The sequence below is a fragment of the Callithrix jacchus genome, chromosome 22, assembly GCF_049354715.1.
Source record: "Callithrix jacchus isolate 240 chromosome 22, calJac240_pri, whole genome shotgun sequence".
NCBI classification, from domain to species: Eukaryota; Metazoa; Chordata; class Mammalia; order Primates; family Cebidae; genus Callithrix; species Callithrix jacchus.
In genome coordinates, this window is record NC_133523.1 from 41,455,787 (window position 1) to 41,691,237 (window position 235,451).

At 51.8% G+C, this 235,451-nt stretch overlaps 4 protein-coding genes and 1 non-coding gene across 20 annotated transcripts; 4 read left to right on the plus strand and 1 right to left on the minus strand.

Annotated features, from left to right (window-relative positions):
• Window positions 1-5,623: 5,623 nt before the first annotated feature.
• On the minus strand, window positions 5,624-51,544 carry ZNF541 (zinc finger protein 541). 5 transcript variants are annotated; one of them, XM_078360241.1, is made up of 17 exons: window positions 50,982-51,077; window positions 49,791-49,946; window positions 35,081-35,485; window positions 33,255-33,495; window positions 28,173-30,030; window positions 24,478-24,536; window positions 23,756-23,912; window positions 23,290-23,463; window positions 21,702-22,026; window positions 16,315-16,378; window positions 15,585-15,727; window positions 15,142-15,245; window positions 12,775-12,850; window positions 12,148-12,236; window positions 6,798-6,938; window positions 6,411-6,592; window positions 5,631-6,314 (listed from the first exon to the last, which is right to left on the minus strand). In XM_078360241.1, the coding sequence occupies exons 3-17, from the start codon at window positions 35,385-35,387 to the stop codon at window positions 6,161-6,163; spliced, it is 4,074 nt and encodes a 1,357-aa protein (XP_078216367.1). In that variant the 5' UTR covers window positions 35,388-35,485; window positions 49,791-49,946; window positions 50,982-51,077; the 3' UTR covers window positions 5,631-6,160. The 5 variants fall into 5 exon arrangements, 4 of the variants coding, with proteins under 4 accessions (XP_078216365.1, XP_035141007.2, XP_078216366.1 ...); XR_013531017.1 differs by lacking the exon at window positions 23,290-23,463 and having other exon boundaries at window positions 5,624-6,314; window positions 12,775-12,921; XM_078360239.1 differs by lacking the exons at window positions 23,290-23,463; window positions 50,982-51,077 and adding an exon at window positions 51,396-51,544 and having other exon boundaries at window positions 5,624-6,314.
• Window positions 51,545-82,299: 30,755 nt separating this feature from the next.
• Window positions 82,300-181,319, plus strand: BICRA (BRD4 interacting chromatin remodeling complex associated protein). 12 transcript variants are annotated; one of them, XM_035287419.3, is made up of 15 exons: window positions 82,300-82,408; window positions 148,888-148,989; window positions 152,764-152,809; window positions 152,916-152,958; window positions 155,037-155,102; window positions 158,275-160,230; window positions 160,904-161,080; window positions 172,500-173,111; window positions 173,280-173,460; window positions 173,719-173,828; window positions 174,711-174,850; window positions 176,802-176,950; window positions 177,142-177,236; window positions 177,478-177,580; window positions 179,344-181,319. In XM_035287419.3, exons 3-15 carry the CDS (start codon window positions 152,769-152,771, stop codon window positions 180,432-180,434), a joined length of 4,764 nt encoding a protein of 1,587 aa, XP_035143310.1. In that variant the 5' UTR covers window positions 82,300-82,408; window positions 148,888-148,989; window positions 152,764-152,768; the 3' UTR covers window positions 180,435-181,319. The 12 variants fall into 12 exon arrangements, with proteins under 12 accessions (XP_035143310.1, XP_035143312.1, XP_078216371.1 ...); XM_035287421.3 differs by having other exon boundaries at window positions 174,789-174,850; XM_035287418.3 differs by lacking the exon at window positions 82,300-82,408 and adding an exon at window positions 83,240-83,274.
• Window positions 181,320-183,258: 1,939 nt separating this feature from the next.
• On the plus strand, window positions 183,259-206,769 carry EHD2 (EH domain containing 2). The gene is made up of 6 exons (XM_035284226.3): window positions 183,259-183,381; window positions 186,685-187,142; window positions 188,261-188,358; window positions 193,285-193,697; window positions 201,215-201,379; window positions 204,370-206,769. The coding sequence occupies exons 2-6, from the start codon at window positions 186,739-186,741 to the stop codon at window positions 204,919-204,921; spliced, it is 1,632 nt and encodes a 543-aa protein (XP_035140117.1). The 5' UTR covers window positions 183,259-183,381; window positions 186,685-186,738; the 3' UTR covers window positions 204,922-206,769.
• Window positions 206,770-210,746: 3,977 nt separating this feature from the next.
• On the plus strand, window positions 210,747-222,194 carry NOP53 (NOP53 ribosome biogenesis factor). Its single transcript, XM_035284344.2, has 13 exons — window positions 210,747-210,980; window positions 211,894-211,958; window positions 215,532-215,640; window positions 216,186-216,385; window positions 216,772-216,842; window positions 218,525-218,620; window positions 219,701-219,805; window positions 219,884-220,078; window positions 220,522-220,697; window positions 220,901-220,967; window positions 221,642-221,718; window positions 221,823-221,879; window positions 222,134-222,194. The coding sequence occupies exons 1-13, from the start codon at window positions 210,757-210,759 to the stop codon at window positions 222,138-222,140; spliced, it is 1,449 nt and encodes a 482-aa protein (XP_035140235.2). The 5' UTR covers window positions 210,747-210,756; the 3' UTR covers window positions 222,141-222,194.
• LOC118150377 (small nucleolar RNA SNORD23) lies at window positions 220,998-221,109 on the plus strand. The gene has a single exon (XR_004738484.1). It is a non-coding gene; the product is annotated as a small nucleolar RNA SNORD23 (small nucleolar RNA).
• Window positions 222,195-235,451: the final 13,257 nt, after the last annotated feature.

Genomic DNA, 235,451 nt, shown 5'->3' on the forward strand with positions numbered 1-235,451 from the left:
CTGAATCCTCCTTCACCAATCAGCAGAAGCCCTCGACTCGCGTTGTGCGCCCCCCGCCGCGGAAGTCCGGCGCAGTCAGCTGACCGCGGACACTCACGTGACAGCTCGGGGTCCACGCCCGGATTTGACGGCTCTGCGCAGAGCTTAGTCCCGCCCCCTCGGTTAGTTTCGCGGGTTTCTTCACTGGGAAAGCCGTTTGGAGGAAAAGGAAACAGGACTACTTTTTTTTTTTGCTCCCTCTCCCGGCCAATACTGGAACTGCTTCGGGGAGACCAGTGAAGTAGTTCAGAGACGGGAAACAAAAACTTTAGAGATCCTTTAACTCTCTGGCTTCAGAAAAAGTAGCTGAAGAGGGCCGGGCGCGGTGGGTCACGCCTGTAATCCCAGCACTTTGGGAGGCCGAGGCGGGCGGATCACTTCAGCCAGGCCAACATGTCAAAGCCCTGTCTCTACTAAAATACAAATAGGAGCCCAGCATGGTGGTGCACGCCTGTAATCCTGGCTACTCGGGAGGCTGAGGCAGGAGAATCACTTGAACTGTGGAGGCAGAGGTTGCAGTGAGCCGAGATCGCGCCACTGCGCTCTAACCTGGACGACAGAGTGAGACTTCGTCCCAAAAAATAAATAAATAGGCCAGGCGCGGGGGCTCAGGCCTATAATCCCAGCATTTTGGGAGTCCAAGGTGGGTGGATCACGAGGTTAGGAAATCGAGACTATCCTGGCTAATCACGGTGAAACCCCATCTCTACTAAAAATACAAAAAATTAGCTGGGCGTGGTGCTCAGGAGGCTGACGCAGGAGAGTCGTTTCAACCCGGGAGGCAAACGTTGCAGTGAACCGAGATCGTGCCACTGCACTCCAGCTTGGGAGACAGAGTGAGACTCTGCCTCACAAAACAAAAACAAAGAAGGGTTTTTACTTCCGGGACCTTCCAATCTAAGCATAAAAAAAACACTCTAGACAAATTCCAGTTGAGCCACATCCTCCAAAATATCTGCATAGTACTCCTCCAAACTGTTGGTGGCCGCGTTGTGTCACACCAATAATCCCAGTACTTTGGGAGGCCAAGGCAGGAGGATCACTTGAGGCCGGGAGTTTGAGACCAGCCTGTCCAACATGGGGAAACCCTGTCTCCACTGAAAATACACAAAACTTAGCCGGGCATGGTGGTGTGTGCACGTAATCCCAGCTACTTGGGAGGCTGAGGCAGGAGGATTGTTTGTACCTGGGAGGTGGACGTTGCGGTGAGGTGAGATCACCTCACTACTCTCCAGCCTGGGCAACAAGAATGAGACTCTGTCTAAAACAAGTAAACAAAACTGTCAAGTCATCAAAAGGAAAGTCTGTGAAACCGACACAGCCAAGAAGACGAGACTACTAAGTGTAATGTCTTTGCTTGGGTGAGATCTTGGAACAGAAGGGCATTGGGTTAAAAAGCCAGCCAGGCGTGGTGGCTCACGCCTGTAATCCCAGCAGTTTGGGAGGCTTAGGCGGGTGGATCACCTGAGATCAGCCTGGCCAACATGACGAAACCCTTCACTAAAAATTGCTTGAACCTGGGAGGTGGAGATTGCGGTGAGCTAAGATTTGCACTATAACTTGGGCGACAGTGAGACTCCATCTCGAAAAAAAGACTAAGGAAATTTAAATAAAGCATGGTACTTAGTAATATCGTGCCATATTGGTTCACTAATTGTCATAAATGTACTATTCTAATATAAGATATAATCATAGGGGAAACTGGGGTATATGGGATTTTTTTGCTGTTTTTGTAATTTTTCTACAAATCTAAAACTATTCTAAAAATCTTCTTTAAATAAAACAGGTTCCATGGCTGTACCCACAATGGTTAAAATTCTGAATCTCTGGTGAGCCACAGAAAAAAATTTGTTTTTGAGATGGAGTTTTGCTCTTGTTTCCCAGGCTGGAGTGCAATGGCACGATCTCCACTCATCACAACCTCTACCTCCCAGATTTAAGCAATTCTCCTGCCTCAGCCTCCCAAGTAGCTGGGACTACAGGTGTGTGCCACCACGCCTGGCTAATTTTTGTATTTTTAGTAGAGGCGGGGTTTCACCATGTTGACCAAGATGGTCTTTATCTCTTGACTTAGTGATCCATCCGCCTTGGCCTTTCAAAGTGCTGGGATTACAGGCATGAGCCACCGCGCCCAGCCGTGAAATCTGCATTTTTAAAAAAGAAAACAGAACCCCATATAATTAGGATGCCGTCAGGCCTGGTGGCTCACACCTGTAATCCCAGCACTTTGGGAGACCCAGGCAGGAGGACCGCTTGAGCCTAGGAGTTACGGACCAGCCTGGGCAACAAAGCAAGACCCCATCTCTACAAAATAAAAAAATTGTAAATAAGCTGGGTGTGATGGCATGCACCCAGCTCCTTGGAAGGCTGAGGTGGGAGAGGACTGTTGGACCCCAGGAGTTCGGGGCTGCAGTGAGCTATGATTGTACCACTTCACTCCAACCTGGGCGACAGAGCGAGACCCTGTTTCATCTCAAAAAAAAAAAGGTAAAATTAGGACGCAGATAATCCGGGGACCACAGTTTGAGAAACTGCTATTAGCTAGGGGCTGGCTGAGTGGAGCAAGGCATAGATAGGAAGCCTTCACCCAGCTCCCTTCATACCTGGATGGACTTGCCCAGACCGCCCTCTTGTGGTTCCCATTGTATGCTGACCACAGAGCAGGTGGGGGTGAGCCTGGATGACCACAAGCAGTCTCGGTTCCGTGTCTATCAGAGCAGCACTATGTAAAAGCTTCTGTTTAAGCTGTTCCATTTCAGGGTAATTTGTCATGCTGCAAGAGATAAATATTATACCCCTCAGTCTTTTCAACCAGAAGCTTTCATTCCCAGAGCTCATCGGATTTATTTCGGATGGGATCCAAACAATATTAGCAATCGCGTGAGAGCTTGTTAACTTGTAGCTGTTCAGTTCTTACTGTGCACCCTGCCAAGTACTTAATTTACATTTCATTTGATTTGTTTTTATGTACTTATTTCTTTTGAGATGGAATCTCACTCTGTTGCCCAGACTGGAGTGCAGTGGTGTGATCTCTGCTCACTGCAACCTCCACCTCCAGATTCAAGCAATTCTTGTGCCTCAGCCACCCAACTAGGTGGGATTACAGGGGTGTACAACCACACCTGGCTAATTTTGGTATTTTGTATTTTTAGTACAGATGGGGTTTCACCATGTTGGCCATGCTGGTCTTAAGCTCCTGACCTCAAGTGATCTGCCCACCTCAGCCTTCCAAATTGCTGGGATTACAGGCGTGAGCCACGGCATCCAGCCATAATTTACATTTTATTTAAGTGATAGGAGGCAGGGGTTGAGTGTGGAAAGCAAAAGTTCCTCTTCAAAGTTTCCCTTCTTATTAAAGAATAAATAAATGTTAGAAATAATAGTGTCTTTTTAAAGATTGACTTCCTTCAAAGCCTTCTTGTTTTTTTGTTTGTCTGTTTTTGCTAATAAGTCTTTGTTAAGCCCTATCCTATGTAGCTGTTAGATATAAGGGAATAAGTACATTCTATGTCCTTGTACTTTAACCAGGATATTTGTTCTGGACATGCACAGGCAGGCATGTCCCAGCTCACAGCATATGCCTTTTCCTTATTTGGAAACATCACTTTTCTAAGTCCTTTAGCAAGTAACTTCCTCTTTCCCCTTTGTTCTCTATTGCTTTTATCTATTTAGAAAAGTTTAAGTTGTTAGCCAATCGGGTTTAGCTTAGACTGTGAGGAGATGGGACACAGCAGTAAGGACCCAATGTGTAAGGGATAAATATTCCCGCAGTTCTTTGTGCAGTGTGCTCTCATGACAAGATTGCTGACGGGCAGTACCCTTTCTGCAGAAAGTCAAATTGCCTTGCTGAGAAAACTTTTTGTCTGAATGCTCATTTTTCCTTGCGGCACCAAGGAACAAGCATCTTGTTTCTAACATTGAGGAAGGGCAATTTTCATCCCATTTTACACACTGAGAAAACTGAGGCTCCCACAGGAGAAAGTGATTCACGGTAGGTTACAAGGAGGTAAGAGGAGCCAGGCTGGAATTCAGGTTCATCTTATGCCTGAGCCCTTTCCCTTAACTGCAGTGCTCCAACTGCTGAAAACTCAGTGTCCACCTCTCTCTCCATCCCTCTCAATCTTTAAGCCTTAGCTGATAGGTGGACCCTCTATGAAACCCTCTGACCCTGCCATCTACTTTCTCAGCCCCTCAGAACACAGCACACCCTATCATAGGCATGATCACACCCTGATGCAACCAATCCTCTGCAATCAATTCCCCATCTGAGCTAATGCCATTGACTCAGCTGCTCAGGCTCAAACTCGCCCTGCCAGCCTCCATCTATCCTTTTGTTGACCACCTCCCCATGATGGGTGAGCCATTGATAAGTCTCTGACCCATGCTGGAGTGGGTTCAAGTACTTCTCTTACCTCAGCCTTCCAAGTTGCTGGGATTATAGTCACACACCACCATACCCAGATAATTTTTGTATTTTTAGTGGAGATGGGGTTTCGCCATGTTGGCCGGGTTGGTCTCAAACTCCTGACCTCAGGTGATCCACTCACCTTGGCCTCCCAAAGTGGCGGGATTATAGGCATGAACCACTGCACCCGGCCTACATATATTTTTATTTATTTATTTATTTTTGAGACAGAGGCTCGCTCTGTCACCCAGGCTGGAGTGCAGTGGTGTGATCTTGGCTCACTGCAACCTCTACCTCCTGAGATCAAGGGATTCTCCTGCCTCAGCCTCCTGGGTAGCTGGGAGTACAGGCATTTGCCACCACACCCAGCTAATGTTTATATCATTAGGAGAGGCAAAGCTTCACCATATTGGCCAGGCTGGTCTGGAACTCTGAACCTCAGGTGATCTGTCCAACTCAGCCTCCCAAAGTGCTGGGATTACAGCCTATATATATTTTTAAATAGAGATGGGGTCTCACTATGTTGATAGTCTCAAACTCCTGGGCTCACATGGTCCTTTCTTCTCAGCCTCCCAAAGTGCTGGGACTTTAGGTATGAGCCACCATCCCTGGCCTGTTGTTTATTGGCCTTTTTTTTTTTTTTTTTTTGAGATAGGTTCTTGCTGTGTCATCCAGGCTGGAAATGGAGTGCAATGCCATAATCTCGGTTCACTGCAACCTCCGACTTCCAGATTCAAGCCATTCTTATGCCTCAGCCTCCTGAGTAGCTGGAACTACAGGCGCCCACCACTACACCTGGCTAATTTTTGTATTTTTAGTAGAGATGGGGTTTCACCATGTTGGCCAGGCTAGTTTTGAACTCTTTATCTCAAATTACCTGCCTTCGTTCTCCTCCCAAAGTGCTGGAATACGGGTGTGAGCCACTGTGCCCAGCCACGGAGGTGTGTCTTGAGTGGTCTGGGCTAACTGTAGTCATTTTCCTTCTCACTGCCAGGGATCAGTTTAGAAGCCAACACAGGCTCAGTGAGACATACGGGCATCTGCTGGGAGTGGTTAGTTTTCCTCACTCACTCTTAAAAAGGGAGGCTGGGAGTGAGGCCGCAGGTGACTCACCTCCTGGCCTTAGCACGTGGCGGGGCCCGCTAAGCCTTTATTGGATCAACAGGCAGGGAAGTCAAAGACAGTGGCTCAAGAACTCAATTTAATCAGATTTGCAAGTAGACACATACAAAAAACTCCAAACAATGCACAAGTCACCGCAAGACTAGGGACCGAATCCGGAAGGCAGAGCCCCCGCCCCGGGGAGGGCCCAGCTCGTTGGCGATCTCAAGGTTTTTTCCCACTGATTCTCTACTTCTTGGCCTTATCTAACACACGAAACCAAACCCCACAACTGAGGCTGAGATTTAAGAGCTACCCAGAGCTAACTTTCCCCCCTGCCAAGCCTCCCTGCTCTAGAAGTGCAAGGGAAAGAAGGGGAGAGTGTGAACCTAAGGAGAGTGGAGCCTTGGGCACCACTGGACAGGGGCTGTAGAGCTGTCCAATGACGGGCTCCTCCTGCCTACCTGTGGTCAAATGCCCACCACGTTTGCAGGCAGGTTAGCCAACGGGGGATGGGGAAGGTGGGGGAAGGCAGGGGGACCCCCAAACACTCCGAGAGCCCAAAGGGAGGAGGGGCAGCACCAGAGGTCCCATTTGGACTTGCTCCCACAGGAATCACCACTGCAGGGGCCCGATGTCAGCCCCCAGCTCCTCCTCCTTCAGCTGGAAGGGCTTCACCGGCCACTTCACCCTCACCATGGGCTCCACGTGGTCCTGAAGGCGGTGCCGCTTCATGTGGGCATTTCGACTCTTGATCTTGTCAAACACCCTGAGGAGTCACCAGAGGACTGGGGGTCACCCAGAAGAAGGGATCACAGGGTGAGGCCAGGAGCCCTGGGAGCATCTCCAGGAGAAAGCTGGGTACCTTTCACACTCTCTGCATGGAAAAATGCCCTGGCTCTCCGCGCTTCCCAATGGCTCGGGGGTCCGCTTGGGGCCTGCGTCTGGGCTGCAGCTGAGGATAGACTCCCTCCTGTAACTCTTGGTCTTTATCTTTAACTCAGGAGTTGGATGGTGGCTGGGTCTCTCCCGAGGGCTGCATGGGACCTGCAGAAGAAGCAAGAGTGACATAAGGGTGCTGATCTGTCCTGCTGGAAGGGAGACACAGAGCTGAGGGCACACAGGTCTCCTGCAAGGAAACACTACCGTCAGAAGCACCCCCGCCTTCTGACCCCACCCTCTAACTCAAGGGGCAGCGGGCACAGGCACCAGGAGGACAGACAAGCTCCTGCCCCTGCCCCGGTTACTCTACCTTTTCCTCTGTCCTTTCCACCTCCTCTGGCTCTCTCTTGACCCTCTTTTCTAGCCCTGGGGCTCGGCCACAGTCAAACTTGATCATTTTTTTCCAGATGTAATAATACTCTACACACTGAGCCACCGTCTTTGTCTGGATCTAGTGAAAAACAGAAGCAGGTTGCGGCTGTGCCACGTGGGTCCCGGGAGTGTGGCCCCACCACTGGGCCGGCTGCCTCATTTGGCAAGTGCTTCAGAAGTGCCTCTTCCTTCGGCTTGGCGTCTCCACTCACCACAGAGGCAGAGGACCATAAAGTCCTTCCTGGGGACGAGGGGGTTCAAAAGTGGAGCCACACAGTAGCCACCAGTACCTAAGCCTGCACACTCTGAGCAGCCATTCCTGCGCAGGAATTGTTTTTCTTATTTATTTATTTATTTTTTTGAGACGGAGTCCCGCTCTGTCTCCCAAACTGGAGTGCAGTGGCGCAATCATGGCTCACTGCAACCTCCACCTCTTGGGTTCAAGCGATTCTCCTGCCTCAGCCTCCTGGGCAGCTGGGATTACAGGTGCCCGCCACCATGTTCAGCTAAGTTCTGTATTTTTAGTAGAGACAGGGTTTTGCCATGTTGGTTAGGCTGGTCTCGAACTCCTGACCTGTGATCCACCCACCTCAGCCTCCCAAAGTGCTAGGATTACAGGCGTCAGTCACTGCACCCAGCCCAACCCAGGAATTGTTTCCTACAGGAAGATGTGCACAGATGTCTCTCCAGGGATGCTGACTGCGACATCATGCTAATAAATGGAATGCCCTCTGCAGGCAGAATACCACACAACCATTACAACAGCTAGGCAGAGCCTCTAAAGTCTTGGGAGGAAGTGACCCACTCTGGAAGAAGGGGAGGTTCTGAGTGCACCACGTGAACCTAGGGCATCATTTTCCCTTTCCTCCCCTAAGAAAGGATCCCACTAAAAGGAACTTCCGTAAAAACAAAAGGGAACCTGGGCTTGGTGGCTCATGCCTGTAATCCCAGCACCTTGAGAGGCTGAGGCAGGAGGATCACTTGAGGTCGGGAGTTCAAGATCAGCCTGGACAACATAGCAAGACCCCATCTCTACAAAATTTTTTAAAAATTAGCCAGGCATGGTGGTGCATCCCTGGGATCCCAGCTACTCAAGAGGCTGAGTTAAGAGGATAGTTTGGGCCCAGGACTTCAAGGCTGCAGTGAGCTGTTTTTTTTTTGGAGACAGTCTCGCTCTGTTGCCCAGGCTGGAGTGCAGTGGCGTGATCTTGGCTCACTGCAACTTCCGCTTCCCAGGTTCAAGTGATTTTCCTGCCTCAGACTCCCGAGTAGCTGGGATTACACACACCCACCATCATATCCAGTTAATTTGTGTAATTTTGCAGGGATGGGGTTTCGCCATGTTGGCCAGGCTGGTCTTGAACTCCTGACCTCAGGTGATCTGCCAGCCTTGACCTCCCAAAGCGCTGGGATCACAGGCGTGAGCCACCGTGCCCTGCCGTCAGTGAGTTATGATAGTGTCGCAGCACTCCAGAGCCGGTGTCTCTTAAGGGAAAAAAGGAAAAGTCTAATTGCTCTAGGAAGAAAATTTCTCAGGAAGTTAAACTGGCTACTACGCTGACTCCAGCACACACATTCTCCACCCAAACGCTTTTCAGCTGCTTTGTGGGTGTTCACAAATGAGTCAAAACAGCACAAACTCTACCTAAGAAACATCACTAAGTTCAAAAAAAAAAACTTGGACTTCTGCTTCGGAACAAGATGGAGCAACAGGAACCAGATTCTTGCTCCTGTCAAAACAATGAAAACACAGAGTCAAAATATCAACCATGTTTAGCAAAACACCAGGCGTCATTCAGCAGAGGGCAGCGAGCCCCGACGGGAAGCAAGCTGCCACCTTCCTGGCTTACCAGCTTGCGTTTCCAGGCCACTGACTGGACGGGGGGCAATTTAGGCAGAATCCAGCAGGACTTAGGGAGCTGAGGTGAAGCACAGTGCCCTTGAGAACACAGCGGTAGGACAGAGGATGGGAGAGGAGAGAGCTGCCCATAGAACATTCCAGGGATGGTGAGGGAATTTCCCCCAAGAACTCAGCCAAGAGCTCAGCCAAGCACTGCCCAGCACATGCATGGGAAGAGACCAGCCAAAGCTGGGTAAACAGCCATCCAAAAGGATGAGAGGGACAAGTGCCTGCTGCTCCTCCAGGGCCAGGAATAGTGCCCATTCCCACAGCCAGAGTGGGAAACTTCAGGATTTGGGGGCACTGGGTAGGGCAGAGACACAGCCTTGCCTCAGGAATGAGAAATAATCAGCCTCGGAGAAGAGCTATGCTGGTCCCATCTAAAATATCTAAAAGTGAATCTAAAAGTAACTGTGTCCCAGAACAAAACTCAAGAATATTTATAAGACTGCAAAAATATCCAGCTTCCAACAGCTAAAATTCACAATGCCTGCGATCTGGTGAAAATCACTATGCATGCAAAGAAGCAGGATAATATGGTGCATCAGGGGAGAAACATAAATCATCAAAGTCACCCACCACAGACACGATGTTAGAACGAGCAGGGAAGGACGTGAAAGGTTACCATAACTGTTTAATATATGTTCAGAGAGTTATACCACAGGCCAGGTGTGGTGGCTCACACTTGTAATCCCAGCACTTTGGGAGGCCGAGGTGAGAGGATCACCTGAGGCCAGGAGTTTGGGACCAGCCTGGCCAACATGGTGAAACCCCATCTCTACTAAAATACAAAAAAAATTAGCTGGGTGTGGTGGGTGCCTGGACTCAGGACACTGAAGCAGGAGAATCGCTATTCAGGACGCTGAGGCAGGAGAATCGCTTGAGCCCAGGAGGCGGAGTGGCTGCAGTGAGCCGAGATTGTGCCACTGCACTACAGACTGGGCAACAGAGTGAGACTTCGTATCAAAAAAAAAAAAAAAAAAAGAGTTATACCAGAGTCAGGTGTGATGGTACGCACCTGTAGTCCCACCTACTTGAAGCTGGAGGATCACTTGACCCCAGGAGGTCAAGGGTGCAGTGAACTATGATCATACCCCTGTATTCCAGCTTGGGCAACAGCGATCCTATATCTTAAAAGACATAAGAACAAATAAACAAAACCCAAAACTCTACTAAGAGAAATTAAAGATGACACATAGAGACACAGAGACACAGAGTCTCTGTTCATGGGTCAGAAACTCAGTGTTGTTAAAATGTCAACTCTCCTTGGCTCATGCTTGTAATCCCAGCACTTTGGGAGGCTGAGGAGGGTGGATCACCTGAGGTCAGGAGTTTGAGACCAGCCTGGCCAACATGGTTGAAACCCTCTCTCTCCTAAAAATACAAAAATTAGCTGGGTGTGGTGGCACGCACCTGTAATCCCAGCTACTCAGGAGGCTGAGGCAGGAGAATCATTTGAACCCAGGAGGCAGAGGTTGCAGTAAGCGGTGATCGCACCGCTGCACTCCAGCCTGGGCAACAGAGTGAGAATCCATCTGAAAAAAAAAAAAAAAGAAAAGAAAACAAAACACAGACACCCCAATGAAAACATATGCAAGAGATGTGAACAGACACATCACCAAAGGCGGCACACAGACAGCAAACAGGTCCATGGAAAGAGGCTCAGCATCGTCAGTCATGAAGGAAGCACAATGCAATGCCACCACACTGTCATGAGAATGGCTGGAATTAAAGGACTGGCCCAAAAATAGAAAAATAAAAAATAAAAAGTAAAAGGACTGGGCCGACCCAGGGCTAGCAAGGTTGCGGAGCAACTAAGAGATCTCGTTTCCTGCCGGTGGGTATGTGAAATGCTACAACAACTTTGGAAAATTGCTTGGCAGTTTCTTAAAAAGTTAAACATCCACCCACTAAATCATTCCATCCTAGGTATTGACTCCTCTAGAAAACAAAGTACATGTCCATACCAAGACTTGTACCTGAATGCTTACAATTCACCCAAAACTGGAAACCACTCAAATGTCCACCAACAGGCAAATGATTACATAAACTGTGGTATGTCCATCCAGTGGAATATTATTCGGCAGTGAAAAAGTGAGATCTATCAGTACATGCAACATGGATGACCTCAAAATCATGATGCTGAGTGCAAGAAGCTAGAGCAAGCAGAGTCCATACTGTGTGACTACTCCATGTATAGCAAACTCTAGGAAATGAAATGAATTTACAGTGATGGCAGATCAGTGCTGACTGGGGGTAGGGGAGCGATGAGGAGTGATTACCATGGGGCAGGAGGAGATACAGGGCTGAGGTGCATGCTCGTTGTCTTAACTGTGGTGACAGTTCCAGGTGTATCAATATGTTAAAACTTGGCAACTCTTATACTTCAATTATATGCAATTTTGTGTCTAAGTTATTTTTTTTTAACAGAAAATAAGCAGCAGGACATTACATGCAGTGAGATCTCATCCTTTGTTTTTTTCGGGGAATAGGATCTCATTCTGTCACCCTGGCTGGAGTGCAGTGGTGCAATCTTGGCTCATTGCAGCCTTCACCTCCCAGGCTCAAGCAATCTTCCCACCTTAGCCTCCCGAGTAACTGGGACCATAGGCATGCGTCACCATGCTAGGCTAGTTTTTAATTTTTTTGTAGAGACAAGGTCTCACTATATTGCCCAGGCAGGTCTTGAACTCCTAGGCTCAAGCAATCCTCTCACCTTGGCCTCCCAAAGTGCTAGGATATTAGATGTGAGTCACCGTTCCCGACCTCATCCTTATTTTTGAGACACAGTCTCACTCTGTTTCCCAGGCTGGAGTGCAGTGGTGCAATCCCTACTCACTGCAACCTCCACCTCCCAGGTTCAAATGATTCTCCTACCTCAGCCTCCCAAGTAGCTGGGATTACAGGCACATGTCACCACACCTGGCTTATTTTTTATATTTTTAGTAGAAATGGGGTTTCACCATGTTGGCCAGGCTGGTCTCAAATTCCTGACCTCCTGCCTTGGCCTCCCAAAGTGCTGGGATTACAGGCATAAGCCACCATGGCCAGCTCTTACCTTTTTTAAAGTACATGCATACATATTTATATAAAATTTGCACAGACAGAAATGTCTGTATGTGCTTGGCCAAAAAGGTAATGGAGGCCACCAAGCAGAAGTAAAACCTTGGGGAGGGGCACAGGGGACTCTTCTCTGCAGGTGATGCAGGCGGGAGCCATTTGGAGCTGTTCACAAGGACAGCTTCTGGACATTGTCAACTGTCTACAGCAAGAGCGCTGCCACAGACAGGTAAAGGTGGGGCCCTCGGACCCCCCGACCAGCCCTGCAGCTCTAGCTGGTCTCAGCTCTGTTGGGCCAGGCCCGGGACACCTGCCCACATAACTTTACCGTCTTGTGTATCAAGTAGAAGTCCTTCTTGTGGGCACAGAACGCCTTCTTAAAAAGCCTCTTCTCTATAGGGGTCCAGACGTCTGAACCTATCAAAGAACACAGCCAACAGCGGGGAGGCCATTTGTCCTGGGACCACAGCCATGGCCAAAATGCAGACCACCTTCCCTTTTATACCCACCATTACTGAGCACCAATTATGTGCCAATCGAATAAAAAACTCCAACAGTTTCCAGAAGAGAGGGACCACTACTAGTTCCACTTAACAGATGTGACAACGGAGGCTTCAGTTGCTTGCTAAAGGCAGGTGGGGGCCCCAGGCAGCCTGTGTCCAGGGCTGATGGGTTCACCCACCGAACCTCAGCCCATCTCCCCTCCCGCTGGCCTGGATCATTTCCCTTCTGGCTAGACAGAGTCTGTAAGGCAACCACTGGGACAGGGTGAAGCAGGACCCCATTAGCAGAACGGGGCGCCCACTGAATTATCCTGAATTATTCAGGCCCTCCTGAGAGGCAGGCAGAGGCCTGGAAGAGAACTCCGGGAGGCAGAGGCAGAGCTTATAACAGAGCCGGTGGTTCACAGGGGTCTCAGCTGGGCCGAACCAGCCCGGCAGCCTTTCCCCATCACCTGTGTAGCGATAGTCAGCGAGCAGGTGCGTCCGCGGCTTGTGGGGCCCTCGGAGCAGGAGAGTCTCCAGGGCAACCTGGAACAAGAGGAGCGGCAGGCTGCCCAGGGCCGGCTGGGGACAAGGACCACCGGTGTCCTCCCGTTCATCTGAAAAACACTTGCAGCTGTCCTAAAGTCACTGCCCGTCCCAGGGCTCTTCAAAGTGGCCCTGGACGGGCTGCCAGCCTGTGAACTGTCTGTGGGTGCATCAACTGTCACCAGGCACACCACCGAGTGCCGCTGAGGTTATTTTTGCACAGCAAGCCTATCCTGATGAAGGAGACAGCGTGTGGATTTATTTTGGCACAAGCTCCTTATTCCCTCAGGGACTGGCATTTTGAGGAGCACGACCCTTACCTTGGGCCCCATTTTGTTTTCTTCATAGCACCAGTCATTAGCTAACGATTAAAAACATTATTTTGAAAAATTTTTAAAGATGAGGTCTCACCATGTTGTCCAGGTGAGCTCTAATTCCTGGGCTCCTTCAGCCCCTTCCTCCTGAATAGCCAGGAACACAGGTGGGCACCACTGGACCCAACTAGCTAACAAATTTCTTTTTTTTGAGACAGAGTCTTGCTCTGTCACCCAGGCTGGAGTCCAGTGGCATGATCTTGGCTCACTGCAGCCTCTGCCCCCCAGTTCAAGCCATTCTCTTGCCTCAGCCTCCTGAGTAGCTGGGACTGGGACTACAGGCACCTGCCACCACTCCCTGCTAATTTTTTTTTTTTTTAATTTATAGTAGAAACAGGATTTTACCATGTTGGCCAGCCTGGTCTTACTCACGACCTCAGGTGATCTGCCTTCCTTGGCTTCCCAAAGTGCTGGGATTACAGGTGAGCCATGTGTCCAGCCTAGCTAACAATTTTTAAAACTAGATTTCCTTTTGACTTTCCTAAAATATAAGCCCCACGAGAGCAGGGATTTTATCTTGATCACTAGTGTAAACCATCATTGCAGGGTTTGAATAATTTGTGGGGCCCAGTGCAAAATGAAGATGCAGGCCTCCTTGTTTAAAACCTATTCCTCGCCTGTCACACAACGCACGTTCGTGGGGAACCTGGCACTAAACCATTTGCAGGCAATCTGCTTCTGGGTTGGGGTTTCGTGTGCAACAGAGCAGCTCCCTTGCTGCAATCTATTGAAAGTCAGCCCTCGACACAAGAATTTGTAAAAAAAATAAATAAAAAAATAAAAACTATTAAGATTTTTCACCCATGCTGGAGTGCAATGGCACAATCTTGGCTCACCGCAACTTCCATCTCCCAGGTTCAAGCAATTCTCCTGCCTCAGCCTCCTGAGTAGCTGGGATTACAGGTGCCCACCACTATGCCTGGCTAATTTTTATTTATTTATTTTAGTTATTTATTTTTTTGAGATAAAGTCTTGCTTTTGTCACCCAGGCTGGAGTGCAGTGAGTCAAGATCGTGACGTGATCTTGATTCCACCTCCCAGGTTCAAGTGACTCTCCTGCCTAAACCTCCTGAGTAGCTGGGACTACATGCACACGCCACGACACCCAGCTAATTTTTGTATATTTAGTAAAGACGGGGTTTCACCAAGTTGGCCAGGGTGGTCTTGCACTCCTGGCCTCGTGATCCACCCAGCTTAGCCTCCCAAAGTGCTGGGATTACAGGCATGAGCCATCACACTGGCCAAGAATTTGAAGACAGAGACAACAGAGCATTAAAGCTAGCATGGAGCCCCTCAGCCAGCCCTGGCTCCAGTGCCTACAGTACAGGCACCCAGCAGGTACCCAATAAATATGTATTCCCGCTCTGCTGAGGACCTGCTATATGCCAGATACTACCTCAGCTTGGGGAAATGCAAGACTATGTCATGACTGTTAGCTCTTAGATAACACAGGCTATGTGGCCCTTCCTCTCCCACTCTTCACAGTTAGACTTTTGATTTACTTTTTAACACCCAGAATTGTGAGGAGGGTCTTTGGCGTAGGCAGAGCCATTTATATTGCATCAGAGGTTTGTACATGTGAGTGCTTGATCGAAAGCCAAATCCCAAGGAATGAAGTAGATGAATGCGGGTCCTGAGCTGGCCTCTGGGGCTTCCCTTCTCCAGTGCCCCTGTTATCTCAGAGGAGCCCCTGCAACAGAGCAGCTTGGTTGTTGCCCTGGACAAGTGGCTGTGAATTGGGCCCGTGTCTTAGTATTCCCCTACAGTCAGTGCATAAGGACCACTGCAATCCCAAAGCCACTGGGGAAGAGGATGGGCGGTCTTCTTCCAGCTTCCATCTGCTCTGAACCCCCAAGCAGATGCACCTGGAACCCCGGGCCCCAGGAGAGCAGGGAGGGTCCCCTGGCTGTGCCTCACCTGAACGTCACCCTGGGCCTCGTGCAGGCAGTGCAGAGCGAGCTCCAGGTTGGTGCCCCCTCCTGGCATCACGCTGGAGCACGCCACGTTGCAGAGCTCGGTCACTGTTTCCAAAAAGGGTATGAGGAAGAAGAGGCCCACGGGAGTCAGCAGGTTCCAGGGAGGGCAGGCCGGGGAAAGGGACAGATGAGGAGGAACAGCAGAACCCTGTCCCCGACACCTGCTCTGGATGGCCTGACCAGCTACCATATGACAGAAGAGGTAGGGGAGGGAGAAGGCAGCCTGGAAGAAGCAATGCTGGCCAAGGGCCAGCTCCCTCCCACACCCAGGGGCACTGCTTCTTATACCCAGCAGTCAGGAGTTCCAGACCCAGGAAGAAAAACTCCCTGGAAATGGAGGGGGAAGAAGGGCCCTTAGGAACTTAGCCTCGAAGCCTCAGCCACCTCTATCCTGTGTCTCTGGGTTGGTCATCATATCTCCCCATGGCTTCCAGACCAGAGAAGCTACATGCTCGTCAATTCCAGCCAGGGATCTCTCCTGGAGTTCCGGGATTTCTGCCTGAAACCGGCTTCCTATATTGATGTGTCTGAAATGAGGCCACATGCACAGATATGGGAGACATCCAAATGTGACTGAGGTGGGGAGTGAAATGGAGACGCTCTGTGCGCCCTGCTCTTGGGCCACAGCCTGCTCCGTGGAAGCCCTCTGCTGTCTCTCAGGTGCATCAGGTATGTCCTGCCCCTGACAGATGCACGCAGGCATCTCAGACACTTCTGCAGGGATACTTCCTCCCTTCCTCTGCTTTCCTCACCGCCACGTTTCTCTCTCAGGGTCAAGGCAGGGGAGGTGCAAGCTGACAGCCGGCATGTGTCCATATCCACACCACATCCCCCAGGCACGCTCATGCCTTGCTCTGTGCCATCACCTATTCTATCTGGAACCCCAAGGCCCGGGGCATTCTGTCCCCATGTGCCCAACCATATATGCAGCTGAACTTCTAGGAGGAATATTGGGGATCTTCCTACGGATACTTGGAAAAATCTTCGGCTTCACACCTAGGGAGCCTTTATGGATAAATTTGAAACCCCCATGGGAAGAGGAACCCTTGGGAAAATGAACCCTAGAACTCGAGGTGGGGTAAAAAGCAGCTTCACTGGAAAGGACCCAACTTACGGCTCAATGCTGATCTTGGTGTCATCCTTCACCACACAGATGCCAAAAGACCCATCCACTTGATCTAGAAACACAGAGTAAAAAGGTCAAGAAGACTGACAGCAGGTAACCCACAGGGCCCCCTGCCTGCCTGTTGGATGCAGCTGAGAGCAGGCTCTTTAAGATCCCATGGGAAAGGGTAGCGTTTCTGAAAAGGTAGAGGGAGGAACTCAGCAAACAAATTAACTCATGACGAGTATACGTATATATAAAAACAACATGCTAAAGTCTCTGGAAATTGTCCTAAGGTCATTCAGCACTTGGAGAAATATTCATTTTCAAATACTTAAAAAATATCAACTAGGCCAGGCACAGTGGCTCACGTCTGTAATCCCAGCACTTTGGGATGCTGAGGTGGGCAGATCACTTGAGGTCAGGAGTTCAAGACTAGCCTAGCCAACATGGCAAAATCCCATCTCTACCAAAAATAGAAAAATTGGCCGGGCATGGTGGTGGGTGCCTGTAATCCCAGCTACTTGGGAGGCTGAGGCAGGAGAATCGTTTGAACCCAGGAAGCAGAGGTTGCAGTGAGCTGAGATTGTAGCAGTGCACTCTAGACTGGGCAACACAGTGAGATTCCATCTCAAAAAAATAAAAAATCAACTAAATATTTATAAAACAACAAGAGGCTGCTGCATCTGAGCTGTGACCTGCTCCTTGACCCAGCCAGCTCCCAGCTCTGAGGGTTCTAACCCAGGTAGGTGCAGCCCAGGCTGCCTCTCCCTCAGCTCCCATGCTTAAAGAAGTAAAGAAGGCGGCTGGGCGCGGTGGCTCAGGCCTATAATCCCAGCACTTTGGGAGGCTGAGGTGGGTGGATCACGAGGTCAAGAGATCGAGACCATCCTGGTCAACGAGGTGAAACCCCGTCTCTACTAAAAATACAAAAATTAGCTGGGCATGGTGGTGCGCGCCTGTAATCCCAGCTACTCGGGAGGCTGAGGCAGGAGAATTGCTTGAACCCAGGAGGCGGAGGTTACGGTGAGCCGAGATCGTGCCATTGCACTCCAGTCTGGGTAACAACAGTGAAACTCTGTCTCAAAAAAAAAAGTAAAGGAAGGCATAAGGACAATTTCTCATCACAGACAGAATATCATTAAGAATACAAATTATTAGCCGGGCCCAGTGGCTCACGCCTGTAATCCCAGCACTTTGAGAGGCCGAGGCGGATGGATCACGAGGTTAAGAGATCGAGACCATCCTGTCAACAAACATGGTGAAACCCCGTCTCTACTAAAAATACAAAAAATTATCTGGGCCTGGTGGTGCGTGCCTGTAATCCCAGCTACTCAGGAGGCTGAGGCAGGAGAATTGCCTGAACCCAGGAGGTGGAGGTTGCAGTGAGCTAAGATCGCGCCATTGCACTCCAGCCTGGGTAACAAGAGCGAAACTCGGTCTCAAAAAAAGAGAATAGAAATTATTAAAAAGAGAGAACTAAATGGGAATTCTGGGTTAGAAAGCAAAATACTGGCAAGTGAAGCCATTGAGAAAAAAAAGTAGAATAACCAAAATGGGGCTCCATAGGTTTGAGTTGGCAGGAAGAAAATAGCCAACTTGAAGACAGAGCAGTAGAGACCATGGAATCCGAAGAAGAAAGAAAAGGAATGAAGTGAAATAAAGACAGCCTCAGAGAAATGTGGGATTCATTAAGTACAGCAACTACATGTAACAGGAGTAGCAGATGGAAAGGAGAAAGGCACAGAAAGAAATATCTAAAGAAATAGCCTGGGCACGGCGGCCACACCTGTAATCCCAGCACTTTGAGAGGATAAGGTGGACAGATCACCTGATGTCAGGAGTTTGAGACCAGCCTGGCCAACATAATGAAACCCCGTCTCTATTAAAAATACGAAAATTAGCCTGGCATGGTGGTGCACTCCTGTAATCCCAGTACCTCAGGAGGCTGAGGTGGGAGGACTGCTTGAACTCAGGCATTAGAGGCTGCAGCGAGCCAAGATCATGCCACTGTACTCCAGCCTGGGCAACAGAGCGAGACTCTGTCTCAAAACAAAAACAAAAACAAAAACCCTTCAAAATCACCAAAAAACCCCAGAACTTACAAGCCACTACTGTGATCAAAACAGTGTGATACTGGCATAAGGATAAGCATACAGATCCATGCAATAGAACTGAACACCCAGGGGCGGGCGCAGTGGCTCATGCCTGTAATCCCAGCACTTTGGGAGGCTGAGGCAGGTGGATCACGAGGTCAAGAGATCGAGACCATCCTGGTCAACATGGTGAAACCCCGTCTCTACTAAAAATACAAAAAATAGCCGGGCATGGTGGCACGTGCCTGTGGTCCCAGCTACAAGGCGGAAGAATTGCTTGAACCCAGAAGGCAGAGGTTGCAGTGAGCCGAGATTGCGCCACTGCACTCCAGCCTGGCCACACAGCAATACTCCATCTCAAAAAAAAAAAAAGAGCTGAACACCCAGAAATAAACCCACACGTGTATAGTCAATTGATTTCTAACACTGAATTGTACTGCGTCAATTCAATGGGAAGTCTTCAAAAAATGCTGCTGGAAGAACTGGATATATACATGCAAAAAAATGAATGTGGACCTTTATCTCATGTGAGATACAAACGTTATCTTCAGAATGAATACAGACCTAAGTATAAGAGTCAAAATTGCAAAACTCTTAGAAGGAAACAGGAGTAACTCTTCATGACCTTGGGTCACGCAAATCTTTACACATAATATATAATACCACAAGACTTCGTGGAAATTAAAATTGGACTTCATGGAAATTAAAAATTACACTTCATGGAAATTGAAAAAGTTTGTCCTCCAAATGGACCACTTCACATCTAGTAGGACGGTTATACTAAAAAAGACAGACAATAACAAGTGTTGGTTAAAATGAGGAGAAATTAAGATGCTCATATACTGCTAGTATTTAGAAAACAGGAAATTGAAAGTGGCCCAGCCATTTTGGAAAACAATCTGGCAGTTCATAAACAGTTAAATACGGAGTTACCATACGACCCAGCATTCCATTCCTAGATATCCACTTCCTAGATATCCACCCAAGAGAGCTGAGAACATAAATCCACACAAAAACCTGTACATAAGGCCGGCGGTGGTGGCTCAGGCCTACAATCCCAGCACATTGGAAGGCCAATGCTGGAGGGCTGTTTCACCTCAGTTCATTTTTTTTTTTTTGAGACCGAGTTTCGTTCTTTCACCTAGGCTGAAGTGAAGTGGCACGATCTCAGTTCACTGCAACCTCTGCCCCAAATTCAAGTGATTCTCCTGCCTCAGCCTCTTGAGTAGCTGGGATTATAGGCACCTGCTGCCATGCCTGGCTAATTGTTCTGTTTATAGTAGAGATGGGGTTTTGCCATGTTGGCCAGGCTGGTCTTGAACTCCTGACCTCAGGTAATCCACCTGCCCCAACCTCCCTAAATGCTAGGATTACAGGTATGAGCCACCACATCAGGCCCACCCCAGAGTATGAGACCAGTCTGGGCAACATGGCAAGACCCCTTCTCTATTAAAAAACAACTACAAAAAATTAGCCGGGCTGGGGGCACGTGCCTGTGCGTGTAGGTCCAGCTATTCTGGAGGCTGAAGCAGGAAGGTCAGTTGAGCCCAGGAGGTTGAGGTTGCAGTGAGCTGTGATTGCACCACTGTACTCCAGCCTGGGTGACAGAGTGAGACCCTCTCTCCCAAAAAACCCAAAAAATTTCTACACAAATGTTCATGGCAGCATTATTCATAATAGGCCCAAGTGGAAACAACCCAAATGTCTGTCAACTGATGAATAAAAAAATGTGGCCCATCTGTGCAAAAAAACATGTTCAGCCATACAAAGGAACTGAGCACTAATACACACTACAATATGAAGGAACCCTGAAAACATGATACCAGGTGAAACACACTAGACACAAAAGGCTGCATATTGTACAATTCTGCTTATATGAAATGTCCTGAACAGGCAAATCCAAAGAGAGAAGGCAGACAAGTGGGTGCCCAGACTGGGGAACAAGGGACTGTGGGGATATGGGCAGTCACTGCTAATGAGCTCCGGCTTCTCTGGGGATGCTAAGTGTGCTGAAAATTAGGCTGTGTGGAAGCAAACAGAGCAACAAAAATAAAGAAAAAAATTAAAATTAGACTGTGTGATGGGTGCACGGCCTTGTGAATATCCTAAAAAACACTGCACACGCTAGATGGGTGATTCGCAAGATACGTGAAGTACAGCTCAATAAAGCTGTGAAGAAAATGACACAGGCCAGGCTGGGCGTGGTGCTCACGCCTGTAATACCAGCACTTTGGGAGGCTGGGCACATGGATCACTGAAGGCCAGGAGCTGGAGACCAGCCTGGCCAGCACGGTGAAACCCCATCTCTACTAAAAATATAAAAATTAGTCAGGCGTGGTGATGGACGCCTCTAGTCCCAGCTACTTGGGTGGCTGAAGCAGAAGAATTGCTTGAACCCGGGAGGTGGAGGCTGCAGTGAGCCGAGATCATGCCACTCCACTCCAGCCTGGGTGACAGAGTGAGACTCCATTTAAAAAAAAAAAAATGACACAGGCTGGACACAGTGGCTCACACATTTACTGCCAGTATTTTCGGAGACCAAGGATGCAAAATCGCATGAGTCCAGGAGCTTGAGACCAGCCTAGAGTAATTAGCCAGTTGTGGTGATGCATACCTGTAATCACAGGTACTGGGAGTCTGAGGCTGGAGGATCGCTTGAGATCAGGAGACTGAGGCTGCAGTGAGCTGTGATCGCATCAGTGCACTCCAGCCTGGGTGACAGAGTGAGACCTTGCCTCAAAAAAGAAAAAGAAGGCTGGGTGAGGAGGTTCATGCCTGTAATCCCAGCACTTTGGGAGTCCGAGGCAGGCAGATCCTGAGGTCAAGAGCTCAAGACCATCCTGGCCAACACAGTGAAACCCCATCTCTACTAAAAATATAAAAATTAGCTGGGTGTGTTGGCAGACACCTGTAGTCCCAGCTACTCGGGGGGCTGAGGCAGGAGAATTGCTTGAACCCAGGAGGCAGAGGTTGCAAGTGAGCTGAGATCATGCCACTGCACTCCAGCCTGGTGACAGAGCAAGACTCTGTCTCAAAGAAAAGAAAAGAAAAAGAAAATGACACAGAAGGGCAGGCAGAAGCATGGTCAGGCTAAATGGCCTCTACATTTTTTTCTGGCCATAAAATTCTAAGCACTAGAAGGCACTTAGATCAGTCTGGGGCATGTCTGAATAGCAAAGGGTCCCTCAGACTAGGTACACCCGGGTGGGCGACAATCCCTGAACCACATGCTACAACGGAGAGTGGGCATGGTCCACAGGCAATTCACCCCGGGATCACAGAGTGCCCAGCCTCACTCACCGAGCATGGAGCTGAGAAGCTGGTCAGGGCTGGCCTGAGTGGACGTGGAACAGAGGGTGTTGAAGTATAGCCCAGAGCCCCCCCGGATGGGGCTGAGCATTGGGGGTGGTGTGTAGGGGGAGCACTGAAATAAGCCCTTCAGGAGGTGGTCCACCAGGAACACGGGTGACTGCAGGCGGCTCTGGTGGCATCCTGCAGGGCCGGGTTCCCCAGCCGTGGAGGGCAGAGCAGGGATGAACAGTGACTTGGGTGGGGGCCGCTTTTTCCGCTTCCTCTGCTGGCTGCTCTCCTTGCTGTCTTGCTCCTCCCCGTCTTTCTCTTGTCCCTGAAGAAGAAGGAGAGAGTATAGAACCACAGGTGGCCACCTGAAGCCACCTACTGCACCACTCTATCTCCAGGATGGGATGAAAGTGGGAACAGGAGACTGGCTGGAGAGAGGAAACTAGGACACACGTGCCCGGCGTGGCCACACCCCCACCGAGCCCTCCGCAAAGGAGGCCAGCCACACCTGGGCCAGACCTGAGGCACTGAGTCTGGCCATGATCTGGATGCCCCAGGAGAGCCTCTGACTGTGTGTGAGGACGGCCTCAACCGTTAAGATGACTGGCCCTTAAACAGGGAGATATCCCTAAAGATACAGTGTGATGCTGGCAAGAAAGAAATGCTGCTCCACCCAAATGACAAGCACCCAAATGACCCAGCCACTGACTCAGGGGACCTTCAGGTCCATGGACTCTGTTCCCAAGTTGAGCAGGAGCTTCTCCAGGTGGGGTCCTTCAGTACAGGCTGCAGAGACAAGCCCTTTGAGACCAATCACTTATAACTCACCACGCTTTCTCTCACCTCCACAGAATCCCTCTGCTCTGCCAGCCCTACTCCTCCTCCTCCTTCAGGTCTCAGCTCCCATACTGCCTCCTCCAGGAAGCCCCCCCCTTACCTCCTCAGGCTGGTTCAGGAGCCCCCTGGAACTCTCTGGGCTCCCTCTACTCCCAGCCCTGCCTACTCTGGGTTATCACGGTCTGGGTACAGGCCTGTCTCCTCCACTGGACTGGGAGCCCTGGGAGGCAGGGCCCAGGCTATTGTGGTCACCTCTGTGTCCCCAGTACCACCCAGCACAGGGCCTGGCACAGAGGGGCTCAGTGAATGCTGAATGACTGAATTAACGTGCAAACCAGCTTCTTCTGGATCAAGATTTTCCTCTTTTTTTTGAGACAGAGTCTCACTGTTGCCCAGGCTGCAGTGCAGTGATGCGATCTCGGCTCACTGCAGAGGCTTCTTGGGTTCAAGTGATTCTCGGGCCTCAGCCTCTTGAGTAGCTGAGTTTACAGGTGCCCACCACCACGCCTGGCTAATTTTTTTGTATTTTTAGTAGAGACGGGGTTTCATCATGTTGCCCAGGCTGGTTTTGAACTCCTGAGCTCAGGCGATCTGCCCACCTCAACCTCCCAAAGTGCTGGGATTACAGGTGTGAGCCACCACGCCTGTCTTGGAGTCAAGATTTTCTGTGGTGTCTGGTTTAGGCTTTTCCTACAGCTTCCCCCAGCAGAGGGGGCAGTGGCAGGAAGAAGGCAGACCGACAAGCGCCCACCATGGCCATGCTCCCTATGTGTCGGGTCACTGGAACCTCAGGGACTGATAGGGGGACCACCAAAGGGGCTGCAGCCATGGGGTCCAAGGGCTTCTTGGGTTCTGAGGGACTGTGCCCGTCCCCTTCTGGCCTCAGCACCTGTCTTAGGGGATTGCAAAACTCTGTGCCAAACACCTAAATACAGAGAGAAAAGATGGCTCTTTAAGAGACAGGTAGGTGGGGAAAGGAAGAGCTGCTTCAGAAAAAGCTGCCATAGAAAACAGCAGTGAGTCTGGGGCATGGCCTGAGCTGCAGAGCTGTTGCAGCCCACGGCAATGGCCTGCCCCTGGAGAGCCACACAGCCTGACTCCAGCCCTCCACCCAGCGCGACGGCCCCATCCTGAGATGTGTGACACCAGTCTCGTTGACGCCCCACAGGCCTGCCAGAAACCCAGTAATCACAAAGCCACTGGTCATGCCCCTTCACCTGCGGTTCCTGCTTCCCTCGAGGTGATGGCCACTGGTCGCTGTGGAAACACATGTGGCTGCTCAGCCCTTTCTCCGTATAAAACATCTGGCTGCAGTTCTTGCAGACGTAAGTGCTGCTCGGCTCCGTGCAGTCCATGGGACCACCGTTGTGCTGGCTAATGTGGGCAGACACGGCAGGAGAAAAGAGTGGGAGATTGGGACTCTGCCGTTGATCACTGAGTTTTTGTTTTCTTTCTTTTTTGTCTATAACTCCAATCCACTGACTACTCCTTTTTTTTTTTTTTGGAGAGGTAGTCTTGCTCTATTGCCCAGGCTGGAACGTAGTGGCATGATCTCAGCTCACTGTGACCTCTGCCTCCTGGGTTCAAGTGATTTTCATGCCTCAGCCTCCCAAGTAGCTAAGATTACGGGTTTGTGCCAACACGCCTGGCTAATTTTTGTATTTTTAGTAGAGACAGAGTTTCACCATGTTGGCCATGCTGGTCTTGAACCCCGACCTCAAGTGATCTGCCCGCCTCGGCCTCCCAAAGTGCTGGGATTACAGACATGAGCCATTGCATCCAGCCTGACTACTCTTGAAAAACCCTAAAAAATGGAGGCTGTACCCTAATCCCATTAAGACTGAAAGCATCCTCCCCACTCACTTATCCTGGCCAGCACAGGAAAGCCAGAGGACTCTTGTCAGAGCACATGCAGGAGGTGGGGGGCTTCTTAACTTACCCTCCACCTACCACGTTCTCTTCCTTCACTGGATGGGGAAGCCTGTAGATGTTTCCACCCTGAAGATAAAAATGCATCTGAAGCAACACATCAGAAATGAAGAGGCAAGGAGAGCTCAAATTACAGACTCTTAGAAGAAAACATCGGAGTAAATCTTTAATGACCTTGGAGTAGACAGTGGTTTCTTAGATAAGACATGAAAGCAGAACAGACAAATTCGACTTCATCAGACTTTAACTCTCTTAGCCAGGCATCGTGGCTCATGCCTGTGATTCCAGGACTTTGGGAAGCCGAAGTGGGAGGATCGCTTCAGTCCAGGAGTTTGAGACCATCCTGGGCAATATGGTGAAACCAAACCCCATCTCTACAAAAAATACAAAAATTAGCTGGGCATAGTGGCCTGGGCCTGTGATCCCAGTGACGCAGAAGGCTGAGGTAGGAGAATCACTTGAGCCCAGGAGTTCAAGGTTGCAGTGAGCCATGATCACACAACTTCATTCCAGCCTGAGTGACAGAGTGAGACCCTGTCTCAAAAAAAAAAACAAAACCAAACCACTTTCGTCCTGCAAATGGTACCATAAATAAAATGAAAAGACAGCCCACAAAATGAGAGAATATTTGCAAGTCATGTGTCAGATAAGGGGCTTGTATCCAGAATATACGAACTCAAAAAATAGTAACTTGATTTTAAAAAAATAAGCCAAGGATCTGAAGAGACATTTCTTTTTTTTTTTTGAGATGGAGTTTCGCTTTGTTGCCCAGACTAGAGTGCAATGGCACGATCTCGGCACACTGCAACCTCCGCCTCCTGGGTTCAGGCAATTCTCCCGCCTCAGCCTGCTGAGTAGCTGGGATTACAGGCACGTGCCACCATGCCCAGCTAATTTTTTTTGTATTTTTAGTAGAGACGGGGTTTCACCATGTTGACCAGGATGGTCTCGATCTCTTGACCTCGTGATCCACCCGCCTTGGCCTCCTAAAGTGCTGGGATTACAGGCATGAGCCACCGTGTCTGGCCCATGAAGAGACATTTCTTTTAGGAAGATACACAGATGGCTAATAAGCACCCAGAAAGGTGTTCGACATCATCAGCCTCGGGCAAATACAAACCCAAACCACAACAAGACACCACTTCACACCCATCAGGATAGTTATAATTAAAAAAAAAAACAAAAACAGGAGGCCGAGGCAGGAGAATCGCTTGAACCCGGGAGGCAGAGGTTGCAGTGAGCTGAGATTGCACCGCTGCACTCCAACCTGGTGACAGAGTGAGATTCTGTCTCAGAAAAAAAAAAAAAAAACCACAGACAATAACAAGTGTTGGTGAGGACGTGGAGAATGTGGAGCCCTCACACTCTGGGGGTGGGAAGCTGAAATGGTGCAGCTGCTCAGCAAAACAGCCTAGTGGTTCCTCAGACCTAAGACAGAGCTGCTGTAAGACCTGGCGATTCTACTCCTAGAGCACAAATCCCCACCCAAATGTGTACACGAGTGAACATCACAGCAGCACTATATTCAAAATAGCCAAAAAGTGGAAACAACCCAAACGTCCACCCACTGATGAACAGACAAATCCAATGTGGGCTTATCCATCCAGCAGCATCACTCAGCCATGGAAAGGAACGCAGCTCTGCCGCTTGCCACCCCTCGGATGAGCCTGGAAAATGTCAGACCGAGTGAAGGAAGCCAGACGCAAAAGCCATAGAGTGCATGATTCCACTCACATGCAACATCCAGAACAGTCACACCCACAGACACAGAAAGGGGACTCATGGCTGCCAGGGGCTGGGTGGAGGGTGAGATTATGGGTGACAACTAAGAAATGTGGGGTTCCTGTTGGGGAGATGAAACTGTCCTGGAAAGAGTGGTGAGGGCCGCACAATCTTGTGAATATACTACAAATTACTCAATGCTATGCTTTAAAATGGTGTATTCACGTTGGGTGAGGTGGCTCACGCCTGTAATCCCAGCACTTTGGGAGGCCAAGGCAGGTGGATCACAAGGTCAAGAGTTCAAGACCAGCCTGGCCAAGATGGTGAAACCCCATATCTCTTAAAAATACAAAAATTAGGGCCGGGCGCGGTGGCTCACGCCTATAATCCCAGCACTTTGGGAGGCCGAGGCGGGTGGATCACGAGGTCAAGAGATCGAGACCATCCTGGTCAACATGGTGAAACCCCATCTCTACTAAAAATACAAAAAATTAGCTGGGCATGGTGGTGCGTGCCTGTAGTCCCAGCTACTCAGGAGGCTGAGGCAGGAGAATTGCTTGAACCCAGGAGGTGGAGGTTGCGGTGAGCCGAGATCGCACCACTGCACTCCAGCCTGGGTAACAAGAGCGAAACTCCGACTCAAAAAAAAAAAAAAAAAAAAATTAGCCAGGCTTGGTGGTGGGCACCTGTAATCCCAGCTACTCAGGAGGCTGAGGTGAAGAATCGCTTGAACCCAGGAGGCAGAGGTCGCAGTGAGCTGAGATTGCGCCACTGCACTCCAGCCTGGGTGACAGAGTAAGACTCCATCTCAAATAAATAAATAATTTTAAAAAATACAATAAAATGTTGTATTTGGCCGGGTACGGTGGCTCATGCCTGTAATCCCAACAATTTAGAAGGCCAAGATGAGAGGATTGCTTGAGCCGAAGGGTTCAAGACCAGGCTGGGAAACATAGCGAGACTCCCCATCTCTAAAAAAATTAAATGGTGCATTTTATGGCACCTGAATAATAAAGCTGCTAATAAAAGGAAAATAAGGCAGCTCTGGTGTGATGGGAAGCCACTCAGCCTCCCAAGTACCTGGGGCCACAGGGGAGTGCCACCATGCCCAGCTGATTGTTTAAATTTTTGGTAGAGACGGTGTTTTGCCATGTTGCCCAGGCGAAACCTGGAGTCTGGAGTCCTGACCGAGCTCTTCAGACCAGGCCTTCCAAGCATAGTGTCTGGAGGAAGCTGTGCATGATTATCAATGTGCTGAAGTGCGGGGTATGCAGCAGGCACCCACTTGTGCTCGTGGAAACCATGACACACAATCAGAAAACATATGGCCATTTCAAGCAGGGATATTTAAAGGAAGGAGGGCATCTACCTTCATATCCTCTGAAGTGTCTAAAAAGGCAAATCCAAGGCAAGGGAAACGAGAGAAAAAAAAAAAAACAAGCAAAAAAGGCTTAGCGAGATAGTGTTTCCAACAACTCTGGAATATCCTCATTTATTATTATTATTATTTTTGAGACAGGGTCTCACTCTTTCGCTCAGGCTGGAGTGCACTGGCGAGATCTCAGCTCAGTGAAACCTCCACCTCCCAGGTTCAAGCGATTCTCCCACCTCAGCCTCCCTAGTAGCTGGAACCACAGGTATGCACCACCGCCCAGCTAATTTTTAAAAATTTTGGTAGAGATGGGGTTTTGCCATGTTGCCCAGGCTGGTCTCAAACACCTGAGCTCAAGATGTCTTCCCAGTTGAGCCTCCCAAAGGGCTGGGATTACAGGTGTAAGCCACCTCACCTGGCCTCATTCTGGTCTGTTTTTTTGTTTTTTGGTTTTTTTTTTTAGTGGGGGAAACCACAATTTCTCGAATTTCTTCCTCCATAAAATTGCATCTAGGGATTCACTTCGATGAAATAAAATGCGTGGACAACTAACAAATGCAGAGAAAACTCACACCACTCTGCTTAGGCCACGTGAGAGAGAGAGCGGGTACCTGGATTCTGCTGAATATTGTCAGCTTGGACGTGGAGTCTCGGGAGGCATCTGCCGGAGGCCCGGCCGACGAGAAGGAGGCCATGGCTACCTGGCTCGGAGAAGCCGCAGAGCACATATCCATCTTCACCTTCTCCTTCCGGAACCCGGAGAATCGCTGGGCTCTGGGGTTGCCCAGCAGCCTGTAGCTTCCGCCCCGGGAGCCGGCTGGGCCCTTCTCACCTTTCGTGGTCCCTGACGCTGTGCCATTCTCGGCAGGGGCCTGCTTCCCGTGCATCGGGGCTCCCGGTGGCTCCTCCCCACCTAACTGGGTCTGCCGTTGGCCTGTGGAGGAGAAGATGTCCTCCAGGTCCAAGGTCCTTTTCGAGGATCGCAAGTGCTTGGCCAGAGAAGAGATTTCCGGATTCCTGGAAGGGTCCAGAGACGCCACTGCAAAGGACGTTGGAACCGGGGCCACTTTCAGTCCCCCCTTTGCGTCTCGTCTCGTGCTGCCGGGGGAGGCCTCTCTGGGAACTCCGGGCGTGGTTTTCCTCCTGCGGGCTGGGGAGCCCTCTGCCTCCGGGTTTTCAGGGCCGGTGTGGACAGAGTCCACAGCAGGAGTCAGCGGAGGGGGCTGATGCGGCCATGGCCCCTGCAGCGGCTTCAGAGCGGCCGGCTTGCCCTCGGGCGCGGGGAGCTGGGAGGAGGCTGCTGCCACCTGGGCGTGGGAGAAGATCCGCTGGGACTTGGTAATCATCTGGAACACCTGCATCTGCTCGTGGCTCACCAGAGGCTCCGGCGACTTGAGGAAGAGCTGGCGGAAGAACGGCGTGGCATCCGCGGGGAGCCCCCCTGGCGTCTGGGCCTCCAGGGGACCGGACTCCCCGGGGTTCTGGCACAGGAAGGAGTCGCAGTCGAACTTGCTCTTCTTGGGGGCCCAGGGGTCCTCTTCCCCGCTGGCAGGCCTGGGGTCGCTCGGGGCCTCCCCGGAGGCCTTCAGGATCGCGGGAAGAAAGGGCAGCGCATCCTCCAGGCAGCCACTGGGGCCAGGCGGGGGCTCTTCCGACGGGGCGGCGCTGCTGGGCCCTGGGCCAGACTCGGAGCCTTCCTGTGACAGCATGGCGGGGGGCTTGTGGACAACAAACACATTGTTGCCTTTGCTTTTGGGGCAGCCCGGCAGGTTCCGGAGCCACTGGAAGCCGTGGCTCGACGACTGGGAACTGGCAGGGACCGTCTGGCCTCGGAAGAGAGGCAGGCTGGCAGGCATGGAACCGCCCTCCGGCCAGCCCTCCGCGGAGTACAGGGCCTGGAGCAGCGCGGGATCTGGCTCCGGCGGGTCGGGGGCGCAGTTCTCAGCTGCCCTGGAATTAGGGGCGGTGAACACGTCAGCGGCCGGCTCCTTCTGCGGTAGGCAAGGCTCCTCCGGAAGCTTGGTGTCCAGCTCTGCAGGGGCCTCGGTGGGGTCGGCTGAGGTGCAGGAGGAAGACCCTGATGAGGCGGGGCAGGGACAGGCCGTGTTCTTCCCTTCGCTGTCTGAAGCCCCCGCCGGGGCCGGGCCAGGAGAAGGGGTCTTCTGGTGGACGATGCTGCTCACGATGCGGCGCAGGAGGTCCCGGTGGGGCAGGAGGGAGCCGGGGGACCTGGCCTCCGGGGGCACCACGGACCGCAGACTGCTGGGGGGCGGCTGGACAGCAGACTCGTGGGTGTGGGAGTAGTCCCCGCAGGCCTCCTCCTCCGGGGGGGCTTCCTTCAAGATGCACAGGCCGTGCTGAACCTCGTAGTGCCGGCGCAGAGAGCGGTAGTCGCAGTAGCTCTTGCTGCAGCCCTGCTCGATGCACACGAAGGGCTTCGTCTTCTGGTGGGTGAGCATGTGCCCGGTCCTGGAGCCAGACACAAGTAGGGGCGTCAGCGGGTTGCCTGGGACTGCGCTTTCTCCCGTAGGACCCCGGTGGCCCCGATAGTCTGTGGTGCTTTTGCACCACAATGCAGAAATTGTACTCAGCCCCCAAGAGGAAAGACCACCTGGCAAACCCTGCTTCTGTCAAAGCCACCTGGCAGGAGAGCTCCTCTCCCTCACCTTTAAGCAAAGCCCTTACAGAAAAGTAAAAAAAAAATCCAGCGGGGCTCAGTGGCTCATGCCTGTAACCCCAGCACTTTGGGAGGCTGAGGTGGGTGGATCACCTGAGATCAGGAGTTTGAGACCAGCTTGACCAACATGATAAAACCTGTCCACCAAAAATACAAAAAATTAGCTGGGTGTGGTAGCACATGCCTGTAATCCCAGCTACTGGGGAGGCTGAGGCAGGAGAATCACTTGAACCCAGAAGGTGAAAGTTGCAGTGAGCCAAGATCATGCCACTGCACTCCAGCCTGGGCAACAGAGCAAGACTCTATCTCAATAAAAACAAACAAATAAATAAAAATTTAAAGAATGATTTAAAAATCCACTGAGGCCAGATTAGACTTTGCCAGAGTGGGTTCCCGGAAGACACAAAGCTCCAGAGTTGCTCCTCAGGGCCTCTGGGCACAGCTGAATAATAAGTTTTGAAAAACACCATTCACTGCTTGGAAGTTCACAATGCACAGCAGCAAATTTAATTCATTAATTAGTTAATTTTTTGTTTTTGAGATGGAGGCTTGCTCTGTTGCCCAGGCTGGAGGGCAGTAGCATGATCTTGGCTCACTGCAAGCTCCACCTCCCAGGTTCAAGAGATACTTGTGTCTCAGCCTCTTGAGTAGCTGGGACTACAGGTTCGCACCACCACACCCAGCTAATTTTTGTATTTTTAGTAGAGACAGGGTTTCGCCATGTTGGCCAGGCTGGTCTTGAACTCCTGACCTCAAGTGATCTGCCCACCTCACCCTCCCAAAGTGTTGAGATTACAGGCGTGAGCCACTGCACCCAGCCCACAGTTGCAAATTTAAAAGCCACATAGAGAGAGACCTGTTTAACTTTCAGTGTCTCTCAAACTTATTTGCCCAGAGAACTGTTTTTGGTTTTATTTTCAAAAAGCCCCTAAAAGCATTCCTGAGAACCAGAATTCTGCAGAATAGACTGGAGGAGAAGCTAACTTGAGGGCGATCCTTCCTTTAACTAAGGAGTCTGTGCCTTACTGTAGGAGACCCCTAAGAAGATGCTACCTGGAACCTCCCACAGCAAAGGAGTCAATTTACAGAGGCCCAATCCATTGAAACTTCATAGAGCCAAACAGCCAAATGTGCCTATAGTTTCTGCAAACAGAAATGCATGTAAATATGTCACACCTACCTCTGCGTGAACACATTATAAACATAAGCAGAGGAGTGCCTCACCCTCTGGGCCCCCCACAGCCCTACTCTAGACAGTCCTAGTCAACATGGAGGAAACCATAGAGTCTTTCCCCAAAAGCTCACCCTCGGCCTCTGTCTGAGGGAAGCAACAGAGATAGAATCAGGAGACCTAAGTTCTACCCCAGCTGTTACCAACTTGTGACATGAGCAAATCAGCTCCTTTTCCTGGGGTGAGTGTGGGTGAGAGGGTAAGATAAGATGGATTAGTCAAAGCCCCCTGCGAAAGGGAGGGGCCCAGTAAGAATGCATGGCATTTTCATCTCTCACTTGCAGGTGTCCTGGTTTGAAAAAAGTCTCTTTCCTTCCTCCACAGATTTCCAAGACATGAAGTGGTGGCTTATGCCTGTAATCCCACCACTTTGGGAGGCCGAGTTGGGTGGACCACTTGAGGCCAAGAGTTCTAGACCCCTGGCCAACATGGTGAAACCCCCCAACTCTACTAAAAATACAAAAATTAGCCGGGTGTGGTAGTGCATGCCTGCAGTGCCAGCTACTCAAGAGGCTGAGGCAGGAGAATCGCTTAAACTGGGAAGGCGGAGCTGCAGTCAGCTTCGATCACACCACTGCACTCCAGCCTGGGTGACAAAGTGAGACTGTCTCAAAAAAAAAAAAAGAAAAAAAGGAAATTTTGCTTCTGATACTTTTTAAGTCAAAGTGTAAAAGGAACAGAACGAGTTTTTTTAAAAAAGAAAAAACAAAACAAGGGTTAATGCTCCATTGCCGTATTCTGGAGGCAGGCATCTCATCTTTTATTTATTTTTTTTTTTTGAGACAGAGTTTCGCTCTTGTTACCCAGGCTGGAGTGCAATGGCGCAATCTCGGCTCACCGCAACCTCCGCCCCCTGGGTTCAGGCAATTCTCCTGCCTCAGCCTCCTGAGTAGCTGGGATTACAGGCACGGGCCACCGTGCCCAGCTAATTTTTTGTAATTTTTAGTAGAGACGGGGTTTCACCATGTTGACCAGGATGATCTCAATCTGCCGACCTCGTGATCCACCCGCCTCGGCCTCCCAAAGTGCTGGGATTACAGGCTTGAGCCACCGCGCCCGGCCCGGCATCTCATCTTACGTTTCCCATGCTATCCCACCACATGCGGAATGCAGACCTGTTTTCCTAGTCACCTACCGGAGACTCAGGACATGACTCTATAAAGTTAGCCCAACTCCTCCCAGGACACAATTGCCTCAGGAGACAACCTGTGGGTTAGGCGTTTTTAACCCACAAGGGGCCCTTCTGCAAACAGGAGCAGCGGCTTCCTCACAGGTGTGAATTTAGGGGCTGGGAAGAGTGATCTGCTGGGGCAACTCCCATGTGAGAAGAACGCAGGGGGCTGGGCGAGGTGGCTCATGCCTGTAATCCCAGCACTTTGGGAGGCCGAGGACGGTGGATCACTTGAGGTCAGGAGTTGAAGACCAGCCTGGCCAACATGGTGAAACCCCGTCTCTACTAAAAATAATACAAAAATTACCTGGGCATGGTTGCGGGCACCTGTAATCTCAGCTACTCAGAGGCTGAGGCAGGAGAATTGCTTGAACCCGGGAGGCAGAGGTTGCAGTGAGCAGAGATTGCGCTGCATTTCAGCCTGGGTGACAGAGTGAGACTTCGTCTCAAAAAAAAAAAAAAAAAAGTGGCTGTGGCTGAGCAGAGGTTATACATGTCTGGAAAACCCAACAAAGGACGAGCAGGTTGATCTGGGAGGACAGGAAGAAGACTCAGGAACATGTCCCCACCCCCAGGCCCTGAGCAGGCGTGTTTCTGACCCGACTCCTACGTACAGGTGGTCCTGGCGCTTAAAGGCCTTGCTGCAGATTTTGCAGACGTGCTTCCTCTCCTGACTGTGCGTCAGGTAGTGCTTGCTCAGAGAGCTGGCGCTGCCGAACAGCTTCCCGCACAGGCTGCAGTCCAGGAGCGGGTGTTGAGGGGAACTGTGCTGCCGCTTTCCTTTCCTGGCACTCCCCGAGGTGGCCCTTGCTCTGTCATCAGCCTCTTTAGCCTTCAGCGCGCCCAGGCCCAGGTCTAAACAGAGGGAGGAAGCACAGGTTATACGCAGCCGGGGCAATGAAGCAAAAAGCGGGCCAAGGCACTCCACACCTCTTAGAACCATGGTGGCCTTGTAATGTCTCGCAAGAACCCTTGCTCCGACCTCAGCAGCTTTCCACACAAAGGAAACGAGGGTCAGGAGCGGGCGAGGGGAACAGAAGCCCTGCAGTACGGCACCTGGACTTGGTGCCACTTGTGGAGGGGCAGGCTAAAGCCCTCAGAGCAGCGTGACCACAACGGGCAGGGCTTTATGACCATGCCATCACCGGTTCTCTTGGAAGGACAATCAGAAATATACTCTCCAAATCCTTGGAAAACTGGAAATCCTTTCGCACACCCGGCCAATTCTATTTGTGGGTTTTTCGCATAAGGTAATAAACGTAGCTTTGTACACAGATCTAGCTGCAAGGGAATAAACTGCCATATTGCTTTTCCTGGTGAAACGTTTGAAACAACTTAATATCTGGACCGGGCGCAGTGGCTCACACCTGAAATCCAGCACTTTGGGAGGCCAAGGCAGGTGGATCATTTGAGGTCAGGAGTTCAGGACCAGCCTGGCCAACATGGTGAAACCTTGTCTCTGCCAAAACTACAAAAATTAGCTGGGCATGGTGGTGTGCGCCTGTAATCCCAGCTACTTGAGACGCTGAGGCAGGAAAATCATTTGAGCCTGGGAGGTTGAGGTTGCAGTGAGCCAAGATTGCGCCACTGCGCTCTAGCCTGGGCAACAGAGCGAGACTCCGTTTCCAAAAAAAAAAAAACCCAGAATATCTCTCCAGTGCTTTGGTCTATGAAGTGTTTACAACAGTTTCTTCTTTTGCTTAACTCTAGCGGGAGGCAGAGAGGATATTATTGTCCACCTTCTCTATGGATGAAGACACTGGGTTCTAGGAAGGTCTTGACAACCCAGGAGCAGAAGGGAGAGGACACCAGTTCCCTCTGGAAAAGCGGAATGAGCCTCTAGGATGTGGGAATGGGAAGGAAAGTCGTCAGTAAATGCTACTATCTGCACACACACCACACAAAAGTTAAGGATATCCCCAAATACCTAAGTTTCTGAACATTATTCCCTAGAATGAGGGTTTTGCTTCGTTTACTAAGAATTGGGGGCTGGGTGTGGTGGCTCATGCCTATAATTCCAGCACTCTGGGAGGCCGAGGTGGGAGGATCACTTGAGGTCAGGAGTTTGAGACCAGCCTGGCCAACATGGTGAAACCCTGTCTCTACTAAAAACACAAAAATTAGCCAGGCGTGGTGGCAGGTGCCTGTAATCCCAGCTTCTCAGGAGGCTGAGACTGCAGAATTGCTTGAACCTGGAAGCCAGAAGTTGTAGCGAACTGAGTTCGCACCACTGCCCTCCAGCCTGGGAGAGAGTGAAACTCCACCAGAAAAAAAAAAAGAATTGGAGAATAATTCCCAAGGCGGAAAAAAACGCGACTGTTCCCTAAATCACCTGTAGGAGGGAAAACTTTTGTTAACCAGTCCACGCAGAATCAGTCCCTCCTGACACAGAAACGGCCCAACAGCCTGCAGGGCCCTTCTGCCCAGGTGACAGCCTCACCTTGTAAGGATGCCTGAGACTCCGAGTCTGCATACTCCTCCAGCAGCTTCACAGAATCACTGTCCTTCCCCGAGTACAGGGACACGGTGTCTAAGTTGTCCTCGAGTGCCTCACTGCACTTGTCAGGCGTTGGGAGGCTGGGGTCCGAGTCCAAACCACTCAGGCCAGCGTAGAGCAGGTCTCGAGGATTGGGACCCAGATCCCGGCTGAGGGTGTCGCTGCAGCGGAGCCCTTGGCTCTCGGAAAACGAAGGGAGGTGCCTTTCTGATGGGAGGGTGCCCTCGTCCCCGAGGCTGCACTGGTCCATGGCTCTCCACTGCCAGGTCTTGGCCAAGCGCTACTGTCCAGATAAGCAGAACCGCGTAAGGAGACAGGGAGGAGAGAGCCCTTGATGGCAACTAATTCCTGAAAACGAAGCAGGAAAAATGTAGGTTATGAGGGGGCAAAACAGCACGGTGGGCAGAGCGTGGACTTGCAGTTCAAGCAGACCTGAATGGCTCTGGGTCTCTTCTCTGCCACATGACAGCCATGTGACTTTGGGCAAGTCACTTACGCTCCATGAGCCCCAGGGGCCTCCTCTTTAAATTGGGCCTACAGGCACCTCCTTCTCAAGGTTGGTGTAAGGAATAAATAGAAGTATTTCCAGTGACATGATGGACTGAACTGACCTCTTGCTCCGGCTATAAACATAGACATGTATGGCAAAAGATCATTTTTTAACACATAGCCTAGGTCAAAACCAGGAAAAAAAATCCCAAGTGCCAGCAGCAACAGGACAGCTCATTGCTGAAGGTGTAAGCTCACATAGGCCCCAGGGGAAAATCAGAATCAGATACGGGGCCTAGAGCCATTTGTCCGATACGGTGGCCACTAGTTCCATATGGCTATGAAGTACTTGATAATTCTTTTTTTCTTGTTATTTTTTACAGATATCAAATCAAAAATTGATAATTTTTTTTTTAAGATACAGGGTCTCACTCTGTTGCCCATGCTGGTCTTGAATTCCTGGCCTCAAGCGATCCTCCCACCTTGGCCTCCCAAAGTGCTGGGATCATAGGCATACCCCGATGCACATGGCCCTGTGAAGCTCTTGAAATGTGACTGCCCCAAACTGAGACATGCTGGGAGTGTAAAATACAGCCTGGATTTGGAAGACTCAGTAACAAAAACATGTAAATTTAATAAGTTTCTATACAGATTAAATGTGGAATGATAATATAATTTTCTCTCTTTATTTTTTGAGATGGAGTCTTGCTCTGCTGCCCAGGCTGGAGTGCAGTGGCACAATCTCAGCTCACTGCAACCTCCACCTCCCAGGTTCAAGTGATTCTCCTGCCTCAGCCTCCTGAGTAGCTGGGATTATAGGCACACACCACCACACCCAGCTAATTTTTAAATGTTTAATGGAGATGGGGTTTCACCATGTTGCCCAGGCTGGTCTTAAACTCCTGACCTCAGGTAATCCACCCACCTCAGCCTCCCAAATTGCTGGGATTACAGGCATGAGCCACCGTGCCTGGCCTGGAATGATAATATGTTCGATATAATGGGCTAAATGCAACATGTTATTAAAGTTAATGTCATCTGCTTACCTTTTTAATGTGGCTTCTGGGAAATTTTTAATTCTGTATGGCTCATATTATGTATTATAGAATGCTGCCCTGCAGGCTAGGAGCTGGGATGACAATAGACACATGGGAAACGGAAGCAGGGCCTCCAGTTCCCAGGACATGGAGGCCTGGGGCCCCGGAAGAGCTGAACCATCCACAAGAAAAGTAAATACATGAAAAACTGCATGCAACCCTAGAAAAGCACCCCAAGAACTAGAAAAAGTAAAACAGGACAATGAAAAATGACAAAGCCAAGCACGCTGCAAGTCTATCAAAAGAATGACAGTTAGCCTCATGGCAAACTTCTCCACAGAAACAAGCATAGAACATAACGATATCATCAACTGACTGAGGAAAAGTCAGCCAGCACAGCGCTCAACATGCAAGCATGAGGGAGGGAGGGAGGAGGCTGGGCGCCATGGCTCACACCTATAACTCCAACACTTTGGGAGGCAGAGGAAGGAGGATTGCTTGAGGCCAAGAGTATGAGACCAGCTTGGGCAACACAGCAAGACTGGCTTCTACAAAAAATTAAAATATTTAATTTTTATTAATAAATTAAATACCACCAGGCGTGGTGGCATCTGTCTATAGTTCCAGCTATGCAGAAGGCTGAGGCAGGAGGATCACTTCAGCCTGGGAGCTTATAGACTTTTACCCACAAGGCCTAAGAATCTACCTTATAGACCTTGGTCCAGAAAATTACCAAAAGTTTTGAGTCATTTGGAAAAAAGGAAGAGGTGATGATAACTTCATACTTTTAAGTTTTCACACTAAAAGAATCTAAGTATAACCACCCAGAGAAGAAAAATAAACCACGGAACATCTAAACTAGTAGAATTCATTCCCCCAAAATGGGGTAGGGGAGCAGGGTTTGCTTTAAAATACTGTAAGGAAAAGAGAGAGAGAAAAGACTCATAGGATTGTAATTAGGAATTAAAGGAGACACATCACGAATCACCTTAGACAAAATAAAAAGGGTTATAAAAGAATACTATAAACAACTGTATTCGGATAATTAACATGTTAGAGAACTTCGATACATTAACTTACTTATTTAAATTGGATACAACAAATTACATAACAGATTAAAATGGGAAAATTGATAGAAAGATACAAATTACCAAAACTGACTCAAGAAACAGAATTTCTTTTCTTTTTTGAGACGGAGTTTCGCTCTTGTTACCCAGGCTGGAGTGCAATGGGGCGATCTTGGCTCACCGCAACCTCCACCTCCTGGGTTCAGGCAATTCTCCTGCCTCAGCCTCCCGAGTAGCTGGCATTACAGGCACGCGCCACCGTGCCCAGCTAATTTTTTGTATTTTTAGCAGAGATGGGCTTTCACCATGTTGACCAGGATGGTCTTGATCTCTTGACCTCGTGATCCACCCGCCTTGGCCTCCCAAAGTAAGAAACAGAATTTCTGAATGGACTTGTGAGAAAAAGACCGGGCCAGGCACAGTAGTTCATGCCTGTAATCCCAGCACTTTGGGAGGCCAAGGCAGGTGGATCACTGGAGGTCCAGAGTTTGAGACCAGCCTGGCCAACATAGTAGTTTCATCTCTACTGAAACTACAAAAAATTAGCTGGGTGGGATGGTGGGTGCCTGTAATCTGAGCTACTCAGGAGGCTGAGGCACGAGAAGCACTTGAGCCGGGGAGGCAGAGGTTTCGGTAAGCCGAGATGGTGCCACCACACTCCAGCCTGGGTGACAGAGTGAAAATCAATGTCAAAAAGAAAGAAAAAGACTGAATTAGTAATTTTAAAACTCCCCATACATGTTTCCATAGAAACACCAAAAAAAAAAATCAACTTTATCAAAACTCTGGAAAGCAAAGGTTTATAGCAACCAAGCAAATCCTAAGAAAAAGATGACTGATGTTAAAAAAAAAAAAAGAAAGAAAGAAAGAAAAAAGAAGGCTAGGCCCGGTGGCTCACACCTGTAATCCCAGCAGTTTGGGAGGCCAAGGTCAGGAGATCACCTGAGGCCAGGAGTTTGAGACCAGCCTGGCCAACATGGTGAAACCCCATCTCTACTGAAAATATAAAAATTAGCCGGGCGTGGTAGCTCACGCCTGCAGTCCCAGCTACTTGGGACACTGAGGCAGGAGAATTGCTTAAACCTGGGAGGTGTAGGTTGTAGTGAACCGAGATTGTGCCACTGCACTCCAGCCTGGGCAACAGAGCATGACTCCATCTCAAAAAAAAAAAAAAGGGTGAGTGAAACCTGGTGGGAGAGACCCCTGCCCCACCCCTACTCCCGGGTTCAACAGTGGTCTTGAAGGCAGCAGCCCATGTTTCTGGTGTGGGTTCCTGGTGCTGGAGGGAACAGAGAGGATCTGTTTTCAAAGAACAGTGGTTGTCTGTCTGTCTGACCTGTCGTGGCTCCCTGAAAGCCCAGTGCAAAGGTCTGGCCTTTTTTGTGCCTAACTGGGAGCTCTCTGGGGTGCACAGTGGCTATGGGCAGAGCGTTTGTTGGAACCATTAAAGTCAAATGAACTAGACACTGCAGCCTGGCGCAAAGCATATTGACTGGGGCAAACAACTGACTTGCCAAAAGCCAGGAAGGAAAAGTTGGGAAGTTGCATACTTTGGAGAAATAAAGATTTTGAAAAATGAGCCAGGCATGGTGGCTCATGCCTGTTGTGCCAGCATTTTGGGAGGATGATGCAGGCGGATCACCTGTCATCAGGAGTTCAAGACCAGCCTGGCTAACATGGCGAAACCCTGTCTCTACTAAAAACACAAAAATTAGCTGGGCATGGTGGCAGGTGCCTGTAATCCCAGCTATTCGGGAAGCCGAAGCAGGAGAATCACTTGAATCTGGGAGGCGGTGGTTGCAGTGAGCCGAGATCGTGCCACTGCACTCCAGACTGGGTGACAAGGGCAAAACTCCATCTCAAAAAAAAAAAAAAAGTCCACACTGGCAGCTTCTTACAAATCCAAATATAATATTTTTTCTGCATCTATGTGATGATTTATATTTATATATATAAAATCTTATGTGATCCAGCAACTACATGCCTAGGCATCCACCCAACTGAGCTGAAAACTCTGGTCCACACAAAAGCCTGCAGCACACACATGTTTCTAGCAGCTTTGTTCAGAACTGCCCCAAACTGGAAGCAATCAAGACATCCCTCAACAGGTGAACGGATCAGCAAACTGTGGACCATCCAGACAATGGAATGTTCTTCAGCAATAGAAAGCAATAAGCTATCAAGCCACAAAATGACACAGAGGAAACTTTTTTTTTCTTTTAGACAGAGTCTCGCTCTGTTGCCCAGGCTGGAGTGCAGTGGCACAGGCACAACCTTGGCTCACCACAACCTCCGCCTCTTGGATTCAAGTAATACTCCTGCCTCTGCCTCCTGAGTAGCTGGGATTACAGGCACATGCCACCATGCCCGGCTAATTTTTGTATTTTTTTGTTAGTAGAGACCGGGTTTCACCATGTTGGTCAGGCGGATCCTGACTCTTCACCTCAGGTGATCCAGCCACCTCGGCCTCCCAAAGTGCTGCGATTATAGGCGTGAGCCACTGTGCCTGGCTGTGAGCCACCGTGCCGGCTGCAGGAAGCTTAAATGCATACTGCTAGGTGAAAGAGGCCAGTATGAAAAGACGACATACTAAAAAAAAAAAAAAAAAGAAAAAGAAAAGAAAAGAAAGAAAAAAATTCACATACTGTGAAATTCCAACTACATAACATTCTAGAAAAGGCAAAACTATAGAGACAGTAGAAAGATCAGCAGTTGTGGGCTTAGGGGGTGAGGAGTGAAGCTATTTTGCATGATAATCTAATGGTATATACAAGACATCATGCCATAGTCAAAACCCGCAGAACTACACAACACAGAGAGTGAGCTCTGGCTGGGTGTGGTGGCTCATGCCTGTAATCCCAACACACTTTGGCCTGGGAGTTTGACACCAGCCTGGGTAACAAAGTCAGACCCTGTCTCTACGAAAAAAATTCTTTTTAAAATTAGCCAGGCATGGTGGCATGCGCCTGTGGTTTCAGCTACTTGGGAGGCTGAGGTGGGTAGATCACTTGAGCCCAAGAGGTGGAGGCTGCAGTGAGCTATGATTGCGCCACTGCGCTCCAGCATGGGGAACAGAGTGAGACTCCGTCTCAAAATAATTAATTAATTATTAAAAAACCAGAAAATAAAAAAATAAAAAAGAATAAAACTCAAACAAATATAAAAAAGAGCTTCCACGTATTCCTGGGAATTTAGGCGGCATCTCAGGGTGGGCACAGCTGGGACAGACCGGAGGAGGCTTCCAAGCTCTCACCTCTGGCTGACCTTCGCTCTGAGCAGGCAGACAGTGAGAGCGAAGGTAAAGCTCTTGACCGCTTGCCTGAGTGTGGAAGGAGGGCCCAGCTGCAACCAGTGGGAGTTTTTGTTTTCTGGGTTTTGTTTGTTTGTTTCTTGTTTTTCCTCCAGGAGTTTAAGAAGATTTCTGCTAAGTCACTAGCTGATCACTAAACTAACAGAACAGTCTACTGACCACACCCCACAAAGAACACAGTGTTTACAAAAATAACTTAGAAAAGCCACTAAACAAACAGTTACAACCCACAATCAGCAGCAACAACCAAGCCCGAGGGCAGGGAGGAAGGGAAGAGTCCCATTCCCAGAGTTACCAGACTGTACTATGCAAAATGTCTGGTTTCCAGGATGGCCATGGTGGCTCACGCCTGTATGTCAGCACTTTGGGAGGCCGAGGCAGGAAGATCACCTGAGGTCAGGAGTTCAAGAACAGCCTGGACAACATGGCAAAACCCCATCTCTACTAAAAATACAAAAACTTAGCTGTGGTGGTGGGTGCCTGCAATCCCAGCTACTTGAGAGGCTGAGGCAGGAGAATCACTTGAACCCAAGAGGCGGAGGCTGCAGTGAGCTGAGATTGCGCCACCGCACTCCAGTCTGCGGGACAGACTGAGTCTCCAAAAAAAAACAAAAACAGGCCAGGCGCAGTGGCTCACACCTGTAATCCCTGCATTTTGGGAGGTCCAGGAGGCTGGATCACTTGAGGTCGGGAGTTCACGACCAGCCTGGCCAACACATGGTAAAACCCAGTCTCTACTAAAAATACAAAAATTAGCTGGGTGTGGTGGTATGCACCTGTAATCCCAGCTACTTGGGAGGCTGAGGCAGGAGAATCACTTGAACCCAGGAGGCTAAGGATGCAATGAGTTGAGATTGCGCCACTGCACTCTAGCCTTGGTGGGTGAATCGCTTGAGCCCAAGAGTTGGAGGCTCCTTAGGTCAGGAGTTCAAGACCATCTTGACCAACACAGTGATACCTGGTCTCTACTAAAATACAAAATTAGCTGGGCGTGACGGCAGGCACCTATAATCCCAGCTACTTGGAGGCTGATGCAGGAGAATCGCTTGAACCAGTGGGTGGAGGTTGCAGTGAGCTGAGATCACGCCACTGCACTCCAGCCTGGGCAACAGAGTGAGACTCCTTTAAATAAAAAAAAAGAAAGAAATGCTTCATGACTCACTGATAACAAATCTAGTAGTGCGTATTGGAATAACGGGAGTTTGGGACTAGATTTCTAGGCCACCTTTTTCTGCTTTCTAAGAACTTTTCATGTAGCTACATATGAGAACCGCTGCACCTGCAATGTCTGCATTGCATGTTATGTGTCTACCTGCCTGTCTGCGTGTATGCAGCCTACTGAGGCAGCACAAAGTTACAGTCAGATACAGGTCCGTAAGCCCATATGACAACTCTGGGACCCAACTGAGTTTCGGAATTTGTGGGGGTTTTAGAAGGGTAAATCAATGCATACACCGTATTTCAAGTAACCTCCAGTGGGGTTCGGGGCAGTGCCTGCTAACCAATTCATGATTTCTGCAACATCACCTCTGTCCACTCAGCGCACCTGAAATAAAGGCCGTGAAAAGCAACGTGTAGGGCCAGGTGTGGCCACCAGAGGAGATTTGAGACGCCTCCGGATTCTCAGAGTTTTTGGGGTTTCCAAAAAATCAGAGAGAAGACTGTGGATCTGTAAGCCAGATTCCAATTCCACAGTTTCTGCTACAGTGCTGCTACAAACTGTTTTCAGTACTGCATGGGGGGAAAAACCCATCTCTTCCTGCATCTCCCCATAAGAAAAACAAGTGAATAAAAATCATATATATATAAACTTTTTTTTTGAGACAGTCTCGCCTTGTCCCCCAGGCTGGAGTGCAGTGACATGATCTCGGCTCACTGCAACCTCTGCCTCCGAGGTTCAAGCCATTCTCCTGTCTCAGCCTCCGCCAAGTGGCTGGGATTACAGGCGCCCGCCACCACACCTGGCTAATTTTGTATTTTTAGTAGAGACAGGGGTTCACCATGTCGGTCAGGCTGGTCTCAAATTCCTGACCTCAGGTGACCCACCCACCTCCCAAAGTGCTGGGATTACAGGCGTGAGCCATGGCACCCAGCCTAAAAATCGTATTTATTAAGTACTTTCTCCACATCAGGTATCATACCAAGTGCTTTATATGCATTAACTTATTTCTCACAAAAACCTAGATTCTAGTATTATTCTCTTTTCAGATAAAGAAAGAGACTAATTTGTCCAAAGTCAAAACCTAACAGCCAGATCTTAAAGTCAGATATTGTGACATTAGCACTAATGGCCTTGCCCCCTACAGAGTACTGGTTCCCTGTATACTAAGCTGTATACTGCACTGCTCCAATTAAACTACAAAACACATAAAGTGCTGGGGAGGAGGGAAGAACGTCTCTGGATTCTGCAAGGCCAAATCACTGGGTTTCCAATATACTCCCACAGTCCGGAGAACAACCTGGTCTGGTTACAACCTTAGACAGGCAGGCCGGAAGTCCAAGGCCATGCTTCGATATCGACATCCTTCTCCAGGCAGTAAAGCACAACCCTCTCTGCTGATACTGAACTTGCTCTTGTTCTGTCAACAAATAAATTCCATTCAACAAGAGTTTTAGCACCTCCTAGGTAGAAAACTCCCTGCTGGTCCCCGTGAGGCAGAGTTTATGGTCCCCTGCAACCCGGCAGACATTCCCGAGGATCCAAATACTGTTTCCAAGAATTTTATCATTTTGTATTTTCATTTAAATGGTCAACATCAGGCGGGCGCAGTGGCTCACACCTGTAATCCCAGCAATTTGGGAGGCAGAGGTGGGCGGATCACAAGATCAGGAGATCAAGAACATCCTTGCCAACATGGTGAAACCCCATCTCTACTAAAAATACAAAAACCTTAGCTGGGCATGGCGGCGCGCGCCTGTAATCCCAGCTACTTAGGAGGCTGAGGCAGGAGAACTGCTTGAACCCAGGAGGCAGAGATTGCAGTGAACTGAGATCGCGCCACTGCACTACAGCCTTGGCGACAGTGCAAGACTCCATCTCAAAAAAAAAAAAAAAAAAAAAAAATTCCTCGGGCCGGGCGCGGTGGCTCACGCCTGTAATCCCAGCACTTTGGGTGGCCGAGGCGGGTGGATCACGAGGTCAAGAGAGCGAGACCATCCTGGCCAACATGGTGAAACCCCGTCTCTACTAAAAATACAAAAAATTAGCTGGGCATGGTGGCTCATGCCTGTAATCCCAGCTACTCGGGAGGCTGAGGCAGAAGAATTGCCTGAACCCAGGAGGCGGAAGTCGCGGTGAGCCGAGATCGCGCCATTGCACTCCAGTCTGGGTAACCAGGGTGAAACTCCGTCTCAAAAAAAAAAAAAAAAAAAAAAGACTACAAGTTGGGTTCAGTGTACACTGCTCGGGTGACGGGTGCACCAAAATTTCAAGAATCACCACAAAAGACCTTACTAATGTAACCAAATACCACCTATTCCCCAAAAATCCCTGGAAATAAAAAATTAAGAAAAAGAAAAACGAAGTACATCTGGATCATTAGAGGACTCCCTAGTAACTGAGTACTACCACGTGGTTTCAATGCCTGGGTGTGTTTACAATTGCACTGGTGCCAAAAAGGACTACTTTAATTGCTTCAGGCTAACTAGGAGAGGATGGAGGGGGATTTTGCTTATAATAATGCCTTTGGGCTCTACTAAAGGCCAGCTGGCATCACGGTACAAATGGAGGTTTTGCTGCAGTTCAAAATGAGACAAGGGATGGGAGAATTGAGACCTCACAGGGCGTGCTAAGCCCAAAAGGGCCCAGGGTGGCCCTTGTTGCAGTGAGCAAAGGAATTGTTTCGAGGAGCAGTTAAGTTACGGGAAATAGCATCCTTCTCATTAAATTAATGTTTGCAATTCAAATTATACTGGTTTGGTTGCTTTGTTTGTATTTAATTTGCAAACTGATTTTGGCTTTATAGCTGCACAGGAGCTGTACACTTTAGGAACTTATACCTTGTTCTGTCATCATTGATGCCTTGTTTAATAGTTTTAAAACAGGCCGGGCGCGGTGGCTCTCGTCTGTAATCCTAGCACTTTGGGAGGCTGAGGTGTGTGGATCACCCGAGGTCAGGAGTTCAAGACCAGCCTGGCCATCATGGTGAAACCCCATCTTAAAAAAAAAAAAAAAATAGTTTTAAAACAATTTAAGTCAACATTGGGGATCCAAAATAATTTTAATTTTTTTTCTTTTAAAAAAAGGCCATTAGCCCAGCATGGTGGCTCAAGTCTGTAATCCCAGCACTTTGGCAAGCTAAGGCGGGCATATCACTTGAGGTCAGGAGTTTGAGACCAGACTGGCCAACATAGTGAAACCCCGTCCCTACTAAAAATACAAAAAATTAGCCAGGTGGGATGGGGGGGGTACCTGTAATCCTAGCTACTTGGGAGGCTGAGAATCGCTTGAACCCAGGATGCAGAGGTTGCAGTGAGCCGAGATTGTGCCACTGCACTCCAGCCTGGGCGACAGAGTGAGACTCTATCTGGAAAAAAAAAAAAAGGGCCATCATTCCATGACTGGTGGGGGTCAGGGGAATCAAAGGATTCCCCTATGAAATGCTACGATGCTACAACCTTTTGGGAAAGTAACCTACCAGAAGGTTCTACACTGTAAGAAGTGAGTCCACAATAGCTAAATATTTACTGTGGTGTTGTTTGGAGGGGAGGGAAGAATCTGAATGCCCATCTGGGTTACAAATATATTTTATTTAGTCTGCAAGATATTTAAATATGTTTCAATGAGTTATCCAGTTGAAAAATAGATGGGGCTGGGTGCAGTGGCTCACACCTGTAATCCCACCACTCTGGGAGGCAAAGGTGGTTGGATCACCTGAGGTCAGGAGTTCAAGACCAGCCTAACCAATATAGTGAAACCTCATCTCTACCAAAACTATAAAAATTAGCCAGGTATGGTGGCACATGCCTGTAGTCCCAGCTACTCGGGTGGCTGAGGCGGGAGAATTGCTTGAACCCGGAAGCGGGAGGTTGAAGTGAGCCGAGATCGTGCCACTGTACTCCAGCCTGGGCAAGAGCCAGACTCCATCTCAAAAATGAATAAATAAATTAATAAAATTAAATTAATAGAAAAATAGCTGGATAGAGCAGTAGAGCATCACTATCCAGAAGCACTTCCTGTGCTACTAACCCTGCACTGCCCAATACTTCAGTCTCTAGCCACATACAGCAGCTGAACACAGAAATGCAGCTAACACCCCTGAGGAGCTAAACTCCTTACTTTATTTAAGTTTAGTTAAATTTAAATTTACTTATTTAGGCCGGGCGCGGTGGCTTGCGCCTGTAATCCCAGCACTTTGGGGGGCCGAGGCGGGTGGATCATGAGGTCAAGATATCGAGACCATCCTGGTCAATATAGTGAAACCCGGTCTCTACTAAAAATACAAAAAATTAGCTGGCATGGTGGCGTGTGCCTGTAATCCCAGCCACTCAGGAGGCTGAGGCAGGAGAATTGCCTGAACCCAGGAGGCGGAGGTTTTGGTGAGCCGAGATCGCGCCGTTGCACTCCAGCCTGGGTAACAAGAGCGAAATTCCGTCTCAAATTAAAAAAAAAAAATTATTTATTTATTTACTTTGAGATAGAGTTTCACTCTGTCACCCTTGTTGGAGTGTAGTAGTTCGATCTCAGCTCACTACAACCTCTGCTTCTGGGGCTCAAGTGATTCTCCTGCCTCAGCTTCCTGAGTAGCTGGGATTACAGGTGCCCACCACCACACCCAGCTAATTTTTTTTTTTTTTTGAGACAGAGTTTTGCTCCTGTTACCCAGGCTGGAATGCAATGGCGTGATCTCAGCTCACTGCAACCTCCGCCTTCCAGGTTCAGGCAATTCTCCTGCCTCAGCCTCCTGAGTAGCTGGGATTACAGGCACACGCCACCACGCCCAGCTAATTTTTTGTATTTTTAGTAGAGACGTGCCCACCATGTTGACCAGGATGGTCTCTATCTCTTGACCTCGTGATCCACCCAACTCGGCCTCCCAAAGTGCTGGGATTACAGGCGTGAGCCACTGCGCCCGGCCCTTTTGTATTTTTAATAGAGACAGGGTTTCACCATGTTGGCCAGGCTAGTCTCGAACTTACCTCAGATGATCTGCCCTAACTCCTTACCTCAAATGATTCGACCACTTTGGCTTCCCAAAGTGCTGGGATTACAGGTGTGAGTCACCACGCCTGGCCAGTGAAATTTAAACAGGTACAAGTGACTAACGGCTATCACATCAGACACTGTAAATCTAGAGATAATCAAGTTAGGCTTTCTAACTTCTGTTTAAAAATCTGAAAGAAAAAAATCAGAAGATCTGTCAATGCTGAGTCCACATTCCTGCAAGGCAACAATTGGCTGGAGCTGAGAAGCTGCAGCTTTTAGATAGACAGGGTATGCAACTCTCCAGTTTGCCACAGACCCCACTGCTCCCTATTCTCTCACACTCTCACTGATCTCTATGCCCTGCCAGGCCTCTGGAGGCATCTGAGTGTGTGATGACCCTCCAAACTCAGGCTTAAATGTCACCTCCGCTATAGAGAACACTCCCAACATAACGAAGTCTGCGATGATTTCTCCTTCCTCTGAACCCTGATAAGCACTTGTGTAACAATCCACTTAACATGTATTCTAAATGATCTAGGAAGTTAATTATCTTTAGTTTTCCTACTTCCCCCAGACTCTGAGCTCTGGGATTGCTGGGACTCTTCCTTAGGTGTCTAAACCTCTCACAGTATCTTACCTAGCACAGAACTTTGATCACAGAAGGCTCTCAGAATCCTTTTCATTCATTAGTGACGGAGTTTCATTGTGCCACCTCTTTTCCTCTTTGAAAAGTTCCAACCACTGTTCTGCCACCATTCCCCCCACCTCCCGAGCACCACCTTCTCCCTTCTCTCTCTGTACCCATGTCACCAGGGAGAGGGACATCAAGTCTGAGTAACAGCAGGTGCTTGGGATTCGAGAGGAGAGAATTGCAGCTTTCACCCTAGCTATACAATTTTCTTTATTTTATATTATTTTTTGAGACGGGGTCTCGCTCTGTTGCCCAGGAGTGGAGTGGCATGATCTCGGTTTGCTGAACTTCTGCCTCTCAGGTTCAAGCAATTCTCCCAGCTCAGCCACCTGTGTAGCTGAGCTTACAGGCATGCGCCACCACGCATGGCTAATTTTTTTATTTTCAATAGAGATAGGGATTCGCCATGTTGGCCAGGCTGGCCTCAAACTCCTGCCTTCAAGCAATCCACCGGCCTCAGCTTCCCAAAGTGCTGGTATTACAGGCACAAGCCACTGTGCCTGGCCTACAATTTCCTTAATTTTCCCACTCCAAATATACATGTTAACATATATATATATGTGTGTGTATGTGTGTGTTTATGTGTATGTGTGTATATGTGTGTGCATGTGTATATTGTATGTGTATGTGTGTGTATATATGTGTATGTGTGTGAATGTGTGTGTATGTGTGTGCATGTGTATGTGTATATGTGTGTGTGTGTGTGTATACATATTTTTTTTTATCCCCCGAGTTGGAGTCTCGCTCTGTCACTGAGTGCAATGGTGTGATTGCAATGGTGTGCAATGGTGTGATCATGGCTCACTGCAGCCTCAACCTCTCAACATGAAGCAATCCTTCTGCTTCAGCCTCCTGAGTATCTGGTGTGCACCACCACACCTGGCTGATTTTTTATTTTCTTGCAGAGATGGGGGGGAGGGGTCTCACTCTGCGGCCCAGGCTGTTCTTGAACTCCAGGACTCAAGCAATCTTCCTACCTAGGCCTTGGAAAATGCTGGGATTACAGGCAAGAACCTTCTCCTTTCCTCTCCTCTCCTCTCTCTCCCCTCCCCTCCATTTCCCTCCTCTCTCCTCTCCTTTCTTCTTGATATAGGATCTCACTCTGTCTTAAATTATCAAATGTGTTGCTAGTATTTAAAAATCAGAAGGTTTCACCTATGGATAGTTTTCTGGCCTCTTCTCAAAGGAATTACAAGTTCTGGCAACACTGGCCTGGCATTTCCACTGGCTGGCAACACTTAGATGGGACATACAATCTTTGGTTCACCACAATTCTCACTTCTTCACTTTACTTGTGCCTTACCTGTAAGTATCTGAGTTGCTACCCTGAGCCAGGGAAGGAAGAACCGTTTTTTTGCAATAAACATCAGTAAAGAAACACACATCAAGCCGGTTGTAGTGGCTCATGTCTGTAATCCCAGCACTTTGGGAGGCTGAGGTGGGCCTGAGGTCGGGAGTTTGTGACCAGCCTGACCAACATGGAGAAATCCCATCTCTACTAAAAATACAAAATTAGCCAGGTGTGGTGGCGCATGCCTGTCGTCCCAGCTACTCAGGAGGCTGAAGCAGAAGAACCACTTGAACCCAGGAGGAGGAGGCTGCGGTGAGCCGAGACTGTGCCAAGACTCCAGCCTGGGCAACAAGAGCAAAAACTCCGTCAAAGCAAAAAGAAAGAAGGAAGGAAGGAGAGAAAGAAAGAAACAAAACGCATCAATCTATGTCTTTACTCCTCCTAACAGGTCAACATGCACGATAAATAGCCCCTTTCCCTACCTGACTTCTCCAAAGCAGTAACTTGTATGGTCTCGCCATTAGTACAGACTTTGGGATTGCTTAGAAACCCTCTCGAGAAGGGACGAGATTTATCCAACAGCGCAGTGTGTCTTTGGTTAGGTGCAAAGGAAGGAAACTCACCAGAAGAGCAAGTGAGTGAATCTCCAGGGAACAGGAGGACCCAGTTTAGGCCCCACAGGGAGGGGGTTCAGGTGACAATCAGACCATTGGATATGTCCTCCCGGAACGCTGGGTAGTACATACAGGACCCAATTTCTTTTGCCCTGAAAGCAAGTGCTGGAAAGGAAGAAGGAGTCAGGACTTGGGTCCCAAAAGAAACAAGAACGCAGATGTGAAACTGGGGGAGAGCAACAGTTTTTGGAAGAAGACAGACAGCAATATCAACAGGGGAGAGCTGAGAGGGTAGAAAAGGTGTTTTTGGTAATAGGAAATAATTGTTCCTTCTTTCCTTATTTTTCCCCCTGGGAAGAGACCTAGAGAGTTTTTCTGGGGGAAGCTTAATTAGGGCAGAAATGGTGATAAAAGGGTATTTGCTGGGAAGGTGGGGGAAGGGGAGGAGGACTGGAAAAATAAATATCAGACAAGAGAGAAACTAGAAGGAATTAGTTGGTTTGTTCTAAGTGGAAAGATATTCCAAAAAGGGGGACGCTAGGTGTGAAGGAAAAAAGTTTGCGGGAAAGTGATCCCGAATGGATAAAAAAAAAAAACTGGATTTTTTTTTTTTTACTTTTTTTTTGCGCTAAAAGAAGTTTCTTAAAGGAGGGGGAGGGGCATGTCAAGAAAGAGAGGAGAAATTTGAGTTTTGCTGGAAGATCCTAAAAAAGAGACAAAGCTAGGTGCCCCAAAATGGGACTATGGAGGAGGAAGCGGGATTTTGAGCAGAAGGGGCCTGGAAGGGGCCAGCGAATGCAAGGCCGAGATGCAGAAGGTGCGGAGGTCGGGTAGGGCCCGCGGCGCGAGCTGGGCGGGGCTGCGAGGGGGCAGTTGAGGCCTGGGGGGACGGAGTGAGAAGGAAAAGCGGGTGCAGCGGGCCAGGGGCTTCTAAGGAAGGTCTTCTCCAAGGGGGAAGGGACTGCGGGGTGCAGCGGGGCCCGGAGCTGTTGGGGTGCAGAGTGCGTGCGTGACGCAGGGCGAGGGGCGCCCGCCGCGCCTGTTGCGTCCCTCAAAAGGGAGATGGGGCCCCCCCAAAAAAGAAATCAAGAAAACGAATGAGATTGTAAAAAAAGGGGGAGGGTTTGAAAAAAGGGTAAAGAATGGGAATGGGGGATAGGGAGGAAAGGGAGGGCAGGGGCAGCAGGAACCGGGTTTTACCCGCCCCGGGGGCTCGCGCGCCTCGCCTCGCGCCTTGCGCCTCGTGGGGCTCCCAGCGGCCTCCTGCCTTCCCCTCGCCGCCTGCCCGGCGCGCACGCGCAGCCCGGCCCACCCCCGGAGCTCCTCGCTCACGCGCGGCGCGGGCGCGCGTACGTGACCGCGGGCTGCCCGGCGCCTCCTAGAGCGGACTCGCGCCCGCCGCGCGACGCCCGGGTTCCCGGCGCGTGCCGCCCAGACGCGCGCTCTCGAGGGCTCCTCCGGGGGGCGGGGCCAAGGAGGGGGCGGGGCTTGCCGCGGGAGGGAAAGGAGGCGGTTGGTGGCCATTTTGGGAGGAGGGCGGTTGAGGGCAGAGAGTGGGAAGAGGGAGCAAGGTAGGGGTGGTGGGGGGAGGGGCCGGTCCCCCAGGACCCGCACCCTGAGGTCGAGAGTCCGGCTCCGCTCTGCTCCGGCCATTGTTCCTGGCGGGCGGCGTTAGAACGCGGTGGCGGCCGCGGGGTGGGTGCGTCCATCCCCCGGAGGGCTTCTCTGAGCAGCGTCCTGGTGCTGGGGAGGCCGCACCGTCTGTTTCCGGGAGTCTGTCGCGAGCGCTGGAGGCTCTTGGGGCCTCTTCTGCCCCCGGGTGGGTGGGGGAGATGTGGGGCGAGCTGCTCCTTCCTTTCTTTTTTAAATTTTATTTTCAGAGACAGGGTCTCTCCTTGTCCCCCCGGCTGCGATCACGGCTCGCCGCACCCTCCCCTTCCCGGGGCTCCAGCGATCCTCCTGCCCCTGTCTCCCAAAACCCTGGGATTACAGGTGACAGCCACCGCGTCCGGCCTGTTCCTCCCTTCTTTGGGGAAAGGCTGAGGCGTCGGGCCCCTATGTTTGGAAGGGCGGTGAGCCCCGGTGCTGACTGGCCAACAAGTGTCTTTCTTTTCTTTCTTCCTTTTTTTCTTTTCCTTTGTTTTTAGACAGGGTCTTGTTCTGTCGCCCCCGCTGGAGTGCAATGGCGCGATCTTGGCTCACTGCAACCTCCGCCTCCCAGGTTCAAGCAGTTCTCCTGCCTCAGCCTCCTGAGTAGCTGGGACTACAGGCATGCGTCACCACGCCCGGCTAATTTTCTGTATTTTTAGTAGAGAAGGGGTTTCACCATGTTGACGAGGGTGGTCTTGAATTCCTGACCTCAGATGATCCGCCGGCTTCGGCCTCCCAAAGTGCTGGGATTACAGGCGTGAGCCACCGTGCCAGGCCTGGCCAAGGAGCTTGCACTGTCTTACAATTGAGGCAGAGAATTCATTCCTTAGAAACAGAGCGCTGGCGGGTCGTGGTGGCTCTCGGTGGCCAACCACTGCACTCCGCGACTTCGTCAAAAGAAAAAAAAGAACGGAGTGCCGAAGATCTGTGGAGAATGAGAGCAGATTCGTGGTTGCCTGGGGTGGAAAAGGGGCATGGCAGATCTTATCTGGGTGATGGAAATACTTTAAAACTGGGCTATGGGTCAGGCATGGTGGCTCACACCTGTAATCCCAGCTCTTTGGGAGTCTAAGGTAGGAAGACCCCTTGAGCCCAGGAGTTTGAGACCAACCTGGGAAACGTAGTGAGACCCCCATATAGTAAAAAAAAAAAAAAAAATTAACTGGAGATGGTGGCATGTGCCTGAAGTCCCAGCTGCTTGGGAGGCTGAGGCAGGAGGATCGATTGAGCCCAGGAGTCCGAGGCTGCAGTGAGCTGTATGGTCAGGCCACTGCACCCCAGCCTGGGGGACAGAGCGAGACTCTGGTGGGGGGGGAACAAAGCGTTGTGGTGATGGTTGCACAACTCAATACATTTCTAAAAATCATTAAGTATACACTTGAGTGACTTTTATGTAAATTATACCTCAAAGTTTTAAAAAATTGATTATTAGGGGAGGAAAGAGGAAAGAAGAGGGATTAGCATCTTGCTTTCGGATCCCTTCATTTAGCAAGCTTTTATTGGGTCTCTGTTCTGGGTGCTCAGATTCAGTCAGATGCAGTGTCTGGGTCAAACAGACATCCCTCTCCTCCTGAAGTGTATGTTTTAGAGCAGTGCCGTTCAGTAGAAATAAAATGCAGACTACGAGCACCAGCCACATATGTAATTTTACATTTTCTAGTAGCCATGTTTAAAAAAACAAAATGTAAAGAAAGCAGGTGCGGTGGCTGGCACTTGTAGTCCAGCTACTTGTGAGGCTGAGGTAGGAGGGTCACCTGAACCCAAGAGTTGGAGACTGCAGTGAGCTGTGGCCCAGCCTGGGCAACACAGTAGGACCTACTCTCTTAAAAAAGGTCGGGGTGGTGGGGGTGGTTCACACCTGTAATCTCAACACTTTGAGAGGCTGAGGCAGGAGGATTGCTTGAGTTCAGGAGGTCAAGACCAACCTGGGCAAGACACCCAGACCTAAAAATCAAATAGTAATATCAAATAAAGAAAATTGAATAATAAAATCAAATAAAAGTGAAAGAAACAGGGGAAATTGATTTGGTAATATTTAATCCCAAATATTTCAACAGGTTATCAATATAAACACTTTTTAAAAGATAATAGGTTGGGTGCGGTGGCTCACGCCTGTAATCCCAGCACTTTAGGAGGCCGAGATGGGTGGATCACGAGGCCAGGTGTTCAAGACCAGCCTGACCAACATGCCTAAAATACAAAAATTAGCTGGGCGTGGTGGTGCACACCTGTAAACCCAGCTACTCCGGAGGCTGAGGCAGGAGAATCACTTGAACCTGGGAGGTGGAGGTTGCAGTGAGCCAAGATCGTGCCACTGCACTCCAGTCTGGGTGACAGAGCAAGACTCCATCTGAAAGAAAATAAAAGATAATTTATACTTTTGGGGCGCTCTTTTAAACCCCGTGTATACAGTATTTTACATTCACAGGACATCTCAATTCAGACCAGCCACATTTCCAGGGCTCCGTGGGCACTTGTAGCTAGTGGCTCTGGTCCTATACAGCATACCTCCACAGGGGGACAAGCAAATGCATTTACTTTTGTTGTTGTATTTTTCTGAGACAGAGTCTCGCTCTGTCACCTAGGCTGAAGTGTTGCAGTCATGGTTTGCTGCGGCCTTGACTTCCTGGGCCCAAGCTATTATCCCACCTCAGCCTCCCGAGTAGCTGTGACTACAGGCACGTGCCACCACGCCCGGCTAACTTTTTGTATTTTTAGTAGAGACAGGGTTTCGCCGTGTTGGTCAGGCTGGTGTCAAACTCCTGGGCTCAAGCAGTCTTTCTGCCTTGGCTTCCCAACGTGCTGGGATTACAGGAGTGAGTCACCGTGCCTGGCTGCAAATACATTTATAATGCAGTATGTTGTACCTGAAGAAAAACAAAGGAAAGAAGATAGGGTCAGGGGGTATTGTGTTATATAGATTGGTAAACGCTTCTCTGGTGAGACTGCACTGAGCAGAAATCTGAAGGAAATAATGAAGGGGCCTATGAAACTCTGAAGGAAGAGGAGAGGGAACAGAAAGTGCAAAGGCACTGAGGCAGGAAGATGTGGGACCCTTTTGAAAGGCAGCAGGGAGGCCAGGCATGATGGCTTATGCTTGTGATCCCAACACTTTAGGAGGCCAAGGTGGGTGGATCACTTGAGCCCAGGAGTTCAAGACTAGCCCACCAACATGGTGAAACCCCATCTCTAATAAAAATACAAAAAATTAGCCAGGCATGGTGGTACATGCCTATAGTCCCAGCTACTCGTGAAGCTGAAGTAGGAGAATCACTTGAACTCAGGAGGTAGAGGTTGCAGTGAGCAGAGATGGCGCCATTGCACTTTATCCTTGGTGACAGAGTGAGACTGTCTCAAAAAGAAGAGAGACCAGTGCCGTTAGAATCACGAGAGTAAAGAAACTAGGGGCAGATGGTGTAGAGTCTTCCAAGTCATGCTAAGGCAGGAATTAAACACCTAGAAACAATTTCAGAGGGATTCTTCCTTTATTTAGCACACACCTTTTTTTTTGTTATTGTTGTTTTGTTTTGTTTCTTTTATTTTCTTTCTATTTTTTTGCGATAGAGTCTCACTCTGTTGCTCAGGCTGGAGTGCAGTGGTGAGATCTTGGCTCAATGCAACCTCCGTCTCCTGGGTTCAAGCCATTCTCCTGCCTCAGCCTCCCGAGTAGCTGGGACTACAGGAGCACACCACCACGCCCGGCTAATTTTTTGTATTTTTAGTAGAGATGGGGTTTCACTGTGTTAGGCAGGATGGTCTCGATCACCTGATCTCGTGATCTGCCCGCCTTGGCCTCCCAAAGTACCGGTATTACAGGAGTGAGCCACCGCGCCCAGCCTTCTTTTCTTTTCTTTTTTCATTTATTTAGCACACATTTATAAAAAAATACTTTATTTCAGTCATGTAATTTTTCTTCTTGATGGAGGAAATAAGGACCCTAGCCACTGGACAGATGAGAACTTGGTTTAAAAACAGGATTTAACTCCTGAAATAAAGTAGGATCTCTGTCACTGATAAACATTGAACACTTTAAGGACAAAGAAGATAAATGAACACATAAAGAATTACCATTGGTCGGGTGTGCCTGTAATCCCAGCACTTTGGGAGGCCGAGGCGGGTGGAGCGCTTGAGATCAGGAGTTCAAGACCAGCCTGGCCAACCCGGAGAAACCCCATCTCCACTAAAAATACAAAAAGTAACCAGGTGTGGAGGTGCACGCTTTAATCCCAGCTACGCAGGAAGTTGAGACAGGAGAATTGCTTAAGTCTGGGAGGTCGAGTCTGCGGTAAGTTGAGATTGCACCACTGCACTCCAGCCTAAGCGACAGACTCTATCTCAAAAAAAAAAAAAAAAAAAAAAAAAAAAAAAAAATAGCATTTAGAATTTATTTAAAAGGCCTACAAATGAAGGTGACAACCTAATAATAAAAACAGTATAAGGTTAAATGGGAACTAGCCACAATAACGAGGGAATGCAAATTAACCAAAGACACCATGGCACACCCACCAATCTGGCCAATTTTTAAATTTTTTTTCTGTAGAAAGAGGAACTCATACAGTACTAGTAACGGGAAAAATTGGTACAAATGGCTGGGCGCAGTGGTATGCACCTGTAATCCCAGCAATTTGGGAGGCCAAGGCAAGCAGATCACCTGAGGCCATGAGTTCGAGACCAGCCTGGCAATCATGGAGAAACCCCATCTCTACTAAATTACAAAAAATTAGCTGGGCATGATGGCAGGTGCCTGTAATCCCAGCTACTCAGAAGGTTGAGGCAGGAGAATCGCTTGAACCCGAAGGGTAGAGATTGCGGTGAGCCGACATCGCACCACTACACTCCAGCCTGGGCAACAGAGCGAGACTCGTCTCAAAAAAAAAAAAAAAGGACGTTAGTGAAAAAACTAGTGAAATCTCAACAAAGGCCAGACCAGGCATCTATAATTCCAGAACTTTGGGAAGCCAAGGCAGGGGGATCACTTGAGCTCAGGAGTTCAAGACGAGCCTAGGCAACTTGGTGAGATCCTGTCTCTACAAAAAATTGTTAAAAGTTACCCAAGCATAGTGGCACATGCTTGTGGTCCCAGCTACTCCAGAGGCTGAGGTGGGAGGATTGCTTTAGCTCAGGGCTTTGTGTCTGCCGTGAGCCAAGTTTGTACCACTGCATTCCCATCTGGGCAACAGAGCAAGACTATTACACAAAAAAGAAAAACAGGCTGGGCACGGTGGCTCACACCTTCAATCCCAACACTTCCGGAGCCTGAGGTGGGCGGATCACAAGGTCAGGAGTTCAAGACCAGCTTGGGTAACATGGTGAAACCCCCATCTCTACTAAAATACAAAAGCTAGCTGGGCATGGTGGTGCACGACTGTAATCCCAGCTACTGGGGAAGCTGAGGCAGGAGAATTGCTTGAATCCAGGAGGTGGAGGTTGCCTGGGTGACAGAGTACGACTTTGTCTCAAAAAACAAAAAAACAAAAAAAAGAAAAGGAAAAGAAAAAGAAATTCCAAACAAAGATTGGAATTTAGTTAATAGTAATGTATCCACTTTTTTCGTTTCTTTTTTTTTTCCTTTTTTTTTGTGTGTGTGTTTTTGTTTCCTTTTTTTTGAGACCGAGTCTCGCTCTGTCTCCCAGCCTGGAGTGCAGTGGCATGATCGCAACTCACTGCAACCTCCGCCTCCCAGGTGTGAGCGAGTCTTCTGCCTCAGCCTCCCAAGTAGCTGGAATTACAGGTGCCCGTCACCACAGTTGGCTAATTTTTGTGCTTTTAGTAGAGATGGGGTTTCACCATGTTGACCAGGGTGGTCTAGAACTTGTCCTGACCTCGGGTGATACACCCACCTCAGCCTCCCAAAGTCCTGGATAACAGGCACGAGCCACCGCACTTGGCCTGTTTTTTTGTTTTGTTTTGTTTTGTTTGTTTTGAAACAGGGTCAAATTCTGTGGTCCAGGCTGCAGTGCAGTGGTGCCATCCGGGCTCACTGCAATCTCCGCCTCCCTGGTTCAAGCCATTCTCCTGCCTCAGCCTCCCAAGTAGCTGGGACTACAGATGTGCACCACCACGCCTGGCTTATAAGGTTTGTATTTTATAAGAAACGGGGTTTCACTGTGTTGGACAGGATGGTCTCGAACTCCTGGCCTCAGGTGAGCTGACTGCCCTGGCCTCCCAAAGTGTGGAGATCACAGGCATGAGCCACGGAGCCTGGCCAATGTTTTTGTAGTTTGGACAAATGTATAGCTCTATCATTTAACAACGGAGATCTGTCTGAGAGATGTATCTTCAGGCAATTTTTTCCTTGTGTGAACATCACAAGATCTACAAACCCAGGTGGTGTAGCCTACCACACACCTAGGCTATGTGGTCTAGCCTCTTGTTCCCAGGCTACAAACATGCAGCATGCAACTCTACTCAATACTGCAGGCAACTGAAACACAGTAGTAAGTATTTGTGCATCGAAACACAGAAAGGTACAGTAGCCTGGGCCCGGTGGCTCACGCCTATAATCCCAGCACTTTGGGAGGCCAAGGCAGGCGGCGGATCATGAGGTCAGGAGTTTGAGACCAGCCTGGCCAACATGGTGAAACCCCGTCTCTACTAAAAATACAAAAAAAAAAAAAGTAGCCAGGTGTGTGGTGGCAGGCACCTGTAATCCCAGCTACTTGGGAGGCTGGGGCAGGAGAATCACTTGAACGCGGGAGGCAGAGGTTGCAGTGAGCTGAGACCTTGCCACTGTACACCAGCCTGGGCAACAGAGCAAGACTACATCTCAAAAAAAAAGAAAAGAAAAAAAAGAGGTTCAGTAAAAATACAGTATTATAATCTTACAGGACCACTGTCATATGTGCAATTTTTACTGACCAAAACCTGTTATGTGGCATGTGACTGTACTGTGATAATGTAAGATGGTAACATCAGGGAAAGGGGAGGGAGATGTGGGAACTCTTTATACCATCTTTCCAATATTCCAGTAAATTTAAAATTACTCCAAAATAAAAAGTTTAGGGCAAAAAAAAAAAAAAAGGCAATGAAAATGTCCACCTATGGGAGACTGGATAAATTGTGGTATATTTATTCAATGGAGTATTATACAGCAGTGACAATTAGTCAATTTCCATTATACGCAACACCACAGATGTGCTTCCATTTACATATAAAGTCTCAACAGGCTGTGGCGACTCATGTCTATAATCCCAGCACTTTGGGAGGCCAAGGTGGGGGGATCGCTTGAGGTTAGGAGTTCAAAACCAGCCTGGGCCACATGGCGAGAAAAATTAATAATAAACTGGATGTGGTGCCATGGTCTGCCTGTGGTTCCAGCTTCTCAGGAGGCAGAGGTGGGGGGATTGCCTGAGCCCTAGAGGGGAGGCTGCAGTGAGCTGTAATCCCAACACTGCACTCCAGCCTGGGTGACAGAGTAAGACCCTGTCTCGAAAATAAATATCATTTCAAAACACAGGCAAAGCTAAACAATAAACAGTTTAGGGACACAGGGTTCTTTATTTAAAAGCAAGGGAGCCAGGCATGGTGGCACACACCTGTAGTCCCAGATACTTGGGAGACTGAGGCAGGAGGATCACCTGGGACCAGGAATTCTGGGCTGTAGTATACTATGCCAGTGCAGTGTCCACACTCAATTTGGCATCAGTTTGGTGACCTCCTGAGAGCGGGGGAACTGGCCCACGTTGGAAATGCAGCAGGTCAGAACTCCTGTGTTAATCACTCATGGGACCATGCCTGTGAATCCCCACTGCACTCCATCTGGGCAACACAGCAAGACCCTATCTCTTAGAAAAAATTAGCCAGATATGATGGCATGTGCCCGTAGTTCCAGCTACCCTGGAGGCTGAGGTGGGAGGATTGCATGAGCCCAGGAGGCCGAGGTTGCAGTGAACTATGATTGCACCACTGGACTCCAGCCTGGGCAACAAAATGAGATCTTTTCTCTAATTAACAACAACAACAAAAAACCAAAATAAAATGGAAGCCCCCAAGAAGCTAAGGGAAAAGATGTTCTTCAGGAGAGGGGTCCACTCTGGCCGCAGGTTCCTCTTCTCTGCCACCGTTTCCCGTTGTCTCCAACTGTTCACTTTGTTTAGGGCTGCTTTCTGTGATTCATCTTTTGAGTCACATTCTTCAAGCATTCTCACACTCCTCACTCCTCTCAGCCTCCAAAGGACTTACCTGCCATCCTCTCTTCTGTGCCAGCCGAGCCCACCAGAAGGAAACCACCCAGCCAGCCCAATGGGTTTTACCTGAATCAGAGAAATCAGAGGCCTCAGATGTGTGTCCGGTGTGCTGGCATTTTCCCCCGCCCTCCAGGCCATGACCAGGTCCATACTTCTCCGTGCACATAGAAGCCATCAGAAGAGATCCCCCTTGCCACCTGTTCTTGTGATTCATTCTCTCAAGGACTGGGGTTTCCTTCCTTCCTTCTTCCCTTCCCTTCTATCTCCCTCCCTCTCTCCCTCTGTGCTCTTCCATTGAAGTTTCTCCTTCTCTCCTCCTCCTCCCTTCCTCTTCCTCCTTCTCCTCCTCCTTTACCCCTTCTCTTTCTCCTCCCCTTCTCCTCCTCTTCCTCCACTTGCTCCACCTTTTCTTCCTCCTCTTCCTTCCCCTCTTCCTCCCCCTCCTCCTTTTTCCTCCTCTTCCTCCCCCTCCTCCTTCCCTCTTCCTCCCCCTCCTCCTTCCCTCTTCCTCCCCCTCCTCCTTCCCTCTTCCTCCCCCTCCTCCTTCCCTTTTCTTCCCCCTCCTCCCCCTCTTCGTCCTCTCCTCTTCTTCTTCCTCCCCTCCTCCTCTTTCTCCTCTTCCTCCTCCTCTTCTCCTGCTTCTCTTTCTCCTGTATCACCCATCATCTTTCTCTCCTTCTGCTAAACCCTGCCCATCACTATCCCCAAATGCTACTACCTCTCCCATTCTTTTTTTTTTTTTTTAAGAATCCCTCCCTTAAGGGAGCCAATAGATAAAAGAGTCTGTAGCAACAAATCAATCACATGCAACCCGAGGACTCCATTTGGATGCAGAGTCTAACAAACCAATGTTTTGTTTTGTCTTTTAATTATAAGATAAGTAGAGAAATCTGAACTCTGACTGCATATTCAATGATAGGAAAGAATTATGGTGCATTTTTTAGATGGATCACAGGACTGTGGTTATATTTCTATAAACAAACCTTATCTTCAGAGATATGAAAAGAATCATCTGTGCATGAAATGATGTGATGTCTGCGATGTGTTTTAAAATAATCTAGGGTGGTGAGGGTGGGGACAATGAGAGGGAGTAGCAATGAGACAGCACTGGCCATGACTTGACGGGAAGGCCCAGTGGCGGGTATGTGGGGTTAACCATACTCTTATTTTATTATTTATGTATTATTTATATATATATTTGAAAATGGCCTTATTTAAACCTGTTTTAAAAATCCCTCTCTTTATGGTGGCTGATGCCTGTAATCCCAGCACTTTGGGAGGCCGAGGTGGGCGGATCATGAGGTCAGGAGTTCGAGACCAGCCTGGCCAACATGGTGAAACCCTGTCTCTACTAAAAATACAAAAAAAAAAAAAAAAAAAAAAGTAGCCAGGTGTGATGGCAGGCACCTGTAATCCCAGCTACTTGGGAGGCTGAGACAGGAGAATCGATTGAACACGGGAGGCAGAGGTAGCAGTGAGCCGAGATTTCGCCACTGCACTCCAGCCTGGGCAACAGAGCGAGACTCTGTCTCTAAATAAATAAAATAAAATAAAATCACACAATGAAATCCAACATCCCTTGCCATAGCCCCAGGGTCCTGTAAGTCTGGCCCGTCCACGCTCTGGCCTCATCTCCGCTCTCTGTCCAGGCTTGCTGTCCTCCAAGTGCAACAGCCAGTGAGTTCCCTTTCCAAAATTCACCTGGCTGCTTCCCTCCCTTCCTCTGTCTCTGCTCAATTGTCCCCCGCTGGGGGGTTCCTTCCACTAACTATTCTCTCCAGCTTTATTTTCTTAAGGAACCTCATCTCTACCTAATACCGCGTCACACCTGGTTGGTTGTTGATCGTCAGTCTCTAACAGAACGTAAGCTCCATGTGGGCAGGGGTTTTGTCTGTTTTGTTGCCTAGAATAGTGCCTAGCACACAGTAGATAATTAATTTTTTTTTTGGAGACTGCATCTTAGTCTATTGCCAAGGCTGGTCTGAAACCCTTGAGCTCAAGAGATCCCTGCAAAGTGTGTGAGCTACTGCACCCAGCCAATAATTAATACTTTTTTTTTTGAGACACTGTCTCACTCTGTGGCCCAGGCTGGAGTGTAGTGGCACAGTGAAATCTCACTGCAGCCTCAACGTCCCCAGGTTCAGGTGATTCCCCTAACTCAGCCTCCTGAGTAGCCGGGACTACAGGCATGCGCCACCATCCCCAGCTAATGTTTGTGGTTTGTTTGTTTTTTGTTGTTTCTTTTGAGATAGAGTCTCGCCCTATTGCCAGGCTAGAATACAATGGCACAATCTTGGCTCACTGCAACCTCTGCCTCCCGGGTTCAAGTGATTCTCCTGCCTCAGCCTCCTGAGTAGCTGGGATTACTGGTGCACGCCACCACACTCAGCTAATTCTTTTTTGTATTTTTAGTAGAGACAGGGTTTCACCATGTTGGCCAAGCTGGTCTCAATCTTCTGACCTCGTGATCCACTCGCCTCAGCCTCCCAAAGTACTTGGATTACAGGCGTGAGCCACCTTGACTGGCTGATTAACGTTTGTGTTTTTTGTAGAGACAGGGTTTTACCATGTTGCCCAGGCTAATCTCAAACCCCTGGGCTCAAGCAATCTACCCACCTTGACCTTCCAAATATTACTTTTAAAATAAATGAATTTAAACCTGCCAGTCTCTGCCAAAATCTTACTTGGCCACAGTTGTTTTGGGTGTAAAAACATGCATAAATAAGGCTGAGTGCAGTGGACCTACCTAGACAGAGCATTAAACAATTTTGGAGCTCTGGCCAAAAACAATGGCTCATGCCTGTAATCCCAGCACTTTGGGAAGCTGAGGTGTAAGGATCACCTGAGGTCAAGAGTTTGAGATCAGCCTGGCCAATGTGGTAAAACCGTATCTCTACTAAAAATACACAGATTAGCCAGGTGTAGTTGTGGGTGCCTCTTGTCCCAGCTACTTGGGAGGCTGAGGCGGGAGAATCGCTTGAACCTGGGAGGCAGAGATTGCAGTGAGCTGAGATCGCACCACTACACTCCAGTCTGGGCGACAGAGTGAGACTTCGTCTCAAAAAAAAAAAAAAAAAAGAAAAAGGAAAACGAAAGAAACCCAGCTTCCGCACACTCAGCATTAGTCGTGAGGCCATCTTGCTCTCCGACCTGATTCCCCATAGTTGTTTGGTGCCTATTGTCCTAGAATCATGTAGCCCTTGTTACAAGATTCTACTTCCCCTGAACTGCTCTGTAAATAACAACTTAAACATGATGAAACGTTACGTTTTCTCTTTGAGATATTCCTTCAGGTTCTGCATGCTGATGAAACAACTCTGCCAGCTGATCTGAGAGACCTCATCAGAGGGTGACTCACTAAAGAATGCAATTTCCACGTTTGAGATTATTTCACCTCTTTCCCTGACCAATCAACAATGCCAATTCTTCGTCCTCCATGATCTCAAAAACCCCAGCCCAGAACTCCGCAGGGAGATGGATTGAGGGTCTGCTTCCATCTGCTTCCTCAGTGCTCTGCAATCATTAGACCCTTTCGGCTGGGCGCAGTGGCTCATGCCTGTAATCCCAGTACTTTGGGAGGCCAAGGTGGGCAGATCACCTGAGGTCAGGAGTTCAAGACCAGCCCGACCAACATGGAGAAACCCTGTTTCTACTAAAAATATAAAATTAGCCGGGTGTGGTGGTGCATGCCTGTAATCCCAGCTACTTGGGAGGCGATGGGAGAATCACTTGAATTCGGGAGGCAGAGGTTGTGGTGAGCCAAGATCGTGCCACTGCACTCCAGCCTGGGCAAAAAGAGTAAAACTCTGTCAAAAAAAAAAAAAAAAATCATTAGACCCTTTCTCTGCTGAAAACCCGGCTGTCTCCATGCAATTGGTCTACTGCTGCACAGCGGGCACATGAAGCTATTGTTCCTGTAACACTGAGGGAGGCTATGGAACCCAGGGGTTGGAGGACTGAAAGGATTAGGGGACAGGTTCTTACAGGACCCTTGGTAGCATCGGTCTTCGTTGTCTCTGTCCTTCCTGAAGCAGTCCCCTCTAAGCTGACTTGATACCACACAAGACTGTTCTCCTAGGAAAAAGTCGCTGTTGGCAACATCCCCACCCAGCCCTGTTCTCATATCCCCCAGCTGTGGTGGCTCCCAGCTGTCCCTCCAAGGCAGGTTTCCTTCAGCCAAACTACTTCTCCTGGGAAGCTACACCAGGTAGCCCCCAGCCAGTGGCCTACTGACAAGCCTGGGCAGCATAGCAAGACCTTGTTTCTACTAAAAAAGGTTTTTTTTGAGTCGGAGTTTCACTCCTGTTACCCAGGCTGGAGTGCAATGGCGCAATCTTGGCTCACCGCAACCTCTGCCTCCTGGGTTTAGGCGATTCTCCTGCCTCAGCCTCCTGAGTAGCTGGGATTACAGTCACGTGCCACCATGCCCAGCTAATTTTTTGCATCTTTAGTAGAGACGGGGTTTCACCATGTTGACTAGGATGGTCTCAATCTCTTGACCTTGTGATCCACCCACCTTGGCCTCCCAAGGTGCTGGGATTACAGGCGTGAGCCACCGCGCCCAGCCCCTAAAAATGTTTTTACAGGTTAGTGATATGTGCCTGTAATCCCAACTACTTGGAAGGCTGAGGCAGGAAAATCACTTGAACCCTGGAAGCAGAGCTTGCAGTGAGCTCAGACCAAGCCACTGCTCTCCAGCCTGGGCTACAGAGCGAGACTCCATCTCAACAACAACAAAAAGTTGAATTACACACTTTCAAATGGTGAATTTTGAGCCAGGTACGGTGTTATGTACTTGTAATCCCAGCTACTTTGGAGGCTGAGGCTTGAAGATGGCTGGAGCCCAGGAATTCAAGACCAGTTTGGGAAACATAGCAAGATCCTGTCTCTATTAAAAAAATTAAAAATTAAATAGTGAGTTTTATGTTAGGCAAATTATATCAGAATTTTTTTTTTTTTTTTGAGACAGAGTCTTGCTCTGTCACCCAGGCTGGAGTAGTGGCGTGATCTCAGCCCACTGAAACCTCTGCCTCCTGGGTTCAAGCGATTCTCCTGTCTTAGCCTCCCAAGTAGCTGGAACTACAGGCACCCACTACCATGCCCAGCTAATTTTTGGTCTTTTTATTTTTTTAATTTATTATTATTATTTTTTTAAGATGGGATTTCACCAGGTTGGTCAGGCTGGTCTTGAACTCCCGAACTCAGGTGATCCGCCCACCTTGGCTTCCAAAGTGCTTGGATTACAGGCGTGAGCCAGCACGCCCGGCCAATTTTTGGTATTTTTAGTAGAGATGGGGCTTCACCATGTTGGCCAGGCTGGTGTCAAACTCCTGACCTCAGGTGATCCGCCCGCCTCAGCCTCCCAAAGAGCTGGGATTAGAGGCATAAACCACTGCACACGGCCAAATCCTATCACAATTAGGAAACAACAGCAAACACTTTAATGACTGCGGATCACCTTTGGGGTCAAACCCCAAATCCCTGGTGCACCTGCAAGTCTGCCGTGTCCCTCAGACCATCTCAGCCAAACTGCTGATTTTCCAGCCGCCTGCCTTCCCTCCTTCCCCATCGCTGGGCCTTTGCACCTGCTCTTCCCTTCCACCCTCATCTGACAAGTCTGTTCATCTCGTAAGTCTCAGCAGACTGGCCAGGAGCGGAGGCTCATGCCTGTAATTACAACACTTCAGGAGGCCAAGACGGGAGGGTTGCTTGATCCCAGGAGTTCAACACCAGCCTGGGCAACATGGTGAAACCCCATCTCTACAAAACATACAGAAAACTTAGCCAGGTATGGTGGTGCCTGCCTGTAGTCACAGCTCCTTAGGAGGCTGAAGTGGAAGAATCACCTAATTCCCAGGAAGTCAAGGCTGCAGTGAGCCATGATCACACCACTACACTCCAGCCTGGGTGACAGAGAGAGATTCTGTCTCAAAATAAAAATGAAACTCAAAATTAGGCTGGGCATGATGGCCCATGCCTATCATCTTAGCCCTTTAGGAGGCCAAAGTGGTCAGTTCACTTGAGGTCAGGAGTTCGAGACCAGTCTGGCCAACATAGTGAAACCCCACCTCTACTAAAAGATACAAAAATTAGCCAAGTGCGGTGGCTCACGCCTGTAACAGCACGTTGGGAGGCCGAGGCGGGCAGATCACCTGAGGTGGGGAGTTCCAGACCAGCCTGACCAACATGGAGAAACCCCATCTCTACCAAAACTACAATTACCTGGGCGTGGTGTTGCATGCCTGTAATCCCACCTACTTGGGTGACTGAGGCAAGAGAATCGCTTGAACCTGGGAGGTGGACGTTGCGGTGAGCCAAGATGGCGCCTTTAGACTCCAGCCTAGGCAACAAGAGTGAAATTCCATCTCAAAAAAAAAAAGAAAAAAAAAATTAGCCAGGCATGGTGGCATTTGCCTGTAATCCTAGCTACTTGGGAGGGTGAGGCAGGAGAATCGGGTGAACCAAGGAGATTGCAGTGAGCCACTGCACTCCAGCCTGGGCAACACAGTGAGACTCCATCTCAAAAAAAAAATTAAAAATAAGTCTTAATGGACAATTTATTTCCTCCAGAAAGGACTCCCCCAAACCCTCAGAGTCTAGGTCACTGGCTCCCAAAGTACTATTTGAGATGATTTCCAAGTGGCTTGTTTTAATGATCATGCATTTATTTTAATGCACATTAGCCAAATGGTGCATCAGCCCATCATATCAGTGACTTCATGGCTATCGTTGATTAGGATGAGTCTAAGGTAGTCCCGTGGGGACCCAATGAAGGAAATAAAAAAATAAGTTGGTGGAAAGACCAAATTAAAGGTAAAGGCAGCACTCTGCCAAAATTGTGAAATAGCCCTTCAGGAATAATAGAAATTGGGAGGTCCCAGTGGCAGGGTTAACTCTGTGTGACCTTCCATAGCAGCCATGGGGGCTTTTAGCTATTACAAGGGAGTGATTTTATGCCTGTCTCCCCGACTAGGGTGTCAGCCCCGAGAGAGCAGGGCTGATCATTGCTGTGTCCCCAGAGCCGCCCTCACAGGGCAGACTCAGAGCAGGTGCCCAGGAAGTAGGTGTTGAATGAACAAATGCCAAGCTGCCAGGTTTGGACTTTTCCCCCAAGGGCACTGGAGAGGTACAGGAAGATTTTTTCTTTTATTTCATTTTTCTTTTTTTTTCTGGAAACAGAGTCTTGCTCTGTCGCCCAGGCTGGAGTGCAGTGGTGCGATCTCGGCTCACCGCAACCTCCGCCTCCCGGGTTCAAGTGATTCTCCTGCCTCAGTCTCCCAATTAGCTGGCATTACAAGCACGTGACATGCCTGGATAATTTTTGTATTTTTAGTAGAGACGGGGTTTCACCATATTGGCCAGGCTGGTCTCAAACTCTGACCTCGTGATCCACTTGCCTCGGCCTCCCAAAGTGCTGGGATTTACAGGCATGAGCCACAGCACCCACCTCATAGGGGGCGTTTTAATCTGGAAAGTGCCAAGGTTGATCTGTGCTTTTGAAACCCCAGGCTTGGCCAGGTATGGTGGCTCACACCTATAATCCCAGCACTATGGGAGGCTGAGGCTAGTGGATCATGAGGTCAGAAGATCAAGACCAGCCTGGCCAACATGGTGAAACCCCATCTCTACTAAAAAAAAAAAAAAAAAAAAAAAAAAAAAAAAAAATTAGCTGGGTGTGGTGGCATGAACCTATAATCCAAGCTATTTGGGTGGCTGAGGCAGGAAAATCACTTGAACCCAGGAGGTGGAGGCTGCAGCGAGCTGAGATCGTGCCATTGCACTCCTGCCTGGGCAACAGAGTGAGACTCTGTCTCAAAAAAGAAAAGTAAAAAAGAAACCCCAGGTACCCGCTCCACTCTGGGCCCAGAAATCTAACACTGCTCCTGTGTTATTGCGAAATATGCATTTGGTCTTCTCTGTTTTCTGGTGTACAACTCCTAAAATTGCTGGAATCACTGAAGTGATAAGTGTCTTTGTATGCCAATGAGATGACTGGTGGCTGGCCACCCCTAGGTAGCTTCAGGATGGGACTAGTCACTAGAAAGACCAAGGCAAGATTAATGAGTTGGGACTTTCAGCTCCATCCACCAACCCCTGGGGAGGGGGGTGCTGTTGAAGGTTAAGTGGATCACAAATAAGCGGGAGTTGAACCAGCCATATCTACATAATGAAGCTTCCATAAAAACTTCATGAATGCCTGGTGTAGTGGCTTAAGCCTGTAATTCCAGCACTGTAGGAGGCCAAGGCAGGCGGATCACCTGAGGTCAGGAGTTTGAGACCAGCCTGGTTAATGTAGTGAAACCCTGTCTCTACTAAAAATATAAAAATTAGCTGGGCATTGTGGTGGGTGCTTGTAATCCCAGCTACTCAGGAGGCTGAGACAGGAGAATCGCTTAAACTTGGGAGGCGGAGGTTGCTATGAGCTGAGATTGTGCCATTGCACTCCAGCCTGGGCAACAAGAGTGAAACTCCATGTCAAAAACAAAACAAAACAAAAAACAAAAACAAAAAAACCTAACAGATGCCTTGTGCAGTGGCTCACACCTGTAATCCCAGCAGTTTAGGCGGCTGAGGTGGGCGAATCTTGTAAGGTCAGGAGTTCGAGACCAGCCTGTTTAACGTGGTGAAATCCCATCTCTACTAAAAATACACAAATTACCTGGGTGTTGTGGGTGCTTCTAATCCCACCTATTTGAGAGGCTGAGACAGGAGAATCGCTAGAACCTGGGAGGTGGGGGTTGCTGTGAGCCAAGATTTCACCATTGCACTCCAGCCTGGGTGACAAGAGTGAAATGCTGCCTCAAAAAAAAAAAATAAAATAAAATAAAAGTAAATTTAAAAAAAACCCTGAAAGGTCTCCAGATAGCTGAACACATGGAGATTCCTGGAGGGTGGTATAATCAGAGAGGGCATGAAAACTCAGAGCCTCTTCCCCCAGCTCTCCCCCTGTGCATCTCTTCATCTATAGCCTTTATAACATCCTTTGTAATAAACTGGCTTCCCTGAGTTCTCTGAGCCTCTCTACAAATTAATCCAATGCAAGGAGTAGGTCATGGGAAACCAGATTTATAGCCAGTTGGTCAGAAGCAGAGTTAAAACAATCTGGGGCTTGAGATTAGCACTGGAAGTGGGGGACAGGCCTGGCTCAGCAGCTCACGCCTGTAATCCCATCCCAGCACTTTGGGAGACTGATGGGGGAAGATCATTTGAGCTCTGGAGTTCAAGACCAGCCTGGCCAAAATGGCAAAACTCCGTCTCTACTAAAAATACAAAAACTTAGCTGGGTGTGATGGTGGGTGCCTGTGGGAGCTCAGTCAGGATGGCTGGAAAGATTGTAAAATTACAGAATATAGTCACAAACCTTCTTGGAAGGCCGAGAGGTTTGCAGTTTCAGTAGAAATTTTGGCTGAAGGCAACTTTTTTTTTTTTTTGAGACAGAGTTTCGCTTTAGTTACCCAGGCTGGAGTGCAATGGCGCGATCTCGGCTCACCACAACCTCTGCCTCCTGGGTTCAGGCAATTCTCCTGCCTCAGCCTCCTGAGTAGCTGGGATTACAGGCACGCACCACCATGCCCAGCTAATTTTTTGTATTTTTAGTAGAGACGGGGTTTCACCATGTTGACCAGGATGGTCTCGATCTCTTGACCTTGTGATCCACCTGTCTCGGCCTCCCAAAGTGCTGGGATTACAGGCTTGAGCCACCGCGCCCGGCCAGCTGAAGGCAACTTAATCCCCTTTACCTTTAGTTGATAAAGAAAAGTAAATAGGGAATGTGGGGGAGTTTATCTGAATAACTTGTTTACTCATGTGGTCCTAAAACTGACCTTTAATCCTTGGAAGGCTGAATGGCTCGGTCACAGGGAGGGTGACTAGATTTATCGCCCACTAATGGTGTTTGCTTTAGTCCTCAAAGCCTGGCCTTTAATCATTATCCGTAAGTGTATTGACTCAGAGCCTCTGTTATTTTGTTTGTTTGTTTTTTGAGACGGTGTCTCGCTCTGTCACCCAGGCTGGAGTGCAATGGCAAGATCTCTGCTCACAGGTGAATACTACCATGCCCAGATAGTTTTTGTATTTTTAGTAGAGGTGGGGTTTCACCACATTAGCCAGGCTGGTCTCAAACTCCTGTCCTCAGGTGATCTGCCCGCATTGGCTTCCCAAAGTGCTGGGATTACAGACATGAGCCACCACACCCAACAAAACTCCTGTTATTAAATGTATACTGAATAAATGCCTAGAATGCCAGCTGGCTGCGGCTGTGGCTGCTATCTTTCTCAGGAATGTCTGTGAGTGGTCACGAGACCCCAGACCACTCTTTCACTGGAGATTTGTGTTTGAGCGAATTTGTTCATCCGTCATTGGGTCAGGGTCTGTGGGTCAGACCCCAGCAGGCACCTGTAATCCCAGCTACTTGGGAGGCTGAGGCACAAGAATCACTTGCACCCAGGAGGCGGAGGTTGCTGTGTGCAGAGGTCACCCCACTGCACTCTAGCCTGGGTGACACAGCAAGACTCCATCTCAAAAAAAAAAAAAAAAAAAAAAAAAAAAGGCTGGGGCCTATAATCCCAGCACTCCGGGAGGCCACGGCAGGCAGATCAACTGAGGTCAGGAGTTTGAGGCCAACCTGGCCAACATGGTGAAACCCCATCTCTACTAAAAATATAAAAATTAGCTGGGCGGGGTGGTGGGTGCCTGTAATCCCAGCTTCTTGGAAGGCTGAGGCAGGAGAATCTCTTGACTCAGAAGAAGGCAGTGGTTGCACTGAGCTGAGATTGAGCCACTGCACTCTAGCCTGGGCAACAGAGCAAGACTTCATCTCAAAAAGAAAGGCTGGGTGCAGCAGCTCACACCTGTAATCCTAGCACTTTGAGAGCCTGAGGTGGGTGAATCACCTGAGGTCAGGAGTTCAAGACCAGCCTGGCCATCATGGTGAAACCCCATCTTAAAAAAAAAAAAAGAAGAAGAAGAAGTTGGGGGCAATCTTGTAGGACTCAATATTCAACTTGAGTTGTCTCCAGGTAGATAGGGTCAGAAGTGAGTTGAATTAGAGGACCGGCTGGTGTCCCGGGGGGGGAGATCTCCCTCATACCTAGCAACGTAAGGATGTTGTGAGAGTGTTGTGGGACAAACTGTGGATTCCTCTATTCTCAGAATTCTCTGCCCTATCTTTTCCTAACAACTCCTCTTAACCCCTCCTCCTCCTCCAGGAAGACTTACCAAACCCCAGGCTGGGGCAGGTGCCTGCTCTGAGCTCCCACAGCCCCAGGACTCACTCCCCCATCCCAGCCCTATCCACTTCGGGAATGGGTCCTGCACCCACAGTCCTGGGAGTTCCATGAGGTAGTCCCCGGGGTCTCCCAGTAACCCCCACAGAGTGGATACTGACAAACCCTCATTGCATTGACCCGACCTCACTCCATCACCATCTCCCCAGACCTCTCGGTTCTTGCCTTCCACCAGCTCCTCATCAACCATTTTTGGCTCCTCTTCTTGCCTATGCTGCTGCCATGTGTATTATTTTTTATTTTACTTTTTATTTAATTAATTTATTTATTTGAGACAGAGTCTCACTCTGTTGCCCAGGCTGGAATACAGTGGGGAGATCTTGGCTCATGGCAGCCTCCACCTCCCAGGTTCAATAAATTCTCCTGCCTCAGCTGAATAGCTGGGATTACAGGCGCACACCACCACACCCAGCTAATTTTTTTGTATTCTTAGTAGAGAAAGGATTTTGTCATGTTGTCCAGGCTGATCTTGAACTCCTGACCTCAAGTGATCCACCTGTCTGGCCTCCCAAAGTGCCAGGATTACAGGTGTGAGCCACCATGCCCGGCATGTATTATTATTTATTTTGTTATTATTATTATTATTTGAGACAGAGTTTCACTCTTGTTGCCCAGGCTGGAGTGCAATGGCGTGATCTTGACTCACTGCAACCTTCGCCTCCAAGGTACAAGCAGTTCTCCTGCCCCAGCCTCCCAACTAGCTGGGATTACAGGCATGTGCCACCATGCCCAGCTAATTTTGTATTTTTAGTAGAAACAGAGTTTTGCCATGTGGGTCAGAGTGGTTATCAAACTCCTGACCTGAGGTGATCCACCTGCCTTGGCCTCCCAAAGTGCTGGGATTACACGTGTGTGCCACTGCGCCCGGCCAATTTAAAAAATCATATATGCTCAACACCTCTGCTTTAAAAAAATTTAAGCATTTTAAAAAAATTAATTAATTAATTTTTTTCTAAGCGATGGGGTCTTGCCCTGTCGCCCAGGCTGGAGTGCAGTGGTGCAATCACCGCTCACTGCAGCCTTGAACTCATGGGCTCAAGAGATCCCATTACAGGCAGGAGCCACTGCACCCAGCCTAAAAATCGTATTTATTAAGTACTTTTTCCACGTTGGGTATCATACCAAGTGCTTTATATGCAGTGGCTCATGCCTGTAATCCCAGCACTTTGGGAGGCTGAGATGGGTGGATCACCTCAGGTCAGGAGTTCAAGACCAGCCTGTCCAACATGGTGAAACACAAAAAATTAGCCGGGTGTGGTGGTGGGCACCTGTAATCCCAGGCACTTGGGAGGCTGAGGCAGGAGAATTGCTTGAACCTGAGAGGCGGAGGTTGCAGTGAGCCAAGATTGTGCCACCGCACTCCAGCCTGGGCAATAAAAGCTAAATTCCATCTCAGAAAAAAAAAGAAAGAAAGAAAAGAAAAAGAGATGCTCTTGCCTCAGTCTCCTGAGCAGCAGGGACTACAGGTGCTCACCACCGCGCTGGGCTTTTTGTTTTTAAATGTAGAGGTGGGATCCCATCATGAGCCCAGGCTGGTCTCAGACTCCTGGGCTGCGCTCTTTTACATCTCCTGTGGCAGTGAATGAGGGATCTGATTTCTCCACATCCCATTTCTCCCCACCAACACTTGCTATTTTCTCCTCTTTTCTTTTTTTGAGACAGAGTTTCTCTGGTTTTGCTCTTGTTGCCTAGGCTGGAGTGCAAGTCTCACCATCTCTGCTCACTACAACCTTACTACTTCAGGTAATTCTCCTGCCTCAGCCTCCCAAGTAGCTGGGATTACAGGCACGCGCCACCACACCTGGCTAATTTTTGTATTTTTAGTAGAGATGGGGTTTCTGCATATTGATCAGGCTTGTCTCACACTCCCAACCTCAAGCCATCCCCTTGCCTCAGCCTCCCAAAATGCTGAGATTATAGGTATGAGCCACCGCGCCTGGCCTGTTTCCTCCCCCTTTCATCATGGTCACTCCAGTGGGTTGCGGTGGTATCTCATTGTGGTTTTGACATCCATTTCCCTAATACTGATGACTCTGGGCATTCTTTTCTGTGTTTCTTGGCCATTTCCTCACCACCTTTTGCAAGGTGACCTCAGCCCTCACCACCTCACTGAACCATCATTTTCACCTTCACCAATCCAGTGGTGTAATTTCCCTTCTTTTCTCTCTCAGCAACTTTGGACACTTCCTCCCTCTCCAGCCGCTCTTGGTCTTCCTCTTCCTTTTCTGGAGAGAAACCTGAGAACTTAGGCCGGCTGCTTAACTTCTCTGTGCCTCAGTTTTTCATCTGTGAAATGAAGATGGTAACAGTTCCTACTTCAAGGTTGCCGTGAAGTTTCCATCAGCCAATGTATATAAAGGGCTTAGAAGTGTGGGGAGGCCCAGGCAGGCTCATTGCTGAAGCCCAGGAGTGTGAGACCAGCCTGGGTAACATGGTGAAACCCCATCTCTACAAAAAATACAAAAATTAGTCAGGTGTGGTGGCATGTGCCTTTAGTCCCAGCTACTTGGGAGGCTGAGGCTGGAGATTGATTGAATTTGGGAGGTGGAGATTGCAGTGAGCTGAGATTGCACCACTGCACTCCAGCCTGGATGCTAGAGCAAGACTCCATCTAAAAAATAGATAGATAGATAGACAGATAGATAGATAGATAGACAGACAGGTAGACAGAATTTTAGGAAAAGCCACCAGAAATTCAAAACAAACAAAAACAAACTCTCTGCGGCAGAAATCGGATGTGAAAATTGTTAACTTTCATTAAGAATCTGCTTAAGATTCTTGTAGCTTTAGCTTTTAAAACAATACATCTAAAGACAGAAAACTTTTTTTTTTCTTTTTTGAGTCAGAGTCTTGCTCTGTAGCCCGGGCTGGAGTGCAGTGGTACGATCTTGGCTCACTGCAACCTCTGCTCCCATGTTCAGGTGATTCTCCTGCCTCAGCCTCTCAAATAACTGGGACTACAGGCACGTGCTACCACGCCCGGTTAATTTTTGTATTTTTAGAAGAGAAGGGGTTTCACCATATTGGCCAGGCTTGTCTTGAACTCCTGACCTCGTGATTGGCCCACCTTGGCCTCCCAAAGTACTGGGATTACAGGCGTGATCCAATGTTCCTGGCCAAGACATAAAACATTTATATGGCATAGTGTTACATTGTTGTTAAGAGTATGAATTTTGGACCAGGTGCAGTGGCTCACATCTGTAATCCCAGCAGTTTGGGAGGCCGTGACAGGAGGATCTCTTGAACCCATGAGTTCGAAACCAGCCGGAGAAACAGGATAAGACCTCGTCTCTACAGAAAAATAAAAATAAATTAGCCAAGCATGGTGGTGGCACCTGTGGTCCCAGCCACTGTGGAGGCTGAGGTTGGAGACTCACTTGCACCCAGAAAGTCAAGGTCAAGCAGTGAACTCGCTGCTGCATTCCAGTCATCGAGACCTCAGTTCAAAACAAACAAACAAAAAGTATAAATTGTGGAACAGGGCTGTCTGGGTTCAAATCCCTTTGCCCCAACTCTGACAATTTCACAACCTCTATGACTTAGTTTCCACATCAACAGGATATGATATTAGCATGTCCTACCCGCTAGGATTGTTGGGGGCATTCAATGAGAGCATCCAGGTACAGAAAGAAGCTGGGTTAAGCATTACTTATTTACTCACATTTACTTGCATTGTAAATGCCCCTCTGGCCTTGGGCGACTTTCATAGCCATCTAAACCATGCTGCACAAACCCTGCAGTGAAGGGGGACGATCGCCTGCCTCAGCCTCCCAAAATGCTAGGATTACAGGTGTGAGCCACCACACCCAGCCGAGATCTGTTAACACACTCCAAATCTCGACCTAGTATCATTGGCTCCAAGCAGCTTCCTCACTCTCTCCTCCACATCTTCAGGAACAGAGTGATAATAAAAACCAAAACCCAGTCCACTCTTCCTCTGTCGGTGCGGTTGACCAGCAGAGGCCGCTTCCCTTCTTAAAGGGGCCTCTCCTAGTTTCGACTTTCTCTTCTCTTTCCTAAGATGGCCTGGTGCATTTCTCCTGTCACCCTCCCCCAAGCTTCGCCAAGGAAGAGGTCCCTCCCACGTAGCTGGAATGTTACATCTCTCAGTGATGACTACATGGCTTAAAGCAACAAATAAATAAAGCCACTGTCTTAAGTTGGGTCAGGATATTTTATCTGGTGGTGTATGAGTAGATGAAGACACATTCTCAGCATGGTCTCTATTCCCCAAACACTGCAGGGTGCAGGGGCTGCAGGTTGGAGGTCCACAGCCTCTAGGGCAAGGTCAAGAGCAGGAGCAAAGGGACATGTGAATGAAAACGGGAAATTCTCAGAACTTAATTTTTTGTGTATTTATTTGATTTTGTGTGTATGTTAATTTTTTGAATTTTTTGTTTCTTTGATTTTTTTTTTGTGCGTGCATGTCTTTGGATATTTTGTGTGTATTTCTTTTGAATAGGTGACACCAGGCTCAAACTTTATAAAGGTAGAAAAAGATCTAATATCTATCCATCCCCATCTCACTCCCCACAGGTAACTGCTGCTGTGGCCACTGTTTCTTCTTCCTTTTTTTTTTTTTTTTGAGTCGGAGTCTGGCGCATGTTGCCCAGGTTGGAATACAGTGGTGCGATCTCGGCTCACCACAACCTCAGTCTCCCGGGTTCAAGCAATTCTCCTTCCTCAGCCTCCCAAGTACTGGGATTACATGCACGCTCCACCACGCCCGGCTACTTTTTGTATTTTTTAGTAGAGACGGGGTTTCGTCCTGTTGGCCAGGCTGGTCTCGAACTCTGACCTCAGGTGATCCGCTCACTTCAGCCTTTCAAAGTGCTGGGATTACAAGAGTGAGCCACGCGCCCGGCCCCAGTTTGCTTCTGCCTTTCAAGACCTTCTGTATTTAAAAAGCAAAAGGTTGTATTTTTTAAATCTCCACCTTTTACATCTTTATACTTTTTTCTTTCTCCTTTCCTACCCATAGTCATCCCGTGTCAGTTCAAGTATCCCGTCCTCATTTTACAGCGACTCCGCATCCCACTGTGGGCCACACCACAGCTTACCTAATGAGTCCCCCCATCGATGGACAAGTAGGTTGTTTCTGGTCTTTTGGGTTTTTAACGAATTTTTATGAGAACAACAACAAAAAACAATGATACCCCCACCCCTTGGTTAGTGTTTGTCAAGAAATGGACAGAAAGAAGTCCAACCTACGCCCCCCAACGCCCGACTCTTCGCATCCGCAGAGGGTACCGCAGCTCCGGGATCGCAGTGCTCAGGGACTCCGCGTTCAGGGCCTGCCCAGCCTCCCCGAAGCTGTCAGGCTACTGCTGCGGCCAGAGGTAGCCACGCCCCGTGGCCCGCCCGCAGTCGGTCCGATTCAAATCTGGCCAATGATAGTGTGTAAACAAACCCATGCCCCGCCCCTCAATGAATAATTCCCCCCCGCCCCCCGCAGGCAAGAGGCCCATTTAACCCGATGGGGGGTTGGGGTCGGGACGGAGTCGGAGTCGTAGCTCCGCCCCCAGGCCTGGGCCAATAGGCGGCCAGGCTCCGCCCCCGGCACTTGCAGCGCTGAGGACCCGAGGCTGGGCTGGGCGCGCTGCTGCCTGATTTCGGCGCTGCTCGCAGTCTGGGCAGTCTGGGCGCTCCGGGAGCTCCGGGCGCTCCGAGCCTGGAGCTGGGGCGGCGCACTCTGCGGTACCAGCCGCATTGGAAGGGCGCGGTCAGAGGGCAGAGGTCGCCCCGGCATCAATGCCCTCTGAGTCCCGCCTTACTTCCAGCGCCTGGCTGCTAAAACTGTACCCAGAAAGGTCTCCGATGAAAGCTTGTTCCTTTCACCGCTATTTAACGAAACCTGGAGGGGACTCGGGCGATTTTGGCTTGCGCGAAGCTTTTCATTTCTTTCTCCGGGTTCTTGCAGTGTTACATGAATACGGAAAAATGCACGTATCATGTGCGCCTCTTTACCGAAAACTAAAACTGCATGTGGCACCAGCATCCTCCCAGGTCGAGCTACAACTTGGGTCGGCGAAGTTTTCAACTTCACAGTCGCCACTGCGGGAGAGGAGCTGCGAAGGGCGTTTCGTTTTGACTGCCAGAGGCACAAACCACTTTTTAAAAAGTGAGGTCGGGCGCGATGGCTGACGCCTGTAATCCCAGCACTTTGGGAGGCCGAGGCGGGCGATCACCTGAGGTCAGGAGCTGAAGACCAGCCTGGCCAACATGGTGAAACCCCGTCTCTAAAAAAAATAAATAAAACAGATTAGCCGATGTGGTGGTGCATCCCAGCTACTTGGGAGGCTGAGGCAGGAGGATCGCTTGAACCCGCGAGGTGGAGGTTGCAGTGCGCCGAGATAGCGCCATTACACTCCAACCTGGGTGACAGAGTGAGACTTTGTCTCAAAAAAGTAAAAAATAAAATAAAATAAAAAATAAGTGAAAGAAAGGATAGAAAGAAGGAGGGGAGGGAGAGACGGAAAAAAAGGGAAGGAAGAAAAGAAAGAAAAAGAAAAGGAGAGAAAGGAAGAAAGAAAAAAGAGAAAGGAAGAAAAGAAAAGAAGAATAAACACCCCCCTTTCTGGCCAGGAGTGGTTTGCTCATGCCTATAATCCCAGCACTTTGGGAGGCTGAGGTGGGTGGATCATTTGGGATCCAAACCAGCCTGAACAACATGGTGAAACCCCTTCTCTACTAAAAATACAAAAATTAGCCAGGCGTGGTGGTGGGGCCTATAATCCCAGCTACTCTGGAGGCGAGGCAGGAGAATTACTTGAACCCAGGAGGTGGAGAATGCACCTCTGCACTCCAGCCTGGGCAACAGAGTGAGACTCTATCTCAAAAAAAAAAAAAAAAAAAAAAAGATAATGAGATAGATTTGGCACAAGAATAGACGCACAGAGGTGTGATGAAGCAAATAGAGCAACATGCTGATGTCAAATCTAAGTGGTGGATGTTTAGGTGTTCCCTATATTTCTTCCACTTTCCTATGTTTGAACATTTTCATAATAAAATGTTTGGAGACCAGGTATATTTGGGTGCCTGGCAATACACTGCCATTGAAGAGATGAGAAAATGGAGGAGCCGGAGAAGTGACTTGCCCTAGGATCCGCGGGTGACTCAGCCACAGAACACCTGGGTGTGTATGACTTAGTCCCCCCGCTGCCTGGCTGGCCCTGGGACAAGTTGCTGAACCTGTCTGGGTCTGAGTGTTCGACTCATTGCTTAACCTGGGACTCATAACTTGCACCTAATTCTCAAATAAAAAGGGTGTGTCACCCCCCAAAGGACAGCAGGTCTCTTTCGATCTGGGCCCATATTGACCCCAACAATGGTCTTTGGTCATCCCTTTGGCTGCCTCTGACCTTCCCCCTGCTTCTAGAGCAGTGTGCCCAACACTCACTCATGAACTCTGAAGCTTGGACAGGCTTTCCAGGATGCCAGGGAACAGATAGGGCAGAGCAGAAAAAACAGACATTTGTTCTCCCAGGGCAGGGACTGCCAGGGAATCAATGCCCTTTCATCCACCCCTTTAGTTGCACTGCCTGGCAGCTAAAACCCAGATGCTGTACCAAGGGATCGTCCTGTAAAGGATTCCATTCGAGAATCAGATGCAAGTTATGAGTTTCGCATTAAGAACTGAGTTGGTGCCTATAATCCCAGCACGTTGGGAGGCCAAGGTTGGGGGAATCATTTGAGGCCAAGAGTTCCAGACCAGCTTGGCCAATATGATGAAACCCTGTCTCTAGTAAAATACAAAAATTAGCTGGGCATGGCGGCAGGCGCCTGTAATCCCAGCTACTTGGGAGGCTGAGGCAGGAGAATTGCTTAAACCTTGGAGGCGTGGGTTGCAGTGAGCTGAGATTGTGCCACTGCACTGTAGCCTGGGCAACAGACCAAGACTGTCAAGAAAGAAAGAAAAGGGGGAAGGGAAGGTGGGGGGAGAGAGAAAGAAAAGAAAGAAAAAAGGAAGAAAGAGAAAGGAAAAAAGAAAAGAGAGAAAGAGGGGGATGGGGAGGGAAGGAGGAAGAGCCGGGTGCAGTGGCTCACACCTGTAATCCCAGCACTTTGGGAGGCTGGAGGTGGGTGAATCACTTGAGGTCAGTAGTTCAAAACCAGCCTGACCAACGTGGTAAAACTCCGTCTCTACTGAAAAAACAAAACAAAACAAAATTAGCTGGGCGTGGTGGCACATGCCTGTAATCCCAGCTACTCAGGAGGCTTGGGCAGGACAATCGTTTGAACTCCGGAGGCGGAGGTTGTTGCAGTGAGCCGAGATCGAGTCATTACACTCCAGCCTGGGCAAGAAGAGTGAAACTCTGTCTCAAAAAAAGAGAGAGAAGAGAGGAGAGAAAGCGAGGAAGGAAAAAGGAAAGAGAGGAAGAACGGAGGAAATAGAGTAAGAAAGAAAAAAGAAAGAGAGAGAGAAAGAAGTAATTGAGTTGGGCGGTCAGACCTAGACAGGTTCACCAACTTCTCCCAGGGCCACCCAGGCAGGGTAGGGACTGATGGCTAGGTTTTTGGGCTGGCTTTTTATTCTTGAGACAGAGTTTTGCTTTTACTGCCCTGGCTGGAATGCAATGGTGGGATCTCAGTTCACTGCAACCTCCAACTCCTGGGTTCAAGTAATTCTCCTGCCTCAGCCTCCGGAGCAGCTGGGATTACAGGCATGTGCCACCGTGCCCAGTTAATTTTGTATTTTCAGTAGAGACAGGGGTTACTTCATGTTGGTCAGGCTGGTCTCGAACTCCCGACCTCAGGTGATCCTCCCGCCTTGGTCTCTCAAAGTGCTGGATTACAGGTGTGAGCCACTTCGCCTGGTCTCTTATTTTTTAGATGGAATCTTGCTCTGTCGCCCAGGCTGGAGTGCAGTGGCCCGATCCTGGCTCACTGCTACCTCCCTCTTCCGTGCTCAAGTGATTCTCCTGCCTTAGCCTCCTGAGTATGTTTTTCTATTTTAGGAGAGACGGGGTTTCACTGTGTTGCCCAGGCTGGTCTTGAACTCCTGAGCTCTGGCAATCTGCCCGCCTCGACCTCCCAAAGTGCTGGGGCTGGCTTCTTGCTGGTGTCCTCTGCACTCTGCCAGAGCCACTCCAAATGACATGGCCCAAGGCCATCTCCTTCAGAGGCCAGATGTGTGCATGAGGTGGGTGAATACTGTTATATCTATTCAGCATACTTTTCCTGAGCATTTACTAAGTGCCAAGCACTGTTTTAGGGACTGTGGATATTCTACAGTGTACCTGGGAACTGCCACAAAGGGCATGACTGAGGGAGGTAAACTGAGGCCCACAAACTGAGGCTAAGTGACTTGTTTGCTTAGTTGCTTGTTGTCTGTATTGTCTAAAAGTTGTGTGGGAGGCAGAAACCAGGGTGGTGGTGGTCATCACAGGATCCTTGGTACACAACAGACATTAAACAAATATGAATGGGCCGGGCATGGTGGCTCACGCCTGTAATTCCAGCACTTTGGGAGGCTGAGGCGGGCAGATCACAAGGTCAGGAGTTCGAGACCAGGCTGATGAACATGGTGCAATCCCGTCTCTACTAAAAATACAAAAATCAGCTGGGCGTGGTGGTGTGAGCCTGTAATCCCAGCTACTCAGGGGGCTGAGGCAGGAGAATGGCTTGAACTCGAGACACAGGTTACAGTGAGCCGAGATCAGGCCATTGCACTCCAGCCTGGCAACAATAGGGAAACTCAGCCTCAAAAATGACTGAATAAACTCTGATGAAATCTGCAGTTAGTCCCCTAGTTCTGAGTCCGCCAGGGCTGGCAGCTCTGACAGATACACCAGTGCTACCATGAGGTCCAACCATACAGTGAAGCCTTCAGAGGAGGGTGGAGTCTCACTTCCTGGGTGCATGACTGGGCAAAACACTTCCCTTCTCGGAGCCAAGTGAGTTTTCCACGCTGTGACATTTAGGTAACTAAAGGCCTCTCCCTGTGGGCAGTTCTCATCAGAAGCTGTCATCACAACCCAGTTAAGACTTTACAAGTAGCTCCATCAGTGGCTGTGAAAGTGCAGAGTGGGGAAGGTGCAGACTATACAAAAATAAAGTAAAAAAACGTGTGCACTGCTACTTCCTGGAGGGTCCGCATACCTCCAATGGGTGGGGGATGATCACTGTTTTTTTTTTTCTTTTTTGAGAGGGAGTCTCACTGTTGCCCAGGCTGGAGTGCAGTGGCATGATCACAGCTCACTGAAGCCTCAACCTCCAGGGCTCAAGCGATCCTCCTGCCTCAGCCTCCCAAGCAGCTGGGACTACAGGTATATATCACCATGCTGAGCTAATTTTTGTTGAGACAGGGAGACAGGGTCTTGCTATGTTGCCAACGCTGGATAAATTCTTTTCTTTTTTTTTTTTTTTGGAGACACGGTTTCGCTCTTGTCACCCAGGCTGCAGTGCAATGGTGTGCTCTCGGCTCACTGCAACCTCCACCTCCCGGGTTTGAGCGATTTTCTGCCTCAGCCTCCCAAGTAGCTGGAATTACAGGCCTGAGCCTCTGTGCTGGCAGATAAATTCTTCTAAAAAATATATTGCAGTAGATATTACGGGTACCACCGCCAAAATACTAGAAGACATGTTAAGGCTTAAAAAACAGAGGCCGAGGCTGGGCATGGTGGCTCACGCCTGTAATCCAAGCACTTTGGAGGCCAAGGCGGGCGGATCACCTGAGGTCGGGAGTTCAAGACCAGCCTGACCAACATGGTGAAGCCCCGTCTTTAAACAACAACAACAAAACAGAGGCCAAGCGTGGTGGCTCACGCCTGTAATCCCAACACTTTGGGAGGCCCAGGCAGGCGAATCACCTGAGGTCAGGATTTCCAGACTAGCTTGGCCAACATCGTGAAACCCCACCTCTACTAAAAATGCAAAAAAAAAAAAAAAAAAAAAAAAAAATTAGCTGGGGGTGGTAGTACGCGCCTGTAATCCCAGTTACTCCAGAGGCTGAGGCAGGAGAATCGCTTGAACCCGGGAGGCGGAGGTTGCAGTGAGCAGAGATGGCGCCACTGCACTCCAGCCTCGGGGACAGAGCGAAACTCCGTCTCAAAACAAAACAAAATACAACAACAACAACAAAAGCAATCACAGATCTGTCTCAATTACTCATTTATTCAACACGAATTCACTGGGCACCTACTGTGTACAGATTTTTCTAGGGCATTGGGGAGACAGAAGGGAGTAAGGGAACAGAATATAAGTCTCCCTGGGCTGCGAGCCCCGGCAAGGCAGGTCCGGGGGTTGTGCCCTCGCTGGGCCCCCAGCACCGCGCAGCGCACACAGTGGGCGCTCACCAAGCGCTCGCTAAGGGAAAGCGTGAATCCCAGTGTCCCGCCAGCAGGGCGTTTACGGCCTGATGGGGCGGAAACGGACCCGACACCACCACGGCGTCCTGGGGCTTCTGGGAATCCCATCAGCGCGGCCGGAGCGGCCTGGGACAGGCTCCGAAGCAGGTCCGACCCGCCTCCCCGGCGCCGCCGCGGCTCGGCGGAGACCCACTGAGGTGAGTGATCGACCCACGTCCGGGGTCCCGGCCTGTCACCCCTTAGTCCCCGCCGCCTTCCACCCTGCCAGGCTCCAACTGGGGCTCCGGCGCGGTCCCAGCTCCGGGGGGACTCCCTTCCATCTCCTCCATCTTCATTCTCAACTCCCGCTATCTTTTCGAACCTGGGGCGCTCCCCTTGGGCGCGTCCTCCCGCCGGGCGACCGTCCTCCGCCTCGGGGGACGCGCCTAGAACGCACGGCGCCCCCTCCCCAGCCGGACCCAGGGTGTGAGACCGCGGATCCCTTCAGTTCCCCTGCGCCTCAGCACCCGGATCGCTGCTCGAGGCAGTTGACATACTACACCCGAGCCCAGGCAGGCGCGCCCCCGAACCCCCGGGACTGGGGCTGGGGGCGGGGACGGCGCCGGCGCGGAGGGCCCAGTCCTCGGGCGTCCGCAGCCTCCCATTGGCTCCTGGGCCCGCCGCTCGCGCCTGGCGGGGCCGGGGCTGGTCCGCCCGGGCGTGGGGCGGGGCCCCTCGAAGCCCCTCCCCCGGCGAGGGAGGAGGGAAGAGGAGGAGGAGGAGGAGGAAGAGGAGGGGGGGCGGAACACAAAACCTGCGAGGTTTTTTTTTTCCGTTTGCATTTAATTAAAAAAAATTTTTTTTGCATACCCGAGGGACGCTCCCCGGCGCGGGCGCGGGCCCGGGGCGCGCGGGCCTGGGCGCGGGGCGGCGGCGAGGGCCCGGCGGCGGCTGCGGAGCGGCCGCCATGCGATCAGGCACTGCGCTGACCGGCCCGGCCGGCCGGCCCCTTCTGGGTCCTCCCTTTGCAGCCCGTGCGGGGCCGTCTCGGAGACCCCGCGCCGACGGCTGCTCAAACATCAGGGTGAGTTTCTCACAATGTAGCAATTTCTCTTTAAATCTCTTAACTCTCTCTACCTGCGAGTCGGGGCTGTGACAGGGCGCAAAAGCGAGGGGGGAGTGGGGGTTGGCGGCGAGGGTGTGTGTGGGGGGAGCCGGAGCCGGGGCCGAACCCACCCCCGCGACACTCACACACTCAGCCCCCCAGCCGGGGCGCAGCGCCCGCTGCCTCTTCTTTTTTTTTCTGCTCGGCGCCCACCGCCACCGGCACCCCCCCGCCCCGCGTCTCTCCCACCACTGCCGCCGCCCCGATCCTACGGGGACCCCCCAACCGGCTTCCTTGCCCAGACCCGGCGCCCGGTGCCTCCCCGGCCCTCCCGCCGGCTGCCGGGGATACAATGGAGCGACGGGGAGAGGAGACCTAACGTTCCACGGGGGGAGGGGCGCGGAGACCCCCTCCCCGGCCTGGCCCCCTCCCCTCGCCCCGCTCCCCGCCTTTCGGGGAAGGCGAGGGCCACCGGGCAGCGGGCGGCGATCTCCCTGCCCTAGGCGGCGAGCCTGCATCTCCCCGCCTCGCTTGGCCCCTGCGCCCCCTCCCCAAATCCCTCCCGTGGGTGTCGCGGACACGGGGGACCCCTGAGAGCTGGGGAGGGATGGATGGGGAAGGAGGCCACCGGGGCTCCCCCTCCGCACCGCCCCTAAACAATGAAAGGAGTTGACTTGACCCCCCACCCCCGGCAGTGGAGGGAGGTGACCCCCTCCCCCATCCCCAGCTGAGGCTCATCGCGGAGGGGGCCGTTACGGGTGTTGGGGGGGGTGAGCGCCTCTCCTGTCACCTCCCGAGGTTCGGGGCGGCCCCCCATCTCTTCCCCTTCGGCCTGGGAACAGGAGGCACCAGGCCGGGCCGGGGCACGGCGCTCGGGTGGTGACCTTTAGACAAAGGCAGCCCTTTCCCCGGGGTGAGCCCGGACGAGCTGGGCCCGCGGCCTCCCCGGGCCCCTGCGGAGGGCAGCCAGGCCGCGGGCACCCGGAGGGAGGGATGGAGGAGGAGGGAGGAGGGTTGGAGCCATCTGGTTTTCCCATCCCTGGCTGCCCCTCGGCTGCTTCCCCGACTCCTGTCACGGGCGGCCGCGGGGAGACGAGGGACCAGGGACTGCCTGGGCCTTGGTGCGCGGCCAGCCGGGAGGACCGGGCGAGGAGCCGCGGGAGGGCTCGGCTCGGCCTGGGCGCCGGTGGTGGTTGGAAGGCACTAGGGCTCCTTCCTCTCCGCGCCCCTTTGTTTTGCTTCGTGGTTCTGAGCAGCTGAACTTCCCTGGAGGTGGGGTCAGAGGCCGCAGTGTCAGCCCTCCCGGGGAGGCCCCAGTGACAGGTTCTAGCTCTCTGGTGTCCCCAGCCTTGTGGGCTGCAGTCTGTGCCCAGGCCCATGTCCTGACCATCGTCCCCTTTTGTCACCCCACCCCACCCCACCTACCACCCACCCATAGTATAATACAGATCTAGGGATGGCTTTCTCTTAACACCTCTTTAAAGAGGGCACTTGTCAGGGAAACTAGAAACATCCCGGGCTTCAAGGCCTGAGATTTGGGATAAGCTCTCTGTGCTTTCCACCTCTCCCAGCACCTGGGGTGGGGGTGGGGGGCTCTGTCAACTCTGACCTGCCCCGGGTCATGAGAAAACAGGGGAGGACAACTCAGGAAGCACCCACTTCCCATGCTGGTAGAATTTTGGGGGCACGTTGACCTCCCTTGTCTTCTGTATAGCTCCCTCCACCCCCCAGATGGAAATATTAATAATAATATTTATCTAGGGAGCCTTTTTCTGCCACTGCTAAATACATTACACACTGGCCACAGTCCAAGGAGGAAGTAGAGGAGGGACAGACATTATTCCCATTTTCCAGACAGGTTCATGGAGGCTCAGAGAGGTTAAGGGGCTTGCCCAGGGTCACACAGCCCTGGGTCACACAGAGCTCCAATTCGTTACCTCCTAGAGTGTTTCCATCTCAGTTAGAAAATCTTAAGCTCTTCTTCTGTCCTACCCTTTGGCACTTTGCTTCTCTGACTTCAGTGGACCTGGTTGGAAATGTAGCTAATACCTCAAAGCAGCGGCCAGGTTTCTTTTCCCTGGGAGCTGGTTTTGGGAAGGGGTGTACTTGGAAGTGGGGCTGAGGGCAGGATCATTTATTTCACTTGTGGCTGGAATGGAGAATTGCCTGCAGGAACTGAGAATTGGAGGCCTGTGAAGAGTCGGGGAGGGGGAGTCCCAGGCCTGGCCAGTGATGGGCTTGGGGCACCTAGGAGCTGGCCCCACTGTCGTGCTCTCCTTTCTCTGAGCAGGGTACTCGGCCCCATTTGCTGCTACTAAGCCCTACCTGGAGAGAAGCTGAACTGTTTGGGACTGTTGTCGTCTGGTTGTCCCTATGCCCTGTGACCCGCTGTCACTTTGCCACATCATGGCCCTTTGATGCAGCTACTGGAGAACTTTCTTTTTCTTTTTCTTTTTTTTGAGACAAAGTCTTGTTCTGTTGCCCAGGCTGGAGTGCAATGGCGCGATCTCGGCTCACTGCAACCTCCGCCTCCCGGGTTCAAGCAATTCTGCTGCCTCAGCCTCTCAAGTAGTTGGAATTACAGTTGTGTACCACCACGCCCAGCCATTTTTTTTTTTTTCGTATTTTTAGTAGAGGTGGGGTTTCACCATATTAGCCAGGCTAGTCTTGAACTTCCAACCTTGTGATTTGACTGCCTCGGCCTCCCAAAGTGCTGGGATTACAGGCGTGAGTCACCATACCTGGCAGCAGAGGACTTTCTTGCCTGTGTCTCTTTGGCCTGATCTGCTCGGTAACCTTAGGCAGGTCATTTAACTTCTGGTCCTCAGTTTTGTCATCTGCAAGTAGGGATAATTATAGTTTCTTTAAGCGACCTGGGGGTGGGTAAAAGTATTACCCAAACTTGTCATTTATAGTTACCATTCAGCAGGCAGAGTATGCAGTGTGGGTACAGGGCAGGAATGTCAGCTGCTGGCATTGAAATTTTTTTTTTTTTTTTGAGATAGAGTCTTGCTTTGTTGCGCAGGCTGGAGTGCAATGGCGTGTGATCTTGGCTCACTGCAGCCTCCACCTCCTGGGTTCAAGTGATTCTCCTGCCTCAGCCTCCTGAGTAGCTGGGATGACAGGCACCTGCCACCACACCCAGCTAATCTTTGTATATTTAGTAAAGATGGAGTTTCACCATATTGGCCAGCCTAGTCTCGAGGTCCTGACCTCAGGTGATCTGACTGGCATTTAAGACTGGGTGCTGTGGCTCACGCCTGTAACCCCAACACTTTGGGAGACCAAGGCAGGAGGATCACTTGAGCCCAGGATTTCAAGACCAGCCTAGGCAACGTGGTGAGACCCTGTGTCTACAAAAAATGAAACAATTAGCTGGGCATGGTGGCACTTGCCTGTGGCCCTGGCTCCTTGGGGGTGCTGATGTCAGACGATTGCTTGAGCCCAGGAATTTGAGGCTGGGGTGAGCCATGATTGTGCCACTGCTCTCAAGCCTGGGCAACAAAGTGAGACCCTGTCTCAATAATAGTAATAAATTAAATAAAAAATTTAAAGGTGAATAGAGAAGGACTTTGCCCCACAAGAATTCCCTGTGGTGGGAGAAGGCCAATTGCAAACAAACAATTTCCCTCAGTGACACTACCCTCTGAGCGCTTTGGGGACTGGGGCCCTACCCCTTCAACACTTTACCCATGCTGAATACACATTTACTTGGAGGGGTGGGGGATTGGGGGCTGAGAGAGAGAGGCAGACCCCAACTCACCCGGTGTAGGAGGTAATACAGGTGATCTTGCCATTTTACAGATGAAGAAACTGAGGCCAGGGGAAGCACTTTGGGAGGCCGAGGCGGGTGGATCATAAGGTTGGGAGTTCGAGACCAGCCCGGAATATGGTGAAACCCCATCTCCGTGGCCGAGCCAGGACTCCAAGCCAGACAGCAGAGACTAGTGGTGGGGATTCCATATTTGTCAACAGAACTGGGGAGATGGTACTTCATGGAGTCTGATCCCAGAAGCATTGAGGGACCCCTAATCCCTGCTGCCATTGCCCCCTACTTTAAGTGCAGATATTTCCCTTGGTGAAATGACAGGCATAAGTAATAATCCTCGGGGGTGGTGAGCAGGAGGAGAGGGGCTCAGGGGAACTCCCAGATCTCTCAAGGCTGAGTGCTGGCTGAATGTAGGAACTGATCTTTTCGGAAGGTGGTGGGAGAAGTCTGAGTAAGGCCCAAGAGGGTCTCCCTGCTGACTTCCTTCCCAGAGGCCTCCGACCCTTCCCCACCCTTCCTTCAGGAGATGGGGTCTGCCCCAGGTTATGGAAGGGCCAAGGGATCAGGGCCCAGAGGTCTGGGAATGGGGAGTTCCTGGGGGTGTGTAGGGCCCTGCAGGTTCCCGTGGGCCACCTTGTAGCCCCAGGTCCAGCCAGCAGGCCAGTTCCCCGCCAGCTCTCAACCCCCACCCCCCAGGCTGCCTTGACTCCAGGTCTCAAGAATGCAGAAGGCTGCTGGTAGGGGAAGTTAATTGGAAACAGGAAAACATGGCATTCCTTTCCAGGCCGCCTGGGCTTGGAAGGCAGAGGGGACTGCCATTTCCCCTCTCCCGCCCTGCAGGGGAGAGGGGTGGGGAGCATGGTTATCTTGCCCTGGTCATAGTTGAGCCTTCTTCCCCCACCAGACACCCTCACTTAGTAGAAAACAAGAATAGTCATCCGTGCTGCGTGTCCACGATGTCAACTGCCCCCCCCCACTCCCCCAGCAGAATGAATTGCTCCCTCCTTACTCACCCCTTCACACCCCTCTGGTTTTTTGTCTCCTGTCTGGCATGGGAAGCCTTTGGTGGAGGGGTCCTTAGGGAGCGTCTCCCGGTTCTGTTCCTTGCATTCTCCTCCGCCTGGAGTGCCACCATTAGAGTTGTGTCCCAGTTGACTGAAGCTTTTGTGTCTCAGGGACATGCAAGTTTCCCCAGTGGAGAGAGAGAGTTTTCTGAGGCATTTCTACTTTGGTGACAATTAGTTTTGTGTATGAGTGTGTGGGGCGGGTGTTGACAAAAGCAGAGAGGGCCTTTGTTTATTTAATTGTTCCCAATGAAACTTGCTGAGGGCCTACTGTGTGGCAGGGCCCTAGGGAGCAGTGAAGTCATAGGGACCCAGTCCAGGAGGAGGAGGGAGAAGGGTTGGATTAGCCGTTGTGGGGTTTCATTCATGCTGCCTGGGTGGTCTGAGACTGCATCTTTCTCTCTCTCTGCCTTTCGTTTTTTTCCTAAGTGATACATGCACACAGGGCAAATTCAGAATACCAAAGATGATGTGTCCTTGTATCCTCCCCAGAATCCCTGGTCACCTAGCTCTCTTCCCCGGAGCAGCTGCCTCCATTCTGATGTTCTGTGTGTGTACTTTTATATACCGATGTATGTCATTAAAAACTATTCAGGCCGGGCGTGGTGGCTCACGCCTGTAATCCCAGCTCTTTGGGAGGCTGAAGTGGGCAGATTACCTGAGGTCAGGAGTTCAAGACCAGCCTGACCAACGTGGTAAAATCCCATCTCTACTAAAAATACAAAAATTACAAATTAAAAAAGTTAGCTGGGTGTGGTGGGACACACCTGTAATCCCTGCTACTCAGGAGGCTGAGGCAGGAGAATTGCTAGAACCTGGGAGGTGGAGGTTGCAGTGAGCTGAGATTGCGCCAACCTGGGCACTCCAGCCTGGGCAACACAGCGAGAGTCCAGCTAAAACAAAGAAACAACTGTTCATCTCACACAGATGGTAGTCTGCTCTATCCATTGCTCTCTTCCTGCTTCATCTCCCTGGGAGACCTCATGTAGGTCTTCCTCCCATCTTTTTCTTGGCCGTGTGGTATTCCTCTGTGTGGGCGAATCCTCCTTTACTATAATGGATGTGGAGTTGTTTCCGAATATTTTTGCATGCAGCACGGGAAGGCACAGGTCCACACACGTTACAGGAAAATAGGTATGCCTGTGGGTGGCCTCCTGGAAGTGGGATTGCTAGATCAAGGGCCAGCAATTTGTCCTTTGCTGGCTCTTAGGAAGTACCTTTGATGCTGTACCTTTTTTATTTTTTGAGACACAGTCTTGCTGTGTCACCCAGGCTGGAGTGCAGTGGCGCCATCACTTTTCACGGCGGCATTGCCCTTCCCGGGCACGAGTGAGCCTCGCATCTCAGCCTCCCCAGTAGCTGGGACTACAAGTGCCCACCACCACACCCAGGGAGTTTTTGTATTTTTTGTTAAGACAAGGTCTCACTGTGTTGCCCAGGCTGGTCTCGAACTCCTGCTCAAGCACTCCTCCCGCCTAAGTCTCCCAAAGTACTGGGATTATAGGCGTGAGCCACTGCACCCGGCCCCTCATGCCGCACCTTGAGGGCCTTTATTCTCTTTCTCTCCTGTTCACTGTGATCCCACCTGTCGCCCAGACTGTGTCTGCAGGCTGCACCTGCGTATGTCTTTGCCTCTGGTGACTTCCTCGTGTCTGATGAGCTTCCTGCCTCTTCCTCCTCCTTATGTCCTGCATCACGTGCTTGCCACCTGGTGTGGAGGTCAGGAGTGTGGGCTCTGGACCCTGCCAGTTGGTTCTGATCCCAGTTCTGCTACGTGCTGGATGAATGACTGTGGACAGGGGCCTTGCTTGGGGCCTTGGTTTCCCCCTCTTTTCTTTTTCTTTCCTTTTTTTTTTTAAGACAGAGTTTTGCTCTTGTTGCCCAGGCTGGAGTGCAATGGCGCCATGTTGGCTCACTGCAACCTCCACCTCCCAGGTTCAAGGAATTCTCCTGCCTCAGCCTCCTGAGTAGCTGGGATTATAGGCATTCACCACCACACCTGGCTAATTTTGTTTTTTTTAGTACACGGGGTTCCTCCATGTTGGTCAGGCTGGTCTTGAACTCCTGACCTCAGGTGATGTGCCCGCCTCAGCCTCCCAAAGTGCTGGGATTACAGGTATGAGCCACTGCACCCGGCCTGAGCCACTGTGCCCAGGTTTCCCTCTCTATTAAGTGAGTTAGTCTCAGTATCTATTTGGTAAGGCTCTTTGAGGGTCCCCAAACACCCATAAAGTGTCAAGGTAGCCTTGTCACTCAGTGTCGGTGTCACCTGTCATTTTTAGGCAGTTCTTTCTCCTGTGGACTGTGGCCCCCTTATTTGGCAGGCGTCGGATGGAATACTGACTTCTCTGCTTAATTGCAGTGTGACCCTGGGCAAGCGATCCCTTTGCATGGCCTCGGTTTCCTTGTCTATAAAATGGGCCCATGATGCCTCCCTTGTAGGGTCTGCTGTGAGGCTGAACAAAGCAATGTTCTGTCCAGCTGGGCGTGCAGTTGCTCTCAGGAACTAGCAAATGATGCTGCTGGAGTTCTCACTATGATTACTGTTCTCCCGCGGGACTACGCTGACTCCCCTGATCTGAAAGGTCCCCATTGTCTTCCTGAAAGGCACACGATGAACAATGTTGGCATTTTAAACCGTATGGCAGCAGAGGGCACGCAGCAGGCTGCTCCCGCATGAGGCACACAGGGCTTCCCTGTACTGTGCCTCAGTTTCCCCATCTGGAAGAATGGGCATGGGAGGAAACCCACCTCAGGCATGCTCAGTCTTCAGCACAGTGCCTGGGGTATAGCTAGTGCCTGAAAAAAATGTGTGGCTGTAATGAGAATAATTATTATTAAGTAGCGTGGTCTCCCATAGGATCAGATACCCAAGTCACTATGGCCTTCCCCCCAAACCCTAGGCAATCAGTGCTGGCTTTTTTTTTTTTTTATAGATGGAGTTTTGCTCTTGTTGCCTAAGCTGGAGTGCAATGTTGTGATCTCAGCTCACCACAACCACCACCAGGTCCAAGGGATTTTCCTGCCTCAGCCTCCTGAGTAGCTGGGATTACAGGCATGTGCTACCACTCCAGGCTAATTTTGTATTTTTAGTAGAGACAGGTTTCTCCATGTTGGTCAGGCTGGTCTCGAACTCCTGACCTCAGGTGATCCACCCACCTCAGCCTCCCAAAGTGTTGGGATTACAGGTGTGAGCCACCATGTTTGGCCGAAGATTCACTTTGATTCTTCTTTTTTATTTATTTATTTAATTTAATTTGGGTTTTTTTGAGATGAGAGTCTTGCTGTGTGCCCAGGCTGGAGTGCAGTGGCGCAGTCTCAGCTCACCACAACCTCTGCCTCCTGGGTTCATGTGATTCTCATGTCCAGCCTCATTAGCTATGACTACGGGTGTATGGGCCACGGCACCCAAATAATTTTGTATTTTTTGTAGAGATAGGGTTTGGCCATGTTGGCCAGACTGGTCTTGAACTCCTGGACTCAAGCAATCCACCCTCCTCGGCTTCCCAAAGTGCTGGGGTTACAAACATGAGCCACCATGCCTGGCCTATTATTTTTTAATATTTTATTTTATTTTATTTCATGTGACAAGGTCTTGGTGTATTGCTCAGGCTGGTCTCCAACATCTGGGCTCAAGCAGTCCTCCCACCTTGGCCTCCCAAAGTCCTGGGATTATATTCATGAGCCACCGCACCTGGCCATCTTTACTTATTATTATTTTGTTTGTTTTTTTCTTTTTTTGCCATCTAGACTCTACTTGGCGGGTTTATTATTTTAACTTATATTTTTTATTTTTTTGAGACAGGCTCTCGCTCTGTCATCCAGACTGTAGTGTAGTGGTGAAATCTTGGCTCACTGCAACCTCCGCCTCCCGGGCTCCAGTGATTCTCCTGCCTCAGCCTCCTGAGTAGCTGGGATTGCAGGTGTGTGCCACCATGCCTGGCTAATTTTTGTGCTTTTAGTAGAGATGGGATTTCACCATGTTGGCCAGGCTGGTCTTGAACTCCTGACCTCAGGTGATCCACCTTCCTAGACCTCCCAAAGTTCTGGGATTACGAGCATGAGGCACACGCCCGCCCGACCTTTTTAACTTTTTGTTAAGGAAATTTTAAAGCACTCACCAAGAGCTGAGAGAACAGCATAGCCTTCCTCTGTATAACCATCACCAGCTTCTGCAAGAATTTTTTGCTGATCTTTTTTTGGCCATTACGTCTTTCCTGCTATGCAAATATATATATTTTTCTTTTTTACCAAGGCATTTTTAAGCAAATTCCAGATCATTTCCTCTGTATTATTATTGTTATTAATGGTATTGTTATTTCTGGGATCCAGAATTTGTTTCAGCACCTCCGGAGTCTGTCCTGTTCTGTGAAGGAAGTGGCATTAGGCCCATTTCACAGGTTGGGGAAACTGAGGCAGCAGAGAGTGCTTTGATCAGGTTGTCCTTTTTCTGTGATCACCCCTTTGGGACTGTGGTGAATTCCCTGTCTTAGCCACACCAAGCCTGGAACCCTGCAGGTTGTTTCTGTTGACACAGGTTTGGTGGGGTTCACACCTGGGGGCATACGGCGTGGAGTACAGGTTCTGTGGCTGCAGAAATCCTCCTCCTAAAGGAAGAGTTGAAGTGGGGCTGGCAGCAGGGGGTGGACCCCTAGGATGACCCTGTAGGTGACGAGCAAGTGGGTCAGCTTTGTGGATTAAAGTCCTGTTTCTGCTCCTTCTAGCCCTGGGACTTGGTGGCAAGCTCTTTGCCTCCTTTAGGCCAGCTTAGAGAAGCAGAAGTGCAGGAGAAATAATAAATGCTTCTTTGGATAACCTTATTGTTAAATAAGGTCTAGCGTGGAGAGGATGTTTTCCAAGTGCCAGGCTTACAGTAAACGGTCGCTGTTGTTACTGTTGTTAGTTGCTGCTTCTGTGTGTACTCTTGAGGTTGGGGACAAAGATGATCTTTCTTTTTCTTTCTTTCTTTTCCTCTGAGACAGTCTTGCTCTGTCCACCAGGCTGGAGTGCAGTGGCTCCATCTCAGCTCACTGCAACCTGCGCCTTCCATGTTCAAGCAATTCTTCTGCCTTAGACTCCTGAGTAGCTGGGGTCACAGGCGCGCACCACCACACCCAGCACATTTTTATATTTTTAATGGGGATGGGGTTTCACCATGTTGGCCAGGCTGGTCTCAAAATCCTGACCTCGTGATCCACCCACCTCAGCCTCCCACGGTGCTGGGATTACAGGTGTGAGCCACTGAGCCCATCCCAAACGTGCTCTTTCTAGGGTTGCAGAGGAAGGGTTGATGCCCCTGGATTCCTCAGCCCGGCCCCGCTGCCTTCATTCCCTCGCCATGCCCACCCTGTCCCTCTGCACTCTCCCTTTGAAATGCTCGCCTGCTTAGGGGACTGCCAACTTCTGCGTGGCCCCTGTCAGCCTCATAGGTCCTCTGTGTCCCAGCCTGGTAACCTTGGGAATGGAATGAGTGGGAATATCTGTCTGCGGCTGTGAGACCCTTGCTAATGACTTTTGGGGTCCTTGAGAGAGTGCCTGGTGGTCTCTGCTGATTGAAGGCAGAGGATGGCCCAGTATCCAGGGACGCCTGTAGGTCAAGCTCCCCGAGCCACCTGTCCAGAAGCCAGGTACCACCTCTTGTCCACTGTGTGAGGCTGGGCAGGCAGATGCCCATAGCCCCTGCCTCACAGGGTGGCGTTGACAGTTCACTGGACTGTAACCTCCATCAGCTGGCATGCATTGCCCCTCACTGACCTCACACACTAGGCACCCAACCTGGGTGAGGGAGGTCTCCCTGGGAGAGGTCTTAGCTCACAGCCTAACAAGCCCTTGGGATACTGGTGGGTGGAATTTCTCTCCCTAGAATGTGCATGGTGACCTTTTACTTTTTTTTTTTTTTTTGACGGAATCTCACTCTGTCGCCCAGGCTGGAATGCAATGGTGCGATATTGGCTCACTACAACCTCTGCCTCCCGGGTGTAAGCCATTCTCCTTGCCTCAGCCTCCTGAGTAGCTGGGATTACAGGCGCCCACCATCATGCCCAGCTAATTACTGTATTTTTAGTAGAGACAAAGTTTCTCCATGTTGGCCAGGCTGGTCTTGAACTCCCAACCTCAGGCTCGTCTCAAACTCCTGACCTCAGGTGATCTGCCTGCCTCAGCCTCCCAAAGTGCTGGGATTACACGTGTGCGCCACTGTGCCTGGCCTTTCCCAATCCTTTTTCATTTAAGTGTAATTCATATACAGTAAAATTCACAGAGGGGCCGGGTGTGGTGACTCACATCTGTAATCCCAGCATTATTTGGGAGGCTGAGGTGGGAGGATCACCTGAGGTCAGGAGTCGGAGACCAGCCTGGGCAACACAATGAGATCCTGTCTCTCCAAAAAAAATAAAAACCTTAGCTGGTTGTGGTGGCTCCCGCCTGGAACTACTCTGGAGGCTGAGGTGGGAGGATTGCTTGAGCCCACGAGACTGAGGCTGCAGAGAGCCATTCATTAAAATGCACATAGCTTAAGCATGCCTTTCTGTGAGTCCTAACCCCTATCAAGATACAGCACATTCTCGTCACTGCCAGAAAGTTGCCCCGTGCCCCTTCCTGGTCAGTACCTGCTCCCAGAAGCAGTCACTGGCCTGCCTTGTCATTGTGGGTCAGCCTTGCCTCTTCTAGAATTTCACAGAGCTGGGTACCTGCCCTGTGGAGTCCTTTGGGTTGAGCATCTTGGCTCAGCAGCATCTTTTTGAGATGCAGGCGTGTTGGTGTGTGTATCGCAAGTGCCTTCCTTTAAGAAATTCTTTCCCCGGAGTATTTCTTCAGGCCTGGCTTTCTCACAAGGCTCCAAACTGTAGAAGTTGAGAAGGGAGTGCTGTGTTCCCTGTGTCTGAGCTTCTGGCGCGCAGTAGGTACTCTGTAGATGCTTGTTGAATGAATGGATGGATGGATGACAGGCATGTCCCAGGGATGGAGAAAGGGGAGCAGAGACCCCGTCTTTGGAGTTTTCATATGTTTCTCAAAAGGGGTCCCACTGGCTGGGGCTCAGTGGCTCACACCTGTAATCCCAGCACTTTGGGAGGTCAAGGCGGGTGGATCACGTGAGGTCAGGAGTTTGTGATCAGCGTGGGCAACATGGTGAAACCCCGTCTCTACAAATCTACAAAAGTAGCTGGGCATGGTGGTGCATGCCTATAGTCCCAGCAACTTGGGAGGCTGAGAGGTGGGAGGATCACTGCGACCAGAAGGTCAGGGCTCCAGTTAGACGTGATCACACCACTGCACTTCAGCTTGGGCGACAGAGTGAGACTCTGTCTCAAAAAAAAAAAAAAAAAAAAAGAGAAAAAATGTCCCATCTGCTTCCAAATGACCTGGTATATTTGTGAAGAATGACCATCCCTGGGCCCCATGCAGACCAAACTCTGGGGAATCCCCATGAGTGGAGTCCGGGAATCAGCATTTTCTTTTCTTTTTTCTTTTTTTTTTTGAGACAGAGTCTGGCTCTGTCTCCCGGGCTGGAGTCCAGTAGTGTGATCTCAGCTCACTGCAACCTCTGCCTCCTGGGTTCAAGCGATTCTCCTGCCTCAGCTTCCTGAGTAGCTGGGATTACACGCATCCACCACTGCGCCTAGCTATTTTTTGTATTTTTAGTAGAGATGGTGTTTCACCATGTTGGTCAGGCTGGTCTCCTGACCTCAGGTGATCCACCTGCCTCAGCCTCCTGAAGTGCTGGGATTATAGGTGTGAGCTGCCATGCCCAGCATTTTCATCAAGCCTCATCTCTGGGCAGTTCTTTGGCACAGGCAGCTCAGCCCTAAGTCCTAGGCCTCTTCTGGCGGCAGCAGAGCTCCCAGCAGGTCTGTCATCCTGTCAAGGTGGCCATGGGTCTTGGGGCAGCGCTCAACCTCTGTCTACAGGCAATGCCTGTCCTGGCCCGGCTGCCTCCCAGGTGCCTGTGTGTGAGCCTGGAGTCCTGTACTCACTCACTCCCTAAGTGCTGTTCCAAGAGCGAATGAATGGGAACCTGCAAGGCAAGTCAGGATGGTCAACCTCCCCACTGCTCAGCAGGGAAACTGAGGCTTCATGAGTTCAGGTGTTTCTCCTGCAGTTCACCTGGGAGTGAAAGCCGACATGCGGTATGTCCGGGCTAAGCAGCTGTCAGTTGTAAGATGAGTCTTTCTTTTCAGAGGCAGGAAAGTGTGAAAATCTTGAAGTTGATAAAACTCAGGAAAAGTCCTCACCCACCTGCAGTTTGCTCGATGTCTCAAGGCTGTTTTGTGCAGGGTTGTTTTTTCTATCAAATTTCTGTCTCTTTAGCCAAAGGAACCAAATCCCCTGACATCTGCCCAGCCCTTTGTCCCTTCTCAAGCATGTCCCCTTCCATGGTTCTGCTTTTTTTTGTTTTTGTTTTTTGAGACGGAGTTTCGCTCTTGTTACCCAGGCTGGAGTGCAATGGCGCGATCTCGGCTCACCGCAACCTCCGCCTCCTGAGTTCAGGCAATTCTCCTGCCTCAGCCTCCTGAGTAGCTGGGATTACAGGCACGCACCACCACGCCCAGCTAATTTTTTTGTATTTTTAGTAGAGACGGGGTTTCACCATGTTGACCAGGATGGTCTCAATCTCTTGACCACCTGCCTCGGCCTCCCAAAGTGCTGGGATTACAGGCTTGAGCCACCGCACCCGGCCTCTGCTTTTTTATTTAAAAATTTTTACTTTTTTTTTTTTTTGAGATGGAGTTTTGCTCTTGTTGCCCAGGCTGCAGTGCAGTGGCATGATCTTGGCTCACTGCAACCTCTGCCTCCCGGGTTCAAGCGATTCTTCTGTCTCAGCCTCCCGAGTAGTTGGGAATCACAGGCACGTGCCCCCATGCCCAGCTAATTTTTGTATTTTTGGTAGAGACAGGGTTTCACCATGTCAGGCTGGTCTTGAACTCTTAACCTCAGGTGATCCACCCACCTTAGCCTCCCAAAGTGCTGGGATTACAGGTGTGAGCCACTGCACCTGGCCTGAATTGGGAGACTTATTTAACTCAGTTTCTTTAATTTTTCTTTTCCAAGTTGGAGTCTTGATCTATTGCCCGCAGTGGTGCGATCTCAGCTCACTACAACCTCTACCTCCCAGGTTCAAGTGATTCTCCTGCCTCAGCCTCCGAGTAGCTGGTGTTACAGGTGTGCACCACCACACCCAACTCATTTTCATACTTTTTTTTTTTTTGAGATGGAGTCTCACTCTGTTGCCCAAACTGGAGTGCAGTGGTATGATCTCAGCTCACTGCAACCTCCACCTCCCAGGTTCAAGCGATTCTCCTGCCTCAGTCTCCCAAGTAGCTATGACTACAGGCATGTACCACCACGCTCAGCTAATTTTTGTATTTTTAGTAGAGATGGGGTTTCACTGTGTTGGCCAGGCTGATTTCGAACTCCTGACCTCATGATCCGCCTACCTTGGCCTGGCCAAGATGGTGAAACCTTGTCGCTACTAAAAATACAAATACTAGCCTGGTGTGGTGGTGGGTGCCTGCAATCCTAGCTACTCGGGAGACTGAGGCAGAGAATTGCTTGAACCCGAGAGGCGGAGGTTTCAGTGAGCTGAGATCTCGCCACTGCTCTCCAGCCTGGGTGATAGAATGAGACTCCATCTCAAAAACAAACAAAAATGTGTGTGTGTGTGTGTGTGTGTGTACTCTCATATTAGACATTACATAATTTAATAATATTTAATAGAAATATAAAACTATATAATATATACAAATTAATATTCCTGTTTATAAAATGCCCTTTTATTTTCATTCCCCTCCCCGTCAGTGACCTCCTGTGCTGGAGCACATTGCTTGCTTTGTACAGTGGATTTTTGCTTTACAGAAAGGATTCTGCTTCTGTTTCTCCTCATTTTCTCCCAACGCTGTTTGGAGGGTCACCGTGTTGATCCCTGTCCCTTTGGTCTGCTGCTCCTCCGTGCTGTGCCGCCCCATTCCTCTTGGGTCTTTTTCTCCCAGTGCTGTTTTGAGGGTCACCGTGTTCGTCCCTGTTCCTCTGGTCTACCCCTCCCTGCGGTGCCACCCCATAGACTGCAGGTAGCACAGTTCACTTAAAATCCTCCTGAGGGCCAGACCCCCAGGTTGCCACCATCTCCCTGTCACAGAGGCACAGAGGTAAAATGAGTTGCCCAGGGTCACACAGGGAGCTGCTGCCTGGGCTGGGATTTTTGTCCTCCTGGTTAATTCAGACTTACACTAAGGCCTCCTGCTGCCTGGGCTGTGACCGATGTTCCTGCCTCCAGCACGAATAGCCAGTGCTGTGCTTTCAGGGACTGGGGAGAGTGATAAGGCAGGAACACACCCATTCCCTTGCAAAGCCAGATCAGTATCCAAGGATTACCAGCTGAGCCTGGAGAGGTCAGGGGAAGAGGCATCAAGGTAGGCTTCCTGGAGGAGGGAGCTTCTGGGACAGGGTTGGGGTAAGAGAAACAGGGAATCTAGCATGATCTAAGGTCATTGCCCAGAGCAGCTGGGTGAAAGGAAGTGTTCTTTTTTTTTCTTTTGAGCTGGAGTCTCACTCTGTTGCCCAGGCTGGAGTGCAGTGGCACGATCTCAGCTCACTCCATCCTCTGCCTCCTGGGTTCAAGCGATTCTCCTCCCTCAGCCTCCTGAGACTGCAGGTGCCTGCCACCATGCTCAGCTAATTTTTGTATTTTTAGTAGAGGCAGTTTCACCATGTTGGTCAGACCTGTCTCAAACTCTTGACCTTGTGATCCGCCCGCCTTGGCCTCCCAAAGTGCTGGGATTGTAGGCATGAGCCACCACACCCAAGGCCAGGAAGTGCTCTTTCTTGAGATAAGGCAGAGTTGACTGTGATGTGGGGAGTGCAAATTACAGAGAGAAAGCTCTAAACTCCTTCAGCTGGTGGCGAGGTGCAGCGAGGAGGGAGATTGGGATGGCTGAGTGAATTTTAGGGGTCACTGGTAAGAGACGCGGTGTGAGTGATTGAAGTAAGTCCCAGGGGATGGCTCCCCGGGGAGAAGCTGAGAGCGGGTTGAGAATCCACCCTCTCGGCTGCTGCTGTGTAGGTGGAGGGAGATCGGGACCAGGCAGGGTCAGAGTCTCTGGAGCCAAGCGGGGCATTTCTGCACAGGTTTTAGCTTAGACGGACGTGAGGTCAGGCTTCCTGCGTTGGATACAGGTGGCCTGGAAGCAAAGATTTCCTGGGTTTGATGGGTGGAAATCAGCCTGGGTATGGTGCGGAGCCACGGAAAAGGGAAGGGAAGGCTTCCTGGTTGGATGGAAGGCAGGCAGGCTAAGAGGCAGCCAGGGACTATTTATTTATTTATTTATTTATTTATTTAATTAATTAATTTATTTATTTATTTTTTGGAGTCTTGCTCTGTCACCCGGGCTGGAGTGCAGTGGCGTGATTTCAGCACACTGCAACCTCCTCCTCCCCGGTTCAAACAAGTCTCCTGCCTCAGCCTCCTGGGCAGCTGGGATTACAGGCACATGACCCCACATCTGGCTAATTTTTGCATTTTTAGTAGAGACAGGGTTTCACCATGTTGGCCAGGCTGGTCTTGAATTCCTGACCTCAGGTGAGCTGCTCGCCTCAGCCTCCCAGAGTGCACCACGCCTGGCCAATTTTTAAAAAACAGTCTTGCCGCCCCCTGTGACTCCCTAGTGCCCTCAGGTAAAACCCCTTCAGCTCCTTGTACAAAGTCGGCCTGATCTGGCCTGGCTTATCTCCTACTCTTTCATCTTCCCTTTCTCACACCAAGCTTGTTCCTGCCTCCCCACCTCATCGTCCCCTGCTGCAAGCATACCCCAAAGACAGGAGGCGGGTTAGGTTCCAGACAGCCGCAATAAAGCAAATACCACACTAGAACGAGCCACACAAGTGTTTTGACTCCCCGGTGGATATAAAAGTTACATCTACACAATACTGCAGTCTATTAAGTGTGCAGTAGCATTGTGTCTAAGAAAAAACCGGTGTAGGCTGGGAGTGGTGGCTCACGCCTGTAATCCAAGCACTTTGGAGGCCAAGGCGGGCAGATCACCTGAGGTCGGGAGTTCAAGACCAGCCTGACCAACATGGTGAAACCCCATCTTTAAAAAAAAGAAAAAAGAAAACCGGTGTACATGCCTTAGCTTTAGGCCGGGTGCTGTGGCTCACGTCTATAATCGCAGCACTTTGGGATTATGAAGTCAGGAGTTCAAGACCAGTCAGGCCAATATGGTGAAACCCAGTCTCTACTAAAAGTACAAAAATTAGCCAGGTGTGGTGGCACGCGCCTTTAGTCCCAGCTACTTGGGAGGCTGAGGCAGGAGAATCACTTGAATCCAGGAGGAGGAAGTTGCAGCGAGCCTAGATCATGCCACTGCGCGCCAGCCTGGGTAACAGAGTGAGACTCTGTCTAAAAAAAAATATATATATATATATATTGCTTTATTGCTGAAATATGCTGATTGTGACATGAAGTGAGCATGTTATTGGGAAGTGACACAGATAGGCTCACTGGACACAGGGTTGCCATAAACTTTCAGTTTGTAAAAAATGCAGTATCTTTGAAGTGTGTAAAGCCAAGCACAATCCCACAAGGTATACCTGTACCTCCCACCACCATGCCGTGACTTTGTTTTCTTTGAAATAGGGTGTCATTCTGTCGCCAGGCTGGAATGCAGTGATGTGATCATACTCACTCCAGCCTTGGCCTCCCAGGCTGAATCGAGCCTCCAGCCTCCAACCTCAGCCACTGGAGTAGCTGGGACTGCAGGCATGCGCCACCTCACCTGGCTAATTTTTAAAAGTTTGACGGAGATGAGGTCTCACTGCGTTGCCCAGGCTGGCCTTGAATTCCCAGGCTCGTGTGATCCTCCTGGCTTGGCCTCTGCTGCGATTACAGACATGAGCCACTGTACCTGGCTCGTTTTTTTTTTTTTTGATGGAGTCTCTGCTGCCCAGGCTGGAGTGCATTGGTGTGATCTTGGCTCACTGTCACTTCTGCCTCCAGGGTTCAAGCGATTCTCCTGCCTCAGCCTCCTGAGTAGCTGGGATTACAGGTGCCTGCCACCACGCCCGGCTAATTTTTGTATTTTTAGTGGAGACAGGTTCCACTATGTTGGCATGGCTGGTTTTGGACTATTGACCTCAGGTGATCCGTGCGCCTCAGCCTCCCAAAGTGCTGGGATTACAGGTGTGAGTCACCACACCTGGCCTAGACTGGGTTTTTGAGTGTCTGAGCTGAGTTGGAGGCTTAGGAGGGAGAAGGAAAGAAAGTGAAGGAAGGTTCTAGAAGAGCCGGGAGGAGGCAGCACTGGGTTGGGCTCAGGAGTGAAGTTTGTTCACAGTCTGCATAGAGGAGAGGGTGTGAAGGCAGAGGGTGTGTGTACAGTTGGGAAGGCGTTCAGGAGGCCAGTGTGGACCAGCTGGGAGACACAGGAGGAGAGGGAGGCCGTGGGGCCACGTCGGGGCTGGCGACATGGGGAGCTGGTAGGCAGGGAGAGCTCTGGCAGCTGCCCTACTCTGGCGTGGAGAGGCACCTTTTGTTTCTCAGCCCCTGAGTCTTATGAGCAAATGGTGATTCTTAATTTGGGGGAAGAGGGAGCTCCGGTCCTTTTAGGAATCTAAAGGCCACAAGCTTTAGAGGCCACAAGATTTTCCCCAGAGAAACACGCACTACACTCTATATTCCAAAGTCTGGCGAAGGGTTTCAGGAGGGTTGGGAAGCTGTTCCCGGATGGTGATGGCAACAGGCGTGATAGTAACAGCCAGCCTTACTCTGGCTCACCCCGGTCCAGGCTCTGTTCTGGGCCGCTTACAAGCATCAGCTCCTTCACTCACAGAAGGATGGGAGGAGGTAGGTGCAGGAAGCACCCCTGTTTTACAGATGAGTAAACTGAGGCACAGAGCAGTTAAGCGACTTACCCAGAGCCCCCAGTCTCTTCCCTGGGCGTTCTAGTTCCACAGCCTGTTTCTGTTTTGTTTTGGAGACAAGAGTCTCACTCTGTCTCCCAGGCTGGAGTGCAGTAGTGTGATCATGGCTGGCCGCAGCCGTCAACCCGTACACCGGCACTTCTGCAAATAATGTTTCTGCAGCAAATATAGCTGCGGCTGTTGCTACTAAGAGGGAGATCTAAGGACAGTCCCTGCAGTTCCGCTTTGCCCCACAACAAGCCGGGGAAAATGGAAAAGATGGCTTGAGAGGTTTTCGGAGGTTGGAATTGCGAATGATGGCCAGACCTAAAACGCCTACCTGGTAGGATGGGTGTGGGGTTTAGTTGAGATGATAGCAAGGACTTTGTCAGTGCTGGTTGCTGTTACTGTCAACTGTTACCGCTGTTACTATCACTAACCAGCCTTCAGTCTGTACGGGCCAGTGCAGACACACTGGGCTGTGCTATAGATACATGGTTTCCTAGACCTTCTTGAGATGGAGCTTTGCTCTTGTTGCCCAGGCTGGAGTGCAATGGCATGATCTCGGCTCACTGCAGCCTCCATCTCCCGGTCTCAAGTGATTCTCCTGCCTCAACCTCCCAAGTAGCTGGGATTACAGGCGTCCACCACCATGTCTGGCTAATTTTTTATTTTTTTGTATTTTTAGTAGAGACAGGGTTTCACCATGTTGACCATGGCTGGTCTCAAACTCCTGACCTCAGGTGATCCCCTACCTTGGCTTCCCAAAGTGCTGGGATTACAGGCATGAGTCACCATGCCCGGCCCAGGTTCCTAGACTTTAACGTGCACACCAATTCCTGGGAGATCCTGATACCATGTGAGTTCTGAGTCAGTTGGTGTGGAGACTTTGCATTTTATTTTTTTTTGAGACAGAGTCTTACTCTGTTGCCCAGGCTGGAGTGCAGTGGCATGATCATAGTTCACCACAGTCTCAACATCCTGGGTTCAGGTGATCCTCCCACCTCAGCCTGCTAAGTAGCTGGCACTACAGGCACATACCACCTCACCCAGCTAATTTTTGTATTTTTTGTAGAGACGGGGTTTTCCTATGTTGCCCACGCTGGTCTCAAACTCCTGGGCTCAAGTGATCCTCCTGCCTTGGGCTCCCAAAGTGCTGGGGTCACACCTCACTTGACCCCAGCATTTTTCAGTGTGCAGTTCAGTAGTGTGAAGTGTATTCACATTGTGTAACAGATCTCCAGAACTTTTTCATCTTGCACAACTGAATCTTTATATGCATCCAACAACTCCCCCACCCCCAGACCCTAGTAGCCACCATTCAGCTTTCTGTCTCGATGGATTTGACTACTTTAGAAGCCAACTTTAAGTGGACTCATATAGATCTGTCTTCTTGTGACCGGCTTATTTCACTTAGTGTACTGTCCTCAAGGCCTATTGTGGTCTAGCATATGACCAGGTTTCTCTCCTGTTTAAGGCTGAATAATATTCCATTGTATGAATAGACCACATTTTGCTTCTCTGATGATCTGTTGGTGAAGAGTTGCTTACACTTCCTGGCTATTGTGAATAATGCTTTGAACATAGGTGTGCCGGGACAGGGGTCTCACTGTCACCCAGGTTGGAGTACAATGGTGTGATCTTGGCTCACTGCAACCTCTTCCTCCCAGGTTTAAGCGATTCTCCTGCCTCAGCCTCCTGAGTAGCTGGGATTACAGGTGCCTGCCACCACACCGGGCTAATTTTTGTATTTTTAGTGTGGACAGGGTTTCCGCATGTTGGCCAGGCCGGTCTCTTAACTCCTGACCTCAGGTGATTCCCCCGCCTCGGCTCCCAAAGTGCTGGGACTACAGGTGTGAGCCGCCGTGCCTGGCCACCGACACCTCTTTGAAATCCTGCTCTCGCTTTATTTGACTATATGCTCAGAAGTGGGATTGCTGGGTCATAGAGTGATTCTGGTTTTAATTTTTGAGGAGCTGCCATCAAATTTTATTTATTTATTTAATTTATCTGAGACAGAATCTTACTCTGTCACCCAGGCTGGAGTGCAGTGGCCTGATCTTGGCTCACCGCAGCCTCTGCCTCTAGGGTTCCAGCAGTTCTCCTGCCTTAGCCTCCTGAGTTGCTGGGACTAAAGGCACTTGCCATCATGCCTGGCTGATTTTTGGGTTCTTAGCAGAGATGGGGTTTTACCATATTGGCGAGGCTGGTCTTGAACTCCTGACCTCAGGTGATCCGCCCGCCTCGGCCTCCCAAAGCACTGGGATTACAGGCGTGAGCCACCGCGCCCAGCCATTCCCTGCTTCTTCTAAATGGAATATTTTAGTGTTCCATTTTATCTCTGCATTTACCCTGGTAGCACCTCTTTATTGCTATAGACTTTCCGTTCTCTTTCTTTGCCTAGGACCTTGGCTTTGAATCTGAGTGAGATGGGAGCCATGGGAGGGCTCTGAGCTGGGGAGTGACCCCACCTGACATTTTTTCATCCATATCTTGGGTTGCTTATGCAAGAGTGTTTCCACCAGCCAGATTCCTGGAAGAGGAATCGCTGAGGCAAAAGGGAGCGAGCATTTAGACTTTGGTAGCCCCGCCAAGTTGCATTCCGGAAAGGCTTCACCATTCTCACTGCTGGCAAACAGCAGCCAGAGCTTTTGAGGGGCTGCTCTGTGCCAGGCCTGTGCTGGACTCCAGGGACATTGGCAGGAGTCAGCCTGAAGCTGGCTGCTTCCTGTCGGTCCTCAAGTCCTATGTCTGACCTCAAGAAAAGGTGAGGATTTCAGAGGCGCCATACAAAGGAGAAACAAGACGATTCTGGGTGGCAGAAGGCTGCCTGGCACATCCCAGGTGATATGAGAACTGGCTGCATCCGATGGTACCACCGTAGGGATCGCGACCAGGAGGTGGAGTATATTGGACTGGGGACCACACGTGTGGGCTCCCATCACTGTGTGCCATGTTGGGGTGCAGTTGAGGGGTCAAATAATAGTACCTCCCTCACGGGACTTGTTTAGGGGGGATTCAGTGAGAGGGCAGAGAGCACACAGTCAGAACTTAACCATCCGGGTTCTCATTTGACCAAACGATCAGCACAGTGGGAGGGGACCCCTTCAGGCACTGTCTGAGAGGGCAGAGAGCACACAGTCACAACTTAACCGTCCAGGTTCTCATTTGACCAAACGATCAGCACAGTGGGAGGGGAACTCTTCAGGCACTGTCTGAGAGGGCAGAGAGCACACAGTCAGAACTTAACCGTCCAGGTTCTCATTTGACCAAACGATCAGCACAGTGGGAGGGGAACTCTTCAGGCACTGTCTGAGAGGGCAGAGAGCACACAGTCAGAACTTAACCGTCCAGGTTCTCATTTGACCAAATGATCAGCACAGTGGGAGGGGAACTCTTCAGGCACTGTCTGAGAGGGCAGAGAGCACACAGTCAGAACTTAACCGTCCAGGTTCTCATTTGACCAAACGATCAGCACAGTGGGAGGGGACCCCTTCAGGCACGGGTCCACCCAGCCTAGGGAAAGGCGTGACTCAAGTTGTGGACGGTGTTTAAGGCCTGCGTCAGATGAACTTGGGCTTGGAGCCCCAGCTCTCTCCTTCTCAGGCTGGTTATCCTGTTAGATGAGGTTAAACGACAGCAGGGTCTGCCACCCGGAGCGGTGCGAGGGTTGGGCTCAGTGAGATGATGGCAGCAAAGGGTTCCATGTCTGTCCTGGACCACAGTGCGGGCTCATAAAGCTCAGCTGCTCTTCTCAGTATTGCTGTCGTTTTGTTCTTGTCATTCTTTTTTTTTTTCCTTCTATTTTTTGAGACAGAGTCTTACTTTGTCACCCAGGCTAGAGTGCAGTGGTGCTATCTCAGCTCACTGCAACCTTCATCTCCCAGGTTCAAGCAGTTCTCCTGCCGCAGCCTCCGAGTATCTGGGATTACAGGTGTGCACCACCATACCTGGCTAATTTTTGTATTTTTAGTAGAGACAGGGTTTCCCCATGTCGGTCAGGCTGGTCTTGAACTCCTGACCTCAAGTGACCTGCCTGCTTCGGCCTCCCAAAGTGCTGGGATCACAGACCTGAGCCACTGTGCCCAGCCTATTTTTTTCGAGATGGGTCTCCCTAGGTGGCCCAGGCTCGTCTTGAACTCTGGGCTCAAGTGTTCCTCCTGCCTCTCAGCCTTCCAAAGTGCTGCAATTACAGGCGTCAGCCACTGTGGCCGGATGTTAAATTTAAGCTCTCATAGGCAACAGCCAGACCCTTTGTAGGACTAAAGCCCCAGAGAGGTATGGGGCAGTTGCCTAGGGTCAGGAAATAACAGTAGAGATTGGCGGCCAGCTTCATCTGACCCAGGGTTCTTGGGCTTCCCCATTTCTGGCCTTTGGAGGGCTTCCAGGTTTAGGGAGCAAAGTCTATTCTGCTGTTTTAATGGCCAGTGAACAAGACAAGATATGAAAACAAGACCAGCAGCATCAATAATGCTCATGGCACCTCATTTACCTGCAGTGACTCATCCAGGGACAAGACCTGACCTGAAGCCAGGCTATTTATAACCCATCTTTATAGAGCTCCGCGTGAATAGTCACGTTTGACTGCAGAAGCATTAACATTTGATTGCTGGGTGTCTCAGGGCCCACTGGAGCTGTTCTGTGCTTTCACCCTGACCCCTGGCAAAGCCTGAAAAAGTCTACTTTTCATTTATTTATTTATTTATTTATTTATTTAGTTAGTTAGTTAGTTTCTGAGACGGAGTCAAGCTCTCTTGCCCAGGCTGGAGTGCAGTGGTGCGATCTCGGCTCACTGCAACCTCCGCCTCCCAGGTTCAAGTGATTCTCCTGCCTCAGCCTCCCGAGTAGCTGGGATTACAGACATGCACCATCATGCCCAGCTCATTTTTGTGTTTTTAGTAGAGATGGGGTTTCACCATGTCAGCCAGGATAGTCTCGAACCCCTGACCTCGTGACTCGCCTGCCTTGGCCTCCCAAAGTGCTGGAATTAAAGGCGTGAGCCACCGTGCCTGGCCATATTTCAGAACACATCTCACTTCAGAGGTTTCCAGTGAAAGCTCAGGGACCCACATGAATGTCAATTGTTTCCCTTCTTCATAGGCCCCAGGCTGCACACTGCATGCAGCCCTGTGTTTGGTTGTACTGACCATTCAGCTCTCCGGTCCTTACCAGATGCGTGAGAATGAGCAGTGGCGTCAGGCCTTGACTGGCTCTGCAGGGTGGGTGGGAGGAGTGGGTGGTGTAGCTTCTGGAACCCATTCTCCGAAGGCTCAGAGCCCGGAACCCAGAGTGAGGCCATGGCTGGGGATGAGAGAGAAAAGGGGAACGACATCATGAGCTAACCCGGGCCTGGACTTGGCGTGGATTGTGCCTTTTGGAACCGGGAGGAGGTCGTGTTGGCTGTTCCCGCTTTGGTGGGAACCAGGAGGGAGGCAGGACCTTGAAAGTGATGAAGCAGAGGAATTCAGGCAGAGTGTGCCGGAGGGATTTCATTCACTTTCCGCCTTGGTCACTTGCGCGCTGTCTGCAGCCTGTGCCACTTCGCCAGACTCACTAGGTTGTCCAGAGATACCTGAGACTTAATGTGTTCAACACCGTGCTCCTGATACGGTCCTCCTCCCCAGGAAAAAACCGTGAAAACCAAAACAAACATGCAAAGCCTGCTTCTCTGCATGTTGTCACCGTCTCGGTAAACGGTGGCTCCAGGTTCTCAACCACCTGGGCCAGATACTTCGGCACCATCCATCACTCTCCTTGCTCTTTTAAAATTAATTTTTTTTTTTTTTTTTTTTTTTTTTTGAGACACAGTCTTGCTCTGTCGCCCAGGCTGGAGTGCAATGGCGTGATCTCGGCATTGATCTCACTGCAACCTCTGCCTTCCAGGTTCAAGCGATTCTCCCTTCTCAGCCTCCTGAGTAGCTGGGACTACAGGCGCACACCACCACATCCGGCTAATTTTGTATTTTTAGTAGAGATGGGGTTTCACCATGTTGGCCAGGTTGGTTTCTAACTCCTGATCTCAGGTGATCCACCTGCCTTGGCCTCCCAAAGTGCTGGAATTACAGGCGCCCGGTCTTCAGTCCCCACGTTTTAAGTTTCGTGCAGTTCTGAGTAGTGTGATGAAATCCCCGGCTGTCCTGCGGGAGACCTGAGTCACCCATTTGTCCAGCATACCCACAGTGTACATGCTACCCGCCGTTAGCTACTTAGTTGCTGTCTTGGTTATCTGACTGAAAAAGCGTGGTGTGTATGCAGAGTTTGGTGCTGTCCTCAGTGTCCGACAGCCCCTGGGGTCTTGGAATGTGTACCCGCCTTAAGGGGGACTGTTGCATTTGGATTTATGTCTGGCAGTGCCATCAAGAAGACACTTTCCCTGTGGAGTTGGTGGAAAAGCACGTGAATTAACATATGTGAAGCTTTTAGAGCAATGCCTGATACATCAAAAGCAACGTAAATGTTAGCTGCTGCTCTTATCATTTTATTGGGGTATGATATACATAACCTAAAACTGAACCATTTCAGCCATTTTTAAGTGTGCTTTTCAGTGTCACTGAGTACCTGCATGATGTTGTACAACCATCGCTACTGTCCATTTCTAGGACTTTTTTTTTTTTTTGAGATCAGGTTTGGCTCTGTCACCCAGGCTGGAGTGCAGTGGTGCAATCTCGGCTCACTGCAACCTTCGCCTCCTGGGTTCAAGCGATTCTCCTGCCTCAAAAGTGGTTTGTTTACCCACTTTTCTGCTGAAATGGATAAACCTGGATTCTTTCCACCTTTTAACTGAGTAGCTGTTACTACAGGTGTGCGCCACCATGCCTTGCCTTTTTTTTTTTTTTTTTCCTGAGACCTGGTCTGGCTCTGTCATCCAGGCTGGAGTGCAGTGGCTGGATCTCTGCTCACTGCAACCTCCGCCCCTCCACTGCCCCACCTCCTGGGCTCAAGCGATCCTTCCACCTCACCTTCCCAAGTAGCTGGGACTGCAGTAGCGTGCCACCACACTCGGCTAATTTATTTTTTTGTAGAGATGGGGTCTCGCTATGTTGCCTGGGCTGTTCTCAAGCTCCTGGGCTCAAGCTGTCCACCTGCCTTGGCCTCCCAAAGTGCTGGGATTGTAGGCATGCGCCACCACTCCTGGTCTATTTCTAGGAATTTTTTCAAGCAGAATCTCTATACCCACCGAACAGTAACCCTCCATTCACCCCGTCCCCCAGCACCTGCACAACCTTCTGCTTTCTGTCTCACTGACTGTCCCTACTCTAGGCACCTCCTCTAAGTGGAAACGTGATATTTGTTCCTTTGTGTCTGGATTATTTCACTTAACACAGAAAAGGCTCATACATGCTATAGCATGTGTCGGAGTTCATTCCTTTCTAAGGCTGGGTAACACTCCGTTGTGTAAGGTACCGCTGTTTGTTCACCTGCTTTTCTGCTGAAACAGATAAACTTGGATTCTTTCCACCTTTTAACTGCAAGTTGCACATCCCCTAATCTAAAAATTCAAAATGCTCCAAAATCTGAAACTTTTTGATCACGGGCATGAAGACTTGGCTTGCCTTTTTTTTTTTTTTTTTTTTTTTTTGAGGTGGATTCTTGCTTCATCACCCAGGCTGAAGTGCAGTGGTGCTATCTGGGCTCACTGCAACCTCCACCTCCCGAGTTCAAGCGATTCTCCTGCCTCAGCCTCCTGAAGAGCTGGTATTACAGGCGCACGCCACCATGCCTGGCTGATTGTCGTATGTTTAGAAGAGACAGGCGCACACCACTGCACCCGACCAAAGCCTTTGCTTTCTGATGGTTCGGTGTACACAAACATTTTCATTATTAAAACATTATTAAAAATATTTTATAAAATTACCTTTAGAGGCTGGGCGCAGTGGCTCACGCCTGTAATCCCAGCACTTTGGGAGGCCAAGGTGGGCGGATCACAAGGTTAGGAGTTCAAGACCAGCCTGACCAACATGGTGAAACCCTGTCTGTAATAAAAATACAAAATTTAGTTGGGTGTGGTGGTGCACACCAGTAATCCCAGCTACTCTCAAGACTGAGGCAAGAGGATCACTTGAACCTGGAGGTGGAGGTTGCACTGAACCAAGATTGTGCCATTGCACTCCAGCCTGCGTGACAGAGCGAGATTCTGTCTCAAAAAACAAAACCCTTCAGACTTTGTGTAAAAGTGTATATAAAACATAAATGAATTTTATGTCTGTACTCAGTTCCCATCCCCAAGACATCTTATTAGTTATATGCAAATATTTCAAAACTCTTACAAAATCTGAAACTTGGAACACTTCTGGTCCCAAGTATTTAAGATAAGGTATGTTCAACCTGTACTATTAGTATATTTTGAGACAGAGTCTTGCTCTGTTGTCCAGGCTGGAGTGCAGTGGTGCAATCATGGCTCACTGTATCCCTGACCTCCTGGCTCAAGCGATTCTCCCTCCTTAGCCTCCTGAGGATCTGGGACTATAGGCATGTGTCACCATGCCTAGCTGATCTTTACATTTTTTTTTTAGATGTGGGATCTCACTTTGTTGCCCAGGCTGGTCTCGAACTCTTGAGCTCAAGCAATCCTCCTGCTTAGGCCTCCCAAAGTGGTGCTGGGATTACAGGTGTGAACTATTGCACCCAGCCTGTATTATTATTATTATTATTATTGAGACAGAATATCCTTCTCTGTCACTCAGGCTGGAGTTCAGTGGCATGATCTTGGGTCAGTGCAACCTCTGCCTCTGAGTTCCAGCGATTGCCTTAGCCTCCTGAGCAGCTGGATTACAGGGGTACACCACCACACTCAGTTAATTTTTGTATTTTCAGTAGAGATGAGTTTTTACCATGTTGGCCAGGCTGGACTTGGACTCCTGACCTCAGATGGTCCTCCCATCTCGGCCTTCCAAAGTGCTGGGATTACAGGTGTGAGCCACCGTGTCCAGCCTGTATTATTATATTTAATATACAACCTGGCTTCTGAATTTCTCCCTCTAACTTCACCTCCCACTGAGTCCTCTTTGTTCACTCACATCAGCTGCACGAACCTCCTCCTTCAAGGCAGGCATGAGCCCCCCTCCCAGGGCCTTTGAATTTGCGGTTCCCCTGCTGTGTGGCCTGCCTTCCTCTCCTTGGCCAGTACCGCTCTTGTCACCCTGTTTAAAATTGCGGCTCCCTTGCACGTCTCTCTCACTGCTTATTCTTCATAGCACTTCATTTTTGACATGCCATCCATGTTACATGGATTTTATTTTATTTTTATTTTTTGAGATGGAGTCTCGCTCTGTCGCCCAGGCTGGAGTGCACAGGTACAATCTTGGCTCACCTCCCCGGTTCAAGCAGTTCTCCCGCCTCAGCCTCCCTAGTAGCTGGGAGTACAGGCATGCGCCACCACCCCTGGCTAATTTTTGTATTTTCAGTAGAGAGAGGGTTTCATCATGTCAGCCAGGATGGTCTCCAACTCCTGACTTCAGTGATCTGCCCGCCTTGGCCTCCCAAAGTAATGGAACTGAAAGTGTGAGCCACCACACCCAGCCTTGATTTCATATATAGCCATATTTTGTAATATTTGTAAATAGTTTTACTTTTTTCATAAATTTATTTTTTTGTACAAATGGGGTCTTGCTCTGTTGCCCAGGCTGGTCTCAAACTCCTGGGTGTAAGCTATCCTCCCACCTCGGCCTCCCAAAAGTGTTGGGACTACAGGCATGAGCCACTGTGCCTGGCAATAAGTATTTCTAATACTTATAAAACAATTTTTACATAGATATCATCTGTATTTTTATATAAATATAAATAATAAATATGTAACATTTGTATTCAGTGGATATAAATAAAATACATGTAAGTTAAATCTTTTAAAATATTTAATATGTTATATTATTGTTCTTTTCCATCTTCATCCTTACTGTCTCAGGAATGAAAGCCTTAAGTGCCGGAAGATCTCGTTTTCTTACCACTGTCCCTCAGCGTCTAGAGCAGAGACTACACGTAGCACGTGCCTCTGTTCTTCATTGCTGAGTGTGTGAATATTTATTGAATGAGGAACTTGGGACGATTTGAGTGAACCAAAAGAAAGAGCGTTGGGAGTGGAGGGGTGAGAGAGTTTGGAACATCTCCAAAAAGGGCCTGGAGGCTTGAAAACTGGGGCGAATCCAGGTTTAGGTGGGTGCGAGGGCTCCGGGGACAGGCTGGCTGAGTAGGCGGGGGGAGTAGTTGGGCCCCAGACCTTGTCTGCAGTCCAGCTATGTCACTGGCTTCCTGGGTGTCCTCGAGTCAGCGACCTGCTCTCTCTGATCCTCACAGTTTCATCTGTACGAAGCGAAAAAAATGTCTGTTGGTTCATTGATTCAACAAATAGCGATTGCCTACTTTCCATGTGCCAGGCACTGTGGTGGGCGTGGTGGGGGACATGGTGCCCAGCCCCACTGGGTTTCAGTTCTAGGCTCTCACTTCCTGGGGCTGACGTGGGAATTAAGCACTGAAACGCCTGCAGGCCCGTGGTGAGCGGCAGTTCTCATCTTCAGGGCAGCTGCCCTAGGCCTCAGTTGTCCTAATCTGCAAGATGGGGATAAAGAACCTACTATGCAGTGTTGTCCCAAAAGAATGATTAAAGTGCTTAGCCCAGTTCTTCATTTATGACAGTGGGGGGTTATAAATGGAGGCTCTTATTATTGGTGTCAATCTGGGCTGGAGACACAGGTCAGGCCTCGGTCATAGGCTGTTTCTTTTTAAATTACTAGTTTGATGTGGCTGAGAACATTTTGCCGACACTAACCTCTGGCCTTGGATGTGGCCGTGATGCTTCACCAAGCTGAGTTCAGCATCCTGTTGAACCTGCACCTTGAAGCGTGCACGGGAACTCAATTTCCTCCCTTTTCTTTTTCAAACTTATTTAAAAATTTCTGCTCAGCCAGCTGCTGAGTTATCCAACCTTCATTAGGGGCTCCTGCAAGCCCAGGTCATGCTAGCTGCTGTGACAGTCCCTCGCGTGCAGGGGCTCTGGGTGATGAAAGCTTTTTTTTGCACGTGTCATTGACCAGTGAGGGTATGCCTGGTGAGTGGCCTTACGCATGCTCATTGAGGGAAGCCGACTTCCGTTTTTGTGGCTCTGCCCCCTCCTAAGTCTGTGGAACCCACTGGAGATGAGAAAAGAGCACAGAGGGCCGGGTACAGCGGCTCAGGCCTGCAGTCCCAAAGCGTGGGGTCGGGGGAATCTCTTGAACTCAAGAGTTCGAGAACAGCCTGATCAACATGATGAAACTCCATCTCTGCAAAAAATACAAAAATGAGCTGGGTGTGGTGTGTGTGCCTGTGGTTCAGCTACTTGGGAGACTGAGGAGGGAGGATCACTTGAGCCTAGGAGTTAGAGGTTGCAGTGAGCCATGATGAGGCCACGGCACTCCTGCCTGGGTGACAGAGCCAGATCTTGTCTCAAAAAAAAACAAAAGAGGATGGGGAGGAAATCACTTCCACTCCCATTCTGTTGGCCAGATGGCAGTCATGTGACCACCCCTGACTGCAAGGGATGCTGGGTAATGTAGTCTAGCTGTGTCCCCGGGAAGAAAAAGCATGGTTTTACAGGGACATGTAACAGTTTGCCACAGCAAGCACATATCTGTAAATGCTGACACGACTCGGTTCTGGGTGGGGTGGGTGCGTATCTGGATCCGCTGTTTTTCTGCCTTTTTGACTTGCCGTCCCCAATCATGCCTACATTTTACACTGTGACCCAGAATGAATGGACATGCCTGAGACTAAAGGTTCATGGGACCCTTAGCCTGATTATCTTTGAGTCGTTCGGCAAGACATTTTTCAAATGTTATTGTCCTTTTTCTTCATTTCTTTCTTTCTTTTTTTTTTCTTTGAGACAGACTGTTGCTCTGTTGCCAGGCACCAGGCTGGAGTGCAGTGGTGCGATCTCTGCTCACTGCAACCTCTGCCTTCCGGGTTCAAGCAATTCTCCTGTCTCAGCCTCCCGAGTAGCTGGGACTACAGGAGTGCCCCACCACACCCAGCTAATTTTTGTATTTTTAGTAGAGACAGGGTTTCACCTTGTTGGCCAGGATGGTCTCGATCTCTTGACCTTGTGATCTGCCTGCCTCGCCTCCCAAAGTGCTGGAATTACAGGCATGAGCCACTGCGCCCGGCCTTCCTCATTTCTTTAAATGATGGTTGAGACTCACTGCATTGATTTCATTAGCCCTCAAAGATTTCAGCCTGCAGTTTGGAAGACACTGAGAATGGGCTAGGTGCGGTGGCTTATGCCTGTAAATTCCCAGCACTTTGGGAGGCCAAGGTGGGAGGATCTCTTGAGGCCAGGAGTTTGAAACCAGCCTGGCCAACATAGAGAAACGCATCTCTACTAAAAATACAAAAATCAGCCAGGTGGCAGGCACCCGTAACTCCAGCTACTCAGGAGGCTAAGGCAGGAAAATTGCTTGAACCTGGGAGGTGGAGGTTGCAGTGAGCTGAGATTGCACCACAGTACTCCAGCCTGGGTGACAGAGTGACACTCCGTCTCAAAAAAAATAAACACCGAGAATGGAAATATAAGAAAGGAAACAGGAGAACACTTGAACTGTTTGGGTAACTTCAGGACTCTTGAGAATACAGCCTGTTTCTCATGGGTCCCGGCCCCAGTTTGAGAAGCACGTTGTCATCATTCAGATGCTATGGAAGGCAGCACAAGAGCCCACTGGTCTTGCACTAGGCCCTGCCTACACCCCCTCACCCCCACCTCTGTGGCATCACTCCTGACCCTCTTCTAGTTGTTCTTAGAGCCATCCATGTACATTCCTGCCTCTGGGCCTTAGCATGTTCTTTTCCCTCCGCCTTGGATGCTTTTCCCTTACATATGTGCAGGCATCTCCTTCCTCCGTGCCAGTGTCACCTTTGGTGACAGAACTTCACTGACTACCTTCGCGGCGCATGCTCGTCATTCCAGCACTTTGGGAGGCCAAGACATAAGGGTCACTTGAGCCCAAGAGTTGGAAGCTGCAGTAAGCCTAGATCACACCGCTACACCCCAGCCTGGGCGACAGAGTAAGACCCTGTCTCCAAAACAAAATAAATAAAGGGAAACCTCCCTTCCGCCATCATTCCCTTATCCTGCACTATATTCCCCTAGCCACTCACCACTAGACAATGTTACATTCAAGATTAACTTGTTTCCTAATTTATGTTTGCTGCTTTCAGAAGACTTTAGCTCCATGATGGTTTTCTTGAGGCCTGGGGCCTAGTAGGTACCGCACTAAATATTTGTTGAATGAATTAATCCAAGTTTTTTGCTTTTTCCCCTGCCCACTTGGAAAGCAATTTCCACCAGTCAGCATTTTGAAGGTAAATTGTACAGGGTGTTGTCTTGGAGGGCAGGGTCAGGGTGGCGTGGGAGTGAGAGGAGCTGGAGCCGGGAAAGCCCTTCCCAGGAATTCTGTGGAATCAATAGCTTGGTTGTTTGAAAGCAAAAACGTGTGTCTATAGACTATTCTTTCTTTATTTTTGTTTTTGTTATTTTAAAGATGAGGTCTCACCATGTTGCCTAGGCTGGTCTGGAACTTCTGACCTCTGGTGATCCACCTGCCTCAGCCTCCCAAAGTGCTAAGATTACAGGTGTGAGCCACCGCACCTGGTCAGGATTATTATTTCTTTTTTTCTTTTTCTTTTGAGACAGAGTCTCGCTCTGTTGCCCAGGCTGGAGTGCAGTGGTGTGATCTTGGCTCACTGCAACCTCCGCCTCCCGGGTTTAAGCGATTCTGCGTCAGGCTTCCGAGTAGCTGGGATTACAGGCACCTGCCACCATGCCAGCTAATTTTTATATAAATTTTTTAGTAGAGATGGGGTTTCACTGTGTTGGCCAAGCTAGTCTTGAACTCTTGACTTCATGATCCGCCCACGTCAGCCTCCCAAAGTGCTGGGATTACAAGCGTGAGCCACTGCGCCTGGCCTATTATTTCATAAAAGAATTGCTTAGGAATACCTTGGGTTTTTCTCTCCTCCCTGCTTAATGCTAGAACTGAATCTCACTTGATCAGTGTAGCCTCCCAAGGGCCCCCACCGAGCCTTACCCTTAACCCTTCCAGCGTGGGGTTCTCTGCGTGTGTGAGTGTGTGTGCAAGTGTGTGTGTATGTTTTTATGGGTGTGTAAAGGTTTCTATATTTTGGGTTTTGTTTTTTGAAGTATAAAGGTGTCTGTGCTTCTGAAGTCAGCACTTTACATAACTTAGGAAATTCTGCACACCCAGCACATTGCGGTTTCTATGTCTTCTTGTTGGGCCCATTTTTGGCTTGGGGTGGGGGCGGTGGTTTGGTGGGGGGAACATGAAGCTGAGCTTGCCACTCTCCTCCCCTTGCGCGTGCAGAAGGGAGGGAGCTGGGGTGAACTGGGGCCCTTGTGAGTCACAAGAGGGACCCAGGCCGTGCAGCCAAACCTGGAGGTGGGGCCTGGTCCTGCCTGTTGATCAGGCTTCTGTGTTTGGGGGTTGGGGGGTGGCCTGCGGGGAGGATGATGCTCCCAGTGAGTTTGCAGCCTGGGAAATGTAGGTTGGAGTGAAGAGTCGAGGTAAGGGTGGTGGGGTTGGCCACATGGTGACTTTATTTTCTTGTGCTTAAGTTTTGTAAACAGCTTTGTTGAGAGACATAAATCTCATAAAATGCAGCCGTGTGAAGTGTACAATGCAGTGGTTTTAGTATCTCTACAGTTGTGCAACGGTCACCTCTGTCTCGATCGAGAACGTTTTTCTCACCCTAAAAGGATACGCGTCACTCCGAATCCCCTCCTCCTCCCAGCCCCAGCAACCTTTAATCCACTTGCTATCTCCATGGATTTGCCTGTTCTGGGTAATTCACATAAGCGCGTTCATACTGTAGGTGACCTTTTTTTGTCCGGCGTCTTTCTATCTGCGTCCTGTTTTCCAGGTCCACCCCTGCTGTAGTGGTGCCTTTTCCTTTTAATGGCTGAATAATATTCCATTGGATGAATGGACCAGATTTTGTTGCTCCATTTATCTGTGGAGAGACATTGGGTCCATTCCCCTTTGGCTACTACAGAAGTTGTTTGGTGCCCGTTCTTTTTCTTTTCTTTTCTCTTTTTTTTTTTTTTTTTTTTGAGACAGAGTCTTGCTCTGTTGCCCAGGCTGATATGCAATGGCACCATCTCCACTCACGGCAACCTCCACCTCCCAGGTTCAAGTGATTCTCCTGCCTCAGCCTCCCGAGAATCTGGGATTACAGGTACCTGCCACCATCCCGGCTAAGTTTTGTATTTTTTAGTAGAGACGAGGGTTTCACCATGTTGGTCACGCTAGTCATGAACTCCTGACCTCAGGTGATCCATCCACCTCAGCCTCCGGAAGTGCTGGGATTACAGGTGTGAGCCACCGTGCCTTGCCCTTCATGCCGCACCTTGAACGGCTATGGTGGCCGTTTCTTAGAGTGGAAGGTGGCATTCCCAGCCCCTCTCTGCCCAGGGCTGCCCCGTCTACTATGCTCTCACAGCGCCCACAGGCCTCTTCCTGCCTTCTCCCTCCTTTCCTCTCCTCCCTCCTCCTTCTGCTCTTTCTTTGTGTATCTCCCCCTCCCCCAGCCTTACCAAATTCGAGTGGAGTCTGGAAGCAATTTTCAGGGAGCCCTGGGCAGGCCCTGGGGCAGCTCTGCTCATCCTGCAGGGAGGCCTCAGCCTGCCCTGAACGCCAGGCCCAGGGGAGGGACAGAAGGGATAGCTTGCTGCTGCTGCAGCCCCAGGGAAGGCATGGGGGGAAGGCCAAGCCTGGGAAATAGCTTTTCTCTGGGACTTTAAACATTGTGTGCATTTATTTGATTTTTTTTTTTTTTTTTTTTTTTTTTTTTTTGGGAATAGGGAACACATGCTCAAGTGGAAAACTCAGATGGTACCAAGGGTTTCTAGTGACAAGTCTCATCCCCCCTCAACTCCCAGCCACCTATACCCATGTTCTCCTCCCAGAGACAACATGATTTTGGGGCCTCCTTTCTTTCTTTTTTTTTTTTTTCAGGAGGGAGTTTCACTCTTGTGAACTCCACCTCCCAGGTTCAGTGATTCTCCCGCCTCAGACTCCCAAGTAGCTGGGATGATAGGCACCTGCCACCACGCCCAGCTAATTTTTGTATTTTTAGTAGAGACGGGGTTTTACTGTGTTGGCCAGGCTGGTCTCGAACTCCTGACGTCATGATCTGCCTGCCTTGGCCTCCCAAAGTGCTGGGATTACAGGCGTGAACCACCATGCCCAGCCCTGGGTCTCCTTTAAAAGAGATGTTCTGTGCATGTAAAAGCATCTCTCTCGCTTGCTCTCTCTGTGTTTTCCTCATACACACATAGACACACACACTTTTTAAGGCAGGTTTGTTTTGTTTTGTTTTTGAGACAGAGTTTGGCTCTGTTGCCCAGGCTGAAGTTCAGTGGTTCGGTCTCAGTTCACTGCAACCTCCGCCTCCCGGGTTCAAGCGATTCTCCTGCCTCAGCCTCCCAAGTAGCTGGGATTGCAGGCAACTACCACCATACCTGGTTAATGTTTGTATTTTTAGTAGAAACAGGGTTTTACCATATTAGCCAGACTAGTCTCAAACTCCTGAGCTCAAGCGATCTGCCTGCCCCAGCTTCCCAGGGTTCTGGTATTACAGGCGAGAGCCACCGTGCCCTGCCAATAGCCGGTAACGCTAATACCATTCTGCCCTTTGCTTTTCCTTTTAAAAATATTTTTTAATTTTTTTGAGACAGGGTCTCACTGTCATGCAGACTGGAGTGCAGTGGTGTGATGACAGATGACTGCAACCTCTGCCTCCTGGGCTCAAATGATCCTCCCTCCTCAGCCTCCTGAGTAGCTGGGACTATAGATTTGCAACACCACACCTGACTAATTTCTTTTCATAGTTTTTGTAGAGATGGGATTTTACCATGTTGACCAGGCTGGCCTTGAGCTCCTGGCTTCAGGCTGTCTACCTGCCTCTGCCTCTGCCTTTGCCTCCCAGAGCGCTGAGATTCCAAGTGTGAGCTATGACTCCTAGCCCCCTACCCTGCCTTCGTTTTTTTTTTTTTTTTAAGAGACAGGGTCTCTCTCTGTCGCCCTGGTTGGAGTGCAGTGGCATGATCATGACTCATTGCAACCTTGACCTCCTGGGCTCAAGGAATCCTCCTGCCTTCAGTCTCCTACGTCGCTGGGACTACAGGTGTGCACCACCACACCCACCTAATTTTAAAAATGTTTGATAGAGATTGGGTCTAGCTATATTGCCCAGGCTGGTCTCAAATTCCTGGTCTCAGGTGATCCTCCCACCTGGGCCTCCCAGAGTGTTGAGATTACAGGTGTGAGCCACTGTGCCTGGCCGCTCTTCTTTCTAACAGCATATGTGGGAGGTTCTAATTTATGAAGCTCAGTCTTTTTCACAGCTGCATGGTATTCCACTGGAAGGCTCTATCCCCTTGGACCAGTTCTGCTTTGCTAGACACCTCGGTTAGCTTCACTCTGTCATAAGGCTACATTTTTGAGCATCTCTGTGATTCATATCCAAAAATGAGAGTAACATATATCCCTTTGTTAACTTACTTGACAGTTATTTACTAAGTTCCCATTGTATTGCATGCCTGGCAGTTTTGGGAGTGGGGAGGTGATATGAACAAGTCAAAGATCCCCGGCTGCGCGCGGTGGCTCACATCTGTCATCCCAGCACCCTGGGAGGCCGAGGCCGGCAGATCACTAGAGGACAGGAGGAGCTCGAGACCAGCCTGGCCAATGTGAAGAAAACCTGTCTCTACTAAAAATAGAAAAACCAGCCAGGTGTGGCGGTGTGCACCTGTAATCCCAGCTACTAGGGAGACTGAGGCAGGAGAATGGCTTGAACCCAGGAAGTAGAGGGTGCAGTGAGCCGAGATTGCGTCACTGCACTTTAGCCTGGGCAACAGAGCGAGACTCTATGTCTTAAAAAAAAAAAAAAATCCCTGCCTTTGGGGAGCTGATGCTGGCGAAGGAGACTCAGTTGGGCTCATCAGACTGTCCTGAGTGCTGTGGAGGAAAAGAGAGGGAGTGGGGGCAGAGAGGGCTGGAGGTGTGAGTGGTCATTGTAACTCGGCCTTGCTGAAAAGGTGACATGTGAACAAAGACCTGAAGGAGGTGAGGGAGTAAGCCCAGTCAGTAGGAAGCCCTGTCAAAGTTCCTAGCTGCGAGAACAGCAGGTGCAAAGGTCCTGAGGCAGGGATGTGAAGCCCCTTCCCAGTGGCACAGCCAGTAAGTGGTGGAGCCAGGATTTGAACTGGGTAGTCTGGAGTCAGAGTTGGATTTTTCTTTCTTTCTTTCTTTTTTGAGATGGAGTCTCGCTCTGTTGCCTAGGCTGGAGTACAGTGATGCGATCTCAGCTCACTACAACATCCGCCTCCTGGGTTCAAGCGATTCTCCTTTCTCAGCCTCCCAAGTAACTGGGATGACAAACTCGTGCCACCCCGCCCAATTAATTTTTTTTTTTTTTTTTTGTATTTTTAGTAGAGATGGGGTTTCACCATGTTAGCCTGGATGGTCTTGATCTCCTGCCCTCATGATATGCACACCTCAGCTTTTCAAAGTGCTGGCATTACAGGCGTGAGCCACTGTGCCAGCCAGATTTTTTTTTTTTTTTTTTGGAGAGTGTTTCATTTTGTCGCCAGGCGCCAGGCTGGAGTATAGTGGTGCAGTCTCGGCTCACTGCAACCCCCTCCTCCTAGGTTCAAGCGATTCTCTTGCCTCAGTCTCCTGAGTAGGTGGGACTATAGGCGCCCACCATCACGCCTGCTAATTTTGTATTTTTAGTAGAGTGGGGTTTCACCATATTGGTCAGGCTGGTCTGGAACTCCTGACCTTGTGATCTGGCTACCTCAGCCTCCCAAAGTGCTGGGGTTGCAGGTGTGAGCCACTGCGCCCAGCCTATCTTTCCACTTACCTGTGCCTCTATCATTTCTTCCATCAATGTATCATAGTTTTCAGTGTCCAGGTCTTTCACTTCCTTGGTTAAATTTATTTTATTCTTTTTGATGCTGTTGTAAATGAGGTGGTTTCTTAAGTTCTTTTTTGGATAGGTTCATTGTTAGTGTTTAGAGACACAACTGATTTTTCTGTGTTGATTTTGCAACTTTCTGGAATTTCGGTTTGTCTTTTCTAGACGACTTTCCGTGTTGTTTGTAACTTTCTGAAATTTCGATTTGTCTGTTTTAGAGTTTGACATAATAGAATCACACAGCATGTACTCTTTCGTGCTGGGCTCCTGTCACTCAGCATAGCGATTTTGAGATTCATCTGTGTTGTGTGTGCCGGCGGTCCGTTCCTTCTTTTGCTGGCAGTATGCTGTTGTGCAGATTTATCATTGTTTTTCATCCCTTCACCCGCTGGTGCACTGTTGGCTTGTTTCTAGTGCTTGGCTGCTAGAGATGATACTGCTCGAACATGCTTGTACAAGTCTTTGTGTGGACACGTGATATCAGTTCTAACAGGCAAATACCTACAAATGGAATGGCAGGGTTGGATGATAAGCGTATGTTTAATTTCGTTAGAAACTTCCCAGCCGGGAATAGTGGCTCACGCCTGTAGTCCCAACACTTTGGGAGACTGAGGCAAGAGGACTGAGGATTGCTTGAGCCCAGGAGTTTGAGATCAGCCTGAGAACATGGCAACACCCAGTCTCTACCAAAGATACAAAAACATTAGCCAAGTGTGGTAGTGCGTACCTGTAGTCCCAGCTACTCGGGAGGCTGAGGCAGGAGGACCACTTGAGCCCTGGAGGCGGAGGTTGCAGTAAGCCAAGATCATGCTACTGTACTCCATCCAGCCTGTGTAACAAAGTGAGACTCCATCTCAAAAAGAAAATAAAGTGCCAGATATTTTTCAAAGCAGTTGCAACATTTTGTATTACCACCAGCAATGGATAAGCATTCCTGTTGCCCCCCATCCTCCCCCACTCACCATCCTCAGTCTTTATAACGTTAGATACTCTAATGGGTGTGTAACGGTATCTCATTATGGCTGTAGTTTTCATTTCCCTGATGACTAAAGATGTGGAACATTGCACTGATTGATGGGCCATTTGCATCCCTTCTTTTGCTCATTTTAAATTGGTTGTTTGTTGTCTCTTTTTTGAGATGGAGTCTCACTGTGTCACCCAGGCTGGAGTGTGGTGGAGCAATCTCTGCTCAGTGCAACCTCCGCCTCCTGGGTTCAAGTGATTCTCCTGCCTCAGCCTCCTGAGTAGCTGGGATTACAGGTGCCTGCGACCATGCCCGGCTAATTTCTGCATTTTTTGTAGAGAGAGGGTTTTACCATGTTGGCCAAGCTGGTCTCAAACTCCTGACCTTGTGATCCACCCACCTCGGCCTCCCAAAGTCCTGTGATTACAGGCGTGAGCCACTGCACCCAGCCTAGACCTTTATTTTATTTATTTATTTTTATTTTACTTTTTATTTGTGTAGACCTTTATTTTTATAAGCTACAACATCTTTCTCCCCCAAGGGAAACCTTGTGCCCAGCGTAGTAAAGAGTGCCTGCAAAAATCTCCAGAAATCACCAGCTCCTGGTGAGCTCAGTGTGGAGGCTTTTAATCAAGTCCAAGGGGTCGGCTCAGCCACACACACACACACACACACACACACACACAAACACGCACCACACACGGCTCAGCCCAACGCACACACACACACATACACGGCTCAGCCCAACACACACACACACACACACACACACACACACACGGCTCAGCCCAACACACACACATACACACACACGGCTCAGCCTGACACACACACACACATACACAGTCATACACACACATCTCAGCCTGACACACACACACACACACACACACACACGGCTCAGCCCAACACACACACATACACACACACGGCTCAGCCTGACACACACACACACACACACACGGCTCAGCCCGACACATACACACATGCATACACACAGCTCAGCCTGAGGCACATACACACATGCACACACACACATACACACACGGCTCAGCCTGACACACACACACATACACAGTCATACACACATCTCAGCCTGACACACACACACACACACACGGCTCAGCCTGACACATACACACATACATACACACAGCTCAGCCTGAGGCACATACACACATGCACACACACACATGCATACACACAGCTCAGCCTGACACATACACACATGCACACACACACATACATACACACAGCTCAGCCTGACACATACACACATGCACACACACACATACACACATGCACACACACACATACACACACAGCTCAGCCTGACACATACACACATACATACAGCTCAGCCTGAGGCACATACACACATGCACACACACACATACACACACGGCTCAGCCTGAGGCACATACACACATGCACACACACACATACACACACAGCTCAGCCTGACACATACACACATGCACACACACACATACACACATGCACACACACACATACACACACAGCTCAGCCTGACACATACACACATACATACACACAGCTCAGCCTGAGGCACATACACACATGCACACACACACACATACACACATGGCTGAAACTGAAACTGGTGTTTCAGCTTAAGATCATTTTCCCCGTGTTTTACTTTTTGAAGTCTTAGCCGGGGGATTTGAGAATAGCAGTTACTCCTGAGAATAGCTTCCCTGCTGCATCCTGGAGAGCCCAGGTCACACCCTTCACCCGTATTAATTTACTTAATCCTCCTGACAGTCCTTTGAAGGTGAGATGGTTACTCTCAAGTGGAAACTGAGGCACAGTGAGGTGAAGTAACTTGAGGATTCCTACAGACAAGTGTAAAATATGCTCATTTCATCTGGCAATTATAAAGTAACACTCACACACAGTTACTCCTTTTTTTTAACAGCTTTATTGAGATATAATTCACATACCATGCAGTTCACCCATGTAAATTGCTCACCACAGTTTACAGTATGTTTGCAGCGTTAAAACCATCACCATAATCTATTATAGAACATTTTCATCACCTCAGAAAGAAACTCTGCATCCCTTAGCTATCATCCCCACTCCTCTCCCTCCCAGCCTCCAGCAACCACAAATCTACTTTCTGCCTCTGTGAATTTGCCTCTTTCAGATATTTCATGGAAACAGACTCTCACACGATGTGGCCTTTTGTGTCTGGCTTCTTTCACTCAGCACGATGTTGTCAAGGTCCATTTCTGCACTTAGCAGCATCTCATCCCTTTTTCGGGCTCAGTAATACTCCATTGTATGGATAGACAACATTTTGTTGATCCATTCAGTTGGTGGATATTGGAGGGTTTTTCAGTTTGCGCTGTTCTGAATGATAACTGTGTGCAGGTTTTGTTTTGTTTTGTTTTGAGACGGAGTCTCACCCTGGAGTGCAGTGGCGTGATCTCAGCTCATTGCAACCTCTGCCTCCTGGGTTCAAACGATTCTCCTGCCTCAGCTCCTCCTGAGTAGCTGGGATTATAGGTGCCCACCACCACGCCCAGCTAATTTTTGTATTTTTGGTAGAGACGGGGTTTCACCATGTTGGCCAGGCTGGTCTTGAACTCCTGACCTCGTGATCTGCCCACCTCAGCCTCCCAAAATGCTGGAATTACAGGCGTGAGCCACCGCGCCTGGCTGTGTGCAGGTGTTTGTGTGGACACATGTTTCCATTTTTCCTGGTGTCCGCGTGGGAGTGAAATTGCTGGGTCACAGGGCAGCTGCATGTTAACCTTCGGAGGCTGGCCAGCCTCTTCCACAGTAGCCGCACCCTTGTATATAACCCAGCAATGCAGGAAGCCTCTGATTTCTCTACCATCTTGATGATTCATCCATTCTCTTGCTGATAGGATCTGGATTATTTCAGTTTATGGGTGCCGTGAACATTCTAGAACGTGTTTTGTGGGCTGCCTCTGCCCCGTTATTCATAAAGTTGGGATTCCATAGAGAGTAGCACCTGTTAGGTGACAGGTGAGAATGATATGTGGGCTCCCCTCCCTCCTTGGCACGTGTGTGTATGGCCTACGCTGCATGTTCTTCTAGAATCCTCCTTCCCGGGTGAGGATTGCAGCCACAATCGCCAGTCCCTGTTGGTCTCTAACCCTTGCTCTGTGGACTTGAGAAACTCGCTTTTCCATGGTGCCTGTGACCCAGATGTCCGCATTGTTAGTGAAGACCTTGCCACATCCTTGTCCACACTGCGTGGGGATCCTGTCCACTGTGGGGGTGGGGGGCGTCCTGCTGGGCTTGAGTGTCTAGATATAGCGACCATAATTCACAGGGGGCAGTGTCACCCCTGGGGGGCCGTTTGGCACATTTGCCCTGGCATTTGCGGTTGTTTTCCTTATTGGGGATGGAGGGGTGCTCCTGGCTTTTCCTGGGCGGGAACCACTGGTGTAGCCCTACTGGATTAACTTGCTCCAGGAGAAGTGATTCTCCTGCCTCAGCCTCCCAAGTAGCTGGGATTGGTGTGTGGGATTGGGTGGGGGGGGTGGTGGTGGGACGTGCATCAGTCCTTGGGGAGCTGTTTTCTCTCCGTCTTCCTGTTTTCTTGTTCCCGTCTCCCTGTCCCTCTCTCTGTCTCTCTGAACTGCTTGTTCCCTCCCTGCCTTCTGTGCCAATGCCCAATTTAACTGCCCGCCCCCATAGATTGGGCGTCTCTGAGCCCAAAGTGGCTGCCTGGGCTGCAATCCACCCCTGTGCCCTTTCACCTCCCCTCCTGCCTCCTGCTGACTAGTCCCCTACACTGACAACGTCATCTGTGGCCACTGAGAATCATCCTTCTCCGGTAGTCCCAGTCAGTCATTATTTACACAAAGCGAACACAAAGAAACCTGGAGCTCACTGCTCCTGGGCGAGCCAGGTGAGAGCCAAGATAAGTCCCATTTATGGCCTGTTGCCAGATAGCGATCAGCACCTGCAGGAGCAAAGCAGGAGAGGGGCTGGGCAAGGACTTGTGACTACAGATGGCCCTGGTGGAAAGGAAGGGCATAGGGCATGGCTCACGCCTGTAATCTCAGGCATGGGATTGTGGGATGCTGAGACAGGCGGATCACTTGAGATCAGGAGTTCTTTTTTTTCTGAGACAGTCTTGCTCTGCCGGCCAGGCTGGAGTACAGTGGCCTGGTCTTGCCTCCCGGACTGAAGTGATTCTCCTGCCTCAGCCTCCCAAGTAGCTGGGACTATAGGTTTGCACCACCACGCTTGGCTAATATTTGTTTTGAGATGGAGTTTCACTCTTGTCGCCCAGGGAGGAGTGCAATGGCCCGATCCTGCCTCAGCACAACTTTCGCCTCCCAGGTTCAAGCAGTTATCCTTCCTCAGCCTCCCAAAGTGCTGGGATCACAGGCGTGGGTTCACTGTGCCCGGCAATTTTTATATTTTTAGTAAAGAGGGGTTTCTATATGTTGACCAGGCTAGTCTTGAACTCCACCTGCCTTGGCCTCCCAAAGTGCTTTGATCACAGATGTGAGCCACGGTGCCTGACCTGTCCATTATTAATATTATCATTAATCTTTTCATTTATTTGTGAGCACTGTTATAGGCCCTCTGTATCTTTTATGAGAATTTAGTTAAAAGCTGATGTCCTAACATGTAAGTCAACATAATCAAATGTTCAGACAGGAACGTTTTGATAAGCAAAGGAATGTTAGTGTCTCTGCCTTGAAGATCTTGTGTCCTTCCCGGAGATACATCACTTCCCCATTCACCTGTCACTTTCTGCCCAGTGTCAATGTATTGATTACCTGTCCAGTAGAATCTATTTTATCTCTGAGGTTAGGGAATTAGTAGAAATTGATCTCCTATTAATGGGTTAGAACAGAGAGTCCAGGAGGAGAATCAGGCACATTAAGACATGGTATGAGGTCGATCTGGCCAGTGGTCAGATTTGTGGGGAATCAAGGGACTCATAATAAATGGAGATAGGGATCAAAAGTAAAAAGGTCTATCCACAGGTAGAAGATGAAATCAGATTCCTACCTCACACCGTACAGCAAAGCCAATCCCAAGACTGTTGAGTACTCAGAGTCAAATATAAACTTGGAAGATGCTTAAACTTTGGGGTAGAAACAGATTCTGAAATGAGATGGAGTCTCGCTCTGTTGCCCAGTCTGGAGTAGAGTGGCACAGTCTCAGCTCACTGCAGCCTCCACCTCCACGGTTCAAACGATTATCCTGCCTCAGCCTCCTGAGTAGCTGGGATTACAGGTGCATGGCACCATGCCTGGCTAATTTTTATATTCTTAGTGAGATGGGATTTCACCATGTTGGCCAGGCTGGTCTCAAACTCCTGACCTCAAGTGATCCACCCACCTTGTCTCAAAGTGCTGGGATTACAGGCATAAGCCACCATGCCCCGCCAGTTTTTGCCATTACTTTTAAGGGCAAAAGTCACAATTATTTTTGCACCAACATAAAATAAAAGGTGTTGCTCTGAGAGGGAGGCATGGTGGTCTTGCCCATGGCTGCCACTTCAGTATTTCTCTCCTTCTCTGAGGCTCTGGGCAACCCTCTCTGCTGTGCCCTGGGGTTGGGATTGGGGTCGTCTCCTCCTTTAATATGGCGATCAGTAGCTTTGGGACCAGTAGAATGCATTAGAGGGGAATGCACTGAAGAGGGCGGTGGATGAGAAGAAGGAGCACGTATGAGGGCCTGCGTGCACTGTACATCCTGATGCCATCTGCCTGACCCGCCCGGCCCTCTCAAAATGCTTGAGGGCTCCGGCTCTGCTGTCCCTTTATACCCCTTGGCCAATCCATCTGCAGACCCTCTTGCTCTGCTATTATGTTCAGAATGGTTGCGCCTTGTCCCTTCCCCCACCACTGTGTCTCCTGCCTGGACCATCACTGTTGCCTCCTGTCTGTGCCTCCATCCTCACCTCCTGCAGTCCGTTCTCCACTCTGCAGCCAGAGGGAACCTGTGAACACCCAAGTCAGGTTGTGTCCCTGCTCTGTCTGGAGCCCTCCCTCGGCTCTGGGCTCACCCGGAATCAAAGCTAAAGTCCTCACCGTCGTTGTCTGTCTGAAGTCACCTGCCCTGCATGCCTACTCATGCTCACGCCGTCGTTACCGCCTGCTGTCCCTGAAGCGCCCACGTGATTCTGCCTCAGGACCATTAAATGCCCTCCTCCTTCTGCCTGGAGCCCTGTCTCCTGGGGTGGCCACATGGCTGCTCCCCTTACCTCCTGCACATCTCTGCCCTCCCCAGGGCGTTCTCGGCCCCCTTGCCCTCATCTGCTCTTCGGGACGCTGTCTCTTGGTTCAGGGTCTCTCTCTTGCCGGTAGAACATGAGCTCCGGGAGGACAAGCATGACTTCCTCACTCCCAGCACCATTGGGAAAGCATTTGGCTTTCCTTTGTGGGGCGGTATCGGGAAAAGCCCCAAGAAGGGGAACAGCACGAACTTAAATAAAATAGGTGGCTCCAGCCACCAAGTGGGGAACTGAGTTTAGAAGCGGAGGACAGTTAGGAGTCCCTGCAGCCGTCCGGGCAGCGAGCACAAGAGGGTTGGGCAAACGATGCTGGTTCCAAGACCTAGAGAAGAGTCGGTTGGAATCACTTAAGAGACAGGAGGATTGGTGGAGCCCCGCAGCATTGGCTGATTCCCACAGGCGGCCCCACTCCTGGCCCTGATGCAGCTGCAGACCCGTGGCTTGCCCGGGACTGGCTCTTGCACAGGAAGGTTGAAACTGCCAGGTCAGCACCTGAAGGTGTTCGCTCTAAGACCCAGGCCTGCGACTCTGCCGGCCCAAAGCCCTGCCAGGTCCTGGGCAGATGTCGGCCTGCTGTCACTTCTCTGGACCCTAAGGTTTTTCTGCCTGTGTGGCGTGTGAGAGAAATGAGGCAGTGGGTAGAAAGGCTCATGCAGAAACCAGGTGAAAAACTGTTTCTGGTATGGAAGTGTTGTTGGGGAGGAAGGTCGTCTGGAATTTTTTTTTTTTTTTTTTGAGACAAGGTCACCCAGGCTGGAGTGCAGTGGTGTGACCCTGGCTCACTGCAGCCTTGACCTCCCAGGCTCAAGCAATCCTCCTCCCTCAGCCTCCTGAGTAATTGGGATCAGAGGCATGTGCCACCACAACAGGCTATTTAAAAAAATTTTTTGGACCACACAGGGTGTCTCACGCCTGTAATCCCAGCACTTTGGGAGGCCAAGGCAGGCGGATCATGAGGTCAGGAGTTTAAGACCAGCCTGACCAATATGGTGAAACCCTGTCTATACTTAAAATACAAAAATTAGCTGGGCATGGTGGCGTGCATCTGTAGTCCCAGCCATTTGGAAGGCTAAGGCAGGAGAATCACTTGAACTTGGGAGATGCAGAGGTTGCAGTGAGCCAAGATCTCAACACTGCACTCCAGCCTAGGTGACAGAGTGAGACTCTATCTCAAAAAAAAATTTTTTTTTTCTTTTGATAGAGACAGAGTCTCACTATGCTGCCCAGGCTGGTCTCAAACTTCTGGGCCCAAGTGATCCTGCTTCCTTGGCTCCCAAAATGCTGGGATCACAAGTGTGAGCCACTGTGCCCGGCCTGTCCAGAGCTTGTGTAGACATCAGCAGTCAGGCAGCAGGGTGTCCTGGAAAGCTGCCAAGGCTTTGGTGTCCATGAAACCCAGCTTCTGATCTCAGTGCTTCCTCCGCCTACTGAGTGGCTTTTTAGCTTGTGTGCATTCGGCTGCAAGTAACAGTCTACCACTGGTGGCTTAAATACTCTTTTTTTTTTTTCAACAAATATTTCTAAATTTAGTTTTTGGGATGGCTACATCGCAAGGCTGAAAAAGCAAAAATTATTTTGAAAACTACACAGTGGAATGTCTCCCTCCTGTCCCTATTCCCATCTGCCAGGTCCCTTCAGTCAGTCAGTGTGTTTAGTGTCCTATGGACCCTTCCTGAGGTTCTTCAGGCATCGAAAAACATTCAGAATATGTATCATTTCTCCTTCACCCTCTATTTCAGCAGATGGTAACGTTTTACACACGCTGTTCTGCATTTTACTTTTCCGTGTGGCAATAGTCTGGGAGATCTTTCCCTATCAGTACACAGAGAACATCCTTGTTCTTTTTTTTTTTTTTTTTGATTGAGACAGAGTCCTGTGCTGTCACCCAGGCTGGAGTGCAGTGGAATGATCTTGGCTCACTGTAACCTCCACCCTACTGGCTCAAGCGATCCTCCCCCCTCAGCCTCTGGAGTAGCTGGGATTACAGGCACCCATCACCACCACGCCTGGCTAATTTTTGTATTTTAGTAGAGATGGGATTTCATCATGGTGGCCAGGCTGGTCTGGAACTCCTGACCTCAAGTGGTCCGCCCATCTCAGCCTCCCAAGTGCTGGGATTACAGGCGGGAGCCACCGCACCTGGCCTCATTCTTTTTTTTTTTTTTCCAATGACATCTTCATTGACATGTAATTCACATACCATAAAGTCCACCCATCTAAAGTGCACCAATTCAGTGGTTTTCAGTATATTCACAGAATTGTACGGCCATCACTACAGTCCATTTTACAACATTTTCATCATCCTGAAAAGAAACCGTAGCCATGAGCAGCCGCTCTGAATTGCTCCCTCCCCGCAGTCCTTAGCAACCACGCGTCTACTTTTGGTCTCTGTGGGTTTGCCTATTCTGGACATTTTGCCTCGATGGAATCATGCAGTATGTGACCTTTGTGCCTGGCTCCCTTCACTTGGGGTCATGTGTTCAGTGTTACACATGTTGTAGCGTGTGCCTGTGCTTCCTTCCTTCTTATGGCGGAGTGATATTCTGTGCTATGGGCTGGGCATGGTGGCTCACATCTGTAATCCCAGCATTTTGGGAGGCTGAGGTGGGCGGATCACTTGAGGTCAGGAGTTCAAGATCAGCCTAGTTTCAGCATGCTGAAACCCCGTCTCTACTAACAATAAAAGATTAGCCGGGCATTGTGGCACATGGCTATTATCCCAGCTACTCGGTAGGCTGAGGCAGGAGAATCGTTTGAACCCGGGAGGCGGAGGTTGCAGTGAGCCAAGATCATGCCACTGCACTCCAGCCTGGGCGACAGAGCAAGACTCTGTCTCAAAAAAAAAAAAATTCCGTGATGTGGATACACTACATCTGTTTATCCATTCATCCACGGACAGACATTTGGGTCATTTCCACCTTTTGCCTCTTGCAAGTATTGGTGCTGTGGGTGTTCACAGGCCAGTTTTTGTTTTGTTTTCTTGAGATGGAGTCTTCCTGTTGTTGCCCAGGCTGGAGTGCAGTGGCTCAATCTCAGCTCACTGCAACCTGCGCCTCCTGGGTTCAAGCGATTCTCCTGCCTCAGCCTCCTCCTGAGTAGCTGGGACTACAGGTATGAGCCACTGCGCCCGGCCCCCGGCCAGTTTCCGTGTGGACATATGTTTTCATCTCTCTTGGGTGTGTAAAGGAGTGGAATTGCTGGGTCATGCGGTAACTCTATGTTTAACTTCTTGAGGAACTGCCAGGCGGGTTTCCACAGCAGCTGGACCACTTTACGTCCCCTCCGACAGGGTGTGAGTGTTCATGTGTCGCCACACCTCACAACAGTTGCTCTCGTCTGTCTCTACGATCCGAGCTCTCCTCATGGGTGCGAAGTGGTATCCTGTGATTCTGATGTGCACATCCCTGGTGGCTAGTGATGTCGAGTATCAGGTCATGGCCATCTGTATACCTCTTTCTTTTCTGTACGGCTGCATAATATTCCCCTGTTTAGAGGATCTGTAGTTTGTTTATTTATTTATTTTATTATTATTATTATTATTCGAGATGGAGTCTTGCTCTGTCACCAGGCGGGATTGCAGTGGTGCGATCTCGGCTCACTGCAACCTCTGACTCCCTGGTTCAAGTGATTCTCCTGCCTCGGCCTCCTGAGTAGCTGTGACTACAGGCACCTGCCACCATACCTGGCTAATTTTTGTACTTTTAGTAGAGATGGGGTTTCACCATGTTGGCCAGGATGGTCTCGATCTGCTGACCTCGTGATGTACCACCTCAGCCTCCCATTGTGCTGGGATTACAGGAGTGAGCCCCCGCCCAGCCTGGAATTGCAGTTTATTTAACCTGTTTACTACTGCAATAGTCCTGGCCCAGTAATTAAAAAAATAAAATTAACCTGTTTACTCCTGATGGCCAGTGGATTGTTTCCAGTGTCTTGCTGTTATTAATAGAAACATAACTGTAAGGCCAGGGCATGGTGGCTCATGCCTGTAATCCCAGCATTTTGGGAGGCTGAGGTGGGAAGATTAATTACTTGAGCTCAGAGAGCTCAAGACCACCCTGGGCAGCATAGCAAGAATCCATCTCTATGAAAAAAAAAATTCACCAAAAACAACACACCTGTAAAAGCCCCTAACTGTATGATTTTGGTCGTGTCAGTGGTACCTGCAGGATACCTTCCCATAAGCGAAGTAGCCGGGCAAAGGGTGACTGCATCTTGATCTTGCTGTAGGTGCCATCGTGTGCAGTGGGTCCTCATTACTCTGGGATACCATATTTGCAGATTCATCTAATCATGTACACTTACTCATAACCCCAAAACACACAACGCACGATGCTTTTCCCATCATTCACAGACACTCACAGAATAGCAAAAAATTTGAGTCACCTGGTGCACACATCCCCAGGCCCTGCTTTCTTATCTCTCATACTATAAACAAGTTTTCTTTTTGTGGTCTAGTTAGTGCCATGTTTTCTGTGGTTTTGGGCTTTGTGATTTGGCTGTTTAAAATGTCCCCAGTTTGGATGGGCACAGTGGCTCACGCCTGTAATCCCAGCACTTTGGGAGGCCGAGGTGGGTGGATCATCTGAGGTCAGGAGTTCGAGACCAACCGTGCCAACATGGTGAAAACTTGTCTCTACTAAATACACAAAATTAGCTGGGTATGGTGGCACATGCCTGTAATCCCAGCAACTCGAGAGGCTGAAGCAGTAGAATTCCTTAAACCTGGGAGGCAAAGGATATAGTGAGCCAAGATTGCAGAGCCAAGATTGTGCCACTGCACTCCAGCCTGGGCAACAAGAGTGAAACTCCATCTCAAAAACAAACAAACAAACAAAATTAGTAAAATGTTCCCGGTTTAAGCCAGGTGCAGTGGATCATGCCTGTAATCCCAGCACTTTGGGAGGCTAAGGTGGGTGGATCTGCCGAGGTCAGGAGTTCAAGACCAGCCTGGCCAACACAGTGAAACCCCATCTCTGCTGAAAGTACAAAAAAAGTTAGCTGGGCATGGTGATGCATGCCTGTAATCCCAGCTACTCCAGAGGCTGAGGCAGGAGAATTGCTTGAATCTGGGAGGCAGAGGTTTCAGTGAGCCGAGATTGTGCCACCTCACTCCAGCCTGGGCAACATGGTGAGATCCTGTCTTGACAAAAAAAAAAATTAAAAATTAGCCAATTGTACTGGCACACACCTAGGAGGATCATATGAACCTGGGTGGTCAAGGCTGCAGTGAGTTCTGGTCCCACCACTGCACTCCAGTCTGGGAACAGTGAGACCCTGTCTCAAAAAAAAAAAAAAACAGTAACAAGAAGGCTGTGATGTGCCTTTCAGAGAAGAGACATTTATTAGAGAAATTTCATTCAGGCACAAGTTAGGGTGCTGTTGATGTGAGGCTCAATTTTGGCGAATCAAAAATATATATAAAGTAAGGTGTCTTCAAACAGAAGCACACAGAGGCCAAGGTTATATATTGGCTATTGAAAGTATCGTGGCCAGAGGCTCTCAGGAACCTCACTTCGTGTTTCCCCAGGAGACGTGGCTCGGTGTTTGCTAACCCCGTGTTCACGGTGACTTTATAGATTCTGCAATGTAGAACACAGCCACCTGCAGCAACCGTCGATTGCACAAGGATTTTTTTCTACATGCTAGTGGTGCCTCACTGGGATTGAATTTTTGTGCAGTAAAATGCACAGATCTTAAGTGCACAGCGTGGTGAGTTTTGACAAATGCTACCTGTATAAGCATCACTCAGATCTAGCTACAGAACATGTCCATCGTCGGAGAAGGCTCCCGCACAGCGTTTCCCAGTCACTCCTCCATCTCTCCCTTGAAGCCGCCACACCTGATTTTTTCCCCAGTATAAATCAGTTCTGGGTGTTCTAGATCCTTCCACAGACTCACACAGTGCATAGGCTTTGGTGCCAGGCTTCCTTAGCTCAACGTGATCCATTTTAAGACTCATTTGCGTTGTTGCATGTAGAAGCCCTTCATTCCCTTTTTTTGTTTATTTGGTTGTTTTTTGAGACAGTATCTTGCTCCGTCGCCCAGGCTAGAGTGCAGTGGTTCGGCACGATCTCAGCTCACTGCAACCTCCGCCTTCTGGGTTCAAGCAAGTCTCCTGCCTCAGTCTCCCAAGTAGCTGGGACTACAGGCACCTGCCACCACGCCTAGCTAATTTTTGTATTTTTAGTAGAAACAGGGTTTCACCATGTTGTTCAGGCTGGTCTTGAACTCCTGACCTCAGGTGATCCACCCACCTCGGCCTCCCAAAGTGCTGGGATTATAGGCGTGAGCCACTGCACCTGGCCCTTTATTCCCTTTTACAGCCAAGCTGTGTTCTGTCTCGTGGAAGTATCAGTGTATGCATTTACCTGTTGATGGCTGTTTGGGTCATTTACAGTTAGGGGCTTTTATGAATAAGGCTGGCTGCTGTGAAAATTTGTATACAGGTGCTTTTGTGGACGTCATTTTCACCTCTTTGACTAAATGCCTTGGTGTGGCATTGTTGGGTCATAGAGTTGATAAATGTTTAACTTTACTTACTACAGGCTTTTAATTCTCTTCTGGGACAAGATGTCTAGGAGGAGGCCATTCCAGGGATGTTTGGCCGCTGAAGACTGTCAGGCTAGTAGGCCAGCATCCCTCTGATACTCTCTCTCTCTCTTTTTTTTTTTTAATCTGAGTGTGTTTGCTAGGGAATCCCTGATTCTCTTAACCTTGCCCTCAGGAATGCATAATGGCTGGTGTGGCACAGGTCATTGTCATTGTATTCACAGCAGTCTTTCAAGCAAAAAGAAGGAGCAGGAGCCAACAGTCTTCCCAAGACAAGATTCTGCCTTTTCAGCCAAAGGTGAAACTTTCCCATATCCACAGTGAGCTACAAGGGAGTCCTAGGAGGAAAGTTTCTGGCAAAGCAGCAGGGGTCTATACTCACTGTGGTCCATCCTCTGTTGACCAGGATGTTGGGGCTGGAAGTGATCGTCAGACCCTGGGCAGCTTCTTCAGCCCTCCTGAGCCTCAGAGAAAGCTTGGTAGGGCCACTTGGTCAGGGGCCTGGACCTTGACCAGGAACTGGTGGCTTGTGTCTGATACAAGAACAAGAACCCCAGAAGGAAAACTAAAGAGGCAGAAGCTTCTAGGCTGGGCGCGGTGGCTCATGCCTGTAATCCCGACACTTTGGGAGGCTGGGGCGGGCAGATCACTTGAGGTCAGGAGTTTGCCAGGCGGGGTGGCGGGTGCCTGTAATCCCAGTTACTCGGGAGGTTGATGTAGGAGGGTGGCTTGAACCTGGGAGGCAGAGGTTGCAGTGAGCTGAGGGCGCGCCACTGCACTCCAGCCTGGGTGACGGAGTGAGACTTAATCTCAAAAAAAAAAAAAAAGAAGAAGAAGCTTCTAGAACAGTGGTTCCCAGAGCGTGGTCTATGCCAGCAGCAGCAGCATCACCGGGGAACTGATTAGAAACGCAGAGTCTCAGGCCACACCGGACCTGCTGATTGCTAATCTGTATGAGAACCAGTGGTCCACAAACCGTATGCACATCTTGGGGACGTTTGTTTCCCCTTTGCTTCTCTTAGCTGTGTTTTTTTCCCTGAATTCGAAGTCTGCTTTGTTGCCTGATGACTTGTGAAGCCGTGTCCGGTGATCACAGTAATTTCTTTTGTCTTCCCTTCACCCACCCCGAAGGCCTGTGCTTCACCCTCTCCCGGGGTTTTTCCTGCTTCTCATAAGCCAGCATTGAGAAAAATCCAAACCCTTTGAGATACCTGGTTTTCTTGGCAAGCCTGCAGCTTTGTAGCTGTATTTAGAATAGCATCAAATGGTGAAAAGGGAAAAGAGAAGAGCACAAAACATTTCTCGATTGTAACTACCTGTATCAAGCAGGCTCTTAGGAGTTAGACACCAGTCACCTCATGAGCAATCTAAGCTTTATGGGGCCCACTTTACTTGGTTAAACTAATTCAATGGTTTTAGAACTCTAAAGGTCACTAAAAATAAAGACGGTGTAGATTTTAATTGCTCTTCTAATTGCTCTTTCTCTGTCTTTCCCAGCCAGGGTGGAGGTGGGTAAAGAACCAACATTTTTTTTCTGTTTTCCTTCTCTGGCTTTGAAATAAACACATCCTGCAAGTGGCTACATAAGCCAGCTCTTCGGGGGCTTTGCATGCAGTTGAAAATGGTGCATTGTCCAAGAGGACATGACTCTGTGGCGTGTCCTTTGTATGAATTGGGAAAGGGGACTCCTTTCTCCATGTGGATGCCACCCTTCTCTGGGGCTCACAGGTATGAGCAGAACCTGGACTGGATTTGATGCCCCACTTGCCCCTTTGTCTGGGTTTCTTTGTGCAGTGAACAACTTGTGCAGCTGTACATGGTGGTGCATATATACACACACACTCACTCACACACACTCTTTTTTTCTTTTTTGAGACAGGGTCTCCCTCTGTCACCCACACTGTAGTGCAGTGGCATGATCCTGGCTCACCGCAGCCTCAACCTCCCAGGCCCAAGCCATTCTCACACCTCAGCTACCCAAGTAGCTGGGACCACAGGTGCACACTAGCTTGCCTGGCTAATTTGTTAAAATTTTTGAGTTGGGGTGTCACTGTGTTGCCCAGGCTAGACATGTATGTTCTATACTCGGTACATATTATATGCTGCTTCTCTGTCTGAGAAACTTACATGTACATTAGTTTCCCATTGTCATAACAAATACCACAAATGCAGGATCTTAAAGCAGAAAGCGAGTCTCATATAGTCCCAGAGTCCCTAGGTTCAAAGTCAAGGTGTTAGCATGGCCACTGGGGTGGTCAGAGCTGTGCTCCCTCCGGAGGCTTTAAGGAAGAACCTTCTTCACCTGGTCCAGTTCCTGGAGCTCTGGGTGGTCCTTGGCTCGTAACCACATGACACTAAGCTCTGCTGTCTTCCTCACGTTGCCTTCTGCTCTTCTGTGACATCTCCTTTGCTGTTAAGAGAACGCTTATCATGGGATTTTGAGTCTACCCAGATAATCCAGGACGGTCTCGTCTCAAGATCATTCAACTAATTATGTCTGCAAAGACCCTATTTTCCAAATAAGGATGGCCACATCCACAGGTTCTGGGATGTTTACATATTTATTTTTGTGGTAGGGGCCACCATTCAACTCACTACAAACACCTTGGAAATACATCCTAAGAGCTTCACTTCTAGGCATCACAGCATGTGAAGTCCATATCCCAGGTGAACGCATCACCCGCTTTGTCTGTCTGACCAAGGTGCCCGGGAATGACTCATTTAAGGCATGTCTTTTAAATTTCTTTTCTTCTTTTTTCCTTTTTCTTTTCTTTTCACTGTATAGAAAAGTCTTCTGCTAGATTGAGGCATTTCAGGACAACGCAAGGGATAGAGGACCTGGCTGGGTGGTAACTGGTGGAGGGGGGAACCTGTCACGGTACTTCCTGCTGCAGAGGGTAGAGGGGGAGATGGCCAGGCTGGCATCATCATGTAGTTCCCATGGACTTAGGAGTCTCAGCTGGGTTTACATCCTGGCTTTGGGTGACCTTGGGCAAGTACCCACCCCTATTTGGCCTCAGTCTCCTCATCTGGGTAATGGGCATGAGGATCATGGCATCTGCCTCAAAGAGTTGCTGTGAGAATGAAATGAAGTAAGATGAAGCACTTAGTAAGCCCTCCTTGGCTGGGGTGACGAAGATGATGAAGTTGGAGATGACTGTAGGTAGCCAAGGGCTCATGGGACAGAACCTGACCCAGATTCCCGAACGCCAGGGAGGCTCCCAGGTAGAGATCAGACTCGTAGTTTGAGCAGGTCCAGCTGGTGGCCGGTGAGGAAGGGGGTTGGTGGGGAGGAGCAGGGGCGAGAGGGAGCCAGGCTGGGGAGGTGGGCTTCCTATGATCATTTGCACATGGCATCTCGGTGTCCAGCGCGGGGCAGGAATATAGGAGGAGCCGAGGCTGCTTGGGCAGCATTTATTACCAATCAGTAGGGAAGCTTCTGAGTATTTTAATGACAGGAGCAGCCAGATGTCGCCAAATATGAACCCAGGCTGGGTTGGGGGAGAAATGGTAGGGCCTAGATTTGGGCCAGAATAGTGGTCATAAGAGGAGGGCACAGACTGCAGAGATTTGGGAGGTGGCATAGATAAAACTTGGATGAGCCAGGTATGGGGTCAAAGTTGGTTCCTAGTCCCCAAAGAGAGCTGTATCAGTGAGCTGTTGCTACGTAACAAACAGCCCTAGCCGGCCACAGTGGCTCATGTCTGTAATCCCAGCACTTTGGGAGGTCAAGATGGGAGGATCGCTTGAGCCCAGGCATTTGAGACCTGCCTGGGCAACATAGTGGGACCCCGTCTCTACAAAAAATTAGCCAGGTGTGGTCGCGTGCGCCTGTAGTCCCAGCTATTCAGGAAGCTAAGGTGGGAGGATCCCTGGAGCCCAGGAGGTCAAGGCCGCAGTGAGCTTTGATTGCACCACTGCAGTCCATCCTGGGCAACAGAGCGAGACCCTGTCTCAGAAAATCAAAACAAAAATAAACAGAAAAAGGAAAACCATGATCCCAATGATTAGAATTGGATCTGGGCTTAGCTAAGTGCTTCTGGTCTGGGCTGGATATCTGCAGTCAGCTGTTGGGCAGCTGGTGGCTCTGCGTTTAGGGCTTGGCTAACTATTAATTGGGGTGATGGGGTGATGAGCACGTGTCTCTCATCCTCTTGCCGGCCAGCCTGGGCTTCTTCACCTGGCAGCTGGGCAAAGAGTGGAAGCGTGCCAGGCTCAGAATCACACATACGACTTTCACTGCATTCTGTTGGCCAGAGCAAGTCAAGAAGCCGGCCCAGGGTCAAGGGCTGAAGTAATAGACCCCACTTTTTTTTCTCTTTTTTTCTGAGAGTTTTGCTCTTGATGCCCAGGCTGGAGTGCAGTGGCATGATTTTGGCTCACTGCAGCCTCTGCCTCCTGGGTTCAAGTGATTCTCTTGCCTCAACCTCCTGAGTAGCTGGGATTACAGGCATGTGCCACCACCATGCCCAGCTAATTTTTGTATTTCTAGTAGAGATGGGGTTTCACCATGTTGGTCGGGCTGGTCTCGAACTCCTGAAACTCCTGACCTCATGATCTGCCCTCCTCGGCCTCCCAAAGTGCTGGGATTACAGGCATCAGCCACCACACCCGGCCCCCACTTCTTCATAGGAGCTGCGAAGAGTGTGGGTTGAGGAAGGAGAAGTTTTGGCTACTTTGCAATCAACCACAGTGGGCTTTGCTTCAGATGCCTTTCTACCAGGCCCCTCTTCTTAACCAGTGACCCACGAAGAGCAGCCCCGACCCACATGCACGGCCTTGCCCTGGGTTGCAAAGACACCCAGAAACGGAAGCTCTTTTGCCTCAGGTTGTATTTGGCTGCAAATAATGGGAAACCAAACAGTGCCTTAAGCCATAAGGATTAACACAGTCTGGGCTGGCTGGCTGTAGTCAGCCCCGGGTGCGGGGGCTCATGACTGAAATCTCAGTACTTTGGGAGGCTATAGCGGGCAGATCACTTGCAGTCAGGAGTTTCGAGACGAGCCTGACCAACATGGTAAACCCCGTCTCTACTAAAAATACAAAAATTAGATGGGCGTGGTTGCTCATGCCTGTAATCCCAGCACTTTGGGAGGCCGAGGTGGGCAGATCACTTGAGCTCAGGAGTTTGAAACCAGCCTGGCCAACATGGTAAACCCCGTCTCTACTAAAATACAAAAATTAAGATGGACGTGGTGGCTCATGCCTGAAATCCCAGTACTTTGGGCCTCCCAAATTAGCTGGGCATGGTGGCAAGCACTTGTAATCCCAGCTACTCAGGAGGCTGAGGCAGGAGAGTCACTTGAACCTGGGAGGCGGAGGTTGCAGTGAGCCGCGATCACGCCACTGCATGCCAGCCTGGTCAACAGAGCAAGACTCTGCCTCGCAAAAAAACAGCACGGTCTTTTTGTCAGTTCCCAGCAACCATCCTCTGCGGATGGACTTCTCAGCATCAGGTTTGTTGTCTCATGGTTGCAGAACAGCTGCCACAGCTCTAGTCACCGCAACGGTATTCAAAGCTGGAAGTAGCAGCAAGAGACTGTCTGTCTAGAGAAGCTCTGTCTTTGTATTCTGGAAGAAACACTGTCCCTGAGCCTTCCTTGAGAGTCTCACTGAGCAGAACCTGTCTGTACACTTTGGTTTTTACTATTTGCCGAACTGTGCTTACTTTTTCTTACCGCAAGAAAGGCTGGCAAAGTGAGTATCTGATAAAGGAGATAGGAGCGCCCCCGGCTTAGTTCAATGATTTTAAGGCTATTTTCAGCACAGCTCACAGCCCAAAATATGTTTCTGTGTGACGCAGTACACACACGTGCACACACACGCACACGCACACGCGCACACAATTGAAACCAACCTCTCACTCTTACCATGTTTTCTATTCTATTCCGTGCTCTTTCATTATTTAAAGCAGTTCCTAGTCACAACCTGCTAATTTGATTTCACAACCTTCGATGGCGTGACCCATAGTTAGAGACTGGCCTAGAGCGTTTTTGTTTACATCTAAGCATTGGCAACTTCTGTGAGCAGAGGAGGAGGAGAGGTGGGGAAATGGTGTTTTGAAAAGCAGCAGATAGACTTTGCCACAGCATCTGCACTTCCTATTGGCAAATGATAAAGTTCTGGAGACTTTCTTACTGGCAAGTGACCTGAGGGTCACTCCCATTTATATTGGGAAATTAAACTTCGCCTGCTTGTGGAGCTCAGAGGGCCCTTTTCATTCCGTACCCGGCTGGCAGCCTGGCTTCTGCACAGCTTCGGATGACAGCGCACAACTCCGACTGCAGTACAAGCGGAGGAGGAATTCACACCATTTTCTGGAAGGGTACCGTGTCATTGTTGCGTCATGGCTGTTCTCTGGAGCCGTTTGTGGTTTTCAGGCCCGGACTTTCCTGCTTTTTATAGCGTGGTGGTAAAGAGTGAGATCTTCAGAATCACAGGGTCTGAGTTCAAATTCTGGTCCCACGGTGCGATCTGGGGCAAGTGCCCCGGCCGCCTCTGAGTCTCCTTTTCCTGTAAATGTGCGTCAGCCTCGCTTCCGAGGGGATGGGGAGGAATCACTGTGGAGTGAGCACAGGGGCCGCTACCCAGAAGCAGTCAGGCGATGCAGGCTCTTCGGGGTGCGCCAGGCGGCTTCGGCTGCACGAAGACACCGTGACGAGTGAGCCTGGGTCTCAGTGGCTCACAGTGGCAGAGGCTCGCTTCTCTCACGTGTGTGTGCCTGTGGTGGGTTGGCTGTAGCTCTGTCTACATGTCTGCCCTGTCGTGGGACTCGGGTGGAACCACGTGATGGCTCTCAAAGCTTCTGCTCTGAATGGATACAGTATGCCCACTCCGTTCTCATGGAAGGTGAATCTTCCCATAGGAGCGGGCCCACTGGGTAGAGGACAGCGGACAGATGGTTAAAAAGCCAGCGTGCCACACCAGGGCTTGTCTCCAGGGTGCTGGTGACAATTTTGGGTCTGCAATCCTGCATACTACTTTCTGGCCCGCCCCGCCTGCCCCACAACCTCAGTCACTGTTTCAAAAGCTTTGAGTAGGGGGCGGGGAGGGGTCTCCAGCGCCCTCCCTGGCTGAGAGCCACCGGCCATGCTCCCCAAGCCAAGGATGGGGTCTGCTTCTGTCCTTTTGGTGTCCTCAGCACCCTCCCACCAGACACCCAGTAGGTGCCGACTAAATGCACATTACACCAGGTTGCCCTTGAGCAAATGCATGATTTGTTTAACTTCCTCTGCATATTCGCTCGTTCCTCCCACAGATCCTTATTGAGCACCTGCTGTATGCCACATACTGTGCCAGCCCCAGGGATCTTGCCAAAGATTGCTGGGGACAAGACAGGCAAAGGTGCCTGTCCTGGGGGCACCTCCTCTGGTAGAGGAGACACACGTTAGTAAACAACTAAACCATCAGACAGGTGTATGATATTTGAGGTTAAAGTTTTTTTTTTTGAGACGAGATCTTGCTCTGTTGCCCAGGCAACAGATGGTGCAGTGGCAGGATCACAGCTCACTGCAGCCTTGAACTCCTGGGTCCAAGTGATTCTCCTGCCTCAGTCTTCTGAGTAGCTAGGACTACAGGTGTGCAAGACCATGTCTGGCTAATTTTTTTTGTTTTTTTAATCTTCACGTGTTTCTTTGAAGCCTTCCTCTGCCTGCTGGGTTGAGAGCAGCAAGACGCCGAGCCAGCCTGGTGTGAGGGCAACACAGTACAGGTGCTGCAGCACCCCCAAAACTGCTCTTTTCCGCTGCGCTAATCTCTTCTGGAAAATGGGAGTAAGACCAGGGTGGTGGAAAGGATTCAGGGAGACATGGTACCTGGCAGTTTGAATAGGACCATGTTGATAACCCCTGGCAGAAGCAGGGGATCTGCGCACCCTTCCAAATCCACACCCAGGCCACGTGCAGCAAAGAACGCCAAAGGTTGGCCGGCGCCTTCTGTCCCGCCTCACTTGGCTGTGGCCTGAAAGCTCTGGGAGTCACCCCAGTAGATAGCGTCAGCAGTGGCAATCAAAATGATCACAGCTAGCACACACACCGCCAACAAAGTGCTTCAGGACACGGATTAGAGGTGTTCGTATGTAACAGTCCCATGGAGGATGTAGTGTTATCCTCCCCATGTTCCAGATGGGGAAACTGAGGCACAGAGGGGATAAGTAATTTGTCTTAGGGTACACGGCTGGGAACAGGAAGTGGCAGCCCAGGGAGGGGAGCTGCAGAACTGGTCAAGGTGCACTTGACTCCTGCTGTGAGCATGCACACGCAGCAACCCCAGCCCCTCGCCCAATTTCAATTTTTATTTCTTTTGTTTTTCCCGAGATGGAACCCCACTCTGCTGCCCAGCTTGGAGTGCACTGGCGTAATATTGGCTCACTCCAACCTCTGCCTGCCAGGTTCAAGCGATTCTTCTGCCTCAGCCTCCTGAGTAGGTGGGACTACAGGCGCCCACCACCACACCTGTCTAATATTTGAATTTTTAGTAGAGACGAGTTTCACTATGTTGACCAGGCTGGTCTTGAACTCCTGGCCACAAGTGAGCCAGCGCACCCGGCCCCCTTGCCCAGTTTCTGACTTTCTGGATGCAGGGCAGGTCCTGAAGGTCAGTGTGAGACTGTGGAAATGAGGCTGGGGAGGGGAAAGGGTGGAAGCCAAGGCCCCTGCACCTCTGAGCTTTTCTCATTAGCTGGCCGTGTTTAAAAACACTCATGAAATAACATTAGTACCAATGAGATCAACATCCTGGGCTGGGCACTGTGCTGGGGGCCTGGAGTCCCAGCTACTTGGGAGGCTGAGACAGGAGAACCACTTGAGCCCAAGGGTTTGAGACCAGCCTGGGTACCTGGGCAACATAGCAAGACCCTGTCTTTAGAAAATAAGAAAAATCTGACTTCAAAAAATGTATTGGCATCAGTTATGCTCAAACCACAGACCAGGCCCTGTTCTTTGTGCCTCTGCCCTGCCACATGAGAGGTGAGGACATGGTTGTGCCCATTTTATAGAGGAAGACATTGAGGCCCAGAGAGACAAAGTCACTTGCCCAAGGTCACCCAGCCAGTTTGTTGGGGAGTGGAGATTTGAGGCCCAGAACTTGTGCCTGGCACTGTCACCCCACAGGGCCTCTTGGCATCAGCCTGATGGGAGACATAGATGCCAGCCCAGGCACCTGAAGTTGGGGAGCATCTAAGAGGAACCCCAGACCTTCCTGTCTCTTTATTTTTTGAGACAGAGTCTTGCTTGGTCACCCAGGCTGGAGTGCAGTGGCATGATCTCAGGTCACTGTAACCTCCGCCTCCTGGATTCAAGTGATTCTTGTGCCTCAGCCTCCCAAGTTCCTGGGATTACATGAATGTGCCACCACACACCCAGTTAATTTTTGTGTGTTTAGTAGAGATGGGGTTTCACCAAGTGGCCAGGCTGGTCTTCAATGCCTCGGCCTCCCAAAGTGCTGGGATTACAGACATAAAGGACTGTGCCTGGCCTTTTTGTTATGGAAAGTTTCCAAAATAGGCCAAGTAGATAGAACAGTGTGAGGAAGCCCCAGGGATCGATCCATCGCCTGCTGCAGCCGTTCCCAGCGTTCTGCTGTTCTTTCTTCCATCACCACCCCTCCAGGATGATGCTGCCAATGCTGATAATTGGCATTTTGGTTTTAGAGACAGGTTCTCCCTCGGTCACCCAGGCTGGAGTGCAGTGGAGTGATCTTGGCTCACTGCAGCCTCTGCCTCTCTAGCCCAGGCCATGCTCCCTCTCTCATGCCAGTCACTTTATCACCTTTCCCAATCCGAGGCATCCCAGGCATCCACAAAATAACAGAGGTGCACGCCGCCGCCACCCAGCCCTGCAGTAGCGTCTGAGCATTTCTGTTCAAGCCTGCTGAGTAGCTTGGACCCCAGGTACCGCCACCACATGTGGCTGATTTGATAAGGTTTTGCTGTGTTGCTCAGGCTGGTTCTCCAACTCCTGAGCTTAAGCCACCCTCCTGCCTCAGCCTCTCTGCCTCGGCTGGGATTACAGGTGTGAGCTACCCACACCTCCCTCCTTTTTAGTTTTTTGAAATAAAATTTCCTGTGTTGAAACATACAAATCCGAGCTGTTAAATTCTGGTGAGGTGTTTTTTTTTTTTGAGACAGAGTTTTGCTCTGACGCCCAGGCTGGAGTGCAGTGGTGTGATCTCGGTTCACTGCAACCTCTGCCTCTGGGTTCAAGCGATTATCCTGCCTCAGCTTCCCAAGTAGCTGGGATTACAGGTGCATGCCACTACGCCATGCTAATTTTTGTATTTTTAGTAGGGATGGGGTTTCTCCGTGTTGGCCAGGATGGTCTCCATCTCCTGACCTCATGATCCGCCTTCCTCGGCCTCCCAAAGTGCTGGGATTACAGGCGTGAGCCATCGTGCCTGGCCCAGCTGTGAAACTCTGAACACTCGTATAACTATGCCTCAGTCACAACACGGCACATTTCCCTCTCCCCAGGAAGTTCCCATTCGTGTCTTTAATGTTGTCATTAGAATGAAAGCACACGAACACAAAATCCTCACTGAGAGCTCTGCAGCCCCCACTTGGAAATTCCCCCTTGGGACTGGTTTGCAAAAGGCCCACCGGAGCTGCCCCCCTCCTGTCTCTAATTCTGCTGGTAGGTAGGACATGCACAGAGCTTGGGCCACACTTGCCAGAGCCAGGGAGGAGGCATGAACAGACGTGAATCCTTCATCTTGGGAGCTCGTGCACACCTCCAGGCCAGAAGTAAGGGCACCCGGATTCCAGAGGAAAAGAATCCTGTGTTCCAGGTTCTTGCGACATCTGCTTTCTGGATCTATCTGGTGTCGGGACCTAAGAGGAAGAGGGAGAGCCACTTGCTACTGTTGTTCCTTCCTCCCTCTTCCATGCCAATCACTTTATCACCTTTTCCAATCTGAAGCATTCCAGGCATCCACAAAATAACAGAGGCGCACAGCCCCATCACGCAGCCCCGCGATACTCTCTAAACGTTTCTGCTGTATTTGTTTCAGAGCCTACGAGAGAAGTAGCAGGAGAGGGTGGCCTGTGGGGTAGTGGTTAAGGGCGGGACTTCTGTAGTTAGTCTGCCTGGGTTCAGATCCCAGCCTGGGCTGAGCACAGTGCCTCACGCCTGTCATCCCAGCACTTTGAGAGGCTGGGGCAGGCGGACCAGCTGAGGTCAGGAGTTCGAGACCTTCCTGGCCAATGTGGTGAAACCCTATGTCTGCTAAAAATACAGAAGTTACCTGGACGTAGTAGTGCATGCCTCCATGCCTATAATCCCAGCTACTCGGGAGGCTGAGGCAGGAGGATCACTTGAACCTGGGAAGTGGCGGTTGCAGTGAGCTGAGATCGTGCCATGGCACTCCAGCCTGGGCGACAAGAGCAAAAAATAAAATAACAAATTGCAGCTGGGCCCCTTACCAGCTACAGGATGTTAGGCAGATGACTAAGCTCTCTGAGCCTGTTTCCTCATCTACTGGGTAGGGATCACAGAAGCACCTGCCTCTTGGGACTTAGGGAAAGCGGAATGAGTTATACATGCCAGGTACCTAAACCAGCACCCAGCACAGGGTGGCCCCGCAGTCTGGGTGGGTTATCATCACCGTTCCAGTCCGTCCTCGTTCTTCACGGATCCCATATGTGCAAATTCACTGACTCGCGAACATTTCGCCTCCAAGCAGTGCTGGCCATTTGCAGAAGGGGGTAGAGCGGCCAAAGAAACGACGCCGGCCCTGCAGGTTCCCGCCGAGTCGGGCCCAGCGGCGCTCTGACTCCTCGTTTCCGCTCAGATTGCAAAGCAGGGTCCTTTTTGCAGTCTGTTGACTGCTGTGTTTTTCACATCTTTGTGGACCTCTTTTCATTTTTATTTTTTGAGACGGAGTCTCGCTCTGTCACCGAGGCTGCAGTGCGGGCGGCGCGATCTCAGCTCGCTGCAGCCTCCGCCTCCTGTGTTCAAGCAGTTTCATGTCTCAATAGCTGCAATTACAGGTACCCGTCACCATGCCGGGCTTTTTTTCTGTTTTTAATAGAGATGGGATTTTGCCACGTTGGCCAGGCTGGTCTCAAACTCCTGGCCTCAGCCTCAGTGATCTGCCTGCCTCAGCCTCCCAAAGTGCCAGGATACAGGCATGAGCCACCACGCCTTGCTGTCTTTGTGCTTCTTATTGCTGATTTCTCTATTTAAAATGGCCCCTAGGCCAGGGGCAGTGGCTCACACCTGTTCCTAACACTTTGGGAGGCTGAGGTGGGTGAATCACTTGAAGTCAGGAGTTTTAGACCAGCCTGGCCAATATGGTGAAAACTTGTCTCCACTTAGCTGGGCGTGGTGACATATGCCTGTAATCGCAGCTACTCGCAAGGCTGAGGCAAGAGAATTGCTTGAACCCAGGAGGTGGAGGTTGCAGTGAGCTGAGATCACATCATTCTGGGTGACAGAGCGAGACTCTGTCTCACAAAAAATAAAAGCATAGAGCTGGGTGTGGTGGCTCACGTCTGTAATCCCAGCACTTTAAGAGGCTGAGACGGGTGGATCACGAGGTCAGGAGTTTGAGACCAGCCTGGGCAATATGATGAAAGCCCATCTCTACTAAAAATACAAAAATTAGCTGGGTGTGGTAGTGTGTGCCTGTAATCCCAGCTACTTGGGAGGCTTAGGCAGGAGAATTGCTTGAACCCGGAAGGCAGAGGTTGCAGTGAGCCGAGATCATGCCACTGCTCCAGCCTGGGCAGCAGAGCGAGGCGCTGTCTCAAAAAAATTTAAATAAATAAAATAAAATAAGTAAATAAATAAATAAATAATAAAATGGCTCCAAGCAGGGTGCAGAAGTCTGGTGTTCCTAAGGGCTGTGTGCCTGCTGGAGAAAACACCTGTGTTAGAGAAGCTTCCTTCGGGTGGAGTTACCATCCTGTTGGCCGTGAGTTCAATGGGAATCAATCAACAGGATGCATTAAATAAGATGTCTTCGTACAGAAACACGTGTATGTCAAGGTGCTGCATCGACTGATGGGCGAAAAACCTCGTGCCAGAGCCTGGCAGCAACCCAGCCTCGAGCTTCCCCCAGGAGAAGCACCTCCGTGTCCACTGTGACTCTCTAGACTCTACTGCAGAGAGCAAGACTGGCTACATCCTGTTAGACTGGAGTGCCAGTACATGACTTAGTGTAATGTTACATGCCATAGTGTGTGTGCTACATATATGTAATATACACATGGGATACTGGTATATATAGTGTTGTTCTGTGTGATTTTGATTTTTTTTTTTTTTGAGACAGGGTCTCACTGTCGCCCAGGCTGGAGCGCAGTGGCACAATCCTAGCTCACAGCATCCTTGACCTCCTGGGTACTTTTTTTTTGAGACAGGGTCTCACTGTCGCCCAAGCTGGAGCGCAGTGGCACAATCCTAGCTCACAGCATCCTTGACCTCCTGGGTGCAAGCGATCCTCCTGCCTCAGCCTCCTGAGTAACTGGGACTGTAGGCAAGCAATCGTGCCCAGCCAAAAACAATTTCATTTTGTAGTAACAAGATCTCCCTGTGTTGCCCAGCCAGGCTGGTCTTGAACTCCTGCGATCCTCCTGCCTCAGCCTCCCAAAGTACTGGGTTTACAGGCATGTGCCACCATGCTAGTAATTTTGTGTCATTTTAAACTTGTATCTTTTTGGGTTTTTTTTTGAGACGTAGTCTTGCTCTGTTGCCCAGGCTGGTGTGCAGTGTTGTGATCTCAGCTCACTGCAACCTCCGCCTCCCAGGTTCAAGCAATTCTCCTGCCTCAGCCTCCTGAGTAGCTGGGATTATAGGCACCTGCCACCATGCCTGGCTAATTTTTTGTATTTTTAGTAGAGACGGGATTTCATGGTGTTGGACAGGCTGGTAGAACTCTATAGCTCATGATCCGCCTGCCTCAGCCTCCCAAAGCGTCAGGTTTACAGGCATGAATGACCGCACCAGCAGTGTTGTGTGATTTTAAACTTGTATCTGTTTTTAAACTTCACTTCAACGTCGCCGTTTCAGCCACCCGTCTTTCTTTCGTCCCCTCCTTAGTCCATCCCTCTCCCGTCTGCCTTCCATAGCTCTGTCCGTCTTTGATCACGTCTCTTTCCTTTTATCTGACTTATTGACTCACTACCTGCCTCTCATTTTCTCCACAGCTGGCCCCCAAGAGGACTCTCTCCAAGTCCCCAGCTGGGGGCCCCGCGTAGACCTGGAGTGGACACGCCCCTCCTTCCCTTCATGATTCGTTTGTAGCGCAGGTAACCAGCAAAGCATCCCTGTTTGTTCTTGGAGGGGCAGCTATGTCTCATTCCACCTCCCCAGCCCCACCCTGGCCCCTGGATGAGGAAGGAGCATTCCTTCCTGGCAGAGCCTAGCTAAGCAACATCTCCGGCTCTTTCCTCTCCCACCCGGGCCCCCTGGGTCACCTGGGCCATCCCCCGGCCTCTGCATTAGCTGCAGGCAAAATCTTCCTCCCTGCCCCTTTTCCCTCTTCTCCAGATTCTTTGCAGACCATGCCTTTTCGTGCCCTCTGTGGGCGGGTTGGGGAGGGAAGGGGCTCTTTGGTCGTGGACGTGGTAAGACCAGGAAAGGAAGCCTGGAGGGGCCACAGGGGATGTGGGGTAGGCGAGAGCACATCCTCACCGCTTCCTAAGGCAGCAAGAGGAGCCTCCTTTGGGACAGTCCCCACAGCCAGCCCCTGAGAGGGAGAGTAATTGGCGTGTGGGGCTCCAGGGATGCATGTGTCTCTGTCTGTGCTGAAGGGAGGGGCATCTGTGAACCCTGGGAAAGTATGTGTCACATTTTTCACCCACATGCATGTTTTGGCGTGAAATGTGCATGTGTCATCAGATTTTTCACAGCATGATTCAGCAAATACCGCCCCCCTCCCCAGCCCATGTGGGAGGTCCCTGGCCAGGGCTCTTCATTATGTAACAGCGTTGGGGATGGGGGACCTGAGGGTGTCACTGAGGAGTCCACCCGTTAGGGGAGTTGACAGTGTACTTGTCAGGGTGAGGGGTTGTGAACCAGTCAAGGGTGCATGTAAGATTTCATATATGGGGTTTTTGGGTGGGGATGGTGACCCATGGCAGTTGTCACACTGTCAGTGAGGTTTGGGATCTCCTACCCCAAGGGAAAAAGAGAGTAAGGGCACTCCATGGTTCTGAGCTGTAAATTCCCACCATTCAATGCTGGATCTTCTTTCCCATTGTGTATTTTGTGTGTCTTTGGGAGGAGAGGTGGGCAGAGGGTGCAGGAAGAGATGGAGGGACGAGTGACTGGAAGGATGGGTCTGTGTGGGTGTTTGGCAAAGGGAAGGAGGGGTGGTTGGATGAGAGCTTGGAAGGATGGAGGTATAAGCAGGTAGATGGATAGAAGGACGGGGCGATGGGTAGGTAGATGGGTGGAAGGATGGAGGATGGGTAGGAGGATGGAAGGATGGAGGATGGGTAGGTAGATGGGTGGAAGGATGGAGGATGGGTGGTAGATGGATGGAAGGATGGAGGATGGGTAGGTAGATGGGTGGAAGGATGGAGGATGGGTAGGTAGATGGGTGGAAGGATGGAGGATGGGTAGGTAGATGGGTGGAAGGATGGAGGATGGGTAGGTAGATGGGTGGAAGGATGGAGGATGGGTAGGTAGATGGGTGGAAGGATGGAGGATGGGTAGGTAGATGGGTGGAAGGATGGAGGATGGGTAGGAGGATGGAAGGATGGAGGATGGGTAGGTAGATGGGTGGAAGGATGGAGGATGGGTAGGTAGATGGGTGGAAGGATGGAGGATGGGTAGGTAGATGGGTGGAAGGATGGAGGATGGGTAGGTAGATGGGTGGAAGGATGGAGGATGGGTAGGAGGATGGAAGGATGGAGGATGGGTAGGTAGATGGGTGGAAGGATGGAGGATGGGTAGGAGGATGGAAGGATGGAGGATGGGTAGGTAGATGGGTGGAAGGATGGAGGATGGGTAGGAGGATGGAAGGATGGAGGATGGGTAGGTAGATGGGTGGAAGGATGGAGGATGGGTAGGAGGATGGAAGGATGGAGGATGGGTAGGTAGATGGGTGGAAGGATGGAGGATGGGTAGGAGGATGGAAGGATGGAGGATGGGTAGGTAGATGGGTGGAAGGATGGAGGATGGGTAGGTAGATGGGTGGAAGGATGGAGGATGGGTAGGAGGATGGAAGGATGGAGGATGGGTAGGTAGATGGGTGGAAGGATGGAGGATGGGTAGGAGGATGGAAGGATGGAGGATGGGTAGGTAGATGGGTGGAAGGATGGAGGATAGGTAGGAGGATGGAAGGATGGAGGATGGGTAGGTAGATGGGTGGAAGGATGGAGGATGGGTAGGAGGATGGAAGGATGGAGGATGGGTAGGTAGATGGGTGGAAGGATGGAGGATGGGTAGGTAGATGGGTGGAAGGATGGAGGATGGGTAGGAGGGTGGAAGGATGGAGGATGGGTAGGTAGATGGGTGGACGGATGGAGGATGGGTAGGTAGATGGGTGGAAGGATGGAGGATGGGTAGGTAGATGGGTGGAAGGATGGAGGATGGGTAGGAGGATGGAAGGATGGAGGATGGGTAGGTAGATGGGTGGAAGGATGGAGGATGGGTAGGAGGATGGAAGGATGGAGGATGGGTAGGTAGATGGGTGGAAGGATGGAGGATGGGTAGGAGGATGGAAGGATGGAGGATGGGTGGTAGGAGGATGGAAGGATGGAGGATGGGTAGGTAGATGGGTGGAAGGATGGAGGATGGGTAGGTAGATGGGTGGAAGGATGGAGGATGGGTAGGTAGATGGGTGGACAGATGGAGGATGGGTAGGTAGATGGGTGGAAGGATGGAGGATGGGTAGGTAGATGGGTGGAAGGATGGAGGATGGGTAGGAGGATGGAAGGATGGAGGATGGGTAGGAGGATGGAAGGATGGAGGATGGGTAGGTAGATGGGTGGAAGGATGGAGGGCAGAAGAGACTGATGGCTGGAGGGAGGAAGGAGGAAGCTTTGGAGGGACGGTTGGCTGGTTAAATGTTTCTGAGGGCTGGTTGAATGTTTGGAGGGATGAAGAGGAGGATGGATGGATGGAGGCAGGGAAGGGAGGGCTGTTTTGGAGGGTGGGAGGAATATTTGGAGGGGTGTTTGAAGTGACAAAGGCTAGATGGATGGGAGGGTGGATGGCTAAATACATAGAGCATCTGCTTCCCCTTGTGTCAGATGGGACTAACCATCCCTTCCCCATGGGGGTGGCACAAGCTAACATCACTGAAGTGCTCAGACAGTGCCTGGCACCTAGCGAGCACTCGAGAGATGTTAGCCATCCTCATCCTCATCATTCAGATCATGGGCTCAACCTCGCCCCAGTGCTTCTCTGACTCAGAGCGGCCATCCTCATGACCCCTCTCCCTTGCTTCTGCCTCAGTTTCCCCACCACCCTCCTCTTCTTTGGTAACATACTACAGACGTCTTCAAGGACCACCCAGAGCCTTGAGCCACAAAGCCCTTCTTGTTGCCTACACTGGCTCCCTCATTCCTTCACCCGTTTATATGTAGGGCAGACTCTCACCACACGCCCCATGTCCAGGGAGACAGGACAGCCGGGTGGTGAAGGGCAGGCTCGGGAGCCAGGCTTCCTAGGTTCCAGGCCTGGCTCTGCCACCTGCTTCCTGGGAGACGGAGGATGACCGTCCTGGTGCCTCCAGTTCTCCTCTGCAAAGTACAGGCCGCAGGGCGCCTCCTTCGATACCCGGAGGATTAGCTCAGTGTGTGTGAAGCACAGTCAGGACTCACTTAGTCTCAGGTGATATCATCATCAGGGGCTGGGAGAGTTGGGGGAGGAAAAGGACCCTGTCCCTGGTCAGGTGTTTCTGGCTGGGAGGGCACCTGGGAGGTGTTCCTTGTCCCCATCTATCCCCATGGACTCAAGGGAACAGAAACTCTGACCCCCTCCAGGGGGCTCCCCTGAAGGGAGGGGGCCAGGCAAGCTGCCAAAATCTAACCTTGTCTCCCTCGCCCTCTTCCTGACCCCACCCCATCCAGTGGCGATGGATGATGAGGATGGGAGATGCTTACTAGACGTGATTTGGTGAGTAACGGGCTCCCCCCACCGCCACCCCTCTGTCTGAACCCCCTCCCCTTCCTCCCCTCCCCAGCTCCTTACCTCCTCAGCGTCTCTTCCTCTTCTCTTCCAGTGACCCACAGGCCCTCAATGACTTCTTGCATGGATCCGAGAAGGTGAGCATTGGCGCAGGGAGAGGCATTCCCTGGGTGGGGGCTGTATAACTGGGAGTGAGGGACAGTGGGAGACATGCCCCTTGATGTAGTGGCCGTCTGCCTTGTGCCTTCTAACGCCAGGCACCTGAGTTTACAGCCTTGAGCAAAACTCACGGTAAACCCCTGTCCTCCTACCATGTACACCTCCTTGGTAAACAAAGAAACCGGTCACTAATAAAGGTGATGGCGAAAAGTACCATGTAGAGTATTATAAAAAATAATGTCATTTGCACAATGAAAGAGGTTTTCAAGAAAATGAATGGGTCCCAGGGGCCCCTTTAGACAATGCGGCCAGGGAGGGACACATGGGGGAGGTATTGAAGGTGAGACCTGAAGGATCACAGGGAGGTGTTCAGGCCAGGTGCTCCTGGCAGGGGGAAGAGCAGATTCAAAGGTGGGAGTGAGCTTGGCATGGCTGAGGAACAGAAGGGAGGCTGGTGGGGCCAAACTGAAGGGGAAACTAGTAGGAAGTGGGACTGTAGTAGGGAAAAGTCACCAGGTTATGCAGGCCTGGAATCCCCTGTGAGAGGAGTTGTTATTTTTATTCTGAATGTGACGGGCAGCTCTGATGGGCTTTTAAACAGGAGAATGCCATATTTGATTTGCTCCCCAGAGAATGGAACAAAATAAGGAAAAGTGGAAGTCTGCTGAGCTCTGAGCAGCTCTGTGGCTGTGTAACAGATTATCCCGGCAAGCAGTGCCTTCAGCATTTGTTAGTGCTCTTGCAGTGTCTGAGGGTCAGGAATCTGGGAGCAGCTTAGCTGGGTGGTTCAAGCTCAGGGACTGTCATGAGGCTGCAGTCAAGCCGTGAACTGTGGCTGCTGTCATCCGAAGGCTTGACTGGGGCTGGCAGATGTGCTTCCACCAGGACTCATTCTTGTGGCTGTTGGCAGGAGGCCTCAGTTCCTCACCGAAAGGGCCTTTCCATAGTGCTGCTTGAGGGTCCTCACAGCATGGCAACTGGCTTCCCCCGAACAAGTGAGCTGAGAGAGAACACAGGAGGAACCCACAGTGCCCTTAATGACCCAGTCTCCAAAGTCCCACGTCTTCCTCCATCACACTTATTCACTAGAAGCCAGTCACTCAGTCCAGCCAGCACTCAGAGGGAGGAGAATTGAACTCCACCTCTTGAAAGAGGAGAGGTATCAAATAATTTGTAGAGCAGAAGCACGAGCAGTGGGATGATGGTGGCCTGGGTCATGGTGCACGCAGCAGGGCAGGCGTGCGGCACTGTATTTGGGATCTATGTGGGAGGTGGCATCAACTAGACTTGCTGGTGGATTCGATGCTGAGGGGCAGAGAGTGTCCAGCATGGCTTCTGGATTTCGGCTTGAGCAACTGAGTGGATTCTAGTGCCATTTTCTGAGCTTGGGAGTTTGGGGAAGATTCCAGAAGTCCAGGTGGTGCTGGTAGATGTCCAAGTTGGGGTTGTAGAGAGATGTCCAGCTGGAACAAGAAATGAGGGAGGCCCCAGCCATGGCCAGACATTCACTGGGCACTTAAGTGGATGCCAGGGCCTTTTCCGGGTGCTAAGGATGGTGCTGGGAATCCAATACGGCCCTGCCCTTCCACAGACAGCACCGCATGGCTTCTCAATTGTGGGCGTGCCAGGTGCTCGGACTGCCTTGAGAAAGGAGTACTCAGTGAGAAGGAGCCGTTGGAGGAGGTGGCACAGGTGGCCACTCCAAAGGCTGTGCTACAGGGGAGACTGGGGCCGCTGGCAGGGCACAGCTTGGGCAGAGGCATGGAGGCTAGCTTCTAGGTTCTGGAATTCAAGGCAGGCACGGCAGGAGAGCTTCGCAGGCCAGGCTCTGGGACTCAGCGCTGGGGATGCCTTGGGTTTTAAGCAGGCACCTGAGCCCCTGGCTTTGGGGTCTCTTTCCGGTGGGAGGAGCAGGCAGACAGTTTCCCATACCCCCAGCCCTCTCCCATCCCACCCCTCGTCTTTTTGTCTCGAGTGACCCTAAATTGATTTTTGCCCCAGAGCATGGGCCTGCCCTGCTGACCTTTGACCTTGGACGGGGTGGGTCTTCTTGCAGCTCGACAGTGATGACCTCCTGGATAATCCTGGCGAAGCCCAAAGTGCCTTCTATGAAGGTCCTGGGGTAAGTGTCATGGCTCCCAGTCATCCCCTGAGCTCTCCGGGCTGCCAGTAGGAGGGATCCCTGGAGCAAGAAGGGAGGCTTGGGCTCATCTCCTGAGGGCTGTTGATGGGAGGAGGGCAAGGGGTGGGCCACCGAGGGTGGCTGGACCACTCTGGCAGTGCAGAACGGAGCAGAGCTGAGGGACCCTGGAGGTGGCCAACGTGGGCAAGGCCAACCGCGCCTTGCAGGCCCCTCGGGGAAGAGGTGGGGGTCCCCGAGGCCTTGGAGCCCTGGAGCAGCTGGTGCAGAGCGGTTTTGGGGAGATGAAGCAGATGTGCACTGCTCTAGAGAGCAGGGGGCTGGAGGAGCGCGGGGTCCTGCCCACCTCGGCCGTGGCAGGGTGTGACCTAGGGGAGGGGCCTTGTCACCTACAGACTTAGTCTTCACCTGGACAGTCAAGACAGGTGCTGAGCAAAGCCCAGAGTGGGCAAGGCAGAGGACATTTATTGAGCACCTACTGTGTGCCTGACTGTGCTGGTCCCATGACAAAGTGCCAGCTGTCCACACCACGGTGGCTACCCCTTCCCTTTTCTCCCTCTTCTGCTGCTGCCTTCCCCCGCTTACCTTTTCCTCCTCCTCCTTTTCCTTAGGCCTCCCCTCTCCCTGCCTCGCCTTCCTCCTTCCCCCTCACCCTCCCCACCTTCCCTCTTCATCATCATCACACTCACCAAACACTGACGGTCGTCTTCATGTAGTTCTCACACTGTATCATCTTCCAGATAGCTTACCTTTCGTAATATAAATGGCGAGGAAACGTAATAATTTGTATAACCTTGATGCATTTGCAGGCCCAGTAACAGCAGTGATCCTGTTGTTGTGATCACACTTGTTACCGTTACCATCATTTTCACATACCCTGAGGTCCGTGGTCAGGTTCTGAACACTCTCTGAAGGTGACGTCAGTGAATTTTCATAGGCACATCCCAGGGCGCAGGTTCGCTGTGGCACATAAGAGATGAGGGGGTCACAGTGGCCTGCCTGGTCCTCAGTCTGTCGGAGGCCGAGCCAGAGCCCCGTCTGCCTGCTGCTCCCTCCACCCACCGCTGGTTGACCCAGGCAGTACTCTCACCTGTGGCATGAGGAAGGGACCAGCACCTGCCTCATGGGACTCACCAAAAACGACAGCATGGACAGTAGTAATGACAGTGCTGATGATAGATGATGCTTCTCGTGGCAGGTGCTACTGTGAGGCCTCTGTGGATTTACTGAGAATCTTGGAAGCTGCGGGTTTTGATGGGTTATCTGGGCAGGCACTGGTGGAGATGAACTGGTGGATGGCACCGTATCGCCAGGCGCGGTGGCTAACGCCTGTAATCCCAGCACTTTGGGAGGCCGAGGTGGGCAGATCACGAGGTCAGGAGATCGAGATCCTCCTGGCCAACATGGTGAAACCCCATCTCTACTAAAAATACAAAAAATTAGCCAGGCGTGGTGGCACGTGCCGGTAGTCCCAGATTCTCGGGAGGCTGAGACAGGAGAATCGCTTGAACCCGGGAGGCAGAGATTGCGGTGAGCGGAGATTGCGCCACAGCACTCCAGCCTGGATGACAGAGCGCGACTCCGTCACAAAACAAACAAACTGCTGTATCATAAGTATTGTTTGTGGGGCTTTCTACACATGTGCAAGCGGTCATTTTTCCATGCGTGTGCTGGGTTGCAGTTCAGGAGAGTGTGAAAAGCACTTAAAAAGCATTGAGCTCACAGTGCGGTTGGCATGAAGGCTCACAAATGGGAGCCCTCACTGCTGACGTGAGCTTGATGCCACCAGAACTGCGACCACTTGTCGGAAACCTTTAGGGCCAGGCGTGTTTCAGAATTTCGAATTTCTCAAATTCTGGAAAAGCAGTACCAGGTGTGTGTTGTGTGTGTAATGTCACAGGCTTGCCTCTTGGTGGCCAGACCTACGAAGCCACATCGTGTGGGTAGATGGATCCCACCCAAAGTGCCATGTCGGTTCTAGTCAGGTTTTGCTGCCAAAAGAGCTATGAAAACAGTCCCAGCTCTTAGACCTTTTCAGGTTTTGTAATTACGGATAAGTGTTGTAGGCCCGTATGACCATTTAAACAGTAGTTGCTCGTTTTTATTTATTTCTGTTTTGTTTTTTTGAGATGGAGTCTCGCTCTGTCGCCCAGGCTGGAGTGCAGGGGCAGGATCTCAGCTCATTACAGCGTCCACCTCCCGGGTTCAAGCCATTCTCCTGCCTCAGCCTCCCAAGTAGCTGGGGCTGCAGGTGTGAGCCACCATGCCCAGCTAGTTTTTGTATTTTTAGTAGAGGCAGGGTTTCATCATGTTGGCCAGGCTGGTCTCAAACTCCTGGCCTCAAGTGATCTGCCTGCCTCAGCCTCCCAAAGTCCTGCCTCAGTCACCGTGCCTGGACTTTCTTTTTGGTTTTTGAGACAGAATCTTTACTCTTGTCACTTAGGCTGGAGTGCAGTGGCATAATCATAGCTCACTTAGCCTCGAACTCCTGGGCTTAAGCAATCCTCTCACCTCAGGCTCCCGAAGTGCTAAGATTACAGGCGTGAGTCACTGTACCTGGCCAACAATAGTTTTTTAAATGACATTTTACTGATGAGTACAGATGGAGAAACTGAGGTCAGATCAAGCCCTAGGTTACACAGCTAGGCCTTAGCAGAGCTGGGATTTGATCCCGGGTCCAGCCACTTGAAGATGGAATGTTCTTTTTTCTTTTTTTCTTTCTTTATTTTTTTTTTTGTAGACAGGGGCTAGCCCTGTCGCCCAGGCTGGAGGATCACGGTGCGCTCCTAGCTCCACTATGCAACCTCAAAATCCTGGGCTCGAGTGATCCTCCCACCTCAGCCTCCCAAGTAGCAAGGACCGCAGGCACATGCTACCACGCCTGCCTAATTTTTCTTTTTGTTTTAAATTTTTTTATGGGGACAGGGATTCACTGTGTTGCCCAGGCTGGTCTCAAACGTCTGGGCTCAAGCCATCTTCCTATCTCAGTTTTCCAAAGTGCTGAGATTACAAGCGCTAGCCACCCTGCCAGGCAGGAATGTTCTTTCTTGACCATGGCTGCCCTGTCACCTGAGCATTCTTTGCCGCAGCGGTGGCCTGAGCCTAGCCCCTTGCTAACCTCAGCTCTTTCCTTCCCACCTTTCGTGGCCTCCAGCTCCACGTGCAAGAAGCTTCTGGCAACCACCTGAACCCAGAGCCCAACCAGCCAGCCCCCAGTGTGGACCTAGACTTCCTGGAAGATGACATCCTGGGCTCTCCTGCGACAGGGGGCGGCGGCGGGGGCGGTGGGGGCGCTGACCAGCCCTGTGACATCCTCCAGCAGAGCCTCCAAGAAGCCAACATCACGGAGCAGACGCTGGAGGCTGAGGCTGAGCTGGACCTGGGTCCCTTCCAGCTGCCCACCCTGCAGCCTGCAGATGGCGGGGCAGGCCCGACAGGTGCTGGAGGGGCAGCGGCTGTGGCTGCGGGGCCCCAGGCCCTCTTCCCGGGCAGCACTGACCTCCTGGGGCTGCAGGCCCCCCCTACTGTGCTGACCCACCAGGCCCTGGTGCCGCCCCAGGACGTGGTCAACAAGGCCCTGAGCGTCCAGCCCTTCCTGCAGCCTGTGGGCCTGGGCAACGTGACCCTACAGCCCATCCCGGGCCTCCAGGGCCTGCCTAATGGCAGCCCTGGGGGTGCCACGGCAGCCACGCTGGGCCTGGCGCCCATCCAGGTGGTGGGCCAGCCTGTCATGGCGCTCAACACGCCCACCTCCCAGCTCCTGGCCAAGCAGGTGCCCGTCAGCGGCTACCTGGCCTCGGCGGCCGGCCCCTCAGAGCCCGTGACCCTGGCGTCAGCCGGCGTTTCACCGCAGGGGGCTGGCCTGGTCATCCAGAAGAACCTCCCTGCTGCCGTGGCCACCACGCTTAATGGGAACTCTGTGTTCGGAGGCGCGGGGGCCGCCTCAGTGTCCAGTGGGGCACCCACGGGACAGCCGCTGGCGGTGGCCCCCGGCCTGGGTTCCTCACCACTGGTCCCAGCGCCCAACGTGATCCTGCATCGCACGCCCACGCCCATCCAGCCCAAGCCCGCGGGGGTGCTACCCCCCAAGCTCTACCAGCTGACACCCAAGCCGTTCACGCCCGCGGGCGCCACGCTCACCATCCAGGGCGAGCCGGGGGCGCTCCCGCAGCAGCCCAAGGCTCCTCAGAACCTGACGTTCATGGCGGCGGGGAAGGCAGGCCAGAACGTGGTGCTGTCGGGCTTCCCCGCGCCCGCACTGCAGGCGAACGTCTTCAAGCAGCCGCCGGCCACCACCACTGGTGCTGCCCCGCCGCAGCCCCCCGGGGCCCTGAGCAAGCCCATGAGCGTCCACCTCCTGAACCAAGGCAGCAGCATCGTCATCCCCGCCCAGCACATGCTGCCGGGCCAGAACCAGTTCCTGCTGCCCGGCGCACCCGCGGTCCAGCTACCGCAGTCTCTCTCAGCCCTGCCGGCCAACGTGGGCGGGCAGATCCTGGCAGCCGCTGCCCCCCACACGGGAGGACAGCTCATCGCAAACCCCATCCTCACCAACCAGAACCTGGCAGGCCCGCTGAGCCTGGGCCCCGTGTTGGCCCCCCACTCCGGGGCTCACAGCGCACACATCCTCTCCGCCGCCCCCATCCAGGTGGGCCAGCCTGCGCTCTTCCAGATGCCCGTGTCGCTGGCCGCGGGCAGCCTGCCGACACAGAGCCAGCCAGCACCCACTGGGCCAGCTGCCACCACAGTCCTCCAGGGGGTCACCCTGCCTCCCAGCGCCGTGGCCATGCTCAACACCCCTGACGGCCTGGTGCAGCCGACTACCCCTGCTGCCGCCACCGGGGAGGCCGCGCCGGTCCTCACGGTGCAGCCTGCCCCCCAGGCGCCCCCCGCGGTCAGCACACCCTTGCCCCTGGGTCTCCAGCAGCCGCAGGCGCAGCAGCCTCCGCAGGCCCCCACCCCACAGGCCGCCGCCCCGCCTCAGGCCACAACCCCCCAGCCCAGCCCCGGCCTGGCATCTAGCCCAGAGAAGATCGTCCTGGGGCAGCCGCCCTCTGCCGCCCCCACGGCCATCCTCACTCAGGACTCCCTGCAGATGTTCCTGCCCCAGGTAAGCAGGATGGGGCAGGGGAGCAAGTGCCAGAGGAGGCAGTGGGTTTGGGAGGAGGAAGGGCCCTGGGGAGAGGGGCCAAGATTCAAAAGTGGATGGCACTGTGGCAGCCAAGGGGGAGGGTCTCAGTCATGGCACAGGTGGCCGCTAAGAGGAGGCCAGATGGCCGAGGGCCTTGGCCTAACTGGCAGGAAGATGGATTGGCAGGCAGGCTGGCTGACTGACAGACGAGGGGCAGGACAACTCATTAGTCAGCTGGAGGGACCGTTGGACGGACAGACAGAGAGGGACAGCAGACTGACAGATAGGGGGAGGGACTGGGGACTGACTGACAGAGAAGGGCAGGCCCTGGCTGGCCTGCTGACAGGCAAGGAAGGAAAGGGATCTCAGAGAGGAAGTGGACAAGTTGGGGATGGACAGACAGGCAGGTGGGGCAGGAGAGAGGCAGGGCAAGGTGGAGCTGGCAGAGGGGCTGACGGGAGCTCAGAATGGAGCGGGCGGCCTGGGTTCCGGCCTCCGTGGCCTCTGTGCCTGGCACTTACTCGCCCACCTGGCTGCCTACCACCCCGTCCTCTGGAGCCCTGGGAACATCAGCAGGGGCAGGGGTCTCAGGTGGGGAGGTCGAGGGCCCATAGGGGCAGCTTTCTGACCCTGTGTGGGCTGCCCGTTGCAGGAGAGGAGCCAGCAGCCCCTCTCCGCAGAGGGCCCCCACCTCTCCGTGCCTGCCTCGGTCATAGTCAGCGCCCCGCCTCCCGCCCAAGACCCAGCCCCGGCCACCCCGGTCGCCAAAGGAGCTGGCCTCGGCCATCAGGCTCCCGACGGCCAGGCTTCCCCGGCTCCGGCCCCCCAGGTAGAGGGACCCCAGCAGCCTATGTCCGCAGCACAGACCCAGCCTCGCCCCTCCTGCCCGCTCTCCCGCTCCTCGCTCTCCGCCCTGCCTGCGTCTCTGTCCTGCTGATGTGGAACACAGAGCTCTCCTTCACCCCCCAAGTATTTCCCCAGTGTTTCCCAGCAGTCATGGTTGCCTGAGACCAGGGCCGGCCCTGGGGGAGCCCATACTCTGCAGGAATACAAGACACACTGTTATTTCTTGAAATTCTAGTTGTCACTTCTGAATATGTGATACATTCAGATAATTCACATTTCAGAAGGTACAGAAAGGTGCACAGGGGAAAGCCCGCCTCTCCTGAACCGGAGGTCCCTGTCCTTCCACGGTGGTCTCTCGAATTTGTTCTGGACAAATGCGATAAGGGAATCAAATATGGATTATTGCGTTCAGTTTTTACAAAAAGGGTGTACCATCCTCTGCCTGCAGTATTGTATCTTTTATTATTTAAAAAAATTGATCTTGGAGACCATTCTTCATTCTCTCTTTTTTTTTTTTTTTTTGAGACGGAGTTTCACTCCATTGCCCAGGCTGGAGTGCAGTGGCATGATCTCAGCTCACTGTAGCCTCCACCTCCCAGGTTCAAGTTTTCTCCTGCCTTAGCCTCCCAAGTAGCTGGGACTACAGGTGCCTGCCACTATGCCAGGCTAATTTTTGTATTTTTAGTAGAAAGGGGGTTTCACCATGTTGCCCAGTCTGGTCTCGAACTCCTGACCTCAAGTGATCCACCTGCCTTGGCCTCCCAAAGTGCTAGGATTACAGGCTTGAGCCGCGGTATCTGGCCCCATTCTTCATGCTCTTATGTGACTGTGTAGTATTTCACTGTGGGCGTGTGCTGTATTTATTTAGCCAATCTAAATTGTTGTTGGGCTTTTAGGTCACTTCTGATCCGTAGCTATTAGGAACCAGGCTACAGAGAAAGTCTGTATGTATGTTGTTTTGTGGGATAAGTTCTTCAAAAGGAATTTGCTGGCTCTAAAGGTGTAGCATTTTTATCTCTGACAGATACGGCAGTTACCCCCGCCCCTGTGGAGTATAAATGGGTTTAAAATCTTTATCAGCAATCTGTGATTGTGCCTCCTTCACCACTGGCTCACCGTTGAACTTGGCTAGTCTAGGTGGATGAATGATTGTATCGGGTTTGTTTGTTTGTTTTGAGATGGAGTCTTGCTCTTCTGCCAGGCTGGAGTACAGTGGTGCGATCTCAGCTCACTGCAACCTCCACCTCCCGGGTTCAAGATTCTCCTGCCTCAGCCTCCCGAGTAGCTGGGATTACAGGCACTCACGCCACGTGCCTAGCTAACTTTTTGTATTTTCAGTAGAGACGGGGCTTCACCGTGTTAGTCAGAATGGTCTCTTATCTCCTCACTTCATGATCTGCCTGCCTCGGCCTCCCAGAGTGCTGGGATTCTGGGCGTGAGCCACCACAGGCAGCCTAGCACTCTCCTCTAAACCTCACACTCCCCACCAGGTCGGTGGTATCATCTCATTTTGCAGGTGAGGAAATAGAGGCACAGGGAGATTAATTTGATTGCCAAGGTTATCCAGCTGGCAAATGCTAGGGCCTGGCTTAAAACTCAGAGCTTGAGAAAGCCAGACCTGGGTGTGGATCCAGCTATGCTTGGCGGAACTCTCTGAGGCATGGTTTATGCATGTAAAATGGGAATAAGACCAGTGACCTCACACAACGGCGCTGCACGGAGCTGGCGTCGGTGAAGAGTGTGCAGTTGCAGCAGTGATGCTATAGCTCAGCTTCCTTTCTTGGAGACAGGGTCTGGCTCTGTGGCCCAGGCCAGAGTGCGGTTCAGTCTCTGCTCCTGCAGCCTCCCATGCTCAAATTATCTTCCCACCTCAGCCCCTGAAGTAGGTGGGACTACAGGTGCGTGCCACAACGCCCAGCTAATTTTTTTTTTTTTGAGAGGGAGAGATGGGGTCTCACTATGTTGTCCAGGCTGATCTCAAACTCCAGGGCTCAGTAATCCTCCCAACTTGGCCTCTCACAGGGCTGGGATTACAGGGGTGAGCCACTGTGCCTAACTATGTGGATGACCTTTGAGAAGGAAGGTTAGCCGATTCTTTGGGGACACACACACAAGCAGGGAGGCACAAGGTAGGGCCCTCCACAGTAGCTGTACCTGCAGCAGTGCCCCGCGTGACAGAAGGTGGTCGGTGAATGTTTGCCGGTTAGGCAAGCGGACGGACAGATGGATGGCTGAACGGACGGACAGATGGATGGCTTGGGTGGGTATGTGACTGGGTGATCAGCCGAGTGTGTCCTGGCGAGGACAGGATCATCCAGATTGGGAACTGCTATCCTGTGCACATGCAGGAATGCGTGGAATAGCAGTTCTCAATCTGGGGGACTGTTGTCGTTAGTAAGAACAGCGGTTCCCTTACTGTCCGAACTCCACCCCCTGCACTCGGAACTCTGTGCTCTCTGGGCCCAGGTGGATTTGACAGCATGTGTGTGCACATTTGTGTGTGTGTGTGCATGCTCACACGTTTACATTTTCCCTCCGTGTTAACACAAACAGAAGCACGAAGACAACGGCCTGCGTCTGGCTTTGCTTACGTAGCAGCATATCTTGGAGCACTGGCTCTCAGACCTGTTTTTCGCTGGACACACCACCTGGGATAAGAATTCTTTATTTTGGCTGGGCGCGGTGGCTCAAGCCTATAATCCCAGCACTTTGGGAGGCCAAGGCGGGAGGATCACGAGGTCAGCAGTTCAAGACCAGACTGGCTAATGGTAAAACCCTATCTCTACTAAAAAATACAAAAATTAGCTGGGCATGGTGGCTCGTGCCTGTAATCCCAGCTACTTGGGAGGCTGAGGTAAAAAGAATTTCTTTCTTTTTTTTTTTTATTTTTTTAAAACTGTCACCCAGGCTGGAGTGCAATGGCGTGATCTCGGCTCACTGCAGCCTCCACCTCTCAGGTTCAAGTGATTCTCCTGCTTCAGCCTTCTGAGTAGCTGGAACTATAGGCGTGCACCACCACATGCAGCTAATTTTTGTGTTTTTAGTAGAGACGAGCTTTTTTTTGGCCAGGCCGGTCTTGAATTCCTGACTTCAGGTGATCTACCCGTCTCAGCCTCCCAAATTCTGGGATTACAGGGGTGAGCCACTGTGCCTAGCATGAGAACTCCATTGTATGTCGACACGCAGGACCTGCATACATATATGTATTTGTATATATATACACATATTGCTGAAATACAAGTGTCATGAACTAACACCTATCATTACAATGTGTGATACACATCAATATTTTCTACTCTGTTTCCACTGGTGTTTTTTTGGGTGGGGGGGATGGAGTCTCCCTCCCTCTGTCACCCAGGCTGGAGTGCAGTGGCACAATCTCAACTTACTGTAAACTCCACCTCCCAGGTCCAAGTGATTCTCCTGCCTCAGCTTCTCAAGTAGCTGGGATTACAGGCACACGCCACCACACCAAGCTTATTTTTGTACCTTTAGTAGAGACAGGGTTTCACCATGTTGCCCAGAGTGGTCTCGAACTCCTGACCTCAGGTGATCACCTTGGCCTCCCAGAGTGCTGAGATTACAGGCGTGAGTCACCTCGCTCAGACTCCACTGGTCACAACCCCCTAAGGTGACTGGAGCCATTACTAGTGGGTACTGCGTGCAGGGATTTTTTTCTTTTTTCTTTTTCTTTTTCTTTTTTTTTTTGTAAACACTGTCTGGGAATGGTTGTGATGTGGCAATTAGGACTTGGCCACTTGCAGGCTGTGTGAGCAGCTTGCGTCTCTGTTAGGCTATCGTGTCTTTGCCTGCAGAATGAGAATGATAGGAACAGCGGCTACTTTGTAGAGCTGTGAGAGTTAAATGAACTAATATCTGTAAATTGATAGATGTATATTATTAGAGTGTTTGAGAACAGAGTTGAGCATTTTGAAAGAGCACTGCAGGGAACGAAGCCTGGCAAACTTTGCTTTTGCTTATTTGATTTTTATTCACTTGTTTATTTTTCCAGGCAACTTTCTATAAAGAGGCAAGAGTAAACGTTTCAGGCTTTTGTGGGCCATATGGTCTCTGTCATTATAGTGCAAAAGCAGCCACAGACTGTATGTAAATGAATGAGCACGGGAGTGTTCCAATAAAACTTTATTTAAGGACTCTGAAATTTGAATTTCATGTAATTTTCGCAAGTCACAAAATAGTATTCTTCTTACAATTTTTTTTCTTCAACGATTTAAAAATGTAAAAGCTATTCTTAGCTCCTGGGCTGTAGTTTGCATCTTTCTTTTGATATCTTTATTGTGTTCTGTGATGTGGACACACCATGATTTCTTTATTCAGTCCCCTTTTCAGGAATACTTCAGCGGGGTTATTTGTCATCATTTACAACCAACACTCCTATAAGATATTCTTGGATGAGCATGGCGGCTCATACCTGTAATCCTAGCACTTTGGGAGGTCGAGGCAGGCGATCACTTGAAGTCGGGAGTTTGAGACCAGCCTGGCCAACATGGTGAAACCCTGTCTCTATTAAAAATACAAAAATTAGGGCCGGGCGTGGTGGCTCAAGCCTGTAATCCCAGCACTTTGGGAGGCCGAGGCGGGTGGGTCACGAGGTCAAGAGATCGAGACCATCCTCGTCAACATGGTAAAACCCCGTCTCTATTAAAAATACAAAAAATTAGTGGGGCATGGTGGCGTGTGCCTATAATCCCAGCTACTCAGGAGGCTGAGGCAGGAGAATTGCCTGAACCCAGGAGGTGGAGGTTGCAGTGAGCCAAGATCGTGCCATTGCACTCCAGCCTGGGTAACAAGAGTGAAACTCCATCTCTTAAAAAAACAAAAACAAAAACAAAAATTAGCTGGGTGTGGTGACAGGGATCTATAATCCCAGCTACTTCAGAGGCTGAGGTAGGAGAATCACTTGAACCTGGGAAGCAGAGGTTGTACTGAGCTGAGATTGCACCACTGCACTCCAGCCTGGGCGACAGAGTGAGACTCCGCCTCAAAAAAAAAAAATTCTTGCACCCATGCTTCGCATACAGGTGTGAAAATACTTGTAGGGTAAATTTCTAGAAATAGAATTGCCAGATGCAAAGGATAAGCTTTCCAACCGTTTTATGGAAAGTGCTAAACCTTTTCGAAAAGGTTCATGCCGGCGACGGCTTTGCTTGGTCATGCAGCTTTACTGACGTGCCAGATTCGCAGCCCGCCTGCTCTTTGCCAGGCTGGAAAGTGACACACGCCCTGTGTTTTCTCTAACGGTGTGTGAAGCTGAGCATCTTGCCTCTCCACGGGGGGCTCTTGCGATCTCTTGTAAGCTGGGCGCGGTGCCTCATGCCTGTAGTCCCAGCTACTCAGGAGAGGCTGAGGCAGGAGGATTACTTGAGCCCAGGAGTTTGAGGCCAGCCGGGGCAACATAGCAAGATGTCATTTCTGAAAAAAAGAAAGAGAAAGAGGGAGGGAGAGGGAGGGAGGGAGGGAGGGAGGAAATCTCTTCGTGAACAGTCCACTCATTCGGTAGCTTTTTTGCTTTGGGAGGCTAAGGTGGGGGGATCACTTGAGGCCAGCAGTTGAAGACCCAATAATAATAATGATAATTTTATGCTCATTTAGAGAATGTAGAAAATACAGAAAAGAACAAAGAAGACGCCAGGCGCGGTGGCTCATGTCTGTAATCCCAGCACAAGAGATTGAGACTATCCTGGACAACATAGTGAAACCCCATCTCTACTAAAATACAAAAATTAGCTGGGCGTGGTGGCGCACGCCTGTAGTCCCAGCTACTCGAGAGGCTCAGGCAGGAGAATCACTTGAACCTGGGAGGCAGAGGTTGCAGTGAGCCACCTTTGCAGAGGTCACACCACTGCACTCCAGCCTGGCACCTGGCGACAGAGTGAGACTCTGTGTCAAAAAAATAAAAAAGAACAAAGAAGAAAAATATGTCACATGTAATTGTGCAAGCAGCTGGTAAAAATTCTTTTTTTTTTTTTTCGTTTTTTCTTGTGTTTTGTTTTGTTTTTTGTTTTCGAGACAGAGTCTCTCTCTGTCACCCAGGCTGGAGGGCAGTGGCATGATCTCTGCGTACTGCAACCTTCGCCTCTGGGATTGAGGCAATTCTCTGGCCTCAGCCTCCCAAGGAACTTGGATCACAGGCATACGCCACCATGCCCGGCCAACTTTTGTATTTTCAAAGAGACAAGATTTTACCATGTTGGCCAGGTTGGTTTTGGACTCCTGACCTCAAGTGATCCACCACCTCGGCCTTCCAAAGTGCTGGGATTACAGGCTTGAGCCACCGCGCCCGGCCTATCTTTGTTTTTCCTAATATAAATATTGTAGAAGAAGCAACATTTGGGTATGGAGTTTGTGTTTAGCCCCCTGCCCCCGCCACCCCGATTTTATTTAAAACATTTTTTAGGTCGGACGCAGTTGCTTACGCCTGTAATCCTAGCACTTTGGGAGGCCGAGGCGGGTGGATCACGAGGTCAAGAGACTGAGACCATCCTGGTCAACATGGTGAAACCCAGTCTCTACTAAAAATACAAAAAAAAAAATTAGCTGGGCATGGTGGTGTGTGCCTGTAATCCCAGCTACTCGGGAGGCTGAGGCAGGAGAATTGCCTGAACCCAGGAGGCGGAGGTTGCGGTGAGCCGAGATCGCACCATTGCACTCCTCCAGTCGGGGTAACAAGAGCGAAACTCCGTCTCAAAAAAAAAAAAAAAAAAAAAAAAATTTAAATACGGTATTTTATTCACATGGTACAATGATCAAAAAAAAATTTTTTTTTAACTTTTTTTGTTTTTAGAGACAGATTCTTGCTCTGTTGCCCGGCCTGGAGTGTAGTGGTACAAACACAGCTACACAATTCCCTACTGCCTCAAATTTCTGGGCTCAAGCAGTCTTCCTGCCTCAGCCTCCTGTGTACCTGGATCAACAGGTGTGCACCACCATGCCTGGCTAATTTTTTTTTATTTTTGTAGCGATGAGATCTTGCTCTATTGGCCAGGCCGGTCTTGAATTCCTGGGCTCAAGCAGTCCTCCTGCCTTAGCCTTCCAGAGTTCTCGGGTTACAGGCATGAGCCGCGGAACCTGGCCTAATTTTTTTTTTCTCTTTTTGAGACGGAGTCTTGCTCTGTCGTCCGGGGTGGAGTGCAGTGGCAAGATCTCGGCTCACTGCAACCTCCACTTCCCAGGTTCAAGCAGTTCTTCTGCCTCCACCTCTGGAGTAGATGGGATTACAGGCACATACCACCAAGCCCAGCTAATTTTTCTATTTTTAGTAGAGACGGGGTTTCACCGTGTTGGCCAGGCTGGTCTTGACCTCCCAACCTCAGGTGATCTGCCTGCCTTAGCCTCCCAAAGTACTGGGATTACAGGTGTGAGCCACCGCGCCTGGCCACCTGGCCTGATTTTTGTATCCCTTTATAGTTCTTTGTATATATACAACCCAGTGCAAATATGGGTTTACATTTCTCTCCCATTTGTACCCAAAAGGGAGCTCATTATGAACTCACTGTGGCAGTAACAGAGAATTTGCTTGTTCGCTGTGGTAGTCTTGAAGTATCCTTTGTACAGAAGAGCCACAGTTCACATGCCCAGGAAATGCCATATTGATGCACGTCAGACCACATCCAGATTTTGGCATTCTACACAAATCCACGGCAAATAACCTGTTCACCTGTTTTATTTTTGTTTTTGAGACAGAGTTTCACTCTTTTTGCCCAGGCTGGAGTGCAGTGGCACGATCTCGGCTCACTGCAACCTCTGCCTCCCAGGTTCAAGCAGTTCTCCTGCCTCAGCCTTCCAAGTAGCTGGGATTACAGGCACACACTACCATGCTCAGCTGGTTTTTGTATTTTTAGTACAGACTGGGTTTCACCATGTTGGCCAGGCTGGTCTCGAACTCCTGACCTCAGGTGATCTGCCCGCCTCAGCCTCCCAAAGTGCTGGGATTACAGGTGTGAGCCCATGTGCAGGTCTGTTTACTTCCTGGAAGCCTGTCTGCTGGACTAAAGCTAATGTGCATTTATAATTTGGATAGCTACAGCTCAATTGCATTCCTCTGGAGTTGTAGCAAATTGTGCCAGTTTAGACCTCCCGGGTAGTATATGCAAGTGTCTTTACTAGACATAGGGTTTATTCCTAATGTGATGGGTGAAAAACAGTACCCCAGTGTGAAAAATAGTGCCCTAGTGTGCGTTTTGCTGTGCATTTCTCTTATTTCAAGTAGGTTGAGCAGCTCTGAAAATACTTAAGCCTTCTGTGTTTCCTTTTCTGTGCACTGTCTGGTCATATTTTTTGCCCCTTTTTCTCACCTGTTGTAATTCTTAGTGATTTCTAGAGGCTCTTTATATATGAGAGAGGTTAACTTTGTGCCAGGAGTTGCAAGTATTTTCCCCAGCAAGTCATTTGGCGTATGACTTAAGTTGTGGGGGGTGTGTGTGTGTGTGTGTGTGTGCACTTTTAATGAGAATGAGATTAAAATTTTTTAATGTTTTAGCATCTTTAAGCTTTTTATATTTAAATGACTTCAAATACATAAAAAGTTTCAGGACTAGTACAAAGAGCTCACGGGAGTTCTTTACTCCTTAACAAGACGTGTTACTTATCTATTGCTATGCAGTAAATTACCCCCAAACTCAGCAGCTTAAAACAGCAGGCATTCACCTATCTCACACGGTCTCCAAGCATCAGGAAGCCGGAAGTTAGGAGGTTCTAGCTCTGGATCTTCCATGAGGTTATAGTCATGATGTCAGCTGGGGCTGTGGTCCTCTGAAGGTCCCACTGATCCCACACTCACTTGTGTGGCTGTTGTCAGGAGGCCTCAGTTATACCCTATGAGGGCTCTCCAAGGGGAAGCACATGACATGGAGAGGTTGGCTTCCTGCAAAGTGAGTGACCCAATAGAAACAGATGAGAAGGATCAGGATGGGAGCTGCAGGCTTTTTATAACTAATCTTGGAGGTGTCATGTGATCACTTCCACCAAATTTTGTTGGCTGCAAAGACCAGCAGTGGGAGGGGATTGAATACAGGGAGGTGGGGATTGGTGGTGGCTGCCGCACACACGTACCCATGGTCAGCCTTTTGCTGCATTTGCCTTGACCTTAGTGCCCTTGTTCTGTGTACATTTTTGTCTGAATCAGTTGAGAGTAAGTTGCAGTCATCATAACCATTTGCCCCTTAAATCTGTTCATTTATTTTTGAGTGAGTCTTGCTCTGTCACCCAGGGTGGAGTGCAGTGGTACAATCTTGGCTCACTGTAATCTCTGCCTCCTGGGTTCAAGAAATTCTCCTGTCTCAGCCTCCAGAGTAGCTGGGATTATAGGTGCCCACCACCATGCCTAGCTAATTTTGGGGTTTTTAGTAGAGATAAGGTTTTACCATGTTTACCAGGTTGGTCTTGAACTCCTGGGCTCCAGTGAGCCTCTGTGGCCAGCCTACCCCTGTTTTAGTGAATATTTCAGCCCTTGAGAACAAGGACATTCTCTTGACCATCATGCAGTGAAGAAATAAAGTAGACAGCATAGACACGGGACTGTTGTGAAATCCACTGTCCATAAACCGATTTAGCTAGTTGCCCAGGGATCCTGTAATGTATTCCTGTCGGTTTTCACGTAGTATCAGAGTGCCGCTATGTGCGGGACACCCCCTGAGCCCTTAGAACCTGTCGAGTGGGCCAGCTCTCTTCCCCTGCTCACTCAGCGACGCACCTGCCATTGGTCATCTGAGTCATTTCCCCTTTTCCTCTATTGTAAATACTCCCACAGTGGGTATCTCCATGAGTGAGTACTTCAATACTCTTTATCACAGATTCCTGGAGGGGGAATTTCCAGGTCACAGTCCTGACCCTGTCAAGAGTCCCCAGACCAAGCTGCCTCCCAGCGGGACTGTCCAGGGGGCATCCCAACCAGCTGCACACAGAGCCAGGGGCTGCCCCTCTGATCCCTTCTTAGAGGTGGCAAACCGTTCAGATGTCTGGATTGATTGATTGATTGGGTCGGTTTGGTTCTTTAATTGCCAGAAGTTACTCAGGGCCCAGCTTGGAAGGGATGCTGGAAGGGCCCTAGGACTTAGAGGCCGAAGCTGGTGGTGAGTCTGATGTCATGCTGAGATCCCTAGCTTTGGAGTGTGGGGATGCTGGCTGTCCTGGCCGGGTCCCCAGAGCCCTCTGAGCCTGGGCTCCGTCAGCTTTGAGAAACCACTCAGAAGTCACTGAGTTGTGTAAAGGCTTCAGTTCCACCTTCCCCTGCCTGGAGGGTCTGGACCAGTTTTGGCTCCTTGGCCTCAGTGTCTCATCTGTGAAATGGGTCCAATGTTGCCACTGCTCTCAGGGCTAGGGAGAGATCACACAAATGGGTGTGAGAGGCCAGCCATCCGTGTTAGATCAGCATGAGCTGTTACTAGGGTGTAGATTCTGTGACAGTAAGCGTCGCAGTGCCAGCCCAGTGTTGGGTACAGAGCTGGTGCCCACTGGCTACACAGCAGCTGCTCTGGTTATGATTTTTTGGAGGAGGGTTCAGAGGAGCAAGGTGCTCTGTCTCAGACAAGCTTCAGGCAAGGTGGGTGTGCGTGTGTGGTGGAAGTAACCCCAGATCGCGTGAGCTTGCAGGCACAGGCTTCGGCAGAGTCTGGTGCATCGCGCACAGGCACGCACGCCTGTACTTGCAAGCTCATGTGGTGGCCGGGTAGGCCTGTAGCCATGGCCATACGCACACAGAGGCGGGGGCCCAGGACATATAGAAGGGGGCCCAGGCCTTCCCGTGCCGTGTCCAGAGGTCCACACATGGCTGTGAACCCAGGCCTGGCCCTGTCCCCTCAGTGGCCATCTGTATCCTTGGCAGCCCCCATTCTGTGGCCATCAGCCCTGAGCCACGGTACACAGCATCACGCTGGTGTCTCTCTGCCTTGACTTGGCTGGAGGGGCGGGCGGGGGCTGGCAGCTGGGATGCTGCCCCGCCTGCCCTCCTTCCCCGCTGCTGTGCTCGCCGCCGCCCGCCTGGCCCTCCTGCCTCCTGCTGGGCAGCGGGTATGGTGCCCCTGCTGCCGCCGCCACGCTGCCTCTGCTTCCTCCGCTGCTGCCACCCCAACCCCGCAGGGCTCGCCTTCGTCCGGGGAACTGCTGGGGTGGGGGAGGAATGGGGCAGACAAGGAGGGTGAGATCCGAGGCCAGAGAAATGTGGAGGAGCTGGGTTGCGGGACAGAGATGGGGGCAGGTGGGGTGCACCATGGGGTGAGAGAGGGAGGGAAGGGCAGCCGTAATGGGGCCCCCCTCTCAGGACGGGGTGGGCTAGGAAGGGGGCTTCTGGTGGGGATGGCTGGGGTGCCCAGTGTCTTGGGGCAGTGGGAACCATGGTTGGTTCTGACCCTTGCGCCTCCCCTCTCCCTCCCTCCCCTGCCCAGATCCCAGCAGCGGCTCCACTGAAGGGCCCAGGCCCCTCTTCGTCCCCGTCACTACCTCACCAGGCCCCTCTGGGGGACAGCCCCCACCTACCCTCCCCACACCCTGCTCGGCCCCCTTCCCGTCCACCCTCCCGGCCCCAGAGCGTGTCCCGCCCTCCCTCGGAGCCAGCCCTGCACCCTTGCCCTCCACCCCAGGCCCCCCCCACTCTGCCTGGCATCTTTGTCATCCAGAACCAGCTGGGCGTTCCCCCACCTGCTAGCAACTCGGCCCCTACTGCTCCAGGTCCACCCCAGCCACCTCTCCGCCCCCAATCCCAGCCGCCTGAGGGACCGCTGCCTCCAGCCCCCCACCTCCCTCCATCCTCCACATCTTCCACCGTGGCCGCCTCCTCGGAGACATCCACCAGGTTGCCAGCCCCTGTGCCATCTGACTTCCAGCTCCAGTTCACACCCAGCCAGGTGCCCCACAAGTCCCCCACCCCCCCTCCAACCCTCCACCTGGTCCCTGAGCCAGCAGTGCCCCCCCCACCACCTCCTCGGACCTTCCAGATGGTGACCACCCCCTTCCCAGCGCTGCCCCAGCCGAAGGCTCTTCTCGAGAGATTTCACCAGGTAATGGGAGGCAGGGACCGCCCACCCCACCAGCCCCCCATCCCACCCCCTCAATCTGATGGGGGTCCCCCCACCTCACGGCTCTGTGTTCCTCCCCAGCCCTGCTGCCTCTGGACACCCCACTCCTAGCCCATGTCCCCCACCCCTCATCCACCTGTCCCTCCTCAGGTGCCGTCCGGAATCATTCTCCAGAACAAGGCTGCGGGGGCTCCTGCCACCCCACAGACCTCCACCAGCCTGGGGCCTCTCACCAGCCCCACTGCTTCTGTGCTGGTCAGCGGGCAGGCCCCATCCGGGACCCCCACCACCCCCAGCCACGCCCCCGCCCCGGCACCCATGGCCACCACAGGTAGGGGAGAGGTCGCCTCCCTGCCCAGAGAGATGGGTCCTGAAGATGGGTGGAGGGCTGAGAGCAGGAGGGTGGGATGGGGCATGGCTGTGGGACTCAGCACAGGGCACCAGAACTCAAGGACGCAACGAGGGTGGAGTTGGCAGGGCGGGCTGGAGGGCCAGGAGGAAGTGGTGGGTACAGGGTAGGGCTCCCATTTGAGGGGGGGCCTTTATGCTGTGACCGCAGGCCCTGTCTCCCCCCATCCCCCACCCCCAGGCCTCCCCCCTCTGCTTCCGGCCGAGAACAAGGCTTTTGCCAGCAACCTCCCGAGCCTGAATGTGGCCAAGGCTGCTTCATCCGGGCCAGGGAAGCCCTCCGGGCTGCAGGTAAGGGGCCCTCGGAGTGGGGGTCAGGACAGGACCAAGAGTCTTCAGGGAACCAGGAACCGGGGCCAGCAAGGGCGGGGGGGCTAGGAAGATAGGGGCAGGGGGAGGCTGGGACACGACCAACAGTTGTGCAGGGCCAGGAAAGGCAGATGACACCCAGGTGGGCGGCCAGAGATGATGCAGAAACACAGAGATGGTAGGACAGAGACGGCGCCAAGATAGCTGGCGAAGGGGTGAGGGACGGTCTCTGGGGCAAGAGCAGGGGACATGGACACAGGACAGGGAGGACAGGGCTGAGACGACAAGATGGTGAGCTCAGGACAGGAGAGGCGGGGATGACATGAGACAAACCGGAGACGGAGCGGATCAGGGACCCAGAATGGAAGGGCGAGAGGGCAAGAACAGCTGAGGCCGAGGCCGTCTGTGAGGTGTGAGACGGAGGGAGACGGATGACAAGGAGAGGAGCAGGTGGGAGGACGGGGAGCAAGAAGCCAGGAGAGGAGCAGGTGGGAGGACTAGGGTGCAAGAGGCCAGGAGAGGCACAGAGACGGAGACTACGGAACAGAGGGCAGACAACGAGGACGAGAGGGGAGCCAGGAAGGGGAGAGAGACCGTGTGAGTCAGGGGTGCCGGTCTGGATGGTGACCGGAAAGCAGGCATCTGGCAGAGGAGGGAGGTCACACAGACGCAGCCCTGGGTGAGGGGACAGAGAAGACCCAGGCAAGGATGCCCAGGACTCCAGCCTGCCTGTCACCCTCTTTGTCAGCCCCCCAGCCCAGTATAGGTCTCCCCTGGGGTTCATCATGATGGGCAGGGGATCCCGCCGTTGGGCCAGGCACCCACCCAGGTGTGACACCGGTCCCCTGCCTCATTGTCATCCAGGCTGGAGGGGAAGCGGGTCAGGGCGCAGAGGGAAGGCTTCTCCGAGGCAAAGGCCTCTCACTCACCCTTCTTCCCCAGTACGAGAGCAAGCTGAGTGGCCTGAAGAAGCCCCCCATGCTTCAGCCCAGCAAGGAAGCCTGGTGAGCCCACACCCCACCCTCTCACTCCTGCCCTGTACCTTCCTGAGACCTGGGGGAGCATGGGGCCACCCTCCAGAAGCGGGGGTGGGGGCGGCGGTCCCAAGTGCCAAGCCCAGCTCCACCTCTTGATAGCAGTGTGGTTCCCTCAGACCAGAAGAAGGTGGTGGAGGGTGGGCTGTGGCTCTGAGAGGCTGGGGCTCAGATGGGCGGCAGCGTGGTCTGCCCGGGTTGTGGGTGTGCCCTCCTTGTCTCCCACACGGCTGGGCAGGGTTGGTGCTGAGCCCCACTGGGTGGGTGAAGTGCTGGGTGGAGGGAGGGAGTGGCCAGTCTTGGCTGCTGGAGGATGTGATGGGTGCGTGTTTGGGATGGAGGGATGGGAGTCTGGGTGGGTGGATGGGTACATGCTGGATGCTGGCCTGCTCTCTCTCCTGCCCTCCTTCCACCACCAGTATTTTTGTTTTGGGTATTTTTTTTTTTGAGCCAGAGTCTTACTCTGTCACCCAGGCTGGAGTGCAATAGCACAGTGTTGGCTCACTGCAACCTCTGCCTCCTGGGTTCAACCGATTCTCTTGCCGCAGCCTCCCAAGTAGCTGTGACCACAAGCGCATGCCACCTCGCCCTATTTTTAGTAGTGACAGGGTTTCACCATGTTGGCCAAGCTGATCTCGAACTCCTGGCCTCAAGTGATCCACCTACCTCGGCCTCCCAAAGTGTTGGGATTATAGGCGTGAGCCACGACGCCCAACCCACCATGAGTGTTTTTTAAAAATGCATATTTTTTCGTGGAGACCAGGTCTTACTATATTGCCCAAATATTTGTACTTGTTTTGTTTTTGAAGATGAAGTCTCATTCTGTCACCCAGGCTGGAGTGCAGTGGTGCAATCTCCACTCACTGCAACCTCTGCCTCCCGGGTTCAATGATTCTCTTGCCGCAGCCTCCCTAGTAGCTGGGACTACAGGTGTGCACCACCACACCCAGCTAATTTTTGTATTTTTAGTAGAGATGCAGTTTCACCATGTTGGCCTGGCTGGTCTTGAACTTCTGACCTCAAGTGATCTGCCCACCTCGGCCTCCCAAAGTGCTGGGAGTACAGGCGTGAGCCACCGCGCCCGGCCTAGGTTGGTGTGAAACTCCTAGGCTCAAATGATCCTCCCACCTCAGTCTCCTGAGTAGCTGGGACTACAGGCACGTGCCACCGCACTCGGCTAATTTTTTATAATTTTTGTAGAGACAGGGTCTTGCTGTGTGGCCCAGGCTAGTCTTGAACTCCTGGGCTCAGATGATCCTTCTGCTTCGGCCTCCCAGAGCGCTGGGATTGCAGGTGTGAACCCCTGCGCCTGGCCTAGAAGTGTGAGGGAAGTCCCCACTCAGCGCCCAGGCCCGGGGCTCCATGCTGGGAACACAGGAGTGAGTGCCAGAGTCCCTGCCCCCGCATGCAGAGAGGCTGCTGGTCTTTAGCAGAGGACGGAGTTGGGCCTGCCTGGTTGGAGACAGTCACACGGCCAGTAGACAACCCACTGTAACACACGCCGCCCCGTGGGAAGACAGGATCCAGCCTCCCTCCCTCGCTCCCGAAGGCTGCACTGAGGCAGGAGGCAGGGTGGAGCCACACTGCCCCCAGGTGGCGGGAGGCAGAATAGCAGCTTCCAGGCTCTGGCCTGGCTCCTGCTCTGCTCTTGCTCCCAAATGTGCTCTGAGGAGTGACTTCACATCCCTTTCTCGACCTCACCTTCCCCTTCTGTAAAATGGGGATAGCGATGGCACTGCTTTGTTCTGCTCCACTCAGTGAGACAGAACAAGCAGGCTCAGCACACGCGAGCACCGCTGCCAAGTCCTCCCCTTCCCTGTTGTATTCAGCTTCGGCCTGGGGCTCAGGGTTCAGGGGCTTCCCCTGGCCCTCACCCGCTCTACCCCCCGCCGTGTGTGGTCTCTCCCCTCTCCACCCGTAGTTTCCTGGAGCATTTGCACAAACACCAGGGCTCCGTCCTGCACCCCGACTACAAGACGGCCTTCCCCTCCTTTGAGGATGCGCTGCATCGCCTCCTCCCCTACCACGTCTACCAGGGCACCCTCCCCTCCCCCAATGACTACCACAAAGGTAAGGCCTTCCCAGGACACCGCCCTATATGTCCTGGGGGACCGCAGCCGGAGGGGCGGGGCACCACCGGTGTGGAGTCGTGGGTGCTCGGTGCGCGATGCTGACTCTGCCCCGCCCTCCTTCCTGCGTGTGCATCCACGGGTCTGCGCGCCCCAACATCGCCACCCCTGCCTCTCTTCCCTTCCTTGCAGTGGACGAGGAGTTTGAGACGGTCTCCACGCAGCTGCTGAAACGCACCCAGGCCATGCTCAATAAATACCGGCTCCTGCTCCTGGAGGAGTCCCGGGTAGGGTCAGAGTCACCTCTGGGCTCCTCCCCACTGGGACATGGCCCCTTCCCCTGGCCTGCTCTGCACGCAAAGTGGACTCCTCCCCTCCTAGCCAGAGGAAGGGGGTTGGGAGGGGGGCGGGAGCTCTGATCACAAGGGAGACAGTTTGGACCCTGCACGTATCGTCCCCATCGCTCACACCCCTTCCCCCTTCTTGCTGGTTCACTCTTGCTGATTCTTCTTTTCCCCTGACCCCCAGAGGGTGAGCCCCTCAGCGGAGATGGTAATGATCGACCGAATGTTCATTCAGGAGGAGAAGACCACCCTTGCCTTGGATAAACAGCTGGCCAAGGAGAAGCCAGGTGAGCTGGGGATGAGAGCGGAGGGGAGGGAGAGGTGCACCCCCCCCCCGCCCCCGCAGAAGACTTAGATTCAGGGTGGAAATGGGTGCATGGTCCTACCTCACTCCACCACCAGGAGGCGCCCCAGCCCCACCTTCCTGCTGCGGCTGGGCCTCCCCTGACCTCCTGCATCCGAGACCAGAGAGCCCACATCCATCTTCCTCCATCCTTATGTGTCCCTTTCAACCCTGCCACTCTGGGATGGGGGGAATATTCTGCCACCCCGAGGACAGAAAACAGGAGAGCCGATGCCTAGGTTGCAAAATATATAAGGTGGCGCCTACTCTTGGGTGCCTGTCCTGAGTGCCTCCTTAAGTGTCGCGCCTTTGGCGGCTCGCTGGTCTCTAGTCTGCTGTCTGCAGGAAGTGGCACAGGCTGATCCCAGCTGCCAGAGCTTCCAAATATCCCCGTAGCCCTCCCCCATGGCTTCCCTGCTTTCTGCTTCCAGCCCAGGCTTTTCACCTTGAGCTCTGGACCTTAATTTGGAAAAAGTGGCCATTGGTACTTAAATGGGTGCAAAGGGGCGGCCGTAGTGAAGGAGGCAGGAGTGATTCTGAAATCTCTTGGGTGGGAGAGGAAGGATAGTTCCTTGGTTCGGGGCACGATGCTGGAGTCTTGGTTCAAATCCTGGTTCTGCCACTTGCTCACTGTGACCTCGGGCAAGTTACTGACCTTCTCTGTGTCTCCGTGTTCTCATTTTATAAAGTGGGGTTTGGCAGGATCAGTTTACAGTCTTGTCTGACACCCTGGGTGCCTATGTGCTGGAATCGTCTGCTTTTAGAAAGGTGATAAGCTGCCTACGTGCTGTCTTGTGATTTACCCCCAGTGGGTTTGGGGAAGCACTCTGTGATCCAACACACTCATATTTCTGCAGTGAAACCAATGGGTATCCAGAGTAGATGGGACACGTGAAGACCATAAGTAACCTTATGCAGCAGGGCACGATGGCTCACGCCTGTGCTCCTGGAGCTTTGGGAGGCCGAGGCAGGCAGATCACGTCAGGTCAGCAGTTTGAGACCAGCCTGGCCAACATGGCGAAACCCTATATCTACTAAAAATACAAAAGTTAGCTGGACGTGTGGTGCACGGCTGTAGTCCCAGCTACTCGGGAGGCTGAGGCAGGAGAGTCGCTTGAACCCAGGAGGCGGAGGTTGTTGCAGTGAGCCAAGATGGCGCCACTGCACTCCAGCCGAGGCAACAGAGTGAGACTGTCTCAAAAAAAAAAAAAAAAGTCATGTTATTTCACACCAGATTTTGAAATTGGATACTTCCTCACCCCCAGTTTAAAAAATATACGAGCAGTGCTGTCCGGTTGAACTTTTTTTTTTTTTTTTTTTTTTGAGACGGAGTTTCGCTCTTGTCACCCAGGCTGGAGTGCAATGGCACGATCTCAGCTCACCGCAGCCTCCGCCTCCTGCCTCAGCCTCCTGACGTGCTGAGATGACAGGCCTGAGCCACCGCGCAGACCTTGTATTCTCTTCATTCATTTAACTCTGAATGAGCCCCACGTGGTTCGTGGCCGCTGTGCCAGACACGGTGGTTTAGAGTTGGGGGAATCTGGGCTTCGCTGAAGAAGGTCACAGGCAGCCTGTCCTGAGGATTGGAGGGGGCCAGGGCGCAGCCTGGTGTCTGGGTGGCAGTCGCTGCTCACTGCACACAGCTCCTCCCAGCAGGGTCGGTGGCCTCATCCTAACCCTGTGCTTTCTTCGCCCCTGATTCTGCAGACGAGTATGTGTCTTCTTCCCGCTCGCTCGGCCTCCCTGTGACAGCCTCTTCCGAGGGTCATAGGCTCCCCGGCCACGGACCCCCGTCGTCCTCGGCTCCCGGGACCTGCGCCCAGCCCCCTCCGCACCTGCCCACCAAGCTCGTGATCCGGCACGGCGGGGCAGGCGGCTCCCCTTCGGTCACCTGGGCCAGGGCGTCCTCCTCCCTGTCGTCGTCCTCCTCCTCCTCCTCCTCTGCCACCTCCTCCCTGGACGCCGACGAGGACGGCCCCATGCCTTCCCGCAACCGTCCGCCCATCAAGACCTACGAGGCCCGGAGCCGCATTGGACTCAAGCTCAAGATCAAGCAGGAAGCCGGGCTCAGCAAGGTCGTGCACAACACGGCCCTGGACCCCGTGCACCAGCCCCCACCACCCCCAGCCGCTCTCAAAGTGGCCGAGCCGCCGCCGCGGCCCCCGCCGCCCCCGCCTCCCACGGGCCAGATGAACGGCACCGTGGACCACCCGCCGCCCACCGCCCCCGAGCGCAAGCCCCTGGGCACCACCCCGCACTGCCCGCGCCTGCCGCTGCGCAAGACCTACCGCGAGAACGTGGGGGACCCCGGCGCCCAGGAAGGGGTGCCCGCGGGCAGGGCGCGGGGAGGCAGCCCAGCCCCACTGCCAGCCAAAGTGGATGAGGCCACCAGCGGGCTCATTCGCGAGCTGGCGGCCGTGGAGGACGAGCTGTACCAGCGCATGCTCAAGGGCGCCCCTCCGGAGCCCGCAGCCAGCGCCGCCCAGGGCACCGGGGACTCTGGCTGGGAGGCTCCCACGCTGCCCCCTGCCAAGCGGCGCAAGTCCGAGTCGCCTGACGTGGACCAGGCCAGCTTCTCCAGCGACAGCCCACAAGATGACACGCTCACCGAGCACCTGCAGAGCGCCATCGACAGCATCCTGAACCTGCAGCAGGTCCCCGGCCGGACACCCGCGCCCCCGTACCCCCACGCCGCCCCGGCCGGCACACCTGCCTCCCCGCCGCCCCTGCACAGGCCCGAGGCCTACCCGCCCTCCAGTCACAACGGTGGCCTCGGTGCCAGGACGTTGACCAGATAACACCGGGCCGGCTTCCCTTCCCCTCCTCTCCTCCTGCAGACGTCGCCAGGACAGCGGCGCGTCCGCCCCCAGCCTCCTGCAGACTCGAGCCGGGGATCCCCTAACGGTTTTTCTTGCCTAAGTTATTTGAGTCACAAAGGCCTCCTTCCCCGCCGCCTGCTTCTGCTGGGTGGCTGGGGGCTGGGCACGGCGGCGTGGATTTCGGGGAAGGGCTGTGCTGCCAAACGTCCCCCCTGCCAGAGGAGGGGCAAATCGGTGTGTCCGTTCCTGTGTCTTCCCACTTCCTGGCACACTGCCCCTCTGTCCGGGGTACATGCGCGCGTGTTTGCCAGGGATGGGGCCGCCAGGTTGATGCCAGCGCTCCGGGTGCCTGTCTTGTCCGTGTGGCTTCGCTGATGGTGGAGGGCGCTGGGAGCTGGCAGGGTCCTTCCAGACAGGCTCCGCTTCTCCCCACCGCCCCCAACAGGCCGTTAAACAAAACCAGAGAGGGGGTGGGGGAGCCAGCCTCCCTGGCTGTGCCCGCAGGCACCCGTGTGACATGCGCACGTCCAGCACATGACCTGTGTCCCCCCCATGTGTGTGTGTGTGTGCGCTCGCGTGCAAGTGAGTGAGAAATTTCGAACGCTCCCATCCCTCGACTTTGAAATCTGAGCAAAACAAGAAATTGGGGTCTTCCTCTCCCCCGACACCCTCCCCAGCCAGTCTTCCCTCTGTTCTTCCTGCCTCCATCCACCCGCGCCAGGTTTTGAAATCTCGGAGACAAAACTAGTACTGTAAGATAAAGTTTTTTGTACTGTATTTATTGTGTATAACGATTTTTTTAAAGGAGAATTCTGTACATTTAGAACTCTTGTAAATTAAAAACCAATCCTTTTTTTAAAACTGTACTCACGCCCCCTTGGCCCATTGCTTTGGGTGTTTGAGGGTGGGGGAGTGTTCGGATCTGGGTCGTGAGGCCGCCTTCTGTATTGGTGGAGCACCTACTGAGTGCCAGGCCCCATTCTATCCTCAGGGTTCAACATGAACAAGGCAGGTGGGAGTTCCGCTGACAAGCTGACTTGGTAGTGTGGAAGGCAGACAGTAAACAGCTAAGCTGAATTCAGCCAATTCTTATCCCCCGTGAGGTTCTGTGTATCTGCAGATACTGAAAATCAGTGACTACCAAGCCATTACCCCCAGGGAGACAGGGTGAGGTTCTCAAGAGCCTCTGATCACCACATTTTGGTCAATACATCACCTTGGTTTACGTGTGTTGCTGTTTAAAAACATTTATGTACTTTTGAGATGGGCTGACTGTCACTCAGGCTGGAGTGCAGTGGCACGATCATGGCTCACTGCAGCCTTGACCTCCCAGGCTCAAGCGATCCTCCCACCACAGCCCCCCAGGTAGCTGGGATTACAGGTGCACCACCACGCCTGGCTCATTTTTTTAGTTTTTTTTTTTGTAGATGTGGGATCTCACTATGTTGCCCAGGCTGGTCTGAAACTCCAGGGCTCAAGTGATCCTGGCCTTGGCCTCTGGAAGTGCTGGGAATACAGGCATGAGCCACCATGCCCAGCCCTAAAGGTATCTTATTTAATACATACTGTTGATTCATTCACATGGAGGTCACACCAACCCCACTATAACTCGAACCTGGAGGAAGCCTATCTCACACTTTTTTTTTTTTTTGAGATGGAATCTCACTCTGTTGCCCACATTAGAGTGCAGTGGCGCAATCTCGGCTCACTGCAACCTCCGCCTCCTGGGTTCAAAGTGATTTCTCCTGCCTCAGCCTCCCGAGTAGCTGGGATTACAGGCGCCCACCACCACACCCGGCTGATTTTCCTATTTTTAATAGAGATCGAACCACTGACCTCAAGTGATCCATCGACCTCTGCCTCCTAAAGTGCTGGGATTACAGGTGGGATTATATAAATATAAATATATAAATATAAATAAATAAATATACAGCCACCACGCCCGGCTGTACATTTATTTATTTAAGACAGAGTCTCACTTTGTGCTCTCAGCTCACTGCAACCTCTGCCTCCCGGGTTCAAGTGATTCTCCTGCCTCAGCCTCCCGAGTAGCTGGGATTACACGGACGTGCCACTGCACCCACCTAATTTTTGTTTTTTTTAGTAGAGACGGAGTTTCACCGTGTTGGCCAGGCTGGTCTCAAACTCCTGACCTCAAGTGATCCACTGGCCTTGGCCTCCCAAAGTGCAGGTATTACAAGCGTGAGCCACCGCGCCTGGCCCTATTATATTTTTAGAGGTGAGTTCCAGCTCTGTCACCCATGCTGGAGTGCAGTGGCACAATCATAGCTCACTGCAGTCTTGACCTCCTGGGTTCAAACTATCCTTTCACCTCACCCTTCTGAGTTGCTGGGATTACAGGTGTGCTCCCTTGCGCCCGGCTAACTTATTTTATTATTTATTTTTATTTTTAATAGACATGGGGTCTCGCTATGTTGCCCAGACTCCTGGCCTCAAGCAATCTTCCCATCTTGGCCTTCCAAACTGTTGGGGTTACAGGTGTGAGCCAGGGCACCCGACCTAAATTATTGTTACTATTATTGCTGCTGCTGTTGTGATTCTCGTGTTAAGAAGAGCGACAGATTGGGGAGCCGCCCCCAGAGGTGGAGGTGGAATTCGAACCACGGGCTGGACGCTGGAGCTCTCGCCTGCCTCGCTAAGGCGTCCTCCTCACTCTCCACCAGGGGGCGCCAGAGGCCGGGAGCCCGGTTTGGGGACCGGGACGAGGGGGGGCGCCCCGTCCCGCCCCTCCCTATCGTCCTCCCTCCCGTTCTCTCCGCTGCTCCGGGGCCCCACCCGGCTCAGACGGCTCCGGACGGGACTGCGAGCACAGGCCTCTCCAAGGGCGCCTCGGATCCCCGCGGGACCCCCGCGCCCAGCCCGCCCAGCCCGCCCAGCCCGCAGCAGCCGCCAGCGCGCCCCGTCGGTGAGTGCTCCCCGCACCGCAGCTGTGGCCTCCCGACCCCCGCCCGAGCCTGCCCTGGTTCCGCGTGCATGATCCCTGCTCCCCGCCACCCTGTCCCGATCTCTAACGGTCTCCCCAGGTGTCCCCCTGTCCCTTCCAGTCTGCACCAGTCCCCCTAGTCTGTAACCATGTATCCCACTCCCCCAGTCCCCCCACTCTTCCTACAGTCTTTCGCAGCCTCTCCCACCGCCCCAGTCTCCTCCATTTCTCCCAACGCCCCGCCCCACCCCACCTCGACACCCCTCCCCACCCCCCCGCAACACCCCTCCCTATCTCCTGGCTAGAAGATCCTCTCTGGGGTCTCCCTTCACGCCCTCATCCCTGTCGGTTAACTTGGTCCCTCCAGCCTCTCAAGAGCCCCTGTCCTGCCTCCAACTCCATCAGCCACTGCGTTCAGCCACCACCAGGCATTATCCCCGGCTCTCTCCCAGGGCCCATCCGGCCTGCGGCACCGCCCAGAGCCCTCTCCCTCTGCCCACATCCCAGATCCTGCCTCTCTTTTCCATTCCTGTGACTCCTTCACGGACTCCTTCTCCTTCTATGTCCCCCACCCCGTCACCACCCCTTTTAAAAGTCCCATGATTTTATGGATTTTAGCATATTTGATTCACAGTTATTTTGATGCTCAAATTGCTTCAATTTGGTCCGGTGGGAGCCGCTGCAAGCTGGGTCCTCTGTTCCTGAAACATCCCCTATCCGCCTCTGAGCACTTCCTCACAGTCTTACCCAGGCTCACTTGCCCCAGCCCTGGAACCCACCATTTCTCTAAGGAGTCCCGGGTTCTTTTAGTGGGGAATGGTATTTAGAGACTCCACTCCGACGATAAAGTTGGTTCTTTGAAAAGATCAGTAAAATCATAAGCATAAACAGAGACCAATCATGCCTGAAAAAAAAAAAAAAGAAAGAGAAAAGCAAAGACACACACATATGGCTGATATCAGGAATGAAAGACGGGACATCACTACAGACCCTACAGTGAATAAAAAGGTAGTAAGGGAGGGAAGAGAGAGAACACGGCCTTGGGGGGTGGGGTGCCCACTGCTCCTGCACTGGTCATTCTTTCCCTCCACAACTCAGATCTGTAGACCTGGGATAGGATTGCAAGCTCTGAGTTCAGGGTGCATCTTCTTTTTTCTCTTTTCTATTTTTTTTTTCTGTCACCAGGCTGGAGTGCAGTGGTGAGATTTTGGCTCACTGCAACCTCTGCCTCCCGGGTTCAAACGATACTCCTGTCTCAGCCTCCCCAGTAGCTGGGACTACAGGCGCCCACCACCACGCCCAGCTAATTTTTTGTATTTTTAGTAGAGACGGGGTTTCACCATGTTGGTCAGGCTGGTCTCGAACTCCTGACCTCGTGATCTGCCCGCCTCGGCCTCCCAAAGTGCTGGGATTACAGGCATGAGCCGCCTGCGCCCAGCCTGAGCATTTTCAAGCTAAGTGATTTGGGGTAGTTTATCTCTGTCTTCCTGAGCCTCCTTTGCCTTGTTAGAAAAGCAGGGATAACAGACTGACCTTACGGGGTTCCGAAGGTAAAGTCAGTTAGCACAGCCCCTCGCATGCAGGGGTCGTAAATGTTGCATTATTTTGCTTGTTAATACCCAAGGGCCCTCATGCCCTGGGTGCACCCAGGCCACCTTCTCAGCGCCATTTCTCACACCTCCTCTTTGTGCCCCTGTGTCTGGCCACCCATCCAGATGTTTCATGGCTCCCAACACATCAGGACCTCTCAGGCCACCGGGCCTTTGCACGCACTGTCCTCTCTGCCTTTTTTAAAAAATATATATATAGAGAGAGAGACAGGGTTTCACCATGTTGGTCAGGCTGCTCTCGAACTCCCGACCTCAGGTGATCAGCCTGCCTCAGCCTCCCAAAGTGCTGGGATTACAGGCATGAGCCACCGCGCCCGGTCTATCCTCTCTGCCTAAATGCCCTTATCTTGCCCACTCTTCACGGAGCAGCTCAAAAGTCAGTCCCGCCCAGAGTGGTACTGACGCTGTGGTCAGTTTCTCATGCCCTCCTCTGGATGTCTGCCATGTGTTCTGTCCTCACTGGGGGCTCTGGGTGGTTGGGGGATGATTTCGGGCTCTTTTCTGGGTCCATGGTGCCTGAAGCATGGAGTGAGGGATTTCAGTGAGCATGTGTCAGATGACGGAAGGGAGAAGGGAGGAAGAAATGAATGAAGGTGGCCGGAAGCGGTGGCTCACGCCTGTAATCCCAGCACTTTGGGAGGCCGAGGCGGGTGGATCACGAGGTCAAGAGATCGAGACCATTTCAATGGCCGAGATCGCGCCATTGCACTCCAGTCTGGGTAACAAGAGCGAAACTCCGTCTCAAAAAAAAAAAAAAGAAAGAAAAGAAATGAATGAAGGGATTAAGGAATCGTTTCTTCCGGCAGCTTCTGCATCCTTCTCCTGGTCCTTCTCTTGGTCTTCCACCGCCGCCATCCTTCTCCGACCAAATCACCGTCAGCCTCTCTCTTCCCCCAGCTGCTTCACTATCACCTCCCTCTTTTTTTGTTTTTTTTTTTTTTAGACGGAGCCTCACTCTGTCGAGTGCAGTGGCGGGATCTCGGCTCCCTACAACGTCTGCCTCCTAAGTTCAAGCGATTCTCCTGCCTCAGCCTCCCAAGTAGCTGGGACTACAGGCGTGTACCACCACGCCTGGCTAATTTTTTGTATGTTTAATAGAGACGGCATTTCACTGGGCAGGCTGGTGTCAAACTCCGGACCTCAGGAGGTCCACCCGCCTTGGCCTCGAAAGTGCTGGGATTACAGGTGTGAGCCACTGCGCTCAGCCTTTTTTTTTTTTTTTTTTTTTTGAGATGATGTCTCGCTCTGTAGCCCAGTACTGTCATAGCTCACCGCAGCCTTGAACTCCTGAGCTCAAGCAATCCTCCTGTCTCAGTCTCCCAAAGTGCTGGGACTACAGGCATGTACCACCATGCCCTGCTAATTATTAGTTTTTTGGTAGAGGTGGTTGGGGGGCGGGGTCTCACTATTTTACCCAGGCTAGTCTTGAACTGCTGATCTCAAGCAATCCTCCTGCCTCAGCCTCCCAAGATACTGGGATTGCAGGCATGAGCCACCATGCCTGGCCCAATTCCCATCTTCCTCCTACTCTGTGACCAGCCATTTGTGACCACAAATATCTGTGCTCCTCCTCCTCCTCCTCCACGCGTCCTGCCACGCAGACGTTCTACATCCAGTCCCCTTCCCTCCTCCTTGGCCCGGCAGCCCAGGCTCACGCCCTCCCCTCATCCCACAGGCAGTTCTTCACCGGCTCGTCTCTCCGTGAACCCCGTGGGCAGGCGCAGCCACCATGTTCAGCTGGCTGAAGCGGGGCGGTGCCCGGGGCCAGCAGCCTGAGGCCATCCGCACCGTGACCTCGGCCCTCAAGGAGCTGTACCGCTCCAAGCTGCTGCCGCTGGAGGAGCACTACCGCTTCGGGGCCTTCCACTCGCCCGCCCTGGAGGACGCAGACTTCGACGGCAAGCCCATGGTGCTGGTGGCCGGCCAGTACAGCACGGGCAAAACCAGCTTCATCCAGTACCTGCTGGAGCAGGAGGTGCCCGGCTCCCGCGTGGGGCCTGAGCCCACCACCGACTGCTTTGTGGCCGTCATGCATGGGGACACCGAGGGCACCGTGCCCGGCAACGCTCTTGTCGTGGACCCGGACAAGCCCTTCCGCAAACTCAACCCCTTCGGAAACACCTTCCTCAACAGGTGCACCAGCCAGGAGCCCAGGGCACACCCATCCCCCTCCCTCCCTCCCTCCCTTCCTCCCTTTCCTCCCTCTCTTCCCTTCCTCCCTTCCCTTCCCTCCCTTCCTCTCCCTCCCTTCCCCTTTCCTCCCTTCCCATCCTTCCCTCCGTCTTCCTCTTCCCCCCTCCCTCCCTTCCTCTTCCCCCCTCCCTCCCTTCCTTCTCTCCCTCCCTCCCCCTTCCCTCCCTTCCCTTCCCTCCCTCCTTCCTTCCCTCCCTCCCCTCCCTCCTTCCTTCCTTCCCTCCCTTCCCTCCCTCCTTCCTTCCTTTCCTTACCCTCTCCTCCCTCCCTCCTTCCTTCTTTCCTTCCTTTGCCAGGCTGGTCTCAAACTCCTGGCCTCAGGTGATCCACCCTCCTTGGCGTCCCAAAGTGCTGGGATTACAGGTGTGAGCCGCTGCACCCAGCCCTGGGGGTGCATCTTGCTGTCCCCCTTCTCTGTCCCCTCCCTGATGGTGTTTCCCTCCTTCTTAGCCCCGATTCCCTTCTCTCTACCCAACTCTCCCCAAGCCTCTCCGCTCTCTTCTCCAGGGGAGAGCTGAGGCTGGTGAAGTCAGCATGCCGGGGGCACATCCCAGCCAGCTGGGCGGCCTCAGGCAAATGACTTGGCCTCTTTGCCTCTCTTGTAGCCTCATCTGCAAAATGGGGATCAATCACCTTGGCCAACATGGTGAAACCCATCTCCACCAAAAATACAAAAGATGAGCCAGTCCTGGTGGTGGGCACCTATAATCCCAGCTACTCAGGAGGCTGAGGCAGGAGAATCCCTTAAACCCAGGAGGCGGAGGTTGCAGTGAGCTGAGATCGCACCATTGCACTCCAGTCTGGGTGACAAGAGCGAAACTGCATCTTAAAAAAATATATATATATATATAAAAGTGAACAGCACCTGGCACAGATTAAGTGCTCCCTGAACAGGAGTCATGGCTGGTGAGGGCTCTGAGACAGTCCTGGTCTCCCCATCTCTGTCTGGGGTCTTTCTTTGCCTGTACAGGATGCTCTGCCTGGGGCCCGAGTCCCTCCTCATGCTTTCCCTCCTCTGTCCTCCCCTGTGTTGACCCCAACCCTCCCTCTGCCTCCAGGTTCATGTGTGCCCAGCTCCCCAACCAGGTCCTGGAGAGCATCAGCATCATCGACACCCCGGGCATTCTGTCGGGTGCCAAACAGAGGGTGAGCCGAGGTGAGTGGGGCCAGACCCCAGGGTCTGAGGGAGGAGGGGCTGGGCCTGGACTCCTGGGTCTGAGGGAGGAGGGGCTGGGCCTGGACTCCTGGGTCTGAGGGAGGAGGGGCTGGGCCTTGACCCCTGGGTATGAGGGAGGAGGGCCTGGGGTCTGGACCCCTGGGTATGAGGGAGGAGGGCCTGGGGGCCTGGACCCCTGGGTCTGAGGGAGGAGAAGCTGGGGGCCTGGACCCCTGGGTCTGAGGGAGGAGAGGCTGGGGGCCTGGACCCCTGGGTCTGAGGGAGGAGAGGCTGGGGGCCAGGACCCCTGGGTCTGAGGGAGGAGGGTCTGGGGTCTGGACTCCTGGGTCTGAGGGAGGAGGGGCTTCGGTCTGGACCCCTGGGTCTGAGGGAGGAGGAGCTGGGGGACTGGACTCCTGGGTCTGAGGGAGGAGGGGCTGGGGTCTGGACCCCTGGGTCTGAGGGAGGAGGGGCTGGGGTCTGGACCCCTGGGTCTGAGAGAGGAGGGGTTGGGGTCTGGACCCCTGGGTCTGAGGGAGGAGGGCCTGGGGTCTGGATCCCTGGGTCTGAGGGAGGAGGGGCTGGGGTCTGGACCCCTGGGTCTGAGGGAGGAGGGGCTGGGGTCTGGACCCCTGGGTCTGAGGGAGGAGGGGTTGGGGTCTGGACCCCTGGGTCTGAGGGAGGAGGGGTTGGGGTCTGGACCCCTGGGTCTGAGGGAGGAGGGCCTGGGGTCTGGACCCCTGGGTCTGAGGGAGGAGGGCCTGGGGTCTGGACCCCTGGGTCTGAGGGAGGAGGGGCTGGGGTCTGGACTCCTGGGTCTGAGGGAGGAGGGTCTGGGGTCTGGACTCCTGGGGGTGAGGGAGGAGGGGCTGGGGTCTGGACTCCTGGGTCTGAGGGAGGAGGGGCTGGGGTCTGGACTCCTGGGTCTGAGGGAGGAGGGGCTGGGGGCCTGGACTGGGTCTGAGGGAGGAGGGCGGGGTCTCCGCTGGGACCTGGGCCTGTGTCCTCTGGCCCTGGCTGGCCGGGGCAGCTGCCAGGAGCTAGTGGAAGCCGTGACTGCTCCGTGCTGGCTGGCGCTGATGGAAGGGGGAGGTGTGTGGGTGACCACGTGGTGGGAGTGGGCAGGAGCGGCATGTCTGGGCAGTTGATTAGAATGGGGAGAGGTGAAGAGGGACAGGGATTCCGAGGCAATGAGGCAGCAGTGCAGGGAGACACAGGCCCAGAGGCGAGGCAGCACCGAGGCTGGGCCCTGAGACCTCCTGGCTCCACGTCTGGGCCACAGATGGGGCTGAGAAGGGGATGGGAGGGGAATCTGGGTGGGGGCCAAGGCCGGGCCTGGAATTTATAAACAGCTGTTCGAGGAGAGCGGGGGGTTGGATTCCAGCAGGGGCCTCCGGGTGCGCGGAGCCCCACCACCCCTCCCCGCCCAGCTCTGCATCTGTGTCCCCCACCCCCCACGGGCCGGAACTGGGGCAAAGGAGGCGGCCATGTGGGTCAGAGGGGATGGGAGGCCCCAGCAAGGAGGCTGGGCCTGGGGTGCGGTGGGGGCGCCGGGGGTGAGCGTGTCCCTGGCCTCCGTCCAGAGGCCCCACGGGAGAAAGGCAGGAGGCAGCTGCAGAAACCATTGGGAGGACGCGCTGCCTGCCAAGGGGTGGAATTCCTGGGGCTCCCACCGCAGGGCCTGGGCCTGGGACAGCAGGACCGACCGAGTGGCTCTCTCGGCCTGGGCAGGGGTGCGGGCAGGGGGCGGTGGTGGGTGCTTGGGGAGTGGGGAACGGTGTCTCCTTCCCTGGCCTTGAGGGCAGAGGAAGAGGAGGAGAGAGTGTCCATCTGTTGGTGTGTGTGTGTGTGTGACTTGGTGCATATCTTGGGAAAGTGTGTCATTGTGAGCATACAGCTGGGTGTGGTGGTTCCTCGGGTTTGCCTGTAGCCGTGGACGTGCCTCATCCGGGCCATGGCTCTGAGGTTGTGTGACTTCAAACTGTGTACATGCCTGTGTGTGTGTGTGTGTGTGTGTGTGTGTGTGTGTTGTGTGTGTGCGCGTGCACCTCTGTGCAGGTCCCAGATTGTGAACACGGGTGTGTCTGGGAGCCTGTATCTTGTAGTAATTGGCTATATTTGTGTCCGGGTCTGTGCCTCTGTGTGTGTGTGTGTGTGTGTGTGTGTGTGTGTGCGCGCGTGCACCTCTGTGCAGGTCCCAGATTGTGAACACGGGTGTGTCTGGGAGCCTGCATCTTGTAGTAATTGGCTATATTTGTGTCCGGGTCTGTGCCTCTGTGTGTGTGTGTGTGCGCGCGCGTGCACGTGTGAGCTCACGTGTGAGGCTGCCTCTTCATGCAAGATCTGTAAACACATGTGTGATTGTAGCATAGTGAATCCCTCCAATCTGGGCTCTGCTACTTTTATTTATTGATTTCCTGCTACTTTTAAACTGTGGGACCTTGGGCAAGCCACTTAACCTCTCTTTGCCTCAATTTTCTTATCTGCAAAATGAGAAAACATATAGGCCGGGTGCAGTGACTCATGCCTGTAATCCCAGCACTTTGGCTGAGGCAGGCAGATCATCTGAGGTCAGGAGTTCGAGACCAGCCTGGCCAACACGGTGAAACCCTGTCTCTACTAAAAATACAAAAATTAGCCTGGCATGGTGGCACGTACCTATAATCCCAGCTACTCGGGACCCTGAGGCGGGAGAATCGCTTGAACCTGGGAGGCGGAGGTTGTAGTGAGCTGACATCACGCCATTGCACTCCAGCCTGGGTGACAAAAACAAAAAACAAAAACCACAGTGGGAATGATAACACTGGGAGCCTCATAGTTGCCGAAGGGTTAGTTAAAAAACATAACAAAGCACTCAGAACAGTGTGCGTGCACACAGTAGGTGCTATGGAAGTGCCAGCGATGCCTGTTTTTCTTGGGCGAGTGTCATCGTGGACCCTTCCTGCCACGTCTCCATCCCACACTGACTCAACCCCTCTCCCTCCTTCCCTCCCCGCCCCATGAGACACACTTTCCAAATCTGGGACAGTGTGTGTGTTCTCGGAGACACCGGGAGGGAGAGGGGATCCAGCTGCTGTCCCTCCAGTGACCTGGGCCTTCCTCCCCCAAACGATGCCCCCCCCACCCCCAGCCCAACCTCCTTGACGCCCTCAGGGAGGCTGCTTCCCCCCAGGCAGGATGGGCACGATCACCAGCTCTCCAGAGGAGCATAGAGACCCAGGGGGCTCCTCTTCTTTCGCCTGTTATCTGTGTGTCTTGAGTAAGTCCCCTGACTTCTCTGTGCCTCAGTTTCCTCATCTGGAAAATGGGGTCAGAACAGCATCCACCTCCTGGGGTTGTCCTGAAGAGTCACTGACTGAATTTTATCTGGAGGGCATGAAGTCGGTAATTTGGTAATTCGGTAATTCGGGCAGCTCCCTGTTCTGCCAGTTAACTCTTTGTCCTCTGGGTCCACACTCTGCATTCCCTCATCCAGGAAGTCATCCCTGACTCCCCAGGCTTGGAACTGGGTCAGGCACTGGTCCTGGGCTCCCACAGCTCCCTGGCGCCCCCTGCCCATCCCAGCCTGATCACTCAGGGGCCAGGTCTGTGTCCCCAGTGGGCTGAGAGCTGTAAGGACAGGGCCGGGACTGCCTCAGCCTCCACACACACGGCAGGTAGTGCAGGGGGTGCTTCCTGAGTGGATCCCCGTGGGTGACGTCACGATGACTTGCTGAGCGCTTACTGTGCATCCAGCACTATTTTTTAAAAACAGTTTCATTGAGGTTTAACTAACGCGCCACTAAAGCTCAACCATTTTTTTTTTTTTAAAGAGACAAGGTCTTGCTCTGGCGCAAATTAACATCTGCTGTGGCAAGAGCCCAGCCGTCCAGCATGAACTCTAACTGCTGGATCGTGGGGAGATCCAACAGGTCCTGGAGAGAGGAGTTGGGGTGATAGAGGCGTGTGGCAGTCTGGGGGCTTCCACAGAAGCACAGGGGATCTCAGGAAACATGTCTGTATTTTTTTTTCTTTTTTACAACATGTCTGTATTTTTAACAACCTACAAATACGTACCAACCAATAATATCTGCCTAATGAATGAGCGAACGAAAAAACGAAGGCTCATGCCTGTAATCCCAACGTTTTGGGAGGCAGAGGCAGTAGGATCGCTTGAACTCAAGAGTTTGAGAGCAGGCGGGGTAACATAGTGAGACTCCATCTCTACAAAAAAAAAAAAACAAAAACCCCAAAACCAATTAGCCAGATGTGGTGACACACACCTGCAGTCTCAGCTACTGGGGAGGCCGAGGTGGGAGGATTGCCTGAGCTCTTGGAGATGAAGTTTGCAGAGAGGCGTGATCCTGCCATTGCACTCCAGCAAAGAAAAGGAGGATGGACAGGGCGCGGTGGCTCACGCCTGTAATCCCAGCACTTTGGGAGGCCAAGGCTGGAAGATCACAAAGGTCAAGAGATTGAGACCATCCTGGCCAACATGGTGAAACCCTGTCTCTACTAAAAATACAAAAATTAGCCGGGTATGGTGGCGCACGCCTGTAATACCAGCTACTCAGGAGGCTGAGGCAGGAGAATCACTTGAACCCGGGAGGCGGAAGTTGCAGTGAGTCGAGATCGCGCCGCTGCACTCCAGCCTGGCAACAGAGTGAGACTTCATCTCAAAAAAAAAAAAAGAAAAAAAAGCAAGGGTGGGGTGATTGCCCCCTGTAGCTAGATGGCTTGAGGGGCTGGGTCCAGAGTTAGGGAGGAGATTGTGGGGCCTGGGAAGCCGGAGCAGCGGTACCCACTGAGGGCGTTGGCTGTTTTGCCCAGACAGGATTTGAACAGCCAACCACGTGAACCTCTTTACAGTGCAATATGCAAGAGAATGGCTGGAGGGTGGGGGTCTGACCTCTGCCCCTTGCGCCTGTCTCCCCACTCCCTTGCCAGGCTACGACTTCCCGGCCGTGCTGCGCTGGTTTGCGGAGCGCGTGGACCTCATCATCCTGCTCTTCGACGCGCACAAGCTGGAGATCTCGGACGAGTTCTCCGAGGCCATCGGCGCGCTGCGGGGCCACGAGGACAAGATCCGCGTGGTGCTCAACAAGGCCGACATGGTGGAGACGCAGCAGCTGATGCGCGTCTACGGCGCGCTCATGTGGGCGCTGGGCAAGGTGGTGGGCACGCCCGAGGTGCTGCGCGTCTACATCGGCTCCTTCTGGTCCCAGCCCCTCCTCGTGCCCGACAACCGGCGCCTCTTCGAGCTGGAGGAGCAGGACCTCTTCCGCGACATCCAGGGCCTGCCCCGGCACGCCGCCTTGCGCAAGCTCAACGACCTAGTGAAGAGGGCCCGGCTGGTGCGGGTGAGTAGTCTCGGGGGCTGGGCGCGCATTCTGGGAGGAGGGCGCAGGGGGAGCCCCTGCCTTTCCTTAGTCCTCCCCTACCAGTGCTGCGAGTCCTTGACTTACCAGTGCCCAGATCCGTTTTCTTGAAGTTGGGTCATTCTGGCGCGGAGTGGAGCGGGGAGGGGAAATTGCACGCAGGCTCATTCCTCAGCCTTTCCATTTCTGTGTCAAATTCCTGTCTCCCTGGCTTCTCTGTCCTGATATTTCTTCTCTTCTTTCTTCTTCTCATCCTCCTCCTCCTTCTTCCTCTTGCTCCTCCCCCTTCCTCCTTCTCCTCCTCCCTTCTAATACTCTCTCCCTTCCTCCCTCCTCCCTTTCTCCTTCCTTCCATCCTCTTTCCTTCCCTCTTATTCCTTTTTTTTTTTTTTTAAGATGGGGTCTTGCTCTGTTACCCTGGCTGGAGTGCAATGATGCAATCACAGCTCACTACAGCCTGGAACTCCAGTGCTCAAGGGATCCTCCCTCCTCAGCCTGCCCCAAGTAGCTGGAGCCACAGGCACATGCCACCACACCCAGCTCATTTTTTATTTTTTGTAGAGATGGGGTCTTGCTATGTTGCCCAGGCTGGTCTAGAACTCCTGCCCTCAAGTGATCCAACTCCCTTTGGCCTTCCAAAGTGCTGGGATTACAGGCATAGCTGTATTGAATTTTTGAGATTCCTATAAAATATAGACATACCAATACTCATTATTCTACCCTCCTTGTTTGTTTTTTGATAATTTATAAGATTGTGGCTCAAAGGTTCTCAAATTCATTGGTTTATTCCACAAATATTTCTTTCCTCCTCCTCCTCCTCCTCCTCCTCCTCTTCTTCTTCCTCCTCCTCCTCTTCTTCCTCCTCCTCCTCCTCCTCCTCCTCCTCCTCCTCCTCCTCTTCTTCTTCTTCTTCTTCTTCTTCGAGATGGACTTTCATTCTCATTGCCTCAGCTGGAATGCAATGGTGTGATCTTGGCTCACCGCTACCTCCACCTCTGGGGTTCGAGCCATTCTCCTGCCTCAGCCTCCGGAGTAGCTGGGATTACAGGCACACACCACCATGACTGGCTAATTTTGTATTTTTAGTAGAGATGGGGTTTCACCATATTGGTCAGGCTGGTAACCTGAAGTCCAACTCCCTATCTCAGGTGATCCACCCGTCCTGGCCTCCCAAAGTGCAGGGATTACAGGCATGAGCCACTGTGCCCCACCCACAAATATTTCCTGAATGCTTTCTGTACACATGGTGCTGGCACTGGGGATGGAGGGAACAGACGAGGGTTTGGCCCTCCTGGAGCTCATCTTTTTTAAAATTTTTGTTAATTGAGCTGGGCGTGGTGGCTCATGCCTGTAATCCCAGCACTTTGGGAAGCTGAGGTGGGCGGATCACCTGAAGTCAGGAGTTCGAGACCAGCCTGACCAATATGGTGAAACCCGGTCTTAAAAAAAAAATTTATTTATTTATTTATTTATTTTTAAGCTGGTCAAATTTAGTAGTGGGGGCAGGGGAGGCTGCATGCCAACTTTAGTGACACTCAAACTAATAAGTTCTGATAACCAAGGCTGGGCACAGTGCCTCACTCCTGTAATCCCAGCACTGTGGGAGGATGGCTGGAGCCCAGGCATTGGAGACCAGCCTGGGCAACATAATGAGACCCCATCTCTATTTAAAAAAAAAAAGCCAGCCATGGTGGCTCACGCCTGTAATCCCAGCACTTTGGGAGGCCGAGGTCGGCAGATCATGAGGTCAGGAGATCGAGACAATCTTAGCCAACATGGTGAAACCCCGTCTCTACTAAAAATACAAAAATTAGCCAGGTGTGGTGGCCCGTGCCTGTAATCTCAGCTATTCAGGAGGCTGAGGCAGGGGATTCCCTTGAACCCAGGAAATGGAGGTTGCAGTGAACAGAGATCATGCCACTGCACTCCAGCCTGGGTGACAGTACAAGACTCTGTCTCAAAAAAAAAAAAAAGATGAATTTTTCCATCTTAGGCGCTTCACACCACCCGTCTCCGGTGACACCTGTGCGATCGTGGCCACAGGCTGTCTCCTTCCCTCACTCCCATCTCTGTTCTCATCTCCCCTTCCCTTCCCATCATCCCCTGCACTTCACACTGGTGGCCTCGTCCTGCCCTGGGTCCAGTGTGCTTGCAGGTCCCTCCTCCTGGAAGCCTCTTCTGCCTTCTTCCCCCTCCCACCTGGCCATCCCCAAGGCACACTCACTCCTCACCCCTTTCAAGGCTCTGCTCAAATGCTCCCCTCTCAGGAAAGCTGTCCCTGCCTCCTTTGAATGAATATAACCCCCCACATGGGCCCTTCTTTACTCCAACACTGTTGCTGTTTTCTTTTCTTTTTTTTTTTTTTTGAGACAGAGTCTTGCTCTGTTGCCCAGGCTGGAGTGCAGTGGCATGATCTCGGCTCACTGCAACATCTGCCTCACGGGTTCAAGCGATTGTCCTGCCTCAGCCTCCAGAGTGGATTACAGGTGCTCACCACCACAGCCTGGCTAATTTTTTTTTTTTTTTTTTTTTTAAGATGGGGTTTCACCATGTTGGTCAGGCTGATCTTGAACTCCTGACCTCAGGTGATCTGCCCGCCTCAGCCTCCCACAGTGCTGGAATTACAGGCAAGAGCTACCTCGCCCTGCCAATGAGGGCTCTTGGAATTCCTTCACTGATTTATACCCAGCGCCCGGAACAGAATTGGTGCTCTGTAAATATTTATTGAATGAATGACATTGAACAAACAGCAGCATTGAACAAAATCTCCTCTATGCCTGGCCTGGTGTTGGGTGGTGCGGGGACACAGCAGTGACCACTGTGGTTCCAGCTCTGTCCTGCTCGGGCTCCCAGTCCTAGTAACGAAGGCAGTTCCAGGGCTCTGTGCTGGCTGGGGGTCCTGGAGCGGAGACAGATCCATCCCCACACAATGATGACGCGTGTGGTCAGAGCTGGGGCAGTGTAGCTGGGGGAGTCAGAGAGGGCTTCTTGGGAGGAGAGGGCATCTGAGGGAAGACATCAGTGTTGATCCCAGTGTAGACAGCGTGCCGAACTCAATTAGAGGCTGAGGCTGTGGTTGAGATCAGACCACAGGAGGTGGTGTGCGCTGTGTAGGGGAATCTGTGCTTTGTCTTAAGGGCACTGGGGAGCCACAGAAGGATTCGGAGCAGGAAAAGGAGGTAATTAGACACAAGCGACCTTTTGGAGGTTAGATTCGAGGCAGGTGAGTTTAGGGCATTCCTGACCAGGGAAAAGGCTGGAGGTTCCTGGATCAGGACAGGCCTTGGGGAGGGAGAGGAGAAAGGAGCGTGCCACTTCCAGAATGATTTTGGAGGCATTCACAGGGGAGACTGCCAGGGTGGAGGCAGGGCAGGAAGCTGGGCAGGCAGGGAGGCCCAGAACGTTCTGGGGGGTGGAGGAGCCTGAGGTGTTGCTTTAAGGAGCAGGGAGAGTGGGTGAGTCAGAGTCCCCACCCCCACCCCAGGAATCCTCCTTCAAAGGGAGCGGCCCAGTGTGGATGGCGCTGCCACTCCTGGAACTTCGGAATTCACCTTGGCCCCTCCGCCCACGCGGCTCTGGAGTGTCCGTCTCTTTCTATCAGTCCTGTTTCTACCTCTCTCTCAATCTCTTTCTTCTCCATTTTTACCTTCTCTTTTATTCTAACTCCCTTTCCTTCTCTTTCTCACCCTTTCTGTCTCCTCCTGTCTCTCCATCTCTCCCCCCACCCTCTCCCTGCCTTCCTCCGGGTCTGGCTCAGATTTCCCTAGGTTCGTTCCTGCGGGTCCCTTGGGGGGAATCTGGAGCCCAGGGCCCCAGGGACAGAGGGGCGGGGCCGGGCCAGACACCTGGTGCCCCCGCCAGGCTGGAGGCGGCTCCGGAAACCCAGACAAACCCCGGTGTCAGGGACCCAGCCCCGGCCCAGGCCGCCCTCCCACCTTATCTCTTCCTGGCACCTTCCCCTGCTTCCTCTCTGGAAAAGCCATCAGCGCCCTCCGGCCTCCCCGCCTCTGGTCCCCATGGAGCCGCCCTTCGGCCCCGCCCCCTGGCTCCATTGGCCCGCTCTCGCAGGTCCCGCCCCCAGCCCGGCCACACCCTTGCCGTGACTGGTCCTTCAGACCCAAAGGCACTTCCTCCCCCTCTTCCTGCAGGTTCATCCGTGGCTCCCCAGTGCCGCTCAGGACACAGGAGCTTGGCATTCAGGGTCTGCTGTGGCCAAGGCCCACTGCCCCTCCCCCCATCTCTGCTCCTCACGTATGAGTCTGCCACACTTGGTCGCCACCAACAATTGCCCCACTGTTAACTTCCCCTCGTCCTCTCCTTCAAAGCTCCAGGCCCTCTGGGACTCTCTGGGAGGAGATAATCGCCCTCCTCCCAGTGCCTCAGTTTCCCTGTCTGTACGATGGAGGGTGTGGACGAATCCTCCCTCTGGCTGTCGGTCTTTCGGTTGAAGTGATAGCTGCTAGGAGGGGCGATTTTATGACGCCAAGGCCAAGATCTTGGAAGGGTCAGATTCTAAAGAGGCCAAGATGCCCTGAACTGTCAGACCAAACTCCCCGCAGTGGCCGAATGACATTGATTCAGCAGTGGCCGAGCGCAGGCAGCACTCTATTAGACTCTGGAGCTGCAGCAGGGAACAAAGATAAATTCCTTTTCTCGTAGAATTACTTGTTACTGGGGAAGCAGACATTGAACAAATCAATGGTTATAAAGAAAAATGAAGCAGAGGAAAGGGGGGCTGGCGAGGGACTATTTTAGGGCAGTCTGAAGGAGAGGAAGGGGTGAGCCAGTGGCGATTGGGTGGAAGAGCAGTGCTTGCGGTGAGAACAGCATGTTCAAAGGCCCTGGGGCAGCCATGTGCTTGATGTGCTCGAACTGAGAGCCCAGTGGGGCTGGAGACAGGGTGGTTGTGGATGGTGGAGGAGATAAGGATTTAGAGCCAGCCAGGGGCCACCAGCATTCTCAGAATTCTAAATCTATGATTCTTTAAAAGATTTTTTTTTGTTTTTGAGATGGAGTCTTGCTCTGTTGCCCAGGCTGGAGTGCAGTGGTGTGATCTCAGCTCACTGCAACCTCCACCTCCCGAGTTCAAGTGATCCTCCTGCCTCAGCCTCTTGAGTAGCTGGGATTACAGGCATGCACCAATGCACCCAGCTAATTTTTGTATTTTTAGTAGAGATGGGGTTTTACCATGTTGGCCAGGCTGGTCTTGAACTCCTGACCTCAGGTGATCCACCCACCTTTGCTTCCCAAAGTGCTGGGATTACAGGCATGAGCCACCGTGCCTGGCCCACAATCTTTTAAATTATTGAAAAATAAATATGTCAGAATAATGAATATTGGAATGTCTATATTTTATAGGAAGCTCAAAAATCAAATATTGCTCATGCCTGTAATCGTAGCACTTTGGGAGGCCAAGGCGGAAGAATCACTTGAGGGCAGGAGTTTGATACCAGCCTGGGTAACATAGCAAGACCTTGTCTCTACAAAAATTTTTAAAACATTAGCTGGGCATGGTGGTGCATGCCTATAATCCCATCCAGTTGCAGGGACTGAGGGAGGATCACTTGAGCCCAGGAGTTTGAGACTGTAGTGAGCCCTGATGTTGCCACTGCACTCTAGCCTGGGTGACAGAGCGAGACTTTGTCTCTAAAAATATGAATAAATAGCCGGGCATGGTGGCTCACGCCTATAATCCCAGCACTTTGGGAGGCTGAGGTGGGTGGATCACGAGGTCAAGAGATCGAGACCATCCTGGTCAACATGGTGAAACTCCGTCTCTACTAAAAATACAAAAATTAGCTGGGCATGGTGGTGCGTGCCTGTAGTCCCAGCTACTCAGGAGGCTGAGGCAGGAGAATTGCTTGAACCCAGGAGGCGGAGGTTGCGGTGAGCCAAGATCGCACCATTGCACTCCAGCCTGGGTAACAAGAGCGAAACTCCATCTCAAAAAAAAAAAAAAAAAAAAGAATAAATAGGTTGGGCATGGTGGCTCATGCCTGCAATCCCAGCACTTTGGGAAGTTGAGGCGGGCAGATCACCTGAGGTTGGGAGTTTCAGACCAGCCTGACCAACATGGAGAAACCCTGTCTCTACTAAAAATACAAAATTAGCTGGGCGTGGTGGCTCATGCCTGTAATCCCAGCTACATGGGAGGCTGAGGCAGGAGAATCAATTGAACCCGGGAGGCAGAGGTTGCAGTGAGCCAAGATTGCTCCGTTGCACTCCAGCCTGTGCAACAAGCGTAAAACTCCGTCTTTAAAAAAAAAAAATTGTGTCTCCAAGGTCCCCAAGTTCATTGGTTTATTCCACAAATATTTCTTGAGTGCTTTCTGTACACATTGTACCAGTGCTGGAGACGGAGGGAACAGACAAGTTTCCAGCCCTTCTGGGGCTCTTTTTTTTTTCTTCTCTTTCTCATTTTTTGAGATGAGGTCTTGCTCTGTCACCCAGGCTGGAGTGCAGTGGTGCGATCATGGCTCACTGCAGCCTTGACCTCCCTGGCTTCCGTGATCCTCCCATCTCAGCCTCTCGAGTAGAGGTTAATAGAGAAGGGCAGTAAATCAAGTTATTATTTGCACCACTGCACTCCAGCCTGGGTGACACAGCAAGACCCTGTCTCAAAAAAAAAAAAAAGAAAAGAAAAAGAAAAGAAAAGTAAGGGAGAGATGAAGGAGGAGGCAAAAGGGACTCATTGATAGGTGGGATGGGGCTAGTAAACAGGAGGAAGAATAAAAAATCAAATCAAGAATGATTTCTAGAGCTGGGCACTGTGGCTCCCGCCTGTAATCCCAACACTTTGGGAGGCCACGGTGGGTGGATTGCCTAAGGTTAGGAGCTCAGCCTGGTCAACATGGAGAAACCTACCCGGTCTCTCAAAAAAATTAGCCGGTGTGGTGGCGCACACCTGTTAACCCCCACTACTTGGGAGGCTGAGGCAGGAGAATTGCTTGAACCTGGGAACTGGAGGTTGCAGCGAGCCGAGATTGCGCCACTGCACTCCAGCCTAGGCAACAGAGCGAGACTCCATCTCAAAAGATAAAAAAGAAAAGAAAAGAAATTCAAATTCTCACGTCCCAGCCCAAAGCAAGTGAACTGGAATCTCTGGGAGTGGGGCTGGTAACCTGTGGGTTTCTTTTTTTGTTTTTGAGACAGTCTCGCTCTGTCACCAGGCTGGAGTGCAGTGGTGCCATGATCTTGGCTCACTGCAACCTCTGTCTCCAGGTCCAAGCGATTCTCCTGCCTCAGCCTCCTGAGTGGCAGGGAGTACAGGCGCGCACCACCATAGCTAGCTAATTTTTTTGCATTTATAATAGAGACAGGGTTTCACCATGCTGACCAGGCTGGTCTTGAACTCCTAACCTTGTGATCCGCGGGCCTCGGCCTCCCAAAGTGCTGGAATTACAGGCGTGAGCCACCGCGCCCAGCCCGGGCAACCTGTGTTTTAACAAGCACCCCCCGGGGGACCTTGATGCAGGCTCAGGTGGGCACTCTTCCCGCAGGTTCACGCTTATATCATCAGCTACCTGAAGAAGGAGATGCCCTCTGTGTTTGGGAAGGAGAACAAGAAGAAGCAGCTGATCCTCAAGCTGCCCGTCATCTTCGCTAAGATTCAGCTGGAGCATCACATCTCCCCTGGGGACTTCCCTGATTGCCAGAAAATGCAGGTGGGAAGCTGCCCTGGACCGGGTAGTTGGGGGCGGTGATGAGAAGGTTGGCTTCTGGAAGCTCTGAGATGGGACCTCAAAAGCCGGAGGGATGGATGGCAGGTTCTGGAAAGCACCTCCCTCAAATAGTTCCGTGGAAGCATGGTTTTATGAGTCAGGCTAGGGGAGTGAAGAGAAAACCCAAAATAACTGGCTAAATTAAGATGAAGGCTTTTTTCTTTCCTTCATCCATAAAAGTTCCAGAAAGTGGTCTGGGACTGTTTTGGTGCTTTACAGAGCCAGAGATCTAGTCCCCTTCTGTCTTATTTGTCTTCCATGCCTGGCCTCCAGGCCCAAGGAACCTCATGGTACAAAAGGGCTGTCAATGCTCCAGCCATTGTACCTGTATTCCAGCAAGAAGTTGGGAAGCGGAAGAAAATGTACAGTCTCTCTCTTTTTTTTTTAAGACAAAGTCTCACTGGGCGCGGTGGCTCACGCCTGTAATCCCAGCACTCTGGGAGGCTGAGGCAGGTGAAACACGAGGTCAAGAGATCGAGACCATCCTGGTCAACATGGTGAAACCCCGTCTCTACTAAAAATACAAAAAATTAGCTGGGCATGGTGGTGCGCGCCTGTAATCCCAGCTACTCAGGAGGCTGAGGCAGAAGAATTGCCTGAACCCAGGAGGCAGAGGTTGCGGTGAGCCGAGATCGCGCCATTGCACTCCAGCCTGGGTAACAAGAGCGAAACTCCGTCTCAAAAAAAAAAAAAAAAAAAAAAAGACAAAGTCTCGCTTTGTCACTCAGTCTAGAGTGCAGTGGCGCGATCTCTGCTCACTGCAGCCTCCCCCTCTCGGGTTCAAGCTATTCCCCTGCCCCAGCCTCCTGAGTAGCTGGATCACAGGTGAGCGCCATCACATCCAGCTAATTTTTGTATATTTAGTAGAGATGGGGTTTCACCATGTTGGCCAGGCGGGTCTCGAACTCCTGACCTACTGATCCGCCCACCTCAGCCTCTCAAAGTGCTGGGATTACAGGCGTAAGCCACTGCGCCAGGCCCGAAAAGTGTACAGTCTCTTTAAGAACACTTTCTGTTTATTTTCATTTATTTATTTTTTAGAGACTTAAATATTTATGTTTGTAAATATTTGAAATATACACTGCTGGGCACAGTGGCTCACGCCTGTAATCCCAGCACTGTGGGCTGCTGAGGCAGGCGGATCACCTGAGGTCAAGAGTCACTTTGTGCCAGAGCAGCTGTAGGGGTGGGCGTGTTGTCACGCTGCTTCTCACACGGGCAACTCTAAGTTGCCTGCAAAAGGTGGATTCCTTTCACGGCCCTATGTGAATTTCCTGAGCCGAGGCGCACGGGCCAGCTGATCAGGACTCTGAAGGGGTGGGGCTCCTAGGTTGCAACCTGGATTCCCTGGCAGCCAGGGTATGACCAAGTCCGAGTGCACTGAGGCAAGCACAGGTTACACGTGCAGCTTCTACTGTTCGCCTGTTCAATACGGCAGCCGTTCACCACGTGGACTTATTTACATTAGTTAAAATAAATAAAATACAGGCCAGATGCAGTGGCTCACTCCTATAATCCCAGCACTTTGGGAGGCTGAGATAGGAGGATCACCTGAGGTCAGGAGTTCGAAACCAGCCTGGCCAACATGGTGAAACCCCATCTCTACTAAAAATGCAAAATTAGCCGGGCGTGCTGGCGGGTACCTATAATCTCAGCTACTGTCAAGGCTGAGGCAGGGAGAATGGCTTGAACCTGGGAGGTGGAGGTTGCAGTGAGCAACCTCTCCGTGGGGAGGGGGTGGTCCCAGGAAGCCTTGATAATCTGATCATTCCAAACCTCACCTCCAAATCTGGCGGCCAGCACTCAGCCCTTTCTGCGTGGTGTGGTAGCACAGTGGCAGGAATCAAGCTTCCTTAACTTGCCTTTTTACTCCCCTCTCCCTGCCTTTTTTTTTTGAGACAAAGTGTTGCCCGGTCACCCAGGCTGCAGTGCAGAAGCGCTATCTTGGCTCACTGCAGCCTCCACCTCCTGAGGTTCAAGCGATTCTCCTGCCTCAGCTTCCCAAAGTAGTTGGGACTGCAGGTGTGCACCACTATGCCTGGCTAATTTTAATTCAGAAATAGGGTTTTGAGGCTGGGCGCAGTGGCTCATGTCTGTAATCACAGCACTTTGGGAAGCTGAGGGGGGTGAATCGCCTCAGGTCAGGAGTTCAAGAGCAGCCTGGCCAACATGGGGAAACCCCATCTCTACTAAAAATACAAAAATCAGCCGGGTGCGGTGGCTCACGCCTGTAATCCCAGCACTTTGGGAGGCCGAGGCGGGTGGATCACGAGGTCAAGAGATAGAGACCATCCTGGTCAACATGGTGAAACCCCGTCTCTACTAAAAATACAAAAAATTAGCTGGGCATGGTGGTACGTGCCTGTAGTCCCAGCTACTCAGGAGGCTGAGGCAGGAGAATTGCTTGAACCCAGGAGGCAGAGGTTGCAGTGAGCCGAGATCGTACCATTGCACTCCAGTCTGGGTAACAAGAGCGAAACTCCATCTCAAGAGGAAAAAAAAAAAATACAGAAATTAGGCCAGGCACGGTGGCTCATGCCTGTAATCCCAGCACTTTGGGAGGCCAAGGCGGGTGGATCACCTGAGGTCAGGAGTTCAAGACTAGCCTGACCAACATGGAGAAACCCCATCTCTACTAAAAATACAAAATTAGCCGGGCATGGTGGTACGTGCCTGTAATCCCAGCTACTTGGGAGGCGGAGGCAGGAGAATCACTTGAACCTGGGAGGCGGAGGCTGCAGTGATCACACCACTGCACTCCAGCTTGGGTGACAAAGGAAGACTCTGTCTCAAAAGAAACAAACAACAACAAAAAACCCACAACAGCTGCCCCCCCCACCCCAAGCTTTCCCAGTGTCCTGGTTCCACCTTGCAGCTTGAGGGCCTCAGGGAGGGCACTGCCTGAATTCTGGGGGTCCCTGTCCCCACCACAGGAGCTGCTGATGGCACATGACTTCACCAAGTTTCACTCACTGAAGCCGAAGCTGCTGGAGGCGCTGGATGAGATGCTGACACACGACATTGCCAAGCTGATGCCCCTCCTGCGGCAGGAGGAGCTGGAGAGTACGGAGGTGGGCGTGCAGGGGGGCGCTTTCGAGGGCACCCACATGGGCCCGTTCGTGGAGCGGGGGCCTGACGAGGCCATGGAGGACGGCGAGGAGGGCTCAGATGACGAGGCTGAGTGGGTGGTCACCAAGGACAAGTCCAAGTACGACGAGATCTTCTACAACCTGGCGCCTGCTGACGGCAAGCTGAGCGGCTCCAAGGCCAAGACCTGGATGGTGGGGACCAAGCTCCCCAACTCGGTGCTGGGGCGCATCTGGAAGCTGAGCGATGTGGACCGCGACGGCATGCTGGATGACGAGGAGTTCGCGCTGGCCAGCCATCTCATTGAGGCCAAGCTGGAGGGCCACGGGCTGCCCACCAACCTGCCCCGTCGCCTGGTGCCACCCTCCAAGCGGCGTCACAAAGGCTCTGCTGAGTGAGCCGGTGCACATCCCCCATGGCCCTGCTGTGGCTCCCCAGCTCCAGTCGGCCGCACGCACACCCCCGCCCAGGCTCACTCATGCCCTCCCTGCCCTCCCTACCCAGCTGCAAGGACCGGGGGAGTCTCCCTCCCCACTACCGCCAGGTACCCCAGTAGAAGCATTTAGAGGGGACCACGGGAGGGACAAGGCTTCTCTGTCCGTCCTTCACACCTCCAGCCTCATGTTCACTTAGGCACATCACACAGACACTAGCACGTGCAGGCATCCATTCATCCATTGTTCGAGCACCTACTATGTGCCCAGCCCTGTTCTAGGCACCGGGCATTACCATAGACAAATATGTCTGCCCTTGTGGAAGCCGACATTCCCAGGAGAGGGCACCTACATGGTCATGTCACGTAAACACACACTCATTCCTAGCAGGACCCCGGCCCCTCCCCAGGGGGAGCAGCCCTGTGGTTGAAATGACTAACAGATACACAGACCCCTTTCTGCTCCACTTCCTCCTGCCCAGTCAGGCAAGAACCCCAACCCATTCCATCACATCCTCAGGTCTCGGGACCATGGGGGGCTCAGAGGGGAGACACAGCCTCCTGTTTCCTCAGATGGGCCTCTCCAAAACCCCTCACTTTGCTTAGGGAAAGCCCCCAATTCTGTCCACACCCATTTCTTTTCTTTTCTTTTTTTTGAGAGGGAGTCTCGAACTGTTGCCCAGGCTGGAGTGCAGTGCTGAGATCTTGGCTCACTGCAACCTCTGCCTTTTGAGTTCAAACAGTTCTCCTGCCTCAGCCTCCCAAGTAGCTGGGATTACAAGTGTTTGCTAATTTTCTTTTCTTTTTCTTTTTTTTTTTTTTTTTAGTAGAGATGGGGTTTCATCATGTTGGCCAGGCTGGTCTTGAACTCCTGACCTCAGGTTATCCACCCTCCTTGACCTTTCAAAGTGCCGGGATTACAGACATAGAGCCACTGTGCCCAGCCCACACCCATTTCTTTGTTTATTATTTATTATTTTTATTTTTGAGACAGAGTCTTACTCTGCCACCCAGGCTGGGGTGCAGTGGTGAGATCTCAGCTCACTGCAACCTCCTCCTCCTGGGTTCAAGTCATTCTTGTGCCTCAGCCTCCCAAGTAGCTGGGACTGCAGGCACGAGTCACCACCCTGGCTAAGTTTTGTATTTTTAGTAGAGACGGGGTTTCACCATGTTGGCCAGGCTGGTCTCGAACTCCTGACCTCTGGTAATCCATCCGCCTCAACCTCCCAAAGTGCTGGGATTACAGATATGAGCCACTGCGCCGGGCGTCACACCCATTTCTTTAAAAAGGATCCTACAGCAGGCAGAAAAGCCCCTTCCATCCCAGCTGTACCCGTTGGAGGTATTTCTGTCCTCCACCCAAGTGTTCGTGGCTCCTGGACCCCTGGAAACCTCGCACAGCTGGTGGTCTGGACTTACGGATTGCTGGGCCACCGCCTATCTGCGCCCCCCACCGCCATTCCATATTTAAGTGGAGCCCCTACCAGATAGAAAGGCCCGGGCTTTATTTTAGTCTACTTTTCAGGGATGTTGTGGGCGGGGGAGGGGGTTTCTTGGTGCTACAGCCCTCTCCCCAATCCTAAAGGGAGGGACCCCGACGCTGTTTGCTGTCTTCAGCACGTATTAGTGCTTGACCCTGGCAGGGGACCCCATGGAACAGATGGTGAAGAGCAAAATACAAGGAGGCGACGCCCCCTTCAGGATGCTCGCTGGGATTCCCACGCCCACTATTGTCCCCCACCCCGTGGCTGGGAGGGGCCTCTGAACGGAACAGTGTCACCAAAGAGCGAATAAAACCAAGGCTTCTTCTCAAGTGGCAGGCTGGTTGGCTTGGGACAGGGATCGCCCGTGCTTCCCCAGGGAAGGAGAGACCTGGGCAGGATTTGGGGTGGGGGGAGGCCCCCTTCCGTGCTCTCAGGGGTGGGGTGGAGTCCGTGACTCAATGCAGCCAGGCCTGGTGACTCAGGCCTGGGCTGGGGGCCAGACCGGCATATTTTCCGAAGAAAAGTGACTCTGGGGCCCTCCCCCCGGGACATCCCTCCCTCCCACCTCCCGCGGCCGGGGCCTGGGAACCAAGCCCTGGGGCGCGCGCGATGTGTGTGTGTGTGTGTGTGTGTGTGTGTGCGGGCACGAAGCGCTCCACCAGCCCCTCCCTCCCCCGCTGCCCTGCCCGGCACGGTGCCCCTGCACAACCTAGGTACACAACTCCAGGCGCGTTACGCCAGGGATACACACCGGCCCCTGGTGGGGAGGAGGGACCTTGCTCATACGGGCTGCCAGGAGTGCGAGCGTGCTCATACCCTGGGGACTCTTGGCCAGAGCTGGGCAGCTCGCCCCACGCGCCAGGTCCCGCTCACTCACACCCAGCCACACCCACGGCGCCCGGGGACACGCTGGCCGCGCGCTCTTCCCGCCCACGCGGGCCCGGTCTCGCGGCTCGCTGCGCCCCCTGGCGGACGCTCAGGTTGTGGTCGCCGAAACCCCTGTCCCAGGTGGTCCGGCGCTGGGTAGGGTAGGGGGGTGGGGGGGTGGGAGAGAGCGGGTCTCTGAGAGCTATGATGATCCAGGGCCTGTCACCTTTCCAACGCTCTGCGCAAGGATCTAGCTAAATTCAGCCGTGTGACCATGTGTGTGGCGCCCTTCCCTCTCTGTGCCTGTTAGAGTCACAGCAAGGAAAGCCCATAGACCCCGCACCCCATTCTCCCCTGCTAAGCCTAGCTCTTAACAGAAACCGCCTCAAGCCATGTAAACAGGACACCCATGGTCACACCCGGCTCTCGAACCCAGGATGTTGACCCAATTAAGCAGAATATCAGCCCCCGAGAACCAAGAGGTGGTTTTTCTTAGAATAGCACCCGGCTACCTGCAAACCCCCTGTTATAACCCCCATCGTTTGTAAGCCAGGCTGCTGCCTTCACTGCCTGTGGCTGTGGTGGAGGCTTAGCAGGTTGAAATAAACTTACTAAACCTGACCCTGGGTCTGCCTCTCCATCCTTTGGATCAACCTTACAGTGCCTTTTTACTTTATGAGTCCAGAGTGGCTTTTATGAGGCCTGGATCTCTCTGATCTATTTTTGAGACAGGGTCTTGCTCTTTCACCCAGGCTGAAATGCAACGGCACAATCACAGCTCACTTTACCCTCCAACTCCTGGGCTCAAGCCAGCCTCCCACCTCAGCCTCCTGAGTATCTGGGACTACAGGTGCAAACCACCATGTCTGGCTAAATTGTTGGCAGACACAGGGTCTCACTCTGTTGCCCAGGCTGATCTTGAATTCCCGGGCTTAAGCCATCCTCCTGCATCAGCCTCTCAAAGTGCTGGGATTACAAGCGGGATTCACCACCCCCTGCCATGGATCCCTGTGAATGGCTGCCAGGATCCAGGAGCCTCTGAGCTTCCTTCCTTATTTGTAAATAGCATAGATGAGTTGATTCTAAGATGAAGCTTCAGCTGGGCGTGGTGGCTCATGCCTGTAATCCCAGCACTTTGGGAGGCCAAGGCAGGCGGATCACCTGAGGTCAGGAGTTCAAGACCAGCCTGACCAACATGGAGAAACCCCATCTCTACCAAAAATACAAAAGTAGCAAGGGGTGGTGGTACATGCCTGTAATCCCAGCTACTCAGGAGGCTGAGGCAGAATTGCATGAACCCGGGAGGTGGAGGTTCCCATGAGCCAAGATGGTGCCACTGCACTCCAGCCTGGGCAACAAAAGCAAAACTCCATCTAAAAAAAAAAAAAGATGAAGCTTCAATAACAATAGCTAACATTCAGATGCCAGACTGAATGTTAAGTGCTTTACATGTTTAATCTTGTGCATGATCTATGAGGCAGATGTACCGTTATAATCCTTATTTTACAGATGAGGAAACTGAGGCACAGAGAAGTAGCCTGCTTAAGATGAATGATTCTGAGTCTGCACTTCCAGGGGCCTAAAAGTATGTTTCTCACATTCCTTTAATGTTCTGTGCTTCCAACTGTGATATTCCGAAAGTTATTTGATATCCAAGATCCTAGGATTGGAACGCTTGAGAGGAAAAAACTTCTGAGACTGGAACGTGTGTTGTGCAGAATCTGCCACTGACGGTTCTGATTTTCCAAGAAAACGAGATTAAAAAATAATCAGGGCCGAGCACGGTGGCCCACGCCTGTAATCCTAGCACTTTGGGAGGCTGAGGGAGAATCACTTGAGCCCAGGGGTTCAAGACCAGCCTGGACAACATAGCGAGACCCTTGTCTCTTAAAAAAAGAAAAAATCGGCCGGGTGCAGTGGCTCACGCCTATAATCCCAGCACTTTGGGAGGCCGAGGTGGGTGGATCACGAGGTCAAGAGATCGAGACCATCCTGGTCAACATGGTGAAACCCCGTCTCTACTAAAAATACAAAAATTAGCTGGGCATGGTGGTGCGCACCTCTAGTCCCAGCTACTCGGGAGGCTGAGGCAGGAGAATTGTTTGAACCCAGGAGGCGGAGGTTGTGGTGAGCCGAGGTGTTGCCATTGCACTCCAGTCTGGGTAACAACAGTGAAACTCTGTCTCAAAAAAAAAAAAAAGAAAAAATCGGCCGGGCGCGGTGGCTCATGCCTATAATCCCAGCACTTTGGGAGGCTGAGGCAGGCAGACCACGAGGTCCAGATATTGAGACCATCCTGACCAACACGGTGAAACCTCATCTCTACTAAAAATACAAAAAAATTAGCTGGGTGTGGTGGCCTGAGCCTGTTGTCCCAGCTACTTGGGAGGCTGAGGTAAGAGAATCACTTGAGCCCGGGAGGCGGAGGTTGCAGTGAGCTGAGATTGCACCACTGCACTCCAGCCTGGTTACAGAGCGAGACTCCATCTCAAAAAAAGAAAAAAAGTTAAAAAATGAGTTTGGACCGGGAGTGGTGGTGTGCGCCTGTAATCCCAGCACTTTGGGAGGCATAGGAAGGAGAAGATCAGGTGTTCAAGACCAGCCTGGGCAACACAGGGAGGCTCCATCTCTAAAAATAAATAAAAATGTAAAATTAGGTGTGGTTGCACGCGTCTCAGGTGTGGCTGCGAGAGTCTGTGGTCACAGCTATTCGGGAGGCTGAGGTAGGAGGATCCCTGAGTTTAGGAATTGAAGGCTGAAGTGAGCTATGATCCTGCCACTGCACTCCAGCCTGGGGGCAACAGAGTGAGACCCTGTCGGTCTGGCGCGGTGGCTCACGCTTATAATCCCAGAATTTTGGGAGGCCGAGGCAGGTGGGTCACCTGAGGTCAGGAGTTCGAGACCAGCCTGATCAACATGGTGAAACCCCATCTCTACTAAAAAAAAAAAAAAAAATTAGCCGAACAAGGTGGAGGGCTCCTGTAATCCCAGCTACTCTGGAGGCTGAGGCAGGAGAATCGCTTGAACCCGGGAGGCAGAGACTGTAGTGAGCCGAGATCGCGCCACTGCACTCCAGCCTGGGAAAGAGTACTCTGTCAAAAAAAAAAAAAAGAGTGAGACCCTGTCTATTAAAGAAAAAAATCAGTTTGAGCAAAGGCCCCGGGTAGCCGGGTAAGGTGCTCGCTTAGGGCGAGAGCCAAGAACCTGCAACCTTCTAGTCTCTCTCTTACTACCCGCCGCCGTTAGGAATCTTCTGATCCCGGTGTAAAGAATGGAGGAAGAAGGAGCCATTTATTCTTTACCAAGATGGCAGCCTCCAGGCACCTCCAGTCACTTTACAAATATGGCTGCCACAGGAAGTACGTCACGCAAGGGGGTGGGAAATCTGCGCGCGCACGCTGCAGAGGGGCTTTTTGGGACGCCGGCGGCTGAATTCTTCCTTTGACAAGATGGCGGTGGGAGGCAAAGGTGGTAGTAGGAAGCACAGCTCGAAAAGCGATGCCGATTCTGGCTTCCTGGGGCTGCGGCCAACTTCAGTGGATCCAGCGCTGAGGCGGCGGCGGCGAGGCCCAAGAAACAAGAAGCGGGGCTGGCGACGACTCGCTCAGGAGCCGCTGGGGCTGGAGGTTGACCAGTTCCTGGAAGACGTGCGGCTACAGGAGCGCACGAGCGGGTACGGGGGGCGGGACTTCCGGGAGCTGGGACAGCCCCTGGTCCCAGGTGCGAGGCCGGGCTTGCTTGCCGGGACTGGCCGGGGGTCGGGGGGCGCCTGTCCCGAGGACTGCCCAGGAGGTGGAGAGCATGGGCTGGGGACTCAGGAGGGGAAGCTGGAGAGCTTGATAGAGTCACCATATTCAGCAGATAAATATACTGGACGTTCAATTACATTGGATTTTAGGTAAACAACGAATACTTTTTAGCATAAATACATTCCATTCATCTACCTTAGCTTTTTTTTTTCCCGACAGAATCTTATTCTGTCGCCCAGACTGGAGTGCAGGAGTGCAATGGCGCGATCTCAGCTCACCGCAACCTCCGCCTCCCAGGCTTAAGCGATTCTCCTGCCTCAGCCTCCAAAGTAGCTGGGATTACAGGCAGCCACCATCACGCCCGGCTAACTTTTTATTTTATTTTATTTTTTATTTTTTTTAGACAGAATCACTTTCTAGCCCAAGCACGATCTTGGCACACTGCAAACTGCCTCCTTGGTTCAAGCGATTCTCCTGCCTCAGCCTTTCAAGTAGCTGGGATTACAGGCATGCACCACCACGTCTGGCTAATTTTTGTATTTTTTATAGATACAGAGTTTCGCCATGTTGGCAAGGCTGGTCTCGAACCCCTGACCTCAGGTGATCCACCTGCCTCGGCCTCGTAAAGTGCTGGGATTACAGGAGTGAGCCACCATGCCTGGCAGTCCTTCCTAAATATTAAGTTCTGTAAACTGCAAGGCTAGGCCTTACCCTGGAAGAGCCCCATAGCGGGAAGAGGGTGCTTCATTGAGCGGAAGAGGAAGGCTGGACCTGCGAGGTTAAATCTCTTCCCTCCCCAACATCTCTGGCTGATGTTCTGCATTTCTGCCCCCCCAGTGGCTTGTTGTCAGAGGCCCCTAATGAAAAACTCTTCTTTGTGGATACTGGCCCCAAGGAAAAAGGTGAGTAGAGTCTTATGTGGTGGGGAGTGGCCGTTATGTGTTGTTAGCCAGCTTATGCAGCCTCTGAGACCTGTGTTAATGATGCGGCTTGGGAGCTAAGTATCTGCTGAAACTTAGCTTAGGGCCAACCTTAATATAAACAAAGGGACCTCGAATGGGCAGAAGGCCAGCTGGAGACTAACGTAGAGAAGGCAGGTTTTTCCTTTTGAGGTGTCAGTGATCTCCATGCACAGGTAAGCTGCTGGGAGTCTGCCTTGATGAATCGGTTAGACACAAAGGATCTCTGGTTAGCTTGCAGAAAAGCAAGTCAAGGACCTGCTTAAAGAAACTGGTCCTGCAGTGGGTCACACCAACACTTTGGGAGGCTCAGACGGGCAGATCACTTGAGGTCAGGAGTTCAAGACCAGCCTGGCCAATATGGCAGAACCTCGAAAACATGAGCCAGGCATAGTGGCCTGTGCCTGTAGTCCCAGCTACTCAGGAAGCTAAGGCAGGAGAATTGTTTGAACCTGGGAGGTGGAGTTGCAGTGAGTCAAGATCTGCGCCACTGTACGCCAGCCTGGGCGACAGAATGGGACTCCGCCTCAAAAAATAAAATAAAATGAAGCTCATCTTGTTAAACAAGACTGATTTCTTTATTGTTATTTTTTGAGACAGTTTTGCTGTGTCACCCAGGCTGGAGTGCAGTGGCGCCATCTCAGCTCACTGCAGCCCCGCCTCCTGGATACAGGAGATTCTCCTGCCTCAGCCTTCCAAGTAGCTGGGACTACAGGTTGCACCACCACACCCAGCTAATTTTTGTACTTTTAGTAGAGACAGGATTTCACCATGTCAGCCAGGCTGGTCTCAAACTCCTGACCTCAGGTGATCCACCCTCCTCTCCCTCCCAGAGTGCTGGGATTACAGGCTTGAGCTACCGACCTAGGCCAAGATGAGCTTTAATAGGAACAAGAGGACCTGCGTTAGTGAGCAAGTAAGAAACTAGTCTTAACCTGTTTGCCTTAAGCTGCCAGAATGCAGGGTGGGGATCTGCTGAAACAAGGCGAGAAGTGAGGCAGGGATTGCGCTGATGAGTAATGATGTTTATTTCAATATGTAGAAAAACAAACTGAGAACAGCAGATGTGCTCTAAGGAAGGACCTGGAAGCAGGCTGAGGGGTCTGCTTTGATGGAAAGGCTGATGGCTTTCTTTTCTTTTTTTTTGAGATGGAGTTTCGCACTTGTTACCCAGGCTGAAGTGCAATGGCGCAATCTCGGCTCACCGCAACCTCCGCCTCCTGGGTTCAGGCAATTCTCCTGCCTCAGCCTCCTGAGTAGCTGGGATTACAGGCGTGTGCCACCATGCCCAGCTAATTTTTTGTATTATTAGTGGAGATGGGGTTTCACCATATTGACCAGGATGGTCTCGATCTCTTGACCTCGTGATCCACCCGCCTTGGCCTCCCAAAGTGCTGGGATTACAGGCTTGAGCCACCGCGCCCTGCCGGCTGATGGTTTTAATAAGCAAGAGAGGGAGCTGCTTCCACTGCAGGGTATGTCTCCGTGAGCTACTGTGAGATCAAAGGGTCTATTTTAATGAAAACGAGAGGACCTGTTTCAGTGAGCAGATAGAAGGGAAGGAGCTGCTTTGAGGTATAGGAGACTTCCGGTATGTGGGTAAAAATTGGTTTTTAGCGTGCAGGCACAGTGGCCTACACCTGTAACCCCAGCACTTTGGGAGGCCGAGGTGGGCTGATGACTTGAGGTCAGGAGTTGGAGACCAGCCTGGCTGACATGGCGCCATTTCTACCAAGAATGCCAGATGTTGTGGTGCACGCATGTAGTCCCAGCTACTGAGAAGCGCCCTAACCCAGGAGACGGAGGTTGCAGTGAGTCAAGATCACACCACTGCACTCCAGCCTGGGCAACAGAGAAGACTGTGTCTCAGGCTGGGTGTGGTGCCTCATGGCTGGAATCCCAGCATTTTGTGGGGGGCGGATTACCTGAGATGAGTTTGAGACCAGCCTGGCCAACATAGAGAAATACCGTCTCTACTAAAAATACAAAATTAGCCAGGCGAGGTGGGGCATGCCCGCAGTGCCAGCTGCTCAGGAGGCTGAGGCTGGAAAATCGCTTGAGCCTGGGAGGCGGAGGTTTCAGTGAACTGAGATTACCCCATTGCACTCCAGCCTGGGCAACAAGAACGAAATTCCATCTCAAAGAAAAAAAAGAAGTGGGGGTCATTAGAGCAGTCAGGCTTCATAGAAGTGAAGATCTGGTGTGAGTAGAAAGGCTAAGTCAGCGACAGATGAGGAAGTGGTTGTGGGCACGCTTTGGCGAGTGGGCAGCCTCTTTAGGGAGCAGAAGAGAGGCAGTTTACGGGTTCCACTGGAGTGAGGAAACGTGGACAAAGATTATAGCGATTGTGAACAGTCGGTCATCCCCTGGGCTTTGTGGGCCTGAAATGGTTACATCTTCACGACAGCCCAGTGAGGGGGTGTTGACATCCTCATTTTGAGGGGTAGAAAGGAGCTAAGCCTCTCCACCTCCCAGGTTCAACAATGCTCCTGCCTCTGCTTCCCGAGTGGCTGGGACTAAAGGGAGCCACCATGGCCAGCTAATTTTTTAATTTTTAGTAGAGATGGGATTTCACCATGTTGGCCAGGCTGGTCACGATATCCTACCTCGTGATCTGCCCGCTCTGGCCTCCCAGAATGCTGGGATTACAGGCATGAGCCACCACGTCCAGCCAAGTTACTGCTTTTAACTGTTAGGGTTTTGAAGTAACCATAGGGATGCTGAGGAGTGGCCATCCTGGCTCCCAAGTCCAGTTCTGTGGCCCTCCCTGGGCTTCAGTGTCAACTGATCACTTGCTTTCTTTCCTTTTTTTTTTTTTTCGAGACAGAGTTCTGCTCTTGTTACCCAGGCTGGAGTGCAATGGCACAATCTCGGCTCACCGCAACCTCCGTTTCCTGGGTTCAGGCAATTCTCCTGCCTCAGCCTCCTGAGTAGCTGGGACTACAGGCGCGCACCACCATGCCCAGCTAATTTTTTGTATTTTTAGTAGAGACGGGGTTTCACCATGTTGACCAGGATGGTCTCAATCTGTTGACCTCGTGATCCACCCGCCTTGGCCTCCCAAAGTGCTGGGATTACAGGCTTGAGCCACCGCACCCGGCCTCCTTTTTTTTTTTTGAGATGAGATCTCTCACTATGTTGCTGAGGCTGATCTCAAACTCCTGAGTTCAGGTGTTCCTGCCACCTCAGCCTCCCAGAGTGCTGGGATTACAGGCTTGAGCCATCATGCCTGGTCCTCTTCCCTCTTTGTCTGGGAGACCCTCGTATTTGGCTGTGGGCGTGACCACTCGTGTCCCCGGCATAGGGCCTGCCTCCCGGTGGCCCAACACTTGGTTGTGGAGGGTCAAGGCTTGAGCACCTTGGGCCTCACCTTGGGGGTCCTCTGCTTCTGGTTAGGACCCTGGGGTGACATGGGATGCAGTTCTTTCTGATGGCTCCCCTGGAGCTGAATGGGGTGGGCGGTCTTTGGCAGTGGGTAGGCCCGAGGCCTTGACTCCTTCTCTTTCCCACTCTCAGGGCTGACTAAGAAGAGAACCAAAGTCCAGAAGAAGTCGCTGCTTCTCAGGAAACCCCTTCGGGTTGATCTCATCCTCGAGAACACATCCAAAGTCCCTGCCCCCAAAAAGTGAGTGTGCCAGCACTTCTTTCCCACCAGACTCTGAGGGCGGTAGGTGAGGGTCATGTGGAGGGAGGGCAGGGTCAGGTTTGGGTTTGGGAGTGCAGATCGGAGGGACTGAGTCCAGGTGCCCTGGCGCTGGGTTGAGGCAGGTGAGGAGGGGCCAGACGGGAGGCATGTTCAGGAGGCAGGCGCATCAGGTGGGACCTGGAGTGTGAGGGGTGAGAGGGCAGACAGCTGGGCTTGCCCTGAGATGGGGATGTGGAGGAGGAGGGATTTCGGGTGATGCTGAGGTTGGTTTTGACATGTTGGTGGGAGGTGTCCTGTACAGGGCATTGCTTCATTGAGTCTGGGGCGCAGAGTGGGGGCCTAGGCTGGAGACAGACATGGGGAGAGGGGTTCTCTGAAGAGGAGGCAGAGCGCCGCCTTTTGGAGAGGGCGTGTTGGGAGGGGGAGCTGCCTGAATGGTGGAGGAAGCCCGCCAGGGTAGATGCTTGGCTGCTGCTCAGGCCACCACCTCACCCCCTGTACTTGTGTCACCTCTCTCCGACCAGCGTCCTTGCCCACCAGGTCCCCAATGCCAAGAAGCTCAGGCGGAAGGAGCAGCTATGGGAGAAGCTGGCCAAGCAGGGCGAGCTGCCTCGGGAGGTGCGCAGGGCCCAGGCCCGACTCCTCAACCCTCCCGCAGTCAAGGCCAAGCCCAGTCCCCAGGATACTGTGGAGCGGCCCTTCTACGACCTCTGGGCCCCAGACAGTGAGTGATCCTGCTGACAGGACTGCCATGTGCAGTTGTGTGTGTTGTGCACTGCACCAGAGTACAGTGTGCAGGGGGGTGCTCTGTGGGTGTTTTGGTGACCTCCCAGCAGAGTTGAACATTCTGAGGGGGCGGCCGTTTTTCACTCATCTTTTCCTTCCCTGAGCCGTGAGGCCCCTGCCTTCAGCCTCGGCCTTCTCCACTTTCTGAACACATCCAGACACAGATTTGTCCTGGTGGTCAAGGCTCCTTGGGGTCTGAAAATCAGTCCTTCCCTCCCCAGAACTTCAGTGTCACCTTTTTGAAATGGGGAGGCATTGTGGGGAGCCCTTTGGGGCCTCTTCCATGCTGGGAATGCCCCCCAGCTTCCCTTGCTGTGTCCACAGACCCCTTGGACAGGCCGCTGGTTGGCCAGGATGAGTTTTTCCTGGAGCAGACCAAGAAGAAGGGAGTGAAGGTGAGACGTGTGGGAAGGGCGTCCTTGGGGACGGGAGGGCGAGGAGGGCCAGGGGCTGCTCTGGGTTCCGACAGTGGAGTCTCAGTCTCGGAACCCTTCCATCCCAGTGGCTGGGAAGCCCGTACTGGAGCCAGATGGCTGGGATTCCTGTCCCAGCTCCAGTGCCGGCTGATTCTGGGAAGGTGGTCTAACTTCTCTGTGCCCTGTATCTTCCTCTTAAAATGCAGACGAGGGCTGGGTGCGGTGGCTCACGCCTGTAATACCAGCACTTTGGGAGGCCGAGGCAGGTGGATGACCTGCGGTCAGGAGTTTGAGACCAGCCTGGCCAACATGGTGAAACCCTGTCTCTACTAAAAATGCAAAAAAATAGCTGGATGTGGTGCCTGCAATCCCAGCCACTAGGGAGGCTGAGGCAGGAGAATGACTTGAATCTGGGAGGTGGAAGTTGCAGTGAGCCAAGATCGCACAATTGCACTCCAGCCTGGGCAACAAGATTGAGGCTTCGTCTCAAAAGAAACAAAAAGTAAAAAAGATAAAACGAAATAAATAGTACTTAGATCATGGGCCTGTTGGGAGAGTTTAAAGAGGTAGTGCCTGAGAAGGAGGAGCGGGCGAGCGGGGGTGACGTCTGTGAGGAGGAGGAGCGGGTGAGTGGGGGAGGAGTCTGTGAGGAGGAGGAGCGGGTAAGTGGGGAGGAGTCTGAGGAGAAGGAGTGGGTGAGTGAGGGAGGAGTCTGAGGAGGAGGAACGGGTGAGTGGGGGAGGAGTCCGAGGAGGAGCGGGTGAGTGAGGGAGGAGTCTGAGGAGAAGGAATGGGTGAGTGGGGGAGGAGTCTGAGGAGGAGGAACGGGTGAGTGGGGGAGGAGTCCGAGGAGGAGCGGGTGAGTGAGGGAGGAGTCTGAGGAGGAGGAGCGGGTGAGTGGGGGAGGAGTCCGAGGAGGAGCGGGTGAGTGAGGGAGGAGTCTGAGGAGGAGGAGCGGGTGAGTGGGGGAGGAGTCCGAGGAGGAGTGGGTGAGTGAGGGAGGAGTCTGAGGAGGAGCGGGTGAGTGAGGGAGGAGTCTGAGGAGGAGCGGGTGAGTGAGGGAGGAGTCTGAGGAGGAGCGGGTGAGTGAGGGAGGAATCTGAGGAGGAGCGGGTGAGTGAGGGAGGAGTCTGAGGAGGAGGAGTGGGTGAGTGGGGGAGGAGTCCGAGGAGGAGTGGGTGAGTGAGGGAGGAGTCTGAGGAGGAGGAGCGGGTGAGTGAGGGAGGAGTCTGAGGAGGAGGAGCGGGTGAGTGAGGGAGGAGTCTGAGGAGGAGGAGCGGGTGAGTGAGGGAGGAGTCTGAGGAGGAGGAGCGGGTGAGTGAGGGAGGAGTCTGAGGAGGAGGAGCGGGTGAGTGAGGGAGGAGTCTGAGGAGGAGGAGCGGGTGAGTGAGGGAGGAGTCTGAGGAGGAGTGGGTGAGTGGGGAGGAGTCAGAGGAGGAGGAGTGGGTGAGTGAGGGAGGAGTCTGAGGAGGAGTGGGTGAGTGGGGAGGAGTCTGAGGAGGAGGAGCGGGTGAATGGTGGCAGGGTCTTGGGTTTGAGTTTGGATTTGCAGTCTCCTTCTGTCTTGAGCTGCTGCAGCCTGGGTGTTACAGCCCAAGTGCTTAGAGCCTGGGGACCTTCTGAGCTCGTGTGGCCCCACCCTGCCGGCCTTGTCTTCGCAGCGGCCACCGCGCCTGCACACCAAGCCGTCCCGGGTCCCTGCTGTGGAGGTGGTGCCTGCCGGAGCGTCCTACAACCCGTCCTTTGAAGACCACCAGGTACATGCTACCCGGCCTCTCGGCCACGCCTTCGCCAGCTCCCTCTCTGTGCTGGGTCGTGCTGGGAACTTCAGAGGGACCAAGACAGTCTGGGCCTATCCTCAAGGGGCTCACCGTCCAGTGCAGGAGACAGACCTGTTCCCACACAGTGATCACCAGAGTGGCTGTGAGCTCAGAAGGGGCACCTGGCCCAGCCTGAGGGGTCAGGAAGAGCTCCCTGGAGGAGGGGACGCCTGAGCTGAGGCAGTGGCTGAGGAGCGGTTTGCAGTGGGAGGAGGGCAGTGGGTTTTCCAGGTGGTGGGAACAGTATGTGCAAAGGCACGGAGGTGAGTGAGGCCGTGGCGCCCTCCAGGAGGTCTGTGTGACAGAAATGCAAAAGGCTGTGGTGACAGGGTGGCCAACTGGCAACCAGGTGACGGTTATTCAAGGTCGAGGCCGGCTCAGCGATGGGGAAGCCTGGCTCAGCCGCTGTGCATTTAGCAGGCGTGTGTTGGCACAGTGCTGTGGACAGAGGGGACAAAAACCCCTCTCTTGGCTGGGCACGGTGGCTCACGCCTGGAATCCCAGCACTTTGGGAAGCTGAGGTGGGCGGATCATTTGAGGTCAGGAGTTTGAGACCAGCCTGACCAACATGGTGAAAAACTCCATCTCTACTAAAAATACAAAAAAGAATTTGGTGGGTGTGGTGGCAGGCGCCTGTAGTCCCAGCTACTCAGGAGGCTGAGGCGGGAGAATCGCTTGAACCCGGGAGGTGGAGGTTGCGGTGAGCTGAGATCGCGCCACTGCACTCCAGCCTGGGTGATGGTTTGAGACTGACTCAAAAAACAACAAAAAAAGAAACTATGAACATACAGGCCAGACCTTCTTCACAGATGCGCAGAGCAGGTGTGAGGGCGAGGGTTTGAGGTGCCATCCGGCTCTGCAGGGTGGGTGTGCTGGTAGACCCCTGGGGGAGCCTAGCCAGGGCAGCATCTGTGGTCAGTGGGTGAGGGACAGATGGGAGGTAAGAGGGTCTAGTCTCAAGAGTCCCAGGAGAGGTCCAGGGACTGGTCCTCACTTCCTGCCTCCCGTCCCTCGCAGACCCTGCTCTCAGCGGCCCACGAGGTGGAGTTGCAGCGGCAGAAGGAGGCGGAGAAGCTGGAGCGGCAGCTGGCCCTGCCCGCCGCGGAGCAGGCTGCCACCCAGGTGAGCCCCGCACCTGCCTGCTCCCTCCCTGGGCCTCCCACCTGCCCCTGACACTGCTCCCTTCTTCCCGCCTCCCAGGAGTCCACATTCCAAGAGCTGTGTGAGGGGCTGCTGGAGGAGTCGGATGGTGAGGGGGAGCCGGGCCAGGGCCAGGGCCAGGGCAAGGAGCCGGAGGCTGGGGATGCTGATGTGTGTCCCACGCCCGCCCGCCTGGCTGCCACTGAGAAGAAGACGGAGCAGCAGCGGCGGCGGGAGAAGGCCGCACGCAGGCTGGTGAGCACCTGGGCCGGTGGGGCCGGCCTCTGATTCCTCGCCCCTTCCTCCCTCCCACCCAAGGACTGTCCTGGGTGCTGCAGCAGCCTGCCGGCCCAAGCCCAAGTGTGGCCCGTGGTTTGAGCTGTTTGGGATCCTCACAGCTGAGACCCATTTTCCAGCCTCCTCCAGGCAGGGCTCTGGGCGGGGGTGGGACAGGGGTCCCTGGCACTTGTGTTTGAGGAGCAGGGTGGGGGGAGGTTTCTGCACTGAACACCGGAGGAGACGGATGACGAAGGGGGTTTCAGCAAACAGCTGCTGGGAAGGCCGCTGATGTGACGGGGACGGGGTGGGGAAGGGCCTCCTGGGGAGGCAGGTTTGTGGGGGAGGGTTCCCTGTGTAGAGGGGAGGCCTCCGTGGGCGGGCAGCACTCACCTGGGCTCTGACCCTGCCCGACTCCACAGCGGGCACAGCAGGCGGTGTTGCGGGCCGCCCGGCTGCGGCACCAGGAGCTGTTCCGGCTGCGCGGGATCAAGGCTCAGGTGGCCCTGAGGCTGGCGGAGCTGGCGAGGCGGAGGAGGCAGCGGCAGGCACGGCGGGAGGCTGAGGCTGACAAGCCCCGAAGGCTGGGGCGTCTCAAGTGAGAACCACGCCGGGGAAAACGGGAGAGGCTGGGGGGGGTCCTCTTCCTGCCTGTGTTCAGGAACTGCCCCGGCTGGGAGACCACCTCTTCCCTGAAAAAACCCCACGTTCTGAGGCCCCTTCTTCTCCAGGATGGGGCTTCGGACTGGGTGTCATGGACCCTCGAGGGTGGTATTTCTGAACCCCCGCCCCGTTCTGCAGGTACCAGGCACCCGACATTGACGTGCAGCTCAGCTCGGAGCTGACCGACTCGCTCAGGACCTTGAAGGTGTGAGCTCCGTACCACCATGGGCCCCCGTGCCCAGTGATGACACCATCCTTGCTCCCCGTGCCCCACTAGGGGCTGTGGGCGACACCATGGCTGCCCCCGGGCTGGGCCAGTGGGGCTGATGCCTGGGGGGCTGAGGGCACGGGGTACTGGGGTGGGATCCCAGGGTGAGGGCCAGGCTAGGGTTCCAGTCTGGGACCCTAAGAAGGCGTTTCCTCCCTGCTGGTCCCTGTTGCCATCCCCGTCAGCTTTAGGAGCAGAGGGCCCTTCCTGAAGCTCAGAACCAACCCTGTCCCTCCCCTGCTCAGAACCTGCTGTGGCTCCCCAGTTCCCCTGAGGAAGCCCAGCCACATGCCTGGCCTGGCCCGGCCATAGGGCTCTGGCCAGCTGTGCTCATGAGTGACTGCACCTTCTCCCTCTGACCTGGCTTTTGCCCCTGCTGTCCCCTTTTCTCTGTCCTCACCAGCCCCCTTCCCGTGACTCCTCCAAGCCCAGTTCAGACTTGGGACGTGGGTTAATGGCTGCCGTCCCACGCTGACCCTCAGCAGCTGAGGGCCAGGCTGAATCCCTGGCACCCACCAGGCTGCCCTGGGGAGACTGCCTGGGGCTGAGCCCTGCCTGGACCCCGAGGAGAGGTCTCAGGCCCTGCTGAGACCTCCGTCTCTGTTCCATAGCCCGAGGGCAACATCCTTCGAGACCGGTTCAAGAGCTTCCAGAGGAGAAATATGATCGAGCCTCGAGAGAGAGCCAAGTGAGGGGCGCTTGGGGCTGCTGTGGGGGGAGGGGCGCCTAGGGCTGCTGTGGGGGTGTCTCGAATTGGCCCCGGGCACTGATTGCTCCACTGTCCCTCTCCAGGTTCAAGCGAAAGTACAAGGTGAAGCTGGTGGAGAAGCGGGCGTTCCGAGAGATCCAGTGAGTCCACCTAGCTTCAGCACAAGGGAGGGAGCCGTCTCCCGCCCCAAGGTGCCCACTGAGGCCCGGGCCCCTCCCAAAGTATGGCCAGTGTCCGTGTCACACCCCCTTGGCCATGCTCAGAAGAGGGCCTGAAACTAGAGCTGGGGGGCTGGAGGGTCCCTAAAGGATAATTGAAAGGCAGGGAGTGTCAGGTGGGTAGGGGGCATGGGGCACCCTCTCACCCGCCCTCAGCCCCTCTCCTCCGTCCCCAGGTTGTAGCTGCCAGCAGATGCCGGAGCCTCACCCTTCAATAAAATCCGTTCTAGCCGCTCAGCGGGCTTCTGGTGTGGCTTGTGTGCCTCCTGTGGGCAGCTGCTCCCAGGCGCAGACTGTGCATCCCCCCACCCCTGTGATGCACAAGCATTGGGTCCAGAACTCACCACCAGAGCCTGCTGAGGTTCCAGGTTGTGTCTGAAGGGGTCCTCAGCTGACTGGATTTTGCCCTCTCCAATGGCAGTAAGGTTGGCAGCCCTTCTGATCCAAGGCAGATCCTAAAATGCCAACAAGCAGAGGGTGCAGGGCTTGGAGCCTGACCAGAGGTGGGAGGTGAGGCAGAGGTTCCCCCACTGGATTCCAGCTTGGATAATAGCCCAGTTCTGCTGCAGGTGACATAGCTGCTCTGGACACAGTGACAGTAGGAGTGGCAGCAGCTGACCTCCGCTGAGCACCTGCTAACAGGTTTAAGCAGGTTCAAGTCTCAACAGCAGCCCAACTGAGGAGGGCTGTGCTTTTTCCTGTTTTAAAGGTGAGGGAACAAGGCCGGGCACAGTGGCTCCCGCCTGTAATCCCAGCAGTTTGGAGGCTCAGGCGGGCAGATCGCTTGAGTCCAACCTGGGCAACATAGACCGTGTCTCTACCAAAAATTAGCCGGGTGTGGTGGTAGACACCTACGGTCCCAGCTACTGGGGAGGCTGAGGTGGGAGGATCACTGAGCCCAGGAGGCAGAGGCTGCAGTGAGCCATGATCATGTCACTGCACTCCAGCCTGGGTGACAGAGGAAGACTTGTGTCAAAAACCCAAGTAACAGGTGAGGAAACTGAGGCACATGAAATGATGTCATTTTCCCCCATTCCATGCCTATTTTAAAAACATGTTTTAAAAATCTCTGTTCTACAAGAAACGAACTTTTTCTCACTATAAATCATCGTCAGAACATGTGTGTCACTGGTGACCTTTGCCCTCCAGTTGCATCCACAGCCCTGTTGTGGAGGTGCCTGCCAGGCAGTGGCTGCAGGGTTCTGTGAGTGGTGATGCTCCATGTGTGATTCTATTAAATCACATAATCAGGCTGGGCATGGCGGCTCTCACCTGTAATCCCAGCACTTTGGGAGGCTCAGGTGGGCGGATCACTTGAGGTTGGGAGTTCAAGACCAGCCTGACCAACATGAAGAAACCCTGACAAAAAATACAAAAGTTGCTGGATGTGGTGGCACATGCCTGTAATCCCAGGTGCTGGACTGAGGCAGGAGAATCGCTTGAACTTGGGAGGTGGATGTTGCAGTGAGCCGAGATTGTGCCACTGCACTCCAGCCTGGGCAACAAGAGTGAAACTCCGTCTCGAAAAATAAATTACATAATTGATTAGCTGGGCATGGTAGTGTGCACCTGTAGTTTCAGCTCCTGAGGAGGCTGAGGCAGGAAAATCGCCTGAGCCTGGGAGGTGGAGGCTGTCGTGAGCTGAGGTTGTGCCGCTGTACTCTATCCCGGATGACAAAGCAAGACCCTGTCTCGACCCCTCACCTCCCGAAAAAACGAACATAAATTTCACGCATGTTCTTGTGAGGATAGAATTGGTTTTCTCTGTGTCTTAGGATCACACCATGCATGCTTCTGCAGCTTGCTGTCTGCATTTTGTGTCTGTACAGAGCTGTTTTGTGGCTGTGTGGATTCCCGTTAAATGGGCGTGCCTTGTGTTACTTAACCAGGCCTGTGAGGCTCCTCCTAATGAACCCGAAACAGTGTCTTTGTCCACGTGCCTTCTCACACGCATCTGTAGATAAGTGTCTGGAAATGAATCTCTGGTCTGAAGGGTACACATGTCTGTAACAGGTCATTTGATGGATTCAACCCAATTGCTCTCCACATGGGCGGTGCTGATGTTTACTCCCCGGGAGTGAAGGAGGAGCTGGCCTGTCTCTGTGTAACTTTTCTTCTGTGTGATCTCACTGTTTTTATTTGATTATGCCTGGTTACCAGTGAGGTTGAATATCTCTCTTTTCTTTTTGAGGTAGGATTGCCCAGGCCACAGTGCAGTGATGCAGTCCTGGCTTCTTGGCTCCCTGCAGCCTTGACCTCCTGGGCTCAAGTGATTCTCCCACTTAAGCCTCCCGAGTAGCCAGAACTGCAGGCTCGTGCCACCACGCCCAGCTAATTTTTGTATTTTTTAGTAGAGACGGGGTTTCACCATGTTGGCCTGGCTGGTCTCGATCTCTTGACCTCATGATCTGCCTGCCTCAGCTTCCCAGAGTGCTGGGATTACAGGCGTGAGCCACCGCGCCTGGCTGAGCAGGCAGTTTATAAAAGAAATGGATGGCCAGGCGCAGGTGGCTCATGCCTGTAATCCTAGCACTTTGGGAGGCTGAGGGGGACGGATCATCTATCAAGAGTTCGGAACCAACCTGACCAACATGGAGAAACCCTGTCTCTACTGAAAATACAAAATCAGCCGAGTGTAGTGGTGCATGCCTGTAATCCCAGCTACCTGGGAGGCTGAGGCAGGAGAAACACTTAAACCCAGGAGGCGGAGGTTGTAATGAGCCAAGATCATACCACTGTACTCCAGCCTGTGTGACAAGAGTGAAACTCTGTCTCAGAAGAAGAAGAAAAAAAAGCCATCTGCTAAGGAGGGTGGCCTCTGACCCAGTGACACTGCTCTGGGGTGACTGAAGGAACTGGAAATGGGCAGGAGACTGCCATCGGGGCATCTGTCCCATTCCTGGATACCTGAGGGTGAGGGTGGTCACAGTTACTCAAGGACAAACTCTGAGCCCTAGCGTCCTCAGGAAGTCCTTGGTATTTAATTGCCTGGGGGGATGCGTCCATTCCAGTGTGTGAAATGGGGAATCCACAGCAAAGGTGTTTGTGGGTCTCTGCACGGAAATGGCATTTCGCGTCTGAGTTTTATGTCAAAAGCCTTAAAACTACTGGCTCACTCCTGTAATCCCATCACTTTGGGCGGCCTAGGCAGGAGGATTGCTTGAGACCATGAACTGGAGATCAACCTGGGCAACATAGCGAGACTCCATCGCTATAAAAAAAGGTTTTAGGCCGGTGCAGTGGCTCACGCTTGTAATCCCAGCACTTCCTGGGAGGCTGAGGAAGGTGGATTGCTTGAGCCCAGGAGTTTGAGACCAGCCTAGGCAACATGGCAAAACCCCATTGGTTTCTACAAAAGATAGAAAAAAGTAGGTGGGCATGGTGGTGCACACTTGTAGTCCCAGCTACTCAGGAGGCTGAGGTGGGAGGATCACATGAGCTCCGGAGGTTGAGGTTGCAGTGAACCAAAACGGCCACTGCACTTCCCCCTGAGTGACAGAATGAGACCCTGTCTTTTAAAAAAGAAAAAAGTTAATTTAAAGTCGTCTAGTCATGGTGTTGCACTCCTGTAGTTCTTGCTACTCAGGAGGCTGAGGCTGGAGGATCCCTTGAGCCCAGGAGGTGGAGGCTGCAGTGCGATATAATGATGCCACTGTCCTCTAGCCTGGGTGACAGAGAGACTAAAACATGAAATACACAACTTGGCACGGTGGCTCACACCTGTAATCCCAGCACTTTGGCAGACCAAGGCAGGCAGATTACCTGAGGTAGGAAGTTTGAGGCCAGCCTGGTCAACATGGTGAAACCCCATCTCTTCTAAAAATACAAAATTAGCCAGGTATGGTGGTGTGCATCTGTAATCCCAGCTACTTGGGAGGCTGAGGCAGGAAAATTGCTTGAACCCGGGAGGTGGAGGTTGTGGTGAGCTGAGATCATGCCATTGGACTCCAGCCTGGGCAACGAGAGCGAAACTCCGTCTCAAAAAAATAATATAAACTCTAACAATTTGCAAGCTGAATTGCACCGATGTCTGCAGTTTCATTTGGAAAACGTAAAACGAGATGGATTAATGAGCAGATGCCCCATAAAACGAAAGTGCTGGAATGTGAAGGGGAGAATCTAGGCAGTGGGGTAGCGGGGTATGCACGGAAAAATTCTTTTGACTTTGAAAGTGTCCTAATAACGAGGGAAGTGGCACATTGGGATTTCGGGGCCACGCAGCGGCACAGGTTTCTATCACGGCCCTGCACCTGCTTTTGAGTCTATAACTTGGTGTTACTTTTTATAAAGTGGGTCCTCTGGATTATAGAAGCTTCGGGCATCAGCCAGGCGCAGTGGCTCATGCCTCTAATCCCAGCACTTCGGGAGGCTGAGGCAGGTGGACCACCTGAGGTCGGGAGTTCAAGACCAGCCTGACCGGTATGGAGAAACCCCATCTCTATTAAAAATACAAAATGAGGCTGGGCGTGGTGGCTCACGTCTGTAATCCAAGCACTTTGGAGGCCAAGGTGGGCGGATCATCTGAGGTCAAGAGTTCAAGACCAGCCTGACCAACGTGGTGAAACTCCGCCTTTAAAAAAAAAAAAAAAAAAGCCAGGGGTGGTGGTGTACGCCTGTAATCCCAGCTACTCAGGAGGCTGAGACGAGAGAATCGCTTGAATCCCAGAGGCAGAGATTGCAGTGAGCCGAGATCACACCATTGCACTCCAGCCTGGGCAACAAGAGTGAAACTGTCTCAAAAAAAAAAAAAAAAAAGAAAGAAAGAAAAAGATGTGGAAACTTGCAGTTTATGCCAAAGACTCCTCACCAATGCTCTGACCCTTTGGCCCAGTGACTGCACGGTAGGGAACGTGGCCTATGGAAACAGCTGGAAGTTGGGGAAGAGCATTTTGCACGGGCTGGTTCTTGAAAGAGTTCTGCAGAATGGAAGGAAACATGGTCGTGGACACGAGGCAGGCCCTGGCCATGTGGGTGTGGCTTCTGTGGTCATTAACCGAGGGGTGGGAAGCACCTGCAGCCACTGGGAGGTGTTGGTGTTTGGATGCTTTGTGGGAAAAAGCAAACAGGATTTGCTGCCTTCCATGCTGGCATTCATCAGACAAGAACCCCTTGCCAGAAGTCTCTTGGGTGGGAGGATTTCAGAGGACTCCTCCTCCTCATTCTTTTTTCCAGCATTTCCAATTTGTGTTTTGTTTTGTTTTGAGATGGTGTCTCAATCTGTCCACACAAGGCTGGAAGTACCCCAGGAGGGTCGGCCAGGAGGCGGGGCATTGCCTGAGCTGCTCGGGGTGTTCAGGGCTGGGAGCAGCCTCATAGCACTGCTGTGGCCCTGCGCAATCACTATTGCCCACATTCCCTGAACCTGTGTGAACGTCAAATGCAGGGTCTCCCAGGTTCAAGGATAATCTGGATGTGGGAGACAGTGGCCGCCAGGAGGCGCTGTGAGCCCGCTCCAGGAATCAGACATGCTGGGAGGTCCGAGTGGCCCTAACTCTCCTCTCACTCCTACTCAGGACCCGGAGAGGGCCACTCAGCGGGGGTTTCTGACCTGGAGAGTTGGGGACGGGGGTTCAAGGCAGAGGGTGAGTGGGACGGAAGGCTGTGGGTTCTGACAGTGGGCCTGGAGGTGGACAGGGGTCTCTGGCCATGAGGGCCATGTGCCAACCATGGTGAGAAGTTGCTGAGTCAGATCTGTCTGTACAAACCCTTGTTGCTTTTCAGTCAGCAAGGGTGTCAGGCTTCACCCCTAACAACCACTCACCTGTCTTCTGCCCCATCGCCACTCTGTGACCTTACCTAGAGCCCCTGGGGCTAGCAGGAATCTTTCCCCCTCCAGGGACAGAATCTCAGGGTATCACATATCCCAAAGCTGTGATGGTCTAGGATTCCACATAGAGGTTCTGGGCTTCCAGTCCCGCGAGCCACCAGAGGCAGCAGGGAACCTAAGGAAGGAGAGGTAGGAAAGAGAGGGAGACAGACTCAGGGAGATGCCATCAGAACACCTGGATCCAGCTGTGCCTGAAGCCCTCCCTTGGGCTTTTTAGTTACAGGAGCCAAGTGCTTAAGCCAGTCACAACTTGGGTCAGATACTTATGACCAGATACTTATCTGAAACATGTCCTGATGCCCCTCCCCCATCTCAGCGGCCTTGCCCAGTCTTTGCCTCTGCCCCTGTCACTGGTGGGAACCCATCCAAACCTTGAGTCTGGGCTTCAAGTCTGGCCGCCTCACCTCTCCTCCTCCTGGCCCATCAGCCTTGGGCCTCTCTCCCTGACTCACTGGATTCCTGCTCCTTTGTCCTCTAGCCCCTCTACTCCAGGAAGTCAGCCTGGATTGCACCCTTCTTCGCACCCCACCCACCCAGTAGAATCAAGAGTGATACCTGGCTCCCCATTTAAAAGCTGGTGGGTTGGTTTCAAGTCTGGTCAGTCCAGTTCTTCCGATCTGAACTCCATGAACAAGTAACTACAGCTTCCCTCTCACATCCTAAACACCCTTAACTATTAGATGGGGGTAACGTGAACTCTGTATGCAGAAGGTGCTTAGTCAACGTCTGCTGATGCAGGTGATACAGGGCATTGGTTAGTAGCATGGAGACTGGAGCCGAGCTCCTGAATTACATCTTGGCTCCATCCTTTACCAGCTGTGTGTCTTTGAGGAAGTCACTTAACCTCTCTGAGCCTCAAGAGATAACACTAGTGTCTAGTGTTAAATAATGAGCCATGCGAGGTGGCTTATGACGCATTCCACCAACAGGGAAACTTTATGATGAAGGGAGCAGGTCAACCTCATCTGACCAGTCTCAGCATCACTAAAAGTGAGATGCCCAGAAGTTAGAGGTGATGGCCTGGGAAGGACACAGCTTCACCCATCCTACGAAGGAGTTAAGCTGATCAATTGAACTTGAATCTCGTCCAGCCTCTAGAATCTGGAGTCTGATTGATTGATTGATTGCAGTGGAGTCTCAGTCTTTTGCCCAGGCTGCAGTGCAGTGGCGTGATCTTGGCTCACTGCAGCCTCCGCCTCCTGGGTTCAAGCGATTCTCTTGCCTGAACCTCCGCGTGCCACCACGCCCTGCTGATTTTTGTATTTTTAGTAGAGACAGGGTTTCACCATGTTGGTTAGGCTGGTCTCAAACTCCTTACCTCAGGTGATTCACCCACCTCGGCCTCTGAAAGTGTTGGGATTAAAGGTGTGAGCCACCTTGCCCGGCGTAGATTTATTTTATTTTTAAATAATTAATTAATGTGTATTTATCTATTTGTGAGACAGAGTCTTGCTTTGTTGCCCAGGCTGGAGTGCAGTGGCATGATCTTGGCTCACTGCAACCTCTACCTCTCAGGCTCAAGTAATTCTCATGCCTCAGCCTCCCAAGTAGCTGGGATTACAGGCACCTGCCACCAGGCCTGGCTAATTTTTGTATTTTTAGTAGAGATGGGGTTTCACCATGTTGCCCAGGGTCTCAAACTCTTGGCCTCAAGTGATCAGCCTGCCTCGGCCTCCCAAAGTGCTGGGAGAACAAGTGTGAACCATGGTGCCTAGCCAGTAGAGTCTAGATTTAACTCCCAGTTTATGGAATATACCAGGGACAGAGGAGCATGTTAGATAACACCACAGAGTAAAGCCAGTCAATCTGCTTTCTTCAACAAATGGCATTTAAAAAACAGAGTAACGGCTAGCTATGGTGGCTCATGCCTGTAATCCCAGCACTTTGGGAGGCTGAGGCGTGTGGATCACGAGCTTAGGAGTTCAAGACCAGTCGGCCAAGGTGGTGAAACCCCATCTCTATAAAAAATACAAAAATTAGCCAGGCACTGTGTCAGTTGCCTGTAATCCCAGCTACTTGGGAGGCTGAGGCAGGAGAATCGCTTGAACCCGGAGTGCAGAGAATGCAGTGAGCCAAGATTGAGCCACTGCACTCCAGCCTGAGTGACAGAGACTCCATCTCCAAAAAACAAAAAACAAACAGAAAACAGTGGGGATTATCTCCCAAATTGAGATACAGATATTGAGGAGGGTGGAAGGCACTGCCATGAATAGACTAGAATCCAGGCCATCCCAAGCCCCAGGTGGACAGAGATGCTCTGGGTGCCTGGACGTCCTGACTTCCAGCAGTTCTTTACTTAGGGCTGCCACCACCTTGCAGTTGATCATGGCAGCTTCTTTTTGCCTCTGGGTTGAGGTTCCAGCTGCCTGTGTAGGTATTTTCCTAGTGGGCATGGAGCTGCAGTGTGGCTGCCAGGAGCAGCACCACGTCTCCCTGCCACTAGCTGCAGCTCCAGCCAGATGTGAACCATCAGGCAGGAGCAGTTGCTGCTGGTGTCCAGGGAGCATCGAACAGCAGGAGGGACGAGGGAAAGCAGGAGAGAGGGGAAAGAAGGTGGGTGTGAGGGACGGGATGCTATATCAAAGGTCTTCGTTCTTGGAAGACAAGGAAAACCTAGTCAACCCCCCTAAAGCAGAAAACTGCTTGAGACGTTATAAAACAGTAGCCAGTATGAAAGTCTCAACCAGATGAATTAGTTATTTGAACACAGGATATGGGACTCCTTCCTTTCTTCCCTTGTAAAGAGCGCTTTCGGCCAGGTGTGGTAGCTCATGCCTGTAATCCAAGCACTTTGGAGGCCAAGGTGGGCGGATCACCTGAGGTCGGGAGATCAAGACCATCCTGACCAACATGGTGAAACCCCATCTTAAAAAAAAAAAAATGATTTCTAGTTTATCTTCAACCTGTAGTGAACATACACTAGCAGTCTGGTTAGTTTACCTTTAACCAGTGAAAGATCACAGAGCATCCACTTGTTAAACTTATCACTGGAAGGTAGAGAATAAATATGTGGGTCAGAGTCTGCTCTGGGCTCTCAGCTGGGAATGCTGTGAGACCCCCTGATGTCCCACTCTGATCGCCCACCTTTACTTTCTATCTCTGTGTCTGTTTCTTAACTCCTTCAGTGCCACCTGGGTTGGGGTCTCTACGGCTGAGCTGGTCTTGGCAGTCCATCCATCCGTCCACTCACTCATCCATCCAATTATTCATGCATTCATCCACTTGTCTATCCATTGATCCATTTATCCATCCATCCACCCAACCACAGACATAATGTGAAGGGAAGGAATCCAAAATAAAGATTACACAGTATATGGTATGTTTCTGTGAAGTCTGAGAACAGGCCGACCTGATCGACGCTGAGATGAGTCAGGCTAGCGGTGACCCTCATGATGGAATCCACTGACTGGGAGGATGCATGAGAAAACTTGGGGAACTGGAAATAATCCACATCTTGATCTGGGGTGGTTAAATGGTATTACACATATGAAAGATTTACTCACCTGTACATTTACGATTTATGTAAAAAAAAATTTAGAAAAGAAAAAAGGCCTCACTGAGAAGGTGTCATTGAGGAAATACCCATGTCACTTTCACCAGGGAATGCTCCCAGACACCTGCAGGTACCGTATACCTCTGTGTAGCCAGCATACAAATACTTGGGATGGCTCCTTTGAGTACCGTATTCCCTAGAATAAATTATACCAGATTCAGGCACCATGCACTTGTATTGTGGCACACTGTGTTCCTGGTAAACAGAAGGGGCCTGACGGGAATTCAGTGGGTCTTTGGAAAATTGTGCACCCAGTGGAAGAAGAGCCTATAAGCCCTACTTAAAAAAAAAAAAAAGATTATAAATCTGAAATATGCTTTTTCCCTTAAAGGTTGTACAAAGGCTTTTCTGAGCAGGAAATTTAACAGACAACCCCTCCCTCCCGGCTTGCCTGAATTCTAAGTGCTGGCCCAGAGAGCACTAAGAATTATTGCAGGGAGAGTGAGATAAGAATTTTCTTGGTTGGTGCCAGCAAATGACTGCGTTTTTCCTGTTTCACATACGGTTTTTACATGATTTAATTGTTTTAAATGTTTGTGAACATTCAGATAACTGCCATGTGGTTTTATCGACGTTTTTGTGAAAATGAATAACGTTCGAAATTTTATTCATTAACATAAACGACTCAACAGTAAGGTTTTCTTTTCTTTTTTGAGACGGAGTCTCGCTCTGGTCAGCTGGCGTGGAGTGCGATGGTGTGATCCGACTCTCGGCTTCAGGGGTTTCTCCTGCCTCAGCCTCCCCAATAGCTGAGACTATGGGTGCCTGCCAGCACGCCTGGCTAATTTTTGTATTTTTAGCAGAGATGGGTTTCACCATGTTGGCCAGGCTTGTCTGGAACTCCTGAGCTCAGCCGATCTGCCTGCCTCGGCCTCCCAAAGTGCTGGGATTACAGGCGTGAGGCACCACGCCCGGCCTGTGTAGTAGAGTTTTTATTGCCTAAAGCGATATTCCTGCCAGGCTTTCTCCCTCAAGCCCAAACACGATGAAAGAGTGTAGAGTGGTTTATTATTTTTTTTCTTCCCTGTCCCCTCTCCATCTGGGTCTGACCAGGGTGACCAGTTGTGTCAGGGTCCCCAAACCACACTCAAGTTGGGAGGGTCACTGGGACCCAAGGGAATCAGCATATGGTTGATTTATTGTGGTGACATGGGATGGATCCACATATGGACACACAATGGATCATAAGGGGAAAATAATCCCAAGGTGTGGATGGGGTCACACAGGGCAGTTTCCCAGCAAAAAAAATAAAAAGAAAAGGGGGCAATTTAAGTGCCACATTTCTGTCCAGTGAAGTCTAATAGGCACTCAGTGCCTCCGGGTTTTTTTGTTGTTGTTTGAGATTACAGGCATGGGCCACCATGCCTGAGTAATTTTGTATTTTTAGTAAAGACAGGTTTTCTCCATGTTGATCAGGCTGGTCTTGAACTCCTGACCTCAGGTGACCCACCAGCCTCAGCCTCCCAAAGTGCTGGGATTACAGGCGTGAGCAGGTGCCTATAGTCGTAGTTACTCAGGAGACTGAGGTAGGAGAATTGCTTGAACCTGGAGGTGGAGGTTGCAGTAAGCTGAGATCTGCTGCCTCAGACTCCCAAGTAGCTGGGATAACAGGCGCCCAATACCACTCAAATATTTTTTGGAGATGGAGTCTTGCTCTGTCGCCAGGCTAGAGTGAAGTGGTGTGATCTCAGCTCACTGCGACCTCTGCCTCCCGGGTTCAAGCTATTCTCTTGCCTCAGCTTCCTGATAGCTGACTACAGGCACATGCCCCCACACCCAGCTAATTTTTGTATTTTTAGTACAGAGGGGGTTTCACTGTGTTGGCCAGGCTGGTCTCAAACTCCTGACCTCAAGTGATGTCCCTTTTCTCTTGAGGACCCTGGCAAGTTCTCAGCCTTGAGCCTGCTCAACAAAAGGTCCTCTAAGATTTTGCTCTGAGCCTGGACACTTGAAGAGTGTACTGAGGACATTAGTGAGGGCACCGGACCTGTGACCGCCACAGTGGCTTGGCCAGTGCTGGAGGAGCCCAGGGGCTTAGAGAAGATCTGCCTGCCTTGGCCTCCCAAAGTGCGTGGATTTACAGGTGTGAGTGAGCCACTGCACCGTGCCAGGACTGTGGTGTATTGAGAGCAAGGCGTGCTTTTGTGTTGCTCTGTGGCTGAATAAAGCCGTGTTTGATGTGTTGTGTCTCTGGCTGGGTCGGGTTTGTCTGGATGTGCAATCGTGTAAATGGGTGAGGGTGATCACTGTGTGTTACCATTTGTGGTGTGTAAGTCTGTGTGTGTGTGAGGGAGAGAGGGGGAGAGAAAAGGAGGGAGAGAGCAAGATTGAGAGAGGTGGCCTCCCAGCCCAGGATTCATTACTAATTCCTCCAGCATCACCACCCATTTCTGGGCAACAGAAGCCCCTTTGTTCTCAGTGGCAGAAGCAGTGGTGTCCCTTTTCTCTTGAGGCCCCTGGCAAGTTCTCAGCCTTGAGCCTGCTCAACAAAAGGTCCTCTGAGTTTTTGCACTGAGCCTGGACACTTGCAGAGTGTGCTGAGGACATTAGTGAGGGCACTGGACCTGTGACAGCCACAGTGGCTTGGCCAGTGCTGGAGGAGCCCAGGGGCTTCGAGAAGACCTTCTTTTTTCTTTTTTTTGTGAGACACAGTCTCGCTCTGTCACCAGGCTGGAGTGCAGTGGTGCAATCTCGGCTCACTGCAACCTCTGCCTCCCGAGTTCAGGCTATTCTCCTGCCTAGTCTCCCAAGTAGCTGGGATTACAGGTGCCCACCACCACACTCCACTTATTTTTTTATTTTTATTTTTTTTTGGAGACAGAGCCTGGCTCTGTTGCTTAGACTGGAGTGCCATGGCTCGATCTCGGCTCACTGTAATTTCTGCCTCCCAGGTTCAAGTGATTCTTCTGCTCATCCTTCCCGGTAGCTGGAGTTACAGGCTAGCACCACCACGCATGGCTAATTTTTTTTTTGTATTTAGTAGAGACAGGGTTTCACCATGTTGGCCAGGATGGTCTCGATCTCCTGACCTTGTGACACACCTGTCTTGACCTCCCAAAGTGCTGGGATTACAGGCGTGAGCCACCGCGCCCAGCCTAACTTTTGTATTTTTAGTAGAGACAGGGTTTCACCATGTTGGCCAAGCTAGTCTCGAACTCCTGACCTCAGGTAATCTGCCTGCCTCAGCCTCCCCAAGTGCCGGATTACAGGTATGAGCCACTGTGCCCAGCCGAGTTAACCTTTATTGAGTTATTCCCGTGTGCCCGACAGCTCTAGTTCTTCCTACCTGTATAAACTTACTGCTCACATCAACCCCCAACGGAAGTGTTATTTTCATGTTGCTTCCTGCTCTTTATTTTCACTTGCCAAATCACTCCCATGAGGGAAGGGACTTCTGTCTATTTCTTCATTGCTACATCTATCCCTGGAAACTGGGACTGCAGGTGGTTACAAAGTAGCTATTTGTTAAGTGAGTGAACATTCCCTGTAGGCAATTACACTCATCTCCCAAATGGGGAACAGGCTCAGAGATAGTCAGCACTCTCACTCTCACGCTCAGCTGCCTTGTTTCTAGCACTTTCCATGGTGATGTCCCTGCATGGAGAGAGTTTTAGGGAAGAGACCATTGCTGTGTAATGAATGACCAGGTTGTGCCAGGGTCCAGCTGCAGCCTTTTCCTTTCTCTCTTTTTTTTTTTTGAGATGGAGTTTGGCTCTTTTTGCCCAGACAGAAGGGCAATGGCGAGATCTTGGCTCACTGCAACCTCTGCCTCCCCGGTTCAAGTGATTCAAGCCCCCGGAGGAGCTGGGATGACAGGCATCCGCCACCACGCCCAGCTAATTTTCTTTCTTTTTTTTGAGACAGTCTCCTCTGTCGCCTAGGCTGGCGTGCAGTGGTGGGGTCTCGGCTCACTACAACCTCTGCCTCCCGGGTTCAAGTGATACTCCTGCCTGAGACTCCCAAGGAGCTGAGACTACAGGCGCCTGCCAGCACACCCAGCTAATTCTTTGTATTTTTAGGGGTTTCACCGTGTTGGCCAGGCTGGTCTTGAATTTTTGATCTCAGGTGATCCACCTGCCCTGGCCTCCCAAAGTGCTGGGGTGATAGGTGTGAG

Bases quoted from the DNA above. Each gene is read 5' to 3' on its own strand.
- ZNF541 (XM_078360241.1), bottom strand. From the start codon at position 35,387: ATGGACCAGTGCAGCCTCGGGGACGAGGGCACCCTCCCATCAGAAAGG. The intron at 30,031-33,254 runs GTACGTAGGAGT...GTCTGGCTCCAG, and splicing joins TTTAAGCGCCAGGACCACCT to GACCGGGCACATGCTCACCC. The intron at 12,237-12,774 runs GTGATGGGGAAA...GTTCTTTGATAG, and splicing joins CGCTGACTATCGCTACACAG to GTTCAGACGTCTGGACCCCT.
- BICRA (XM_035287419.3), top strand. From the start codon at position 152,769: ATGGATGATGAGGATGGGAGATGCTTACTAGACGTGATTTG. The intron at 160,231-160,903 runs GTAAGCAGGATG...TGCCCGTTGCAG, and splicing joins TGCAGATGTTCCTGCCCCAG to GAGAGGAGCCAGCAGCCCCT. The intron at 176,951-177,141 runs GTAAGGCCTTCC...CCTTCCTTGCAG, and splicing joins CCCCAATGACTACCACAAAG to TGGACGAGGAGTTTGAGACG.
- EHD2 (XM_035284226.3), top strand. From the start codon at position 186,739: ATGTTCAGCTGGCTGAAGCGGGGCGGTGCCCGGGGCCAGCAGCCTGAG. The intron at 187,143-188,260 runs GTGCACCAGCCA...CTCTGCCTCCAG, and splicing joins GGAAACACCTTCCTCAACAG to GTTCATGTGTGCCCAGCTCC. The intron at 188,359-193,284 runs GTGAGTGGGGCC...CTCCCTTGCCAG, and splicing joins CAAACAGAGGGTGAGCCGAG to GCTACGACTTCCCGGCCGTG.
- NOP53 (XM_035284344.2), top strand. From the start codon at position 210,757: ATGGCGGTGGGAGGCAAAGGTGGTAGTAGGAAGCACAGCTCGAAAAGC. The intron at 216,386-216,771 runs GTGAGTGATCCT...CTGTGTCCACAG, and splicing joins CGACCTCTGGGCCCCAGACA to ACCCCTTGGACAGGCCGCTG. The intron at 220,968-221,641 runs GTGTGAGCTCCG...TCTGTTCCATAG, and splicing joins ACTCGCTCAGGACCTTGAAG to CCCGAGGGCAACATCCTTCG.